General features: G+C 38.7%; 1 protein-coding gene across 11 annotated transcripts; it reads right to left on the reverse strand.

Moving 5' to 3' along the window:
* Window positions 1-27,737: 27,737 nt before the first annotated feature.
* On the reverse strand, window positions 27,738-220,064 carry TNS3 (tensin 3). Of its 11 annotated transcripts, none has more exons than XM_088056755.1 (33): window positions 219,758-219,868; window positions 183,829-183,873; window positions 170,806-170,917; window positions 157,856-157,893; window positions 148,313-148,351; window positions 135,422-135,463; window positions 126,735-126,787; window positions 125,370-125,541; window positions 122,947-122,997; window positions 121,634-121,756; window positions 120,043-120,107; window positions 116,171-116,254; window positions 112,896-113,008; window positions 111,247-111,307; window positions 111,017-111,089; window positions 106,525-106,654; window positions 105,520-105,585; window positions 102,655-102,759; window positions 82,052-83,314; window positions 72,306-72,484; window positions 71,845-71,962; window positions 71,658-71,741; window positions 51,372-51,543; window positions 48,355-48,989; window positions 47,642-47,728; window positions 43,730-43,858; window positions 41,391-41,486; window positions 37,914-37,991; window positions 36,140-36,217; window positions 32,964-33,132; window positions 32,046-32,114; window positions 31,879-31,905; window positions 27,738-30,923 (listed from the first exon to the last, which is right to left on the reverse strand). In XM_088056755.1, exons 1-33 carry the CDS (start codon window positions 219,851-219,853, stop codon window positions 30,779-30,781), a joined length of 4,797 nt encoding a protein of 1,598 aa, XP_087912881.1. In that variant the 5' UTR covers window positions 219,854-219,868; the 3' UTR covers window positions 27,738-30,778. The 11 variants fall into 11 exon arrangements, with proteins under 11 accessions (XP_087912881.1, XP_087912800.1, XP_014117199.1 ...); XM_088056674.1 differs by lacking the exon at window positions 219,758-219,868 and adding an exon at window positions 196,862-196,951; XM_014261724.2 differs by lacking the exon at window positions 219,758-219,868 and adding an exon at window positions 196,862-196,951 and having other exon boundaries at window positions 111,017-111,092.
* Window positions 220,065-288,358: the final 68,294 nt, after the last annotated feature.

Raw genomic sequence — 288,358 nt, forward strand, 5'->3', positions numbered from 1 at the left:
TTTAAATTTTATACTTATGAAAAATATAACTGTGCATAAAATTAGTACCTTTTAGAACCATAATACATCATACAGAAGAGAAGTTAAGATTTTAGGACAATACTTGGAATGTCTTCTCACAGCATATTTTTAACTGTTTGCCAGTTTGTGCAAGGTCATTCCAAAGGGAAACAGAAGAAATGCTCCTATGTATTTTCATGAACTTTAAGAGATGAGCTGTATCTGGCAGACAAAGTTTAGTTCTGTTCAAAGAGAATGGCAAAAGACTGAGTAATCATTTTTACTCCCTCACTTCCTTCCGATGAAGGAATTTTAATGTGAAAGCCCAAGAATTGTGTTCAGCTCATCTCCACTGCCTCAGAGGAACATGATACAAACAGCTGCTAGAGCAACTTATGCTCCCTTCCTCCTCAAGCAAGCAGCTTACACCAGAGTCAAAAATCTCCTTTCATTTACATTTATTTCAGTTACATTTGCCTAAATATAAAGTGAATAACATACATCAAATTAAATCTAGTTCGAGGTCAGAAGTAACACAAATGGTAAGAGTTACAAACTAGACAGAAAAATTAGATTCCAACTTAAATAGCATTTTTCAATACGTCTGTAAATCACAAAATATGTCCAGTGACTGGTCATTCATATCTCCTGATTCAGTAGTACATTAAAGACAAGGATTGATGTCTTGGTTAAGGTAATTGATTAGGACAGAAAGTAATGACTCTTTTCAACTCCAGAATGAACCCTGAGCAAGTCATGTAACTTCTAAAAACTCACATGATAACAACTTTATATCAACATGTACTCACTGGAAAACATAAATATTCTGTCCAGTGTTCTGATAAATCATTCATTTTAGTCTAATATTTCTCGATTGTGTATCTCTCAGAAACTTGGTCCAGTCCAGGAATTTCAATCACATCAGAGGTCAGAATCCTGAACCTTGTGATGTCTCATATTAAATATGAAAAGCATCTTGTGCCAGACAACAAAATCAATAAAATAACTATGTGAAAATTGATTTTTTGTTGGAAGTCCACTAGTGGCTGCGTATAAGTAACCAACATGTGAAAAAGAGCAGAAGAAAAGCAATGGAGGCACATAGATTTTTTTATTGGCTAGAAAGTCAGTCAAGACCTGTATAGAAATGATGGGTGGAATTTTCCATCTCCTTTCAGTATGATTAATGTTCCACTATCTGCCTCGTGACTTGCAATTCTACTGAATGGTGTTACTTCTTTGAAGAAAACCCAAGGGAACACGCACAGAACAGAGATCCAAAGCTTATTTCTCTGAATACCTCACTCTATCTAGTATGCAATTATTTAGCTTCCAAGATATGCTAAGATTAACTGATCACAACCACTATAATAGTAGTTGCTTTGTAGTATAGCATCTGTTGAAGCAAGCACAAGCAAAATTACCATAGAGTTTTAGAAATATTTTTTCTTTTTTCCACCTTGGCTTTCTAGCTTTATCCTGTACATTCCAATACAGGTTTCAACTCAGATTTGAAATGCAAGAGACAGGACACTTACTGATCCTGACAGCTTGAATGAGAGTCTCATGTACTAGATTTATCTCAGTGCTACATGCCAACTCTCCTCTGATATGACCAAAATGGTTTTTTCAGCCATAGTTTTCTTGCTTTGCCAACTCCCCACTGCCTGCTCCTCATCAGATTACCAGCAAAAGATGGAAGCATCTCCAGATTCCACAACTGCCTCTGGTCCTTGGTATTTCCATGCTTAGTATTGCACTTGAACTCCACTGTGCAGTGTGCACAACATTGCACAGAGACTTATGGACAAAGGCTCTTATTACTGACAACTTAAAATAATTGCAGACTAAATCTAACAATGACATTAATCTACAATTCAGTATTTTCCCTGTCCTTCCAAGCCTGTTAATGACTTTGTTGCTTTCTTCTGTCAGGTAGAGTTGGGCTTTTATGATTTTGCAGTGAAGAGTGTCTTGCTGCAGAACAAGTTTTAAATGTGTGACATTGTTATGTCTATAAAGTTGTAATCACGAGGAAATATTCTTTTTTCTCCAAACACCCATAGTTTTTGGCAGTCAAGAGTAATCAGCACACCCCAAGGAAACAGAGTAGATATTTATCTATTTTAAGTAGGAACTTATTTAGTTCTTTGGCATTACTGAAACCATGTGCTATGAGTCTGTTCATTATAAAACAGATATTTACCCATGGGTAAAAGGAAATTAAAAATAACATAGAAAATCTTCTCAGTGGAAAGCAAGAAATATGTACTTCATTAGTGTGTGGCTTCACAAAGGAATACATACTTTGAACTACTTAACCTGGCCTTCGATGCCTAGCTCCTCTTCAAGTCAAGATGGAGCTCTAAGGCTCAGCTTCCTTTAACCTCTTTGTCTATCCTAATATTGCATGTCTCTTATTTCAGCATCCTGTCAAGATTTCATAGTAGGAAAGAAAACAATCAGACACAATACAGTTGTTCTGTACTCACTGTCTCAGTGAGTCAATGCAACTTTAGAAAAGTCAGCATGAGTACCAATGCTAATTCACATCACATATAAGTTAATTTGCCGCAGTTGGGCTTTTTTTTAGCGTTTAGAGTTAGCTCTGCTTGAGCCAAGTCAGATAATATCCATGCTAAGCTGTCATTGACATTACAAATATATACTCAGTTCTGCTTTGTACTCTCTAAGAGGAAACAGACACACAAATCTACTGGCAGTACTTACCACATGCAAGCGCCCAGGTGTGCTCTCTGGGAGAGGATAAGCCTGGGCTACCCCAGACCAAACATGACTTTTTCCAGATAGCTCCAGCAGCCCCAAAAAAATGCCTCTTGGCTCTCCAGCCTTGAGCTCTTCAGGGGAAGCACAGCTGAGAATGGGCAGAGCACTGCCCAGCAGGGGGTGGTGAGGGGAAAAGGAAGAAACAGGATGAATGAACTTTCCCCAAAGCAAGACTGTTTTGCCTGTGGTAGTATGTGACCTCCTTGCCTTTGCTTTGACCCACAATATCTTTTGTCATTTTGTCCACCTGTCCAGTTAAGGAGGATGCACAAAAAAGAACAACTGGATGAGGATTTGGTAGCCATGCAATGTCAAAAAATACCTACTGGAAGGATTGATTATCTAATAAAATAATTCTTTATTAATAAGTCAGTGCTACAATACCTGTACACATAGATCAACAGGTATTTGCCAGGGTTGCTAAAAGAACTATTTTGTTTTTAAATTATGTGTTTAAAAAGAAAATTCAGTACTCAAAGAATAGATAAAGGAAGAAACTACTGAAGTAAAAGGAAAGGGAAACACTCTACCAGATTTTAGATTAAGAGGAGGACTGACACCAACAATTACCAAACCATAACCCTAACTGGAGAATCGATATTAGAGAGGAAAGCCATTGTTCTGTACTCATGTTCCGTAGAGCCATGGGTGCAATTAAATTCATGCTTAGTCAGAATAAAAGAAGAATGTCTCATGCGATGCTAATGTCTTCCAGGTTTCTGACAATACAGTTATTACAAATCTCTAAGATGAGAGAAAAAAGGTCATGTATCAAAGAATAACTGATTTTCTCTTAATATTTTATCTCTGAGGCAAGCTTACACTGTGTAAATTGCAAAACTAATTCAGATTGGCATGGCTATAACTACTAACTACCGAACACACCACAAATTAACTGAAGAAAAGCCAGAAACCTCCCAGTTTGTATAAAGAAGCATAGTATACCGTGAGCTGCTAGCCATCCCTATAGCTCTTGTTCTGTAGCAAACAGGAGGAAGAATTAACTACTATATTCTTAAATGAAGCTGCTGCACATAAGTGTCTGGTCAAAAGTGGCAAATGGAATGTCCTAGGCATTATGCAGGCGAGTAGAGACACACAAATCCCAGCCTCAGAAGGTTTGCAATTGCCTTGTCAGACAGGTAGATGGACTTAAACAAAGAAATGTGATTTGGGAAAATGAGGTTAACGATAAAACAAGAGTTCAGCATAAAAGCAGCTGTATTATATGTGTTTGGTAGAGGAGATGTGAAGCCTTTGCAATAAAAGTCTCCATTTTGGGGATGCCAACACTACTTCAGGTCATAGAACAAGACAGCAGAGAGTCTCATATCACTCTGATGAAAATGTAACTTGTGGAACAGTTGGAAAGGGTGAGTAAAACTTAATACTAATATACTTTTACTTCCTAGTGTTTGGGAAGGAAACAATAAATATTCCTTTGCTTGAGATTTACAGCAAGATACCTCATACACTATTTAAAAATAAATGTCATTCTTCACTGGTAACAGGGTAGATGAGAAGTCACATAGCAATTTATATTAACTGAATTGCATATTTTCACTTTTCAAGAGTGGAAATTATGTCCTCTAATTATATTTTTTTTCTCTTCTACTAGTGATTTTTGGTTTACTATTTTACTGTAAGTAATTGTACAGCAAATTAAATGCCTACTCAATAAGTAATACTTATTGTATTAAGTATACTCAAAAATACTAAATACTTACAAGAAATTAAATAATTACTCTTTGCATAGTCTAAAGTTTCCCCCCTCCTTTGAAAAACTGAAGAAACTTCTTCACGGTTTTTCTGATCACTGTCAATGATTTGGTCAGAACTTCACTAGGGCCTGTTGGCACTTGCTGTTTTAACCACCATATAAAGGAGGTTGCAAGGGTTCTATCCCAGAGAACCTTAGCCTATATATGTGCAGCTACTCACCCTTCAATGCAAAGTCTCAGAGTCATGTATCAAAAACAAGCCAGTGTTGGCCTAGTCTCACCCTTATTTTTGCAATAGGAGGTCACTGACTTCTGACTCATTTATCAGCTGCTGATGATTTTGTTTGTTTGTTTTTCCTTTTATTGTATCAAATGTTTCTTAGATGTCTGTAAACTTTGTTTTCATTTTGTTTATGTTTTTCTGGAAATGTGTTTTCCCACAGAGGTTTCTGAAGCAGTCATTATCTCTTCTTTCCCAGATCTGTGTGTTTTGGGACACAAAACTCAAGTAGCAACCTGTCTACTGCCAGATGTTGGATATCACATTATGTGTAGCACAAGGGAAAAATATGCCCAGAACCACAGATTTCTAAGAACTTAAGTCACTGATTCCAGGAATAGTATTCCTGGTGTACACCATTCTGAAGCAATGGCCGCTGGGTGCTATGTTTGTTCACATATGTTCACAGCATGGATCACAGTACCTCAAGCTGTGCATTATTAGATCCAGCCAGTTTATTCACTTACTAAGTCATATTTTATGGTTTGTGTCTGGCATAACTACTCCTTGAAAAGCCAGTGTCCTACATTTGTTTCATGTCTGAAATTAACCTGACCTCTAGGCAGTTTGCCTTCTGTGACATCCATCATGCCAACCAGTACTGCTAATAAAAGTTTAAGGCATTTAACCAAATTTCTGTGGGAAGAAAATATGGGTGGTTCAGTGACAACAAAAAAGACACAAACAGACAAAACATAAGACAGATACTCACTTGCTTAGTGTTACAAAAATGGTGTCTGAAAAACAATTAACTCATGAATCAGCAGTGTTATACCATGCAACAGTGTCACTTATTAATGGATTAATTCAAAATTAATCTGATCCCAAAGATGCAGACAGCTAGAATCAATTCTTTCTAGTTTGTGAACCTTGTTCATCCCAGCTATGCCTTATATTCTGGTAACATCTGTATGATATAGTTATGTTTTTTCAAGGGATAAATAATATGCTATCAATTTTATCTTGCAAAGGTTGAACTTTGTGACTACCCATTTTGAAGATATGTGGCCTCTAAGGTTACCGTATTTAATAACAAAGTTCTCTGAATAAAGCAGTGATCTTCTTTTCATAATACTCTTTTAAAATTAAAAAAAAAAAATCTGATTATTTCTTACATACATGGTAAGGGGAAAGAAACCCAAAGGAAACACTGTTTCACTCAGGAAGTTTATGGTAGAGTTAAAAGTTTAAACCTAGTTTTCTGCCAAGCCACTGTTTTGAGCCTGAACTTTATAGGCATCCTTTCAACTTCCCATTTATAGGCAAAAGTATAGTCTATTTACATACTTAGCATTTATAATAGTTGAGTTTGATCCCAGCCATAGCTCTCCCCGCCACTCCTTCCATGCTGCCATGACCACACAAACAGAGACAATATGTTTCTTTTAGATTAAATCAAATTAAGGAATGCTTAAGCATAAATGAGTATGTTTCTGACTTGCTCCAGTGGGATCTATCCGTGTGGAAATGTGAAACTAAATCTACTCTAATTTGCTTTGGCAAATAAACCCCTCCCCTCACATTTCTGAAGAAACAAAAGGTTACATGTACCCATCAGATACACTTTTGCTCCGATTCCTTATTGTGCAATTAGAGATTTATTTTAAAAAATTGACATGATTCTTTTCCTGCCTTGCTCATTTATTCACAGACTGTTGTAGATAATTCCTGTGGTAGAGCATTTTTCAAACACTAATTTAAAGAAGCAGCATTCAGTTCTGTTCAGCTACCTTAGGTTTGAATAGGGGAAAAAGAAAAAGAATGGAGTAGTATTTACTGAAGAAAATAAGGCAAAAAACCCACAAGTGATTCAGAACTGGAATTTACACAACTAAAGCACAGCTGTGTAGCAACCTGCCACCAAGAAGGGTGAACAAAATCACATGGGAGTTAAAACTATGCATTGCCATATAGAAGATTGAGAGACTATAACTGACAAATACCTGAAGTTTTCTACTTTTTTGCACTTTCAGAATATTTCTATAAATGAAGATAAATGTAATCCAAGGCATAAAAAATATTATTTCTCTCTCTGAAATTGGGACCTTGCCCCAACATTGTATGAATTAATTTGAAAAGAAAAAGCAAACTATGAGAAAGTTTTCTGATAATACAAGGAAAACTCCCCATTTCAAAATTGCCTTTCCCTTGTAATCAAATTCCACATAAAGGTTGTCATAGGAATAACATGACAGCCAATTGCTCACATGAGAGAATTCTTTGTAGGACTTTTGCCTGGACTCAAAAGCCCTCATGTCTTTCATCTACTGCCATTGCTTTGATTAGCCATTCTTTGAATCTCAAATTCTGATGGTATCAAATTCATGGAAGCAGGTATTAAGAAAAGCATGGGGTTGTGGGGAGAGGGTTGCTTGCTTGGGTTAATTTATAATATTCTTTGTTGGCTTCAAAATATTTTTATAATGGTAACTTGCTAGGAAATTGTTTGTAAAAAAAAATTGTCCTTCTAAGTGCTTCAGATTGCTGACTGCCAAAAAAAAAGAGGGGGTGGAATGGGAGGAGTTCAGCTGGCTAAAATATGTTCCATGGGAAAAAAAAAACACCTTCATTAAAACATTACACTTTTTTTTTTTTCCCTCCCTCCAGTTTAGTTCACTTTTTAACTTCTGGAAAAGTAGTCAGTGCTACTTTTCATTATCTGACCTATTTGTAATGTACTGGAAAGAGCTCTTCTCTGTGTGCTGGAGGTTAGGATTTTTCCTTTTTTTTTCTTTCTGGGAATTTTCTCCCATGTGGTGCCTAAGAGATGATAATTATGACACTTAAAAACAAAAGATGTGGATGGAAGGAGGAGGAGGGAGAAGGGTGCAGTATGCTACCATTTCTTAACTGGGCAGCTTTCTCTTGGGAAGTGCAGAGATAGCATGGGATTTTGGCTGCAGAGTGAGGGTCTGGGCTCGGCCCTCACTCACTCTCTTGCTTTTGGGATCGAACTGGGGACAGGTGGGGTTTTGGTGCCAGACCATTGCTGCCCAGAGCTTTTGATGCCACTGCAGTTTTTGCCCTGCACAGCTTCTCCTTACCATGGGTGAGCCCTAGCTTGTAAGAGTGGCTGTTGAGCTGGGTCCTTTCCAATCACACTGGAAAGGACCCTCACCATCTACTCGGATGCCATAGGGGAAAACCCACAATCCTGATGCCCAATCCCTGACCCCCTCCAGAGGGAACATCTCCTGTCTGCCTGTGGGAACCCAGACACCACTGCCCAGCCTCACTGCTTTCTGCCACTGCTTCAGGCTTTTTGCTATAATTTAACCCGACACCCCACATCCCTATCCCCTTGCGGCTCCTGGTACAGCTTTGGGGGTTTTGCTACGCTGTTTTGCGACCCTGGCTGTGCCTGCCTCTGCTGTTCCAGCGTGCTGCTCTGAGGTTCCTGCTGTGGCCCATTTCACCATCCAGAGGGGCACTGGGACCAGCTGCCCGCCGTGAGTTTGTGTGTTTGAAGCCCCGCTCTGTCTCTCCCGCCGGCAGCGCGGCCATTGCCCGTGTGGGGAGAGGTGGCCGGGCCCGCGCCACAGCGCCCCCTGCTGGCGCGGGGGAATCATCGCACCCGCCCTGCCTGGCCAGGAGCCACCAGCGCCCCCTGCCGGCTGTGCCCGGAACTGCACCGGAGGGGAAATTGCCTGCGGCCCAGAGAAGGCGTCACTGGGCTTGTGCTGCTCAGATGCTGCTCTTTCTGCTGCCCTATATATATATGTAGATATATATATGTAGATATATATATATATATAGATAGATAGATAGATGTAGATATAGGTATATATGCATGTATCTATACTTTTCCCCAAGATATTGCCTCACACTGAGCGCTAAAAAAGTATTTGTCCTGGTTTAGAGCAAATTTTGTGAGGAAACCTCTGAAGGGGTCCCTCTAGACAGCAAATTCAAGCAGCCCCTTCCCCCCCAACAGTTCAGGAGACATAAATCTCCTTTGAGAAAAGTGGAAAAAACTGTTTATTTAACAAGCAAAATATTCACAAGCATAAAATAATTAATAATATTAAACAATAGAAACTCTCGTTCTGAAGAGATGTAGCACGACTCGCTCAGTCTCTTATCAGTCCCTCCTGTGCTGGAAAACGCTGTGTCCCAGGCCCCATTGAGCCAGAAGCATGAGCTCCCAGTGGTTTTTGGGGTTTTTCAGTCCAAAGCAGGGCTGATCAGTTCCAAGAAAAAGAAAAGCCACGGTCCGGGGAACTTTTCTGCCTCAGCTAGCTAAAAAAAATCCCAACTAAAAGCAAAAGAGAGTTCTCCCCTGCTCCCTGTCCATGCTGCAGGCAACACACACCAAGAGAAAAGGAATTCTGGGGAAAGCTGCTGTACACACAAACTGCGTGCCACTGCTTCCCCCTCCCTTCACTCTCAGATCTAGTTTTAAAGTCACCCTAGGACACATAGTCACCAGAGGCAAGGAAAAGATAGGAAGGTGGGACTGGGCTGAAAGCATTTTCATTAACCATGGAGCCAGCATTCTCCATCACAAAAGAGAAATAATACCATTCTGCTCATGGAGTAATTAGGCCAAATAGGAAGGAGACTCATTCTTGATATCAGTTCAGCCTTTCAGCATACATCAGATGTGGGTATATGTAAACTTGGAGAAGTCTCAGAAGGAAGTTCATGTCATTTTGTTTGAGCTGGATTACCTATCGTAAGAAACATTTGTGGGTCTTTAGTATTTGTGCTTAAAGGTAAAAGCATAAAAAGACTAACATGGCTGATTTTTAAAAGTCCATGACTACATGGGCCTCTCAAATGGGAAAGCTGCTATTTCTTTTGAAATTGTAGGGCAGTAACACTAAGATTTGATTCTCCTTAAGCACTCTCCCATGATGCATTAGCAATGGGTGGTAAATACAGTGGTGAAAGCTAGAGACATGCATGGAGGACAAAAGCAGATATTAAGAAAATGGTGCATAAAAACGAAATATATACTGGCTCACTAAATTGAAGCAAAGCTTCAGAAATTAAGGCTCTTGTAAAAATCTGAAGCACAGCCCCAACCACATGCCAGTTATCACAAGAGAGGTTTTGTTCAGCCTTTAATGTAAAAGTAAATCCATCAGTTCCACCACGACTGCAGCCAACCCTGAGGACTTGGTGACTATTACCTTTTGGAAGTGATCCATGTCCCAGACTTGTGCATGACACATTCAGTATCAGCAGAAGAACCTGTATGAGACCAAAGTCATTTGGGTCTGGAAACTCGACTGATTCTCAGGTCAACTCTCCATGAGTCACTTCATCTCCTTCTTGATATTTACTGTGCAGTTTGAACACAGATTTCAGAAACTTGTTGGCTTTATTGTCTTGCTTTAATATATATCTCTAAAACTAACATTCAAACAGGCCCTACCAAAACCAAATATTTTTCAACATACAGCTAAGAAGAAATCTTATCTTTCCCAGGACATTGAGGAAGAAACCATGAAAGTGGCATTTTTTTCCCTAGCAATCATTATTAATTTATTACAATGACATGCACGTTCTTATTTAATTACAACTTGCCATCCCTGTGCTGATGTATACTGTCCAGTTCTTTCTTTGCTCAAATAAGAAGATGGATAAAGAATTAATCACTGCAACAAATGCTGAGAGTAGTACTTTCAAAAAGTTGAAGCGGTTACCTTGCAAACAGGAAAAGAAAGGTGGTGGTGGTGGGGAATACAGTTTAAAAGTTTGTCAAATAAGGGCAAAGTTGAGAAGCTTTAATTAAAATACCTTTTATTGACTTTCCTGTGATAAGACCAGCAGTCTTGGGCTGGTCTCCACCTTACCTGAACTGTATTTGTTTCTAATGAGCTACTTACACATTAGAGTCCATGTTCTCACAGTTGCTTTCAAGTGAACTTGGAAGGAGGTGCAGAGTCCTATTGTCACTATACGTATAGCATCTAGGGCACATTATTCTTGCAAAAACAATAGTCATCTTTTTAAAAAAATATTGCAATGAAATTTTATTATTATGGCCTACTTAATCAGCTGCAAGAGTAGTAGAGCACGGGAGAAGATTGGCATTGAAAAGGAATATTAACAGGGAAAACGTGCTTTGATTTGGGGCCATTGTTTGTTTTCTTGTTTGTACTTTGCTATTATGGTAATCAGTTCATTTGCTCTAATCTCTAATGAATTCCACCAAATATGCAATCCTGGGGAAGGGCACTCTTTGAAGAACGCATTTGTCATTTCTTTAGCTTCATCAAATGTTCTGAGCCAAATTGGCATACTGACGGATCTTCAGTGGACCTCAGCCAGTTTATATTCAGCTGAGTATCTGACCCAGTTAAAAGTTTGATTAATACCTTATTCAGTGTTCTTATCCCAATGCAAAGCACATTTGCACAAAACTATCACTTGTAGTAAAACAGTTATTCTGGGGAAAAGAAAGGATGTAAGTGAATTAATTTTGAGAAGTCAGTAGAACGGTACCTTCTGTTTACAAGTAAACAACAAGACCGACTCCTACTTAAAATAAAGAAGCATTTTACAATAATAATTGCCATTGACAACCCTGACCCAGTTTATACTAAAAGATTAATGCTGCTATCCCCCACAATTACATTCTACTCACTATTGTATAACTGAAGAATCTTCTCACAGTAAATGTTTCTGTGAGTCCTCTAGATGCTGTACTTTAAGAGGGAGTTCTTTCCTTTGTATAAAAGTGGATATTCAAGCATAAAAGCAAAAAATTATAAATTATCACTTGTGCAATATTTTATAATGTAAATCCACTTATTATCAAAGTATCATTTTACAACCATTTACAACAAATTTTACATCAATTTACAACAAAGTATCAATTACAACAATTTCCCTATACTTTAGAGCTTTTCTTCTCTTACACCTCAGTCATCTCCTTGGAAAAAATAAAGCAACAGCAAGATTTTAAAGTCTGTTGTCATCTGACTGCCTTTTAATGGAAATTCCTTAGCTTCTGCTATATCCCTTTGAAAATGAAATGCCCAGTTCTGCATTCAGGATGGAATAGTCAACTCTTTAATTCCATAAGGGATCTATAATTCCTCCAGTGCACTACTTTGCAAATGGTCATTTATGATTGCTGTTGTACACTGACCTTCCACTAACCTACCTACAGTGTGCCACAACTATGAGCAGTCAGAAAACATTTACAGCTCCAAAACTGGAGAGCTGAAACCTTCCTCTGGAGGCTGTAACAACTTCACTGAATTTAAAGTACCACTGGACAAAATACTGCAGTCTAATGGCTATGACACCATTCTTCCATTAGGCACATATGAGAAGTAAATATGATAATTTTCTGTGATTTTCTTTGCTGATGGATTTTAACTAATTTCACCAAATAAAGAGTATTTACCTAAACCCTTAATACTTTCCAGAATTTTTGTACAAATAAAGTAGTTAACTTGCATGTGACTTACACTCTCATTATGTTTGTCTTCCTTTTAAGATAAAGAGCTTAGTAAAATTATAATCACAAGTTGATATCTCTTATAAGCTGAAATAAAGAGTTTGTTCTGAGATTATTACATTTTAAATTTTAGGCAGAATAGGAAGAAAATCATTCTATATTACCTATAAGAACCAGTTTAGGCTGCTTGATGCAGCTTGTAATTCAACTTTTATGTCAAGTCTTCACAAAGAAATGCCCATATTTCTGGAAAAACAATTGTTTAATAACTTCAAAGACATATATTTGAAAGACTTATTTCCTTAGCTCTCAAGAAAAAGAACTATTAAGTCTAACTCAGTCCAAATATTTTTCATTTTTAAAAGAGACTGTAAATATACACCTCCCAAAAAGTGTCATGTAAGATAGATAGGTGTCACACCATTACCTTATAGAGAAGCAAGCTGCATAAAATAATTTGCTTAATGCAAAGAGAGAAGAGTGAATCTCAGGAACAATGTAAGAAACCTTTTATATTGAAACTTTCATGCAAATACAAATGAAAAAAACAAATCTGTTGCTGTAGCCTTTTCATTATTTGTTAAGGTCTGATACATTGCTTCATGAAGTGACTGGAAATAGTTCCACTACAGTTCTAACTGGGAAGCAGATTGAGAAAAGCTCCTGCAGCCAAACTCAATGGGAAAAGCTGCAACAGTCCCAGGAGCAGTAGCTGTGCAGCCTGTTTGCCAAAGAAACATCCACTAATTTTACCACTACCGGGCAAGTTTACAGGGGCAGAAACAAGAACGCTATTCAATTAAGAGTACTTCTGCAGGCATAGCTAGATGAGAGGGGATAAAAATCTCTAAGCTGGCAGTTTGCCAAATTACCGTTTTAATCCCAGCATTTGTTCCTGTGTTTCCTCTGAAAGAAATAGTAAGGCATTTAGAGGCGGGCCTATGTGGAATACGATGACCTTTCACTTCACTATCTAGAGCAAACATTAGAATTGTGCATTTAAACCTCAAAAGTATAAACATTAGCAAAGTTGTCCATTGGTAGGTACATGTCCTTTCCTGGCCTGTGAGGCTGAATGGCAGGGGAAAAGTATTTCAAGCAAGAAGATGCACCTAGCATCAGCAGACTTGCACCAATCAGTAGAGTAGCTGCAGACCAGAGGACTACGCTAACTGGGTTTTAAGCTCTACTGATTTCCGTTCTGGAACAAATCCAAGTCAGACACTAAAGAAATGGATGACCATCTATGGCTCTATGTGTTTTTTAAATAAAGTTGTCTTGGCATAAAAACTTCTAGTAACGGTGATTTGGCCTGTCCAGTTTTGAAAATTATCTATTAAACTATTCTAAAAGTTTGTATAAACAAAGTACTATTCTAACTCATTGTAGCTGATGATGTCATGACTCAGCTTCTGTGCATGGCTGAATGACCAGCTACAGGAGAAAGTGATCTGACTTCATGGAGTTTCCTGGCAGATGAGTAACTCATCAAGCAAACAACAGTAATTCTCCTCCAACTGGGAGCTCAATACAGTACAAAGAAAACAAACTTAAAATCCAGGGGAGGATTAGGAAAATACCTTCTAAAGACATTGCCATGGATTTAACAGGAGAACAAGATGAGGCAGCCTTGAAGTGGATCTCTAAGGATCCATTACAAAGATTAATAGATGCTGAGTTATTTTAACCTAAAACGTATGTATGGCAATGTAGATATATAAAAACGAAGCCAGCTCATGAAGCACTGTTGGACAGCTGCAACCAAGGGCAGTTTTTTGATGTGCACAGTGCAGCTGTATTTTCAAGCAGAGTAAATTCTCCCCTGTTGCAACTCCTCTACTACTGCTGTTTGGGTGAAGTGGAATAATGACTATACATCTAACAGACCTGGTCTCCAGCATATGAGTACAGTCAAAATTAAAGACTTGCCTGTAACCAGGATATTTGGTCATTTTTTTCAGTCATACTGATCATTCTGACTATGAAATCCGTTTATCTTCTGGGCTTGATCATGGTCTTGCAGTATCAGCACAAGCACTCTCTGAACAGCTCAGTAAGAAACGTTATGTAGTAACTGCACTGTTTTTCTCCTTAATTTAACCACAAGATTGTACAAACATCTTCTATGAGAGAACCATAGAAACTGTAGGGGTGTAGCTCAGACTACAGTGCGGCAGTACAGTTTTTTAGATATAAGAAAGCTGGAAAAGTTCCACTTAATGCATCTGCATTTACACTCTCAATCTATCTTAATGGACAAGAGGAGTCAGTGAACACTAATTTCAAAGTCGTGAGCTCACTGTTGCGAAAGCTCACTATTTCCCTATTTCTTTCAAGAAAAGCAACAAAAGGCAGAAGTTAGATTCTTCACAGAACATTTCTCTACTTTCCACAAGTTTGCTCTGTGGGGCACATGTGAGGAAGAAAAATGTCTATGCTAGCCATGAGCACTTTTTTATATCTGTAATTCTGTCACATACTTAATATACTTAATATAAAGAACCCCAAAACGTTTGCAAAATCAAATGAAAATATTTACTCTGATCCATGTAGATGGTAAATATAAACATTAGTTGGGAGCAATCCAACCTAAGAAGCTTTTGACTTTCCCACAGATTTCCATAATTGTCATATTTAGATACCATTACTGTAAAGTCATTAGAAATGATAAGTGATAAAAGAAACAAGCCCTTATGCAAGGATATTTAAACTTTACAGTTTCAAGGATAAGAAAAGACAGTTCTTAATAAATGAGAGTTCAAAGATGTGGTTATAAAGACCCCCTTGTACAATTGGGAGTAGGTGTTGCAGTTTTGTCATTTCAGCATCAATGTATTGAGAAGATACTTATAAAGATTCCTCTTCATAATCCAAATCCATTATTATTTCTGGACATTCTCTTGGGGGAAAAAAACCCAAACAACCCACACAAACAAACAAACAAACAAACAAACAACTTAAACCCACCCAAATCCATCAACCCACAAAACCTAAAAAATAACACAACAAACTATGCCACAAAATCTTTACCAGACAAAGCAAAAAAGCTTGTCTAGGGAACACCCATTAGCAGCAGGTTTGAGTTGATTTCATGTAAGCCTTAGGACACGTAGGACACTACATGCACCACATCATGCTTTTTCAATGCTGACTACGCATGGAATATGCAAGTTCCTAATTGGTTTCTAATTGCACAGTAGAATACAAGCATTTTAGAATGACATTATGCACAAATTTTGCTAGAAATTCACTTACATTGTGTTATTTTTAGATAAATATAAAATTCATTCAGAAATGAGCTATACTAATGCCTTAAAGGAAAGAAATGTGTGTCTCAGAGTACGCTGATGGAGTCCAGGATACAGGTTAGTGATACAGCAAGTAAGGATGATATGCTGTGTCACTCTCAGTTCTTCATATTTCCTTCTGGAAATTTCTAAGTTTAATGCTTAGCACCAGGAAAGAGGTATAGTGAGCTATCAGAGGGGCCATGGTGGGGATGTGGAGGTGCAATTCCCAGGAGAGGGGCACCAAGAGATCAGTGTTCTCCCTGGTAGGTTTCTACACCCCATTCAGATACTCTTCATTGCCCACATTCACCAAAATCACCTCTATCATTTGCTGCATTTTAGAAACAAAGTGGCATCATTCAGTTTAAACAGAATTGCTTCAACTTTAGAAAAAAAAGACAACTTTGAACAACTCTGTTCAAAAGAACCATCTCCTCCAAGGACACTGAGGGATACCAACATGCCTCTTCTTTTCTGTGGAGCAAAAAAGTGTACACATCACTGTGCGATCACTCTGTGATTCAATCTTAATAGCATGAAGTAAAGTTCAAGATCAGAGAATTAGTTTTACATGCTCGAGCAGGTCTCAGGCACTGTACAAATGCGCCACCTGCTGGGCAGAAATTTTCAGCTCTCAGCAAAAACATCAGCGGAATCTGGGCATTTTGGGAAACATTCAACTACCACTTCTGAAAAAAAGAGATGGAAGGGTTGGCAGTGCTGGGAGGTAAGGGAATACCAGTTAACCAACCTGACTCCACTGTGGAGAACTTCTTCATGGCTGCTTAATTCCAAAGGCCTTTAAGCAAAAAACATTGTCTTTAAAACTCCTAAGCACAATTCCAAGTACTACCAAGCACAGATAATAAATTAAATTAAAAAAAAAATAAAAGTCCTAAGAAAGAGCTCAGTTGCCATCTCAATCACTCTCTCCCAACTCTGTTCTCTAAACAATAATAAAGGCAAAGGCTCCCAAGAAAATGAGTCAAAATAAACCTGAGCACAGCAGTAATATGATGGAAATTGGGACTGTCAGGAGTTCTGAAGTTAACTTTGCTTTTGCTTCTGTCATCACCTTGCACGGTCAGACTCCTTAAATTTTCTAGACTTTCACTTCCCTCCATTTCAGCCCATAAAAAAACGTAATACAGTGCACATATATGAATATATAAAAATATAACACAATAAACACATTCATGATAGTTTTGATTCTGGAAATCTTTGGTTAGTATTTTGGTTACATAAGAAAAATCAAATTCTATAAAAAAGTTAGGCAAAATGATTTCCATTCTCCTCACAGTTCTAATTAAATGCTACCAAGATTTTATCCATGTTTAGAACTCATCATATCAATCAGTAAAAAACCAGTGGGAGGTAAGAGCACCCATTGTCTTTCCATTCTCCTGAACCACCTGACCATTCTACACTTTATCCAGATTCCCCGCTGAACTGACCAGCATCCAGCACTTAAATCTTAAATCCACATTTTGCTCGCTTTAAAATGCACTACTTCTGAAACTCAGAGTTCCTGTGAGTTAGTATCATTTCTGTAAGAGCAGATACCCTTCTCAGATATCCCACTTATGACAAATTCTAAGAAAAGGAAGAAGAAAGTATGTAAAACTTCATAAACTGAGCTGGACTATCAGATATGGATGTGTTGTTCTTGTCTGTGAGAATGCAGGAGAACAAGTTAATCATCTAAGACCTCTTCTTTAAAATAAAAAAATTTTCTCTCTGCATCACATGTCCCTGAAACAGTAGCCCCTCTCAGTTCTCACCCTTTTTCTACCACCAAGCTGTCCAAGCTGGAAAAAAAAATTCTCCATTCCTTTGAACAACTTACAGCTGCCACACAATAACTGTGTTGTCAGTGTCACATTGTTACGTACTGATGAGCATGCCACTGATGGAAAATCTAAAGTACAATCAGCTGCTAATTACAGAAAAGAGGTCTTTCAGTTTTAAGCGTAGTTTTTCATGAGATATTGGAATCTATGTCCAGAGCAGAAATAGGTATGCACAGTCTGGTAAACTGAGCAGGTAAACATACAGACATATGTATATAAATTACACATTAATATATGCATATAAGATTGATGATATGGCAGAGAAATTATATATTAAAATTAATTATCTTTGAAAGAGTGAAATTTATATTTTATATATATATATATACATGTACATATAAATAAGACAGATACTTATGTATATGAATACATATTAAAGGTGTTCAGACAACTTTCCCTCATATATTCAAGCAAGTCATTAGTTAAGCCAACAGTCATATCTTACTGCACAAATGCTCCTTTTAGAGTTATGTGCATGCCTCATGCAGGGAACATTAAACTGGCAAGAAGAGATACTGAGGCTGGCACCAAAGATGACTTCATCTTGAAGTCATCATTGACTTAATTGACTTTGTCATTGAAGCATGGCTTCAAATAGCTGGCAATCAGGCAAGTAGACATAAGCAGGTTTGGTAGTAGCAAGTAAAAACATTCTATTTCCTGATTTATAAACATATATATATATGTCAGCTTTCTTGCTTCACAATAAAAGCATCACAGAGATTATTACAAACATACTAAAGTATTTAAGCTCACACCTTTGCTTAGGCAAATTTAACCCTGCAAGGAAGATGCAAGTGGGCTTTAGAGTTTTAAAACATGGAATCTTAGAACAGACCAGGTTGGAAGGTCATCTGGCCTAACCTTTTTCATGGGAAAGAGCTATGATGAGATTATCTAGAATGCTGTCCAATGCATCTTAAAACTCTCTACCACATCCCTGGTTGTTCTGGTTTGTTCCCTTTTTAGACATGAGTAAGGAAAAAATATAGGAAAAAATTAACTGTGTGTCTATGCCATCCTAACAATGCTTAAAGCAGAGCCATCTCACCTACCATACCAATCCTACAGGCCCTGACTGCAGGATCGGGGTTCACATTATGCAACAAGCAATCTCTGGACACAAACAGGAACCGTACAGTTTTGTGAACTACTTCTTAATTTTCTGTTTTTCTAAGCTGCGTGTCATTCAGGAGTAATATTTTTCCCAGTTCACACAGCCTCCTGAGTGCTATAACAAGCTAATGCAAGCTTCTTAGGATGGGGGGGGGGGGTGGGGGTTGGGGGGAATAGAATAGACTATGGTTGGAAGGGACCCACATTGATCATCCAGTCCAGCTGCCTGACCATTTCAGGGCTGACCAAAGGTTAAAGCATATTATCAAGGGCAGTGTCCACATGACTTAAATGCTGAAAGGCAAGGTCAGGCATGACCAGCTCTCCAGAAAGACTGTTCCACAGGGTTTGATCTTGGTAAAGAAACATTTCCTTATGTCAAGTCCAAACTTTACTGACTGACACAACTTTCAGCCATTTCCAGTGCTGGCATATGTACTAGGGAGAAGAGATCAGCACCTGTGTCTCCACTACCCCTCCTCAGGAAGTTGCAGCGAGCAGTGTAGTCACCCCTGAGCTTCCTACTCTCCAAACTACATAAGCCCAGTGTCCTTAGCTGCTCCCCAGAGAAATTACCTGCCAGACCCTTCCCCAGCTTTGTTGCCATCCTCTAGACACACTCAAGAACTTTCACATCCTTTTTAATGGTGGATCTCACACAATAACCAATTGTGAGGCGGTGCCAACAGTGAATACAGCAGGATGATCATCTCTTCAGACTGACTGTGTTTGATGCATACCAGGACATGGTTTGCACTCCGGGCTGCCCAGGCTCACAGAGCCTGCTGTGAATCAGCAATCCTAGCCCCCTTCCTGCAAGGCAGCTCTCCAGCCACTCCTCACCCAGTTTAGACTTGTGTCAAGTGCTACTCCATCCTAGGTGCATTTGGACTTGTTTAATTTAATCCCTTTATTTACTGTCCAATGCTCCAAGCTACCCAGATTCCTCTGCAAGGCCTCTTGTCCCTCAGGAGAGGCCAGCAGCACTTCTCAGTTTGGAATCATCACCAGACTTGCTAATGGTGCATTCAAGCCTGCATCCAGATCACTGAGAGATAGATTGAACAGAACTGGCCCTAAAATGGAGCCCTGAGGAGCACCTCTGGTCACCAGTCACCAGCCAGATGTGGCCCTGCTCACTGCAGCCCTTGAGCTCTGCCCTTCAGCCAGATCTTCACCCAGCACACCACAAACCCACTTATCCCACAGCTGCACAACTTGTCTGAAGAACAGTCTTACCATGTGAAATACTGAATGAATTCCTTGCTTAGCTTTGCTTGTTCATGCAGCTATTGCTTTACCTACTAACCTGTCTTTATCAACTCAACCCATGAGTTTTCCCACTTCCACTCTTCCAAATCTCTCCCCCATCCTATTGCAGGAGAGTGAGAGAGTGGCTTTGTGGGGTTTTCACTGCTTGCATTCCAATGTCAATAAGCATGTCCAAGGTCAGCTGGGGGAGAACAACCTCCATTCAGACAAGCTCTGCCTTCTCCATGTGTGTCCCTTCTCCTGCACCTGCTGCTGCCCATTGTGCTGCTCTGGTGTTCATCACAAACAGGTACAAACCAAAAAGTAGAAAAACAAATTAACAGCTCCCAAAGAGCTGCCCAGGAAACCTCCATAGGGCTGTGCTACTGTAAGCTGCATCAGTACAGCTTTGTGTCCATATCATTCCATCAGCTGGCAAGAGGTCAGATTAGAAGACAAAAAGGCAAAAAAAAATCAGCATTTCTATTGAGTTTTTTTCACTGCACTTTGCATTGTATTCTCATAAAGGTCTCAGAGATGGCTAATTACATGAGAAGCTGAGCTATAAGTTTTAAAAATAAGCATGTTTCTAAACCTGAAGAACTTCTGTTGGCTGGTGGAGACATTGCTGTGATTTTATTGATGATAGTGGTAGGAATCTGATGCCATCCATCTTGCCACTTCACTCCCAGAAATTCGATCTTTCAAGCAGGTCCCTTAACTTCGTTCTTCTTGATGGTGAAATCGACTTTCAGGAGAATTTGAATGACATTTTCTGCTTTTTCAAACACTTTTGCTGCCATGTTCCCCCACACAATGATGTCATCAATGTCCAGCAGATGTTTTGGAGTTTCACTTTTTTTTTAGTCCAGTTTGGATCAGACCATGGCAGATGGTAGGATTGTGTTTCCACTTCTGGGGCAATCAGTTCCAGGTGTACTGCACTCCCCTCCACATGTAGGCAAACTGAGGCTTGCTTTTTGCTGCCAAAGGGATGGAGAAAAATGAACTGGCAATGTCAATAGTGGTATATTAATTTGCTGCCTTGGACTCCAGCTCATACTGGAGCTCCAACATGTCTGGCACAGCAGTGCTCAGCGGTGGAGTCACTTCATTCAAAGCACAACAGTCCACAATCCATCTCCATTCTCTGTCAGATTTGCACACAGGCCAAATGGGGCTTTTGAAGGGTGAGTGGGTTTTGACTACTCTTTGGCTTTCTAGCTCACAGATCCTCTTGTGGATGGGAATCACAGTATTTGGAGTTGTTCTATACTGCTGACGGTGCACTGTTAAGTGGCAATTGGTACTCATTGTTCTTCCCCCTTCAGGAGTCCTACTGCAGATGGGCTCTCTGATAGTCCGGGCAAGGTGCTCAACTGCTTAACGCCCTCTTTCTCTACAGCTGCTATCCCAAATGCCCACCTGAGTCCCTTTGGGTCTTTGAAATATTCACTTTGGAGGAAGTCTATGCCCAAAATGCATGGGGCTTCTGGGCCAGTCACACTACAGTGTTTCTTTCCTTCATTTCCAGTTAGGTTCACATTAGCTTTTACTGAAGTCAAATTTTATGATTCCCCCGTTATGCCAGCAAGAGAAACAGATTCTGCCCCCACATGTCTTGATGGGATTAATTGGCACTGCGCACCAGTGTCAACCAAGGCCTCATATTTTTGTGGTTCTGATGTGTCAGGCCAACAAATTGACACAATCTAAAAGACATGGTTTTCTTTAGCATCTACTTGGCTAGAGGCAGGGCTCCTCTAAGCCTGATTATCTTTTTATTCCTGGTGTATGTCTTGGAGGTTTCTTCAAGGGGATCTGACATATCATCATACTTGGCAGTTCGGCTACAGGCAATTGGAGTTGCTTTCTTTTTGGTGAAACTTCCTCTGAGTTTTGCCTTCCTTCAATTCAAGCACCGTGCCAGAGCAGCAATGGTTTTTCTATCCCATTTCTTCATGTTTTCGTCACAATCATGCAGGAAGAACCACAGCTTACCTTGTGGGGTGTACTTTCTCTCCCTGTCTGGGGAACGTCTCTGTTTGGTACCAGAACTTTTGATCTGTATTGCCAAGATTTGGAGAAAGCCCTCTCTAATCTCCTGAGTTTCTTGCGATTTTCTTCTATTTTCTAATTTCAGCAGACATATTTCCACAGCTGGAATTTTTGGGCCATGCATGGTATCTGCATATGCTCAGAGCTTCTTTGCCATATCAAGCACAGTCTCCTCTCTGTCATCCCGCTTCATTGTTGCTAAAGCAGAAGTGTATTCCTGTGGCCTAAGTTGTACTTTCGCCACATCACGGATATACACTGTATACACGGTACCAAGTCTGGATTTTTGGTTGTTAGGTCATCCGAGAAGAGAATCTTTGTCACCACCATTTCTCTCAAGCATTGAATTATTTGTTCTATGGTTCTCCACTGGGTTTGCTGCATATAGAGATCATCTGCACACAGATATCTTTGTGCCACTCTTCTCAAGACCTGTGACTTCCCAAGACCAGAGACTGTGAGGGTTAGCCCCCTCATCATTCCTTGGTTGGTAACTGGATCATGTGACAGGGATCCCAAATACCTTGCTTCAGTGCTGTCCAGAACTGCAGCCTCACCTGCAGCATCCTAAAGACAGAGTAACCAACTAATTATAGACCCATTAGGTTGTCAAGTGTAATCCTTTCTTAGGCCACAAAGGTCTTTCAGGGAAAAGGACTCAATAGTGACTTCTGATTTTGAGTCAGCTGCTGGAGTTGGCTTTGAGGGTTTTTTCCCAGATTATCATTGTCCACAGGCCAACTGGTTTTGGTTTTGTGCTTCTTCCCTGCAGTAGTGACTGCCAGTGGCTAAGGCTCAGTGTCTGGTTTAGCTACAACCTGAGTGATTGGGGTGTTGGCTGCAGCCTGAGTGACTGGGATGCAAACATCATAAAGTCACCCTAGGACATTGATTTGTTTTCTTGCCCCCTGCCTCTATCTGCTGCCCTACAGTATTTAGAAGTGTACAATAAGCATATGTCAGGGCCCAGCTTATTGTAATGAGCTTTTTCTCACTGGAATCATCATGGCACTTTTCTCTCAGGTATTGCCCCACTTCAGCTGGGTTCTGTATTTGTTTACATGGAAAGTCTCAGGCTAGAGGGTCAGCAAAGTTTTTCAGGGTTTGGCCCATATCCTCCCATCCTCCACACTACTCAGGATTTTCCATGGCTGGGTATACTCCTGGGTCAGGGGTCTCATCAGCTCTTTTGGACATACCAGCCCTTACTGTAGACACACTGTAGACTATATAGAGGAAGTTTACCAGATAAAATACCAGGGAAGTGATCTCTTTAACATTCAGGGGGAACCGAACATTTATAAAAAGTGAATTAACAGATTCAAAGGAGAAGGAGGAAAGGAAAGGCTGAAAAGCTTCATCTGTTCCTCCTCTAACAAACTGAGTGCAATTACTAACAAACCCCCAAAACATGCTACTGGAACTAGGACGCAGGGTAGGATGAAGAAACCTTAAGTATACATATATTGAACAAACTCTAGTACCTTTGTAAACTCCCTATAAGTCATTATCACCACACCCAGCACAATAGCAATTCTAATCTGTGCCCCTCTTCTGTAAAAGCTACATGTTAGGGACAATACTGAAGCTATCTCCAGATAAGAAAATAAACCTAGGGACTAGAAAGGTATTAAAATCTAAAAACAGCCTAGGGACCAGAGATACATGAAGGCCTCCACCCAGAGAGACATTATGAATTCAAGCAACATGGCTACTGACTACTTTATCCCGATACTGCATAAGTGAAACGAAAATGCAATCAGTACAGGTTTTTTCCACTTTTTTTCTTGAGCCCCATGTTGAGTGCCAAAAAAGCATCTGTCCTGGTTTAGGGCAAATCTGGGAGGAAACTCCTGAAGGGGTCCCTCTAGACAGCAGATTCAAACGGCCCCTCCCCATACTGGTTCAGGAAAAGATTTCCTTGGAGAAAAGTGAAAAAAATGGTTTATTTAGCAAGCAAAGCATCCACAAACATAAAAAATGACTAATACTAAACAATAAAGCCTCTCACGGTTCTGAAGAGACGGCAAATTCAGAAAGTCCTTGTCATTGGGTGTAGCTTGGCTCACTCAGCCTCTTATCAGTCTTTCCTGCACTGGAAAATGCCATGTCCTAGGCTCTGGTAGGCCACAGGTGTGAGCTCCTGGTGTTTTCTCTGGGTTTTCAGTACAGAGCAGGGCCAATCATTTCCAAGAAAAAGAAAAGCCACAGTGCGGGGAACTTCTCTGCCTCAGCTAGCTATAAACTAACTAAAAGCAAAGGAGAGCTCTATCCCACTGTCCCCTCTGCAGACAACACAGTCCAGGAGAGAGAGTGCAGGGGAGAAGGTGCAGCTTCTGAAAACAAACTGCGCATTGCTATTCCCTGCTTTTTGCTCTCGGAACCAGTCCTAAAGGTGCACAACTTAATATCCAGCATAAAGAGAACAGACAACTGGGGATACAAGCATCATAGTCACCTTAGGACACCATGTTTATTCCATTTTTGCTGAGAAACAGGTATGGATGGATCCCATGTAAGAAGTAATACAGAAAAAATATAAAATGTGGATGTTCTCCAACTGGTGTGAAATCAAATATATATTTGACAAGAACAAATGCACATACAGATTTCAGCACATGTATATACCATATACTGTAGTTATGCCACTATGTAATCAATACCACCTTTAGGGATTTTTTTCCCTGACTTGTGACAAAACATACTGACGTGCTAAGCCACATTTCCTCATAAAAATCCATAACAAACTTCTACATGCCATTTCAAATACCTGGTACCTGGTACTTGTTATGGAAAGAGACTGAAGTGGTCAAAAGTTGAGTGCTCCAACAAGGAAAATTATTTAATCTAGTAGTTACTTTCAGGGATTGCTGTGTTTTTGTCAGTTGGAGCAAAACATGCTTATAGATGAAAATATGACTCCAAGTTTGCTGTAGAACTAAGTTATAAGAATGAATTTTAACTATTTTCATATGTAGGGAGAAATTTGTGTGCTGTGAAACTTCCTGCTGAAATCTGAGGGCCTCCTCTCATCACTCGCATATATTAGGTATAAACAATTACCACGCGCTTCAGTGTGAGTTTCACATTAGCTTGCAAACAGAAAGGCTTGAAACTAGTACTTCAATCAACATAGTTCTGTTTATTTTTAAAGCTGGATTATTCTACTGCATTAAACACAAGCATGCAGGTCTCCTGGGCCAATTCCATCCCACATCTTGATCCCCCATCCATAGAGCATTTCATCCAAATTTGTTATTCCGTGTTTTCTTCCATAGCTGCCATCTGCTTTACAAACAAATTATGACACAGGTGGCAACAAAAAAAAATCCAAAACTCAGATTTAATTAGACTGGATATAAATGGTTGTAGATAGGGATGGGGCATCCACAGCTTCTCTGGGCTACCTGTTCCAATGCCTCACCACCCTTTGACTCAAAGAATTTCCTTTTCTAAACTTACCCTCTTTCAGTTTAAAACCATTACTCTGCTACCCATCATCTCATCACTACACTGCCTCATAAAGAGTCCCTCCTCATCTTCTGTAGGACTTTTTTAAGTACTGGAAGGCTGTGGTCTCCCTGGAGCCTTCATTTTTATTAGGCTAAAGCATCCAAACTCACTCAGCCTTTCTTCACAGAAGAGGTGCTCCAGTCCTCTGACCACCTCCATGGAGTCAGCATAACTTCATTAAGAGGAAGTCATAGCTGATCAACCTTCTGTGGTGAAATGACTGGCTTGGCTCAAGGGAAACCAGCAGATATTGCCTTCCTGGACTTCAGTATGGCCTTTGACACTGTCTTGGATAACATCCTCAAAGACAAGCTGTCAGTGTAGCTAGATGGGCAGACAGTAAAGTGGATTGAAAACTGCCTGCATAGCTGAGCACTGACAGTGCTGTGAAAGCACAAGGTCTAGTTGGAGGCCAGTAACTAGTGGTTTACCCCAGGGCTTCATACTGGGTCCAGTCCTTTATAACATGTTAATCAATGATCTGGATGGATGATCAGGCAGAGTGTATCCTCAGTGAGTTTGTCAATGACATAAAACTGAGCCTGTGGAAGCTGTGCAGCCGGGCAAAGGCAGCTCAGGGGGAGCTCATCAATGTGTATAAATACAGGGAGAGCGCCAGGCTCTTTACAGAGGTTCCCCATAACAGGGCAAGAGGTGATTTGCACAGACTGAAACTCAGGAGGTTACCTCTAAATATCAAGAAACACTGTGAGGGTGACTAAGAACTACCACTGATTGACCAGGGAGACTGGAGATTCTACCCCTGGTGAATTCAAGATGTTTGGGCAAATGGCTCTTTAAACAATGGAGTTGGACTAGATGATCTCCTTAGGTCCTTTCCACTCTCAACCACCCTATTATTTATTGCAAATAATAAAACATTAAAACTGGTCCAAATATTTGTACATTGTGAGACAATAAATGTCTTCAAAGGAAGGGAATAGTTCCAGTTTGATATCCCTTGTAGTGACATGAATGCAAATCCCTTCTCAGTTATTCAGCAAGATCCTTTAATTCTCTAAAAAGCTCCCCTTTGCCCTTTTGGTAATTTGCCAGATGTGCTAAGTCTCCTGCAAGCTTCCTGTTTCTGACTTCGGCTTTTAAGAACTTCTTTAGCTATTTGCCCTTGTAATTTCCTTTGTCCTGCCTGATACAGTTTACACTACTGTAACCGTAATTCTAGGTATCAAGAGCAGAAGCAGATAAGGGATTTACTCCACCTATCTGGTGGGTCAAGTTTTCTTGTTCTAAGAGTTTTCTAACACAAACATTTAAAAAATTACAAGGCAGCAGCTTCTGCCCCTTTTTATAAAGAGTCTGGTTGTATACTTAAAGGTCACTCCCAAAGAAATTACATAACTGACAAAAACAGCATTTCAAACACAAAAACGCATAAAGGCCAAGTGCTGACTTGTTTAGCCTTGCCAAAAGAAGACTGAGGGTCACCAGGGGGAGCAGATCTCCTGCTATAAATATCGCAACAGAGAGAAGTTATTCATACTAAGGAGAACACTGGCATAAGAACAACTGCATACAAACTAGTTGTAAATATATCTAGGATGAATCCTGCAAGCAGATTTTCTTCCACTGGGGCAAAGAGACTCCAGAGCAGCCTTAAAATGCACCCAACAGCAGCACACATACACAATGGCAGCCACATTCAAGAACAAGACTTTTACAGGAGAGACTGGACTCTTGACACAGAAGATCCATTTTACCAATACATCCCTGTCATCTGTTCCACATTATAATTCATTCTAATAAAAGACCAACACTTTCCATGAATAACAGTCACTTTACAACCATGCATAAACCTCACAATGGCCTGTAGTGAGACAGTCAAGCACACTGAATGAAAGATTCCGGCCAGTGTATTCCTCACAGAAAAGACGTAAGCATGACATACCAGAGTTTATCAGACTCAGAAATAATCCTGATAAAGCATGTATATAACACAACCTTCACTGTGTGTCTGATGCACTGATTTTGTACCTGTTTCAGCCAGAGGTAAAATTTTTCACCCCCCTCTGGAATATTTTCCAGTGTAAGCACTGTGGAGGCACAGTTAAATGGTTACAGTATCTCAGGGAATGAGATCATACTCTTCCTTCTTACACTAAAATATGTAATGCAGGCAATAGATACTTTTATACCATTATTACCACAAATTAACTAGGAAAAATTATATGCTTTAACTGACTTCAACCACTAACACAGGCTCATGTGAAGTCCTTGAAAGAAATCTCAAACATTTCTTACCACTAAACCCTAGGACCCAAATTATTCTTAATTCACAAAGAAGGTTTTGCTTTTTAGCTGATTTTGAATCTCAGAAGGTAACTTTCATTCAGAACAGACTGCCCTGTGACACTGTGTGGTGGAATTTCACATTTGTAATTTTATTATAATCTGAAAGAGGTGGTACCTGAAGAGCATAGAAAATGACTACAAAAAGAATTTATAGAACATTTATTTATATACTGAAAACCTTTAGATGCTTCTTTACAGTTTCAAGAAAAAAGTGAAAATTTTCACTAGTAGGAAAAAACCAAGAAAGAAACATTAAATATTTCATGATACTGTTGGATACAGTGAAACCGTTTAATTAAAAATGTGGCTTTCAGCATTTTTGTAGTTTAACACTGTATGATTATAGTAGTATATTTACTAACCACATTAACAGGAGTCTGGCTAAATACATGTGTCAACTTGCTGCCATTAGTTATGAAATTGCATATACACATCTACCAAAAATCTTGAAAGAAAGTGCTATATAAAGATTAATCTTTTATTTGCCATGAACACATAAGTTCCATGAATATTTTTCTACACATACTACATAATGGTACATACTGAACTATCTTGCTTTGTACATTTTTAAATTCATTAAAAAGCAAATAAACATGGCAATATACCATCCAAAGGAATGCAAAATTGAAAATCTCCCTTAGAAACAGGGTAACTTCTTTTTTCCCACTTAGCAAGTAGAGCTAAACTCCCAGAAAATACCACCAGGAGTGTCAGCATGCAATCCCTCATGCTTTTGAATTCAGCAGACCTTGAGAAAGCACAAGGAATAAAAAATAAGGTCCTGAACGGAAATGACAATATATGGGAAAAAAAAGACATTTTATTTTCAGCCCAAAGGCCAACACTTAGTGTCTAAGAAGACACACTAAAATTTATTATCTACAGAAGTGAAAAAATATAGTAAAAAAATCCTCCTCATTTCAATGCTTACAACACATCAGATTAAAACCTAATGGAGACTTAAATCTACTTGAGATGTCAGCTGAAGGAATTCTCTGGGCTCCAACAGGGTGATGAAATTAGGCAACTGGAATCTTTGTACACCAAAAGAATCTTAAAAGAAAACTTGTTCTCACATTTTATAAAAGGAGCAAAGCTAGCTCCTAGAAGTAAGAACTGCATTCTTTTTTTGGATGGTACATAAACACTGTTTAAGTAGTATACTTCTGTGCCAAAATAACAGAATTATATGTTACTAATCAGAGGTACTTGCCTTTGTTGCTTCAATGGTAGCTATTGAATTCCACACTTTGGATTGCTTCACCCTTCTACAGATATCCAATGCCCACTGCTACTAATAAACCACTTTCTGGTCCAAATACATCAAACTTCAAATATTTCTTCTCTCTCTCTTCCTCACTACCTTCCTTTTAAAAAGCATAAGGTTATTTACAGAAAATTGGTAGCTACACAAATAATTTGGTAACACTTTAGCTATGGTCACTGTATAAGGTTTAACCTAGTCCTAATACTTCAGGAAATACAAAAAGAGCTGTTAAAAATACCCCGTATTTTATACAGGAAAAATGTAGATCTATTTGGTGAATAAAGGGATTAAAATCTACAAGTGGATAAAGTGGCTTGCATATCAACATGCAAAATACAGAATGTTATTTTATTCCTCAGGTTATTAATATGATGTTGATGGCCACATATGAAAGAAAGAAGCACTGAATTTTTCAGCACTTGCCACACTAAAGTCACATTATAACCATCAGTTCTCATACAGGGGTCTGGCAGGGCACTTTTTGAGTGAATGGGAACTACACAGGAGATCTCAGTGGCTTATTATCCTTGTACAGGCTTCCACTGTAACCCACTGCATCAATTTTTTACAAAGCTAAATAGCCCTTTCTCATGCATTTCAAGTATCAATGTGTTAAGAAAGACAGAGACATGTACAAGTGTGATGGATGCAGAAATCATGACATAAAAGCTCTCAAGAAATGGAACAAAGTAACAAAATAAATTCCATTCACTTTCATACTCCCTAACTTAAGGAATAACAAATCAAATATAGTTCCTACAGATTAAAAAAAAAAAAAAAGTAAAACAAATCCTCAAAACTCTAGCAAAATAATGGAGTAAAAGAATCCATAAACATAATTTTGTATTATGTAGGGGAATGAAACAGTATTGCAGAAGCAGGAAATGGGAAGTGTCTGTAAGAGAAAAGACAAAATACCAGACTATTGTCTCTAGCCAGGCACAGACTACATACACATTTACTTACACAAAATAGTGCTAGAGGTAAAGCTCAATAATGATCTAGTTTAAGAATTATCTCTATAACATACCAAGATCTGAGATCTGCTATAAATAATTTGTCATGGGTAAAAATGCATAAATTATACAATCTTCCTCCTTGCTTTTCCCTCATTTTTATCCTGTAATTACTAAAATGCTTAATCTTCCCTGTTTAGTTCTCTGTATTAAAAAAAATATACAAAAAAGCCCTAATTATAGAACACATTTTCACACTTATTTTTTTGTTCTTCCTCTTCTGCTCTACTGAAAAATTTTCAAACTAAAACAGCTCAGTCTTCTTAACACTAAATGCAGAGCAATCTTCCTGAATATTCCACACTGCCACTCCTTTCTTACCAGAAAACAGCTTGCACAAACCTTCTCTTCACATACATCTTCCACTTTCTCCATTCAGTTCTCATCACTGATCACAAAGACATAGGGAAGAGCAAATAGTTTTCCTCACATGATCACTCTCCTAAAAGCACATTTGCAAGGCCTATAACTACCATTGATGCAACCATGGCAAGTGCCTTTGTGGAGGTTTTACAAAACACTTTCTGAAAAAAAAAGTAGCGCAATCTAGTAAGTATTTCTGCTACAATAAATTATGAGAAACAGCATAGGAAGATATATTAGAAACCCATCAGTATAAAAGTTCTTCATTTATGCTTCATTCAGGTAAGGGCTACATTGCTTTGGGTGGCATGCAGCTTCTTTTGTTTTGTCCTCTGATATAAAAACAAAGAAATAATGTTTTGTGAGGCATCTTGAAATAAAAGCCTGAGCTCTTGCAAACACAATACACAGATCATCCTCCGCTTTCCTTACTGGGAATGACAATACTCAGATATTGTTGCTGAATAGCCTTTCTCCCTCTCACAGTGATTTCCTTCGGTGAAGTCAGCAAAGAGCTCTGAATCAAGGATGGAAAGGCATCAGATCTTCTTCTGGGATCCAATCATGACCTTTGATACAAAGTTTACAATGGCACTGGCAGGTTGCTCTGGATCATGTTCCGCAAAGAGGTGGCATACGTTGTCTGTGGCACTGCCTTGCTTCCTGGCAATGAACCCAAACACTCTGCAAGGGCAGCAATCACAGTATGTCAGAGAACTGACAGATAGGCATTGCCTCACTTCATAAAACAGAAACAATACTGCAGAAACCAAGCACATATGGCAGACTTCTGTGTTCTGATGAACAAGGTTCCATGTGACTGCTAAACACATCGGTCCAAATGGACCAGCCAACTCACAAGAGAATCAGAGAAGGAGACTATCCCCTTCCTTCTATCCTGTCCATATGGCATCCTGTACTGTTTGCTGTTAGAGACACGCTGCTGCTGACCCTGGAGATATATTTAACCTGATCCGATACTGCTGTTCTCTTACCTAGTTTGGGGGGCATGAGCTGTGGTATGTCAGGGATTGCCCAAAGAGAGGATTTTGAGGGCCACACATCTTGGTGGACAGAGTATTGGACAAAGGATTTAAGCCATCTATTTCCTGTTCCTTTCCAGAAACAAGTGCTGAGCCTCTCTAAGTTATTTCTTTTGATTAAAGAGTGACAACAATGTTTGCCTTCAACAGAAAACACTTTGCAATCCACAGGTAATCATGTATTTATGCCACACACTAGTATTACTAGGAATGTTTTCATTTATGTACCAAGGGAGGGATTTTTTTAAAGCTATCAGTCTAAGTGAGGCAAGTTTGTGTTAAGTCTTGCTGGCCAGGTGGAACACAAAACTGAGAGGCAGATATCTCTAATGTCTGAAACCACAGTCAAAGCACAGTTCTGCAATCTAAATAAACCACGCTAGGTCTGGCTCCATCCCACCACCACACCACATAATTAAGACTCAACTTGAAGAGGTGTAGATGAAGTAACCAATGTATAATTACAGAGGGCTGAGAGACTTTTGTCTCTGAACAACCACTTTCCCTTCTACATCTCAGACAAAAATAATTTAGAACATCAAGGAACTGATCACTTTAATGATATTCCTAAAACATTCAGAAGAGACTCCACTTACTTTGCAGAAAGGCCATCTTTCATCCACCTTGTCCATTAAGAAAGCAGTAAAAAAACACAGAATGGAGAAATGAAAATTAAACCTATGTTAGTTTTGCTTTTTTCTTGTTTGGGTTTTTTGTAAAATAATACAAATAACGTATAAAAAATACTGCTTGGCATACTTACTTTCTGTCCTGTGGATCCAAGGCACAGAAGATAACAGTGTTGACTGAATAATGTCGCCGAAAAAAGAGTCTGGATAGGAAGAAATAAAACAAATTGCAAAAACAATAAAGATGTTTACAATTCTAAACAATAAACTAATCTAAAATATAAATTATATTTAGTCTTATTTTAATACAAACAATATTCTTTGCTACCTCTGAGTGACTCTGAAAGATACTATTTTAGTGGGACAGACAACTTTGTGGAACCTGTGAATAATTTGATAATATTATGTTTCAAAATATTCACACTCCTAGGCGTTACAATTAAGGTAAAGGTTCTGTGATCTGCTACAAATGATTGCAAACCCCACGGAATGAAGAAGTCTGGCACTTCTTTTTTTAACCTATAATGAATTCCTGTTGTCCTTCCTTTGTTATTGTAATTTTTTCTAATTGAAAGAGTTTCTGGTACCCTAAGTAGCACTTACAACAAAGTAAATATAAACTAACTTTTTATTAGAGTTTTTTACAAGCTATTTAAAACACTGTTTCAGATCCTGGAGATACAAATCATCTGCTTAAGTCAGCTCTGTTCAGTGATACTGGTCAAAGACATCATGAAGATCAATTACTGTATAGATTCAGTATCAAATGCTAGCACAGCCATTACCTTCCCTTTTTATAAGAAATAACAAAAGAAAAGTCATATTAAAATGACCTTCCAAAAGTAAAATACACGATGTGGAAATAAAGCCCACAGCTTAAAAAATACACTTTCCTGTACTGCAGCCATCTTACACAATCACCATTAATCCTATAATTCTAGTATCCTCTGAGACAGAGATTGCAAAATGTAACTAGGAACGTCAAATTAACAGTGGCCAACACCTGACAGGGACAGGGCCAGATATTCTCTTCCCATCCTTCTTTTGCTTACTTTCTTTGATTATCTGTCAATGTGATTCCCTGAGCAGACACCTTGAAATGGACAACAGTTGAGACAGGAGAAGGATCTTGCATCAGTGTCAGGCTCAAGGCTTTCTGTACTGCCTGGTAGCCTGTGAGGGACTCCATCTCCACAGAATTCAGGTACCAAACGTTACAAGCTGTAATGAAAGAGGGGAAAATTTTGAGAAGTCATAGGCTTTTTCCTCTCCCTTTGGTTTTAATACTTTTATATCAAACCCAATGACTATATTTATCTATTACCCATAGATACCCTGAAATTTCAATAAATACAAGGCAGCACCAGAGAGTACACTTGTAGGTAGTACTTGAGCAAAGGCATTCCTGAAAGAATGGGGATATTTTGCTTTTAATTTCAAATACATCAGCCAGTAAGAAAGTATACATTTGCAACATACATTCACATGTTCTACAGTTTCAAATATCTGAACTATATTCAAGGGAAACCATTCACTTGATTGGCAAGACAAGAATGTTTACACACCAAAAAGAACTGATGGTTATTTCTATGCTCATTTCTCTTTAATTCCACAGTGTTCTATAGGTTTAATTATTTCAGCGCAAGTAAAACTTCCACACTGATAAAAATTGTTGACATGTATTTTTAGGCCTTTTCTTTATTTCAGCATGCACTTAATTCTAGAAGTACTGTTCTTCTTCTAGAGATACTATTAGCAACTTCTGAAATACCTCTATAAAACAGATGCTCACTGGCTTCTAGGGCTACCAGTTACTTTTTTTACATGGTTTCCTATCAAATTTGCAGTGAGCACTAGGAAAATATGTATTAATATTATATAGCATTATATAGTAGTACCATACTACTGTATAATATTACATAGTACAGTGCAATCTGAAGTATGAACTATTATATAGAATTAATAGAATTATTCACATGCTTATTATGGGACTGTGCTATAAAGTCAAATTTATAAACAAATTAAGAACAAGCAAGAATGATTATGCACATCCATAGCTAAACACTATCACCAAGAGATTTTGTGTTTGGTAAAAACACTTGTGTAGGTATCCAGGACAAAATTTACCACTCTGTCAGTTGACATATACAAATTGCCATGGTTACATTTCATTTGTATAGCAGTTTCACTTGGTTTGCCAACATTACTAGGGAAGAAAAGATTTAATTAAATCTAGAAGTTTCTCTTTTTATTTAGCTATTCTGTAATCTGTCTTAAGATTTCTCCTGTGACTATCTACATAAAATTACTGAGCTAGACACGGGCACTTTCAAAACACCCAAGTAATCATACAGTTACAAACTGCATAAGCCTAAGATTGATTCCAGCATAATGATCAGCCCAGTTACTTCAAGCTCTGGAGTCCATCAGTGAAAGAAGAGATCCTGAGATTTCATTTATTTGATTTGCAAGTGTAACATTTATAAAATATATTTGTGCATTGCTGTGAAATTTTCAATAACTTCTGCATGAATCAATTACAATTCATGCACAGAGGGACCTCAGATGACGAGTAGCAACCCAAAACTGTAATGAACATTCCAAACCATAAGCTCTCTTCTTCTCCCCTCATTACTGTGTATGGTTGGTACAGATCTAAAACTCTTCACTATCCTGTGGGTCTTTCCCCAAAACAGGAAGCTTCCCTTCTTTCACAGCCACACGGATCAGAATCCCTTCCTCTTCTGCCACACAGTGCATTGCTGTCAACAGACTGAGGTTTAGTTTCTAAATGAAATTTCCAAGTATTTTATCTTTATTGCCCTCAAAGTGATAGCTCAAACAGCAGCTACCCAATACTGTAGATTCTTTTGCTTCTATAGCACAGAAAATAATAAATGGAAACTTTTACGGAAGTGTTGCAAAGTGAAAATGTGTCAGCTTAAAAAGGAGAAGAAAGGTAATGAGAAACACTGAAAGATTTGTCATTTAAGAACATCATGCATAGTCTGACAAGATATTGAGAACAGTAATCCCGGAGAAAAACAATACTCCAAGCTGGAACAAAAGGCAGACCTTTCGTTCAGTGCAGCCACCCTGCAATGCTGCTGCTCTTGTCTTTCACAGATAACATTTTGGAGCACGTCTGTGCCACAAGCACCAGCTTAACAATGCTGCTTTTATACTGCAAATGTCCTTTTCTCAGAATGCTTAAGTTTCTTAACTGTATCAGTGTAAAGAGAAATTAAGAACTGTAATTTATTTGGGCAGAAAATTTTGTTGCTGAATGGGAAGATTAATAAAGCAAGGTATATTCTAGGGAAAAGCATCTTATCTGTATGGTCTCTAGTCTTCAGTTGTCAGTGTCTAAGAAGCAAAGGATTTCTAGTCAGCTTCAGCACTTAGAACCTAGAAATGCTCATTAGGTTTTGCAGGCAGCTAAAAAACTAATCATTCTAGGAAAACACACAATATTTTGCTTGTGGAGTGAGAGAAGTATGGGTATAGAAGGGCAGGAAGAAAGTGTATCTACTTTAAAGTTTCTTTGAAAGGACTCAGTTTACATGTTTTTGAGTCTGCACTTCAGTGTTGAACTCCACAACTTGAATGCTTCTGTGTCTAGAAAGAGACCCCTGACATATCAAGGCAAAAAAGAAACCCTCTGAGAACTTATCACAGTTAATTTTGGTTCCAAATCCTTGTTTAAAAACAACAAAACAGGTTAAAAAAAGGGGAACTGATCTTTAATATTTCTTTTCAGATTGATGCAACAGTAAGCACTTTTGCAATGGTATTGTTAACCCCTCTGATGAGAACTTAACCCTAACTGAACACCTTCCTTAGGTGGCTTTTGCAGACCTCATACATAGTTCTTGAACCTCAGCAACCACAGGTTGAAAATATCCTCTCAAAGTTTATCAGTTACGAAAGTAATGTCAATGTCCTGTTTAAAAATTGCCATGCTTGAAGTAACCTACGTATGCCTCATATTCTCATGAGACACATGACTGGAAACCAAACACAGGGTTATAGAACGTAGGAGCTGCTTGCAGAAAACAGAGAAAACCTGGTACATATCCTCACTGTGCCCTTTACACTTCTACCCAGCACAATAAATTTAACTGCTACTTTTATGTGTCCTTTAATACAGTCTAAGCTTCAGCTTCTCCTAACCTGTAAGATACAAACTTCGGTAAGAGTCAAAAACAAGGATAAAAGTTCAACAGACCTGCACCCTGTTTGAGAAGCTCTGCAGCTGAGTTTGCAGCAGTTTGTGGAGAAGTTTCTGCTATCTCCTCCAAGGGATCTGCAAAGAGAAAACACTGTCCGTGTCTTGTATGGACTTGATCAACAAATCGAAGTCCACATTCATGTATGAACTTAGCACTTGTAACTGTGTTCTCATCTACTGGACAACTCTTGGCCAAAAACATGAAACCACCTTTTATCTGCAATTATAATCATTTATGTAGGTTTTGTGCTGCATCAGGTTTTTTGCCTCAAGCACTGCTAGCGGGATGCTTAACCTTTATTTCCTGACAATAAAAGACATAACACTGGCATATGCTGGAGGGACTCACATGATGACACATTAAGACAATACTTAGCACTATATTTCCTCATTACAGTGTGATTTTAATGATCTCATTTGATTTTTATAATTTAAACTAATTTATACAGAAGGGCTTTATGTTACCATGATGAAATCAATTAATTGCATTTTGATTCAGGGGATGACAACTTTCTCAACAACAACACGACTTTCTTCTTAAGTTGAAAAAAACCCATCTGAACCACTAAGACAGAAGTGGAACATTTGCCTTCCAACTGATTGTTAGAAGTAGTAAGAAAACTGTTCACCAACATGTTATTTCAGGTATATAAATGCATGTAAAATGATTTCACTTAACTGCTGCATTTAGCATGAGGCATGCAGTCTTTGAATATAATCAAATAAGGAAGAGAGCCGTAATACAGTTTGTGACACTATTCATACAGCTAGAGTTACAGCTGTCCAAACATTTTAAATACTCCAGGCACTGTATCCTGTCATTAACTACAGAAGACCATCTTAAAATGCATGATCAAATCAGATTACAAAATAAATCCAAAATAAAATTTCACTGTGGTATGTTTATTCAAGACAAGGCAATGTTCCAGTCCTGTACCTCTGGAAGAACAGAGTAAGTTTTCCATCTTAGGTGAGGGGGATAAAAGCCAACCACCATGCTGTTTTGCCATATAAATGCATGAGATCTCTTGTTCACACCTTCCAAAGCATATTTTTGTGCTAAAATGGTTTCATTGATGTATTCACATAAATCAAATGCTATTTTTGTACATTAACATACGGTCTGTAACAAAAGTTTAAAGGGTTCAAAAAACCCTTTAAAGTCACAAACCACTAGAACATTTAATATTTCAGCAATGTGTCTTGGGTTAACTTCATGTGGGGTAATATCAGACTGAATTACTGGACAAGTATGAGCATTTTGGTTTTTATCTTAGAATGGTTTATGAAATTAGTATTAAAGAATTAGAATCATAATCCCATGAAGCAACATAGGCTTTTTGATCATTTACTTTAACAATATCTGAACCTGTGCAAGTTGCTACACTCTTCCTGCCAGTGTCACACTCAGGGCATCATCTACTCTTTATCTACTCGGCCTTTTGCTATCCAGATCTGAATGAGTGGTTAAACCTAACCATATACTGGCATAGTGTCATGTCTAAGAAGTTAATTTGTCTTCCCACATGGTGAATTACTGCATGGACTTCCATGATGAATATGTTTATGACAGGAATAACACAGTACCAGTATGCTCACAACCACACTTTGGATAACGGTCATCACCAATACTGAAGACAACAACACAGCTTCCTCCATGGTGCATTGTTGCTTAGACCTCAACTTGTGACACATTCATCTGCCTTCAGACACTGACACTTTGAAGCAAAACTTGGCTGGGAATATCTCTTCTGTACTTCAACAAGCATACCTCTGTCTGGGATGAGCAGCTTGCAGGGCAGTGCCAGTGGAGTGATGGAATGCTGATACACTAGAGCTGTCAAACTCCCTGTGGTCAGAAAAGTAACAAGACATTCACAGTTAACTTGGTAGACAACAAGACATGCTCTCAAGTATTTTAGATAAGGGCCCCCTCTGCTTTTCTTTAAAAATCTCTTGGGACCTAAGCCAAGATCTTCTTGAACTCATTAATCACAATCATATGTTCCCTTTCCCTCTTAAATACACCACTTAGATCCTAACCTAAATGTCTGTGCTTCAAATGGAGAAAGCACAAAAATTACAAAATCATTAACATACAGAAGTCAGTAAATCCTGTTCAATGATCTTAACTTCTGCTACATTAAATGTAGTAAATTCTTACAAAGGTGGTAAGAGCACAAGAGGTCGTTTGTGCTATGGGACGAGGTAAAAAAAAGCAAGTTCTACCTCTTAGCCATCTAGACTTCATCATCTAGCATTCTGTCTACTCACACCTTTATTTTGTACTTCTGAAAGTATAAAAGACCACATAAAACCTCTTCCGTTCAATGCAGCAGTGATGTATGTAGCATTCTCTATTAAATTACTCTTCTTTTTTACTCAAAGTCACTCTTGCAATTTGGTCTTGGCTTAACTGAAGTAATTCAATATTACTTATCTTTGATATTGGCATGTGAGACTATAAGGAGTGAGAGGAAGCCATAATATTCACCAATCTGTTTGTACAAGAAGCCATCCTTCAATCCCATTTACTAACAAGCAGCAAACACAACCATGTGTTGGAGAAAACTCCCATTTCAACCAAAACCAACCACACCTTCACAGTCCAACAAAAATTTCTTTGAAATGGAAAGATGACCCAATTCTACAAGGGTCTTACAGAAATGCAGAACGATTGATACTATTAGTCCTTCCCTATCTTACCCATAAACATGTGTAATAGTGCCTGTTCACCTACTTTGTGAAGCAGTTTTGAGGCTGTGTCCTATGTTACAAGGTGGGGTGTAACCATGCTATGAATTCTACTCCCACCCACATAATTCTTGAAGTATTAACAGTGGGTTGTTTTCAACAGCTGCCCAGTGTGAACCCAACCTCTCAGACTGCAAGCTGAGTGTTAGATAAGGGAAAAGAGGCAAACCTTGCAAGGCAATATTTCCTGGTTTTCACAACTAACTCAGCTGTGGTAACTACAATCATCCTGAGGGGGTCATCTCTGCTCAGGGGCCACCATGGACACCCAAGCAAGAAAGGACAATGAGTGCAGTGACTCGAGCATTATATCACTCCATTGTGAAACTCCCCACCCTGAGGGAGGTACCACCTGAACCTGCCAGTATATCATCTGTGGTTTTGGGGCACCACCACTATTTCTCAACAGACCCAGAGGAGGACCAGACCTTTCACAGGACCACCGCTTTCAATAAGTATGCAGTCATCATTTCAACAGGACTGCAACCACCTCTTAATCAGACTGCAACCACCACCCTGACCAACAGGGTGTAAGGCTGTACTCTGTGAATTTAAGCCAGTTTTTCTGTATCGCTGCATTTAGAGTTAAATAAAAAATATTACAGTAACTCCAACCTGCTCTCAAGGTATTTCTGTGGGGTTTATCTCTCGCTGTGGTTTATTTTCAAACCAGAACAGGCTGTACACATTGAAGATTAGGTGCTCGAACTAAATGACTAGTAGGGCTACATAGGTGCCTAAACAGGTACTTCAAGATTGATGTAGGAATGGACTAAAAATTCTGATTTAAGGTAAGTCTCACACCAAATACTGATAAACTTCAATCCACCTTTATTTTAAATACTTCTTTAATTTCACATGTCTTAATTTTATGGTAGATGACCCTTTCACAGGTGTATTTGGTGTATATGACAAGGCCTGTAAGAGGGGGTGGGAGGGCTGCAGGATAACCTCTGGGTAGAGTTCAGGGCTTTTCATGCCAAACACAGCCCATTGCAGCAGATCCACTGCAGGACACCTATGGAACAAAGGTTGGGTGCAACACAGCAGAGGGAATGCCATGGACAGAGGAGGAGGACAAGGAGATGCTCTGGGTATCCAAGTCGCCATCCCCCACCCTGCAGCCTCTGGAGGATCTCACATTGAAACAAATGGGACATTTTCTGTGGTTGACAGAGAGCACAAACTGAAACAGATTTTTTCCCCCACAGGATGGCAGCCTACAGGGAAAGCCCACATCCCAGGAAGGAAAAACTGGAAGAGGGATGAAGCAGCAGAGGAACTGTTCTGTAATGACCATATGCCCTCTCACCCATTGCAGTGGGTGTGAGGAGTCTGGGAGGAAGCAGTGAAATTGAGTTTGGAAAAGGGGAAGGAAAAGTGGTATTTAATACTTCTTTTTGTTTCTCATATTAAGGAATCTTCCCTGTCTGACCATCCAGGAGGCACTCTGGCAGACACTCTTGCACCGCCTGAGATAGTACTCAAAGCCCTTTCACAGCTACACACCCCACACTTACAGTCAGATGCTTCCTCACAAGCTCAATCCCAGGCATCCCTTAGCAGAGTCTCAGTCTTCCAGATCCTTAAAATAATTTAATTTTGGTACAACAACTTAGTAACAAAATAGCACCTCAAACTGTGTGCCTCCAAGGAGAGAAACCCATAGAGTCAAAGGGCAGGAAAGTCAGGAGATTGGCTGCTGCTGTGTCTCTTGAGTATCTGGTCACCAGGCCACACAGGTCCCTGGGCCCTTTGTTATGCAAAGGGTCAGCAGGTCATGGCCTCTTGCCTGGGACACCCACAGATCAATCTGCAGTTTGCACTTCCAGCTTGCAAACCCAGCTACCTTCACTGAATGTATGCCTCAACATCTGACTACCTGAATATTGATTTTAATTGGAAAAACATTAAAATAATTTTCCCAAGTTGAGTTTCTTTTGCCCTGTAACTAGTTCGCATCTCCCTGTTTTCATCTCAACCCATAAGCTTTCCCATCCTATTTTTCCCTCCTACCCCAAATGAGTGGAAAGCAAATGAGTGAACAGCTAGGTAGGTCTCTGGCTGTTTGTCATTACAGGTATTGTTACTTCCATCATATTATATTAGGTAGGCTGACATAGAAAAATGTACTTTGTGAATATCTCACTCTGGGGTCATTTTTAGCCACCTTATATGCAGCATAAATATAACACAGGACAAAAGGTCCTGAATCAATTAGGATGATAAGAGAGATTTACCTCAGCTTTCTGCAGCAACATTGGTAGTGGTAGACAAGCTTGACTGTTTGAAGCTTGGTCATGTGCATCTGTGCTGGAGTGCCCTGCACATCTGCTTAATGTAAATGTGCAAAAAGCTCCTGGAACCTTGGAATGGGTTCCTACAGAAGTCATCAGGACTCAAAGCAGTCTCTCATTTGTATTCCACCCAAGTCAGCACTGGCAAATGCCAACTGTCTCCCATTTTCTCTATCTCTGTGATGCACAGTACTTACCAAAATATGGTTCATTCGGGCATCCTTTCAAGCGTACCCCCTTCTGAGTACATTCAATCAGAAAATGCCTTACAAGTTCATTTGACAAATCTCCAACTGCATTGAAAAAGAAAATTCATGAAAAGACGCAATTAACAGACAAGTCTCACAAACTAGATCTTTATGAAGCAGTTTTTCCACATTACCACTAAATGTTTTGTATACAAAATGCAAAGAATACAATTAGACCTACTCTTACAAAATGTACTTAAAAGGCCATTTTAACAAAAACAAATAAGCAAACAGCTCACAGCAAGAGGAAATGGTTATATATTCTTAAGTGACTGACATATACACTGGTGTCCAAAAATGTTCAAGTATGATCCCAGCTACAGACAGGAACAGAAATTTGGAAAATGAATGGTTAGAAATTTGGATGCACTTGCCCATTAAAAGAACTTGTATCCAAAGTGACAAAAAAGTAAAAGTACGAAAAAATATTCCCATTTCCAATAACATTTCTGTTCACAGAAGTTCTCCAGATTATAAGAGTAGATTTAGTTATACAAAGATAATGATGGTAATTCTCTCAGTGAATTTTTAAATTCCCGAATGTCTGCAGGTTTCTGCTCCTGGAAACGAACATTTAAATGAGGCACTAAGGTTTCACTAGATTTTAAAATAGTTTTAATCTCAGGAATCCAACACAAACCAAAAGCGTAGTTAGATGAAAAGAGGAAATTCAAAGCCCAAGAGACATGTAAAAATTCCCTCAAGATTTAACATTGTTTTAAACACATACATATATATATGCAGACATATAATTAACATAACTTAAATATTTCTTGAAAGATGGATTCACAGTATTTCATACCTGAGTGCAAAACAAATCCTTCTCCAAATAATTAAAAGGTTATTTCATACCAATAGGAGAAAGCTATCAAACCATTAAAACTTTAACAAAAGAGCTCCCTTTGATCTATCGGGAAACACCTCAAGGGTTGACTTTCAGGCCAATACAGATCAATGCATTAATACAGACAGCAAAAACTTCTACAAAAGCAAATATTGCACTGATTGCTTTTTCGAACAGCTGTTTGCTGTTATACTCTCACCCAATTAAAAATAAATGGCTACAAGATATGCGGCAAAGGGAAGCCTGGAACAAGAAACGCTACAGGAAACTAAACTAATCCAATCTGTGCCTTCTGGGATTAAAGAGTGGAGAACAAAAAAGCTAAGTATCATGAAGTAAGAACTGAAAAAATGCTGCAGTCTTACTACTGTAACATAAACTGTCTTTGAAAGGCTGGCCGAGTATGAGCCTTCGTCTCTTCCTGGACTTCACCAATTACTGTAAGAGAAGACTACTAAAAACACCTACAAGCCACTTTCAATTTGCCTCCTGGCTGTTGCTATCACAACCCCAGTACACCTACATTCATTATGTAGAACATTGGAGTGGTTCTGCTGATGTTGATTGGCAACAAAAAGGACTACATGTCAAGCTGTTATTAAAAATTGTTTCAAGATACCAGATTAAAACAGATTCAAAGTGTCACTGTATTAGAGGTGAACTGCTAACCTTGCCCCAGAGCAAGTAAATCCAAACCAACAAAAAAACAAACCAAAATAGCCAAAACCATACTTCCATAAAAACAGCACTAAGAATAAATGCTTTCCTGTAATCTTAGTTGTTTACCTCACCAGTCATTACGTACTAATGAAACATAATAAGCTTTGTAAAAGAAAAACAGCAATAAAAACCACTCCACTAACCTCGCAGTAGTACAAATGGAACCAAGAACACTACAGATATTGGCTGCTGGGTTTCCATATACCAAATAATGATTTCTGCATGTTCTTCTCATTTTATGTTTCATAACCATCAGGCATGAGTTATATATGGAGGCACTGGAGCTGACAGAGTAGGTATATAAATCACCACTTCTTTTGAACAATTATCCCTAGGAATCTCTTCAGATTTGTATCTGAAAATAAGTGTCTCAAACCAAAACTTTGGGATCAAAAATATTCAGCCCTGCAGCTGAGTGAAAACTTTACATTGTAGCCTGTGAATCAAATGCAGACTTCTGATTGCTAGGGAAGACCCATTGCTGAGATGACACCAAATTTTTATTATGTTGATGAAGTACAACACATGCACAGCCACAACACACAAGTCATCATGAAATCATACAGTACAACAGGCAGTGTAGCCCAGCTCATTTAACAACACATCAAATGTAGCCTGCAATTTAAGTTGCACTTATGAGAAGAGCGGAAGATTCCAACAGATTTCTACCCACCAGTAAGGACTACCTACTACGTATTGTTTGTTTAATAACATATAGAAGTACCTTTCTTTAACTGTAGCACAGAAGGAGGTGGTGTGGCAACTTTCATTGCTAGCCCATAGGCTCCCCGGAAAGAATGACTGTCTCGAACAATGAAAGACCCAGGTTCCTTTTCCTTGAGAACAGCAATGGCTGCAAGGGATTCCAGCAAAGAGAGAAACAGTTCAAGAACAATGTACACATTCAAAAAGTACAGAACTGAAAACGTATAATGTATAAAACAAAATACAATCAAGCATATTCGGGGGACCTGAGTGGAAATACCTTGTCCAAATCTCACAGATACTTATTTTAAAAGAAGCCTGAAGTACAGAACCCCGACTTTTACTGATTTTTAAACTGAGAAGTGCACTCAGGTCCCACTAAAATCCCTAGAACCAGTGCAAGAGCAAGCCTACTTCTGCTTAGATTTTGTCAATTTGTTAAAAGACTGCACAGCTCTCTGTGATTCCAATACTGTTTTTCACTTCCTATTCAGCCTCAACAGGCAGAACAGATTCATTTTCATCCACCACCAACTTTCTGTCCCTGCAAAGCCACCTTACTGCCTTAGGAGTTTTAAAGCAAAGGAAGGAATGGAAGTGTATATTTTGCTCTTTGACTTTGAAATATTTTTCATCTGTAGTTTGGAATCTCTTCTGAAAGTGCAATATGTAGTCCTCTCCAAGAGGAAACACTTGAAGGGAAATTGCTGCTGTTTTGCACAAGTCAGTTGCAGACTATGAAATCAAGGAGCCCAAAATTTTAAACTTACTTTGAAAATAGACAAAAAGTTAATCTAATGATTGATCTTAATAAAATCTTTCTAATTTCCTTTCTTTCCTCCCCAATAAACTTTTTAGAAATACTTGTGTATACCAGTATACTCTGTTTCTAGAATTTCCAGCCATCAGCACATCAGAGAAACCCTAGAGAAAGACCAAATTTGACACCAGACTCTCTAACTGACTGTTCACACAGAACATCAATATTATGCATATGGAGCACAAAGGCATATTTTTGCAAGGCCTGAGCAATGGTTCTTTCAAAGCAAAGGTTCTTTTCATGAAAAAAGGGGAAGTAAAAAAAAAAAAAATCAGGAAAATGCAGACATAATTATCTCTTCTGTCCAAGCAAGTAAAGCAAACATGTATGCACTCTATTCTCTTCATCTGTCAGATGGCAAATGAAAGAACCTTTTTTCACAAAAATGTCTTGTTTTGAGAAGATAAGAATGTATATGCAAATCCCTGCAATTAAGCAGTACATAACACTTCTAAATACAAAGGCATACAGTAATAATTTGTCACAGGAGCAGCTATTAAACACAGGGAAGAAAGAAGAAATGCTCCCCTCCTCAGCAACAGTACCTCAAACACTTTTTAAAAGAAGTTTCACTTCAAGGATGAGAAGAGGGAGAAGAGGCATATTAAAAGGTTGAGAAGACTGGTGCTTCATTCGTTCAAGAAGCAAGCTTTAAAATTGCTTTAGAGCTACTTCCCTCTCTGGACACACATCACATCAGGTATTTTTCTGCATATTTAGAGAACATCCTTACCATCTGAGAATCTAATAACTAGACAGACATAGGTGCCAATAGCTGACCTTCACGTTATTTTAGATTAGTATGAACATCCTCAATGCAGAACGAGTTAGTAATTCTTCCTTTTTGATAACCACGTTTTAAAAAAATCCCAGTTTAAAATCCTGCCTTATCTCATTAATCACAATTCACTATAGCTGATTATTACTTCTAAACACAAGCACAGTCAGACCAATTGCATTTGGAAAGCACTGTCAGAGACTGAACATGTTTCATGTTTCAACATGTTATAATTTCATGGCTGAATCACTGTTATAAAGGACTTCTGCCCATTATGGAAAAAATGTATAACAAAGCTGCATCAAGGAAGCTGCACCACCAAAGCCCACCCCACTCTGAATGGGCTTCCTAACTGAAACCTTGAAATATGAGTTAAGCCACTTAAAAGAACTTGAGATAAGATAGAAGTGACACTGTTTTCCAGTCATTTCAGGTTTGAGACGAAATGGATAAGGCTGGGGGAGAAGGATGCATTCATAGGAGAGCCAATCTCAGCAGCTGTCCTGAAAACCATCCCCAGCTGGCTTCAGGGTGGAGGCCATAGCCCACAGGCTTATCTGCAGCCAGGTTTGCACAGATTCCTCCTCGACCAAGGGGAGGGGAGAATAGTTTTGGGTGTATGACATGACCTCTGGTCAGAGGCAGTGAACATTCACCCTCCATTACACAAACTGGCTCAAATGTAAAACCCCCCACCCCAGGAAAGCCACATCCACAGGACACTCATGTGAGGGGCAGCTGAGAAAGTGTCATAATCCATCAAAGACACCCAAAGCACACCCCAGACTCATTCCCGAGGCCTTGCACCACAGCACTACACATGATACAGAATCTTCCAAGAGACAGTATCAAACTTGTCCTTTTTCAGGGGATGTACCTGGGCATTACCACCTGGCCCAACTTGTATTAATCTTGGAACCCACAGATGGGTGATACATTTCTTATTATTCTGTTCCTATCACTCTTCCTGTCCCCCCACAACCTCTTTTTCTATTTCTTTCTCTCTCTCATTTACTGTTAAATAAAATATATCGATTTTTTGAAATCAACATTTAGCCTTGTTTGGTTTTAGTCTCATTTCACGGAATATTCAAACCTGAAGTTTCTATCCACAATCCACAGAGAGCTCACTTTGCTCCTCTATAATTAGTGGATTGTAACAAGCACCCAGCAGGATATATATATATCTATATATACACACACACTGTTGCAGGGACAAGTGTATAAATTCATAGAATCATGGAAGAATGGCCTGGATTGGAATGGACCTTTAAGATCATCTACTTCCAATGCTCCTGCCATGAACAGACAACTTTCATTAGGCCAGAGCCACATCCAACCTGGTCTTAAACATTTCCATGGATGGAGGGCATCCACAGCTGCTCTGGGAAGTCTATTCCGGTGCCTCACCACCCTCACAATAAAGAATTTTTTTCTAGTATTTAATCTAAACTTACTTTCAGTATGAAACCATTTCACCCTCTCCTGTCACTGTATGTTCTTCTGTAAAGTCCCTCTCCATCTTTCTTGTAGGGTCCCCTCAGGTACTGGAAGGCTGCAATTAGGTCACTCTGAAGCTTTCCCTTCTCCAGACTCAACAATCTCAATTCTCTCAGCCTTTCCTCATAGGAAAGGTGCTCCATCCCTCTAATCCATTTGGTGGTCCTCCTCTGTACTCGCTCCAACAGGTCTGTCTATGTCTTTCCTGTATGCCAGATGCAGTACTCCAGGTTCTTGTAAGTATTCGTTTTCACATAGGTAAAAAAAGCTTTCTTCAGTTGACTGAATAATACATCTACATATGGAAGTTTTTTATCTGCATCATACAGATGTTGTTCTACAGTAGTGACCTTTAAGAAACAAAGTATGTCACCTGACACTGAAATTCAGGCTACAAAATGACTGGTGAGTGAGCATGCTTTTGTGATGACCTAGCTAATGTATTATTCAGAGATCATGTCAGAACAGCACCCTTGAAAGGTTTTAGACAGCAGACAGCTGTTTGGTATTGTTTCGTGCATATCTGCCATTCAAAAATCTGAACCTTCACAACCAAGAGCATTTGCAGCAGCTACAGCAGGTAGATCTGTATTACTTCATAGTTCTTTCAGTTAGGCTAATAATTTGTCTGATTAACTGCATATTTTTCAGGACTATTTGACTGCCCTCCTCACTCAAACTCAGCCTTTCAACAAAAGAAACTAAGAGGAATTGCCTGTGGCCCTCCTAGGTTTTATATTTTTTTTAGTGATCAGGTATGAATCTAAAATTGAGAGTTCACCATCTAGGTTTTCTATGAATAGGTATGTCAGAATATGTATCAATTTATATACCTTGTTCTCTTGAAATATCTGGCTTATACCAGAACTTGGATGTGTCCTGAACAAATTTTACGGTCACATGTTTATCAGCTGTGTTTTCTGTGAAACAAAAGGGAAAAAAAGTCAAGAATTTTTTTAAATACTAAAGTGTTTTTACTTTTCTTTCCAATTTCTAATCACCACAATTACTCAAAAAACTCATCATTAGGATAGTTTAGAGAAACTGAGCTGTTTTAGAACCAGCAAATATAATAACACACACTAAGATTCTGAAAGCATGTTCAAAGTTTCATTTTGCAAAATCCATAAATTATTAAAAACTTTTAATTATAAAGCCGTATTAAATACAAATTTCTCAGCGCCCAACGAATGCACATACACATACTTAACTTTTTTTGGCACAACTCTAAAAGGTGCAGAGAGAAGCCAGCCCTTTTTAACAGAAACTGGATTCAACACTGGTCCATTGTAATCTGACAGCTGAAAAGGTAGGCTGCCCAATGGCTAACTTCGAGGAAGCACAGGAAGAAATCTGAAGCCTTGTTTTCTGAATAATGCATCCAAAGGCAGTGAATTGGCACCATTTACTACAAACATTCAAGTCCTCTGTGCCATTTTCATTGCACTACTTTTTCTTTCCTCTCCACTTTTAAAATCCCCGAAACTCTTTTTATAAACTCATATAAAATCTAACGTATTTTGTATTTCTCTGATACAGAACCTACCTGGCACTGGGGAAGGGCTTAACATTTTTGAGAAATCTGGGAGGACATTTGGGAAGGGAATGCTGATTGTGCTTCCACTGTGAGGGCTAGAGAAGCCACTTGAAGAAGGTGACACAGAGGCAAAGGAACGTTCTTCAGAGGATCTCTTCTTCTCTGGAAGAGGCGGCTGAGCATGTAGGCTCCCTCCATGCTGATGTAGAACTGCACTGTTCTGGCTGTTGTGTCCAGAGGCCACTGTAAGAAAGTTTTGTGTCAAAAGGTCATTGTCATCAGCACTTGCCACTGATGAGCTCAGGGTTTTCGATGTGCTAGCATCGGCTATGCAAGTAGCCTGTGTCTCCTCCTGGGGGGAGCTACTGTCCCTGGTACCGCCATAGCTCAGGTAGGCACGGGCACTGCTGCTGATAGCATGTTCTTGGTGTGGCTCTGCTGGTGAACTCTCCAGGTTGCTCAGGGTGACAACTTGCAGTGCTGGAGTTTGGAAATGAGACAGGAGAGAGACATCCTGCACAGCACTTGAAAATTCAGAGGGCACAAGGTAACCTCCTGGCTGCCTGGTGTTTCCCATTGAAAACTGGGTTGACAGGGAAGCATTAGAGCTGCTTTCACGCCAAGAACATTCTGCTGCAGAAGAGCTGTAAAAAAAAAAAAAAAAGTCAAAAATTGAACACAAAAAAAACCCCAACAGCCAAATCATTCCCTTAAAATGTTACTGTACAACTTGTACTTCAGTGATCACTGAAAGCAATGAAACATCACACCCAGGATAAAAATCTCAAGGGTGCCCTTTGAAAACATCCTGGACCAGGTAATGCAGCTGGATCAAGGGATTCCAGTCTTACCCTAACCAGTAACTTCTTCAATGTATGTTCTGCTTTATCTCACCCTCCACCTAGCCATGTTGATGGGATAGTTTCTGAGTTTGCACTGTAAACGAGTCCATGAAATTAGTGACAGCTAAAAATACTTCTACTTCTCCCTGTTTGAGGAGGTTAGTTTTAACATGAATCAGTTTAGCAAGGCTGTTTGCAGCATTGTTCCACATACAGTGGTCCTGATGAGCTAAAGTGCTACCTGAAAAATAGCAGCAGAAGGCAACAATTTCTTATGCCAAAGCTGCATAGAGGTAGAGGTTTACAGAAGAAACCTGGCATGGCTATACCAGTTCTTACATGCAGAGTGTCTTATCCTCACCGAAAACAAAATTGAAAAGAAATGACCTGAGGAGGTGGTTATGAACCATCACACAATAAATCCGTAACCATGATAATGGTAAGAACACACACAGTTCACAAGGAATAACTTGTGACCAGGTCTATTTTAATACAATTTATATTCAAAAAAACAAAAAAAACAACAAAACGAAAACAAACAAACAAACAAAAATATAAAGGAGGCAGGTCCAGTGGTTAATTTATTTGACAGTGGAAAAATTCTGATTCATAGAATTAAATATTTCAACAGTAAACACTCTGTTTTTCTACCGGGTAGCAATTCTACCTGTTCAAGTAAAAAAATATAAGGAATGTCCTTCCAAACAAGATAAACTAAGCTTCTGATGAAATCACCTGATAAAAGTTTGTCTCCTTGCTTCTAAAAATGAAATGCCCTTAGGCTGTAGCTGGAAAATATTACTAATATTACTGAATCCAGAGAGAACAAACTCATTGGAAAATGCAAAGGAAAAAAGCTGACATAAGATATATATCAAAAAAGAAAGGATTTTTAATTAAAAGGGAGCTGTGGAAATGAATGCTAGTAGATTTAAACAGCACAAATTATAAAGGCCATTAAAGAAATGGAAGGTAAGCAAAATGAAGAAGTCATCCCTGCAAGCAAAAAACCTCTAGAGCTGTAGCTATCTGCTAGGTGAAATAAAAAATTGTAAAAAAAATACTTAGAAAGAAGGGAACAAAATTTTCTAGATAAAGCCTGATGTAGGAATGTAAACTTGATAAAGACTGAATTGCCTGATAAGCTTTTAATACATATCCACTTGTAATTGTTACATTGCCTCCTCTGCAGCAAATACCAACGTATTTTGTTCTGTCTTACAGTTCACATTCATAATCGCAAAACCAAAGCATTCTTTCCCAGTCTCAGTACTGACTGAAAATGAAACCAATTGGATTGGAAGATAAATAAAAGATACATAGGTAACAACATACTTGACGTACTCACACTCTGACACTCAAACCAGAAGTATTCCCAAATACTTACTGTGAAAAAGAAGCCAAATAGCCAAAAACAAGAATAAGATAATTAACCAGAAAGGAATGTTTTTGCAGAGTGATAGAGAAGGTAGCTTCTTCAAGTGTCACGTACCACCTTTTCTACTGAGTAAATATAACACACAGCTAATTTCACACATTAATGACCACACATTTTTATGGTCTTCTGAACACTGCAGAAGTAACTAGGGACTCCTTGTTTGTTTGTGGCTTCTTGCCATTTCTTAGCTTATGCCGTAAGTTCCTTTGGACAAGGCCTGCTTTGTACATTTATACTCTTCATGCCCTTTTCCAGAGCCCTACATGTTTGCCACAATATAATTAAAATAATAAGCCTGCTGAGCAGTTGAAAGGGAATCAGCTATACACCACCAAAGCAAATCTACTGACATTTACTGACTAAAAACATATGTCTACAGTGAGAAGAATGCTCCCCTTTTCTCATATGCAGCTTATTCCAATATGAAATTTCATGACACGGCTTTAAGTAAAACATCAGAGAAGCCAGTTAAACACACTCAAAAATATATACGAGCTTGTGCTAGCACAATTAACATAACTGATTTTTGTCTTCCCACTTATCTTCAAAGCTATATGTGTCCCTGGCATGAAAGTAACACCTGTGTATGTGTTAAAATCCAGCCAATGGACAACATCAACATTAAATGCCACAACCCACCTCAAAGTTCTTAGAAAATGGTCTGCAATTAAGATGCAAGCACAACATTTTGGCTGGGAACTATCATTATGAGAATTAAACAATAATGTAGCAGAATATTTTCCTACCTTTCTGCCCCTGGGATAGGACTGCTACTTGCAATAGTACATGAAGATGCAAAACATCGCTGAAAGGAGGGATCAGTCTGCATGTTGGCCCTCAGCAAAGAAGAGTTAGTGCCCACAGTGCTGTCAGACATCACCATAGGGAGGTTAATGGCTTCTGTGTAACTTTGAGACTCTGCAGCAAAGAAAAAAGGGAAATGCAAATTTAAAAACAACATGCATTTTTATGAACCTTGTACTGAAAAAAAGTGTTAATAAAATAATCTGGTTTTCTCTTAATAAGATTATAAGGAAGAGTTTTTGCTTGTTTGAGCAGTAGATACTATTTCACAAAACTATGTTGACTGCTGAAAACATCCAGCAGGTCAAATAGCAGAGGGAATAGAGTTTGCAGAATTGCTACACTCAAACTGTTTGATCAGTTCTCCAGAATACATTCTCTGGCCCTAAAGATGAGAATGGACTGTTTGTTCCAAGATACTTTGCATTTCACAGTCCACAGTGTTAATCAGGGATGTCTAGTCAAGTGCACCATTTGCAGTTAAAATACCAGTAGAAAACTGTGTGTCCTGTCCCTGCCATGACAGAGTTAATTTCTGCAGTACACAGTAAGGGGCATGGCCAGGACCTGGAGTTATTGTACACCACCTCATGTCATTGCTGGTGGTGGGGGGAAGGGAATCTCTTCCAGGGAGAAAGGGTCCTTTCTGGTTAAGAAAACACGGTGGAAGAACAGTGAGGTGCTGGTGGTAGCAAGCTGGAGGGGGGGCTGAGGTCAAGCTCTTTGGTGTGCATCACTCTTTTCATAGTATTGTTGCTCATACTGTTTGTTTTCTTATCTCACTGCTGTTTACAGTAAATTGTTCTTATCTCAACCCATGATCTTCACTTTTTCATTCTGCCAGCCCATTCAGTCCACTTGGTGAATGGGGCAGGGGACCTGATGGATAAGGACACAGATGACACTGAGGTACTCACAACCTTCTTCATATCAGTCTTTATCAGTAAGACAGGCCTTTGGGAACCTCAAGCCCCTGAGACTACAGAAAAATCTGGATCAAAACATACCCTCAGTGGAGGAGGACTAAGCAAAGGAGAACTAAAACAAACTGGACATACTTGAGTCCATTGGGGACTGAGAGGTTGAACACAGAAGAGCTGAGGGAGCTGGTTGACACCCTGGCAAGAGCACTCTCAATAATCTTTAAAAGGTCTCAATGACTGGGAGAGATTCTTAACAAGAAGAGAGCAAGTATCCAAGAAAGGTATGAAGGATGATCCAGGGAATTGCAGGCTTGGTTAACCTAACCTCTGTTTCTGGAAAGGTGATTGGAACAACTAACCCTGGAAACCACTTCCAAACACATGGCAAAAAAAGGATTGAGAGCTGTCAGCATGAATTTACAAAGGGAGAATCATGCATATCCACTGAGGTAACTTTCTCCAGTAAAACTGACTAGCTTAGTGACTAAGGGAAGAGCAGTGGATATTCCTTATCTTGACTTTGGTTAGGCTTTTATTGTGGTCTTCCATAATATCCTCATAAACACGCTGACAAAAAAATGGTTTACGTAAATGGAAGTGAAATCCAGTAAAAACTGGCTGAGTATCTGGGCCCAGAGGCTTGTGATCAGCTGCAGAAAATCCACTAGAAGGCAAGTCATAGCATTATACCCCAGGGCTGATACCAGGACCAACAGTCTTCAACATCCTTCATTAATTAACAACGTTGATAATGGGATAACGTTTCATCAGCAAGTCTTGCAGACAACAGAAAACTGTGAAGAGTCATTGACAAACCAGATGGTTGTGCTGCTATTTAAAAGTGGGAGAAATGGGACAAAAGGAATCTTAAATTCAACAAGCAGAAATATAAACTCCTGCATCTGAGAAGGAATAATCTGTGGCACCAGCACATGTTGGGGGCTGATTGGCTGGAGACAGTTCTGTGGAGAAGGACCCAGCAATACAACTCCATGGCAAAGGTGGGCAATAGTATCCCCGCCTGCATCACAAAGTGTTGCCAGCAGGTCAAGGGAGGTGATCCTTCCTCCCTGCTTAGCATTAGAAGCCACATATGAAGCTCTGTGGGCTCCTCAGTACAAGAGAGACACGGATTTGCTCCAACAAGTTCAGCACAAAGACACCATCACTGGGACTGAAGCATCTTTTATAGTAGCAGGGGCTGAGTCCCAGACAGCTGGGACTGTATGGCCTGGAGAAAAGAAAGCTCAGGGGTATCACTGTGTATATAAACCTTATGGGAAGGCATGAAGATGCCTTTTGCTCACAGGACAAGAAAAGGACACAACTGGGGTTGAAAGGCAGTTTAGTAGCACAGAGCAGCACATGGTTTACCTGTTATGCTGGTTTTGGCCAAAGCGAGTTGACTTTCTTCACAGTGGCTGGTATGTGTCTGTTTTGGATTTGTACTTAACACTACTTAACAGCAGATAATACTGAGGTATTTTAATGCTGAGCAGGTCTTACACAGAGCCAAGGCCTTTTCTGCTTTCCATACTGCCACACTGGCAAGGGGGTGGGAGGTGCATGGGAGAATGGGAGGAGACCCAACCAGGACAGGTGACCCCAACTGACCAGAGGGATATTCCAGACCACATGACATCATGTCAGTAAATAAAGTGGGGGGAGGAAGGGGAGGACATTTGGAGTGATGGTGTTTGTCCTCCTAAGTGACCACTACATGTGGTGGGCTCTGCTCTCCTGGGGATAGCTGAACATCTGGCTGCCCATGGGAAGAAGTAAATTAATTCCTTGTTTTGTGTTGCTTTTGCACATGGGGTTTTTGCTTTCCCTCTTAAGCTGTCTTCATCTCAACCTATAAGTTTTCTATCTTTTACCCTTCCAATTCTCTCCCCAGTCTTGGTGTTGGAGAGCCAGCAAGCAACTGCATTGGGCTTGGCTGCTGGCTGGGCTTAAACCATGACACTTGTGCAGCTACAGTTTTCAGGTGTGACTTTGTCCACACTACACAGACAAAGCAAAACAACTGTAAGCTTTATTTTCTAATAGCCTGCAAACAGCAGGTTACCAGGGTAACTGACTGAAATATGAAATATGTTCAACTTAATTATGCTGGACATAAATACTATAGAATATAGTTAAACAAATGCATTTAGATGAGGAAGAATGTGGATGCTATTACTGCAGAGCTTTATACAGGAAAAGTTTCACCTTGGTTTTTAGAGGTACACTTAAATAGCCAGTCAAGCTCTAATGGGGATTAAATTTAATTATTCCATATTAGCATTAAAAATTCACTACCTATTCACATAGGTCCAGGTTCAACCACACTGTTTTCCAGGACAGAAGGCTAAAATACTATAAATGCCCATGCAGCTGAATAGCTTAATTCACTTGAATAGTCCTACTGACCTCAACACTGACAGGACTGAAATCCACTAAGGCAATCACAGATGAAACAATCTGTCATTATTGTCTCTTGAGTTGATACACTTCCTAAGAATAAGGGAGGGGTGAAAAAGAACCCAAAACCAAGGAAGTCATGGAACAATTCCATTCCTACAAAGAGTTAAGATCACACTAATGCATCTTTTCCATAAGGAAACCTTCCTAATGTAAAAAGCCACTGAAAACAAGTAAAAATGAATATTGTTTTCCCTTCAATTCATGGCAGAGCTTGGTTCTGCTCTTACTTGAATGAGAAGTGTGCAAGGTACTTGTCTGAGACAAAAAAATCTGCAAGTTAATGCCCCAATTATAAACCATCTGAATTTAACATATAGCACACACTGTACAGAGCAAACATTTAATTAGGGAATGAGGGAAACAGAAAACTACCTTTTAATAGAAACTGTCTTTTAACTAGACCATTACTTTAACTAAATTCATAACAGCCACAGAAGTGAACTTTAAGGACATATTGCAGAAATGTTTAGTGTGGAAGAGCTACAGAAATCCAAATCTGTACTTATCTACAGGATCAGCTACATTACAAGTCATTCTCATACTGGTGCAAACAGTCATAAAAGCTGGCTGCACAAGTCCATGTTGGTCAAATTGAGTTTCGTATGAAGACTACTAGAGCCTCTCCAGAAACACAACTTTGACAAATCTCCAGAGACCAGCATTTGACAAAATATCTCAAGTACAATAGGCATCTCATCTCTGCACATGAACTTGCTCAGATGCTTCCCAATTACACTGCAGGTTGATATTATTCTGCTTCTGAATGTGAGAGGTTAATGTATTCCCCACAGGAATAGGAATTACAATCTCAAGCTTATCATGCTTGCTTGTTTTCATACCTCTGTCTCTGTTCTCCTGATACCAGACTATACAGGGGAGTTACTGCAATCCAGGGGAGTCTGAGGGCAAGGACGGGAGTGGCACTCCTTCTGAAATAGCTTTAAATCTCCCACTCTAAATACAATCTCAACTACATGCATAAGAGTTAAACTAACGAAGCAAATTCCACTCCTTCTTCCACAGCACTTGCTTGAATAAAGCATTCAAGGCTTGACTCTTCCCTGTTTCAGGCCTTGGATTGTTGCTATTATCTCTAGAGTTCTATACACTGCATGAGGGAGGGACCAGGATCATGCTCACGGATGTATTTCGCACCCCATTTTCACAGGTGTAAAATACTAAACATAAGAGTGAAAAGCCACTAGCAGCCAGGCATGTGAACTGCAGATAAAAAACAAACTCGGTACAACTCTTCCCAGGCTAGAAAGAAGTATATCTTAAAGGAACTTCCCATGAAAGCAGCCTTGTTTTTACTTAAACTAAAAACAAACCTTCTGGATATTTCAGCTATGTCCTCTCATTGTCTGATGCAGAGTTCACTGGTCAGCCGTTAACCCTTTATCTCACAGAATCAATAATTCTGCAATTTCATAGCTTCTACAGAATTAACTACCCTGGCACATTTGACCGAAAGCAAAGTATCAGTGCTTCTTGGTTCAGGCCCCTACCATGCCATTTATAGGTATGAAAACACGGACAACATAAAAATACAGCTCCCTACTTCAAGAAGTGGCATGACAAAGCTGGGATCTTTCATGTTTGTATCTCTTCATGCACCCAGGTCAGGCCTACATTTACTATCACTAATGATCAACTTTAAAGGCAGGACCTTAGAAAGGAGCTGGACTCTGCACTATACACTACTGAGAAATTAAGAAACATTAAGAAAAAAAAAAAAAATACTAATTGTGCCAACATGCAAGGTACAAAAATATCCAGCTCACTCTTCTACTTGGCTGGAACAGGTAAAACCAGTAGAAGTTGCAGGCTTTTTTCAGCTGTAAGGAGAAACTGCTGGGTGTGCTGACAACACAGCCATATAAAGTAAGATTTTACAGATTAACCCGTATTTTAATCCACTAAACCTGTTGAAACAAAGAAAAAGGAAGCCAACCCCCACCCCTCCCCCCAAAAAAACTATTGAAAAAGAAAAACCCAGAGTAGCCACACCATGGTCCAGATAAAGATAGGTAACAACATTCCTCTTCTTTTCTTGCAGCAGCTGAAGGGCAGAATCACCTCATGCCTTTAAAGACTATCATACAACAACAGCAGGGAAGTAAAAGCAGTCATTTCACTACCATACCTTGTATTTTAGTAGGCTGTCATACATTTCAGACTTTGTAGTCCTTTTTGTGAGAAGGCGATCATTAATGTGGATCTATCAGCTTGAAAACTCAAGTCAAGATCCTCAATTACATCTTTTGGGGAAACGAAGCTTTAACTCAGTGTTCTGCTTCCAAAATGCTGAGCTCACTACTTCCCAACAATCTGTGGTGAGCATAAAAGCCGAAATGACAGAGAAAATAATCCTGCTCTGAAGCAAGCAAAAGTAATGGCCCACTTGAGCCAATTAACAAACTAACACTTTTCCAAGTCCATTTGCACTGTAAGATTCTTACAGATTATCTATCTTCCCTTTCACTCCCTTGCTCTTCCAAGTACAAAGGTGCCAAAAATATTAAGAGAGAGCAAAAGCTTCTCTTGCTTTCAGTCAAAGTATTAACTTTACTGAAATTCTGACCCTTGAAACTTACATTCTGCTCTCAATTTCACAAAAATACAGTGAACCAAATTATTCCCTTATATGAAACCCATCAACTTTGGTCACACTGTTCCTTCCTTTTTGCGGAATATGTGGAAATCAATAAAGGATGCTTAAAGTCTTGTCTTTTAAAACTCCAGATTCCATGAAATGGAATAACTTTATTGTGTCTTTTGCACAGTACATGCTTTGCTATTCAACGTAAGTAGCTCCACATCTCATTTAGAAGTACATGTACCAACACGAAGACACCTGCAGTTCCCACACTCCCTGAAAACCGACCAATACCAAGCAGAGAAAATGTTACAGGGTTTTTCCACATTTCTGAAGGAAAAGACAAAATTACTATTGCTTGGAGATTCTGCTAATGCCTGTTTGAGTGGACCAGTTCTCTTGGCAAGTATGCAGTCAGGCTGAACCTGGGGCAAGTCATTAAGACAGTGGCTCTAGCATCCAGGTATTAACCGCTGCACAAAAAAAGGTCAGCTTCAGTTGCTTCATCTGAGAAGAATGGAGTATGTGGAACATATGTGGAATATGTATATATATATATGCACATAAAATACAATAATGGAGTGGCTGACCACCTCAGAAATAAAACAGCACATCTGGAGAAGCAGTAAAGTGTTTGTCAGAGACATTTATCTGCTGGAATAAGAAACACATTCAACAGTTAGAACCCAAAGTGCTAGTAATTAAATGTAATGTAAACTGAAGGTTTTTAACTTCATGCAATTATTTACTGTGTGCATTTAGAAAGTGTTCACTGTGTTTTGAGAGCCTTTCAAAAATACTTAGAATTTTTAAAAAATCATTCTTGCCTTATGCCCTAAAGAGAGTTGTAAATCATCCATGTCACCCCTTGAGGAAACATCCCTGGCACAGCAGTCCTCCCCAGCAAGCACTGGGTGAGGAAGGCTGGCACTTCACCACCATCATGAGAGACCCTGGCCTGCTGGCAAGATGCATGACAAAAGTGGGAGTGTATTGGTACATTCCTGTGTTCTCCAACTCCAAGCTCCCATAATAGCCTGCCAGTAATAGCCAAATGCAGCCTCTGAAGCTATGCCAGGTGTCAGTTTATCTCCAGGCAGCCACAGGCTTACACAATTAACTGCACTTACCCTCTGCCCTCTCTGCACAGGGATCAGACTAAAAAGGATGATTTACCAGACCAGACTTTAGCCCACCCTAAAGCCTGTACTATATGGCTTCTTTTCTGAGAAAATAGCTAGACCGCTTTACAGATAACTTGGTATATCGTACATTCATTCAAACACCAAAATACAAATACCTCCTATTTGCTGAAACAGAATTAACAATACAGTATCTTCTAAGCAGCAAAATCTTTATCATGACTTTCTGAAAGGCTTTCTTATACTAATTCATTTCATTCTCCCAAGTAGTAACAGGAGAAAAAAAGAAACTTCCCCAAGGACTAAAGCAATCAGTTGCATATGTCTTTTCATGTATTTTAAAAGATCTTGTAGATGCTGTGCTACTAACTTTAAGCAAGTTTTGCTGTCTTAGGAATGCAAATCAGCTGCAGAGGCATTCCTCAAGACTTCCGGGTCACATGTAACATAAAATGCGACATTTATTAAAACACTTTTTAAGAGAGAATCACTACCAGTACATAATGCATAAACAAGAGAACCCCTATTCTGTTTCTACGTACAGCATATCATTCAGTGGTGAAAAAAAAAAATCCAATAAAACAATTAGAACACAATTATTAACATGTCCACACTAAGTTTACACAGCAAATTAGTAAAATGGCTTTAGAGACAGACAATTCCGTTCTTATCGTGGTTTATCTCACAATGGAATTTCAGACATTCACACTGCTGAATATGACAATTTTCATCAAACCGTAAAATTAAATTGCAATAGTTTTAGAGAAGAAAAAAAAGAACCTATGAAACATGAAAATAGAACCTTCCGAAGTACAGTAATGCTTTTTCAAGCAGAATGCACTGGAAGACCAAGCACCTTTTAAGAAAAGAATAAAATATCAGCCTTATGTTCCAAAGTTCATTAGCCATTAGAACTGCTTGAAATGTTGGAGATGTAGGTCTAAGACATCTGTGCTGAATTGAAAAGTGCCACTCATGTCTACTGACATACACTGCAAAGCCAAAGGAAAGGAGGCAAGGCTGAAGGCAGAGGGAGAAAACTGAGTGAAAGAAGGGACAGAGCTTGGGCCTTTTTGGCACTTCTGAGAAGCAAGTGCAAAGACTCGGTGACATTTTCTATTTTGTGTTATGACCCTATATACTTTTCCTAAGGTGAAAGAGAGGGAAAGAAGTTTAAACTCCCCCTTTCCTGTCTCAGTCCAGTTCCCTGGTGCCAACAGGAACCAGAGAGGTCCTAGTATGCAGTTTTTGATGTCGAAGGCATACTTGCCTCATAGAAGAAATGGAAGCAATCAAACTGATATCTAGACCTTCTATCAAAACTCTCACTTTGGTCCTGTTTTTCTGCTATGAGAAAAATTCTGCTAAATGTGACAATCTTCAACCTGTTCACTTTTTCAGTCACTTGCCTGCAACAAAATGCTGAACCCAGCTCACTGCAGCCTGAATAACAAAATCGAGGGCTGCTTTTTGATTGTTCAAGTAGTACACCTAAACCATTTTATTTTAAAACCAGAAAAAAAAATCTGACTTATCAAAGGCTGCTTTTAATAACCTGGAACTGAAACTAGTAAAAACAAACTCAGTCAGTTTATCTTCAGTGTTGTTCAGTATCACAAAACACACGACTGAGAAGTGACGCTCTTCCATTTTTTTCTTGATCTGTCTCTCGAGAACTGTGATTCAGTAACTCTCCTTTTAGGGTTGCAGTCTTTACCCAAGCGTGTGCTGCTACTGCCTGAATTGCAAAATTGTTTGAATTAAGGCAGTAGGAACCAGGCTCTTTATTCTGGTGCATCCTGTACATTGTACCATATAACAGCTGCCTGCTCTGAGACTCCATTATATTTTTATGGAAAATTTTGATCTGAAGTAAGAAAGTCAGAGTGTTTTACATGTATTACACAAATACATTTTGTCTTGGATGGACGAATTAGACAAATCACCCTTCCAGTGCAAATGGCACAATAAAGTGTTTTTCTCATTAAGCAAGAAAGCACAAAAACTATGTCACATTCCTCATTTAGGAAAGGCTCGTGTTTACAAAATCTTACACCTTTCATGTTTTCAAAAAGAAGTTCAGTGCTGCTATAACATTACTAAGAACTCCTCAGCGGAGGAAAAAAAGACTCAGACTGGACAAATTTTTTCTACATAGACAGAGATTATGTGTACTCCAGGCAGCCCTCATTTCATCTACTTTGAAAAAGACCCACCACGACATACAAAAAATTACAAGGCTTCCTCGGAAGAAAAGTGACCAGACAAAACTCTCAACCCCTGCCTGATGCTCTCAATCATCCCTCAGCGAATGCAGTAAAGTCTCATACTGACAGAACTCCTTGTCTGCAAACCTTCTCCGTTTCTGCGTAGCCTCCCGAAGTTGTTACATGGCTACAAAAGGCGTAACTCTTCCTCCCACTTAATTCCTGTCGAGCTCGCAGCAGCAGCAGCAGCAGCAGCAGCAGGAGCAGGCCGCAGGCTCCGTGCGTGCTCCCAGCTCCCCACCCCGCCAGCGGAGCGGCCGCTGCCCGAGGCTGCAGCTTCCCTCAGTGAACTCCCGTCGCCCTCCCCTTTCCCTGGGGTCACGTTTCGCTGCCGCTGTGGCGAGCGCGACCAGCCAAGCACAAGACCAACTCACAAAACGAGTTTGCAGACTTAGCAACGCGCACAACGCAGGGGCGCAGGGAACCACAAACCTACCTATGGAAGCCATCGTGAGGGCTCCTCTCGCACGGGGCTGTGCGAAATCGTCCTTCTCTCCCTCCGTGCCGCATGCTGCCCGTGGCTCAGCGAATCGAGGCAGCCGGGCGCGCCGCCCCGCCACGCAGAGACTCGGGAAAAGCTATTTCCCGCATCTGCCAGCACCCTCCGCTCTCCCTCGCGTGTTACAACTTCACCGCAAAGCGGGATCCAGGGTCTGCGGCGAGAGAAGCACAGGCTTCCTTGTCTCCATACAGCCACCCAGATGAAGAACAGCCAGAATTCACTTCATCCAGGCAGAAAGTAATTCCCCGATAGTTGTTAGATTAGGCTTCCCGCTCGCTCTTCAGCTCGACTGCCCCATTCAGTGTGCGCCTGCAGTGCTGACTCCACCTCATTTGCGTTTGCCTTGTTCCCCCCCGCTTTTCCCCGCCCGGCTCTCACCGCCTCTTGGAAGGCGAGCGCCGCTCCCAGCGGGTCCCGGGCTCCGCGCAGCGCCGCGGGGGCGGAGAGCGAGCGGACAGCACACGAGCCGGGGCGACTGGGGACTTGGCCTGGGGGGAGGGGTGCTGGTATTTGGTTGATTTTGGGAAATTTTTTTGAGTGTTGAGTGGCGGGTGTTGTTGTTGTTGTTGTTCCCCCACCACTTAATTTGGCCTCACTTACTTGTTTCTTTCAAAGACTGTCAGATTAGTGCTTTTTAATGTTGACCACAGCCCAGCTACTCTATTACACCGAAGTGGCTCAACGCTCTCGGATATATTTAGCATCCGGAGCTCTGAATACAGTTTTACTCGCTTCCCAAGATCACAAAACACGTGTAGCCTTACTGTGTTGCATTCAACATCCCCCTAGCATTGTTCTGAGCAGGTTTTATTTACAGGTCAGGAAGACGAGTGGAAACACTGCAGCTCCACAATGAGCAGCACATTTCCTTTTCAGATTTTTCTTCAGTGCCCCACACACCGTATTTTCTGAAAGGATGACTGCAGACAGAAACAAATACAACCATTTAAAACTTTCCCACAATGAATTTTTCTATTGCTTTCAAATTTCTACCGGCACCATGTTTTGAATGCAGGTACTAAACCGTTTTGATAATATTAAAATACATAAGCTGTCTTGGTTATAGAGATGAGTATCAGGAAACTAATTAACATTTTGCTTTCTTTCACAGACCATAATGTAAATCAAACTATTCCTTAACTAGAATATTCATTCATACTACTGTTTTCCTTCATAGTAGCTGCTACTATTAAACACGTTACATAAAGATTGCACACAAAAAAGCCAAATAGCAAAGGTTAGTTGTGATATATACCATATTATCAGGTAAAAAGAAGGGAAAATCCTTGCCACAGGGTCAGGTTATGCAGCAATTCAGAACTGACATCAGTTATTTTGATTAATTTCTTATACAACTACATTTTGTCTTGGATGCTTCCTGGCAGAGCCAAATGCAAACAGTCTTCACACTCCTATAAACAATAATGATTAGAGAAAATTTTTCTTCATAGAAAGCATCTCCATCTGTGTATAAAAAACACGGTAATCACAGGACCTTTGGATATCTCATTTCTTTCCTGATTTTCAAATCTTGAAAGCTTTGCTTGTTTGGCTATGTATCCTTGCTGAATTGGAAGGGAACAAGAATAGTAACCTTTAACAAAGAAGGTAACAGTGGTTTGAGATGACATATGAAGAAAGTTAAGTAAGAAACTTACTTTCCAAAATATTATAAGGATGTAATGTAAGCAGAAATAATGTAATTAGAAGTATGAATATACTTGAGTTTTGTCAGCATTTATCAAATTCACCCTTTCTTAAGATTTTTTTGCATGGATCCTTCTAACAGACTCAGTTATAAAGGCCTACTCATCAAGAAAATCCCTCTGACATGGGCAGTTAATAACAAAGAAAAGGGCGCATAACAAAAATCTCACCTTTTGCTCGTTTTTCTGTCACAAATTTAAATTTTCAACCAGATGAGATTTTCTTCTTCAAGAAAGAAAAAGGTCTGAAACTCTAAAGCCAGAAGATAGAAATGGCAAGACTGGTTGTACACAAAAGAAGAGTTAGGAAAAGAAGGAAAGGCAGTGTTGGCTATCTCACATGAGGAACTGATTTGGTTTAGGTCAGCACAGTTTGTAAGACATGGCCAGCTCAAAAGGAAAAAGTCTGTTTTGTGGCAAGAACTGGTTTCATGTCTGTTCCAGGCACAGCACAGCAACCAGGATCAGGGCTTTCAATCTCTGCCAGGAGGTACCAGTGTACAATTCTCCTAGATACAGTACATCAGTTCCTGGTTTGATCAGAACAATTACACTGCACAATTTATCCAAAATAGTTTAAAACATAGGACTTGAATTAGAACATGCACCTTTCTCCAACAAGAACCCCTGCAGCAGAGTGGCTGTGTCATGTCCTCCATACAAATTCAGCAAACTCCACAATTTGTGAAGGAATGTCATGCACTTCCCTGCTCCTCTGATGATTGACAGAAATGTGGGAGTCAATGTCAAGTAGATTGCTCTTCTCAGATTTTGTCTACAAGGTGCCTGAATATAAATGGCTTTGTGAAATAACATACCTAACTCAGGCATAGAAAAACACAGATTAATTTGGTTTTCTCCTCCTCTGCAAGAGGGAATAAACTTGAAGAGAATTAACATAGGGGAGAACAGCATCTTAAAAAACAAAGAGCAATATGACCTTTAGACTATAAACAATTAAGTGGAACTCAATGTGTATTTCCTCTCTGTTCCTACTCAACACTGGAAAGTTTGTCATTCCGAAACTGCAGAGTATGTTTAACTTGTGAATGCAGTAGACAGATCCTCCAGACACTTAAAGACAGGATCATTTTAAAACTGCACTTTTTTTGAAAAGATGTGCTCACAGCTCTACTTCGATTTTTGGAACTTTCTTCTTCAGCCTTCTCTCAAACTACATGGATTACTCTAGAACATCACAGTCATGAAGTGCCATGTCATAGAGTAGGAGGTCTGATCCTGAAAAAGTTGAAAAAATTTCATGGAATCATAGCAAAAGCTGTAGTTGTTCCCATGGTTTTTTGTTAATTTAACCTTTTCCAGACAAAGTGACTAGTGACATCTCAAAAATGTGTGCTATGCACATGCACTGCAAACAAGCAACCTCAGGTATGTGTAAAAACAAACACATCTGCCAGGCTGTCTGCTCATCCAACCCTATTTCTATTAAATTGTTTTTAAGTTTCTGTCAATGGCTTATTATTCACATCTTCAAAAGAAGCAAATATTAGTGATGGATTTCTCAGCTTCAGATTCTTTTGGATTTTATATATGTGTAAGATATTATCCATCTATATTTCAACTGATATATACAAAGATAGTTATTTATCAAATGACTGATTTATGTGGGAAAATGCATTACTTTTTTCCATGCAAAAGGAAAAAAAGAGAAACCAAACTCTCTAAAACAGAATGCTTTAAAAACCTCTGAAGTAATCACTTTTTCAGTGGTTCTTAGCATGAAAATAGAAAGAGGAAAAAAACAAAACCAAACCACCACCACCCACCAGTGTCAGTATGTATTTCTAATTTAACTGAAGAGGCACATATGCTTTGAGACCATGATCAAATAACAACACTGAAGTATTGTATTAAGACATTTTTCCCATGTTATATTTGATTATATAAACAACTTATTTTTCTGGCATTTGGAACTTCAGTATTATACAGCTTATTTTATTGCCTGAATTTTAAAATTTTTGAGCTCTCACAGATACTAGTGAACATAGCAAGAAACTGCTCAGCAGCCTTGGAAGTGCCATCATCTTTTCAACTAATAAAAAAGATAACTAATAAAAAAAAACAAACACAAAAATAAACACCAGATAATGCTACTGCTTTCTCTCAAGAAAATGCCTTTGGACTGGAGCTACAGGAAGGATGTAAGCTGCAGGCCACACAATTAAACTTTCAGATGTATTGGTTCCTGAATGAAATTGCAACAGGCAATGTGTCTTACATATCTTATGCAAAACTTCCAAGTTTTTCTCAGTTACTAAATCCTTTTGAAAAAAGGCAGTTGTTTCATTTTCAGTTCACAGTGGTATGAAAAGTTAGTCAAGACAAAACAAGTAACAGACAGACTGGATTAAAGTGTGGTGCCCCAAATAAGGGAAGCTTTTACAGGATGGGTGGTTTCTTGATGAAGAACCTATCAGCAATTGCTTGATTTAATGCTACTAGGGAGGGATCAAGGATCAGTCAGACTTTCTGAGGTACCATTGATGAAAGACATATAACATGCAAGAGACTTTAAAGATGTCCCAAGCTAGAAACCTTATTTATATCAATTCCAGTAGAACTCTTTTGTCACAAGATTTGCCATTCCTTTAATGCAATTCAATATTTGAATTCAGGATGAAATAAGTGGATGAGAAAGTAGAGAGCCTGTTTCTGTATTTAGGGTCTCCACCACTTGGATACTCATTTCCCTGTGAGAAAATTTAATTCACATTTGCTGTTTAGGCAGGAGACTCCATGTAACTTTTCAGAAGTGTCTTGGTTCAAATGGTTAATGCAGGCAGTGCCAAGGGACCTCTGAGAGGGTCATTTCTAGGGGAACAGCCTCGGTACTCTGATTTACATATCTATCAGCACTTCACCCACATGGAATGAAAAGTCATCCATTAAAACAAACAAACAAAAAAACCCAATGTAAATAGTTGCACAGCAAAATAAACACACTATGTAAAACAAAGTCTTTCCAAATCAGTGTCTGATTCTTTCTCCAAAGCAATTTTACAGGGCAGGATATGGTCTAAGGCCCATTTTGATCTATGATCACAGTGTTTCTGTCCAGATGCAAACTCTGCTACAAAAGCAAGGGGGCTAGGAAGAGGAGACAGTGAACAGTTTCACAACATCTCTTCAATGTAATGTCTGAAAAACATTACATATCTTCTCTTTTTTTTCTTCCCCCTTCAAATTCTTCAGTATTATAGAGAAGCTGCACATGAAATTATGCACATGTGCACTAGGTTATGCACTCTGCTAGCACAGTATTTTCCATGACCATCTGTATCACCCGAGTTTTTCTCATGTTCAATGTGATGTTCAATATGTAGGTCACAGCAGACCATGTCCTTTTGCAGAAGTTTAGCTTGGGGAGCTGTAAGAACAATTCATCATGAAATATCCTTGTCCCGACATAAGCATCAGATTTAAGAATTATGCAGTCTGTGACCAGACACAACAATAGCTGCAAAACAAAATGTATTCATGTTCCAGAATATTTTATGAATCTATAGTATCCAAAACCAGTGGAAGAGAGAGTATATTTTAGAGAATGAGCTTTCTTAAGAAAATCCAGTAACAAGAGTGGCCTACTTTGTCAGCTTTAATGTATCAGCCAAAGAAAACACACATTTATATTGTCCCACTGGTTTATCATCACACACTATCTGCCATGGACTTGGCACGCCCTAGCTTTTTATATTCAGTTATGTATAATTATATTCCTTTCTCCTCTGAATCAATGACATACTAGAATGCTTGCAGAGTGGGTAAAATATGTACAGATTTTTTTAAGTTTTATGTAGAAACATGTAACATAGCTGTAAACAAAACCTGTCCATATATAGCTAGCTAAATTGATTAAATTCTAAATCATTTCATCTCTAAAGCTTTGGGAAGTTAAGTAGTGTAGACTGGGATAGTTCTTCCCATGAAAATCTTAGCCAAACTGAGTGAGAGGTGGGAAAAAAAAGCTCAATTACAGCTCATTACCAAATAGCTCAGTTACAGACATAGTTAAAGGATCCTCAGTAAAGGCAGGCAGAGACTACAAGTATTTTAAGGTATTTTGAGTTTCAATTTTATTCTACTGTTACAAGATACTTTCCACCATTCCGTTTGATATAAACTAATATATAATTAATATATTAATATAGCAATATAGCAATATAATATATAATAGTATATGATATATATTTATATCATATATACTAATGGTTAAGCTTTTAAGCACATGATATGGAATATTATTACTTTTGCTGTGAATTTGGACTACCAGAGTCCCTATACTTGCTTTGACATGTATATCTTACATAAAAAGGTAAGAGGAGGAGAGAGAGACAGGTATAAATGAGTATTATATGAAAGCATTTCACACTGTGGTGAAAATTTTTGCCCATCACAATCAGGGAAATTTTCTCTTTCACTAATTAGTTTCACTTTTTTTCCCAAACCGACCTTCAGTTCAGAACCCTGACATTTTTTTATCAAAATTTAAGCAGTATGTATCATTTCCCTTGCAACTAAGTGACTGGAAGAAATTACAATCCTGGAATAACAGTATCAAACCACAAAAGTGTAAAATTCTAATCAGTAATAGAATTTTGCAATAATGAGGCTGTTAGGTTGTGGGTTTGCCTTCCAATACATTTATTAAGTGCTCATCACTCCACTGAATGATGTAATAGAGTAAGTCTGTGTTAGTCAATGAGGGGAATTTAGGGCTACAATGTCTCTGTCAGATATCAACAGAGTCTGTATGAGAAAAATTGTGGAAATATTCTAGTGTGTGATCTTGAAGAGTTCCACAATGGCATGAGGAGAAAAGTTGCCCTTTTTAAAATTTTTATAATAGATGTAGTTCATACACAAGCTTTGAGTACAGTACATAGGCTAAGCTCCATGGAATAGATGAAAAAGCAAAGCTTTACACATGGTTGAAGGCTCAGAGAGGCAGCAGTGCTTTCATTCCATCATTTGCACTGCTTGAACTACACAAGTCTAGTTAGGCTGTTCAGAAAAGAAGGGAAAAAGTGGCATCATGTCCTCTCTTTGTCAGTACATTGATAAAGGATTATAGACAATCTTCCCTTGTTCCACAGAACCCTGGCCTTGTGTTGCAAGACAGTGCCTGTTTGTGAATGGAGACCTTCTGCAAAGTTCAGTCTATGCTTTGACCAGGGCTGAAGAAGGGGAAGTTCTGCACATGTAGCCTCAGGGGTGGAGTGGCAGGGCAGCTAGCCAGCATTCAATCCCCGGGCAAAGAGCTTGCTACACTTTTATTTGTTACTTCTGTGTACAAAGGGACTTGAATTAGCTGTCTGCTGTATGAGACAATAGGGCCTTTATGAGTTTCAAAATGACCTACAAATAGTGCTTCAGTTCCTTCACTGATGTGTGGGACTCTCCCTCCCATGGAATATACATCAGCTATCAGTGTATCCTGGTTCTATGTGGAGGAGCCCTATTTTTTGAGTGGTATTTATAAAACTACCCAATTTATAGACCACTAGCCAATTTACAGACACTTAGGTTCATCTCCAGAAACAAGGTGTCTTTCAAAGATAATTCAGAATGAACTCTGTATTGTATTACTTTCAAGCTATGTAAAGTGAAGAAAAGGGCCATGAAACCATAGCAGCAAGTGATCACTGGAGCAGCAGTGCTGACACAAAATTGACTGCATGCATAAAGAATGAGGGAAGTTAAATTTATACCTGTTTGAAAAAGAACAAGGCTCTGAAAAGAAATCCTGTATGCAGAACATCCTGTATGTATTTATCTCCAATAAATGTACAGGAAGAATGAAGAGTTAGGGCATAGCTAATGTAAGGGAGACAGATACATAACACTACTACACTGGCATTCTCCAGAAAAGTGGTTTTACCTGTACAGAAAATTAAGATTTCTAGGGATAACAGAGCTCCATTTTATAAGACTTTATTAAAGACAGTGTCGTTAGGTAAACAAGTTAAAAATCAGACGCATTCTATCTAAGATACTAGATACACAGTTTACAAGAATAATTTAAAGAAGAGAGAGTTTTATAATTTTTTAGCTGTAAGGACTGGATGTCATTGCAATTCTTGACTATAACATACACAAAACCATGTATTTTTTCAAAATATATACTTTTGCACTTTTCTAAAAGCACAACAGAATCCCTTGATATGGTAAATGCTAATTACACTGAATGTTATTCTCCACAAGAAAAGAGGGAGGAAATAAAACAGTAATATCTCGTTAATTGGTAACCAGGTTTCAGCATCCTCACTGGTAACTTAAAAAGCAGATAAACAGAACAAAGCAATTTTTTAATTCAAGGGTGATCTGAACTGAGATAAAAGTAGTAATATCTTAATGGCAGAAGCTAAGACTCCAGAGCCCAAGACTCAAAAGGCCTCACACTGTTGAAAATTTCTGAAGGAGTCAGTATGTTTCCTGACTTTTACCAAAATAAAGACCATGTAAGCATTTAAAAGAAGAGCTAGGCTGCAAGGGAAAGTACTAAAAATTGAGGCTGTTAAGAACTCTTGGAAAGCTCACACTGTTAGAGTCACCTTTAAGGCATGTGCATTAAAGCAGTCTCAACCACAGGAACAGCTGTGTCTGTTCCCTTCAGATTCTTCGCCTCTTCAACACTCAAAACATAACACTCTTGCTCTGGGTATGAATTAGGGACTGGTAGCAGAAATAAGAAGCACTTCTCGCCAAAGAAATCAGAAGACCCAGAAGCAAGTAGCTACAGTAGAAACAGGCAGTAACTATAGCAGAAGTGAAGGGAAAAGTTAAAATTTTAAAACATTTAAAGTATGATTCTTACTTGCCTCTGATAATAGAAGTTTCTATGCTCTGATGGGCATAGAAAGTCACCCAATCAACATTTCTGAGAGGTGCTTGCTAACAGGCATATTTAACTGCATGTTTTCTAGCTGACCCACCTCATACATTTTACTTTTAACTAAGTATTTAACCTTTAACTAAGAACTAACCTTTAAGTAAGAACTAACACCTTTAATATCACAGTACATTATGTTTACAGCTAAAAGCAAAGCTGCATGGAGATGAGCACTTAACCTGTAGCATTCAATACACCTTGAACCTCATTTTGAAACAGGCACTCAAAGGAAGAATTGCCTCATTTTCTAATAATTAGAATAATAAGTTTCAGTGTTCCATTAACTGAGCATCTAAAACCAGCATTTTAGAGATGATGACAGCATTTACAATTAAGCAGGAGAATCAGAATAGAGAAGTACATTGAAAGCCAAGTATTTTTCCAGGGCAAGTCTTAGCTCTTAGCAACATTAATAGGAAAACATTTAACAACAAACTGTTCAGTAGATCAACCTATAATTGATTTGATGAAGTTGTCCCCAGGAAGACATCTTCCACTAATTACTTAGAAGCAGGGAATACCATAAAGAGATGTCTTGAACTGGGTAGAAGATTTTTCTATAGCTAAAGATAATTTTATGCTGTGCTGATGTTACTTGTTTTTGACAACTATTAAGTGAGGCAAATTAAACATAAAGGGTTTGTTTTTTTAAGTTCAAACTGAAACACTATTATTGCATCAAAACCCGTCATCAAATTTATTGAGAACTCTACTATCAAGACCCTCCTGGAGAAGACAGTCATAACCTAAGCAGTAAAACTATACATAATATACATGAATTTTCATTTGAACATCATGTAATGTATAAAATGAATGCCTGTGATTTTTACTCAGTTTTTATATACATTAGCTGGCTGCCGGCTATGTCCAGCACTTTCTGATGCAGTCCAGAAACACTTTTTTCTTTTAAATCCTAGTGTTTTCAAATAATTTTGCACAAAAAACGTGACAGGTAACAGTAGCTTAGCTGCTATTTTTAGTAGCAAAGAGTTAAGGCCTTGAAAATTATCCTTTATTATAAAAAATCGTAGCTAGATAATATTAAATCTTTAAATATGTCATCATCTACTACCAACTACTTTCCCATGGTTGCGCATTTACAAACTGAGTCTTGGCAAAAAAACCCTCCAGAACATCATTCATCTGGTTAAGGATCTCCTTGACTTCAGCATAGCTACTGTCAAGCTCTATTGTCAACTTCACTTGCCTGGAAAGATGGCAACATGAATATTACCCGTCTTTCCTCAGATGGAGACAAAACCTGCTTGAAATCACAAAGAACTCAAATCTCCTGCTAGTAGTATTATTTAGATACTACTAATTTAACTTAGTGATCACATATCAGCAGAAAGACTGAGGAACACTAAAACCATGCAAACAGAGAGAACAAGAACAGGATCATCTCAAGCACTGAACTGCATTTCCTCTTATTTCTGTGGCGCAGCTGCCTAATTGCTCCACACTGAATCTGCCCACTGGCACTCCCTGTTGGCAGTTAAAATCTCGAAGGCATTAGATATTTCTTGGATAATTCTTCATTACTCGCTTGTTTTCGGTGTGATTAAAATAGGACTGCTAAAATCCGTTTCTCTGACTCGCACATCTAAATTCACCATTTATATGTCCCATTTATAAACCACTGTTCCACTGTTGTGTTAGTTGCCTTCATACACAGTTCATTTTCACATTATTTAGGAAAGAGGGGTACCTTACCAGAAATGGTTCTGTACCGCTCAGATGGGCTGCTGACCTTTTGGCTGGAGGGAATCTGCTGATGGCATAGTGGAGGTGTTGTCACTAGGGGAAAGAGAAAATGGCAGTTCTTCTTCAGTAACAGCTAAAATGTCAATAGTGGTACTAAAACAAATAAATAAATAAATAGAGACAGACATTTTCTTACCATATGTCATCTCTGGTGACAGGGGAAAAGCTGATGTGAATGTGACAGCTTCATTTCCGTTTTTCATTGTGGAGAGGATTCCCCCATCTATTTCATCTTGGTAATGTACAACAATCATCTAAAAGAAGACACAAAAAAGCAAAATTACAGTGTGATAATTCTCACTTAACCCTATGACACAATGTGGCATTCTTCATCAAATTACAGAAGGTTTTTGTAATCAGATATAATGTGATCTACTGTTCCAGCAGAGAGATTTTGGAACATTGAAAAAATGCAAACACAGAATAGACAAGAGCATCCTTAAAGACTGATTTGCATTTCAGAGGTAAATGCAGTTATTTGTTCTTACTGCCACGATGCAACTGCCCAATTGCTTCACATTATTTTTGGACAGAGAACGTAAGACTTCCTACTGGCCACTCACTTCAGTATTTAGTGAAAAATTCTTGATTGTTTACCTCCTTGGTTTTCCCTCCAGCAACTGGTGATCCTGGAATTACAGCCTGGTGAGTAGCAGGAGACTTCACCCATCCACACCTATTAGGCGATGGCTCCCCAGGAACATCGTTGTCATACTGCCCAACGCTTAACTTCCTGAGCCTTTTCCCCGTTGCATCATCATCTTGCATACCTGTTCCTGAAAACAGGCAAGTTGATTAAGAAACTATTTTTTTTCAGTTACAACTGTTAAAACAAACTTCACTTTTGTGTCTGTACTGAATATAATCAAGAATGTTCAAACTGCTTTACAAAACCACGTAGGTGAGGAAAAGATAACAACTGTAGTTTCTTTGCTGACACCAGCTGGAAAATATTTGCAATTCCCTTTGTTCTAAAGGAGTAAGTAAAGCGACATGTTTCTCCTGATATTCGTTTTTGAAGCAATCACCCCCAGTGCCATCAGAAGAACAAGCCAGCAGGGGCCGCTACGGGCACTCCAATGAGAAGCCTCTTGCCATTTCTGACACACAGTGGCTCTTGACAGAAAAAAACATTGCTGCTGTCCACGGCTGTATTTTCTCCTCCTTTCCCCTCTCAAAAGCAGAATCTTTTTAGCTTAAACAGACCCTGACCCTTATAAACTTAGTTCATTGTACACCTTTTGTGACACACATAACAATCACAATCACAAAAATTAGGTATTAGCTACACACAGAAGCTGTGATCCTTTTGAGGAACAGCACAGAAGTGTAAGCTAAACCAGCAGAATGACCTGTATTCAAGGATATAAAGCAGTACTTGTTTCCAAAGACGTTATTAAGAGCACATCACTAGATGCAGAGCTATGATTAGCAGGATTTTATACATGGTCATCCACTCCAAACAGCAGGCACTTCCAGATTACTACTGCAAAAATTGCTTTTTCTATCCTTCTTAAGTCAAGAGTAAGGATCTGTGGAACTTACTGAGTAGTCACAAAAACAACCACATGCATAGCAACTTTTCAAATACTCCTTTGAGAGCTTCTATGGTCTATATTTATGCAAAAAGATCTTTGAGGATTAACTATTTCTCTTAAAAGAGCTAAAAAGATCTTTGAGGATTAACTATTTCTCTTAAAAGAGCTGAGTATTTCCACAAGAAGTTACTTTAATTGTTTGGTGTCATTTAAATATTTTCAGTCATTTCCAACTGTAAGCACGTGTTGTTGACGCACATCTCCTACACACCCCGATCATGGGGCCATAACACTAGGAGTCCAAAGTCCTTCATCTAACCCAGCAAGAGGGCTGAATCAGCAACTTGGGTAGAGAAAAATGATAGCATGTGCCTTATGCACACATCTATTTCCTAATCTGAAGTAGCTGATAGAAGCTAAGGTGTAAAATCTGGCATACAGCGTAAGAGTCTGTGTTATAGACATTTCACCTTGATTACACCACAGATTTACAGAGCATCAATGCACAAATACGTAACTGTATAGTGCAACAGTTTTTATTCAAGCCTGAAACAGAGAAAAGGATTTTAGACTAAAATCTATAGTACTTCAGTGATTCCGCATTGACATATATATGTATCAACCCGAGTAACTTGCTGGCAGGTAGTGGCTAATCCTAAAAATATTAATAAATCTCTTGTTAAACTACAGAATTAGACACTTCCAAAAAATCCATCTCTGCTAGCATCAAAGCTAGTGTGATAATAACTACTAAAGAAGCAAATAAATAAATAAATAAATAAATAAATAAAACCATGTTAGCAATTTTTCAAAATTCCACCAATAGGGTTAAATTTCAGGGTCCAAACACAGCCAGTTATTAATTTTATCAAGTCAGTATTTACAAACCTAGCACATTTTGAAAAGAACACAACTGAGATTCTGTTTTTAAGGTGCAACTTCAAAAACTCAAAAACTTTTTAAGCATCCATATTTAACTTTTTTTCCCTTGACTTGAATCTTTATGTGTGGTCTCTCATTTATGGAAAGACTATCTGCTAAAGACACTGTAAGAAACCTAGATTCATCACTCAAGACTTTCGAAGCCAGGAAAGGACATGAAATCACAAATATCTTTGAATCCTCTTACATGATACTAAAAAGTCACTGTGAATTCTACTGAAGTTGGAGACATTAACAAATGTAGACTGAGATCATGCGATTCCAGCATTTACCAACTTTTTGCACTGCATTTCTTTTGTTGTTTGTAACTTCTGTAAAGAGAAATGAGTGGGAATCACTGCAGAATCTCAGACTATCTGAGACCAGACAGTCCCAGTCCCACCATTCTCCACAGGAGGCAGCAGGAGTCAAGAACAGCACATAAGAGTTTCACTTAATCTGTAACCAAGTTACAAAGGTACAGACTATTTATTTCAGAATATTTCTCTTAGTTAACATGGCCTTGTAGACTACTTTATGATAAAGAATATCTATATTTTGGATGGGTCAAAACAGACCTTCAAACTTTAATGCACGTTTTGCTTGTGACACTAATGAGGGGATTTCATCAGCAGCAATATTGATGCACTCATGAAGCTTGTCATTTCTACAAAGTTAATGTAGAATTAAAAAGCTAAAAACAGGTCTCTCTGGGAAAATGGACTTTTTCCTTAAATAGACTGAAAGTGCTTTACATACCAAATTACCATCAGATGCTGGACAACAGTGGGGAGAAGTTGACCTGATATATTTCAGCTTAAAGCAAGTAACGCAAATCTAAGAGATTAAAATGAAGGACTGAGAAAAAAATTACTTCCACTTAGTTCAATAGTTTCAAAAATGTACTTCAAAGCTGCCTCATTTAATGTAAGAGATGTTTTAGACTTACTAATTTAAAAGGAACATTTTACGGTGTAATGTGTCAGTTGCCAAGACTTCCTAGAAGTTACAAAATTCATTCTTGTTCTTATAATTTAGCTTAAAGTTTTGGCAGAGCTTCATAAATATCCCAGGAGCATATATTTATTTCTTGGAAAGCATTTTATACACTCTCCGTTCTCTCTTCTCCTATGTGAAAAGTAATTTTTCCCTACAAAAGTAATTTTGTTTTCCCTAATGAACAAATAATAACATTCAAAAAACTGGGATCAGAACAACATCAGGCACTTACCTCTCAGATGGTTATCACCATGCAAAAAGCTACAGCTAACAGAAGCATGGCCAGTGGTTAAAGGTTAATCATTGTTTGGTTTATTTAACTGCTTAGCTTTCCTCAACTATTATTATAATTATTATAATATACTATTATTTATAACTATTAAAAAGAAAACAACACTAAGCTTAAAATCTTGTCTCCAGTGGCTTGTCAATAACAGTGCTGTATCTCATTTATTAGCAAATTATCCAACTAGTTGTAATCATGATTCCTTGTTATAGCACTAAAATATAAATGTTTGAACTTGTAAAACTGATTTTAACCACTTAAATTTCAATCACCAATACTTGAGCAACAGTTAAGATAATTTTCTCTTTACATATATATATAGCTTAAGTAATGTTAACTATATTATTTCATAGGCAGCTTCTCACTTAGTTAACTTCATTTATTGCCTAGCAGGAGTTTTGCAATCTGCAATTCATTTCAATTCTAATCCTTTCAAAAAAGGGAACAGGTAACATCTATACATTCAAGAAAAACTGACAAACTTGTAGGTGGTTTAAGAAAATGACATACTGTTTGAAGAAACAAAAGGAAAACTTATTAGGATGTACACTTAATCAACCAATCAATACAGATTAACTGACTTTGGAGATAAACTTTGATTTGCTGCTGTGTACAAGCATGTTACGCACAGAGAGGAAAAGACAAAGTGCTTGCACTTCAAGCAAGCTTCTTACCACAGCTCCAACTGCTGTGGAAAGCTAGCATGACATAAGAAGCTTAACCAGTTCCACTCACAGAGCAATAAAATGCAGGGCTCTGTTGTGAAAGGAATAGTGAAAATTTCCACAAAGCTGTTTTTCTAGTGTCCCTTTCATAGACCTCAGCAGAAGTCATGAAGGCTGAAAAAACACTCTAGGGAAAACTGTGTTAGCATTGCAGAAATTCCAGATGTCAGTGCCTACACAGCAGTTCAAAAAGACCTATCTATTACTGTGAAACAAGGGGGTTCAATCCAAGAATGCAACAAGGAGAAAGAAAGTCCATAAGTTAACTTGTAACAGAGGAACCTTCAGGGACTACCCCTCATACTAAAAATGTTACCAAGAACACTACCCAAATCAAAAGTCATCTCCTTCTCTGCCACCATTTATCTTCTACAAAGTTTAAGATTTTTAAAGAAGGTGTGTAATGATCAAGCTTTCAAGACAGCTTTATGCTTAAACCATAGCAAATCTACTTTAAGAATTTAGAATCAGCTTTACAATCACTATGACATACCAAAAGAAAAAGTATCTTCAAAGACAGCAAGATAAAACTTGAGCTAAACATTGCTGTGGTGGAAAAAGGATAATCAAATATATACCCAGTTGAAAAACAAAATCACAGAATATTCTGACTTGGAAAAGACTCAGCAGGATCACCGAGTCCAAATCTTAATTGAAGTATTAGGACTGAACCCATGATCTTGGTGGATTTGTGATGCAAGCACTAAACAAGGATCTTGATATGCTCAAACTTTCAGATTTCCAGATCTATAGGAACACTGTTTCAAAGGTATTAATTAGAACAAAAGCCAACTATGCTGTGCCTGTAATACATTCAATTTCTAAAATGCAACACAAAGTGCATCAATGCTTCACAAAGTGAAGCCAGAACATCCCTTTATTCTTGAAATATTATTGAAAAAATACCCAATAATTAGCCATGATTAACAAGCAAACTGTTCTTTTTACCCCAATTTTTAACAGCTAGTAGACTGAGAGTGTAAACTCCTTATAAGCAATTAGTCTAACAAAGAAATGAAAAGGTCTAAACTCTACCCCAAATTCAAGTAGACCATCGAGCATAGGACACAGCAGCTTTGCAGGTCTGTCACTTAAGTTTCATATCCCATTTACATTGTTAAGAATGGGGAGCAAGCCTGGTGCAAATGGATTTTGCTGGTATCTCTAAACCCTTAGAGAGAGTTCATAATGATGGTACACTCAGGCCCACCTGCTGAAAATTACAAGACTGGTAAGAATTTATGGAGTAAGTACATGACATAAATTAAAAATTATTGTGCTGTGAAATATAACTAATATTCAATTAACTGTAGCTTAAAAATTTATTTTAGTTTAAAAATTGAATCTAGTTCAGTTATAACTTAAAACTTAAATTTCTACCTTTAATTTACCTAAAAACTCAAATTTACTGTTAACCACTGTAAAATTAATTCACAGGCACCAATATTTTCCAGTGCAATGGAAACTACAAGTTTCATAGTGTACTGAACATGCAAATAAGGCAGGTGAGAAGTGGGACAAGCTTTGTTTTTCTTTCACTTCACAATTTATTTCAGAGGGACTGTGTTTACCCACAAAGTAGCACAGTAAATGGGAACATCTATAACAGTTCAATGCTTTTAAAAAATATTATTTAATAAGGTATGCAAAAAGGATTTCTTCCTCTCTCCTGCGTCTGCAGAGACATGTAGAATGATTTATGATACTGTATCTTGGGCCATCTCCAAAGGTTTCTTTTTGATAGAGGAAAGATCTGTGAAGGTGTTCCAGACATGTAATCAGATGCTAAGCCACCTTGGTTTTATTCATTTTGCATTATTGTTTTGAGAGAGGAAGGCTTTGTTTAATGCTCAATTCTGTGCTGAGCTGAAAAACTCTGAGTGAAATATAAGGCTGTATGAATTGTGTATCTGTGTTGTTCCTACAGCAGGTAGCCTAGGGAAGTTTTGAGATGGTAATTTCAAACACCATAACTCATGCATGAAGAAGAATTAGAATTAACTGAGAGCAACAAAGTAATTTTAACCTTATGGAAAATACAGTCCTGCTCTTCCTCATGCTGGCAAATTTAGACAGAAATACATCTCTTGGTCACAGTAATTGAAACAGGCTGCCCCAAGTGTTCTGCCTTTGCTTCACTTCATACAATTCCTCACCTGCATCTTGTATTTTTCTAAAGATGAAAACTGTAACATTTTAATAGTAAAAAGGTGGGGTACACAGATGAGACATGTTGACAATGATGGTAGGTTATAATGAAAATGGGTAAAAAACTTGCTGTTCTCTACATTTATTAAGATTCTTGCTTTTACAGATTTGTAGGTTGAAGCAAAACATTGATTTAGTATTCTTTTTTTACTGAATAAACATAAGCCTTGTGGAAAAGATGGCTGATTTGAGAAAGTAAGTATTACAAATATCTTTAGCAGTAGACTGAGGTCATGTGTTATTAGGCATAAAAGAATATACAGAAAGGAAAGTAAATGGGGAACGTAAGGCTGCAGAGGAAAGGTTATATACACATCAAAATTTCTTCATGCTACAAACTTCCTGTCATTTAAAATTAAGCACTACTGCAGCGATGTGTTACTAGTGAACAGCAACTTTATTCACTACCAGAAACTCGGGTACAATTCTGCATCACTCAGCTCATGTAGAAGATAAAAATTGGAAAACTCTTTAATAAACAGCACAGTGATTCACCTCTGATAAGCAACGCCCATGACACTGAAGGAGAGGTCATCAACCATTGTTCTGCATGGTCCATAAAGATACGTTCTAGCAAAAAGAAATTCAGTGATCCAAAAATGTTATGCACTTAATGCAAGACATCATTTCAGACAGAACTCAGAACTCTGCTGTATGGGCAGTCAGTAGTTTGTGCCATGTTGACCTATGCTAAGGATACATGTGTATAAAAACATCTAGGAAGAAGCATGAATGAAGAGGTAGTTGTCTATGTGTCAATCAGTGCAGAATTGGATGAGCAAGCAAAAGCAAGAATGCACCATAATGTACATCCTAGCTGACACTCACACATTTCATTCTTATGCACATTCTTCTAGCTTTGCAGGGCACTGGAAACATGCACACACCTTTTAAGGTATACATTTTCTGCATCCTCACGCAGGAAACCAGATAATTCCACCATCCTCCTACAACAGAACCTTCAAGTCAGAGGCATACACACCCTGAATCACATTGATCCCATTCACCTCCAGCACTGGTTGCTCCTCGCAACAGAGGGATTCATGCAGAATGTCTCATTTGTCCCATCAACCTCACTAAGACTATTCAGTCCTGATCTGCCAACTCTCTTTATCACAGGCCAATTCATTCTTCCCTAATGTACTTGTTAGGTTAAGGACTGTTTAAGTCACAGAGTATAGAACTCCCTCTAAAACCTGAATTTGTAATATTAGCCATTGTGAGCAACTGTTGTTTTGGTTATCCATCATTAATGGCTATTTCTTCATCCCCATGGCAGCCAGCATTTATTTGTGCTATCAATTACAGCTCCTGTGCTGCACTAGTTTCAACAGTTAAGTGCCTTGGATGTTCACCTGCTTATCTTAATTCTATGAAATTCTATGAGTCTACTCCAAGGTAAGATAAACCACATTCAACACATTCTGGAGTATGGCCACTCCTCCCAGCTTTATGCATCAGCAAACTTGCTGGGGAAGCACTCTACCCCTTCATCCACGTGATTAGTGAGTTAAACAAGACTGTTTAGGATTTAGACCCCTAAACTAGAGGCATCTGTAGACTGTGCCACTGACCAAAGTCCTCTGAGACCTGACATGCAGCCAGTTCTCAATCCAGTGATTCAGATCAGTAGTGTATATAGGGAAAAACATTCCAGTGCTCCTCATTCCTAATATTCATTCAGGTAAATTGCTTTTTCCCCATGCTCATTCGTGCACACCATGCATGAATAAATGTATGTTTCTGTATATTTCAATGGGGCAAGTCCAGATATATAAATAAATAAATCTACAGCACTTGGAAAATCAGTATGTGCTGGTGACCTCCTAGTCTCAAAAGCAGAGGTGGCAGCACACCACACATATGTGTTGTTTTACCTCTGGAGCCCTAAGAAACTTTAAAATCAAGCTGCTGCTAGCATAAATTGAATGTTACTTGCAGAAGTCAGAAATGGAACATTTTAGCACCTGACATAAAGACAAACTTTAAAAAAATATTATTATTCTAAAGCTATACAAATTATTTTTTTAAGTTTTGTTTAATTAAGGGCTATTCTTATGTTCCTGACTACTAGTCTTTCCTTTTCTTCTGTGCCCTGATACCTACCTCCCCTCAAATATCCAGGATTTTAAGTGCTGTCTATATCTTTATATTGGATTCCCTTCAATATGGAAATTTAATTCCTTAAAACAAATCCTCTTCCAGATCATTCCCCAAGTACAATTATTTTCATTGGTCTTTATTTACCTGATGTTAAAAATGGAAGAGAAATTACAGTGACTCCTACTTCCTTTGAGATGACCAGAATCTGTGAGAAAATTTCAAGTATCTCTTTTAAGCATCATATATTCAAACATCTGTAGAAGGTGTCTTATTCTAAATGATCTCTTTATCCCCTTCACTAGGTTTACTGTATATAAAGGGAAGAGTTCTCTCCTGCTAGAAAAATCTCAATTTGTCCATTGGCAAATAACTTGGAAAGATTCAAGAGAATTACAAACTAATGCCACAAAATACATATTGTGTATTTAAAAAAAAGTAGCAGTGCATCTCACATTTATTCATCATGGATTTTTGGACTTCTTCGATCCTCAGCTACCTTCCTAAACTCAGAACTGTGATTTCCCCTTCCCTACAAGAATCACCATCCTGGATCACACAGGTGTGCCCACGAACAGGCACCACACACTAGTTAGGGACATTCACCATTGAATGGTTTAGCATATCCTACTGGGCTTGAGCAGAAGCAACTCATTTGTGTCCAGTGAGGCCATGGGCCCATCTTCTGTCATGCTGGCTAATACTCAATCAAATGCTGGGGACATAAACAAGTTTTTCATTGCATCATGACTGGAAACAAGAAGATGAAAATGGAAGCGGAGAAAGGGAGGCAAGGGTTTTGCTGGAGAAATCAGACCATATGAAATTTTCAAACATGACAGGACAGGCAAGATCTTATTTGTCTCGTATCTTAGGTAGACCATTAATAATAGGTTTAGTGGACTTAGCCAGAGGCACACTACTCATACTTTTGCAAAGCTGCTAGTTGTAGTAGCATTATTTAGGCAACATAGTCAGCAAGTGTTGTGTATTTAATTCCACCAGCTGTAATCATTTCAGAGTCAGAGATAACAAACAAGCACTGTGACTTGTAAATTTTTAAACAGAAAACTTTCCAAAAGATCATGTCTTAAAATACTTCACTGGGAAATTATTTGTGAAAACATTGCATAGAAATTTAATGCCAGCATCATTACACTATATTTGAAGATAAAGTTGTTGCCATTTTTCTAATTTAAATGGAAATAGTAATGATGAAAAACATACACCACTAATGCCTTCTAAAAATGTCTCAATGTACAAATTCTGCTCCCTTATAACTTAAATTCACAGCAGAAAAAAAACCCCAACAGATGATCTATAATAGGTAAGAACTCGCTGAACAGTACTTTTTTTCAAGCAAAAAGGCAAGTACCTGCAAAACTCACTTATCTTACATAAATTTGATTTCATATCTTGGATGATTATGTAAAGAGGGCATCACAAATAATCCCTTGTTAATCATTGTCAAAGTTTTTAAGTAATGACCTGAGGGTCCTGCTGTACCATATAATGAACACACAGCTGCTAGAAAGAGTATTATTTTCAGAAAGTATTACAGCTTACCATGCCCAGAGGGATTCCTTTTTGTGACCTCTATTTTGTCATGGAAGCCAGAACTACTGTTAAGCTCTTCTATGTGTGCATCAAGGCTGCTGAAGCCATTTACTTGATTTCTGTCACTGGTGAGAGTGTTAATGCGGGTTGGGATAGGTTCAAATGTAGGGTCTAACTCCAAGATCAGCCTGTTCAATTGTTCAATGGACTGATCAATATCCAAAGTTGGAGAAGCTGGCAAGTCCCCAGCATTTTGTCCTAGATCCAGGCCATTTGTGTTCCTTTGAGGCATTGGCCTTGACTTAAAACTGTCAGCACTTGCATGTTCTTCAGCTTCTCCAGCACCCAGCACGCTTCCTAGCCCTCTCTGGACAGCAACTCTGCTGCTAGAGCCACGTGTTGGGGCATCTGGGACCTGGGACTGGCTCTGGACACTGCCCAAATTCTCCACAGTGTTATGAATGCCAACCCTGATTTCATTCTCTGGGGCAAAACCATACTGGTGAGCAGTGACCATCTGCTGCTGGCGCACCCAAGTCTGAGTAGAGTAGTTACTTGGGCCATAGGCTTGTGGGTGGGGTGAGACAGAAGGATTCTGTTGCAGCTGCTCAGTTGACTTTGGCTCAGTGCTTCCAAATGATCTCTCATAGAGGGAATCCACACCAATTCCCAGGTCTGCAGCAAAAGCTGCATTGTGATGCTCTTCCCCAGCATTACTTCCAAAGCCATCTGAAAGAAGTGAGTTCTGACTGCTCTTGTGGCAACTGAAGTTCCCTAGGTGGGTGGAGTGCTGCCCTTCTGAGGAAGACAAAGTCCCAATGCTGTCCACACTGTGAAGGTCATGATTAGGCATTTCATCATCCAGAATATCAGTCTCCCTGTCCTTCATTTTGGCGACTTCATTCATGTGAATTTGAGCTGGCACTATGTGGCGACTAGCACTGTACTTGCTTTGAGCATCTGTCATATCCTTGGTGGTGCTGACAGAATCCTCTAGACCAAAGCCACTAAGTAGCTGGTCCAGTTCTGCCTTCTCTTGTGGGCTCAGGCCCCGTTTAACTCCTGGGACAAGGCGTTCCTCAGTCTTGTCAGTTCTGATGGAAGCGGTGGAGTGTCCTGAATCACTACTGACAGACAGGGTATGATCACTGTGATCAGGACTGCCTGTAACATGAACACCCTGAGGAACACCTGGGATGTTGCTGTCTGAAGAGCTCTTCTTTCTCACTTTTGCATACAGACTGCCATCAATGGGACCTTGGGTATGCAGCACTGTGGAGATATAAGTAAAAAGGAAAAGGAGACATAAGAACAAGGCATCACATAAGGGCTTTGAATAGTGTTGTGCCACCAGTAATGGCATAGTTTCTGCAAAACTGAATTGACTTTGTAACAACAGCAAACACCAATGACATTATATTCTTTGATTTTACAACGCTTTTCTTGATGGAAATGCAGTATGCCATTTGTAGCTCAAGATGAAATAAAATCCTCTCTTTTTATGCTGTTTTGAGTCCGTGCTTGTGGCTCCACAAACTCTTCATACTAATTTAAAGAATCCCATTATTACAGCACTAGAAATTTTAGAGGTAGCTACTATGTATTCCATTCAGAGCAAGAATGGTAAAAACCTACCAGCAATGCTTGCCTTTAATACATATACTACGTAATTATGACTTCATCCATTTTTACGTGATGGCCTGACTATACTACAAAGAATCATTTTCTCATTTTCTTGGTAGTACAAGGAAAAGATAAGATTTTAATCAGAGCTACAGTCCTTGGAATATACATAAAGACTCATCACAAAGGAAGGCACAAGTAAATGTTAAGAGTATGACATATCTACATATATGGAGGATCTGGTATGCATGTCATATTTTTGTTTCAAAAAAGGACTAATAAACTTAAGTGGAAGCCTCCACAGAAGTAACTATATTTGCCTTACTCCCATCTAACCCATCACACCTAACACATCACACAGGTTAGACCAACATGAGGTTGAAGTATGGCTACTGAATTTTATCCAGTGCTGAAAACGAGCACAATTCTATCTCTCAAGAAAAGTTTGATGAATAAATACGTCTTGTGTCTGTAAAACCACGTAAGTAAAGTACTTTCAAAGGACTTTATGTTCATTTACCAGAATATTTATATTAAGCAGATATTTCTGAAAAACTTCTCCTACTCAAGTCTGAGAATGAGATTAAGAAAATTAAACCATTACAATTTAGGAACAGGCAGACTTTTCTCAAAGGTAACCATCAGCTATATCTGCTGTAGTTCAGAATCAAAAGCCCCATGCATGTCAACTATTAACTCTACTACACATTTTCAAAATGTACGTAGAACGGCATCATGATCATGAACTTCCAAATTAGTAAGCTTTTTTAGGCAATACCCATTTAGAAAAAACATTATGCAGAAATTGTACTCACAATGGTAACAAAATTAATTTGTTTTTATAATGGCAAGAAAAGTAGTCTGGTTGGAAAAAGTTTTCATTATGAGACACACTGACATGGTTCCATCCATTAAAAGACCTACATCCTAAAGGTTATATATGGTCTTAACAGATTTTAGCTAAACTAAAGGACAATCTTCTTTCTAAGGACTAGGAACTATTATTTGTCTGATGTTGATTTTTAAAAACAGCATATTCAAAACACCAAAATATTCCTTTTCAGAAGAAGTTATCAAACTAAGCAAAACGGAAAGCAACCCCCCTTGATGCAAAATTTCTATGTGGATCAAGTTTGATGTGCAAATTGCATGGTGAAAAGGGCTGCTATGCATGAAGCTGAATGTATACAGATACTTTAAAACAATATTTATGAAAAAAGATGTATCAAAAACACAGCCAAAAGATAGTTTCTCAGGCTCTTTCATGCTGTGATATCTCATAAACTCTCACTGCCTTCTAGGACAATGAAGCATACTTGGTGTTTCATGTGGAAGTATTTAGATACAGTTATCACAATAAATTGCAGAATTTTTTAAAAAACAAAAAACTAACTAGAACTAGGAGTAACTATCAGGTGGGCTTTTTTATTGTATGCTTGGTTTTGAGTTTAAAAACTAGAAAACTATACAAAAACCTGCTTTGTTTGGAATAGTTGTATATCCTGATACAACATAGACTTGAAAAAGTTATAGGTCTAAACTGGATGCAGTGAAATAAACAGAGAACCAGAACACTTGAACTATTACAAAGTCTTCCTGTCTGACTGTTCTGTTATTCAAAACTAGGCTCTGTGCTGTAAAAATGCTGTCAGCCTAAATGCTGCAGTGGATTGACCTTGGCTCTCATGCCAGGTGCCCACCAAGCCACTCTATCAGCTCCCTTTCCAGCAGGACACCAGAGAGAAAAATAAGATGGAAAAGGCTGAGATAAGGCAGTTTACTAAAGCAAGAAAATAACTGAAGTTTGCACACATAAGCAAAGGGGGTCTCTACTTCCCAGCAGAGAGTAATGTTCAGCCACTTCCCAGAAAGCAGGACTTCAGCACAACACACTGGAGAGGTTGCTCCAGTAGGCAAACAGTGTAAAGTAACAAATGCCCCCATTCCTCTTCCCTGCCTTAGCTTTTATATCTGAGCTGACATCATATGGTATGGAATACCCCTTTGGTTAATTTGAGTCAGCTACTTTAGCCTCGTTGTGTCCTCTCTCAGCCCACTTGACAGGAGGAGGGGATGAGAGAATTGTTCAAGAGACAGCACCAGTGCTGTGCCAGTGCTGCTCAGCAGCAGACCAAACACTGGTGTGTTATCAACTCCTTTCCAGCTACCAATGCAAAGCACAGCACTGGGAGGGCTGCCAAGGGAAAATTAACTCCAGCTCAGTCAGACCCAATACAATACCTCACCAAGATCAAACATTCTAGCATGCAGATTTGGTTCTCCTTGAAGAAATTGTAAGTATAAAACAACTGTCAAATTCTCAAGTACAGCCATGGAAAACCTTTGTGCATCTCCTTCCCCTAGCCCTCCCAGCACCATCACACAGTACCATCCAAGCACAGTGTCAGAAGTACAGAAAAGACAGACACACTGACAGCAGACTACTGATCCAAGGGTCTTGCATGTGTGCGCTCTGTAAGATTCAGAGATAACCCTGTCCAGTATTTCCTCCACTAATACAGAATTTTCAAATTTATTCTGTATCTTGCTTGAAATGATAGGCAACCCCAAATATTTGGGAGTCTTCCAGCTGTGAACTGTACAGCTTCCACTCTGAAGAAGAGACATGAGTACAGCTTACTTAAAATTCCATTTAGAAAAAAAACAGAACAGCAAAACTCACAAACAGAAAATTAAGTACTGCATTTATGTGTTAGTACAAGCCTTAGCCTTAAATGACTTCAGGATTCTCAGATCGCTTTTAAGTTAAAAAATATCTCTCCTGGGTAACCAAAATTTTATTGTATTCCATATCTATCTGTGCCCAAGATTGTTATTGTCTCCTTAAGACCCAGCTATGTGGCTGAAAACAGGGCTGGGGGTTGCCAGGGTTTCTTTAAAAAGTCAGAGCACCCAAGCCAGGTTCTTCTTTGCCTGGTGGCTTTTGCTCAGGATGGAGGCTTCACTTGATCAGAGGTTGTATCAGATAGGTTTTTCTGGGCTCACAAAGATAACAACTAAAAAAGCTGAATTTCACAATCAGAAACTGTTTCAGAGTAAATTTTGCAAACTCTGTTAGCAGCACAAAGCCTGAGCCAGTCCTCAGGCTGGGTCACCTCACATCTGTGCCAGGACACCATTTTAGGAAGAAGGACATCAGTGCTGAAAGTCTGGTCCCCTACCAAGTTTCAAAAATCCCTAAAGCAATCTCTTGAAATTATGGCTTCCCAAAAAGAAATCTCATTGATCACAAGTAGGATGGTGAGCCTGACAGACATTACTTTTGATATTTACACTAGAACTTGAGGAGACATATCATGTGTCTACAAATGAAATGAGAACAGAAGAGTTTGGGACCTACTGATTTTTGGCTCTAAATTTAAATACCAATATGATATTATTACATATCACAAGAAAACAACTGTGATTGTGAGTCAAAACAATTTACTTGGAACTAGACAATTTGCTCTAATAGATAGCCACCTTTTTAGGAAACAAAAAATACCACTCTGCATTATAAACAGGTAAGAAAGAATGAAACTCACAGCTAAACAAAAATCTAGCTGTTCCTGAGGAGTCTGGATATTTAAATTTTCAGCTTTTAATAGTGAAAATAAAATGCTTATTGCATGTGACAAAATTATTTTCTAATTTGCACATTTGAAGGAAAGCATTCTTAGAATAATTTGGAGTTTTTAACTATCATCACAGAATATATCATAGAACGGTTTGGGTTGCAAAGGACCTTAAACATCATCTAGTTCCAACCCCCTGCCATGGGCAGGGACACCTTTCACTAGACCAGCTTGCTCAGAGCCCCATCCAGCCTGGCCTTGAGCACTTCCATGGATGGGGCATCCACAACTTTTCTGTGCAGCCTGTTCCAGTGTCTCTCCACCCTCTATTTATTCTTTACATCTCATCTAAATTTCTTCTCTTTCAGTTTAAAGCCTGTCCTGTCACTATATGCTCTTGTAGAGAACCTCTCTCCATCTTTCTTGTGGGCTCCCTTCAGGTACTGGAAGGCTGCAGTTAGGTCACCCCTTTTTTACCTTTTTCATTTCCAGACTGAACAAACCCAATTCTCTCAGCCTTTCCTTACAGGAGATAATGAAATTCATTCATTCTTCCAACCAACTTGGTGGCCTCCTCTGGTCTCGCTTCCTGTGCTGGGGACCCCAGAGCTGTATGCAGCACTGCAGGTGGGATCTCACCAGAGTGGAGGGGGTGAATCACCTCCCTCACACTGCTGCCCACACTGCATTTGATACAGCCCAAGATACATGTGGCTTTCTGGGCTGCAAGAGCATGTTGCTGGGTCATGCCCAGCCTCTCAATGACCAGCACCCCTAAGTCCTTCTCAGCAGCACTGCTCTTGATCTGTTCATCACCTAGCCCATACTGATATTTGGGGATGCTCCAACTAGGTGCAGTACCTTGCACTTGATCTTATTAAACTATAAACAATATATAATCAAACTATGAATATATACAACCATATATATATAAAAGCTATATATATCTGTGGTTTGTTTGTTCATAAAACTAGGACAAATGAACTATTCCAATACTACAAATCACAAAATACAAGGGTTTGTAGTTGTTCTTCTATTATATAATATCTTTATTTCATATTCCACCTTTTTCTTAAACATTATTTTAGAATACCTCTGCACTAAGACTTTTGGACTTCACTTTACCCTGGTCTTCATCCATGTGTTTCCCAAAAAAGGTAATAAACCAACTTAATTGTAAAAGTAAAGTTATGCATATAGGAAGGGAACAGTTTTGACAAAAGAGAATGAGGAAAGGTAACAGCAGTGCAACATTTCATTCTTTACACTTTGCTAAGTAACAGTACTGCAGGGGCCTTATAAATTCAATACCTCATCTCCATGCACAACTCAGTCCCTGCTACCATTTTTTCCAAGGAGGCAACACTTTAAAATGCAAGAGAAACACAGCTGTCAAAAAACAAGATCACAAGAGAGGTGACCTAATTAATAATAGAATTCAACTAAACCCAAGGGACCCACTTTCAACCTGACCACTCTTTCCACGAGTTGTTCCAACTCTCTGAACTGCCCAGGCTGAAGCCCAACAACATTCCCATGCTGAATCTGAATTACACACACATACCCCCAGTATCAGGGACCCTCTTGTAACTGAAAATCTCAGAGCAAAGGTTATGTGTGTATTTTCACTCCTCTACCTGATACACAAAGAGCAACTTATTTAAAAATTAGTAGCATATACCAAATACTAACACATACCAAATTTAGTGACATCCTTCCAAGTCTGTGTTTTCCTGGCACTCCTCTCCTTGAAATCCAAATACCCAAAGGCAGGCTTGTGAGTTAAAAATATTTCAGTCTCTAAGCCTTTTGACTTGTCCCCACAGCTACCCGCTGTCCATTCATCACTTGGGAAAACATACACAAATGAAAACCAGCTAGGTAAACTCATGCACCACAAATTCAGCAAGAGCTGTTCTGATCCAGTCCACCTGAACAAAAAGATGATTGCAAATACACAAACTTTTTCAAACTGTACCCTTGTTCATGTTGCAGCAGGAAACATTACAGAAGATCTGGATTATCTTTTATCAACCTCATAAATAAATACTTTTACCTTCAGGCAAACCTGGACAAGTCCTGAGCTGCATTCTTTTGAAGTTAAATCTTTTTATGTGCGCTTGTCTTTTCCTTTCTCCCTCTCTAACAAAGACAGGCCTTCATTCCTTACAAACTTTTCCTGTGTAACTCCTACAAAATCCATAGAGAAATATATGTGGTTTGTATTTCCAGCTCTTGAACCAAACAAAGCTACTTACCTCTTTACTAGGCATGACAAGGAATTTTCTGCAACAGTCAATCCCTGGCTTGTTTACATCAACTAAATTTCCTAAGCAAAACTCTGCACATAGGAAAACCAAAGTTAGGGCAAATCCTCGGGCTTAAAAAGGCCAGAAATATCTCTACTCCTACTGGGTGAGCTGCAGTCACTGTTTCTGCTCCTGGAGGTAGGCAGTCTTGCTAAAGAATCATGAGACTTGTATCAGCCAGAAAAAGCAAATGAAAATGTAAACAAAAGGGAGGAGCTGGAGAAGGCAATCATGTTCAATGAAATCTGAACTACGGCAGCCAAGGAGGAGTGGAAACATATTGGCTAAAAAGGTAATTCAGTCTACAAGCTATTTCCTTACAGTGGTTCTTTTCACAGTTTGTTTCAATATCCAAAGATTAGCTTATTTCAGTTTCTAGATAACTGACATAATTCTTGCCAAAATAAACAGCTGCTAGAAAAAGTTGTTCTCCTGCACTGACCAATCAGGCTAGACAATCATCCATATCTTCAAGAATTTGTGTATTACTGGAATTCTCAAGCAGGAAAAGCTTTCTGGAAATCCTGTAGCAGTAACACTTATTATTATCTAGCAGCTGCTGCTCTTAAGCTCCCAGATCTGGGATTTACCTTCTCTGTCTCTGGAATGAATCACCTCAAACTAGGGGAAATGAAGCTGTTAGTTCCTACTTTAGCAACAGCCGTATTTCACCACAGAGCAGCCCACAAACTTTTGCTCTAAATGTTACTCCAAATATACACATACATCACCACCAGACAGCTGTGCCCCTGGACAATGTTCATTTTTTGTTTCAGGGACTGTCAGCACTTTAGTGACTTCTCAGTTGAACAAAAGATAAAAGTGATTCTTGTATCCCCAAAATATATCTACCTGTTCATTGTTTATGCAGGAGTTAAAAGTTAAGTTTAAACCTAATTCAGAAAGCACATGCTTTTTGGTTCAAATGTTGCTGTTCTTGCAAATCAGTAAATGGTTGCACATGAAACAAGTCAAGACTCTGATAAAAGACACAAAGCACACAACACAAGGTATGCTGGCAGTACTTTTCCAGAACCGGAGAAGTGGCTCTCTCCTTTGGGATGATGCAGAATTGCTGTTAAATTGGAAACATCCCACATTTGCCTCAAAGATATGAAAAGAAAGAAGTATGTTAAAAACTCCTAGTGCAAACTGATGAGTCTCACTTAAGATGCAAATTTAGTTTTAATCTCACTGCATTTTGGTTCTTTGTGAGTAAAAAAATCCCAGCTCTTTTCCTTGATTCAATTACAGGCCTCTTTTGCTCCTTCATAAGCCTGAACTGCATGTACATGCCAGTGATTTTGGACATTTAACACTGAGCATACTTGAATATAGACTGAGGCTCAACACTAATGCCTGCACTTAGCTAGATTACCAGAAGAAATACAGACAACATAATAGCATCACTGCATAAATTAACTTATCCTGTGGATAAGCTTACCTGAAACAGATTCATTCAGACAGATCACCATGCTGCTCAAATTTTATTGTTCTAGATATAGAACAATATGGTGTTCTTGGTGGTGCTCCATCACAAGAATGCTTTGGGATAACCACTGGTTAAACCGATCCATGGAGGTGTTTAGAAAGATGTTCTCTAACCATATCACTCAACCGTTTTTGCGTCTTCTGTTATCAGTACCACGCTTCCTGGGATGCATCACCTTATGCAGTAGTAGGTACTTTTGGCTATGTGCACATTCCCACACCTGAGGTCAATTGGATTACTAGGTATCACTTCAGATACAGATTTAAATTTTGTAAACAAGGCTACAATATACACCTCTTCAAAGGTTTTATGCTGACTGTTGCAAGTACAGATGATACCGGGACTGGTACAGAGTGGCAGAGAAGGGTCATGCAAATGAACCAATCACAATGAACTGATCAAAAATTTGGCGGAAAAAATATGGATTTTGAATACCTGTCATCTTAGAACCTGGTATGGCCCAGCTGTGGTGCTTTCTACAGTTTGGAGACCTAGAACTGCATTTAGTGCAGGTCTCAAACTGTGACATAAAAAGTAGGTCCTGATTTTGTAAATTGGTACACAAGGCTGTGAGATCAATTTCTGGTCCATAAATATTAATCTGGCAATCCTTTAGTATGTTTTTAAAGAGGTTTTAGGAAATTATTATTTGAGGGTAACAGAATTTTAAGAGAAAGGAGTCATCTATCACTTTTTTCCTTAACCTGACCCAAGCAAGCCTGATATTCATATACACATTGCATTTTAAACAAAACTAGTTCTCCAACATGAGGGAGCAGTACCTAAGTCATCAGGAAACTGTTTAGTTTACTAGGTTTCTCACAACCCTGAGTACAACAGAAGAATAAAGGAGGCTGAAGAAAACAAGGCATGCTATCACAAAAATAAAAAGTGAACACTCTGAAAGGAAAAAAAACTGACAGGATTATTATTAGCAAAATGCTAACAAGAACACAAAAAGATCACATGAAGTCCTTAAACCTTTGAGATTATTTAATTATTAAATAATCAAATTTAAAAAATAAAAAATTAAATATTATGTTAAATTATTAAATAATTAAATTATCAAAATATTTAAAGTATTTTGAGAAGCAAAAAAGAGGACAACCCAGACTCCACAGAAACTTTATCTCTGCAAAGGTTAAGATGAATTTCCCAGTCAAAAGGATCTCATTTGTACTTTAATGTTTTTATAAGTACACTGGAGCAGGAAAAAACTGCTTTACAAAGTACTACCTAGAAAAAAACCATCTAGATCAGAGGCTGGCTGCTGTTCAGCCAGTATGGAACACAGGCAGAGTCAGCTAGCACAGGTTCATCCTTAGAATACTACTGTAATTTATCATCCCACTTTTGCCCACCTCAACAGATCAACAGAAAATACTACCTGTTTCATGATCCAAAGTACAAAGAATATACCAATACATTTAAAACTGTCATCCAATACACAGAAGCTACTGTGTCATTTTGATTCTACTTCTGCAAAATTTTTTCAGTTACTTTAAGCAAAGACTTAACTTGAAGTACTTTATGCTTGGATAACCAGCAAAAGAACAACATAACATTACAGTACAGAAACACTGACACAAGTACAAAACGCTAAGTAAAGTTTAAGCATATTTCAAAGCCACTAAACTACGTGAAACTATCTCCCTTTGTTCCTATCAAAAACAAAGCCCATCTTCAGGAACACTTTGATAATTAGCAAGTGCATACTCCAAATGCTGATGTTCAGAAGTCATGATTATTTTTTCTAACAGGTGAAACAGCACACAAACCATGAGTCATGGCATTTCTCTTACTATACTGCCAGGCTTTCAGCAAAAATTAATTATGTTCCTCAAATATAAATCAGCAGGAAAACACTGATGGCTCTAAATGGTTGCTGCAAACTGTACAGAACCACAGTGAAAGGCTTAAAGTGGATGTCTAAGAGGTCAACATAATGAATTTACTCCTTTTTTTAAGTATGGAACATATAGTATTGCCATTCGTAATAAAATTGCTCCACCACTCTACGGAACAATAAATTGATCTTCAGGTGTTTCTAAACAAGTACACATATCAAAAAAGGAAGTTCAGGTACGCATATGTTTAGCAGTGCTCTTTGATTTTCTAACTCACTAATTGAAGTTAAAGTTTTTTGCACTGAGACTCAAAAGACTTGTCATTTATTTTCAAGTAGTGGAGCAATAAGTAGAAGCAATATTGGGTAACATTATACAATAATAATTATAGTATTTATTTCTTGTAAAATAAATTTGAAGATAGTCTCCACACGCTCAACATAAGCATATGTTTGTTATATTTGTTATATTTGTAACATAACAAATTATGTATATTTGGTGGAAAACATATACTGTATCTAAATGACTTAAGAACAAAAGTTCTTCATACAAAGAATATTTTATGTGTATTTACTGAAAGGAACACAGGGAATATCCTGACAAAGAAAACTCTGGATAAGCTTCAGAAGTTTAGCAAGTTCCTTAAATGGGTAACAGTTTATGCAACATTCTTCAAGCTTCAAAAAAGATAGAGATAAACAGTACCTAGCCCATACTACTTGAGAGAGAGCTCACTGCTCTGGGCCATCTCAGAAACTTCAGATACAGATCCTTCCACCTGGTACTCCAAGGACAGAGAAAACATAAACAATAAAAAGAGCTGTAGTAACGCAACTTTTACTTTCAGAGTTGGAGAGCGTGTGTCCACAGTAAGAAAGAGGGTTGGGTTCTGACAAAAAAAACTTCCCTCTGCTTACTTAAAGTTGCTTCCATCTATTCAGTCTGCAAGGAGTTTGAACTAGTGCTCTTCTTCAGCATTTGGACTGTGCCCATATTGGAATGCAGAACCTAGAGGAGATACGATAAATATGCAGGCAGACCTGCAGTCTACCCTGTCTCTCACTTTCTCTTATTGCTTAGCAGTCTGATCCAAAGATTTCTGATCTCCAGGAAAAACTTTGCAATGAACTTAAGCCTTAAACAAAAGGAATCACAGATAAATGTTTAACACTTAACAAGTGAAACTGCCAGAGCAGGAATAGAGGTGCCCAGGACAGCTTTCTGGGATCAATACATGGATAACAAATTGTACTATCTCTAGCAAAGCTTCCCTTACCATTAAAAAACAAGCAAAGCACTAGAGCTGACTATATTAAAGCCTGTTCATGTTATTTGTACAGCTAAAAATCTTCTGTCACTTAAAGAATATAATCTCCTGGTTTGAAGGAATTTATTTAACCACAATTTACTATCAGAAGTGCCAGTGGTCTACAGTGCTAAAAAAACACAGAGTATTAAGCTTCACTGTACAGGCCATTGAATAAAACAGGCACCTTTTCAAAATTCGGACATTAAAATCTAAAGCTGTAGGACTCAGGATGGCTAGTCTTTTATTATGGTTTTTTTCCGAAGTCAAGAAAAAAAGCCATCAGCACATATATGAGGTGGTTGTTTATGTACTAAAACCATCTTGGAAACACATGCAATAGAATAAAAAAACCTCTCTATATATCAATATTTGCAGAAGATGCTTCCTGCAGAAACCGTTCTAGGAAAAGTCCTTCATTCTCCAGTAAGTATTCAATGGCAGAAACTTAATACATATTGTTTATTTAACCAGCGTCTCAGAAACTGAAAAAAATTGACAGTTACAGGATAGTCCGAATAAATCCCAGCATGACAAATTTGCAGGAAGAGCCCTTCTTCAAAAACCAGCACTTGTCATAGAATCAAGGCTTCCTGACCAAAGCACCTTCATAACAAAAAAAACACATTTTGAATAAGCTGTACTCAGAACCTCATGAGGCCTTTCTAATCAACAGAATATGCTTGCCAATGGGAAGAAAAGTGTCAACATCACAAAATCATTATCTTATAAAAGGAGTGTTGCAGTGGCCAGCTGAAACCACCACACAGGACCAAGAGAATAGCTGGAAAGAAGTCTAACCAAAAAAGAAAAGCTACATGATGTTAGAAGACCAGTGAAAGGGTAGAAATTACCTCAAATCAGAATATGATTACTTCAGGATTCACCAGAAAAGGATTGCTATTGCTGCCTACATGGTGAACTAAAAAACTTGTCTCTTGTTCTGTAAGTTTTCCCAGAGAAGAAGTCTCTGTCATTTGGCAATCATAATGAATTTGGTATCTTAACTCAAGTTCATTCATGCACATGCAATGATTCTATGACCTCTTACATCGTGTACAAAGGGCATCATGGCTGATAATGCCCTCTATTCACATTTCATTTGTTTACTAGAGTAAACACTCACATATATATGACACATAAGGTAGTTCAGTGTATGCGTGCTTTGGTGCAGACACAGATTTAATTGCTTCTTTCTTGTCTTAAGAACCAAATCCTATCTTATAATAAGGCATTTTGGACTGTTTCTTCCTACACTTTTAATCTCTGATGCTGCCATGCTAATTGTACTCTCAGGCAAGTAAGGTGTTAAAATATATCCAATACCTATAACATCAAGAAGGTTATTTTTCCTTGGTTAATGAAGCTAAACAGGTGAGATGCCCTACTGCCTTGAAAAAAAGGAGGAAGAGTTGCTCAGGAAGCAGGTGCAGGGAAGGAAAACACCAGTGGCAGAGGCTTGCCTCTGATGCCTTTTTCAAGCTTACTTAGAAACAGAGGCCAGACAAAGTTCAAAGAATAAAAGCAGATATATTTAATGAAGGGCTTTCAGGTACATTAAGGGCAGACAAAGCCTCCTCAAAGGGCTGCACCCAAAATGGAGAATGGTCTCGAGTTTTTCAGACAGATATAAGTTTGGTCTATTTACATATCAGGGGTTAATCCTCCAATTACAGCTTCAGGTAATAAAGTCATATTCCCCCAGTTTGCTCCCCGCCAATTCACTTTTTCTTATACTCTTCGGGGCCTAGGCTGTAGGGTGTCCTTGAGTTTCAGGCCTAGAGGAATTGTTTGGTCTGATCAAAATGTGTAGATAGTAGCTAATACTTTATATGGAGTTTAGAGTTATGCATTAATGCAGTAGAGGATTTGAAAAACATAAAGGCTAAAATCTTTTAAGACATCACCTCTTGCAACTTTTTATTCAACGTGGTCCATTAAAGAGGTTGTAAGAATGGGTGAGGAGGCTTCTTCTGTCGTATTTGTACATGGGAAGAGACACTGATTTGAGCATTAGTGTTTAAATTAACAGCATTAACAACCATAGAATGTAGCTGACATGACTAAGAAACAGGCACATGCTAAAAGATAAATACAAACCTGCTGAAAAAAACATAAGCTGGGAAAAGATAAACTTAGTTAAAAAAGCAGTGTTACATGGCGCCTAAGTTAATGCTAGTCACAGTCACGCATGCTAGATTCTTCCTAGTTTCTAGGAATCTAGCTTCTGAATCTGCTGTGCTGAAGAGAGAGGTCTTTTGCATAGTCTTATGAAAGTAGAACTGCAGAGAATATTTAAATGTTTCATCAACTACATTAATATTTACTAAACCACTCAAGTTTCACCCTATGGTCTTTGGGTTTAGAAGTGTAATGAAAGCTTTAGACAAAGGGCTAGTGAATAAATCCTCGGGATAACAACACTGCCTATTACTGAGACAGGACAGAAACAAATTGAAGGGCAGTAAAATGCATTTTTTCTTTTGAAAGCAAAAAATTGGCTCTGCAGTAGCTTGTACATATTTGACAAGTGCAACCTATGCTTCAGATAAACCTATGCACTGTTAAAAACATTGATACCAGAGGGTGTGGAGTCAAGTGCTCCCAGAAGTGGAAGTACAGGTAGTGAGAGGCAGGAGGCTCATGGAAAAAATCCAGGGGCCTAGAGAACCATGGTTCTAATCTCTTCTTGTCTTCAAGCATAAGACTTTCAATATTTAGGTTAGGTGTAACTACTCTTTGGCCCTTAGCATTTTGTGGGAAATTCTCTTTTTATCTGAGTTAAGTTTAAACTCAGCAGAACTGACAAATGGTACTTAGCAAAATCACTGTCTCAGGGCACTAAGTAAAATGCACATAATTTCTCAATTCAGACACTGTCTCATCAATATGGTTATATGTTTGGATAAATGGAAAAAAATAATTTTCAACAGAACTGGACAGGCCAAGTTCTAGAGCTCAGCTTAGCATTTAAGCAAACACTCAAGACCTTCAATGAAGTGTTCAGTATGACATATTCCTAAAAGAGACAAAAAAATAACTTTGAATCAGTAAATCCTTTGAAAGTCTGGCTCCTGGCTGCACATAATTGTTGGCTCCTATCTGACCTATGAAAAATATTATGATAATTTTCTTTTTGGCAACAAAAAAACCCTAAAATCAAACACAACCAAAAATTCCAAATCTCCAAAGTATGAGTCCAGAGAAAATACATTCCAGATCAATCTTAGCTTATCAAGCACAATCTTGAAAACATGTGTGAAATTATATTTACTCCCTAACATACTGAGGTAACAAAAAATTTAGGCCACAGTACTGTTACAATTAATGCTGTATTAATGAAGAAGGTAAAAGAGAATTGCCTATTGATGCACTCTTAGAAACGAAACCTTGTAATCCTGTTCACATTCAATGTTTCTAATATACAAAAGAAACCATTTTATATTAATTTTTCTCTTTGTCAGCTTCATGATTAAGTGGACTAACTAATTTAGATTGTATCTGTTAAAGAAAAGGACATACGAAACTTCAAGAAATAAAAGAATTAAGTTTTCTCAGAGAAAAATCAATTAAAAGCAGACACTCCACAATGTTTCAGATACTGTTTCAAGCTGGCAGCATGTTATAGTGTAAATCTGTCTACCTTCTATAGGCTTCTCTACTTTTACTGTCAAATAGAAGGGAATTATTAGAGGAAACCTTTTTATCCCTACCTTCTACCAAACTTCTCTTTGTCTCAAAGAATACTGCATCCAACTGGTGACTAAAAACTGAAATTACCATTTATCCACTAGGAATTTGTTCTTCAACTTCACTCAGCAGAAATGGCATCAAAGTTGCTGTTTTCTTTGTTAGTCATCTGCATTCCTCTTAAGGTACCAAAACCAAGCAGTTTTGCCTCAGCTTTTGAGTTTTGCAATATTGAAGGGGCCCTCGGGAAAAACAAGTGTTTAACAACATAAGAGGGCACCTCCCTACTGAATAGCTATTTACTTTGGGTTGAAGAGGAGAAAAAAAATCTCAGTAAAAGTCAAACATCTCATCACATGACATGGCTGCATACCAAAATGTTGGTTATTTATTGACTCCATGGAAACATTTATTGTGTACATGGAGACACCTCTCAGATACTTTCCTTTATGAGAAGAAAAAAAGCAGGAGCAAACCAGTTTATAAATATTTGGCAAATTTTAACTGATTGTTGTTGATTACAGTTAAAAAAGACCAGAAAACTTGGAAAGCAACACTCTTGAGATATAGGAATTTGGATTCACTCAGCCCTACCTTATTTGGATTTAAAAGATCATTTTTTTACCAAAGCTGTTTCTGTTCTGTCTAGCACCACTGAGCAAGCAAAGGTACTTGGCTGGGAAACAAATAGCAAGGCTTTGTTCAGAAAGAAACTCAAGTATCTGCTGTGTAAAGACTAAATCAAAGTCTTTCATTTGTCATTTTAAGCAATTCTAACATGCACATGTGCTTCTCTTTCCACAGACTGTAGTGCTGGAAGACAAAAGATTGCAGAGGGATTTAGCAGTTGTTAAAGTAAGTGAAATGTCTTAAAATGGAATACTGAACAAGAATCATGCACATTTCTGTTGCCAATTCACTGAATTCAGTTGAACCAAAACAATTTTCGCCAACAATGAACTTTGAATTTACCAGTTTTCTTTATTTAAAAAAAAATTGAAAATCCTGTATCTCAAGCAACTGAATGCCACACACACAAATGGCATTCTTCTCTCTAGAATAATTTTAGTGTGCTATCAGGATACTTAGAACAGACCTGAGATAAAGCAGTCAGACAGTGCAAAAGGAAGAGTAGCATCCATCTGTTCTTCCAATAATTCACATTTTCTATTAAAATGAGTTTATGTTCTTTAGCAATATATACTATTTTAATATCTTTTTATTTTAATCTCTTTTTTAAATCTGATTTCATTTTCAGAACATTTCAGAGCCCAGGCTTTTACCAGGATCCACTGGCAGGTTTCACATAAACTGATGGTTCCTACTCAAAAAAGACTTGCATTTTCAACAGGAGGGAAGTAATTAAGAACAGTATCTCTTGTGCACTGTGCTAAGTAATAATCCTGGAAATCATTGCTGTGAACTAAAAATTAACTCCTCAACAAAAGACAAGTCAAACCTCTACCATTTACCTCAATCCCTCTGATTTGGGGTGGGAGGAGCATTTTTCAATATTATTTGTCATTTCATATTAGAGAGAGATTTTGGAAGATACTACATATGTGTGGCCACAGGTATCTTGCTATTTTGCAGCAAATGAACAACCTTTTGTAAATCCATGCACATTTACTGCATGGTAAGTGATACTTTAAAGAAAAAAATAAGAGTGCTCAGAAGGATCAGAAGTAATTTCTGTCCCTTTCTATCACAAGAAGTCCTTCCAGACTTCAAAACCACAGGAAAAGCAATGGCAACAGTGTCAGACTTCTACATGGCAGTAGGCAGATCCAATTCTTCTGGTTCCAAATACTACACTTAATTGCATACTTTTAAATCAGTGTAACAGAAGTTTCTGTGCTAATGTACTGCTCAAGGAGGAGGATATCTGATATAAATTGAAAATTAGGAACTTAATATGATTTTTCATCTGTTATGGAGGACCACTTCCCAAGGGATCTGAAAATAAACAGTATTTATAAGAAGAAATGCAAATAATTTACTGATTTCCAATTGTCAAAATTCCTTAAGAATATTAAGAATGAAAGATAAGGAACAAAATTCAGATAGCAAACTGTCCATAGCCTGGCTATATTCAACATCTATGTACACAATCTTTTTAATAAAGGGTTCAGCATAATTTTAAAGGCAATTGCTTATATCTGTACTCCAGTATCATACCTGTAAATCAAGAGTCTTTGGGTATATTTTTCTTTAATCATGTCTTCCTATCTTTTGTTCCTTTGGTAATAAAGCCAAATAATTATACTATATCAAAAGAGATACTACTCTCTTATTCACTTCTAATTTCTATTTTAACACAGCAGCCTGGAAATACACATTCCACGCACATACACCTACAAAACAACTCGTGTTCACAAGGCTCTGCTGTAGTCTTCCTGACCACTTTAGTAAGAAATTCCATAGGCCCACATTTTCGGAAATTAACAGAAAGATGTATAACTGTAATATAAGAATCATCTGTCACACTAACAACTCATACTATTCCTTCTGAAATTCCTTTAGGAAAACAGGTACAAGTAAAACCATGAAGACCAGCTCCTACATAAGGCTAGGGGTTTAACTTAATGTAAAGTAGAACTGAAAAAGGCACTCTGTATGAGACTTCCCTACACCTTAAACATACCACCACTGTTATGCACTTTCAAATGTACCATGTATTGCACCTTAATATTTTCTGAAGTAGAGAAAAGATTCTCAGACTTTAGGATTAGAGCTAAAGGCCTCAAATTCTAAGGTTTTTGACTTTGATCACATTCAGTATGTGAAATCAGCATCTCCTCTTAGTGGTCTCTCACCGGTAGTGAAAACTAGGATGCAATACACATTTTTAATGCACAAGCACAATACTAAACATCTGCACAAACCATAAAGAGAAGCTTGCCCTGGTAAATCTTACACAGAAGATGACCCAACGGCAATATATTTACCTTAAACAGCAGACTAAGCTCCAACTTGTGTTAAGTAAAGACCCCATCCTTAAGAGAAAAATACAGCTGTCACCTCTGTATGTGCTCCCCAAGATCTTTTGCCCAGCCTATGCAGACACATTGCTCTGCCTGCAATTCCCTTATTGAATATCATAGGGCAAACAGTCTGCCTCATAAATATTTATTTGAGAAAAGAGTAACTAAATTAATCTATTCTTGTGGTATATTTTCTAGCTTAAATTCAAGCGGGTTTTTGCAGATGTACAATGAAATTCTCAATATCTGTGCTATCACATCCTATTTCTGTTCTATCTCAGGTAATTTTAAAAGTACCCTGCAAACAAATTAGATATAAAAATCAATTAAATAGCACACATGACTTCTGAACAGCAGGCAAATATGCTAGTTGTAAATGGTCTCTGACCAACTCTTATCGAAGACATGAGCAGCATACAGTTCTCTATCTTCCAAGAGAGTGCTGCCTGCATGTTTATCTTTGCTTTCAACTTCCTGTACTGCTGTAGTTACCTACAATGCAATGCATGAGGATGGAAAGGTCAAATCTATCTAGCCAATAAATCTCAGCAATTCAAAAATATCTGGCATCAATGCATTGCTTGTTGAGGGCCAGACATATGCAAAGGAAGGGGGAAAGGATGGCAGGGGGAGGAAAGGAAAGGAATCATAAATTACGTGGAAACATCATGGGAGGGAATTAAGACACCACCTCCAGTCAAGATTCAGTTTCTCTGAAATTACTCCTTCTAAAATACACTGCACAGTCTCATCCAACTCTGATGACTCCCTATGGAGTGGTCTACCTGCCACATGCAATGACTGTTTCTCTATTCCCCCAGTTTTCTGCAGACTGGAGTCTGCTGTGCATTAGGAAATTCTCTTTATTACAACAGTGAGGCAGTGGAAAAAGGTCAAGCTCCAAGTAAACTTCTGCCCTCACTGATGTGGTCATTAGATGGTCAATGCTAAATCCAGATTATAAAAATCAATTGAAACTGAACCTAGACAGCAGCTAATTAAGTATCATAGCTTCATGCGTCTCTCATCTGATAACAGGCAAGTTATTAAAAACAAGAACTTTGGCATCTATTCAATACCTTATCTCACATTTTTACTTGCAACAAGTCAGGCTTGCATGTGCACTGAGGTGTGCAGCCACAGGTGTAATATTCTGAGTCCTTACATGAAAACTACATCCATTAAAAGCACTGCATTCACTCAAGCAAATCATCAGGAGAGTATTCACACTGGAGTCAGAATCTGAAGGCAGCTACTGAAGGTTTTCATCTTTTGTACATGACATCTGATTACAGAAAAAAAAAATCTAAAAAACCTGAAAACAGGTACATTTACGAAGGAAGATATGAAAATAGGCACATTATTTACTGTTTGTTTCTTAACAGCCTAGTGCATGTTCTGAAATACTCCAGATAACACAGTAACGAAAAGCTACAAACTCGCCATATAATTTTGTTGTTCTTAAAATTCTGTATTAGAATTCCAACTAGAAACCTTTGAACAAAGAAAAACTTCTCTAGGTAAATTTACAAGTAATAAAGTAAATTGTATCAAACAGTTGTGTCTCAGTTCATTCTGTGCATCGACGAGGATCTCACTTAACTACTACAGCTTTCTTTCCTAAATTAGAACCACTAATGCTAAATAGGGAAGGGTAGACAGCTATTTCACACATCAGTGAAGTGGCACACTAGCTTCAAGTAAATGAGGTCTCCTTTCTCCTTTCAAACACACTGGAACAGTTACAAAAGCTTTTGCCCAGGTCTAATGTGACAAAATTACTCACCTTCCCCATCAGGGCTCATATTTTCATAGGAATCCCAGCGTATTAGTGGGTCTGATGTATTATAATCAACTATTACTCCATGATCATTCTGAAGGTGTTCACATCCTAAAATAAAACATGTGTTTGAGACCAAAAATTATCAGTCACATATGTAATTATATACATACACAGATGTATGTATGTACCTTCTGACAGATGTTTGCTCCCTGAATGGCAACACCCTATTCTGAAATGTAAGAAGCAGCAAGAGGGGAAGAAAGGTTAAATAAAACAGTTTTTTAAAAAAAGCTTAATTTATCATTCTGAGAATTTTATCTTGAGCTTTATGATTATTATGTAGCCTGATAACTTGGATCAGTCCCTAAACACAACTAACACAGATGATCCACCTAGCCCTGGAGTGTCAGACATGATAAAGAGCTTTTGCAAATGAAACCATGAGTATCTTTAAGGAGATGGTTCTAAAGGAATGATAAAATTAGACTTTGTTACAGATTTCATTCTGATTCATACAGATTATAATTTTTATACCAGAGCCATTTGTCACTAAGGATGAACAGGGAGAGCTGAAAACTGTGACTTCATGTCCCTTCCAGGTCCCCCAAGGTGGCAGCTCTGCAGAAGCTGAGACAGACAGCTGGCTTTCAATGTGTTTTGCTGCATTTAAGTATGCTTTGCTGAATATACCTGGAATTTTCAGCAGTAACCCATCTTACTGTGCCCTTAACAAGGCATTAAATAATGTTCAGGTTTTAAATGGATACATTGAAAAACTTAGGCATAGTGCAGTGATTCAAAAGGAAAGCACAGACATCAAGAATTCATGACATTGAACTTGGCTTTGATACTGATACAAATCAAACAGACTGTCTTTTCTCTTCTGTCTAGATTAGGGAACAAATAAATCCTTAGTTATCAAACCTTTGGCTGTGTCTACAAAGCAAGTCCTACAAGTTTCCAAAGCAACAGTATTATGCACATTCTGTGACTTTTAAAACAAAAATATTTACAATTACAAAATGCTATGGTCCTGTACCTTTATGTGCAGCCTGGAAAAAGCCATTTGTAGAGAGTTTCTGTGATGACATTTGTCACAAGGCTGATTATATGTACTTTATTATTAAATATTCAGGGATCTTATATTCTTGGCAACTGCATTCTTTCTTAAAAATATTGCAGTCATTTAATGTTCTAGAACATTGTGTCCAGCTTCAAACTACAGAATACAAGAATTATATTGAAGCAAATAAATAAGAAGAATAAATTGAAGCAAATTCAGAGGAGTATGACCAAGATGGTCAGGACTGAAAGACTTTTCCTGTGAGGAAAGGCTGAGAGGTCAGGGCTTCTTCAGTCTGGAGGTGGAATGGTCTTGATAAGGAGCTGACAGCAGCCTCCTGAAGGCCATAGAGGAGACAGCCAAGTTGGAGAAAGGCAGAAGGAAAAGAAACAGGCAAAATTTGAATCTAGATAAATTTAAAGTCAACATAAGGAAAAAAAAAATCCACAGTGAGGACAGTCAGACATTTAAATAGCCCACCCACTGAGGCTGTGATGTCTCTGTCCTTGAAGATTTTCATGATTTGACTGGACAAAGCTCTAGGCAAAGTGGTCTGATCTCACAAATGAATGTGGTTTCAGCAGGAGGATGGACTAGACATACCCTGTAGTCATTCTGTAATCCTATAATATTTTCAGATGAGGAAAACTCATTTTGCAGAAATTGTAAGTATTTCAAGATGTCACTGAAAATCAGGAAATAAACTCTCCAACCAATCCATAGGTTAGAAAGCCAACATTACTAGCAGCACTGGCTGCATGGGGATTTCTCCTCAAAGTATGTACCCCCAGTAACCTAAGGTTATATTCCTGAAACAAATACATACTCATCACATTTCCTGAATACATGCATATATGCTAATTATTTCTGTGGACTTATTTGGATATGGTTCCAGATTTTCTGATTAAGCTTTTCTCTTTTAGATTATTTCAAACATGTTGTGATGTCATAATGTATTTCTCTTATCATTCTTTGTTCTGATATATGATCCTTGTTCTCAAAACTAAGATCTCTACTAGTACATATTAATCACTAATATAAGTAAATAAGGGAGCATTAGCTGGCACAAGACTTGTTAGTCACAGATTTAGAGAATTAACACCAGGTCACATTAATCTCTGGTATTTGTATTAAGCACTGTATGGTGCAAAACTAAGCATTAACCAATAATACAGGGATTATATACTATTGTACAAAATCAGTTTCAGGCAGAATCCATATTTTTCAGGACACCATAAAATGTCTGAGAACACATTCATTAACAGAATTAAACTGCAATGATCTGCATAATCTTAAATTCCCACTGCAAGTGAGAATCTTAAACATATTGAAACAGAATTTTGGAAGCGTGTAGAATATCCTACAAGCCAACTCCAAAGCAGAAGCATTTCCAAGAAAACTATCTCTTTATGCTAAACTGAAACAGTCCAAACTTCAACACTGCAAACATAATTATGACAACATCCAAAAAAGGTTATGGGATACGCCACTGTTGTCACTTATGCTGAGCCAAACCACCTACTATCTATGTTCTATACAGATACACCAAATGTTTTCTACTAGCTGTAGCAAGTGTTCTGCTATAGCTTTAAAATTAAATCTGGTGACTTCTATGCTGATATAAATGCAGAGTCTTTATTAACTTTTTCAAATTTAAACCAGTAACTAATATATTTTAATGAAAAAGTAAAATTTCAGATTTTTTACAAGGGAAGTGGAATAAAAGAAGAAAAAAACATTTTTTTTTAATGAGTATTTCAATATGATTTCATTTCAAATTAAGTATTTTGGTTCTCTATGCTCACCTTGAATTTTCTCTGGAGTTCCTGAAAACACTAATTCCACCTTGCTGTAATCAGGGAAACGGTCATCTGAGAAAAAAGGACAGGATTTCAGCAAGATGTTTCCCAGGACAGCAGTTTCAGAACACTCAGAAATCAGGATTTTATATAGCTATCTATACATGTACCCTCATCACTCTTCCCTTCCCACTTGCAGCTTAGTGAGCTGCTTTTAAAAGATATATTCTTTGTGCCACACATTCTCCAGAAAAGACCACATAAATTCCAGCTGGAGTTTTGTTTGCTTTCTGGAACAGTTAAAAGCAGAAGAGAAGTACAGTTCCTAACCCCCTCTCTAGACAGTAGACAGGCATGGCTTATAAAGAAAACACACCCAGGAAAATTAAAATTGTTTCCCATATTGGCTAAACCACAATACTTGACCACAAAACTTTTGGTAGCCTTCTGTTTTATGTTGCAGGAAAATATGCTTGATTTTAGTTTGCTAGTAACATAGGCTGAGGAAGTCCCAGTCCTGCATATAAACACAATAAAACTGACGATAAGATTTGGAAAATATGAGGACTAGTGCAACACATTTTCAAGTCTGAAAACTTTGCATCCATTCTTTGATATTCTGAAGCATATTAAAAGACTCAGACTATGTCATAAACACATTATTAGACTTTATGACTGTTTTCACTAGCCAGAAAAGGGAATAATTTAGCTCATCTTATTTCCTTCAATGGTAACTGTTTTTTTTGAATGTGAGAGAAGGTGATAAGGACTATGTAGGAGTATCTGAATTATTGTGACAAGTTAACTCACTTGAAGAGCTTTTCCTGTCATCAGGGTTTTGCTGGTGTTACATACTACGATTAAACTAACTCAAAGCAGTCTCCCTTCCCCCAAAAATAAGAAAAGGAAAAAAAAAAGAATCCTTTTGAAAATGGTTGCTGAAGATCATCACATGCATATGCTTGCACACCTGCACATATACACATCCAACCAATCACTGAAGACAAGTACCTTTGTTGGCATTATCCAAATCTTCTTTGCCAAACACCAAGCTATGTCCTTGAATAGCTCCAGTGTGAAACTGAAGGCGAAAAATCACATCACGAGTAGCTGACCTGTATTTTTTGTGATAACACTTCATCTAGAAAGACAGAGAAACATTTTATGTCAGAAAGTATTTTCTTACAATTCTGAAAAAATGTGTGTATATAGATTAGTTGCTAATTAAAGCAGCCACGACACAATTTATTGTAGACACCTCTGATGTTGGAAGAAGCAGGGTATGCATTATTCAATCCTTTAAAATTACATGGGCTCAAGGCAGGATACTTCTAGATATGTAAAAATTAAAAACCACTATTTTCATCATTATCAGTCACCTATCAGTAGGTTATGAGGCAGCATCACAATATCTGGCAGTGCAATATTGAAATGTTGACCTGTATACAGACTTCTTTCCTACCAAATTAATGAATTCCAGCACACCCATTTCAAAATAACTGAAAAATATGAGGACTTTTTAAAAGCAAGCCTGCAAGCCAGTTGTATCTATTTTAGGACTTGTAAAAAACCTCCTCTAGTGGTGACAGGATCTTATTTTAAGTAACTGCAGGAAGTTGATAGTAGTTTTGACACCTTGGCTAGAACTCTACAAAACAGAACTCAACAAAAACATCTTGTATGAATTTCAGCAGCTAAAAGTGAACACTATACCTATTCTCTAACACCAGCTTCCCTTAGACTAAACCTATGGATATTTTACCTTCTAATTCTCTGAGTCTACTGTAATACAAAGGCACTCAGCATTCTTACAGGACTATGTAAAAATTTTGGCAACCTTAGTCACAGGACTGAAAATTTTGTTATACTATCCTGGTTATATCAGGACTTTATGATAAAGCAGATATTATTGAAATGCATTAAAAAGAAAACAAATATCACTTATATTAAAGTCAGAATAAGAAAAGCATGGTAGCTAGAAAATGCCAAACAATTGAAGAGCATAGTTATTAAAATGAAATAATGTAAAAAAGATGTAGAAGCTGATGAGGGATGCTTCTGAAAGTTGGGATTAAAACGTAGTTATGAAATTCCCCTCACTACAGAATTTGAAAAATCTAATGTAAGATGTTACTATCTAGCCTTCATTATAGTAACCCCATAATATCCTAAATTCTAGAAGTTAATCAGCACTGACCATATTCCTGGCGCACAAGACAACTTCTGAAATATTTCAGCCCATATACCAGAAATGTTTTCTTTTCAAGTATTCTGTATGCAAATCACATATTCCTAACCCATTGTAAGGGCTTGGAGATTATCCATGCACGTAACCTCTATTTTATCGGAAAGTGAGGAAGTTCTTTGTTTCATGTTTGTTTCTTTGTTTTAAGAGAATCCCTTACAGTATATTGGCAATACCAGGTAAAATAGTATTTGCTTCTTTTTTTAGACATGGTCTACATGCACTAAAAGGAACATCATGTACAGACCCCTGTCTATTAAAGGGATCTACTTCCTTTCAGTCCAGTACAACTACCAGCATCACTTCACTACTTTAATACACCAAAGGTAAGGTGTGAGTAACAGTCTGACTGCTTGAGTCAATAAACAAATGCTCAATTCTCCAGTATGGCAAGCAACTCTGTAAAGGCAAAACACCATCACAAAGGTGTCAAAAGGCAAGTTTGCCCAGAAGTGAAAAACAGACACCAACAGAATTAAGAGAGGCCTGATGAGAGACATTAGAATTAACCTGCTCCAAAATGTAGAACTGGTATGAAAGTAACTGTGGTAATTCCATTTAATTGTATTACGCAAGCAAAAATACTTGAAAATAGTTTCTTTAAGTTTATATACATTTATCCACAATTTAAGTTTTGGCTTTGCACAGTTGTCAGATTTACTCAAAAGGTACTGGCTTTTACATAATCTCATTTGTAAAAATGCTGAATGAGAGAAGGACTTCTTCTTTCTACTTTGTAATTAGAAGTACCAGCCTTGGATTTAACCCAGATCAACTTAAAATTAAATAATTAAAAATTTAAATTAACATAACTTCAAATTAACTTAATTTTAGCCCTAAATAACTTACCTACAGAGAACTGTAATTTTTAATGAAAATCTGTCCTCTCTTACAATCAGTAATATTTTACCCCTATATCCACAGACTCAAAATATATTTTAGTGCTCAGTATGCATAATAACCTTTCAATGAAGTCTAAGCATAACTTCAAATTCTGACTCCACTACCTTTTGATGCCTTAATCAAGAATTAATGCAAGCCACTGCAATGTGCTGGAAAATTCCTACATGTATTTGCAGATGTCAGTGCAGCTTTTCAACAGCTGCATCTGTTCTGCGTCACCACATGCTATCCACATTGTGTTAACAAACTCCTGGAAGCTAAGGCAAGAAAGGATATTTTATTTACCTTTTTAAAAACAAACAAACAAACAAACAAACATGCATTCCAAGTAGTTAAACCTTTTGGAATTGGAGGTGGAGCATCTTACAGATCATTATTTTTGTCTGATACCACTGAAGTTCTTGCTTAGACATAATTAAAAAAATATATTCAAAACTGAAGTATTTGTTTAGGAAATACTGAAATGCTGAAAGACACTGGTTTGCTCAGAATTACCTCAAATAGCATGAGATTATGGAAGATTGTCTCTTTTAAAAGGATGCATTACTGAAAAGCTACATCTTTTTTCACTCAAAAATCTCATTTGAGAGATACTGAGTTTATCTTAGACTGATTTCTGTTGTGATGTATTCCATTTCCTTAGGCACCAACAGTCCTTCAAAAAGTAACAAAATTTGAAACTGTCTCAAACTTTTAGAAGTGCCAATTTATAATAGTACATTTAAAAATTGTTTCTCCATTTTCCAGTGAAAGAACAAAAGAACAATATACAGAACTGAATGGAAAGATTAAAAAAAAGAATCTGATACCAAGGACACTGTCTGGTTTAGGAATGGTATTCCCCAACTCAATGTTCCCACTGAAACACCTCAAACCACACACCACTCAACCACACCCCCTCCCCTTTTCCCCTGCAGCAGGCTGAAGAGAACTGGAGGCACAAAAGGAAAAGATCACAGACTGAGACAAAAACAATTTACTGAAAATAGCAGAGAAATAGGACAATGAACAGCATCAATAGTAAGAACAGAGTGTACAAGAAAAAAAAAAAACGAACAACAAAACTAGTCACATACGATTGTTCAAACCTCCCACACACAGAAACCACAACAGTGCCCAACCGCTCCTTCCACTATGCAATCCAAACTGGAAGGAAACCCTTCCCATGACCCAAAAATTCAACAACAGAATTCAACAGAATGACTAGGTTGGCAGTGACCTCCAAGATCACCGAGTCCAACCCATGCTGGTATCACATAATACATCAACAAAACAATCTTAATCCCTCTCCCTCATCTGAAAAATATCATAGGGTATGGAAATATATACAGCTAGGTACCACACCACAGGGACAAATCAAGCAACATTGTGACCAGTGGCTCTGGACTTAATGAAGCTAAATGCTCAGATGAAATTTGTTTCCAACCCACTCTGGGCAGATCTGTTCTTCTCTCCACCCTTCGTGCCACACACTGGATGCCAAATAAGGCTGCAGTGGTTCAGGAATGGTATTCTCCAATCCAGTGTTCCCACTGAAACACTCCAAACCACACACACTGCTCAATTGCCACCCCTCCCTCTCTCCCCCGCAGCAGATTGCAGAGGAGAATTGGACGCACAAACAGTAACAGCAACAATACAAATGACAGAGGGTACAAGGAAATAAAACCCAGACAATTCATACATGACTGTTTACAGACCTCTCCCCTTCTTCCTCCTCCCCACCTCCCAGAAACCCCAGCAATACCCAAGCATTCCCTCCACCATGCTACCTGACCAGGAAGGTAGCCCTCCCCCTGTCCCTGAAAAGTGACATGAAGTGGTACAAAATAACCTCTGGGTGCAAGCTATACCCTGTCTGGCTACTGCAAAATTTAACTCTATGCTGGCCAGACTTTGGACATTACCTATCCCTTATTTGGTATCGCACTTTCTTGAGTGCCAGAACAATTTAGAATTACTTAGGTAATTTCTTTGTAGCAGGTAGTTTTAAAATTGTGAACACTGTCTGCCAAATTATAAGACAAGGTATTTTAATGCCAAATTACAAATACTCCCCAGAGTAATCTTAATAAAGGAAAGATCAATACATGCCTCACTGGACTTGCTGATGCCATAAAATGAAAATGCTGAAAGCAATTGTTTTGAAAACGATTTGCTCCTAAAAACCTTCTTGAGTTTTACATGAGTTTTTATTCCCACAAAAGCAAAAGAAGATGACTAAATTAATCTAAATTATTCTGTAGTATCTCCAGATATTTCATCATATAATTTTTTTACAAGAACATGAAACAGGTCAAAGACTGTAAACTAAATGTCATGTCAACAGACTTTAATTCCATACAATTAACTCACCATAATATCTCCCTTCAAAAGCTGGGCAGGGTCTATAGCAATGCAGATTCGACTTTGATTTTCTGACCCTATGCTACTTGACAGGAGAAAAAAAAATAAAATACGTGGTTTAAAGACACAAAAAACACAAAACAAACAAGAAACCCACAAACTAAAAAAGGCTATGTAATTCTGCAATCATGAAAATTAAAATCTAAATTCAAACATAATGAAAAATGCTTACAACTTACTATATTCCAGATGTATAAACTGGTTGCATAGCCTGGTATAACTTCAGAAAAGGCCGACAAGCTGAGAAGAAGCCAACAAAAAAGAGTGTTTTGTAACTAGGAAGCTTCATGCACATCCAGACTGAGCAAAAAGGCACAAAAGTGGCAAAGCTGGACTGTCAAAATACCCCTGAAAGCAGAATTGGCTGAAAAGTATTTTATTTTATTGAAGACTAGTTTTGAATTCAAGAGGGAGGGACTTCAAAGAATTCTAGTAAGGAAGGGAAACAAATTCTCCAAGAAAATGAAATTATTATAAAGGAAGAATGATAATAGCTGAAAGAAAGCAAACCCCCAATATAAAATAAAAACATTTTCAAAATAAATTATTCGATCTTCAGTTTTGTTTAAAAATTAATAAGGCCCTTAAACTTCTACCTAGAATAAACAATACCCTAACTTTATTAAAGCAGTTATTTTAGAAATAAAATCAGACTAAGCAACAATGACAATATAATCATTGCAAGTTCATGCTGATTATATTACAAAAGGCCTTTGGATAATAAAAGTGTAGGAACACAAAACTGTTACGTAATCATAAATCATTAAGTTCATAAATCATCTCTAAGTTCATCAAATCCAACCATTAAAGTTGGATTCCTTTACTGTGCTCTAGCACATTATGTCATTCTATCATTTTAATTTTAAAGCCACTTTGGATAGCAAGCCATGTTAGTAGCACTGGCAAGGCCACCCCTCAACTACTGTGCTCAGTTCTGGGCCACTCACTTCAAGAAAGACACTGAAGTGCAGTGGTGTGCCCAGAAGAGGTAAAGGGAGCTGGTGAAGAGTCTCCACTCATGTCCTATGAGGAGGGGCTGAGGGAGCTGGGTTGTTTAACCTGGAGAAAAGAAGGCTCAGGGAGGCCTTATCACTCCCTATCACTGCCTGAAAGGAGGTTGTAGCAAGGTGGGAGCCAGCCTCTTCTCCTGGGCAACTAATGATACAATAAGAGGACATGGCCTCAAGCTGCACAGAGAAGGTTCCTTTTGGAGAGCAAGAAGAATTTTTTCACTGAAAGGATTGCTAAACTTTGGAATGGAATGCCCACGGAGATGATGGAGTCACCATCCCTGTAGGTGTTCAAGAAATGACTGGACATGGCACAAAGTGCCAGTTGTTCTAGTTGACAAAGTGATGATGCATCCAAGGTTGGACTCAATGACATTGAAGATCCTTTTCCAAACTAAATGATTCTGTGTAATTCTGTAAGTACTCCCAAACTATCCAAACAGCTTTTCCACACAAAATCCAATCTCAAAACAGTAAAGAGATTATATTTATAATCATTTCCCAAAACTAAGAGAAAATAACTGTGAACCCTGACCAGGTTCTCAGATCCTTTGCAGTAACAGGGACCACAACTGTTCAGAAATAGGCAGACATGAATAGAATCAACTATTCATTTAACAAAGAACCAGAAATTGATTTCACCTGCTTCAGTTTTTATTCTTAGAATGTTTCTCTTCTGCTTAATTTATTTGGAATATTTGGATGGATATCAAGAAGATAATAATTTTATTCTGAGATTCATGCAGGCTTTCTAGAAAGTTCCAAAATGAAACAAGACTTTGATCCTACACCTGAATAGGAAAAATTAGGTAATTTACCTCCCCCAGCATCTAAGTTTGGGATGCCATGAAGGATAACATAGTGCAGGAAAAGAGGGGTTGCATTCATTTTCACAGATCCAGATAGAAGGCCACTTAAGAACTGCACATATCTGAAAACAGAAAGTTTATCTGAATTATATGAAACCACTAATACCAGGGAAATACATTATTTACACAATGGCATTGCCAGATTATGGGTAATAAATAGCATTGTGACAATGCACATAACTCCAAAATAATAATCTTCACAAAACAGCATGAAAAGACACTTCAATATACCACTATATTAAATCCATGGCTGTTACACTGCTATTGTTGATATCTTTATTTTAGTTGTTTACACTACTACTCTAAGGAAGAAACTAAGTAGAAGAGACAGTAAAGTCAATTGTTTTGGTACACATTCCTAGTTACAACTGCACCCTTAAATGACTTTCACAGCAGCATGATATGCGTCCCATCCAATTCACGGTGAAGTTACCTTCATTAAAACAAGAGCAAGAAGTGCTCATCAGAAATCTTAACCTTAAGGGCAATGCAGTCAAGTAACACCTTAATGACAGGTGATCTCACTCAGCACAAAACAAGAGCAAAACCACCACAGCAATGTGAAAATTATTCTATTTCTGCAATTTAATATGTGGTTTGGTCACATGCAAGTAAACATCACTGCAGTTTCTTTAATTTTTCCCCTGGCTTTGAGCCCCTTTTTCTTCCGTGCCTATAAGAAAACCTTCATTTAACTTTATTTTCAGGAATGTATAGAGGAAAATCACCTTTTTCACCTTTATGCACAAATCTCATTAACTGAACTCCTGGTAACACCATAACTAACGATATCCTGGCAGGTAACAACAGATTTACTACCCCACAATGGGGGTTGTGGTGATTTAAAATTGGTTTCATTTCACAGAGAGCTTGCAAAGCTCAATTTATTTTAAATGTTAAGAAAAGGCAACTTTTTTTTTTTATTTCTCCTTCAGTCTTTCTGAAAGAATTTGGTACATCAAAAGCACAAATTTTACAAATTGACACACCTAACATGACAAAAAAACAACATGTTAAAATGTTTTGTCAGTGACCTTTCATAATTTTAATAAATTAGTTTATTAATATCAGTGTGAACCCTTTCTTCTACCAGCTTTTTAATTATTACAAAAATGTAACTGAATTTTTGAAAACCGTTCTCAAGGCAGTGCACTTAAGGGGCCTACAGACAGTTCACTTATTTTGAGAAGAACATTCAAGGATCTATCCTGAAGGTTTATGAGAAATTTTTTTTCATATGAAGGGTCTCTATCTGCATTTCTCATTCAGACAAATCTTCAACTTCTTATCTGAGAATGGATTCAAAATAGATCTGGTCATCTACAGTTACTTGTCTTGCCATTGTCACAGTACCCAACTAGCAGTAGGGAAAAGTTATGTGACTTAATGGCCACAATTTATTTTTATCTGGAAAATATTTAGTGGAGAAAAGGTTTCAAAATGTGAAAAATGGGTGTATTTTCATACTTTACGATTTTGAGATCCACTTAAATTATACCCACTTATATCAACTGGGTTTTAATAAGGATATCAGTAATTAATTACCCAGCAGTAGTTTCAGAGATAAAGCACATTAAAAGGCCACTGACTGATCAGAATAGGAACAGAGTATAAAATTATCCACAAATGTTACAGGAGTTGGTTTTCCTTTCTCTCCAATAAGATTAGCAGCCGCTGCCAGGCCAGACAAAGGTAGGAGAGGTGAGATTCAGGAGAACAGTTCTGACAAACAGTTTGGAAAATCACCTCTGTTCTCATGAGAAATGACAAAGTATGAGTGTATGTCTGAAGATGGTACGGGCAGCTCAAGTTCAGTACTGGTGAGCAGAGATGTTAACTCCATCAGTCAAGAAGCAAACTCAGTATCTCTGAGGCCCTCCCCCCGCAGTTACCTCCAGAAGAATTAAGCAGGCGTCCTTGAAGGGTGTGTAGGAAAGAAAGATGCAACAATCATCTATACATATTTCACATCTAGCTTTAGGGCTCACATACAGTTCAGCTAACTTAGTAGCTACTGAAGCTTCCTGTTAACATGGTTGAAAAACTGCCCTGATGCACAATTCACAGGCAGTTGCGGAGGTTCCTGGCTCTCACTGAAATATTCCTGCTGCCTAGGGCTTCTGGATGGGAAGATTAACAATATATCTTCCCTTTTGTTGCTATGGTTCACACTTCTCTGTCTGGCAGGCAGCATACTCAAATCCTTATTATTAAAATGCAACACACATATATGCAAGCATAAAACTGAAACAAAAAAAAGGCCAGCTACTTTACTTTTTAACTTCTACTTATGAAAAGTTTATTTCAAGTCTAACAGAACATTGTGTTGCAATTTTTCAAGTTAAAAGGAGCTGTGCATGTCACCTAATGAGTTAAAAAAGTAACTACTAAATTTATATTTAGGGATGAACAGAACCAAACACTGTACACTAGTTGTTAATACTGATTTTTCTGTTTTAATCACTAGCAAATTCTTATACTTTAAACAACTTCTAAACAACCTACTGCATAGACATAGATTAAGACAAAAAAATAAACAATAATTACCAATTCAAACCCAGATGATATATTATATTTCTAAAAGAGATTCACCTTTATCACAACTACTTGTCTGATGGATACCAGTATCTTTTGGTACTGAATCCTTCAATTATCAGTCATCAAAACAAGGTACACAGTGAACCCCAGAACTATTCACTTTCCAAAGTGCTCGTTATTTTGAATCCTAACTCAACCTTTGTCACGCAGACAGACTGAAAAGGTAACACAGATAATCATAATGAATGTGCTTTGACAAACATTTACTAGCACGGACATGGGGCAAGTGCATAATCCTCTAAACAAGTAGTAAAAAAAAATCTTTATTGCACACAAATCAGCACACATTCCATACTCAGCATTATGCTACGGAATAATGCGTTTATTATTATCTTGGAACAATCAAGATTGTGACATCTCTTTGCTAACAAACAATGCAGTGAGAACCCATTTAAATAACTGGGTGGTACAGACGGTCTTGTCTATCTGGGACCACGTGCAGGAACTGAAGGAGAGATCTCATCAAGGAATATTAATATAAGATAAAGTGCTGAGAATCCAGGAAGCACTGGAGGATCTTGTGGAAATAGTCTACACTATACAGTAGCTGGGGAGGGAGTAAGGGATGAGAGCAGAAGACAATAAAGACATTCCCTGTTGATATAAATTAGAAACAAATTGCATACCTTCTTTGGGATGGCTGCATTAAAGCTGAAACTTTATCATCAAAGAATTTCTTCATAGCAAATCTGTCTAGAGCCTGATCAGCACTGTCAAGAAAGAGACACATATTATTCTGCTTCAGTGTTATCTTGAAAATTCAGCAGGTTACTACTTGAAATATGCAAAAATATTTGGAAGAAAAAAAATGAGGGAAGTAAAGAAAAATAAACAAAAAGAGGCATCTAACTAGCAACTCTAGTAATTTGGACATTGTGGACAGGGATGTTTATTCCACTGACACCTTCTCATTCAACATCTTAAGATAGTTTCCTTCCTGAGCAAAGCACCTACTTCCTTATTCAATTAACTGAATGGCATACTTCCAACATGGACACGTTAAAATCAGAACGCAAAAAACTTTGTCAGAACTTTGGCTCCCAAAGAAGGATACTTGCCATAATTTCTTGAATGTGCCACTGAGGAGTTCTCTCTATAAAATACAAATTCATTTTCTTTTTCAGAAAGAACTGTAGTACCAGGATAGAGGTTCATTTAAGCAGTCAATAATTCATTCTGCATTTGTTTCCTGTACCCTGACCCGTCAAGGAAGAGACTGTCTTTGAAAAAGAACTATTTTAAATCAGACAACCACATACTCTTCAAACACACAGTCAAGGAGCCACATATTCCAAAAATACATTTTCTTCTATTCTCTATCCAGAATGCCTCTTATGTGGGTCTTTTTTGGGTGAAGAAAGGAAAGAGGCTACAGAAAAAAAGAAAAAGAAGTGCCAAAAATCAGTAAGAATGCTGTTTATCACATGCCAAGTAATGTACTACAGTGATTCTTTTATATCTATTCCAGATAAAAACAGTATGTCTCATAACAGATGTAGTTCAGAGTTTTAATTTAAATCAGAACATAACAGACCTAGAAGTTCCAAAATATAAGAACACACCAGAATCTCAACTTTTAAATTCCACAACTAGTTCAACCTAAATGAGTTCAGAGGAAAAAAACCTGTGCAAAGTACACGTATGCATATCAGGATAAAAATTAAATATATGCTTTTTCCAAAAATTAATCAGAAGATGCCAATTGTCTTGACAGGTTGCTGGATCAGGCTATAAAATAAAGCCTTTTCTTCATGGGTGTTAAAAACTACATAATGTGTACTTAAAATATTCTTGACCCAAAACCTCTTTCTCACACAAACCACCATATATCTTTATACATCTTCACCCACTGCCATCCAGAATTTAGGAAGCCCAATCCTAACTGGCCAAAAAACAGCTAGCACTGTGCTTGTTAAAATAGAGTTTACCAACAAATGCAAAGAGCTCTGTTTGACCTCACTAAATTTGATGACACATTATTCCTTCCTAAACGAGAAAATTTGATATTACAACATATAATTAAAGGGAGGTTGCATCAATTAGGATCTTTCATAGAATTATAGAATGGTTTAAGTTGGAAACAACCTTAAAGATCATCTTGTTCCAAATCTCCTGCCATGGGCAGGACACCTTTCACCACACCATGTTATTCAAAGCCCCATACAATCTGGCCTTTAGCACTTCCAGAAATGCAGCATTCACAACTTCTCTGGACAACCTGTTCCAGTGACTCACCACTCTAACGGTAAAGAATTTATTCTTTATGTTTAATATCTAATCTAAATCTACCCTCCCTTCAGTCTATAGCCATTCCTTCCTTGTCCTGTCACTGCCTTACTTTAAAAAGTCCCACTCCACCCATCTTGTAGGCCTCCTTTAGGTACTGGAGGATCACTAGAAGGTCTACTTAGCATCTACTCTTCTTTCAGACTGAACAACCCCAACCCTAATCTTTAGCCTGTCTTTACAGCAGAGGTGTTAAGACTAAATTCACAGGATTTCACTAAGCCTAGTTTTTTTTGGCATGTTATTGTGGTTTTGGAATGGAATTCCCTAATTTAATGCTCCTACTGATGCTTTCAAAACCACACTGCAGCTTGTTCCCTCCCTCCTCTCACCGTCCCCTGCAGTGGGATGGAGAGGAGAACTGGAGACACAAAGGCAAAGATCACAGGTTCTGATCTTTGAATAACCATTTACTGGACACAGGAATGAGATAAGAAAATTAATAGCAATAACAACAATACTAATGACAGAGGGCAGAAGAAAGGAAGTATTGGTCACTATGGAAACCACCAACAGACAACACTGGATGTCTCCCTCTGCCACACCTTCTCAACCAGAACGGGCCCCTTCTCCCTTGAAGGATCCCCTTCTCCTCACCCTCTCAATGAGATGAGGTGGTACAGAATAACCTCTGGGTATTGGACATGTGCATACTGAAAACATTAACTCTGTCTTGGCCAGAACCAGGACACCTATGCATGCTGACAATTAAGAGCTTTCTTTAGAGTCAACATCTTCAAAGTCTTCTAAGTACCATTTCAGACACAGTAGATGGCACCCTTAACAGCAGCACCTGCAGTGATTTCTGCTTCTGCAAGGTTGCTGTGTACCATTTTCAAGAGTCTTGGTAATTCTAGGGATATACAAATCCTTGCTGGGAAATCCCCAACCTCATTCTTAACACAGAAAAGTTAAGTTTTGGATATCAGCTGCCAGATACCCAGAAAGTTAGAGGGCTTTCAAGCTCACTCTTCTCCTGCAACTTTACTGGAGGAATCCTCAATTTGCTTGTGGTAAAAGGTGATACCTTTCATTGCTGGGCTTAACAAAACAACACCTGAATGTGACTATAATGATGTTATTAAAATGTATTTATAGCCAGGTATCACCTTTAAGGATGACATAATACTGCAACACAGAAATGACACCACAACAACTGTACTACCCTCACTTGACAGTTTTTGTCATTCAAAATACTTCTCAACAAAATATGAAATTGTGGCAATCACTGAGGTGGTTTTTTTTCAGCACACATTGGTGCACACAATAGTTTCTTGGTCCATAATGACTTGTAAATTTGGTTTACCCCAATGAACACAGATTATTTTCCATGATTCTAGTTTGATTGACATCCCTGAGTAATTTGCCATCAACCTCTAGTGATTCAAGACTATCAACTACAGTAGTGGATCAAATCTATTACTGACAGGCTGGTGTGAATTTAAGACCAAATTTGATTTAACCATGACATTGAGAGTGTATTCTTCTTTTAATACATTTATGTATGTATATAAATAAAAAACCTCAAGGGAAAACAATGTGATTATTAATAGAAAATTTCTAAAATGCATTTCATCCTTTTTCAGACCATTTATCAAATTGTAGCTTTTTTAAATATAAATTGTCAATTGTCATTTCATAATTTGAGCACTCCAAAAGAAACAATTAAAACCAAGTAATGAGACAACTACTGTTTAAACTGACTGCAAAATAAAGTCTAGATTATTTCTTACACTTGATTTTGCACTTGAATCAATGTCTAGGACTTCCCTATTCAAACATTGTTTTGAGATTCTAGTAACAGTTTTCCTTAAGTACTTAAGGAACAATTTCTCACCAATTTAAGAGGCCACTTGATGGATGTGGAAAATAGATAGGTTTAATAGAATAAAGGTAGTATCATTACATAAAAATGGTTTCCTGCACATTCTATCATTCATTTGAAAACATCCTTTTGAAAAGTATCCTGCAAACCAATAGAATCTGTTTCAAAGGGACTTTAGGCTGTCACCTAATCTAACCTCCTGCTGGAGGTTACAAGGATTACAAGAAAACTATCATGAAAGCAGGCTCTGTTAAGAAAGACATGCTCTAGAACTCTTTGAGAAGAAAACCTGACAAACACTAAGCTGACAGACAGTAATCAACCAAAAGGCATTGTTCCCCAATGTTTATTGTAAAAAAACATGCAATATGCATTATTCACACTTACCTTGCAGAAACATTGGTAAAGTGCATATATGATGATATGACTACACCTATCCTTCCTTTTCCTCCCTGTATTAGGAAAAAGGGAATGATAACTTATATTATGTATTACATTATTGGGCATTATAATATTTAAGACCCATACTAAATAAAATTTCAAGGCAAGAGAGCTTCAGAGCCCTTTTGCTCATGCACCCTGCATTGATGGAAAGGTGGAAATAATGAGCAGCAGCTTATCTGTCAATGTAAGCTGGCTGACAAATGACATAAAAAAACGCTAAGCAGGATTTCTATGTGCATGCGTCAAATCTTACCAATTAAGAGGAATCAACTGGGAAAAAAGAAAAAAAAAATTGTATCAACTACTCTAATTTTGTATTATTTTTTCCAGAGATCATTCACAAGCAATCTAGACAATGTTGCAATTCCCAGGATGAAATGCTATAAAACACCTATTTTAGAAATAATAGACCTTTATGACAAGTTTTCACATTTTTACCTCCCCATCACCTGAGATTTATAGTAACGATTTTCTATTAATAATTTAAAAAATGTTTCAAAGTAATTTTAAATAATTTACATGACAAATGCAGTAAAATTTAACAAGCAGTAATTCTCACAGATTTCAAAATATTTTTAGTCCCTCAGCTGATAGTAGTTGGCTGTATCTATCCCTGTGGCTGGAACCCTCTATAAGCAAAAGGCATTAATTAAGAACATACACTATCAATTTGTATATGATTGTCTACCTAGAAATACTTTGTTCCCTTTTCTTTTGCCCCATGTATGGGCTGTTCTCCTGGCTGCATTCCTGCAACTTGTAAGATTTCAAGTATTTCGTACAATAATGGCATCCTGCCTGGAAGAAATTTGGGACTCGAGACTATACAACCTGACTTGAAGAGAAGTTTCCCTACCACTATCACAGTCATTTTGCTTAGAGTAACATCTGTCACTGATATAGAGATAGGTTTGCCTCAAGTGTCACGAGCACAGCTACCACCCCAGTTCTGAATTCACTTTATCCAAATTTAACTAAGGTTTTCCTTTATTTCTGTTTATTGTGAGCAAGCAGGAGGAAGCAACACAGCACACCGGTAGCTTTGTTCGAAAGCACTGCAATGATGCTGTCAATTAAAACCTTTCAAAAATATCCAGAAGGTCCTTAATGACCTCATTTCCGACAACCATGCACAGTCTCGAGAGACGATCTGTAATACAGTGTTTATTCTTATCCGGCAACAAATCTCATGAGTGTCACAGTACATGGAGAGTTTTCCATCAAGCAGGAAAAACCTCTAGCTTCTAAATGAATTTACAGAAGTAACAGTGGCCTTTGAAGGATGAAGTAACATTGGTTCATGTGGTATCTGCAGCAAGGGCTATAGGACTTTAGTCATAAAGAAATCTTTAACAAGCATGAAAGGTCAATGGATTCAAGCTTATTTACATCCACAGAACATCAGGCACATATTGTTGACACAACGACACACTGCTGTCAACATGGAAAACAGATCTAACTTTTCTTTTTTAAAATGAGAAGAGTAAAGGACAAAGTTTTCGAAAATTAATACAAACCCATCCATGGCACTTACTCTGCAATGGATCACCACCACGTGTTGAGGATCATTGTCCAGCCAGGACTCCATAGCCTTGCAGATGGTGCACACCTTATCAAGGAGTGGAGCATGGAGATCAGGCCACCCCACATCCATAATCTGCAATTAAACAAGTAACATTTACAAGAGACACCTTGACTCTAGTATCTCATACTAAAATCTGGATTCAAATAATTGTCATGGTTGAAAGTCTCCACATCTTTTCCCATCTCAGATAATCATGCAAATCAATTGTCATGATGCTTGCAGGTTTCTTAAGTGGAAGAGGGAATTTGTTGTTTTTTAGATACCAGTAGATCTATTTTTATAAAAACAAACAAAAAACCTCCCCCTCCTCTCCCCCTCCCAATTTCACCAAACACTTAAAAATTACATTTCTGAAGGTCTTGATTTCTAAAAAAGTTTTTTAGAACAAACAATTTTTGATGGCTTTCATTTTATTTTCAATTTATTTCCTTCATGTGCAACTTGGTTACAGCATGGCAAAATTTTGTTCAGATCTTTTATTCACTTCACAATAGTTTACTAAGCCTGCTTTTATTATATTCATATTTACTAGCAAAACATGCATAATTACTAACAACACATATGCAGTGCAAACATATTATGCATTCAACATATGCCTAATATTAAAAAAACACATCCTTCATGATCAATAAAGCATGCAAAAAGTTAAAACTAAGAGGGATTTTAGTACTTTCCTCAGGTACCTTATCTTTGTAAATGTACTGCTGAAAATATACATCTATGCTACTCTGTCTGGCCTTATAACAGATGCTGAAGTGTACCTGCACACCAGTTCTTACAGCAAACACATCAATTGGTGAGAAGGAACAAGAGTCAGACATCAATCATTCTGGTATTCCCTATGTCTCTACTGGGCTGAGAAGCAACTACTCAAAAATAGTACAAAAGGGAAGTCCTTATCTGAATTGAGTTCCCTAGCTTCAGCTGACTGGACATTACAGTATACAACCCCAGTATCCTCTAACTGCACAAAAAAAGTATACTTGAAGTAGAATTTCTATCACCCAATAGAATTTTTTCAGAAGTCACAACAGGCTTCTGGTCTTGTGTGTAAAGTCTAAGAAAACAACAGGAATAGCTGTGTAAAACACAGATCTAAGAGACACAGAAAAAATAAAAAGGTATGCATGTTGGGTTTTTCACTATCTTCCAAAACTTCTTCTCTTACTCTGTATATCAACACTTCCATAGCCTCAGGGCTTATCAGGCCATTTGAGTTGTATTTAACACTAGAAAGCTATGTAATGGAAGATAATTGATACCTTTGGGTTAAGCTTGGCAAGGTCATACCTCTTTTCAGAGAGGTTTAATACCTGTTCAGAAAGAAAGAAAAAAATTTTAACCATCAAGACTCTATAATTTATGTAGTAAATAGACGTATTTGAAACATAAAAATTACAAGAAACTACAATGATACAGCATCAGGTTTGCCCATTGTTCTATTAAACTAACGTCAGGTAGCACTAGCAAATATATTTTAGATATTCACTTATTTTATAATAAAACTAGAGTTACACCTAAATGCACATTTTGAAAAAGGACAATTAAAATTCTACTACATCTTATTTATTTTGCATGGCTTTGAGTCAGAGATATACTGAGAGACCTGGCTATCATGCAATATAATGCAGAGCATTATTAACAATGAGCAGTCTGGGAGGGTGGTACAATGTTAAATATTTGAATTTTCATGCCTGACAAGAAAGTCTTGGTCTGTCAGAACTTTGCAGGGAAGGTATGACATACCTATTTAACTATAACTTAGCCTATGAGATCTTCCAACTCTTCTCCTAACCCACTAAATAGCAAGGTGCCCTCCACTTAGTGCTTAATAAGGAATAAACCAAGAGATACACTGCAAAATGAACAAAAGAAAGCAGTGTACACACTTTCATTAAAAAGTGCCTTAAATTAGTAACAATCAGTAACAAAAAGCTGAAATACCTTTACTCGAGAACGGAAACAGAGCTAATGAGAAAGATTGTCTTTCACAGTGTGGCTATTTCACATCCCAACTTACGTACAGATGGCATAATAATTTGAAAAGTCTCATTAATTACACAGAGAATGGAATAAACAGGTCATAAACATAAGAAAGAGTAAATATGAGTCAAGTCCATTATACAGTTTATTACTACCCATGGACAACTTAAGGACCCTTTTCTAAAAGGGTTTCTAAAGTATTACCCTTTTGCGTTAATCAGCACTCTCATCAGCTGTCTAAGCAAAGAAGCCAAAAACTGGACAGGTTAAAGCAACTACATCACTGTACTTATCCTTCCTGAAATATCAATAGTAAAACAGAAATGAAACATTGTCTTCTATAAACTACACAATTTTTTCTGTAATTTTCTATTAGCTTTCATAATTGGAAAACAAATTAATAGAAAGGTGCAGTTCTCAATACAGATCTCAGTACAGAATTCTTAAAATGAGTGGTAAAGCTCTATTAAGAAATCAATTACCTAAAATTTTCCAGAGGAAAAGAAGAAGTACTTGACAAAAACTTTTCTATTCATCTTTCTAATTGTATTTATACTTAAGAAAAATTTAAAATCCCTGCATGTCTGGATACAGTCCTGTTCATGATGGGTATTTGTCACTGCTGGGTCAGACACTGACCAAATTTGCAGAAACACATTTGGAGTAGATGGCATCAAGCTTTCTATTTATCAAGACAGCTGAATTCCAAAGTACCCTTTAGAAATAAACTAATGAATAGAACAAAACTGAAACAAAAAAATAAAAAAAATATCAACTTTGCCAGAGAAACTAACCACAATCCCTCTCAGAAACAGACACTACAATCCTTCTCAGACATCAGTCCACATGACGAGTTCAGTCTGGTTCATAATACACCCATGACATCTCAGTTTGTGAGAAGAAATTCATGTGTTTCAATCATTAGTGTAATCTCTCCAGTTACTAATTTCTACTGTGAGTAAAGTTCATGCTCCTGAAGTCATGAAATTTAATTCTAACAGTTAACACACAATACCTACAAAGACAGTAAAGGGAAAAAAGTAAATAAAATATTGGCCTTGTTTTAAATTCACCTTCATAGAACATGCTGAGAAAATACATGCCATGGCACTAGCCAGAAAACAACACAGGAGATTAACAGCTTGTTGTCAACATTAAAAAAAAAAGAAACTGCACACGGAGCTCACTATACATTTACTTGATTTCCAGAAAACTAAATGGCATGAAAAATGGCCACCTAAAACAAGTTAATGGGAAAGCGTTGGACAGAACACATTAACAGCAACCCTACTTTTACATGTTGCCTTCACAAGTGAAGACATGATAGTGAGAGACTACCAGATACCCACCTGAGAATCCAGATGTAGCTCGCTGCTACAAAAGAAGAACACACTCCATATTACAGGTTGTGTATCTTTTAAGAACATGCTTTGGACAATGAAGATGGTCAGTGCAATTATTCTTTAGCATTTGACTACGTGTTATCACCACATCAGCACAGAGACTGCACTGCCCCAGCAAAGAAAGTGTTTTCAATATCTAGCAGCTTAAAACGCTACTGAAAATCTTGCACTTAACAAGGCTGTAAAGACAGACCAAAGAGTCTTATAGAAACTTTTAGTTTCTAATGGTTTATATGGACATAAAGTAGTCTTCCTGCATGACCAAAGAAGATGTCACAAACAGCTGATCTTACACGTACCAAGTAATTATCACCATGTTTGGATTTGAGCATTCGTGTTACTTCTTGTAGATTGTGGAGGTAAGTTTCCTCAGAACAGCCAGCAGGGAAGGATACAGCAATAATCCGCTCTGTGATGTAAGTGAGGTCAAGTTCATAGCCCTCCTCCATAATGTGATCAAAGTCTGCACTTCTGGGAAGAAATTAGATGTGGCAGTAGTTCAGAGCAATGCAGCCAAGAAGAAACATGGCATATTAATGAGAAGAAATTGCAATTTAGACTCCTATAGCCAAGCATCAGATGTTTCCAATAATTTCATTACTATTACAGCTCATTATGTGCCTAAAGAGCTTGAAATATTCAGTTCAGAACACAAATGGAGCTCTTCACCAGAATTCTTCATATCAAAACTATAGTGAAAAAATCGCTGCAACCAATAATGTGGAAAAGCAGCAAAATGAATACAAGCAATTTGACAAATACTAGTACAACAAATTTGTGAGTCAAATAGAAATATATAGGTACTTCTGTCTGTAGAGATCTCACTGTAGAATTCTGCAAATGCTTTACAAATTGGAAGCTTGACCAGTGATCTGCAAAACACTGCAGATCTTGAAGCCTGCTCTGAGTAAAACTATCACATCAAAGCAGAAGGGACTCCATTTCTTCATACAAAAAATTCCAATTCTTTATTCACATAATTAATTTTTATATGTTCAGTTTTCACAGACCTCACATTAAACTCTAGCTGGCTAGTAGTTTTCTTGCCACCCAATTAATTGGATAAAAGGTGTTTTGTGTGTACGTGCTAAGACTCTCTCTTTTACTCAGGAGTTTACATATTTCTATGTGGATTCCCAGAGGATAGATTTATTGTTTATGCAGGTGCAAACTGTTTTTCTCTACAAGAATAGTTTGTTATGCTAACTGTTACTCATTCCTTCAATTTTTCTTTATGGGAACTCACATGCTAGTTGCTAGTTTAGCAGGAGTAGCATGGCTTAAAACTATATTTTATAAGGCCTTTCTTTTAAAGTATCTTTACATGTATGTAACATAAAACTGAAGTGAATCTAAAACCAGTCCCCAAAGTACAACAGACATGAATGTAATGGAATTAATTTCACTGGTTAGTCTATAAATACTTCTCTTTCTTTTCCAGGTGATGGGCACAACTTTGTCCTTCTTAATAAAATATCAGAAGATCAGCTCAGTAAATATGCCTAGTTGTTTTCTCATAAAGTCATTGTAAAAATGGTATTTGCATAGCAGGTTCTATCTTGCGTAAGAATGAACTCTCAGAAATCACAACCACAAATAACAAATCCTAAATCCACCAGGGTACTATGTGAAACTGCTACATAAAAACATAAGGAAATACTTGCCGTGATACTTTGTCACAACTGAAAGAGGAGTTCTTCAAAGCACTGCTGGAATTCTGGAACAAAGAAAGCAGAAAAATCAATCCAGAACCTTACTTGCCAGCACTGATGCCAACGTTTCTGCCTTTTTTTCCTCATTTATGATTTGAAAGACTGTAACAACAAGAGGATACAAGAGGATCATTGCCCTATGTTTTGAATGCAAACACTGTAGTTATACCCACGTTTTGTCTAACTTTCTACTATCTCTTCCAACTCACTACTGCCTAGAATGTCTTTTGTGACATTTTTAGTGCTCGTCTTGGTAACTGCATTAAGATCAGAGAACACATAGCGGGCTTTAAGAATATGTAACTTGAATTTCTGTATCAACCAGCAAAAGCAAGTTCCTCTCCACTGATTCTCTTATGACAATATTGAAATATATACTTCTGTATCAGACTCCTGAGAATTTAAATATTGAAATATATACTCCTGTATCAGACTCCTGAGAATTTACTCCTGAGAATGTGTAGTTATTTTTGTAGTTCCATTTTGTCAGTAATAGTAACTATGAATGAAAAAGTGTAAAAATATTCTCCCTCATGAACCATAGTAATAGAACTCGTCTCACCTAATTGCAGCTGTTTCAGATTTAAGCTCCAGTGTGATTGTCACCCTAGCTCGGTATGTAACAGAGAGAAACAGACATCTGGAAGGGGCAAGTATCCCTTTCTTCCAGGATAGGTTTAAAAAGAAAAAAAAAAAACTACAAAAAGACAGTTACTACTATACAAACATTAAATAAAAATAAATAACAATATTCACTTTATATTTAACTATGTATATACATATATATATTTAGCTTGTGTTTATTCTATTATATATATTTTTAAATTCACATATTTTGTATATTTTTTAATTTAGCACTTAGATATGTCTATGTTTTAATACAGAAAATCAGAAGTTAAATTTAGTATCATGCATTAGTAAATTAATAAGAGTATTCCCCCTCCTCTTCCCTGCCCTGTATTCATACTTAATATACAGACACACACACATAAAAGCTTATTTATTAAGGGTTAGAGCTGAAAAACTGATAAACCCTTTCTATTTTGGCTACACAAAACAAGTATTCCCAAACCAAATAAACTGTGTTTGAATGGAAGACGCCTTAGAACTCTCCATAAAATGATGCTGTGTATCAAAATCTGGGAATAACTAGGACACATACAAGCATGAAAGTGGCATGTTTTCTTTCAGAATTTCTGAAAGTGAACTGTTCTGGTAAATTTTAAAGCACAACTGATCACATAAGGTGCACCTCGTGTCAGTGTTTGATCCCAGTTCCACTAGTTTCTATGACAACAGAAGATGAAGAAACTTCATGGTATTTTCAGCCTCTTTTCACCCAATCCCTTCTTAGAATTCTAAAGGCTTTAGATAATACAGATAGATAGGTAAAAATGGGTGCCAAAACAAGTAAATAACTATAACTGAAATTCAAGACATAGCTTTTGGCATATTTTGTTCTGGTTTTATAGAAAGCAATTAGAAGCAGGACCCCACACTTCCTCGGTTTCTGTTGGTCACAGATGCATCCATTGCTTAAGAAGTACTTCTGCTATTTACTAAAAATTTGATGACTAAACTGTCATGTATCCTGAATAATCAGACAGCTTCCTCTGGTAAGCAAGTTAGTGATAAAATCATTCTCTATTTCACACTGTTGTGCCATATAAACTAGCATAAATCCTAGAAGCATGCAGTGTATAAGCATATGAACAATAACATAATGCAAACCACTAGCAAAAAAAAACCATTAGTGAGATATATTTACTATATGCATACTGTGTCACCAAACCATCAGAATACAAGTTTCCCGAAACAGGATTCAGCAGTACAAGGCAGACCATTCACAAAGGCAAAACATCACCATCAAAGTGAAAACAGACAGTTTTCTGCTTGCTACACATTGGAGGGATAATGGCAAAAATTTTGACTAACCTTCCAAGACAGCAAATACCATTTGGCATATCCCAGAATGAACAATTACACAGAAAATCTCAAAAAGCTAGGTATGACTTTAACTTCCCGACAACTAACAGCAGTAGAGAAGATGCCAGGCAATGAAAAATGGTTCCATATGGGGTGCTTTAACCACACTTGGCTAAAAATTTAGAGTTGTAACTATGATAGATTCAGTGAAACTAGTGCTTGATATGTTGTGAGTAGGACAGACCACCCTGAGATTATTCTTCTGTTAACTACTCCCCATGATTCTTGTTCCCCTGCTTCCCTGGGACTGCCTGGCAATGCTAACCAGTATACTTGACAATAAAACCAGTCATATAAGGAACAGTTTTCAAAAAAGTAAACACCTTCTATTCACCTATTTATTCAGCTTTAAATATTTATATTCCAAACAACAAGTGCAAGGAACTTTTTGGTCAAATTTAACTGCAGTTGTGTGAAAGCCAGCAGGTAAAGGCAATAGTGTCTCAAAAAACAACCATCTTCTCTCCAGTCACAGATTTTTTTGTAATAAACAAATTCATTGCATTCGAGGTACTATGTCATTGCCTTTTTCCAGTAAAAACTCAAGCTACACAACTCCCTCCTTTGAAACACACTTTTTTTTTTTATTGCGTCTTTCACAGCCATTGGTTCCCGCACATAGTACTGGGCTCATCACAGAGCTTGTTATGCCAACTTTCTCAAAAATTCAGTCCTCAGACAAAACCATCTGTATTGGTTTTGTACAGCCTGATTTTTGGTAGCAGGGAGGCCACAAAGATGGCTCCTGTGGGAAGCTGCTGGAAAACCCACAGATTTTGCTCCTAGTCAGAAAAGAGGAGGAAGGGAGAACAAGTGAAAGAAACAATATGGAGACACCAAGGTCAGTGGAGAAGAAGGGGCAGGAGCTGCTCTAGGAACCAGAGCTGAGATTCCTCTGCATTCCTCTGTGGTGATGACCATGGTACAGCAACTGAGGCCCTGCAGCCTATGGGGATCCAAGGGGGATGCAGAGATCCACCTGCAGCCCATGAGGGAGGTGCTCATGCTGGAGCAGGTAAGGTCTGGATGAGGCTGTGATCCAGTGGAAGACCTCATGGAGAGGGAGGGCCCCTGCTTCCAGGCTGGAGGAGCCTGTCCTTGGAGGACTGCACCCCATGGAAAGAGACCCACACCACAGCAGCTTTAGGAGGACTGTCTGCCTATTGGAGGGACTCACATTGCGGCAGGCGCAGTAGGCTGCTGCTCTTGAGAGTGGACCCATGTCGACGAGGTTAATGGGGAACTGTCTCACATGGGAAGGGACCCCACAATCTCACATGGGAAGGACTCCTCTCCAAGAGCAGCAGAAGAAAATCTCAGTTATGAACTGACCAAAATCCCCATGCCCTGTCTCTGTGAGCTGCCAGTGGGAAGGAGGGAGGGGCTGGGAGGAAACACTGTTTGAATGGCTTATTTTGCTTCTCATTATCCCCCTCTGATTCTGTTAGTAATAAGTTTCACTTTGCAACATTAAGTTGAGCCTGTTTTGCCCTTGAAGTGTTTTCTCCTGGTCCTTATCGCAACTCATGAAGCCTTCGTTAATTTTTTTTCCCTCTCTTCTGCCCAGCTGTGGCAGGGGAGGGTGAGCAAGTGACTCTCATGAGTGCCTGGCACTGGGCCAGTATCAAACTACAACACCATCCCAGAGTCCCCTACAGCCAAGGCATGCTACAGAAGCTAAGAAATAGTCCCATATTTAGTTCTGTATCACTTTCACCAGGTCAAAACAGTCACCAGACATGTTTCCCAGTACAGCCTGCTGCCAATGCAAGTGTAGAAAGTGAGCCAAGCAGTCCAATTAAATTAAAGCACAGACTGAACAAAACAGACTTTTGAGATCAGCCCTGTTTATTCACCTTCTTCTGACACTAAAGAGGGTAAATTTCATCATGGATCGCCTGGCTTGTTTCAAATAGCAAGCTTGTGCTTGTCCTATGCAGCAAACAGCATCTCATACCTTTATAATCTTACTTTGAGCCGCTTCACAGCTTCAGAGAAAAAACATGACAAAGGTCATGTACAGGCCAGCTCACACCATGTGGCACAGAGATGGCATTGAGACAACTCTGAAAGTTCAGAAACAGAAGGAATAAGGAATAACTTCTCTACTAAATCTGCATGCCATGTCCTATGATGAAAGACTGTCTCTCAAAGAAATTGAGAAAATCAAGTAAAAAATAGTGCCTGAAAAAAAAAAGTACCTGTAAAAAAAGTCACTGTCTCAGCTAGATGATCATTCTTCACTTTTCCAAGAACATAATAAGAAAACTTGGGTTACAGCCAGTAGGCTTACAAACCTCACTAGGCCTACATACTTCATAGGTTAAAGTCCTCTGTAGTAGAGATTCTAACACCAGAAAGATTATGAAAAGGCCAAAGGATAAAAGAAGCTCAGTTTTGCATGAGATAAATTCATTTGCATTTTTGCAGTACACTTAGTTACTACACAGCTCTGGAAAAGTAAGTAAATCAAAAACCTAGTATGTGAACTACTGTTTCCAATACCAAAGTAAAACTAAACATGTGGGCCACACATGGGCTTAGAAATACTACATGGGATTATGACTTGCCCCTTTTGAGACTAGAATCAAAGACAGGCTAAGGAAGCCAAATGAAAAATTAAGTAGTTGCCTTTCCTAAGACCCCATTGCTGGCACTGAACTATAATATGGTAGTATTAGTAGAATGATACAGTATCTGCTTAAAAGTTATCTCAGAAGAATATAAGAAAACCTGGTTTCAAGGACTGGGTTGTTCTCAACAGCTGAGTCAGCTGTACATCAACCATATATATATATATGTTCCTTTGAGGAACTGCACTACTGAAAATTCAGAGCTACAAGATCTGACATGCACTCACGTAGCTCATCTGTTTCTCTCCTGGGCTCCTTATTGAATGAAAGCGTTAACAGGTATAAGAATCAATGAGCAGAAACTACAACGATCTGAAATGTAAATCAATGATGAAACTGTGACTTAAGGGTATTAGGACATTTTGAAAGAATGACATGTACCTACTTTGTATATAAGTATTTTATTTGTGCCTATTTTTAATACTGCTATGAGCAACAGAGAATTTGATTAGCTAACCTGCATAAAATTATATGGGTTTTACACAGATTTTAATCATCTTATGAAACTATTTTTCTGTGTGATTGTTCACCATTCAAATAGCATAAATAAAAACACAAATAAAAAGACTCATCAACAGGATACCTGAATGCATTTGAACCAGATCTGTGATGTATTTTCATTTCTCAAACCATGGACAGGAATCAGAAGAAATTCTCCAACCTATTCCAAGGCAGTGTGACAGTTCTATACACTCCAGCATACTGCAGAAAAAGGGCAATGAACTACACTGTCATTGGACTGCTCACCATAATAATTCCTACTGACACAGTGGAACATGTTTGGATGTTTTGGATGAGAATCATAATTTGCATAATCTTTTGGCCTCTGGCTTTAGAATGATACCAAGTGCAGAAAATATTCATGCTTTGTAAATAAAAATGTCTCTCTGCTATTGTGTATCAATTCCTGTAGTAAATATTAAATATTAATTAAAAATATTGTTTTAATTGACTCCACAGAAGAGATTCATTTCTACTGCAAGTAGCTATTTGTTTGAGAGCAACCATAGTTTTGTTTTGTATACTGTGGCCCATAAAAATCCTGATCTGTTCCCCTGTGTTGTGTAACAGCAGGAGTCTAGACAGATGTGACCCTTGCAAGTAGCAGTGTCCACAGAAGTTACAAATCCCAGTTTGCTTTCTCTCTGACTCTTAGCTGCTGGCAAAGCTGCTACCATGATTCTTTCCTACAACATTTCAGCCAAAACTTTCAGGCTCTCCAAAGAAGTTCACTGTAGGGCTTTGTAATCCACCTCAATTTTAACAAGTTTGTTGGGCCCTTGGATATAGTTCTACCTACCAATCTGCCAGGGCAAGAAGGAACTAACTAGGGCAGAAAGATTATCTTCCAACTTACTTAGATTCAAGAAAATAGCCCTGCTCGTGGCCTTAAAGTTCCTTGTACAGTTGGGCCGTCTACTCATCGTTTGGTCTTTTTTCATAACAGAGAGAAGGCACATAGCGCATCTCTGCTACTAAGGACTCTTAAGAAAATACTGAATGCATGTAAAATCATTATTCATGTGAGAATAAGGTATAATTGTGTCTTACTTAGTGTATAATTTTACAAATACACATGCTCACATTTAGAAAATCGTACTTCTGAAGCTTTAGTTCTAAATTTCAATTTAGTTGTTCGAAATATGTTAATACGTTAATATTAAGAATAAAATAACATTCCATGAGGAAGCCCTTTAAATGTAAGAAAATGTACTTCTGATTTCCCAAGCAAGAATGTTCTATCCATGCCTCAGAGCTAACCTGAACACTAGAAAAAAGCTAACAAAATTTTGAAATCTAGGTAGTGTCACAGCCTAATCAAAACTGTCTTGGCTGATGTTCACACAGCTTTCCTATAAAGCAGTAAGGGCTGGCACTAGAAATATTCCATTAGCGAACACATTGCCAGGAAAAAGCAAGAGTTTTTCTTTCCTGAACCAGATGCCACGAAATAATATGCAAAGGAGAGAGAGAAGGGAAGAAATCCCAGAGAAAAAACAAAACAGTTAAAGCAGTTTTTTCTAATTTTGTTAATAGAAAGAAAAGGAGAACAAGCATGGCACAGATTTAGAAGTAAGAGAACAGAAAGACAAGGGATGCACCTCCCATTAGCACCACACAGATGGGATGTGTACTGTAGTCACAGAAAAACACTTGCAAGAGCCTCATGCAAGCCTCATCCCATGGCTGCATCCCAGCCCACTGCCTGGAGACAGCATTCTATGAATTGCCCAGCCTTGTATCTTTACACCTCCTCTCTTTTCCAAACAGAAGTCTGTGTTTCAGATTGGACCTTTCTTCTGTACATCAAGCCATGTCAACCTTTGCTCCTGGAATAAACTAGTCCATAGAAAGTAACTACGGACAATTTCAGGAAGCTCACTAATGGTCAAATAATAATCAATGCAAATGCAGTAAGATAAAAGGCACAGCTGAAAAAACATTGCTTGCTATTAAAGTTGCTTTCAAAATGGCTCTGCACAAAGTATTACATGTACAGAAAAAAAAGCCAAGAAACATATGATCCTGGCTTGTGCAACAACCAGTAAAAACAGGAAACCTTCTGAAGTATTCAGATATAATACAAAGATGCTAAAGACTTCCAGCTAGCAACTAGATCAGAGAATGATCTCACTATTTTGCTTCACATCTGTTTCACTATAAGCAGCTGTCAAAACCAATTATTCACATGCAAATAACTAAGAAGTTTTCTCTTTTTTGATTTTTTAATTTTAGTCAATTTGTCTGGTTAATGATGAGAACAGTGAATTGAAAGGAAAAACAATCATGTCACTAGACATTTTAACTGATCTCAATTATCAAATATATTCTAGCAATTAGGAATAATTCTAATTTTACTGAAACAGAGTAGGTAATAGCAGGAATCCAACACAGAGATACCCTTGGTTCTAGAAAAACATTTATTGTCAGCCAAAGGAAACTAACTATACTGCTAATACAAACGTAACCTCTTTGAGTATCTCCTGTCTACATAGGAAGTCAGGGATCAGAATTCTTCACACCCTGCACAGAGTGGCACCGGCAGAAGCCTGCAGCACTGAACCACAGACAGCATCATAAAATAAATGCAATGCACATGAGACTAACAGTGTGAAACAAATGCTCATTTATTGCAATAGAGAGCTGGTCTGAAACTGAACAATAAATCAGCAAAGACCATGTACATCTTGCAAGACCTTTCTTCTGTCCCTTTTTAAATTTTAGCCTCATTTTCACAGGGGCAAATCAAACACATGCATCACAATTGCCTAATAGCAGATACTTAACTATAGGTATCTTTCATGATTTATTTAGAAATCTACAAGATTTGACATCTCTATTAAAAGTTAATTAAAAGGACTTAAAAACTTTACTTTTTTGTCTTATTTATTTTACAGAAATTGTGCTAAAAGTATTCTTAAAAGTGCTGTCAGTATTGAAATGGGCTGTACTTCCTATTTGCAGAAATTTCTGCATCAACTAGATAACCAGGTTCTACTGCACTTCAATAAATGTCATTAATACTACTTTTACCAGGAGTAATACAGCCATACTAATAAAGGAGTACTACAGCCATACTAATAAAGCGTTGGGAAGGAGTACCTAATTTGTTTTTTAAATAACATGGCATAGCAACTGGAACAAATATAAGCTTAAAGATCAATTTCATATTGAACACAATACAAGAATTAATATTATCCTTGCTGAAAAAAAAAATCTGACTTTCTGAATGCCTCTGAATACAATTCAGTCTATGAAGATTATAGCATTTGCCTTTATTTCTCCCCTGCTTAAAATAAGGAATGCAGAGTTAATTTCATTGTTCCTGAAAAAAGTCAGCGGTGGAAAAAAACATTAATGGTCCTAATCAGAAGCTAATTCCACACAGTACAGAAACCAAGGTGTGTACTTTGAAAATGGCTAGCAAGAATGTTTTGTGAAGATGTGATACAGCCACAAGCAGGAAAATAAATCAGGCCAAGTAAAAGAAAAAAGAATAAATAAAATAGAATTACTTACACTTCTGGTTACATGATTTTTAACCACCTCAGAGTTATTAGCCTGCAAAAGAAAAAAAGTTAACACAAACTACTTTAATTCTCCAGATAGTTTAAGTACTTTCTAAGAAATCCCCTCCTAACGGCACATACATACATACATACCCGCACACAAAAAAAATCATTCAGAAGTACATATTCATTCCATTAATAATTATTAATAAGCTATTTTTCAAAAATATATGGAAAATTAATTAATTTTGCACTATCATCCTGCATATTCAGGTCTATATGACAGTACTCAGCTACAGAGAGTGTTTATTCCAAGGTACAATATCCATGGAAATGTACATTGCTTACCACTTACTCCCATTTTTTTTCATTTTTACCCAATCTCTCATTTTATGCTTTTTCATGAAAACAGACACTTGAGTGGACATTAATGAACTGCTGGCAATTTTCTGTAAGTACTGTATGAAAAAATCTTCTCAAGGCTTTAAAACATGCTAAGTTGTATCAATGGAGGTTTATAACAAACCTTTTAAAAGGAAAAAGCCAATCCATGACTACAAAAAAATCTACTATCAGCAGTGGTACAAGTAAAAATTGGCCTCTAAATCCTGCTGTGGGAAAGATGTTTTGAACTAGAGAGGCAGTTTCATAACTGTCAACGTTTTTTGGTCACTGAAGTCCAGACACACTCTAGTTACAAACCTCACCTTGAAAGAGCTATAAGTTTTCAGAGTGTAAATTACAACACCTTCAAAACCTTGTTTAGTTAAATGAACTATACACAGCTTTACCAGGGCATACCTCCTACACCAAAAATAATGCTTACAATGTAAGATCTGCTCACAGTTAATCCATGAGAATAGGCTTTAAGTTTGATTTTTTTTTCTTTATTTAAAAGCTTGACTTACCTTGTCAGCTATCAAATCTCCACAGTGTTGAAAGTACAAATCTGTCAGTCAGAAGAGCTAACATACAGACTGACCAGACCTATTAATTCAACCCATATGAGCCATGGATTTGTTTGAAACTTCAAGGTTCTTCTCAGCAGATTAAAGGCGATACACAGGACAAACAACTGTATAACTAAAACTTTCGTTACTATTATTTCAGTCTTAGCACATCCACTGCTACTTAGCAAAAATACACAGACCCAAACAGAAAAAGGCAAAACACACAAAATACAGTTTTTGGAGTCACTTGGAAATCTCTGTATAAAGAGACCTTATGAGGTGCATGAGCAGAGCACTTGAGAAAGCGCTCACCAGAAAGTTCATACACAAGCTGAACTCAACACCTACCCAACAACTAAGTAGCCTATTTGTGTAATTGCGTATAGAGACATAAATGAGGTTTACACCTAATGTGTGCCAGTTAAAAGGGATTTTGTCCACGTGCTTCTCAGCTGGGCATTGGATTGGTGTAGTCTGCAAGTTTTTCTAGGATCACTATAAGGTGGAATATGGAATAAGAAGCAAGAAGCTTTCTTCTCTTTCTTTTTTAAGGTTTTGAATTTGCTCTCTAGTTTCTCAAGCTTCTACTGAAATGTCTCATATTCTCATACTCTGCTAGAAGCAATAGCTCTCTCCACTTTAGTACTGAGAGGAAACACAGAGTGCTAAAAGCACAGAGCTTGACATAACTATCTCAACTTGCAGGATCCCACTGTTTCCTTTTTCTTCTGACTTAAGGGGAAGACTGCTGAAATGAGTTATGTTGAAAGAATCATCTCAAGTAAACAGATGAGTTCGTATACACAAAGAGTGTCTGTATGGATGAATACAATAAAAAATTACACTCAAGTTTTCATATGCTCCCTCCACAACTTTAAAATGGTTGCCCCCAAGCCAAATACGGCTCTTTCTGCTGCCTATTCATCAGCTCTAGGACTAAAATTACAAGTAAACTCCTTCACTGGCTAACTACTGTGGTAAATTTGTTTGAGATTGGACAGCCCAGCTTCAAGTCTCTGACTGGACACGTATAAAGAGGCTAATATTCAAGCTAAAATCTTAACCAAGACTATCAGCCCCATTGAGATTTAAGTCTTAAACTTCAAATTCCTAAAGTTTTAGTGAAGGCTTGACATTTCTTTTCAAACTTCAACATTATTTACTACACTGGCATGGGGTGCCCACTCTAACCACTGTAAGAAATAGCTGTGCCAATTATAAATATTTCTGGTTTAAAGTCCTAGAAAAAAAAAAAAGAAAGAGCTCACACATAAATCTATGGTACATCCAAGTAAAAAAAGTAAAGGGAAAAAAAAAATTAAAAAAATAACCAGAACAGCCAAACTGATTTTACAATCTCTGTAAAAAACTGTGAAAGTCCTCCCTTTCCTCCTTCCCTATTCATCTCATGGCTGCTGCTTCCAGTTTCTGAGTTCTCTTCCATTTGCAAGACATAGTGTCATAAGCAAAAGATCTGATATCTTACATGGAAAACATCACCAAATATTAAAATATCTCACCACATATTTTTGGGGGCGTTTTTTTCTAATACTATGTGTAAAAGGAGGTCTTCATGGGGAAACTGTGATGTGTATTAAGAGAATTATTTTCCAGATGTAAACTTAGAAATCAGCGACAACAGGAGATTTGATGCCTACCACATTTCATTAGCCCCATGTGCAGTTATTGTACTTTGACTCAATATACTGAACACCATGTTAACAGTATACTCAGTATCTTATGGCTAACATGCTGTCCTGGTTTAGGGCAAACTTGGGAGGAAACTTCCAAAGGGGTCCCTCTAGAAAGCAAATCCAAGCAGCCCCTCCCCACACTGGTTCATGAAAAGATTTCCTTGGAGAAAAGTGGAAAAAAACCTGTTTATTTAACACGCAAAGTATTCACAAGCATAAAAAATTAATAATATTAAACAATAAAGCCTCTCGCTGTTCTGAAGAGATGGCAAATTCAGAAAGTCCTTGTCATGGGGTGTAGCTCCGCTCACTCAGCCTCTTATCTGTCCCTCCTGCACTGGAAAATGACAAGGCCCAGGCCCTGGTGGGTGACAGGTGTGAGCTCCTGGTGTTTTTTTGGGTTTTCAGTCTAGAGCAGAGCAAATCAGTTCCAAGAAAAAGAAAAGCCACAGTCCGGAGAACTTCTCTGCCTCAGCTAGCTAAAAACTAACTAAAAGCAAAGGAGAGCTCTATCCCACTGTCCCCTCTGCAGACAACACAGTCCAGGAGAGAGAATCCGGGGGAGCAGGTGCAGCTTCTGAAAACAAACTGTGCATTGCTCTTCCCTGCTTTTTGCTCTTGGAACCAGTCTTAAATGTGCAGAACTTAATATCCAGCATAAACAGAACAGACAGCTGGAGATACAAGCATCATAGTCACCTTAGGACATGTGAATAACATGTGTATGCTTATGACCTTACTGACAATGGAAATATACTGGGACAACTCCTATGACTGGAGTTTTGGAATGGAAGGGTACAGGCTCTTTAGGAAGGACAGGCAGGGATGATGAGGAGGTGGTGTTGCCCTCTCTGTGAATGAGTATGGAGCTCTACCTCATGATGGATTAGGAGCTGATTGAAAGTTAACACTTCAGGATGAATGGAAAGGAGGACAGGAACAGATTACATTCTAGTGTGGGCCTACTACAGGCCACTTGACCAGGAAGGCCAACCTGATGAGACCTTGTGCAGTAAACAGAATGGCCTCAAGGGTCACAAGCCCTGGTCCTCATGGGGGACTTCAAACAACCCAGTATGTGTTGGAAGGATGCCACAGCAGGACATAGCCGGCTCCTGGAATGCATTGATCCCTTCCTTCTCCAAGTGACAGAGGAGCCAACAAGGAGAAGCACTATGCTGGATCTTGTTTACACCAACAAGGAGGGCGTGGTGGGGAACACGAAGCTGAAGTGAAACCTGTGCTACAGTGACCACAAAGCAGTGATGTTCTAGATCCTTGGGGTAGTGAGGAGCATGCACACCAAGCTCACTACCCTGGAATTCTGGAGAGCAGACTTGGCCCTCTTCAGGGATGTCCTTGGTAGAATGCCATGGGCTTAAAGCCCTGGGGGGAAAAGGGGCTCAAGAAAGCTGGATGAAATTCAAGTATTGTCTCCTCCTGGCTCAAGAGCAATGCATCCCTACCAAGAGGAAATCAGACATAAATTCCAAGAGGCTTTCATGGATGAACATATTCGACATTGGATAAGTTGGGAGTTGCTCCTGAACAAACTCAAACACAAAAAGGTACCCTTATAAAAGGTGAAGGTAGAGACAGATAGCCTAAAAAGAACAGAAAAATTGTCTGAGCAGTCAGGGAACTGACACAATTAAATTTGGCCAAGGACATCAGAGGTAACAAAAAAGTTTCCATAGGTACACTGGTGATGAAAGAAAGACTAGGAAAAATGAGGGTTTTCTCAGGAAGGATATGGGAGACCTGGTAACCCAGGACATAAAAAAAGCTGAGGTACTCAATGAAGGTAAAGGCAGGGATTGGAAGAACAAACAACTGTCTACTGTAGGAGATCACAAAGTCCAAGGCCATTTAAGGAACTTAAAGGAACGGAGGTCCATGGGACATGATAAGATACATCCATGGGTCCTGAGGGAACTGTCTGAGGAAGTGGCTAAGTTACTATCCATCACATTTGAGAAGTCGTAACATTCCACTGAAGCTCCTACTGACTGGAAGAAAATTAAACATAACCCCCATTTTTATAAAGGTAATTAAGGAAGACCCAGGGAGATACAAACTAGTCAGTCTCACCTCAGTGTCTGGCTGATCATGGAGCAGATCTTCTGGAAACTAAGCTAAGGCACATGGAAAATAAGGTGATTGGTGACAGCCAACATGACTTCACTAATGGCAAATCTCACCTGACAAATTTGGTGGCCTCCTATGACAGCATTACAGAACTGGCAGATGAGGGAAAAGTGACTGACATCATCTAGCTGGTCCTGTGCATTGCATTTCCCATCATCCCACACAACACCCTTGTCTTTAAATTGGAGAGACATGGATTTCACAGATGGACCACCTGGCGGATGAAGAATTGCTGGATAGTCACAGTGTTGCAGCCAATGGCTTAATGTACAAGTGGAGACCAGGGGCATTCCTTAGGTGGCTATTGGGACTGGCACTGTAACATCTTTGCCAATGACATGGAGAGTGGGATCAAGTGCACCCTCAGTAAGCTTGTCAACGACACCAAGCTGTGTAGTGTGATGGGCATGCTGGAGGGAAAGGATGCCATGTACAGGGACCTAGACAGGCTTGACAGGTAGGCCTGTGTGAACTTCAGGAAGTTCAACAAGGTCAACCACCCTGTGCCTAGGTTAGGACAATCCCAAGCACAATTACAGTCTGGGCCAAGAATGGCCAGCTTGACATGTCCCAACAGTGTATGCTTCCAGTTGAAGAAAACAATCATATCCTGGCCTGCATGAAAAGCAGTGTGTCCAGATAAAGACAGATTGCCCCTCTGCTCTTGTGAGAACCCACCTGGAGTGGTACACCCAGCTCTGGGGCCCCAATATAAGAAAGATGTGGACCCACAGGAACGGGATCCAGAGAAGAACTATGAAGATGATCCCCTCTCTTATGAAAACAGGGTGAGAGAGACAGGGTTATTAAGCCTGCAGAAGAAAAGACTCCAGAGAGACCTTAAAACAGCCTTCCAGCACCTAAAGGAAACTGAAGAGAGACTTTTAACAAGTGTATGCAGTGACAGGACATGGGGGAATGGCTTTAACTGATGGACAGTAGTTGCAGATTAGATATTAGGAAGAAATTCTTCACTGTGAGGGTAGTGAGGCACTGGAACAGGCTGTCCAGAGAAGCTGTGGATAGCCCATTCCTGGAAGAGTTCAATGCCAGGCTGGATAAGGCTCTGAGCAATCTGGTCTAGTGCAAGCCCATGGCAGAGGAGTTGAAACCAGACAATCTTTTAAGGTCCCTTCCAAGCAAACCATTGGGTGATTCTATGGTTCTACTTCTGTACCTCACAGTGTTTCAATATCATATACAAAAAAAACCAAAACACCTTGTTGTCACCCCCCAATAAGGATAGTTCAAAGGAAATTAGATTGACATAGTTAGAAATTAAAAACACTTTTCTGTGAAATGAGCTAAAATCATTCTAAAACAAATTACTGTAACTCTCCTACCAATATTGAACAAAACCATCATGGATTTCCAACAATGTTTCCCTAAAAACAGCCTATCTAAAGGAAAAATAAAGTCATTATAGCAAAAGATAGAATGACACCGCTCATAGTTTCTTCACCTTTATCTGCCCTGAATGCTTCTCATTTGGATTGAACTTTAAAGACATCCAAAACCCAACTAATTCCCCCTTTCCACCCTCAAAATCTGCCAGGTGGTGTTGTGACATTTCTCCAAGAAAAAGGCCTGAGGTTTGACTCCAGCATTTAATGTCATTAAATGAGAAGAATCAAAAGCAAGTTGATATGTAACACTTCTGCCACACCACTTTACTTATGAGCAGGTACTAAATTTTTGCACCAATGTGAAAAACCTTAATTAAATGAAACAATTATGATTTCTTACATGATAGAGAACTAAAACTGAACAGGATGTCAGAGATGAAGTTTACTTAAGCAATAAGCAAACAGAATCCACCCTTATATAGCAGTTAGACCAAACATCAGAATTTTACCTAAAGTATCACACTTGCTTCACAGTTCTATCCAAAGAGAAGGGTCCACATAGATAAATTATTCATTGTGCTTATTACAATGAATTCTGACAATAGGAAAAACTGATTTTTAAATTAACACTAAAAGATTTGTCTTTTCCTTTTGAAAGACAAGTGGCAGTCCTTGACTACATTGTAATAACTAATGCCACAGTCATTTATTATTTCAATATTTGGCTAGCATTCACTTACAGTGATGGCATTAGTACTGTCCTATCCTTTTACACATATCATTGTTGAGAAAGCATTTTCAAAGATTAACCAGAGGCATTTTCACATGGAACATAAGATCTGTCACTCTCAGGGTAAGCTATGAAAGAATAGAAAATTAGGCGGATAAGCAGAAAAAATACACCCTGTAGTGGGCACTTCCCTTTTCCAGTATGAGCTGTCAAGCAGAACCTATGCAAGTCCATTTGTTTTTTAGTGAAGTCAAACATAGAAGAAAAGTTTCAATGCCATCTGAAAACTATTGATACTGAGGAATGTGAACCATGGATAATTTTTCTTTAGAAAAAGGAAGTTGGAAAGGCAGAAAGAAGCATGGTATACCTTGGAAGAACATAACACGTCTGGATTTATCTGCTATAATAATTAGTGTCACACTTCCAAAATGCAGATGCTTCTGCCTTGCAAAAGTACCACAATCAGTAGAAAGGTGTGAAGTCAATTTGGAGAAAATAAATAAGCAGGCAAACTTGGCTCTGGAAACTACCAAACCTTTCCTTCTTGTTGATGCCCTGTTTCTGAGGACTGTTCAAAGAAAGCCTGCTTTTCATTTGATTTTGGATGAATGCCTGGAACTGAACATACTGTATTATAACAAAACTTCATATTCAAATTCCTATTAAATCTTGTAATTCTCTGATATACCTAGGAACAACATGAGCCCTCCCTCCTGGAAAATTCAATGACTACCTTTTGAATTTAGTATGCCATGCACAACTCAATTCAAGATCACAGCATTTCATTAATTTGAGGGATTGGAGTAGCCAATTCATGCAGATTTATTCTCTGTGCCCTCTTATGACTAAGTCAGAGACATTTACAAACAAGGCACTGACTGCACTTAAAACAGCATTTTGGAACCAGGGGTCCATGGCCTTACTCTGGTAAGCACTTGAAATCAAAAACTAAAAAAACAAATCCCATAGAAATGCATTACAAAGAGGCTCACACCAGCCCCCTTCTGGAGAACTGAAATACAAAAAAAAGTTTGAAACATGATCATGTCAAGCTTTTCAAATCAGGCATCAGCTCACAGGTTTTGTCAAGGAAGTGTCTCATCAGTCTGTTCTGCGTATCTACAACGAACAAATCAAGAAACTAAGAAAAGTAGAATTTTTTTTTTTAAGAAGCTGAAAGAAAAAAAGGAAAGGAAGAGAAAAGCACAGGTCAAAATTTAATAAAGCAATACTGAACAGCAATACAGAGAGGGCTTTAAAAAAAAGTTTCAAGGCACCTTTGCTCCCTTGTGAGTTCAGGAAAGCTGTATGAAAGAGAAGAAACATCCCTCCATAAATGTTTCTCCAAAGCCCACAGTTTTCATGGAGACACAAGCACTACTGTTCTGGATGGTGACAGAGCAGGAACTGAACAGGCAAATAGAAACCTCCGCTGGATATTACCACCCTTTGCAAACAAACCAGAGAACAGAACAAGGCTGTTGCACTTCCCTTCCCATAATGTGTAGGCATGTGCACAAGACAGGCGGCTATAGCCTGCAGCACTCCCTTAAGAACTGCTCTGGTGGCAGTCTTGAAAGGAGCCAGGAAAGTTCATGGCAATGGGAAAGTATGGTAGATTTAGCATGTCACTCACCTTCACCAAATCATTCCTGCTATATGCATATAATGCTTGCTTCACATGCATCGCATAGGTCCTGTGAGCTAAAGTTTGAATGTAGCATATAAGAAAAAAAAGGAAGTTTCCCTAAATAACAGAGCTGGTCATATTCCTAGTTTTCCATAAGCTTTCCATGCTATTTCTTGAAAGAAGAAGGACAGGAAAACATGAGAACTAATTAGCCACAGAGAGTTATTACAAACTAAACCCACTTGATAAATTTTTCACAAAAGCTTTTACTGATTTAAGCCAGAAACCAAATGCAGATCTGGCAGAGCAAAATCATTGTATATGCCAGTTTCTAACTCAGTTTAGTTACTGCTATCATTCTCCACTGCATTTGGAGGTCACGCCTGACTAACCAAATTTAACATATAATATCTTCTAGTAATAATGAAACCCCACTTATAATGAAATACAATCCTTCCCAATTACAATGAAATGCACAGACCTTCCCAATACCATAATTATTCATCTTCCCATTTCTCAAAAAATCTCTTGCACGCCCACTTTAAAAACAGATGGACTGTGTTCCATAGGAACGGCGAATTGTCTCGCATTGTTTGTCTCAAAACATGTGTTTAAAACTGAATGCAGTAGGGATAAAAATTTATTTTTTCATACTCACTGATCTTTCTCACACAAAGCTTCTGGGGAGGATTGCATACAACAGCATAAAAAAAAAGGAAGGAGGGGGGTTTTTTTGCAACGGGGGACAAGCGTTCTTTCGAACGCTGTTAAGAGTATTGAATTTTCTTAGTTTCCTGCTTTCTTCCTCACTTTTCATAGCTGGGAGTTTGGTTTTATGTATTTTCAGTTCTTAGTTTTTAATTTTTTTTTTTTTAGAAAATACTGGCACTAGGTTGTATGTAGGTGTATACATACACTAATTTCAAATAAAAAATGAGATAAGCAATTAAAATGAGGCTTTTGTGACTTCACACTCACTTCTTCAGCAATTTTTTCCAAGTTATGCTCCTGCTCCTTTTAAAAAACCAAATGAAAAATGTACACACCCAAAAAAACCCAAAACAAACCAATCTCTATTTCCCCAACAAGTACTTATATTCTGTTCTCCTCCTATTTTGAAACTGTACAGAGCACAATCTGGCTTACTGTTCAAAATCAGGTTTTAGTTTGTTAGGAGAGGTCTGAATGTTCAAGTCTTTGATTTTCTTTCTACAGGCAGAAAAGAGGCTTGCATAATTAAGGAGATGGGGGTGGAAATCAGAATCATTGACACACTCACTCAGTTTATATCAAAACGATCAAACTTCCACTCAAGACGTAGCAAAACAGCTAATCAAACTTCAGTTTGAATTGACTATTATGGTAAAATATACATTACAGGTAAGTGTCCATTTAATCGGTCCATGTTATAATAGCTAGCTATGAAAAGCAAGATTTAAATGGCAGACTACAGGTATGCAGAATTCTTTGGGGGAAAAAAAATAAGAAAAAAAAAGGCTATTAAGGTTAAATCAGGAATTTCTGTGCTGAAGATCACTATTTAAATGTGTCTTAAAACTGACAAGTCATGCGGTCGTAAGGACCATTTATCAATGAAGTAATTTTAGGATAAGGATCCATGTAACCGTTTTGAGCCTTCACATAACATTTCACCACTGCAAAAAATTTGACGGCATAGGTGATGGGACTCTGAGGAATTAAGAATTTGTTTGCTTTATGCTTTTCAAAGATACACTATCATGAAGGACAAAAAAGAAATTCAGTGAAAACTAGCTTACTGCCCTTTTGAAACATCATAAACTATCCTAGACTATTTCCTGACTCTAAACTAATATCCTTCCATTGGCTTTCCTTTTATCTTTCTAAGTAATAGATGAAACAAAAAGTATTCAGAGCTCTATGGTTATGGCCTAAACCTTTCCTTATTTTGACAGCACAAGAGGAAAAGACTTGTCATCATTTTTTTTAAATTAAAAACACCAATTTAAGAAATACTAACAGCTGAGTAGCTAACAGTCTTTCAAAATAAGATACAATAATTCCAGTAAAGGCCATTTAAACAAACCTACCATCTTTGATTTTTATCTAATTTTAGAAGTACTAGATAAGCTCACTCAGCTCTCAAGTAAAAAAAAACACAGTGACCATGCCACTTTTTATTTTCCTTCAAGTTCTTAGATTAAGCTACAAATTTCTGCAATGAAAGACCATTCCCACAAAGAGTCCATTGTCTCTTCATGAAATAAAATTAAGTGCAACAGAATAAGTCATCTTTGCTAAACATTTGAATTTAATTAATCGAGATGGACTAACATCATCCCACTTTCTGAGGAATGTGCATGACAACATAAAGCAAGCAGTATTAGAACACAGGGACCACTTTGTATTTTAGCACCTGAAATTCCAAACAGCTGCACTGAATTGACATATGAGGCTCCTGATGTCATTACAAAGCTGCAAGAAACACGGCTCATGAAAAATGGGAAGGGCCCCTTTGGTAACAGACAAAAGAAAATACTCAATAAAACATACATTTTGAAGAAAAATAACATCTGTGAATTTCATCAGGCTTCAACAGTCTTCCAAGAAATGTGTCACTGAGATTCTAACTACAATTGTTGCTATAAGCCAGTTTAAGGCAATAGAGGCAACCTTTACATTGACTAAACAGATGCAACACTGATTTAAAGAAAGCATATGTATAGTTTATTCATGTGGAAACTAAAAGGTTAGAATTCCTTGATTGGATTGGAATGAATTGGGATAAATTCATAGTTCAGCAGCAAATTATGATGATGCGAAGTTTTGTTTAATTTTAATAGATGTTGCCCTCCCTATTATCTAAATCTCTCAACTTATTTTTGATCTTGTCACTTTACACTCAAAACAGTTGTCAAAAAAATGCTTACAGCTAACATCATCACAGATATTCCTCCTTCAGAACAACAGAACTATTCATTAAATAGATAAAATTTACTTGTGCTGAACAAAGATATAATATAAAAATTTCACCACATTTCACACCAAAAGCAAATCACACTATTCAATCTTGCTTTCAGCAACAAAACATAGTGTATACTGTGTAGTGAAAATATTTCACCTACAGATATCCCTACAAGAAATTTAAATAGAATTCCACTCCTTCTGCCCAAACCAGTAAATGTTTTATTTGGTGACTGAATATACCTCTGTCTCAGTCCTGATAGTAAACTAAAACAGGTTAGGCCACTTTTGCCATCTGCATTCTTTACCTACTGGCAGGTCACAGAGTCAGTTGGGACTATATTATCAGCATTGCCCCATGTACACAAAAAACAAGTTCAATCAGAATTATTAATGACTAGTAGCATATCCCACAGCTTGCTATATGTTTAAATTTTTTTCTGAACCACAATAACCAGTTTTCCACTTCAGAATCAATACCTTGGTTGAGTGCACAACAGAAAAGAAAGCAACTGCATTTGCCAGTATGCACCTAATACTGTGAGCTGCAAACAAAAGAAAGAGTTTATTTTCTATTTATAATTTTAGAAGTGATGCTATACAAGATCATCAGATTCTGACATGGGTTAATTCATAAAATTACTGAGTCAAATCTAGGAGAGACCTCCAATGAGTTGATACTCACTTTCCTCATAATATCAGAAATAACCAATTTTGATTTCCAGGCTTTATTTAAAAACCACCTTTTGACTTCTGTGGTTTGTGATAGGTAAGTACCATCACCTCTATTTTTCCAACATGGAAATCAAGACACAAAAACGTGTGAAGTGGCTTGGCAATTCACACAGCAATGCAGAATTGAGATGTAGTATTCCTAATTGCCAGTGGTTGTATCACTTACCTACAATACACAGAGTTCTTGGCTGATGCTTGTGCATCAGGTGTTGGCTGCTTAGTCCTAGTAATGACACTAGCAGCTGCCAGTGCTGGTTCAACAAGTAACTTAGAATCCATCTCCCCAGCATCACTCATATTACCCTTGGAGTTCAAACAACCAAATCATGCAAGCCAGAAAAGGCTTAAGGTTTTCCTATCCTGACCAAGTATGGGTTCCACCAGCAACAGAAAATAACAGGTCCTAAACAAATCTTATACTACTTGCACTTCCAAACTGACACAAGATATCAGTATGTTGAAACAAATCATTACTGAGCTGTTTTGGTTTTTTTGGTTTTTTTTTTATTTAAAAGGCAGAAATAAAAGCATAAAACATGTGCATTCCTGGATGGGACAGGACACAGCAACAAGCTTCAGAAATGGATCCCTGATTTGCCAAGCTTCAGAGAGGAAAGGTGATAGCACAGTACTGAAATAATAGGTTATAGGACACTACAAGAATGATCTAACCTATAACCTAATAAAACCTGATGGCTATCAGTAGTGCCAAAAATACTCACCAGCTCATAGCTGCTTGGAAGAAAGCAGGGTGTCACCACCTGCAATAAAAAAATTTGATAAAATAAGGAAAAAAAGATAATACCTTTGGAGATGTCCCAGCTGCACTGTTTGAGCTCCATCCAGATAAAGAGGTACCAACCAGATCAGATGCAGAATCTGAGCATCCACCTGCTGCTCTCAGCTCTACTATCTACTTTCAGCTCCCTAAAAAGTTAGCACTAGCTCCATGCAAACTCAGTGCCCTGCTCACATACTCTAATCAATGAAACAGGTCGAAGAGTGTTGCAGTGTGTTTCTTGTTAATGGTATGTTTGGTTATTACCTAAAGTTGATGGTTTGGTCCAAATGAGACCCTTCCACCCTACGTTGTCAATCAACCCTGAGTCTCCTGTCAATCTGTTTTAGGCCCACCGCATGCTTGGAATTCCACTTTGGAAATCCCCTAAACTTCGACGTTTGATTAGTCCATGCGACCCAACCTTCCCCCCCTACCTCCCTCACTGGATGATTTTGTGAACCCTGCCTTTTACCCTCCCCAGGGTATCTCTGATTAGCTGATGCTTTGTACCTTCTCTTTGAACTGCCTCCCTATTTCAGCTGTTGCACGCTTGCATTTTCTGTCTTTAGCCCCCAAGATTCCCCAGAGCAATAAATCCTCCATTATCCCATACAAAAGACCTCCCTCTTGTCCTTGTCTCCTCAGAGCGCAGACTGACAGCCAAAAAGCCGTAGAGCAAGTGCTCTAGTCACACCTTGGGTCATCCTGCTCCTGGGTGTGACCCACTCCTGTCACAGGCTGAAGTGATAGAGTCAGATAAACTCTGGCGAGATGCGATAGAAGATTAATGTCTTCTCTCACATCACACAGCAAAACATGAAGGGTTTTCTCCCTTCCTCTATCCTTTACAGCATTCTTTAATCATCACCTTAGCTTTAGTTAATGAGTAAGCATTCTGCTTTTCAAGAAATCTAGAATTTCAGCAGTTCCCAACACCTTACCCTTGCTCTGGAACTGACTTTGGGTCATGAGTTTAGCAGAGCAAGCAGAACAGACATTCTGTGGATTCACATATCTTCAGAGATTTGTCTCCAAATTAAAAACACTTCCTATGAAAAACACAGTCTGTATACATCACACAAAAAAACCCCAAGCCACCTTATTTTGATATTCAGAAACCAAAACACAAAGAAAGCCAGGAAAAGCATGACTAAACTTGGATTACATGATGACCTAGGGAAAACCAAGTGTTAGATTATTTCTACAATCTCATACAGCAGGCACCCTCAAATCTCACACACAGTCATAAGACTGTAGGTTCATCCATTCACACCACTCAGCTGAACTTCAGTAGTAGTCATCATGCATGCTCCATTTAACAGGTATCTTGAGGAAAACCCCAGTGAAAACTGTTTCATTTAACATGTTCACCTTCAAAATTATGGTTCTCTGGGACAGATTTGCCTCTAAGCCAGCAGAGTGAAGCTAGAAACTCTGCAGCAACACCTGGACAACAAACATGGAGTTTCCTTTCAGAACAGCTGCTGAGTCCTACAATGACTCAATTCACGGTACACAGAGTAGGTTACTGAGCAGAGGGGGCCTCATGCCTCATGTCATTTGTAATCCTTAGAATAATGAAAAGAAGATGCAGCCCATGCAACAGAGCAAGCTGCAAGAACAAAAAGAAACATCAGTTCTGTACATAGCACAGGCTGTGTCATAGGGGCTACTTACCTGACTACACAAGGACAACCCACTCCAGCTTAAAGACTCAGGAACAGCTTTTAACCACTAGCATGGGAGAGGCAGCATTTGTCTCTGTAAATGGTTATGAAAAAGATCTATCTCCAGTTCTCAATGCTTCTTAAATCATAAATTATTTACAAAAAGGAGAAAAAAAAAACAAATAGCACATTGTTTCTTCAACTCCCAGCTTCCTCATGATCTCTAGACTACCGCTAAAGAAACCAGATCTCTTGCAAGTTTATCTGCTCTCCCCTTTGTCTCCTCAGTGGGCTTGCAAGTCCAAGGTTTTAATATGCTGCATCTCTGCAGCTCATTTTGTGACTGCCACTCTTGATTCACTATCTATCCAACCAAACACCCATACTTCCATACATGGAAGATGTTAACTAAGCTGTCTTAATAGCATGTCTATTGCTGGAAGCAAGGACATCATCTGCCTTGGTGATCTCTTGCCTGACATAGCATGTAAAACTTCATATGCTACCTTGAATAAACCACCAACTCTCCTTGCAAGCCAAAGTGACAAACCACCAAGCAGAGCAGTGCCCAGATAAAAGAAACAAAGCCACATGCACCCTGCACCACCACAGGCAGCAAACACCTGCATCTAGGGAAGAAAGACTGTCCTGAGCTGTCCTGACCGAGTGATTACCTTGTACTTATAAACTGGTTTTGTTAGTGTTCTAATTAGCAACACCTAAGGTTAAAGTAGATAAACATGAAATGTCAATTACTTTCCTCTGAGTGCATATACTAGGAAGAAAGAATTAATGAAAACACCAAAGGAGGTGGCAAGTTAGCTGAGTGGTGCAGTGGAAGAGATGAACTAACATTACATGCTCATGTAATTAATAATGTGAACCACTTATTATGGAATAAAATTATCATCACTGACATGCAAAAATATAATCTCTGTTCTCTCCCTTCCCTTCACTGATTAAAACTCTTGAGGAATCAAGCATATCTCTACCCCTATGGCTAACTAAAACACAGCTCTGCTGTAATCTTCTGGCTAATTACAGCTGATTCACTGCCTAAGAAAAATCCATTTTTCTGACACAAGAACACTGGGGACATCCAGTGGACAAGAACTTCAGAAGCGAATTACAGATCTCTGAAGATTTGTGACATCTTATTCAGGCAACTCTGGACTGTGAGAAGATGAGAGCTAACAATAAAAATAGCACTTGATTTTTTCCTTCTCTGAGCTCCTCTATACCTGAAACAGTTATATATACAAAACTGACTTTACAAAAAAAAAATTTCATCTTCTGGTTCTGTGTCTTCTGCACTTCCTTTTAACAGAAATCAAGACCCATGTCAAAGACTTTGATGTTCTGCTGCTGTTTCTGATCTACAAAACTCAATGAACCACCCAAGATGCACTGACTTTTTTTTTTTCTTCTAACTCCATATAAAAATCGCACATTTCTTCCCAGATGAAGCAAAATTGCCAAGATCTTGCTGTATCTCAACTTCAGTTCTCATGACCAGTTGAAGCAAATCCTACCACTGTTAATCCAGACACAGGCTAAAAGCAAATGAGTTTTTTAACCTGTTAACAGGTAACAGCGAATATTATGACATCCAAACAAATTAGGTTGAGAATATATGAGTGGCTCCAATTCTTTTTCCTAGTTTTCAAATGTCTGGGACACACTAAAAAATAAGCTTTAGAGAAACAGTATAGAGCTAAAAAAGCAAAACAGCAAGACTTAAATCCAATAACAACGCAGAGATAGAAAACCAAGTATAAAGGTCTCAGTCATTGGTTTAAAAAGTTACACACTGTGTACCAACTGCACAGAACAATAAACTTCAGACAGTCTTTTCTGGTCCACCTACTGAAGCTACAGCTAATCTTAAAGACATCTACAATAACCTGGTTTGTCAGCTTTCAACAGTTTCTTTCAACCATAAGAAATGTACTGCATATGCATTAGTGTAATATATCATAGCTCCACACCAAGGTGGATTTAGCTTCTATGTTTCCGTACATTCACATATTAAGAGGCAATATCAGAATGTAAGAAAGCTGTGTCTACTTTCATAAAGTTACCTCTTCAGTGCCCAGCACATAGACATAGAGGTACATTGTTAGTCTATTCACAAATAATCAAGCAACTATTTTCAAGACAAATTACCTGTTCTTGCATACACAGTTAATATGAAAACATTTTCCTGGTGTGATATTTCCTGCATTGAGCTCTAGCTTGAGAAAGTCCCACATCGATGGAAAAATGATTAAAAATAATTTTTTTATGAAGAATTCTGATTACAATGAATCTGCTGGAAATTTTTTCTTCATATGACTGTAACATCAGTCACATCAGTTAATGAGTAACTGACTAACATGAGATAAATGTTAAGTCAAACAAACAAAAAAAAGTCAACAAATGGCAGGCTATCTGGCGCTAGGGAAATAAAATCTGTCCCCGCTTCTTCTTAACAGCAACACCATAATGCCCCCCCCAACACACAACAGTTCATTGGCTGGGATAACCAGTAGTTACATTTCAGTGACTTTTTTTTTTTTTTCACTTCCAGATGCATACTTCCTTTTTATCTTCTTCCTTTTTATTCTCTTTTTGTAAGAAGTATGTGATTTTTCAGAGGAAGAGCCATCTTCAAAGCATGAGCCAGTTATTACCGAAGGTGCATTTCAAAGCCCAAATCTCAAACACTATTATACTGCTTTTGTAAAAGCAATTTAACCACATAGCTATAATGAATCACTTTCTCCCCAGCTACAGTCTTATCAAGTAAGAAATTCTGGCATGCTTGCACAGGTTGTGTGTAACACAAACTATACACAGGGGGAAGAATCTTCACCTAATAAAGTAACCTACTAGAAAACCTGTTGTGAACACTCTAGTTCACTATTTATGTTACAAAATTGAGGAGAAAGGGTAAAAAGACCAGCAAAATGAAATCACTGACATCCTGCAAATAGTGTGAAGTTACAGTCATGTTAGTAGATTTTCTGAACGTTACATAGATGACTTTCAGAAGCCTATATGGTAAGCTCATAGATGTATTTAACATGAATTTTTATATATATATATATATACACACACACACGGATACACATTTATACACACAATTATTTTTTTTTTTGTTACACAAAACACACACACCTATTTATACCAATATTCACCTTCAGAGTTAAGCCTGGAAAAAAATATTTCTCTGCTTGGTTTTCTTCTTCCGGAATGCCTGTCAGTTACTGTTCCCCTTTTCCAACCTACCCTCTCAAAACACTCAGGACAAATGCTGGCTTTCTTCCATGCTGTGGTATTTCATCTTGCAGTGTCACAGCCCTGACCTACATCATTAAAGTTCTCCAATTCTCTGAAGAATACATACAAGGCAAAGACACTTGTTACATAGGTTATTTGGGAAAAATATTTTTAAAAATCCTCTAATGAAACAGAAGGTACTTAAAAGCAAAAATTGATTAGTTTCCCTTGATAACTGTAAACCAGTAAACAGAGATAAAGTCCCTTCCTTCTTCAAATCATGGGATTTGCTCCAAATGAGTTCAGAAGCAAAAGAAAAGAAAGTCAGAATTTGTGTGTTGCTAACAGGAGTTAAACCAGACAGCAGAAATCAAGATCTTAAAACTAGATTTTACTGGACTTTGCACTAGCCCTCTGTACTGTGGTTTAATTTGCGAACCTGAACTGTAAATGCTAGCTAGTGCCTCACCTGATTTAATCTGTGTAATAGATGAAAGGGCTTTATAAAATAGGTTGAAATTATCTGACACAAATAAGTGCAAAAATATAGTATATTTGCTCAAAATATCTCCTTTTGCTACCTCTTCAGCTAAAAAAAAAATAAATCAAAATTTTGACAATTGTATGTATCTGTTTGAGGCTTAACTTCTCCTTTCTTTGTATGCAATCTGACCTCTCCAAGCTTTATGAGGCAGAGATTACTCAGGGAACTATGCTACTCTTTGAGGATTCCATGTGTATGTATTTTGGTACAATCTCCATTAGAAAACATTCCTCATTTGCAAAGGCAAACAAAACTTGCAACATTACCAGATAGGGAGGATAGCAGGGAACAAACTACCAGCATGGATTAAATTTTCTTGAATGGAAACAAACTGTGTACCAGACCAGCTGTATCTCAGAATTCTGGACCTATAATGTAAGTATTAGTCTGGCTTCTCAGGATTTCAGTCTGCTTCCAACATCTGAGTAACAGTGATAAGAACTACAAGCATTATGATTCCTATGGTCACAAATGGCACTTCAGCCAACAGTATCAGGAGTTTTAGGGTAAGACAGGAGTTTTGTCACAACAAACAGCAGATATCACTGCTCAGCCCACAGATTTCACCACATCTAGTGTACATCTAAGACCTAAGATCTGTGCCCATCAAATAAAAAGATGAAAGATAAGATGAGAGCAATATTTAAACAATAAGCATAGGTTAAAATGGGGGAGAAGTGTGGTTTGTTGGTTGTTTCTTTTAATACATATTACTGGGTAGAAAGGAATGTGGTAGCAAAGGGCACCAGCAACAACACAGAAAGATATGAAAGCAGAAGACACATGTGAAACTTGCTGGCCAAAAAGCAAAAATCAAAAATTAGTTTGAAGGTCATTTCAGTTTTTTGCTTTATTTCCCTATAGTTGAAAACCATCCATGTACAGGATGACCCTTTGCATCCCCCTAAGGTAAATTTAATGATTACATGTATTAAATCATAAGGAAAAACATCTTTGCATCAGGCAATACTAAGGTGCATACAGAAATTTAGCACAGGCCTGATTTCAATCTGTTACAGAAGGTCTGCAAGAATCATGCCGAAGAGGCAGTGACCTCTCCAGCAGGAAGTTTATAGAAAACATTTGCAAACAGCTCTGGAATATGCTTCTTAGCAAGCCAGAAGAGGCTAAATTAGCCCAGAGGGCTGTGAACCAAGCAGAATCCTTACACTTTCTCACAAAAAGTAGGAAAATGCCATGTTGTAAAGACACAGTCCACCCTGTGAGGCCCCAGTTCGCCCATTTTTGAAATTGAGAGCATTTTGTTGGATGTTGACATGGAAACACTTGAATATTATGGCATTATTTCTGACTTTCACATGTCACAATAGTGACTTTAATAGCTCTCTTGTCATCTTAAAAAACTTCCCTCCTCCCAAAACACATTAGAATAAAGTCTTAAACATTTACATTCCAAATATATCTTCAGTTTTCCAATTTAAGCTATGTGCTGACTGCTTTTCCGAAAATCAGAAAAATAAGCCTCTTCTAAGAAACAACTGATTATTGAATTTGGTCTTCTTTTCATAATTTTTTTTATATTCTGTAACAAATGCTAATAATTCCATTTCAGTTATTCAAAAATCATAAAACATGTCAGTCAGTATCTTGATGTTAGGCTATTACATGCTTTTGGCACTCCATATTCTACTCTTTCCAACAGTTAACACCCAAATGGCTAAGAGCTGAAATGAATTTCCTGTTTTAAACATAAGGCGCACATATGAAATCATTCATCTCTAAAACAAGTTTAAAGAACCACACCAGTCTCCAGAATCATTTAAATACCATAATTTCTGGAAACTCTAGTTCTATGTAGCAACTACCCAAGTAAATCTTTGAGCTACCAATGTTATCAACAAACCAGATTCTTTCTAGTACAACTGGCAGAACTCCATACTGTAATTACAATGTGGAGAACCAAAGCTACTGTGCAAAGAGGGATAAATTACATCATCTGGTCTAACAAAAAGTACATCTTTCTACTAAACTGTTCTGCTTCTACCAACAGGCCACCATTACTATAGTATTATTACTAATCATTATTGTATTTATACATTATATATATAGATGAATTAATATAGGCAATGAAGCCCTTTAAAAGGTAATACCTTACTTAAAATTTAATTACCACTGTGTATTTCATCTTATTTCATTAAAAAACACAGAATTCGGCATTTACCCAGCATACCACACAAAACAGTGATTTTCAAATGCACATGCACCCTTTTTACTCAAAATGGGAGATGCTCAACTAACTGACACTTGTATTTACTAGAATTTCCTAAAATGTCCTGAAAAATCTCCAAGTCCCTCACAAAGCAAAGATTCTTCTCTTGAATTTAGTTACACACCTTGGATGTACTGAACTAAACAAATGCTTGCAAATATCAAGGTAACAACACAGATACTAAGTCTAGATCTTTGATAGACAGCAAGTACTAATCAAAAGTTTAACTTAAAAGAAGGGAATATTACCCCACAAAAGTGCTTCTGGCAAAATGAAGTCCTCCAAGACTGCTAGATTCAGACTGAATCTGTGTCTCTTATTTACACAAATCTAGCAATGGGGAAAGTCAGTCACGGGAGACCATGGAACTACCAATCTCGTCTAGTGTGAAAGGAACTTGAAGATTTTCTAAAGTAATGAAACTGAACTGACAGAATCTACAGTAATCACTGAAAAGTAATAATATGCTTATACTTCTTATACTTCTTCTAACCCAATGCAAAAAGTTTGCCTTTAAATCTCCGTTGTACAAATTTTATATATTTATATATTTGTATAGGTGTGTGCATACACACATGCATGGGGGCGTACAGGTGTGCATGTGTCAGAGACTGAAATATTACAGTTTTTGACTTAAACATTTTCATGAAGGACTTCTAGAATTGTTTTACAAAAGCTGCACAGAATACCACCACACCCTGAACAGGCCTTCAGAGTGAGGCCCTGGACCACTCACTGATGAAGATAAGATAAAACTCAGGAACTGGGGACATTCACAAAGCACAGGCTTAGCACCTTCAGCAATGAGACCACAGCCCCAGGGCTATCAGCTGCCAGGCTTGAACAGACTCTTGCACCAAAGGGTGGGGGAGAGAGGCTTTGGGTGTGCGTAGGAAAGGCCTCTGGTCAGAGGTAGTGAACATCCTCTGATGTGCAGACCAGCTCAGCTGAGGGACTCTTCTCCTGGCGGAAAGCTTATCCACAGCAGAAGGGGGTGTCATGGCCCATCAAATGGCTCCCCAGACCCTGCAGCAGACCACCAGAGATAATGCAACAGATCCTCAGTGTTGCAAGGGACAGTGTCAAACCGGTGTTCCCACGTGTCCCAAAGTGTGTATTAATCCACAAGATTCTATACTCTTCAGCTTCTGGTGGCATGGCGCGGGACCCTTGCTACCAAGAAGACCAGATGGAAGGGCGCAACGAGACATCACTGGAACCCTCAGATGGGTGATATGCTTCTACCTAACCCCTGTCATTCTCTCTCCCCCCACCCCCCAGTCACACTTTATCTATCTCTTTCTTTCTCTCTGCCTCTTCTACTATTAAATAAAATACACCAAATTTTTGGCACTGACATCTAACCTTGTTTGGTTTAAATCTCATTTTTGGGTATATTTTGAACCTTCTAAATTCTTTCCAGTTTATACACAGAGAATTAGTGTTCTTTGTCTTTCTGGGTTTAAACTGGATTATAACAGCATGTATACTTTATTCACTCAGATTTTTTTCCTTTTCTGGCAGAACTGTGTGGTTTGTATTTCACCCACTTAACCTAATGTTTTCAACTTAAAACATCTCCTCCTGTGGGAAGAATGAGAAACTCAACCACTGGTGCTAATTTTTCAACTATAGATTTATTTTTTTTTCCTCACAAATTAGTGGCAAGAACAATACCCCAGCTAGGCATCTTATTCTTAATAAATTCATACAGATTTTGTTGTCTAAACTTTGAATACATGTAGATCAAAAGCAAGAAGGGAGGCCAAAAACCATGCTTACCTTTTCTTCACATTTCCTGTGGCAGGCATACTTGCAAACTAAAACAAAACAAAAAAACACATAAATGACTAAAAGAGTAGGTGAACTGTCCCCTCCATTTCTCTAGATCAGCTTTCTATAAGAGATCTGGCCAAACTCAAGTCTCTATCTATAAAAGTATTTACATACTTCAAAACAAAACCAAACTAAAAAGAAAACATGCATTTAGTTTTCACCCATTCCTGAAAGATTAGTTAATTACAGCAGTGTTATCAGATTTGTGCATTCTATCAGCTCATGACACCATATGTCTGGTTAAACATCATGGGCTGAATATCTATCACTTACCTTTAAAGCTTCACATATACCAGAAGTGTTATCATTTAAATAGCACAGATAGTAAGATCAAATTGTTCCCAGTGTAACCTCTGAATCTTAGTCGTATCAGCAGCCCCAGAGACCAAAGAAAAGCAGGCTGACTTCAAATTCACAGACAAGTAGTACTTGCCAGACTGTAATTTCTGATTATGAAATTTAGGTTATACAGTGTTGCAAACATTACTTTCAAGAAGAAAGCACTTGATTTCTTTTAAATTCCTTCTTCTGAAGAGCAGGAAAGGATGAAATGTACCAGCAATTTTAGATTCAGGAAACAGCATTTAACTTAAAAAGCAGCCAGATGAGCAGTGATGTAACTATGACGCAAAGCACAATAGCTATAATCTAACACAAGCTGGTTTTTATTTGATTTTCCATATGCACTTCCTCCTTTACTCTGAAATGTGCTTTAATTCCATGCAGTGTCCATCCTTCGGGTTACCATGAGCTAACCTGTATTTTAAACTGAGGAAAAATTTACTTATTCAATCTCCAAGATCAGTAAGCTGCAGAATACCATAGAGGTTTAACTGAAGATTAACTGTGGTGTAACCTCAGACCACTGAAGATGAAAGTCATGCTTTTTTCTTGGTGCTTCCACAGCAGCCTGACCCAACAGGAAAGATACAACTACCAAAACATGAGGTCAGCAATTCTCTTACTCATTTCAGACTCAAGTGCAACAACAGCTGAATGAAAAGCCCTCATGCTCCAGTCACTGCTCAGGGGAAAAAAAAAGGTATGGCTTACGGACACATCTCCTATTCTATCTTGTACATGCTATGTTCACTTATTTTCCCCACATGTAAGCTACGAACAAGTTCTTCGTTCATAGTGCTTTACAGGATCAAATTTCTTTATCCTTAAAATTTATTAACATTCACACAAATACACTATTAGCATTGATAATGATCTATACCACTTAAAAACTCTATCAACTTTAAAGCAAATGGAAGGCTGCTCTTAACCCATGAGGAAAAACTCAATTTTCTTGCATGACAGCATAGGGAACAAATGGCTAAATTCATTAATTGATTTCACATACCAAAACTGTCTATTTAGTAGAATCCATATTTTAGATCAGTATGATTAGCTTTAACTTTGCAAAAGGCTAACAGATGCTCTGAAAATATGCATAGTATCTGCTTATTCTATAAGCTACTTCAAGATTTCTTCCAAAAACAAAGATAACAAAAAAAAAAAAAAGAATAAAATGGCGAATCTGTCAGAAAGCCCTGATATTACAGACAAGGTCTCATCTACTTTATAGATGCTTAAACATAGATTTCTGTGAGGCAAGATGAAATACAAAACAGATTTCATTCCATTACAACTTCTATGATTTTGCTACTGGTTCATGTAAAACACAAAGCCTCTATAAAGGATGTTAAATGCAAGCATTAATTTATTATTTTTTTAAGTTTCCACATACAAGAAAATCAGTGTTTTCTGCACTTGTGAAACACAAAGTTCTTACAGTTTTTCTGGAAACAAATCACTTAAGTCAGATGTGAACTTAACCTGGACAGCAACTTCAAGACCCAGTCTTTCAGGAGCATCTCATTCAAATTCATTAGCAGTACCAAAATACAGCATAGAAACTCCATACATAATTAAAGTGAGAATACTTCACAAAGCTATATTGCTATATTTATGAGATTCAAAGGAAAAAAAGCCTAAAGCTTCCACAGGTAATTAGTTAAATACAGTCAGGTAAAGCTCTCTGACTGAATCAAACTGTATTTTTTCAGTTGTTTAGATTTATAACATTCTGAGCATAGAGATGTGATTCACAAAAACTGCTTCACTCCTCCTCAGCATCCAGAAATACTTTAATCTTATCTAAATCCAGTACATGCATGGATTAGACTGTGTTAAGCTATTACCTTCTCTTCTTCACTATCTAGTAAAGCTGATTATGATAACAAAAATGATCAGATCACAGACTGTGCAGATGCTGGGAGCAAACAAAGCATTCCTTTGTGCTCAGATGCAGAAAGGAGGTTCTCCATCTTCCCTCTCATGAGAACTTTAAACTGCTCATTGCATACGATTCTCCTAAAAAGCACACCAGCTACATCCCAACAGAAATGGATCGCCAGGCATAATTGATCCAAACTCCAATTCCCTTTTCTTGACAGGTTTGAATTTCACTAGTTTCTGCCCAGAACAACAAAACTTTAAATGACTGGGGCCATTTTAATCGACTATTCTTTGCATTTACCAGATGCTCAAGTGTTCAAAACATACAATGTAATTTACGCATGTACTACTGAGGTACAGTAAGCATCACAAGTTTTTGTTTGCTGGTAAGGTAATATTTTTAGGAATATAAGGTTCTGTATATGTGTTTGTAGATATAAACACATACATACACATACTCCAAAAAGCACAGAAATCTTGCTTTTAGCAAACATACACTCAGTGGCTAAAACCAATCTTAAAAAAAAAACAAACAAAAAAACCCAACCAAAATAAAACACATACACATACATGGCAGGAAGACGGGCAGGGCAGAAGAAGTAGCAGCAGCATTTGAAAGAGATGAAGATATTAAGACAGTCCTATTAATTGGCTGTAAGTAAGCATGCAGACACATCAAGAAAGTGTGAATGGAATAAGGCCATGCTTCAGCAGTCAAGTCTCTAAGCATAGACAAGTACTGGAAAGAAGCATCATTGCCTTGCCAGGCACATCCTTTCACAATGCAATTCATATGTGTTTCTCCATTACAACTGCTAGCATCATGAACAGTAAAAGATCCCTCCCTTCACCAACACTAACAAATTAAATGTTTACCTATAGAGAGAAGTGTACTTGTTTGATATTTCATTATTTACAATTCATTGTGCCACAGCTATGATGAATTCTAAATACAATGAATTCTGCTACATCAAAGAACAGTGCTGCCTGGATGACTGCACCCCTTCAGACCAAGGCTGGTTTTAGCTTAGCCTAGGCATTTACTTCCAAAGGCCAAAAGAGCAATATTATACCATAATTGTGCAACCTATGTCTTTTCAGTGCAACAAACATGCAATAGAAAATCCTACGAATAACTGAACAACTGGTATGCTGATAGTATGCTAAGGAAAACACATGCAACTTACATTTAAAAGATCTCAACAAGCATCTTATATTGAATGCTGGCATTCTTCAGGCAAAGCTTACAAGTGAAATGGCACTCAGCTCTTCTCAGGACTACAGCCTAACTGTATTCCAATTCTAAAATATGCCTGAAACAGTGCAGAGGACTTAATGCCACACTCTGCAAGGCTACTTCAGTGAAACAGCTGAATGTCTGTATCCCACACACAAGCTCTCATCAAATACTAGACTTTACAAATTTATGTTCAAGGATGCTAACATCAGCTCCAAGAATAACTGTCCCATGCTGGCTAGTAGTAAAATGGAGACCAAGACATATTTAGTCAATTTACTGCACTTCAAAACAATTCCTGAACAATCAGGGGAAAAAAGGGAGTAAGGGTAAGACATTTCTTTGTATCGAAATGAAAATGTGTTAACTCCTGCAAGTTACCAATATTGCTGCCAGGGTAAATTGGGAAGGATAAGCATAGTGAGTCATATTTTTCAGTCATAAGCCCCAAAGGTTTTGTAAAATGAAAGTTCTGCTTCTTACATTCTTGTGTGTAAGAAGCTCTCTGAAAATCATTAGAAGTGTATTTACAAAGTAAAAAACTACTGCTGTAAACTAACCACAGAATGATTTATGGTTTACCAGGACAAAGAGCTTAACCTTTTCTCTCTCAGCTAAGGGCTCTGCACCTTGACACATCTAAGGATTTCATGAACATATGTTGTGTCAGTATGTTTCATATATTCCATCACACTGCACACATAGTGAATATGGCTGGTTTATAAAGACAACCTCGCACTTAAACACAGCTTTTATCAAGTGATTCTCTGTGACAAGTTTTTGTGTGTTTGTTTTTAAACAACACTGTGTACGGCAAGTGTAGAAAGAAGATAATTCAGGAATACTCCTGGGGTAGAAACTTGCATATAGAGAATCAAAGAGATGTAACCCAGTTTAATGCCTTTCTAATCCCAAAGAAAAATTACTCGTTCCAAAAACACTCACTGTACAGGCCTGGATATTAATCTTCAACTTCCTGGTGACAACAAACTGGGGATACCAGACCACAGGCCTGGATGTCTGAAAGATGCCTTCCTTCCCTCAGCATCTCCAAGTCAGCAAAAGAGACACATGCTATTAAAGATAGGTTTTGACAGTAATAGAAGTCCTTGAAAATTCACAACAGAATGTAATCTGCATATAAAGCAAATAAAAAGATTTGTGCAATCAAGACTTAAGTTTTACAGTTCCCAATTCCAGACTTCTCTCTTAATACCAGGACAGACAGGTGTCAGAGGGTAACAGAAGTGGTAGAGCCCGGCTATTTTAATATGTAGGCCAGTGATACTGCTACTGAGCAACAGTTCACACCTGCAGGAAATGTCCTTCACAAAATATCAGGCCTGTCGTTGGCTCTGAAGAAAATATATTTTCTTTTTCTTAAAATACCTTGATTTGGTTTCTGAAAATGGAAAGTATGGCCACCACAACAGGATCTCCTTGGGGCAGAGGAGAAGAGGAGGCTACCTATGACCAAAATCTCCCAAATGACTACTGGCTACAGTAAACCAGTCTGGTTGAAATGGCTTTGTGGATTAAATGTTGTTACAACTGCAGTCTGGTGGCTATTTTTATTTCAAAAAGTGTTTAATAATGCTGTGATCAGATTTTTAGAAAAAACTCATGCCACCACACATTTCTGCTGACCCATTCCTACCAACTTGGCAATGATTCAACTTAAGAAAAAAGTCAAAAGGAAAGCAGCATGAAAATGAGACACACAAAAATTACCTGCAGCATTAAAAATAAGTTGGTATGCAATTTCCTATGAGGCAGTTTTGTGCATTTCTTCTCCCACCCCACCTTGTGTAGGGGGTGGAAGAAGTGTAGCCTAGCTGTATATACTAGTCTTTAGATGCAAAAGTAAACACTTTTATTTTTAAGAAGTTACCAAAGTCACATGCCTAAGATGTCACAAGTCTAATAGCCACACTACAGCATCATCTGCTGGTGCATTTTCTGTGTTTCAGATATTATGCTTGATTTTCTTTTGTTCTTTTTCTCATATTCAGACAAGCATTGTCTCCTCATCTGAATATTGCTCCCACTACTTCATGACAGTGACATTGTTTTTGAAGATGAAGTCATGGGTAATTAGTGCAGAGCTTCAGCATTTTGTTAGTGGGTGGGCAATACAGTGTTGTTAATGAACTTTCCCACAGATTAAATATTCCATTTGCTGTTGCCAACAACAGCAGTGGACAATCTTTATTAAGAGGAAAGTATTTTGGCACTACAGCTGCAATAGCATGTCCTTTCTTTTCCTTTACTCCCACCTTCTTCCTGTCTTGTAGAAAAATCTTGACCACAAAAGGGTTACAAAGGCAGAATGCTAGCAACAATGAAAATGTTTCCATGTTTTTAAAAATACTCATACAGTAAATTTCTCCCATCTTTTTAAGTTACACTTGCCAGTCAATTAGGAAATTGTTAAACCTTACTCCAGTCTAGAAACAAAGGTTATTTTTAGACCTCCTCCCTCCAGCTAAAAAGATAACCCTGTGTTGCAATGTTTCATCCACAAAACCATCTCAACCAGGCTGCGGTTTACTGTAGACAGCAACCCACATGAAACCCAAAAAATGGCTGGATTGTCTCCAGGACTTTCTTCTATCTTCAGCTGCAGACAGTGTATGATCTCAAGAGCTTGAATGTCTGTGATGGATCTTGAAAACATACCCTGCATAAATTATGCTAAGAGCAAGAATCTAAGAAAACTAAGAAGAGATCAGCTTAAAATGGGTGATCTCCAAAATAAGCAAGAACACTGTTAGATTAATAAGTAAGACATTGTTAGATTATGTGGGTAAAACCTTATGGGTCTAGAAGTTCCGATTCACAGTTGTTCTTAAGCCCCTACAGAAAATGTAAGTGACAAAGACCATCACCAGATGAGAGCACAATACAGGCTATGAAAAGAAATCATCAATACAATCTGAATATCATCGATCTGATATGAATAAGTACTTAGTTGTAGGCATGCTCTCCAAGTGCATTTTTTAAATCTCACTAATGACAACAGATGGAAATGCTGCGTAAAATCAATTAACAACTCTTCCTCTTACCTATTTATAGGGTTCAGATCCTGAATGTATCTAGGAGTTATGCTTGTAGCATGCTTTAAGTGTCTTGAAGCTTTCTTCATGTACCAAAACAAACTCTTCAGTATTAAAACAATATTCATCACCCATCTTTTCTTTAAATAAATTTCATCTTCCTATACATTATTTTTGCCTTCCATGGTAGTTGTTCCCCCTGCCCCACCCCTTGTTTTGAAGACAAAAAGATGAAGTTGTTTTTGAAATGCCCCAATATTTACTTTGAGGTTCCTCTCCTCACATAGCATATCAAGTTCATTGCATTCAAATTATATACTCTAAAGACACTACCATTTCATTTCAGATTTTCTTATCAGAGCAGATAATTCTAATTTCCACTTACATTTAGGAATTTTATGCTCCCATCAGGGGGGCTAAGCTTATAAAATTGCAGGAATATCAGATGAAACGGCAGTCATTGGCTTTTCTGGCAAAAACTGTGGGGTGGGGGGGGATCAGATTTGCTTTTTATTTAATTATTTATTAGCCATAATAAAGAGAAGTTGCAGCTCTTTAGAAACCTTAGGAGCACTAAAGTTAAGAGTAAGATTTAAATGTTAACTTTAAAATAAATTTAATAATCACAGATCAAATTCTGGTGTGATGAAGTTGGTGCTTCTGAGATAAACAAATAGGGAACTCAGGTTCTACAGACAACTTTCTGAAACATCATGTAACACCTGCAAACATTAAACATTCCACAGGTTTTTGCCTTGTGCATTTTTGCGTACTTTTTATTTTTAAGCTATTAGGAACTTACCTTAGAGATTTCTGCCAAAATATCTCCCCTCTCCCCGAGTTCTCACTGAGGTAACAATATGCCATCAAAGGATGCCAAATTTACTGTCTCTCTCAGCTCCAGAGTGCGTGTGTTCAGCCAGAATGCTTATGTACCAGTTTTGTAATGCCTACTCATTACAGTGGCTTCTTTTGTATCTCTATAAGCTCCAGTAAGTTTTTAAATCATTCTTCCCTTCCATGTCTTTGCTGTTGTTATGCACATAACTTCCATGATGCACATAGTTTCCATGTCCCACTAGCTAAGCTCTGCACTGAAATATTAATTAATATCTAGTAGAGCTGTGTTAGAGAACATTTCACTAATCCAGTGGAACTTGCTATTTATTGTGTACACTTTTTGTCAAGAGAAGAGGGACTGACAATCCCAAGCTTCCAATGTCACAGATAGGCTGCAGTCCACATTTCTTTTTTCACTCTCCTTTCCAAGACAGTACACTCTGTGTCACTCATATGGAGGTCAACATCCACTCATTTCTGAGGAGTCACTAAAAAGACTTCTCTGCTTTTATTAATGCAGTCTCACTTGGACATCTTCACAAACAAAACTGACAGACAAATGAAATCTTACAGCAAGAGCTTGGTTCCCTACCTAACTCAGCCTTGCTTGGCCAATTTGTAATCTCTCTTTCTTAGAGTTCACCAAACCTGTAAGTTATTAATCTTCTCTAGGGACAACAACAGACCATGCCATTTGATCCTATAACCTGTATATCCTGCTTTAAATTTTGAGATAATTAGAAGTTAATTACTTAGGAAGATAGTATGGTTTTCTGGTTTGTTTTCTGCTGCTTCTTGGTGAATCTAAATCGCACATACAAGAGATTAAAGCCATCTTGAAACAGTCCCACAGAAAACACTACGATTTGCTGGATCAGTCCTCAAGAAAACATGTAAGTGTACAAACACCACACAGAGAGCAAACAGTGATATGATGAAAATCTCTTTTAATTTGATGATGATCTTCTCATTCTCTCAAAGACTTCTCACATTATAACATCGCAATGAGTAGACAGATATGCCTGTTGCCATAATTAATGGTCTTACAGTTAATCAACCAATGCCCATTGCAATAATTAACTAAAGATGGCTTAGTTATGTTGAACTTAGAGTATATATATAAAAAAAATGATTGATAGATAGATAGATAGATCTCATAACACACCCATGTAAGCATCTTATAGGATCTTACTTCACAAGGATCACTCAATGGAAATCAGACTGACACAAACACTCCTACCTCACTACACTCTTTGCCATTTAGAGCCAACTGTAATGCCACTAGCCCAAGCAGGATACAAATTCTAGCTTTCTAGTTTGTCAATTCAAATTCAATTTCAAGTTTTCTAGTTTGTCTGCCAGGACTATAACAAGAGACGCGCTTTGCACATTATGAAGATGCTCATAGGTTATTACTGGTCTTAGCACTTACTGAAAAACAAAGTATATAAAACCACCTGCAATATAATCATGTAAAATTAAATACGCATATATTTACACACACAGTATGCCCAAACAATAAATATGTCATCTCCATATGAGTCTTAATATAAAAATGTACTTTGACTTGCTATAAGCAATGAATTTGATTAAATATAGAGGGCTTTTTTCAATTGAGTAACTCCAACTAACCTGAAAGTGAGGTATTAAGTGGATCACTAGCCAGAAGATTTTACTTTTTGTAGTCAATTTGACAACAGCAGAGCCACAAACAAGTGGGTGAATTTCAAAGGAAAGTATCAAACCTCTTAAAGAAGAAAAATAGCTCCAGTTGTCTTTGAATCTTAATCTATGGTCTGTAAGCATGTGAAAGCACTTGATTAAACACAGATATTGCAATTTGATGAAAATGTATTTTCTATCATTAACCTGCTCAATTAAACAGTCCAGGACTTACTGCAAGCCAGTTAACAACTGAATGAAACATACGTTAACATAATTTACAGTTTATATTTACAGAGGTATAATATCTTAGAAATAAGACAAGAAAATGAATTGTATTCTTTTTTACACTCAGCTTGTACATAATACCACAGTAAGCATTTCTCTGCTCACAATACTGTCAGCAGCAGATGCCAATATAGTTTGGCACCTCTGGCTAACATTTATACATGGTTTATAGTAAGGAAGTTTCAAAGAAAGAAAGCAAAACCCAAATGTAGTCAAAGCATAAAAGAAAAAAGGTCTTCATAAAAAAAAAAAAAACAAACCAAAAAAAACCAAAAAGAAAAACAACAGAGGAAGTAAAATTCTACAAGGACTGCCATTTGGATCACTCCAACATACGTATTTCCAAAACCAACACATTCATAGCTACATTAGATTAACAAAAAGATACTCAGTTCATTCAAACAACCATTAACTGCTTTAAATTCAAAAAGTAGTTCATGGAATGTTTTGTATTGCATGTAAAGCCTTACTAGCAGCTAAGCTTAAACTAGGTAACTTAATTGTAAACTGGAGATGAGGGGAGTTTCATCAAAAGACATCTGTGCAGTGCTTGAACTTTTCACACTTACTTCACCCACCACATCAATGTTCTAAGAGCTGTGAAATTATACTTATTTATTTAAAATTACCCAAATCTTCCAAATCTGGTCTCCAGTTTTTTTAACTGCCAGGAAATCTAGAGATTCAGAGCTCTCTGTTCTACACCAAAAATTATTTAATCACAACAAAGATAAATAATTTTTTAAAAATATTTTAAAAAGGAAAAATGAAAGAAAACCTTAACATCTATTTCATATACATAAAATATAAAAATAATAAAATGGAAATTCATATGTAAAGACAGAAATTACATCCTTACGACAGCTTGTTTACAAATGAGGTAAAATACTGAACATTCAACATTTAGGGAAAGTAGCTTAAAAAAAAAATCAAAAGGCTTCTGTAATTCTAGTGGCCTTTTGCTAACCATGTAATGTGCAAGATTATTATGTATATTTGCTTAGCAGTGAACTAAATTATACTGGACTTCAGGGAAAATCAAACCAGGTCATTCAAACTTGAGGAAGTGCTGAAGAGACGTGGGGAGTCATGCGGTCTCTGGCTTACTGCAAGATATGCAGGTACTGTCGAAATCAATCAACACCTGTTTGTCCTTGCTTCATAATGAATCTGTATCAAAGACAAATATGCTTATCACGCAGAAAAAGAGCCAGGAGCTTCCCCTTCTTCAACTTTCCTTTTTGCCACTGCTTTTTTGTAGAAAAACTAACTGAGTATGCTTTGCTGGGATGGAATGAATTATGAAAGGATAAAGGGAGACCATTCAAGGGTACCTTTCATTCAAACATCCATTGCTCACAGCAAGTTTTTACGCGCCACATTTGCAAGACAGGGTAAAAAAAATCCCCAAAATAACAACCACATACTACTAAAAAGCTACACAACACCCACTCACAGCTTTTTTTCTTTTTTCTTACAACAAGTAGATGATTCATTGCTACAAAACAGCAAATACCATATACTGACCAATCTGCTGCTTTCCCCTACCTCATTTCACTTACATGTAACTTTCCTTTAACTGGTAAGATATACTCTGAAAGCAACCTCCAATCTGCATAAAGAGCTGTCATTTTTTGAGAAGAAACTGTTAAAAGGGAAGATTTTCTCATTAATAGACAAATAAACTATTTCTTAACTATAAGCTTTTCTTCCTCCTTCCCTTCCTGCAGTGCCAACTTGCAACATCAGAGAGAATTACCAGAAGCAGCAGAGCAGCACCAGGATTTGGCTCTGAAATGGCTAGTTTCTTTTTCTTCATATTAATTAGAGTTTCAGAGTACTAGGATACATTTCAAGTAGTTTTAGCGCTAGCAAGGAAAGTGACAACTTTTAGTTCTTGCTTTTCCCAAACTATGCTCTATAAACTCCATGCTGTAAGTTAAAATACAAATGGATTCTTACTAAACTGAAACGACTTGGAATCATCTCTTCACTGTCTAACTTCTGTTTGCTCCCATCCCACAGATTAAGTATCAAACAACCATCAATCAAAATGTAACAGCAGCAGAGAACATGGTGTATCTGTCTGATGCTCACATCAACAAAAGAGGCTAGGTAATAAATCAAGGGGGTCCTTCTGAAAACTGCACCCAGAAACCTGGAGAAGATTATCCAAAACTGACTTAGATATAGACACAGCTGTATCATAGACATGAATGCCACTGAACAGGGAGTGTGTTGGAGAGAAGTGGCATTTAAAAGACAAGTAGATGTGGCCCTTTAGGACATGGTCTAGTGTTATCCTTGGAAGTGATGGGTTATCATTTGGATTCAATGAGGTCTTTACCAGCCTAAATAATTCTATGAATCAAAGTACTGGTTCTCTCCTGGTACAGTACTTTTCACACTTTAGGCAGTTCCTTCACTAAACAGCCTTCCTTCCAAAAATACTATTTCTGCTAAATTGAAAACAACTAAATCCTAAGAACTTTGGAACCAATCTCCAGAAGGACAGATGGGAAAAAAATTTAGAGAAATGTATACATAATTACCACTCCTATGATGACAGCTAAAATGCTTAATATATAGCTGTTCACTTGCAGACTGCACTGTATCTCAAAAAATGGCCACATTCCTTCCATATCCTCTCACACCTCCCTCTCAAACCCTCAGAGGGCTCATAAGGTGTCTGAAGAACATGGAAGGGGGGAGATGGAAGAAGGAGATCCAGCTAGAATCTGAAGTTGGTGCAAACACCTCTAAGTGAAAACAGCAACTACTTTTTAGATGAACAGACAATAACATTTTCATTCTGGGAAGTAAACCATGCATACAGCAGTTAAAGAAACTGTTTGATTAACATAGAATTAATAGGAGTCAAACATTAACCAGACAGAACACCAGGGGATCAAAAGCCCTATCCCTGGACAACTTGCAGAAGAGACCTATTAAGCTTTCCCAATATTCAATTTTATCACAGGTATCCTATGGAGAAGAGGAAAGCATGTGCAGTTCCACACAGCAAGAGAGAAGAGTGAGGGAGAACAGCAGTAACATGCAGGCAGCAATGCTGCAGGCAGCAAGTCTCTAGACTATGTTATCCAGATCTTTATTCTTTCTGTGAGTGATTAAACTGAATGACTAAGGATTACACAGAGAATAAAGCAAATGGAAAAATTAAGTAAATAGACAACTGCTCTTGTGATTTTTTTTTTTTTTTTTTGCAAATTAACAGATAAATCCTTCATGTCTCAGGGAGCAAGGGTCACACACTTCCTCATTTGTAGTCTGAATTCCAGAGCCATGTGTCATCCACTGCACACAGTCACTATGCCCCTCACAGATCCTCGAAGGCACTGCCTCATTCTGCCTGAATAGCCTAGTAGTAAATGCACCTGATTATACAAGTCCAATTACCAACTACAGCACCCTATTCCCTGGCAGTAGCAGGGAAAGTTACTGTACAAAGGAAGGAAATAAACCAAAGGTAACTTAGTTCAAGGGGAATTACCAGAAACATGTATTCCTAGAAACTTAACATTAATATAAAACTGATTTTCTTAACAGAGCAAGAAAGTATTACTCACCTCTGCAGGAAATTCCTTGGTTATCAATTACTTGTTTGCAGATTCCACAGATACTGGATTTCTTAAATGACTTATTTTTGAAGGTGTGAGACCTTGAAGCTGCTTCTTGAGGCTGGAAGCAAGGAGAATAATATCAGACCTTCACTCAGCTTTTGAGTCACAATTTTAAGGGAAATATAAATAAATTAAAAATAAAAATAACAGTGTTATTACCTATAGTAGCATATATATATAAAATAATTTAATAGTATACTTTTGTATATAGTACAATTTAACAGTCATGTTACATTTAGCAGTATAATAGCAGTAACATGAAAGTGCTCTCACTCGCTCTTGTCCCTGCTCTTGCTCTATAGCATAAGCTTTCCACTCTCAAGTGTAGGAGACAACAGAATGTGAGGAACCTCATCCATATCAGGACAAGGCCACTGCACTCATTTTTTTATCATAATTTCACAACTCCTTCTGTAACTTTCTCTATCTTTTAAGAGGAAATACAGAATAATGTCTATGCACCCATTCTAAGCTCTTATCAATGTAAAAACTAGCATTGGTTCAGTTTAAACTGGTTAAACATTGCCTAGATACTCTCTCACAGTAGCCAATTTAGTTAAAGATAACTTAAAAATCCCTTTGTTTCATTTCTGCATAAGAAATATACACTAGTTTAAAGTAGCATTATTTCCACAGTAGCTGAAATATCTTATTGAAATACAATGCAATTATGAAATTTCTAACTGGGGACAGAATCAAAAAGTCAATATAGTATTTGCAATGGGTATTTTATGGCTTCTATAACTTAGGAAATATTTAGGTAGAAAAACAGAGGAGGCTTCCAAAAGCCTTTGACAGTCATTATCTTTACTAGAAGGTGCAGAACAACATACACATTCACTGGCAGACTTTTTGGAAATATCAGTTACTTATTCAGAAATAAAAATACATTTCACCAGACCATGAAAACCTCCAAATGCTCTTCATATTTCTTCATTTTCATACACACTTTCACCTTACTGTCCTTAAAATACTGCAAACAAGCCTGCATTCAACACTAACACCTGTGCTGAGCTTTCCACCCATACGTCAGTTGAAAAAGTTTCCCAACATGGTGCAACGCACAAGGTAACACGAAGAGGTATCACAAGATTTCTTTGTGGCTTTAAGCAACTCAACATGGCTCTAGGCAAAAGGTTTACTGACTCTAAAAGTAACTGCAACACAACTCCATGACAGGCACAAGAACAGTCGTAAAAATCAATGACAATTTTCAAGTACAGCTTCCACATGGGCCTATCCAAAACTCCGCAGAAGTCCTTAGGAACACAGATCGCAACAACTGACCACACTGAGCAGTCTAGGGGCTCAGAGGCTACCACCATTGGGGGTTCACAGCTTAATCTTGAGAATAGCTTCAGGAAATATTGTTGGTCTTACTCACAGTGTAAAGCCAAGATAATTCACTTACATCCATAAACAATAAATTAGAGACTACAGGAATAAACCTTAGTCTGGACTTTCAAGAAAAACTTTCCAATGGTAAGGTGTATTAAACAGCAGAAATTAGTGAGAGAATTAATCTACTAGTCCACATCCTTGGAAGTATGAAATAGTGGATGAAACATTTGAGAAATTAAACTGATTTGTATACAGTGTTTCACAGTATATTGGGTTTGCACAGCCAGGCTTTGGTGGGCAGGGTGGCTACAGCACTGGCTTCTGTGAGAAATTGATAGAAGCTTCCTCCATTGATAGCCAGCTCCACGACAGCCACCACTGGTCAAGGCTGGGCCAATCAAAAATTATAGTAATGCCTCTTTGATAAAATTTTTAAGAACAAAGTTATTGTGCAGATATAATTTTGGCCAGAGAAGAGCAGGGTGAGAATACATGAGAGGAACAACTCTGCAGACATAAAAGGTCAGTAGAGATGGAGGGGGCGGAGGTGCTCCAAGCATGGGAGCTGAGACTCCTCTGCAGTCCATGGTCCAGACCATGGAGAAACAGCTGTCCCTCTGCAGCCCATGGAGGACCACAGTGAGGCAGAAATCCTTCAGCCTATGGAGAACACCCACGCTGGAGCAGTGGATGCCTGAGAGGAGGCTGTGAACCTGTGGAAGGCCCTTGCCACAACAGGCTCCTGGCAGGGACCTGCAGATCCATGCAGAGGAGGGAGAAGGTTTCCTAGTAAGACTTGTGACCCCATGGAGGACTCACACTGGAGCAGGCTGCTCTCAAAGGACCCACGGAACATCAACCCACATTGCAGCAGTTCATGGAGAACTGTAGCCTCTGGGATGGATTCACAGCAGGGTTTGTGGAACATTGTCTTCCATGGGAAGAACCTCATGCTAGAGGCAGGGGAAAGATGACTCTCCCTGAACAGCAGCAAAAACAATTTGTCATCAATTGATGTTAACTGCTGGCAGGGAGGAGGTAGAGCTCGGAAAAACGTAGTGGGTGGAGAAAGGTATTTTTAAGGTCTAACTTTATTCTTCATTAGCCTGCTCTCATTTTGTTAACAGTAAATTCAATTAATATCTCTAATTCAAGCCTGGTTTGCCCATGACGGCATTTGGTGAGTCATCTCGCTCTGTCCTTATCTCATGAGCCTTTCCCATCCAATTGCAGAGAAAAGTGATAGAGAAGCTTTGGTGAGAGCCTGTCATCCAGCCAGGGTCAACCCACTACAGTCTTTTTGGTGCCAAAACCCAGGAAGGGGTCTGCTGTGATTTAAGCCCAGATGGAAACTACATATCACACAGCTGCTGCGTCAGCTTCCCTCTTTCTTCCCCCTGAACCCCAAATGGACTGGGAAGAAGAATTGCTGTGAAACTTGTACGTTGCAATTAAAACAATTTATTAATAATTATTATTGTATTTTACTTTATTTTCAAAGGTAAATAATAATTGTTACAAAAAGGAAACAATAAGTGATGCACAATGCAATTGCTCATTACCCACTGACTGATGCCAGACCACCCTTCCTGAATGCAGATCAGCCACCCTTTCAGTAATTTGTCCCAGTTTACATACAGGGCATGATGTTTTATGGTGTGGCATATCCCCTTGGTCAGTTCAGGTCATTTTTCCCAGCTACACTCCCTCCCAGATTGTTTTGCTCATCTCCTCACCAGCAGAGCATAAGATAAGCAGAAGAAAAAAGTCCTTGACTTAGTATAAACACAACTTGGCAAAACACAAAACATCAGTGTGTTATCAACATCATTTCATACCAAATCAAAAACACAGCACTGTAACAGCTACAGAGCAGAAATTAACTCTAACCTAGCTAAAGCCAGGGTAATTAGACACTTTGATCACTCCTGGTAGAAATCAAAGGCACAAATTCCCCTGTATGACATCTGCAGCATGTTACTTCAGGTTAAACTGGAAGATGTTGTCAAAAGTATGATTCATATCAAAAATAAACAATTAAGGAAAAGAACAGCTGAACTCCAGAATTACATAGGACCATAGCTGATGGCAAACAGATTAAAGTTATTAGTTTAGAAAAATCTCTGTCATGATTGGATTTTTTGCCTTTGAAACTACAGGAGATCCTTTTAAGGAGACAGAGGTCTAGGAGGAAGAAAAAGCACCATTACACACAGGATAATTCTCTAATCCAACACAAGGAGGTTCTGTGCCATACTGGGTTTGGGCATTGTTCCCCATGAGCTGGGAGTCCCTCATTTCCACAGCCTCTTCTATATTGAAGGAAAAAAAAAAAAAAAAAAAAAAAAAGGCAATCTCCACTGGTTGATGCAGCTTCTCTCTGTAAACTTATACACAAAAAAACCACAATTCTCATTTTAGATTTATTCTCCCTTCTTCACTGCAGAGTTCTACATTTGGGACATGTTTGTGACTATCTCTGAAGACGAGTTTAGCAGAGCTTCACTTTAGAAGAAATTAATGGATTAACTTCACTGTAAATTTATTCTGCAGCTAGGCCTGCTTCTCCTTATTTCCTACCTAACAAACACTTCTTCACAAACCTTGGCACCTGCACTATTTCAAAGAAGGACTATTGTCATAACTCACAGTTTATACACTGGAGTTTAGTGTAAGTAGGTCTTGACATTAGTTGACCAATTAGTCAATCTGTCCATTTAATTTATAACATAAACTTCAAATGCAATTTTTCTCCGTGGCATTTAGTAAATACTCTGAATTGCAGTTTTGGCATCTGCATTTAAAAATATGCATGTTTGTTCCCTGTTGTGCCTTTTAGGTACATTCCACTATGGGCTCTCCAAGCCCATATTAAGTTAAACAGTTCATTTAGGAAATTCAGTACCCACAACTTACAGTCTCCTTATATAATAACTCAGTATAACCTAGTGTGAAATCTACAGAAGCCTAGACAAAGGTTTCTTTGTTGTCACCTGGTACAGCTTTAGCAGAGAATCACAAAGAAAGTCACCAAGGAAAAAGAAAAAAAATATATATAAAAAGAAGGGAGGGGCAGGGGGTGGGGAGGGAAGGCAAAGCAAATGCACCAGACACCAAGCAATGCTACTTTTATGAGGCTCAAGACTGGAATCTAAAGTGCATATAATTATTAGGAGCAAGAACTGGAAGAAAACAGTGCAGAACCACAGGCTCCACACTCAGGTGTTGCCCAAAGAACAGACTGTAATTACACGTGGTCTCAATTGATAGCATTATGAAAATTATTCTGGAAATATTTTGCCATGCTTCTCCGTGGCACACAGAAAACTAATGAAGCTGGAACTCTGGAGCTGGAATGAGCTGGAACTCAGTGTAACTCTGCAGACTGTGTAAAAAATTATAGATGCATCCTCAGCAATGATGAATTTCAAATACTACTCATGACAGAGCATTTTCATTAGGTAGCTAGAGGCTAAACATCATCAGATGCAAAATTCACAGCAAATCTGTCAAACGCAGTTTACACAAAAAACTCTCCAGACTGAAATTAAGCCAATACAGATTAAAACAGTCAAGATCCACAACTTTGTTTTTGGCAATACCAGTACAGCAATTCCCTCTTGACAGAGACTTAGCACTGGTTCATTACACCTATGGAGTAGGTATGCCTAATATTATTCCCAAATAACATATCACAACATAACAGTTAATGTTTCAAAGAATAACAGACCTAAGCAACATTAGTTTATTTCAACTTCATGTTTCCAACATGTTAACTGCAATTGTGATAACAGACCATTTTTTAAAGCGGCAGTCAGAGGATTTAGGTCTTTTATTAAATAATCAAGGAAATATCTTCAAAAAAACTATATATCTATACCCACACACATACATGCTCCATTAAAAACAAACAAACAAAAAAAGGCACTTAGCTGAACAGAACTGGTTCCCTACAAAGTCATCCAGGCAGTGACTAAGTTATACTTACGAGAAAATACAAATCTCAACAAAAATTATTAGACTTTTGAAATTAAATAATTTATTTCAGGTATAACTCTGTGTTGATGAGGAAGGCAAAACCTGTTAGTACATTATTTCTCCATCTCCAAAACTTGTAAAAATCCATGTCACATTCCAGCTAAAAGAAAATTATAAACATACTTACAAAGCCCTATTAACTTTCCGTATGGCACTTTAGTCCTGCTGAATTTTACATGGCCTCTTAGCATAACAGCAGAATCATATAAAGCAAAAATATGCTTTGTTCACTTCCCACCTGTGATCATACAAATTCCTATTCCTTATCTTCTAACTTACCAACCTATACTGCAATTTCCTCGGACTCTCCTTGTGCATTCTCCTACTCTCCAAGGTAGCTTTAAATCCACTGGATGATATAATGCTTACAACTATTATTTTGCATACATGGAGGGAGGGGACAGCAATATATTAGCAGAATAGGTATTTCACCATCTTTTATAGGCTAGAGAAATGTCCATAAGTGATGTCCAAAAGAAAAGTTCAGATAAGAGATGACTGAACAAAGTCTTGATGAAAAGGCTCAGCCCCAGTTCAAAAAAGGAAACCTTTGCAAAACTAAGCTATATAAATAAATCACATGACTAACAAAAAGACACAGCACACCAGAGGAATGTCACCTCTCAGCTCTTTCTGTTAAGTTTGCTCACTGTTACTTCTGTTACTTCTTCACTTCCTCTGTTCCTTCTTACTTGAAGTGCAACACAGAAGTCACATGATTTCTGCCCATTTAAAGATCCCAAGGAAAAATCAAAGAATAAAATCCTTCAGGTTACCCACACTCCCATAACTAGCATTCCTCAAGCAAATACTGATGATGTAGAGCTGCCCAGAATACAACAGTTGGTATTATACTGACGAAACAAAAGTTTTGAGTTTTGCTACTCTCCACACAGTACAAGAGCATTTTTTAGCTTTCCTGAACCAGTACTCCACATCTGCTGCAGGTTTCATTTCCAGAAAGATATTTAAGAATGCCTGCTGTACATACAGACCAAGTAATACATTATCCATCTCCCCTCTAAACCTGGCTCTTAAACAGGGCTGACCACTTCTTGATGACTATAAAAAGTGATTATATCAAAAATCTTACACAAGGAATATGAATACACAATGAAGAACTTCCCAGAAATAGCAAAGAGCGTAGCATACAAGATTCTCTGCAGCTCTCATACATCAGAATTTCTTGGAAAACATTATTGCTTCAAAAGTAGTGCTATTTTAGCCAAATTACATTAACTAAACACCTATCACACACATTTAAGTACATCAACAAGTACTGCCAGTGAATATATAAATATTGCAGAACCTATGCTACATGACAAGAATAGGTGATGTTGGTGAATTAGAACACCAAAAAAAATACACTGGCTGAAATAACTGAAATTCACCACTCCCTAATAAGAGATTCTATGTCTCATGTACTATTCTTTCATGCACATTTGTCTATTTTAGACAGTTCACCTTAAGAGGAGGTGCTTCATCTTGGCCATTAAGGTCCTTCATCAATTGCAGGTGCTCTTCTCAAAGTTTTAAATTCTTGAGACAAATCAGAATCAGCTTTCTTCGAAAAATTATTTCCACAAGATGCAGAGGTAATATAAGAGAATAAATTGTTTGGAAAAGACTGGTAATCAGGTAAATTTCTTTTCCCTTTTTAAACTTTGAAGTTGACCACCTCCAACTTTAAACAACAAATAAAACTTCATCATGTTTGCAGTTTTCCAAAAATTATGATATGTCTTGTGATTTCAGCCCAGAAAGTAATAGGTCCGGAACTGCACAGAGGAAGGTAACAGCTGCTTAAGGAAAGCCTCACCTGGAGTTGTCTGAATGCATGCCCATTAGTAGCCCAACATTCCTTCCAGCATAATGGAGGCAGCGCAATACACCTGCTGGAGAGACGCAACCCTCTTGTCCTTCTCCAGCCAAATCCTCACTGCTCTCTTTTATCTTAATATCCCTAGGAATCAGTCACCTGTACAGAGCAGTGGTTCACTCCCACTCCTCCCAACAGGAACAAACAGGGGAGCCTGAGGTTGACTCCTCTCACACAAAATAGCATCAGATCTCTCATCTTTTCATTTCATCACTTCTTTGGATTTTTGTTTTAACACAAAATTTAACACAATTTCGCCGCTGCTCATGCATCTGTATAAATGGAATAGCAATTAGGAGACAGACAAACAGTCCATTAAGACAATCATTACTCCAGACCCTGAAAAACTTCTACATTTTATCCTCATTTCATTAGCAAACCAACACTTTGTTCGGTATGGGAAAATGCTGTAGAAAGGAAATCCTTTTCCTGAAAGAAGCAAAGGACTGTCCTTCGCTTTTCATGAAAGTTCAGCGTTTGTCAATGGCTATTTTTCTTCTTTGTTAAATGAACAGACCTTGTCTTCTCTGAGGCTAATAACACTGCTTTTATTACAAAATGACTGGAACTCCCATATAGTCAGAACCAGACAGCTCAAGACTAGAATTCACGTATTTAAATAACAGTGGAAAAAAGGCTGTATCTGAACATACTTGGTTTATTCTGTTCACAGACAAAAAAAATGAAGAGCATAAGAAAAGTTAAAATTCAGATACATCAGGCATCTACCCTTGAAATGCTGCCAGCTAATGTTTTGGGGTTTTTTTTAAAATCATCTTACACATAGACTCTCCAATCAAATCTTTTCCCACTGCAGATGAATTCTTGCAGGTACACAAACACATTGAGCTTACACGCATGTTTCCTCTCTCTGTCTTGACTGTCTCTAATGAGCCTGTTTCCAGAAGCAACAAAGGACCGCAGCAATGTGCAACCTAACCCCCTCGTGACACAATGCAGATACAAGGCCAAATACCAAAGAGCTACCAAGAGTTCTCTTGTAGCAATTTCTGATGTGGTAACAAACAGCTATTAAAAACAAACAAAACAATAATAAAAAAAAAAAAAACAAAGAAACACCAAGGAAATTTAACAAGCAAACCTGGAACAATCTGACAAGGAACAACCAGAAAATTTACTAAATTCTGCAAAGAAAGGAGAGAAAGCAAAAGAAGTCAGACCTGCACTAGAAAAAGGACAGACAGAAGCAGCTATGTGTCAAAACACTGTCCAGAAAAAAATAGCTAAGAGGAATAAAGGCATACGTCACTAAATTGGTGACTAAGAAGCAGAAGAAATATTACTGATACTAACGCAGTAAATATTTTTACCCATTTCATTTAGGCTCACAGCTTGAGTTTTCTCTCCTACCCTGACAATCCTGCTGCTTGAGGCAAGTGTGCTACACTAACACACATCCAATTTAGCACTTCAAGCAGGTAATGTATGCAGCACAGAAGTGGTATCTTTCAGATATATCTTTTCTACCCACTATCCTCCAGAAAAAAAATCAGCATCCAGGATAGAAGTACACAGAGTTAAGGAAGTTAACAGTTGCACACTCCATATATATGTGCATTCAGCAGCTGCTGTACTAATGAAGCATAAACACTGAAAGTGCATTTATCAGGGAGGTCATCAATCAGGTTGTTACATCTTCAAAAGCAGAAGATAACAAGCTTTCCAAGTCTGCAGGAAGATCTCCTTAAAAGCATTCAGCAGGATGAAGAAATGGCAATCTCAGTTCAGTTTCTTCCTCTCCTCACACATTATCCTTATTTACCTACTTTCTTTTAACCCAGACTATCAGCATGGCTCATAGGTCCTACTGACAAAGACAGTATGAATGACTGCATGAAGTCTACCTGGCTGTTATACTTTGAAAGGCTAGAATTGCACTAAGCAAGGAACAGAGTGCAGACCAGCACCTGTGGCCAAAATATCTTCACTCAACACCTATGCTCTCCACACCAAAGCAGGTACTTCAATTTATTCCTCTAGGTCAGAAGTAGTGATATTCCAAATGCTCCTGCTTCAATGTGTAAACAGTTCTAGTTAAACAAGCAATCCTACACAGATTACCATCTGCACTAATGATAGTAACTCGTACTGAAAACAACACTATGTGTATGCCTGGAATTACGTCCTTATCCATTTCCTCTTCTTATAAATTTATCTTACTTAATGTAGTTAAGACTGTTCCAAATGGTAATCTAAACCAATGTATTTTATGTAACAACTTTAGAAACATTTTTTGCATTTCATTAAACATGAAGACTCAATATTTTTGGCTTATAAAACTTTTTATTCAATAATTTAGGAAGGAGGAGAGAACCTCATGTATAAAATTAAAATCTCCATTGTGCACTGTTGGTTAAAGTTTAATTTCTTTCATAACATTTAGTTTCACTTTTTCCAGCTGCTTTTACCAAAACTTTGACAATTTTTTCCATCAAGTTACAATCAACAATTTTCAGGTTTCAGAATCTAACTAATATTTACACAGACTTCTACAAAAAATTGTATAGAATAAGTGTCACTCCAAAACTCAGAAATGTTTACTCAATCCTGCTCTAGAATGCAAATTCATTAATTTCACTGGAGAGCAGACAACTTGTGGTTAGTCATATTTTGTATTTATCCTGGTGTTCTTGTGTGGTCTTTGAAAACACAAGCTGATGAAAAACACTCTACTTGCAACTGTAGATTTTGCATACCTTCTATTTTTTTTTTATTTTTGATATTATAAGATTGGTGATACCAACCACTGAACACAAGTATTTCATGTTAAAGCTGTATACTGGATCAAAGCCTCGAACACATTCCCTTATTGCTACTAACCACAGATAATATACAGAACCCACACTCGCCAAATCAGAGGAAACTTTGAGACAGTGCAGTTACTAGGTAAGTCTGTATTTTTACTGAAGAACATGAACGACACACAAAAAAGAAACCCAAACAAACAAAATCCAGCAAGCACTAGTCTCAAAACTCCCTGGTTAAAACTATCATAACATTCATAACATTCTTAACTATTCATAACACGACAACATTTTCGTAATGCATAACTACTTTTAAAAATGCTAAGGAGAAATCAAGGTTTGCCTGATGGTAACAGACACATTGCTCACTGTGACAAACAGCAAAATAAGGCTCCTCTTCCAATCTGCACACTGCTTCCAGCTCTAACCACCCTTTGGACTCTGGTACCTGAACCAGTAGTATGGAAAGCAGGCTGCTCAGGCTTTGGCAGACATGCTGAGCACAAGATTCACTCACACTCTGCCACACAGAAAGGGAAAGCACTTGCCATGTCAGCAAGGTTCAACCTTTACCTCTATTTGAGAGAGTAAAGAAAAACTTAGCAGCAAAGTGTACCATGTTATGGTAAAAGAATGCATCAATAGCAAGGTAATAATCATAACTATACCTACGTCCACTGAGCCTCAGATTTCAATACATGAAAGAATTTCATTTAAGTTAACCTTATTCCCAGCTTATTAATAATCATTTTCACAGTCACATCAGTCACAAGCTGGAGACAGGATAACACCCTTGGCCAGCCTGTCCAAATGGTCTCCACCTTTTCAATTAGCTATTCCCATTCAAATGTTTAGCTCCAGCAAGAGTACAGGAAAATAGCCATCTTGACAAATTTCATAAATTCTGGTCACTGACTGGTGTAGGCTGCAACCAACTGGGACCACTGTATGTTCTCATCCAGCCCGGAAAAGATTTGTTGCTACTGGCCTGAGGCTTGGAACTGTAATTACTCTCCTCTGCCATATGAATGAACCAGAATAACATAAAATGGCGTAAGTACAAGGATCACATTCAGCTGCAAGACCTAAAACTCTTGTGGAAATCAAAATCAAACACATTTATGGAGTTATGATACAGTGCATGTTCTGTAGCTGATTAACTTGGACACTCACCCAAGGACAAATAGTTTAACTATTACATCAAGAAAAACAATTACATAAAATGCAACTGTTGCTTAACTCAACTGATCTGCTCTTTCCTTTTGGGTCAAAAAACCATGCGCTTTAAATTTCTAAATAGCTATCTTAGTTATTTCTCTGGCACTTAAATCAGAACCTCTTATCACAAGCAAGTAAAGAAAAACTCACCAACACACATGCTTAACTTGATTTTCATGATGCTTTTCAAAGGCCCAAAGAACCCACTTGAAACACCAACTTCTTCCTTCTACCAACCACAAAGCTCCACAAATCCTTACTCCTATCAAATACTCCCCAATCTCATCAGTATTACTTCATCAGGGATTATTGGTTTCCATTCACATCTATAGCACCAAGGGTACTTTCATACTGGCACACTGGAAAAGTACTCTTCTTTTTTTACTCTTTTCTCAGAAAAATAAGTTTCCTTTAAAGCCCTCATAATTTCTATTTTATCATAGGTTGATTTCTTTTTGTGCACTTTTAGAGGGTTTCATCTATTATCAGAGCAGTTACTACTCCTTCTGCCCCACATAAAAATAATAGAAGGCACTTCTAGAATAGATTCTTCAAATAAGGTAATTTCCTAGATCACAGCAATTTAAAAAAGCAATAGCCCCATGATACACTTGCCAAAATCTGAATTTCAGGGAAACTTATAACACAAAACATGTGAGACCACAGAATGCTTATTTAAAAGGCTTAGTTAGTTTTGACATCCAACTATTCCAGTAACATTTTCATTATTACAGAGTATATCATGTAGTGTATCAATATTGCCGTTAAGATCAACTAAAACTTGTGAAGCATCTTTATTGCCTGGACATCTTTGTTTGCAGGTCTGTTGATAAGGCAGGTCTGCAGGCTGGTCTTTTTATAAATGTTGTGAAGGGAAAGCACAAATATTGTTTTGTCAAAACCTGAAGTGGGTCTGCGATCATCTGTTAATGAAGAGGAGGTAATCTTTCAAAAAAAAAGCTACCAAGTCTCAGTCCAGCCTAAGTATTAAGCAGGTCTTCATCACTCAATAGATTTCACCCAAAAAGCTGGATGGTCAGAGGTTCTACTCTTTCAAAATATTTTTATCTGGCAAAGTAGACTTCTTAACAAGCAGCAAGCTATTTGACAAAAAAAAAAGCAACTAAGAGAAAGCAATGTTTCTGCAATACTAGAAAAACACCACCTGCAAGTGTACTCAAGATTTGTATGTTGACCTTTTAGAATTATGTGATTTTTTTTGTATAATGAAGTTTAGGGCAGGAAAAGTCGTAAAATTTTTCAACTGTCACTGTACAACATAGGCCATGTCCTGTCCTTTCCTTTACAGCAAAAGTAGAATTTCTGAACAAGAACTCACTTTTCTGCAAACACATATAAGTATATTGAGCAAACTACAGTCAGAACACACACTGTTCTCCCAAGCAAGAGTGTACATAAGAGAAAGGGGAAAAGAGAGAGCTGCCTCTTCACAATGTTCTTTCAGCAAAGATTTATAATGTCTTAATGTTGCCAAACAAACCTGATACTAACAGCCAAAGAGAGCCTAGTGACTATATGCTTGTTTTGTTTGTTAATTTTCACTACACACAAGATTGTAAGGCAGTAAAATTTTTTATAAGCTGCAACCCTCAGCAGGAGAGAAACCACAAGGAATGCACAGATGTGACTACCTTCTTCCAAGTTAAAAGCATTACTTCAGAAACATCAGCATATAAAATATGTTGAATCACTGATGAATGAACATACCTCAGTTTGCCCACGAGCCAATCCTGTAGATGAACTGTTGTGAGCCTGTTTTAAATAAAGGGTTGCTTTAATTAGTGAAATATTACTAACTGACAGGGCAAATTCCAAAAATACTTCACAACAATTAGAAACCTTTTTCCCCTCACTAAAACAATTTTTAAATAGCACTTAACCCCTACACAGCCACATAGGTATGCTCTAAGTATATTCATTTCTCCTCTGTACATCAAAAAAACAGTTAAACGAGAAACAGAAATGTTTACCAAAGCATCTGAATAAGCTTCCCTATGTTATTACCAGAGATGAAGGCAACATTTAATTTCAAACCTGTACCAGATCCCACTAAGTCTGAATTTTTTACAGAGGGCAGAAGGAAAGGTGGCGGCACAGGGGGAAACGTGTAAAAGAAAACAAAAAGCCAGACAGCTGTTCAAACCAGTTTTCAGTTCAGCTTAAGTTCAATTCACAGCCTGTTATTACACTGACTGCAACTGTCACCTTTCCCTACCTGCAATTAATTGTCCACCTTTTTGCTTTCCAGTTATTCTTTCACCACCTTGAACAACCTAACACACCATAGTTCACCATGTCCACCCAAGACTCCAACCTGTCCCACAACATCCTCCATACAGTCACAATCACACTGTGTTTCTATAGGATGGCAACTTGAACTCTGAAATCAAAGTTTACTGCTAATAGAATAGATAGTAAGACATCAATACCAGTGCAGATAGTTTTAAACAAAGAAATACTATTTTGCAAGCAAATAAAGGATGAAGTATTTTTATTAGAATAAGTGATAAAATTCTTTAAAGTTAAGCCAAACCGAATTCTGCAATTTATTAACCTGAACTACTGTATTCTATTCGCTCAACCATGACAAATTAATCTTTTCCATGCAAAACATGCACATATACAAAACCTATTAATTGTATAATTCCTGTACCACAACATATAGATGCCCTTTTTGCTCTTACTGCTTGCAGGTGCTGCAAGTACAGACAGATGTCTTCAGACTAAATGATATGTCTTGTCATAGTAACACTCTGCAGAAAATTTATTATCTATTACTCTGCCTCTTGAAGGATGGCTGTGTTTAACCATCTCTCTCTGACTGAATGTGCTTTGTGAAAAGGAGACAACCCTTTACAGACTTCTTGGTTTATGTGAAGTATCCGCCAAACATCAGGCTGCCTGAACTGAGATTAAGATTTCATTCATGTAACTCAGTGTTCCAGTGAGCTCAGTCTCAGGAAAGCAAGGTGAAAATTTCTAGCAGAATCAGAATAAGTTTAGTCTTCTAGTTGTCCAACTCATGCAATCATTTCCAAGCATTCCAGTCAGCATAAACTTGTATAACTTATAATCTACTAATGCAATGCTTACTTGCATCACAATCTATGTTAAGGCTTCCTCTTCACCACTGACTGACCTATCTGAATCTAGAAGCAAATACTTCCACAGAGACAGCAACAAATCATTATACTCCAAGGTCCCCCAAAGGTCCTCATATAATAGGTGCTAATACCTAACACAGTCCTCAAAAAAAAAAGTAAATTCATTTTTACACATTTATTGTGCAGTTCATTTTCTTTGACTCACTCAACTTCCTTTAGTCATCAGTTTATTTTCTTAAAGAGACATTTTTTAAAAAAGCATTTCAATTGATAGCAACCACTTACTGCTCCTGAAAAATGGTAGCAGATGGCAAAACTGCCAATTCTTTTAATTTTTTTTAACACGACTGTATCACCCAAGATCTCTCAAATACAAGGAAAAAAAAAGCAGCTTTATTTGGTTTACTCAAATTTAACCTCAAATACACAGTCTCTTGTTAGCTGTGGCCCAGCTACCAGCAGGTGACAGTCACTGTGAGTTCGGGAGGTTTAAACTGTTCCTGGTTTCTTTTAAAAAAATTTCTGTGAGGTGGGTGAGAACAGTGCTTAATATTCTTTCCTTAGGACCTCAATGCACCTAGAATGAGCTACAAACGACAAAAGCATCAAGGTAAGTCATCTAATCAAAGCTAGACAGACTACATTTATTTCATCCTAGAACATGACCTTGGTCAAACACATTTCTGAACAAAATTCTTGAGATACTAAAAAGTCAAAGAGTTATCCCAATCCAAAGCAAACTCCTAAAATCTTTAAATGTAGAAGCAACACTGGGGGAAATTCCACTAAAAAAACACTATAAGCTCATGCCAGGACTCTAACTTATGTGCTGCTAGTTTCTGTAACTTTAGAGAAACAAAAAGTTCTAAAGGACACATGCACACATACAAAACTTCTCTAAATGTCTTCTGAGGTGGGGAAGAGGTAGCGGATTAAATATCTCTGTAACCCAACCAGTACTACCTTACCTGCAGATAAGCAGCCAAGTAGAATTCTGAGAAAATACAATGCAAAGAAAATCCTCAGTCTTTTGGAAAATCTCGACTTAAAAGAGCAACTTGAGAGGAGGCAGGGCAACACAAGTTCAACAGAAAACAAGCTTAACAGTCTTTAAGATGTTTGGTTGAGAAGCAGAGCATAAAACTTGCTATCACCAGCCCCTTGTCTATTTTCAGGTAATTTAAATGTATATGATCCCTCCTACCCACAATTAAGAGGTCTGAAGTTGAAATAAACAAGAAAAACATGTTCATGAGAGTGAACTATTGTGGACTGTCAATAAACAAAATTTTCCTAAACTCACTAAAGTGTCTATGCAGTAACCAAGTACTACAGACAACCACAACATTATATACTGAGACAGAGAGGAGGCTCAGAGTGCTACTGAGAAATTTCACCTCCCTCATTCTGCACAATACATGATGTTGCTCTGGACAATTAGTGTCAATTCCTTCAAGAGTTGTAGCTTAGGAGTTGTGCAGCCCTGCTTCCCATCTACATTTTTCTTGCATTCCCTCAATCTAGTCTGGAACTCCATGTCAGCAGACAGAGAAATGTCTTCCTGCAGGCAAGAATGAACAATCTCTCCCCAATTACAGAGTCATGTGTGGGCTATAAGCAATTTTCCAAACATAAAAGGAAGGCGGGAATTTGCTATCCCTATATTAGCAAGCTAAAACAAGCCAACCTGCAGATGGAAAGGATCAAAGCTAAGTCACCTCAAAATTAATCCCCTTCAGGAATGTTCACCACCTCCCATCCACACATACTATATCCCTCCAGTCCCTCCCAGAGCAAAAAGTCAGTCTTTGAAATTAGAACGATTACCTAGAATACCATTGTGGTTTGACACTGGCCAAACTCCAGGCACCCATGAAAGCCACTCACTCACCCTCTCCTGCCACAGCTGGGCAGAGCAGAGAAAAAAAATTAACAAAGTGTTCATGAGCCAAGATAAGGACCAGAAGACACTCCAAGGGCAAAACAGGCTCAACTTAAAGTTGCAAAGTAAATTTATTACTAACAAAATCAGAGGAGGATAATGAGAAGTAAAATAAGCCTTTAAAAACGCTTTTTTCTCCCCAATGCCTCTGTCCTTCCCACCAACAGCACATGGAGAGAGGGGGTGGAGGTTTTAGTCAGTTTGTCACCCCAGATCTTCTTCCACTGCTCAGGGAGAGGAGTCCTTCCCCTGTGAGACTGTGAAATCCCATCCTACAGGAGACAGTTCTCCATTAACTTCTCCAGTGTGGTTCCAATCTCATGATCAGCAGTAGTCCCAAAAAAACTGCAACATGAGTCCCTCCCACAGGCAAACAGTCCTCCCAAAACTGCTGCAGCACTCTTCCACAGGTTGCAGTCCGCCAAGGACAGGATGCTCCAGCCTGGAAGCAGGGACCCCCTCTCTCCACCCGGTCTCCCAATGGATCACAGCCTCCTCGAAGCATCCACCTGCTCAAGTGTGGGCACCGCCCACATGGGTTGCAGATGGATCTCTGCATCCCCCATGGAACTCCACAGGCTGCAGGGCTGCCTGCTTCATCATGGTCATCACCATGGCCTGCAGAGGAATTTCAGCTCAGGTGCCTGGAGCAGCTCCTGCCCCTCCTTCTCCACTGACCTTGGTTGTTTCTCTCACATGTCCATGTTGTTTCTCTCACATGTCCTCAGCTCCTCCTCCATACAGAAAAACACTGTGCCCCCTCCTTCTTTTGATTTTCTTCTAAAATACGTTATCACAGAGGTATTACCAACATCTCTAACTAGCCCAGTTTTGGCCAGCAGCATGTCCATCTTCAGACCCATCAGGGATTGCCTCTGCTGGACATGGTAGAAGCTTCCAGCAGCTTCTCACAGAAGCCACCTCTGTGACCCCTGCTACTAAAAACCAGGCCATGCACGACCAACACAACTTTACTCACATTTCAGTCCAGCTCAGCCTAACCAAGGCTTCTGCACTAAGAAGAATAACTGTGTTTTCATAAAATCTCACACCTGCGGGGGACACAGTCTTACTTAAAAGCACACAGATAAAGGCACTAACCAGGACAACTGGGTCTTTATGTGAAATGTTAATCCATTGAACTAAGGGCTGCCTTCTTCACAAATGAGCACAAGCCATTAGAAAACAATTTTCAAAGATTCTTCTGATTATTTATCAGTTCCTTCTAGCAACACACCACATCATCTTGCACCCCATGATCACTGACCATTTTGAATCTGTTGTCTTAAACAAGACTGAGAATCAATGTTTCAGTCACAGTTTTCCACAGAAGTTCTGCTCTGTACTTGTGGATTCAAGGTGTCACAGCTGAACACAGCCACTCTTTCCTAATTAGCCCCCAAATCTTCTTTCTTGGTAAGTGGTATACCATCTCCTGCAGGCCATAATGATAGCTGGAGTGCCTCATTAACTAGTCTCCAGCTTTCAGGAAAGGTCAGTTTGTTGACACACTTTATGACCCTAACACACAAAGAACAGCTATTCTCTTTTCAGGGCAGAATGAGCATCTGCATTTCAAAATAAAACAGAGCAGCAGCATGTATATGCACAGGGAACAGTCAAAGTGTTTCTGTGATGTAGAATTAAGAAGTTGAAACTGTAATATTTTTTTTAATTAGTTTTCTTTAAAGTACCTTTGCACAGCAGTGAGAGAAGGTATTAAACAAAAGAATACTCCCAGCAAAAGCTAAAAAATTTTACTCTTGCACTTCCTGGGGAATGGAGTTTTAACTGGTTTCTGGCATAACTCCTCTAGAGGTTAATTTCCTAGATGGAACTATAAATCCCACAATGCACTTTATCAACGCTAACAATGAAACTATTGTGCTTCAGCAAAGCAACTCCTTGGAGAAAAGTCCAGTGCTTACTAAGGCTGGGACGGGGGGAGGGGGGAGAAAACATCACAAATAAAGCACATTCCAGAAAGCAGCACAGAAGTAAAAGCAAAATATTAGACTGAAAATGAAGAATTTTTAAGCTGTAAAAGGCAAGAACTCTATGAGAGAATATTAACGTGTCAAGCCAGAACCAAGCCTATTTCCTCCTCTGCCCCATCAAGAAGTGTCTTGAAACATATACGTAATTTAATACAGACAGACAAATCTTAACATAAGAGTCAAACGGACACATTTAAATATACTTTTGGAAGGCAGGCAGGCAAAGGAGCACCAGGGCAGCACCAAAATATTTTACATAACCACAGTATATAAGACAAAGAAATTAGACAAGTAAAGTAATACTAGCATCCATAAAATGCTGCAGAACACAAAAAGATCTCAAAATAACACAGAACAGCTGGAATCAACTGCAGCAAGGCCACTGCTGAAAAGGAACACCTGCAAGGTTACAAAAAGCAAAAAACATGCAACTCCTTTGAAAACAACTACAGGATTGTCAGTCACTTATTTCCACAGTCATAAAGAAAGTACGTAAGACTTGCCCATATTTATGTACTATATTTTGCTTATGGATTAAAGATGCACTTCTATAACGTGCATATTGCTCATATTTGAAAGAGAGTTTTTATTTCAACAAACCATATTCAAAGAGCAAGAGCAGCTATAGTAGAATAGCAGGGGGTCTTTTGATGCTTATAAACTTACAGATCAATAAAAATCCAATATTGGGGCTAGACCAGACAAAACAAAAAAAATTTAGGAAACAGGCTAATAAGAATCTCAGAGGTTCAATTGAAATCTACTAATCTAAACATTTATTACTTAAAATCCAGTCTTCTACTAAAAAAACTCTACATTTTCCCCCAAAGTTTGATCTTAAACACCCTAACTTATTGAATTTGCCATTGGAAATGCCAGGTTTCCCAGAACCTGCAGTAACAGGTTGTACTTGACTTTTCATCTTCCAAATCAAATCCATCTCAACTGAAAATAAAAATAGTCCTAAAGAGTGAGTGTGGTTGATAACTGAAAATAAAAATAGTCCTAAAGAGTGAGTGTGGTTGATAACTGAAAATAAAAATAGTCCTAAAGAGTGAGTGTGGTTGATAACTGCAAGAATAATTAAATGACTGAAAAAAGAAGCATGCCTCAGGAGTGACTTATTTCTAACTTTGTGAAATACTTTGTGTTCTTAAAGGAAGTGTTTCCAGAGGTTTTTCAAGCACAAATTAAATTGATTATACACCAAAATCAACAGCAAATAACTGAACCATAGAACCATATAGGTTCTCATTTCTTAACCACAACAACAGTCTATGTGTTTATTAGCTATAATCAGGTAACAGCTCATTCATCAAAGCCGGAGGGAACAGTTTGTTACCAAAATCCAGGCAGCTACAGTTTCTTCATGTCTATATAATAAATTTTAAAATTGCGAATCACCCATAACCTGGCAGACATACAATATCAACAATTTGTTAAAAATTACATTTCAATTGCAAACACTACAGGAAAGTTCAGATCCACCAGGTAAACAAAACCTAGCACATATATTCAGAAAAACAGATGTTCCCAGAAGTACACAATACCCACAAAGATATTTTTTATAGCTACTATTTCCAGGACACTGACTGATAGAAAAGTATCCTGCTAACAAGTCACTATCACCCATTCACCAAAAGCTTGCATGCACAAAACCGGTATTTCCATGACTAACTCATTTATAATTAGGGGAACAGTCACATCAGGCTGCGGAACACCGACCATGTCTCCCTCTTCACTAGCCCTATGAGGGGCAGAAAACAAGCTCAAGATGTGGTACAAAACCTAACACCACTAAAGCTAGGCATTACAAACCACCCAGCACTGGAAGAAACCTCTAATGGACTAATCCACTAGCTTGTGGTTGGTATAAAACAAGCAGGAATGCCTGACCTGAGCATATCTCAGTCTCTCCTATTACGGCAATTGCATTTCATACTAAAGCACTGAGGCAGGAAGGGGATAATCTGCATGTACAGCATACAAAGAAGCAAGACTGGAAGACCTCTAAGCCAGTACACTGTCCTCTGATGTGGAAGGGTCACCTTCATGCTCCTTCTCACCTTTGCTTCCAGACTGCAGATGAGCACCCCAAACACAGTGCTGTGGTACCTGTCTCTTCTTGGCTCTCTGAATACTGGATTATTTACCACAATGGTCTAGTCTCAGATTCCAATACCAATTTCACCCTCCTTCTCACAGTGGGTTGCCCTCAATTCCCCCTATGCTGCTAAACTACCAACTGACCTGTCTAACAGCTGCAAGCTATCTCTGCTAACCACTACAAATACAGCCACAGCCCTGAAATAGGAAAAAACTTGACAGATCAGAGGATTGAGCTACTGACACTACTGCTGCCAGAGGACTGGAGAAGGAGGATATAGTCACTTCTGCAAGGACAAGAAGCAACAGCAGCATCCTGACACTGACTAGCAGCATGAAAGAAGGTGCAGAATGCAGAACACAGCTCTCTGGGCCCTCCTCATCCCCTCCAGAGAAGAGGTGGGGAGCCAGATGGAATTGTCCTCTGGGTCACTTTCAACTGCAGCAACTTGCTGAATCACTAAAACAAGATACATGGAAACTTGAGTGCACAAAAAAGGCCCAAAATGCACTAACCAAGTTGAATAAGGATGATTAGGACGCAAAAATGTCCTATTTTGGCAATCAAGAAGCCTTGCAAAAACCTGAAGTTTTTGTCTGCCGAAAGATAAAAGGTGCAACATGCTTTACATGGCACAAAGCAACACTGATAGAGAAAACATTTCAGCAGAGACCCTGGTATCCAACAAGGCAATATTACACAAATATAAATATCCCTCATGAAAGCACACATTAGTGATTTCTTTTTATCTTATCTCCTCAAAAGAATTTTAGTAGTACTAGCTGCAGAAAAAGAATAGGTACAGAAAGACCTATGGAAGAAGGAAGGCCACCTATTTTACTTCAACTAAAAGACAGCTGTAAATACACTTCTATTGATCAATGCTAATGTGCTTGCAAAGCATAGAGTCTAAGAAATGGTATGCAAGGTATACAAGGTAGTATGGTACACTGAAAATTTTATATATGGTCTAAGGTACATTCTTCCTTTTATTGAAAAGAGCTCAAACTCACATCACAGGATTCCAGTTTCTTCAACTAAAATTTAATTAAAATTAATTAAAGAAAAACCATAATACAACATTTAAACTGAAACTAAAATCATATGTCTACAATAACCTTTTTACTCTGACTATAAGCATATAGATTTGACCAAATGGGGAGAAAAAAGATGGCCTCTACTCTGCTTTTTTTGTTTGTTTCCGTGGTTAAGGCTTAAAAGATATCATCACCAAAGTTTTGGCTTTTTCAGTAAATTTATGCAAGACAGAAAGTTAAATTTAAAAAGCTAAGCTCTAGAGGTTTCTCCTAAACATATAAAACCTAATAGACTGTTCTCTAGACACCACCATTCTTTTTCTTATTCCCCAAACCACAAATAAATACATTCCTAAATGGACTCACATCCTCTTTCTGCCATCCCCAAAGCTAAGGGAGTGTCTGTGCAGCTCATGGAACTACAAAGACGTAACAGCATCTTCCCTTCATCTGTCTTCTGAGGCTGCTTCCTCAGATCCTTTTCAGTGGATGTACACTGAAAGCAGGCTGTATCAACACATCTGTCCATTAGATTGCTGCATATCAATCTGTCACCTAATGCCTCAAGCAATTCATTACCTCAATTCTGTTATCACACAGGTCTGTACCTACAGGGTACTTAGATAGTAGCATGGTGGGGTGGGCAGGACAAGAGAGGGAGTAGTGAGCAAAAGGAAAAAGAAAGGTGGACACCTAATCCCTGTGAAGCAAGACAGTGCTAATTTCCTGTCATTGGCAGATCACCCAATAGACCCTGAAGACCATGAAAATTCTGACTTAATATATCAAGCACAGAAAAGCTATACTCTTTTCAAGATGTTAACAAGTACAACTTGCAAATGACTATGCAAAACCAGTTATATTCTTAAGCTATGAAAAAAACAGCAACTTTAAAAGCACAGTTACATTGTGAAATACATAAATACAGAAGACTACCAAATCAAGTGGGAAAAAAGGGTGAGGGGGCACTTACATGCATTAAGTGTATTACCATTATCACTGCAGACTCCCTCACACTACCACAAACTCACATTTATCAGAAACAGCAGCCTGCTCTATCCCTAGGTGTAAAATACTGTATTGCAGGCTGTTTTTTTGAAACTTTTTTTTTCATCATCAAATGGCAGGCTTCATTTTGGGGACATTGGCCTGCCAAAACCTTTAATAGCTTTGACATTTTCCAGATGCTTGCTTTCCCTACCCCTCATTAAAATAATTTGCTGCCAAACACCTGCAAATACTTAGATAGAATCCCTGTAACAGGCCTGCTGTGTAAGAAATAACTAAGCAGGAACCAACTAACTTTCAGAGAGGCTATCCAGTCACCTGGTTTGCTTCTCACCTTCCACCCACAAAGGCACTAAGACCAGGAGAAACAACAGAACCAAAAATCCAAAACCGAGACCAACCAAAACAAAACTTTAAAAAAAAAAACAAAACACCACTGCATTTTTCACTCCCTGTCTCCCACATCTCCTATCACACATCCTCCTTCACAGCTGTAGAGTTTCCATCAAGAGGTATTTTCCAAGAGGCTCTTCAGCAATAGCTCGGGTATGTAGCTGATACATAGACTCTCACTATGATATGGGAACTTCTGTTTACTTTCAATCCTGTATTTGAGCCCTCCACATGGAGGCACACGAGCTAAGGTTAACTTGACCTGCGAAGTCTAGTTTTTCTTTTCTAGGCTTCACTTCCTTGTTGCTGGTCAGGTTTAGCCTATAGATCCACACTAGTGCTAAAAATGTTGGACATTTCCAGATGGTGAACCAGAAGAACTGCTTTAGAGTGCCATTTCAAACACTACGTTTTCATTCTTAAATCATCAACATGAGTACCTTACCTAACATACAGATAAACACTTCCATTGTGATCTTCATAATTTTGCTTAATACCAGACGCCAATGCCAGTGCCAGAATTAGGACACAAACTGAAAAACTGAACCAGGCAATATTTTAAGTTGCACTGAAAGGGCAAAATTGTGGCAAGTAAACAAAGCTGTAAGTTTCTTACAAGTTTTGTGAAGCTGACGCATAAGGCACATTCACTGCTAATTGCTACAGGAGAAATTGTATATTCTCAATAGGTTCTGAGTAAGGATCAGAAGATACTCCCAAAATACAAATGAGTTAACATTTCTTCACGCCCTTCATGCCCATTCTTCAACTAGCAGCCAGAAAAACACCACTACAAATTCTCACCAGGAATAAAACTGAACTGTAAGCTCTAAAATTAAATGCTAACCAACTATCAAGTTTCTACAGTATTTTTACTGACTTCTAAAATAATTTCCTTATACTGGTTTTCCTTCATTACACCTGTTCTGCAATTTCAGAACTGCTCTATTTTAGTTATCATCTCTCTTTTTGTTAAAAAGTATATTTAGGAGATACATAGGTAATTATACTAACAAGGTTTTACCTAAGTGCCACCCACATGTCAAAAATACCAACTCATTCTCTGTCATTATGGTCACTTCCAGAGAAGTCAGACAAAAGACATTAACAGTCTCCCTATCAGCTTTTCCTAATGCAAAAGAAATCGCTGCATTTTCCAATATTCTGCATTATTCTGCATCTCTATCTCAGTGGTATCTTCTGATCTGCTAGCCGTAGAGCTTATAGTCAAAGAGGAGATAAGCCTGAGGAATCGATTCACATGCCACCCTGCAAGCAGCCCAGAGAAAGAAAAAGATCCCTGTTGTGGGTTCTGTGTTCCAGATATAAATATTTTCTGAATGACCAGAAAAAATGAGCAGGCCAAAGAAGGTAATGCCAATGGTGATGATATCCCAAAATATAACAGCTGTTTTAGTAAAACAAAGTGTAACCTGCAGAAAGGTACTTCAGATTAAATCAGAGATTGCAAGGAACACTGATTAATCTACTTGTGGCCACTGCCTTCTCTAAATAATCATTCCCTGGGGCACATACACAATCTAAGCTGAAACAGAATGTTTTAACTCATAAAAAACCCTTGGCAATGCAGCCCTGATTCATGAGTACATGTACTTCCAACAAATAGCATGACTAATTAAACCTTCCAATAAACATTAGTTATTAGAAGTAATCGATTTAGTTGCACAAAAAAAAAAGCCAATTCTGGCTATGTAGGATGAAAATCCCACTACTTTCAACAGCTCAGGTTCTCTTTCACAGCTTCAACCTCAACAAAAATCTCATTAGCTTAAGCAAAAGTCCTGCTTAGCCTAGACTAACTGTAGCGGTTTCATTTAAAAATTAGCCAGATTAAGACATCCGTTATCAGTCCAAGTTGAGCAGCATACAGAAATTTCGTATCAAATATCACATAAAATAGACCCAAAGCCCTTGTAGCTCTCGCTACTGTTCCATTTCATACCTAGTAGAAAGTAAACACTTCAATTACGAATGTAATGACTACCACCAGGCACTTTTCAGCATTTGAAAAAAAAATCCAAATAAACAAAAAAAAAAAAAAACACCAAAAAAAAAAAATCTCTCTGTTAAACATGTAAGCAGCATTCCAAAATAAAAAATTCAAGTTACAGAAAATACTATAGTTCTCACCTAATCCTAGGCTTGGAAACGTGACTCTTGTTTAAGGTGCAACTCTTTAACATTCAGGAGACCACCTGACATGGAGGATCACAGCTGCGGAGCCTGCGCTATTGGCCAGCACCAATGCCAAAAACTGTTTAACACCGGGACGTTTGTCAGAAGACACACAAAGATCCTGAATCTCGATCCTCAGTAAGGATCATTTATCTTAAAAAGGCACCAGAAAGCTTCAAGCAGCTGGAAATTTTAGCCAGCGATGGCAAGACCCTGCCAACAGTTCAGAAAGGCTGGGCATCGGTAGAGATCTGGGTGGGTACCAAAGACAACACCATTTATCACACACACCACCAGATGTGCTGCAGCGGTCCCGGGCAGCCTCAGCAAGGGCTGTCTGTGGATGGCGACCCTAGGAGCCAAGCGGGGGGACGTCCCCGCTGGCGGACGCACCTCAGCCCCAGACCGGGAGTCCCCCTGCCTGACAAACCCACAGGCTGAAGAAACTTTCTAAGAGAGAAGCGAGTGCCTGGCCATTAAGCTGCCCAGTATGGAGAGAGCTCTCGTGCCTACAGAGATAGGGGAGCGCCTTCCCGCCCCCTCGGCCGGAGCCGGCCTGCGGCCCTCAGCCCCGGCGCCATCCTGCCTTCCCTGCGGCGGCGCTCCACCACCTCTACCCTCCCGGTAATACGAACTCGCCAACACTGTCCCAGTGGACGGCGCTCCCAATCCTCTGGACTGCCCGAGCCCCCGCCGGCCCCACCACCGGGAATTGCGCCCTTCCCGTCCCAACACGCTCCGGGGCGAGCCCTCGGAGCCCCGGCGCCGGCAGCGGTGACTGTGGGGGCGGCCTCATCTCCCCAGTCCCACCGCGGCGGCCCCGCGGCCCGCCCAAGGGCCTCCTTCCCTTCCCCGCCGCCGGATCGCCTCCGTCCCGCTAGGAACAAAGCCCCGCGCCGCCGCACCGGCCGGGCGCGTTCTTGTTCCCGCGGATCACGACGGCCGGCAAAGTTTACCTCGCTTTCCCGGCTCCGCGACTGGCTGGACAAGGCGGCTCGGCCGCCGAGCGGGAGCAGGGATCCCCCTCCCCCAGCGCCGCACACAACTTGTTTTTATTTCATGCGTTCCCTCCCGCCGTGAGAAGCCTCCAGCTCTCGATCAAGGCTGCGAAGGAGGCGGGGAAGAGGCGCGTGGCGCTGCTCCCGGCTTGGGGCGGGGGTGCGGGGCAGCCTTGCCGTGCCTCGCTGCCCCTCACCCTGAGGCGGCGACAGCGGCCCCCTCCCCTGACCTGCTACCTGGCGCCATCTCCCCGCGGAGCCTGACCGCCCCGTTCGGAGCTGCTCTGCTTGCGAGGGGCGTGGGGGATCCTCAGGCCAGGAGAGCGCCGCCACCCCCAGGACCCTGCACGACTGAGCTTTCCTCCCTGTACCCCGGCGGCTTTGAGCTTAAGCGCAAGGCTAGGATTTGCAGCTTCTCGAAGAAGGGCATTTAGCTCTCTCCCGGACGGCTCGGCGTGGCTGCCGGCAGAGGAGTGACGCTAACACCCCTGGGCAGCTACGTGCAAAGTGGCCACAGTAAGGAGGCCAAAATCAATTGGGTGCCAAGAGGTCTGCACCTGTTAGTTTCTCAGCAGGACACCAGAGATGCAATGATCCCTAAAATCACAGCTTAGATGCTGCCCAAAGCTGTAGGTTCTCTGTGTACGTATGCTCATACAAGTACAGTTCTTTACTGCACTGATATTTAGGCTGTTTACCCACCAAGAATTACCTCTGCTTTGAAGGAGCTCAAGAAAGGGCAGCTCCGCACCTGGGGTTCCTGCAGGACGCAAGAACACACACCGCACTGTTCTCTGTACCTGCTGGTTCACAGCTGCTGCCATTTGCATAAGAAGTAACTTCCGTGACATAACACAGCCAAAGAAAAGGGCAGGGAGGAAACACTACTGTCTTTTTGCTCCACATTTTAGAAAGCAGAGGGTTTTTGCACCCCGGATGCAAAAAATGGGAGTTCATGTCTTTCCTTTGTTGTAGAATTTCACCCCCAAAGGTACCCTGAAATTTAGCTGAAACAAGTGTAACTTGAGGCCATTCCTTGTATATATATATATTTAATCACATATTAACTGAAGCAAAAAGGAATTTAATTAATAGGATTGAGTTTGCTAACACACACGACACTATCAGATGGTAACTCGGGCCTCTCTGGAAGTGAATGCATATTACTAGTGACAAAAGAAATTATTTGAACATGCCTCTTATGACTAGGACCCCGTGTAAACAGCGTCCATACTGATGTGACCTTGTTGTAGTTTGTTCCAGAAACAAGCTCACAGAAGTGATAAGCAATAATAAACGCCTTACTTTATTACTCTTAGAAGCTAGATTTACAGCCAGCCTGTTCTAGCACTAGGCACTTCCCCTGGCTGATTTAGGCAATACAGTGGCTAATATTTGTAATTCCATTGCATTGAGGACAAAGGACCACCAAGAAACAGAGATCTCTCCAGATCCCAGGGATGGATTTCAAAGTTCAAAGCTAAGTCTGTTTTTTGCAATGCTTCATATTATGGGAATAGGCAAAGTGCCAGCAACACCAACAAAACAAAAGAATTACAATCACCTTCTAGCTTTCAAGCAAAAGTTTCAAAACTTGACCTCCAAGGAAAGAAGGCAGAAATTACTATATTTTTTAAAATTTAAACTACCATGATTTAGCACTCTCACACATGGTTTTGAAATGCCTGCACTTAATCAAACTTTGGCAACTTCACATATATGCAGATACCAGCTTACAGATGCACATATTTTACATATGACATTAGCCAAAGAGAAAAAGTATTTTTGCACAACATCTGCAGTATGAAGGCTCAGTGCCAGGAAGTTCAGTGTGTAGAGTTAATACCACAGTGTTAACCTAGCATAAATGTTCTTTACATTTTGTAACATTTCTATGGTAAATAATATCTTACATGTTTACAGCTGTAATTATTGCCTCTATATTGTGAACTCCTCCCTTCATCGCTTTTTCCTAGGAATGAGGAAGGATAGGAAAGGAGAAAATGTGTATCTGTGTTTTAAAAAGGTATTTTCAGTGTGTTTGAACCTGCCTAGAGATGTTGCCACTGACCATGTTAAATATTCATCTCAGACACAAACTTGCTGCATCAAGGAATCTGATGTGTGCTCTGCTAACCTGCTATCAAAATAGTCTTGCTTTCTACTTTAATGACATCACAAACACTTTTAAATATCCCAAAAAATGGAGTAAGAGTAGTTATGGTAGTGACTCAACTCTTACACACGGGGTTACCGCTTGTCCTGATGTGCTTTATTCTTACTGGTTTCTACAGAAGCCACCAAGTTTGAGTAATGTATATCGAGTTAACAAATAAAGTTTTTATATCAGAAGGAAGAGGGATTGCTTGATCAGTTATCACTGTGTTGAAAGTAACCACCTATTCTTACCAGCAACCAAGAACTTTGAGAGCAAGTTATGCAGAAATCTGGGCACATAAAAATTGTTTTGGTCCTATTGCTATTTTGCTTAAATATCACACAAACCAGAGCAGTAGTCTTTCATGTGCATAAAATGAATACAGTGATGGCATATGCTATGTTTATAACCACTCATAAGGCATATATATAGATCACATTTGCATCAAGAGTACTTGATAGATACCAAGTTTCCCTTGAGCAAGTCTCCTAAAACTCGGTACCCTCTTTCAAACTAAGCTATTTAATATAAATCTGTAGTCTGACTTCAGTGTTAGAGATCACAAAATAACTTTATGTAGCTACAAATGTAACATAAACAGTAGCATAAGGATTTACAGTGCTTTATAAATGTCTCTGCAGCAGCTCTGTATTCTGGCATGAGCAACCACCACATTTTTATTTGCAACAAGAAAAAGACAGGGTTCTCTGGCAACTGGTTTTATTGTTTCTTTTCATTTTCAGCAAAACCAATCCTTATAGCTGTAGCACTGTACAAGTAATAATCATCTTATTCATGTACTGTTGACAGAACTGGTGGTCTGTAAGGTTCCTTCCAACCCACACCATTCTATGATTTATGAACTGCCCCTGCGTATGTCAGCTTTGGGCACTAAGTCACCATTTCATAAATTTTCAAGCTACCACACCAACTGACCATCCTTAACCCCATTTCTATGTTCTAGGAATGAACCCACCTGATCTATTTTCCATCACTGACTTACTGGTACAGATGATACATGGTATCTGTGGTGGTTAAAAAGCTGATCTTAAATCTGCTGATTTATCGAACACACCCATGATGGTGTTACAAGTGCAGCAATGAAACATCAATCTGCATTAACCTTCTGAAATGTTGGTACAAAATCAAAGAAAAATACAAAATCTCTAAACTGTAAATCATTTCAGTCCATACCTACAGTAAGAAGAAGAAACTTTCACAGTATTTACAGTATTTTCCGTGTTCTGATTTATCACGTTCCTACTAAATGATTACATTTTTGCAAGTTATCAGCTTGCAAGGCAAGCCCTTGTAAATGCATGTCTACATCACCCACTACAAGGTATTATAGGCATGCTGAAAATAATTGTAAAAAACAGGACTATGCAGTTTTAAGGTTGGCTCCTTTATATTGTTATGGTACAATGAGCACTATATGTGTGTTCATGCAGTCCAATACTCAATGCCCTGTGATATAACAGAAAACTCCTGGTACTTTACTATTCCAGTACACATTTTGCTATTCTCCACTTTCCTAGAACTGTTCCTCTTTTTTTTTTTTTTCCCTGCATTAAGAAGCATTAAGAAGAAACTAGTGAGAAACACTGCAACTGGCAAGTTTAAAAGTAAAATTCTGAAGGCTGCAGAAAAGCCTCTAATATATTGTGTAATTGATGCTTTGTTTAACATATACTAGCACAACTGTAGCCCAGAAAAAAAAAACACCAGCTCCAGAAGTGCTTTCAAGGCAAGTCTGGTGGTACTGAGTGAGGGAAGATGTGTTATTTGATACAGAGAAAACCAGTAAGAAAGAGAACTAAATAAAAAGTAAAACAGTTGCTGCTTTTTGCTCTTCACAAAACTCAAATCAGTTCTCTCATAGGACTCTAACAGAAGTTCCACACACAGGGATCAATTGCACAATTCTTCAACTCCTGTGATGGGAGGCAGCTGAATCAAATGCCATGTATCTTATACTTAGCCTAACATGACTGGTAATTTACTGCAGAACATACAAAAGTTTATGTGACTCGCTACACAAAGTTAAAAAAAAAGGAAAAGAACAAAAGAGAGAACTTAGAGCCTGATGTGGCAACATGCCTTGTCAAATCTCAATGCATTGCTCCATGTATTCTAAGCATTGGTGACTGCTGGGGTTTTTTGATGGCACAGGAGCTTCAAAAAATATATTTCTCTTCCTCCACCTCCCTGTTTCATACAGTGAAACAGGGCTTAACTCAGAATAATCTGTAGAGATAACAGCTCTGAGACAGAATCTGCTGTACAAGTTGAGTGTCCATGAATAACATTAGTATGTGTATACACTAGATTTTAGTGGAGATGGGTGGATTTCCTCAAACTGAAGAGAAAGCAAGCCTTCTTCAAGCCTGAGCAGAGCATCTTACCTCCTAGTTATGGTCCAGTAGTATCAGCTACCAATTATCAGTGAAGTCATACAACACCTACCTTATAGATAAGTAGCTATGAGTTTACATGTCCATTTAGAACCTTCACAGACTTCAGGTTAGCCACCACTGTTTACCAGAATATGGAGCAAGACAACTTGGGTTCCAGCCGTTAATTTGAAATTAAGATTCTTTAGGTAAGGGTAGCTAGAGCCACACTCTTTAAATACCTGTTGTGGTTTACAAATGGTATTCCCCAATTTAGTATTCCCACCAAAACCCAGGCAGGCACCGCTCTACTCACTTTCCCCCACCTCCATCTGGCAGCTGGAGAGGAGAATTGGAGGCACAAAAAATAAATATCAAATAAAAATGATTTACTGGAAACAGCAATGAAATAAGAAAACAAACAGTAATAATCCTAATAACAATAGTACACAAAATAGAGAGTGATTCAGAGAATTCCTTCCTCCATCCTAGGCAATGACATGAGGTGGTATTGAATAACCTCATGGTCCTAGCCATGCCTCCTCCTGCCTACTGGAAAAATTAGCCCTGTCCTAGCTGGAACCAGAACTATACTATAAACAGGAAATTTATTTAACCAAATACAATAATAATTATCTCTTCTTAAGCATAATATGCTATGTCTCTGTAATATGTAAAACCAATGGCTGTGCCCAAGGAGCCTAAATTTTTGTCCAGTGACTCAACTTATGGCTGCTTTTTACATACCATCTCCAGTTCAAGGAAGATCCCTAAACTTTCCTTATAATGTCAGCTGTACAAAAAGCTTTAAAGATTTGAATGGCTCATCTATGAGTCACATAAATCATAGGTCTGGTAGTTACTCTTCTCAGTGAATGTGATGTCTTCTTTTTAATTCATAATGTCATGGTTTAAAGAATAGACCCCAAAGAGTAGAATCTAACCTGCAGATGTGTGTTATGAAAGGGGACAAAAACAACAGGACAAATTTTTTTTTGTAAAGCACCTTCCTGTGAGTTAAGACATGTCTGCCTCCAGGCTCCAGGTACCCAATCCTATTTCAAACTTCTGTATCCTTTCCCCTTCACTCCAGTTTATAAGTCAAAATAGTCTTTTTATCCCCAGTTTGAATCATTTGGGGAGAGAGGAAGACACAAACTTTGATGTGAGCTTGTGCTGTCCAATAACATCAGAAGAGTTGCAATAACATAACTGTAGCCACATGAATTAGGAAAATACATTCAATAAGCTATAATAAAATAGAACAGAGGAACAACATTGCTATGAGTGAACACAAGACACAAATCAACCTATTGTATTTTCCCAGAGCTTACATTCAACTCTGCAAGACAAACCAAAACTCTAACTGTTGAATGAGGAGGAAAACTTTTAGCATAGTGATAATTATAAGGCACAAGGGAATTGCATTACCTACTTGTACAATACCAAACCTCAGCATAGTATCCAGTCAAGAAAAACATAGGATAAAACACAAAGTCTTCATTGAAATCTCTTATAGGGATGGAGAATGTTTTAAGAATTTCACTGCATCTTTGGTGCTCAAATTGTCTCATGGTTCTCACTGAAGACAATAAGAAAACCCCAAAAACCTTCTTACAATTTGTCATTTCCCATAGAAGTTTCTGAAAAGTTGCTTTCTGCCTGCCTGCTAAATTATACCAATCTTACACAAGTAGAGATACTGGTAAGTTAGTTATGACAAGTGGCAGGTAGCATTAGCATGAGCTGTTTCTTGGTTCACTCAGCCACCTGTGAAAGCCCTTAACTTCTTGAGCAGAACTTAGGAACCACTAATTGGTGCTGTCCCACACTTTTGGCCCACTTATGCTGACACAGCTTCCTACCACAGACTTTCTTTGCACTGGTCTTTGTCCTGGTGCACAGGATGTCTTTTGCCACTGCAGCCATCTCACCTGTTCAAACAATATTAACCACACACAGGGAATTACTCTTCTGCTGTGAGGCCTCCATCTCCACTGAGGCTTTTTTAGCAATGCTCCATCAGTTTAGAAAAAGGTATTTTCTCTAAAAGGTCTCCCAGCTGACATGGCTGTGCCAGTCAAACTTTACAACTTTAAAATGTAGAGCAAGACAAAATTTTGAGATTAACTCCCTTTTATCCATTTAATTTTAACTGCCTTTGTTTTCCATCTGTTTTATCAGCCTGGAGAGTTCATATTTTAAAAGCTTTAAACCAAACCAGGAACTTTCCTTATAATAAAGAAAACCAGGATTAATGTTTTATTTACTTATCTCCAGAATATTATAAATACACCAAACTATTGCAAGATTCAAGATAAAATGAACAGTACAGGAAAGGATATCCATTTTCTCAAAGCTACAGGCAGAAGCAGTTCTGGTGGCAGATGGGGTGTGTTGGCATTGCCTGGGGCTCCAGCCCTGGGGTGTCAGCTCTCCTGCTTCCTTTTGGTGACTGTGGTGGTGTGTATGTGTGTGAGGTCAGTGCAGCTGCTCCCTGCCTCCTCCTGCCACCTGCTGCACTCAGCCGGTGTCAGTGCTGCTGCCACAGGCCCTGTCCCAAAGGGGAGGAAGGGGGAGAAGAAAGTGGACCAGTGGAGCATTGAGGAACAATGACCCCAGCTGCCAACAGTCCCATCTTGGTAGGGCAGCTACAGAAAGTATTCACTCTCAAATAGCCTTGGATTGCAAAATTCAGCTTCTCAGGTTTCTAATCAGAGAGCTGTCCAAAGCAACTTCCTTGGGAGCCCAGAGAGTGACAAGAGAGGTCTCTGCGTGTCTGTTGGCTGTCTTTTAAAGACACCCCAGACCCCTCATTTTTGGTGAACCAGGGTAAAAGACACAAGTTCCATTTCCCAGGTGGTTGACTCTAAGTAACACAAACTGTGCAGAAGGATGTGGAGGAAATACGGAATATAGTACACATATTTTGGGTCACCTAGGATACTACCATGATGCATTCTAGAAGTAAGATACAATACAAGCAGCAAACATGAATCCAAGATATGTTAGTTAGCACCTCAACAGACATCAAGAGGACTCTTCTTTCACATTTGGCTAGCTTATCTGAGTGAATGTAATTAAGAAAACATAATTCCTTGGCTCATCAACAGAGAGCATCTTACTACTGGCTCAGCAACAGGGCAACTGATGACCTTTAGCAATTTATTTGCATTTCTGCCCAGGGATAATTGTGGGTATATATTTATATACGCACATAGGCATACACTTATAATCCTTGTATCAGTTAACCAAATTACACAAATAATATTCCCCAAAGGAAATAAGATAAAAACAGATAATTTATTGTTTGTAAATGTTGGCTCAGAAACATTAAGCATGAACATCGTGCAACCTTAACTCTTGTGCCCTAAGGAATTCTTTTGACTACTGCTCTGTAATTTATAAGTATAGGAGTGGAGGGGGATCTCTTGTGTAACATTTGGTAATGATATATCTGAAACTAAACCCAAGTAAAGAAAGAGAATGCCTTTGTTCAAAGGAAGGCTACTTTCTTTTCCTTGATTTAGATCCCAGGGCCAAGTTTAATTAGTAGTGCAAGTACAAGTGCCCTACTACTATTCTGCCCAGGTACTTCCCACAGCAGAGATTGCTGAATAGACACTCAGCCAATTCAACTTCATCTATCCATGTTGAGGAAATAGATTAAATGCCAAAAGTTATAAATAAACTGCGTTTCAGTTTGAGTTTTTAATAATCACTCAAACCAGACACATGTTCAGCAAGAGCTTGTTCAGGTCAGTGCTTATTTTGTACAGATGAGGTAACAGCACTTGCTTACAGCGAAGCACTAGCTGCATTAGAAGGGGTAAGTGTTGTGTGTAACAGTTTATCACAATACCAGTGACTTTAGGTATAATTATATCCAGGCTTTTATTTTTATATCCAATTCATCTTGCTATATTTGGTGAGTTATGACTGAAAGTGATATACAGTGAATCTGTACAAGCCTTTAAAAGTATATATAACAATTTTTCCTAGCATATTAACTCATGCGCACGTCTTGTAAGCTCTGTCTTGTCAGCCACTGCCTTCTCCTTACTCTACATATTATTTTTACCTTTAAAATACTTCCCAGACTTTTGAAGATAGGAATTTTTGTTCCCTGTTCAGAACAACCTTGACAGAGAAATCAGGGAATCATGTAAATAACTTTGGAACAACTGAAAAATTAATCAAATTGGAAGAGTGCTGTGCTTTGAAATTAAGGTTTACCCGTGAACAACTCTTTCATTTCTAGTGGAATGCCCTGTTATACTTTTTATCCTTTTCACTATGAATACTATTGGGATTAATACTGGTTCTTATTTTTTCTGTATTAACTATTTTCCTTTACGTTATAGCACCATCTTATTATCTTCAGCTTTGATCATCATATAGGTAGCTGCTATTAAAGCTCATAAGCTTTAATGTACAGTGCCTGCTTTGCTGTATATTTGCTAGTGTCCACCTTTTTGTCAATTGTGAATGTGCTCATTCTTTAATTTAACAGCAAAGTTAATCCCATCCTAAATGGGATCCACTCCTAGCTTATTCTTGATCTGTAAGGCCTGTAACCCTCAGAACCTGGGGTGCCTTCCTGCCACCAGAGTATTTGCACATAAACTCTAGGTACCATATAAAGCAAAATTACATTAGTTTCTGCCAATTTTCTGCCCTCTTACTTAGCTCAAGCCATTCTATTTCCATAAATGTCTGTACCTGCACAGTCATTTTAAACCACTCTCCTTTGCTAAATTTGTAATTCTCTTCTCTTTGTTCCATTTTTAGAACTATCTCCAGATTATCAGCTTACATGTTTAATTCAATTTAATTATTTAAATTCCCATTAAATGTCAATTACTTTGATTTTAGCAGTAAGACTAACTCCTATTTAGTTGGTGGGGGGAGCTGGTAGATAAATAATACCTTACAAAAACTTTTTGCCCATGTTAGGAAGAAAGAATCTAGCAGAAGTAACTAACTGACAGAATAGAAACTAGAACACTACTTCCAGATATTAGAACATTAACATCTTTCTTCAGAGTAAGTTTTTACAGTAGTTTAAATAATTTGCACACATTTTGATGACACCTTGGACATGAATAACACTGACATCATGGTCTGTGCATACAACAGATAATTTGCACCTTCTTCTGCAGCTCAATAGGCAGCTGTCAAATGCACAGGATTTATGCATAGTAAGACACACCACTGCATATCTTAAACCATCTCCTTCCATTCAACTCATTCTACAGCCTCACACACAAAGCTTCTTTTCATTTCAGCCACCAGGGAAAGACACATTCAAGACAAGCAGGTCACTGTTTTATACAACAAAATCACTGGTAAAAAAACCCAAGAAGACAAACAGAAAATAAAATAATTTAAAATTACACAGAAAGATAAAATATTGATTACTTTTCTTACTTTTTCTCACCAAGAAAACTCAGAGTTATTAATACCAAAATAAAGGAATACCAACCAGCAATAAAGGAAACCCCAAACACCATAATTAGAATATGGATTTAGCCACTGACATCTGGAGCGCACTGTGAGCCTGAACAGTTGTGTCTGTTGATTACATGGGAAACCACTGGCAATGTGTCAGTGTCTGTAATATGAAGCACACAATCAACATCATATTGTGTCAAAGCATTCACTTTCTGAGTACAGTGGAAATGCAGGTAATTGTGGCTGACACTTGAAAAAATAATGTGTTTAGTGAGTGCCTCTGGGGGCAGCATCTCTGGCCCTTCCCTTTTATTAAGGCTATTCAGATGTTTAACCAAATCATCCTAATTTCTGAGGTTATACTAAAAATTACTGGAGGAGTTTTCAGCTCTCGTGTGAAGCTTGCCAGTCAATAGCTTTCTTTTCTGTAACGGAGAGATGGCCCAAACAGCACCTGTCTCAAAGGTGATTCTTTTACTGTCTCTAACAATCAGCTAGAACAGTTAAAATCAGAATTAAATTACTTAAAATTTTATAGTGAGGTAAATTTAGCAGCAATTTTGCCTTTAATATGAATATTCTTTATAAAATTATTTAACAGTAATAAAGATTTAATGATCATGAAAGAGGATGTGTGCTGATTTTGGCTGGGTAGAGTTAACTTTCTTCACAGTGGCTGGTATGGGGCTATTCTCTAGATTTGTGCTGAATGCAGAGATGATAATAGACATGTTTTTGCTGTTGCTGAGCAGTGTTTATGCAAAGCCAAGGCCTTTTCTGCTTTTTGTTCTGCCACACTGGCAAGGAAGTTGGGATAGCTGGGAGGAGACACAGCCAGGACAGGTGACCCAAACTGACCAAAGGGATATTCCAGACCATGTGACATCATGCTCAGTGTATAAAGTAGGGAGAAGAAGGAGGACGGAGGGGACATTTGGAGTGATGGTGTTTGTCTTCCCATGTTAAGCATGGTGGGGCTCAGCTTTTCTGGGGATGGCTGAACACCTGCCTGCCCATGGGAAGCAGTGAATTATTTCCTTGTTTAGCTTTGCTTGTGTGCATGTCTTTGCTTTCCCTGTTAAACTGTGTTTCTCTCAAACCAAGAGTTTTCCAGCTTTTAGCTTGCCAACTCTCTCACAGTCCAGCTGGTGAGGGAGTAAGTGAGCAGCTACTTGGCTGGGGTTAAACCATGACAATGTGTTGAATTAGTATTTACTCCCCTTAAAAAGTACCTGTCTCTTAGTTGCATCAGAACTGCCTGAGGTTTTTAAACATAGCTATTATAGAGCCACCCTCATGCAAATTTGCTAGATTTTTCTGACTCAGCTCTGGCTGGAGCTGTTCATGTATTCCCAGAAGCCCTTCAGTAATAGAAATATAGTAATCACTATTAAACACGTTCTTGTTTAATTCTTGACAAGTTGAAAATTTGCAGCTAGGTGTAGTGTGGGGCAGGAGATCTAACCAGGAATCAGGTTTTGTGGTGGCCTTGCACAGTGCATTTGTCTCTGTTACTTTTATTTTTAGCTTGGTTTTATTTTAGCTTGGCCTCTCATTAATTTCATTTAGATAACCAAAACACTGTAACATTTGGAGACAAGATTCTCTCCATCAGTGATGAACATTCAACTTTTGCTGCTTCTTTTCTAGTGTTGGGGGCATCAAGAGCCAGTCAAACTCACAGACAAATACAAAATGTAGAGATATACAGAAACCAGCAGAGGGAGACTAACTTGTTTAGAGTTAAGCAATGGCCATGGTAGCCCGAGGAGAGGGATTAGAAGGAGCCCTGGGATTATTCCCAATCTGCAACTCCTCAGACTGCAGAGTTGAAACTTGGAAATGCCACACTATATATAACAAAGTCAGGTTGTCAGATGGCACAATTTATTTTGTGGAGGTAGCTTGCTTACAAGTTATAAATTAGTAGGGATATCAGTTTGGAAAGAGTTGTAAAGCAAGCATGTGATGCTGAATAGCTCTATGCTAGCTATCCATTCAGAGTCACTTTCCCTGATTTCCACCTGTGCTGTGTTAAATGGCTCCAAGTTTGAAAAAAATTAATCAGACTCTTTGGAATGTTGCATTTAATCCAGGGAGATGTGTCTCTGTGGTGCAGACAGCTTTTAGCACAGGTAAAGAAAAGAACATTTGATATAACCAAAAGTGGAGTATACTACGAGAGCAATAATTATCACGAAAATTTCTGTTTCTGGAAACATTGATAAAATTTCAGTTCAGGTTGTGGTCTGATAGATTCCAGACTTTCTCTTCTCAGTATTTTCATTTTCACCGAAGAAATCTTCAAGTTAAATAGATATTTACTTTCAGGTTACAATTTTATTTAGGCTAACTACAGATTATAAGAGTTATTTGTAGGCCTAAGAAAAACTATTTGCATCTGTTCTTGGTGGTGATTTTGGTTTTGTTTTGCTTTCCTTTGGGTTCATTGCATGGGTGTCCTTACTATTGCCTCTTCTTGACTGACATAAATATTATCTTATATGTAAGTGCTTTGTATAGGATTGTGTTACGGTTTTACTCTTGTATCTTGGTTACAATAAATAAAAAAGATACACAGTCACCTTGAAAAATAAGGATAAAGAGGATTATAAAAGTATACATGGGGAAACAAGAGGCATTGATAGTTAATTAAGGAGAGTGAAAAGGATGGAGTAGTAGTGGAAGATGATCAAGTCACAAATTGTATGACAGCATACAGCTGGGGATTGCATGCTTCATAAGAGGAGGAGGCTGGCCACTGAAAGCAGTCCCAGACAATCCCTGATGATGAACACAAGCAGGCAGATATTGGTCAATGAGCTGGGTAGTAACCATTCATAGCCATCCAGGTTCAAACGTGGAGACCTTTGCTTGCCTACTTAATCCCTTCATTTGGCATGGAAATATTCTATATGCATCTTCTTTTTTGAACAGGGTATATAGGGGCTGCCTATGCCATTAAAGGTCCCTCTGCTGCATTAACCCGATGTGTCATCTCTCCGTCTCCCCCAATCATGACAAAACCATTCATGGGTAACTGCTGTGAAACCTTGTAAAGATGTAAATGCAATACTTCCCCCTTCTCAACTGGAAGACAAGCCCATAGCTTTCAGTGCTGCTAGATAAGAAATCAGAAGACAAAGAAACATATTTAGATCCTTTAATACACATTGAATAAGAGTAAGTCAGGTTTGTATTCTCATTACGGTAAGTGAAATTTTAGGAGATTATAATTACATGTGTGAAGACTGGGTCACCTTATTAACTGAATGAAGTTTTTTATATGATCACTTTTTTTTTTCTCTCTCTCCATTCTAAGGTGCTGTGGTCAGACACTTCCTATACTTATATTTACACCCTCACAATTTGGCAAGATCTCTAAAATACTAATAAAGTTCATTGTTTAGTAATATACAAAGCAAAACAAACCAAACACTATTAGAGTCCTTACACATGGGTGAAGGAAAAAAAAAAATAAAGTATGTGTCAAGCTAAATTATTTTGACATAAACAGTTTTTCTTCCCCACCAATTAAGTTTGTTGACCTACAGTTCCATCATGATCCTATAAGAATACTGAGTTATTTCTAAGAAAGTCACATCTTTTACTCCTTTAAAAAAAATCCTGCTCTAAAACACTACATAGAAATAATTTTGCCAAATTTCAGCCAGCTAAAAGCTGGTCTTCCAAATTTAAACTGTCTGAGCTCCCTCTGTAGTCAGCAAACAGCAGTAGCCAATTATAAAATGGTTCAATACATAATCTTCTGGAATACTTAAGTAGGAAGCCTAGGTGAATATCTTCTGGATAAACATCAATTTAAGCCAATACATATATATTACAGAAATTTATACAGCTTGTGGTAAGTTATCTTTTCTTGGGTTTTCATCTTTTGCTCAATCTCTTTGTCTCTTTCACACCCCATCTTTAATTTCCTCAGCTATTTTTGTTTCATTTCTCTGACACTTTTCTTTGCACCTCGTGCCTTCATATCCAACTTTCGGCCCTTCCTGTTCAAGATCTCCTTTTCTCTGCCTCCCTCTTTGAATCTCCACATACAAACATGCCTCCTACTTCTGAGTCACCACTACTCTACCCTCTCTCTTCATTACACTCTCCCAGTCACTGAAGGTTTAAAGTCAAGAGAGTAATAAAGAAGTTTTGTTACACACAGGAGTAAGAAGAAAACAGAGGGAACAGTAATATTTGTTAAAGATCAGTTTCTCCTTCTGTTAAGAGCTGAAAAGAGAATCAGGACTGAGCCTGCTTGCACAGATACCAATCAGTAATTTAATTAGTAAAATATCTTGCTTGACAAAAGGGTGATCTTCAACCAAGTCTAATAAAGGTATAATTTTAATTTTTTTTAATAGTTTTTAATTTTAAATTTAAAATGTGGCATTGGATGTGTTAAATTTGTTCTCTAGTGCCTGATGACAAAAGATATCTGTAAATACAAAACATCTGCTTCTCTGGCATCTTTAGATACATAAAACTTGTTTATATAAATTTAGCATGGCTGGGTGGACCAGCAGCCAAAATTGTGCCTTTCAGGAGGGGCACCAGATTACACCAGATCTACTTGCAGGCTGTTCAGGAACTCAGAAATAAAATACCCTTCCTGTAGTAAATCACAGAGAACAATTACAACAACTGAAAAGGAAGGAAATTATTAAAAGGGTTTATTTACAAAAAATTCAAGTCTGCTGGGACAGGCTAATTTTAAAGAAAGAAAAAGTAATAATAAAAATTATAAACAGAGCAACTTATTTATTCCTCCTGATTTAGCAATACAGTGTGGGTCTTGTTCTCCTTCTCTTTCTTAATACAAGAACAGGCATCCTTTTCATAAATTATCACAGTTTCAGTGAAACTTTTCTCATGATTCCAAAATCAGTTTTACAGGGATATCTTTTAACTTCCCATAGCAACTCATTTATCCACCACAACCAGATATCCCATAACAAGGGTGTGTGCATTGCAAGGGACAGGAGAAAGGCTGAACTGTGGGAAGAAGGTATCAATGGGACTAGTTTGTCTTTCACTGACCAAACTGTCACGGCCATGTATTAGAGGTAACGAAAACTCCAGAAGACTTTCATATTTGCTTGTATGGTTATTTCCCTTCACCTACCATTTACGTAGGGTTTGCATAGAGCATTCCCCAAATGCTGGGAAAATATTTTTATTTAATACAGTCAGTCATGATCGACTTTCATCCTGAAATCCATATGGGAACCGAAAAGATACATCTTGCTCTATATGTGACAGCTCCTGAAAAAATTACTGACTTCAGTCCGTGTGTAAGGCAGCGTATCTAGCAGCATAACTGAACTCTTAAATATCATGACTTAAAGAAAGGAGCAGCTCCCTGTGGTATGCCCTAGATCCACCGTCATCATGATTTAATGCTTAATGCTGCATTATTTAAAATTAATGCACCACCAGTTTAACCATATGCTAAAATACATTCTGGGGTTCACAAGTAACTTGAGATATGAATAACAACCAGTGTGAATACATTCATACATGTATTCTCACATATAGGTTGTGTGCTGCATTTGTGAAAACATATGCATGAATTTGTTTAAAAAAATAAATTCTTGCTACTGAAACCATTTATATTCATACACAGGCAGAAAAAGCACAATTAAGATTACTATTATAACCTAAGTGCCCAAGAAGTAACAGAAATCCTAACTTTGGTGACTTTGAATGGGATCTAGGACATAAGCACCTTTTCTTAAAGACCACAGGGTTGAAAAGTGGTTTAGAAAACAGAAGGTTATCTCAAGATCACTTTTATATAATAACTCTCCTTATATTACCAGCTTGCTGAAGTTGGAATCCATAAAGGTGGGGTCAAATAAGTGTTAACCCTCAGAAAGGGGATCCATGACCAGCTGTATGAAGGTTAATAGGAAAATCTACAAACCAAGTACAGCAGCATGACAAATTATGGATTAACAGCAGCATTCTCAGGGAGCAAGTCATGCTCAAAGCTGGTCATCACACAGGGTTTGGCAATGAACTCTGCTTTCAAAAGCCAGTTCAGACATACCAGACAACCAAGTCCTGATCATAATGATTTAAGGTGGTCATCCTCGTCACAGTAAACTCCTGAGATCTGAAGGAGTCCTTATAAGAAAATATACTTGTTGGCTAAGAATAAGGAGAAATCTCAAAGACCTTGACATAAATTTCACTTTACTCTATCACCATAAAGATTTCTTTGCTTAGTTTTTTTGTATATGCTAGGAAATGAGACAGGCCAGGAAAGAATGACACTGCCTATTCACTTCAGTTAGCAAAATTTAGCTAGCTCTGCCATTACCCAATTTTTTCTCTCCAGATTTTAAACAGCTCTGATAAACCATAGTGGCAGTTGACTCTCTAAAACATTTCACATCTACATTATTTGGCATAACTGAAGAAAGGAAGACCCACAAGGATCGGGAAATTTGCTTTAATTACAATGAACTCTTAACAGTAAAAAATAATTTATAAAAAGCCAAGAATCCTTTAGTGCAGAAAGCAATACTGACTGGTAGTTAAAGCACAGATAATCTGAACGCATAAGATCTGTTACAGGCAGTGCTAGCAAAATTGTGTGATCTATGTACACACATTAGGGGAAGAAGAAGGGCTGTGGGCAAGAAAGTTGGTTTTGTGAGCCTATCTGAGAGGGCACGACAAAGGAAAAGGAAATACCAGGTAGATATTTCTTTGAAGAAAGAGAGGGCATAATGATAAGTGTTGTTATGTTTGGGCAGAAAGAAGAAATTTACCATGACCAGCACCATACATATGTCACATGGGGATTAAACACTCCTAAATTTAATTCATCTTAAGTTATCTTTAAAATTCATTTTCAGTTTCTAGAGATGTCAAGATCACATGAGCCTTTGTTTTATTTTATAGGAACAGGCTTAAGGAAGGGTTTAATAGTCAAGTGTTTTGTTGAATTGTAAGAACCCACTTGTAATAATAATCCCTGCTGGATCTAAGTAAACATCCAACCATGGCAGATTCATTATTACCTTCTACGTAAGTAGAGCTGAATAAAGGAGTAAGGGAAATGCTGTGAACATTTTATTTTTTAATGAAAGAAGCCAGGACTGCTCAGGCACCAGTGTTACTCAATCAGCAGGAACTCTCTGCATTCTAAGGGTCAAGGGATTTGCATCAACCTTAATGTCAGGAGGAAGTGATGTATCTGCATTCTGAGTTATTGATTCAAAGAAACAGCTTTATAAAATGGTGGGGAGACCAAAACTAACCTCCTTGCTTTTAAGCAGATAGATTTGAAGCAGACTATACATACTTAAAATATTCTTAGATTCAACACATTCATTTCTCCTTCACTGTTCTCCAAGACTTCTATTATGGCAGTTTTCTGGATAACCAAAGACCATCAAAGATTCAGGAAACACCCTTATTTAGACTTAAAAAAAAAAAAAAGCAGAGAGAAGCAACAGTGAATCACCTTTTAGAGTAATACAATTTATTGTGCAGAAGTAATGCTTGTGGAAAGAGAAAATTCTGGAGTTATAAAGCAACAGCAATGCTCAAAGTAAACCACAAACTGTAAAAGAAAAAAGTATTTTTGTATGTAAGTTTCATAGGAAAGTTATTTGTCTTACCAAATGTCTCTTGTGAGCAGTAACCCAGCCATTTGGGGAGCTTTCTTTTTCCTACTTATACCAGTCTAAAAGCAAACCAGTGGGATATCCCAAGTCGAAATATAATTTAATAGGAAAATTAAAATAAATGCAATAATACAGAAACACTGACACAATCAGGATACAACCTGACACCCTGTTGGTCAGGGTGTTGGTAGCAGTCCAATTAAATAGTGACTGCAGCCCTCCTGGACAAACAGATGTGGTTCTGTTGAAGCAGTGATACTGTGGAAGGGTTTGATCTTCCTCTGAAGGCCCAGTGGTGGTTATGGAGCTCTTGTCCTTTGTGAATTCAGTGGATAAGGCTGCTTGTGGTGTTCCAAGCCTCAGATTATATCCAGGTAGGAATGCTTGGCTCCTCCCCCTGGGTGGAGCATCTCCCAATGGGATGATGTAATTTTATCAGTCGTGCAGTGAGACTCAAGGGCCCATTAACAGAGATAGGTCCCTGGAGGGAGGATGGGCTGTGGAAGATAAAGAACACTGCCACACCTGGTTTTAACAGCTAGTAATAGAATACATACTTTTGGATACATCTTACATTGTAACCTAAGAAAGTACTGTTCACTTAATATTGTTCTGGAAGGAAAGTGTTTTAAATCTTTCTTCATTATTCAGTTCATCTAAGAATTTTTTTTCAAGTTTTGAGGCTGTATTTATTTTGCTAAAATAAGATGTTTCCCTCTTGCTGAAAATTGCTATGAAGCTGGATTATAATGACTGAAAACTATGCAGGCTATTTTCCACAGGACATACTGTAGCTGTTAGACAGAAGGCAGGATACTGAAGACATACGTAATTATTTCAAGTAACAGCCATCACATGTTTAATTGTACTTCATCTGTCTGAGACCACTTGGAAGCTTAACAGAAAGCAGCTAAAATTGCTTGAGGTTTTAAAAAGCTTTTTTCCCCTACTTGGTCATTAAAAATATGATAGACAACTTGCATTTAAGGAACCAGGCATTGTGCTGAGGACCTTGAAAAGAATTACAGTTACATACTGCTTTGTAATCTGTATTAGTCTTAACTCCCATTTTCCCCAAGATTATCATGTACTCAATAACATGAGCAACTGGGACACCATTACAGTAATTAAAATAACTTTTTAAATAATAACAATGAAGATGGAACAAGATTCACAGTCTAAGATATTTCCTGTCTGCATAAAATAATAAAATTTATGCCACTTTCCTCCAGAATGTATTGATTAGGTGAAAGAACACATTTACTAACAAAATGGTGATTGGCCCACAGGATTCATCAACATCTTGAATAGGATATGACTAATAATGACCCCACTGGCTCGGTCTTCTACAGGTGTCATTTTGGCCTGCAATCTGCAGAGAGGAGTTAGCATAGGCAAGAAAAATAAATATTATTATGGATTCTTGCTGTTCTATTCTGACTTTCCTGTTGCAAAACTCCATACCATGAAATTATGCTAAAGACTTACAGACCTGTGAACATTTTGAGCCAAAGCAGCTATTTGCTTGTTATTCAATCCATAAACTCTCTAAATTTATTTTTCTTGGAAGAACTACTTTTCTTCCTGTCCTTCCTATATGTACAAATAGGTTATCCATACCAGAAGTCAGAATATTCCTGCAGGGAGATTACGGGCTGTGTAATATTGGTGACTGTGCTGTCATGTACAGTATTCACATTTGCACATTTTCTTACAGTCAGAGATACTAAGTTATAATACAGAAACCTACTGTGCAAGGGAAAACACTACATAGATACATTTGGGCTCTCCTTTTCCCTTGCTTTGTATAAGTGATAGCTCTTAAAAAGTAATGCACTTCAGTGGAAAAGCATTACAATGAGGACTAGAAAACCTAAGGTCTTTTATGTATTTCCTAAGCAAGTCTGAAAAAGTTACTTCATTTACTTTACTTTGCACTTCAGTTTTCAGTCTGTTTTTTTGCTGATGAAAGACAGTAGAACTGATACACCTTTATCTTCTTTCAGCAATACAAAGCACAGGTTTGTATAATATGAAAGGCTATGAGCTGTAAAGACATCAGACTGATCTGAAATTACCAGAAATCATATATGAACCATTTCCTGTCTCATACAGTCAACTTCCAAGAGGAAAAAAAAACAACCAAAAACATCACAAAAATTGCTTCTCAAGAAAGTCTGATCTCACAAAAGGTTGTTCAGGGAGTTTGACCTCCCTTACAATATTACGTCCAAAGAAATTACAATCTAAAGAGGTGGTTAAAATGTGAAGATTAAGACAATCAGTTTTCAGGTAACATTGGGATGTGCTGAGGAAGAATTACCTACAGAAACTGAGCCAGGGCTGGTTCTCATTCAGTCCTGACTCCACTTCAGACTGAAAAGGGAATTCAATAGTCAGTGTCATAGCAGCCTCTCACAGAAAGCTGATAAAATACTCCAGGATGAGACCTAACAAAATATCATAACTCCAAAGCTCTGGCATTTGTGGTGAGTTTAAGTTAATTTAATTCCATTGATTCCAAGAAAAAAATACTTGTCTAATGTAATCATACTGGAAAAATCTACCACTCCCCTTGAAAACATAAACCAAAACAACCTCCTAAGTCTTCAGAACATTTTCCTAGAGTCAAAATAATGCTATTTTCTCTTCAAATACATGTTATGCCTCTTGGCATATTCTGAGGCAGAATGTCTAATGTCACAATTATTTCAAACACCCAGTGATAGACATTTAGTGGCCTGTTGTATTATTATGTATCTTCCTGCTGGAAAAGAAAGATCAAGAGCAATATAGAAAACTCATGTTTTAAGCTATTGCTTGTTGCCTCCTTTTTTTATGTTCCAGAGGTAAAATAAATCCACTGATATTAATACATCTTGCCCACATGTTTTCTATTCTATAATAACAGCATAAATTGGAGTCTATGCCAGCTTTTTAGACTATTCCACCATTTGAATTCATTTTATAACTAATAATTTGAGAATTACTAGCTCTGCTTCCCCTATCACTCCTGCTAATTTAAAATTTAAGAAATGCCATTGGCTCTTTCAAAGAAGAAACTCTTGATTTATAGTAACATGCAATGAGAGAAGAATGCAGACCATTCGTTTCACGTAAACTTTGTATGAGAGTGGTGAAGCTCAGCTTAACCCCAGCCAGCCCCTGCTACATCCCTATAGACCAGTGGTAAGGAAACTATGAGATTTCATTATCTTCTTGTTTCGTGTTATTTCCCCCTTTTAAATGTCGCATGAAAAGGACTTGTACTTTTGGACTTGTCATTCAGTTTGTTCTCTTGCAACTAGGTTCATTTGACCCCTCAGGATATCTTGAAAAAGGAAAGAAAGATTCACAAACAAACATGAAAGCAAAATCTAGCTTAAAAGGAGTAACATTAATACCTGGAGAGCTGTCTGAGCAGCTGTCTCTCAGTTAGCATCCCCAGGCATCCACAAAGAAAAGCAGCAAAGTACAGTGGGGCATAATTGTCCTGGTGAACAGCTAGCACAGCAGTGTGACATGGTCACCCATCCCTAACTCAGTTTTAGTAATATAAGTGCTGGCATGAAGAAGAAAAGAAGGTCTTTGCTCCCAAAGTCACATAGAGAGGTGCCTTCTCTCAATGTGTTTCAAGACCATCCAAGAAAATTGGTGCCCTGGTGCCAGCTGAGTCACTGCACGTGACTAAGGGTAGTCTTCCCTCTACTTTTATTTAGATTCTAAAATGACTCACAGTGCTGGAGCTAAGAGTTTCTTGAAAGCTGATATTTAACAATCCCTGATAAAAGTTTGTTGTATTAATTTTTCTTCCAAATGTAGCGTTATGATTTTCAGATGTAATATTGTGCCTAAGATCACAGACTGATACATATCAAGAGGTCATTTGAGATCATTGTATATGCTTTTAAATGGAATCACACTCGTTCTAACTCTGAGATGGCAAAAATTCAGCCCTTTAAAGGACTCACTTGTCTGTCGTGAGTAGCTCAGAGGAAAGCAAGTCTGGCAGAAAAACATACACTCAGCAATTTCCTTGGCAATTTTTTATTAAAAAATGGCTATTCGAAGGCACTCGGTTGAAATATTACACACAAGAGTGATGGAGATATTTTCACAGATAGGGTGCACACATGACAGGGTTAAAGGAAGCTTGAAACCAGTAAAGATTATTTGGTGCATGCCATGTACGTGTGTGATATATTGTCCATAGATTTCTGGTAAACTAAGCCTAAAAGGGTATAATAGAAATGGGATGTTTTCAGAAAGAAATTGAAATGAAAGACTTTGCTTCGTTAAGTATGTGAAAGGAGAGAAAGACTGCTAAGCTGAGCCCAAGTCAGCAAAAACATTTAAACATATGCTTATAATTAATTTAAGTCTGTTGTTGAATCAAGCTTTCAGAAGTAACCCAGAAGGAGGTGCATGAAACTTCAAAGGTCCAGAACTTTGCTTAGCAAACCAAAAACAGAGATGATTGAATGAGCCTCTGGAATGAGTTGTGTGGCATGAGACTCTCAGCTAATGCTCAACAGATTTCTGGTAAGTTCCTGTTTGCAGTTGTGCCTTGAATTTGCTATTTTGTGGGTTTCTGTTTTTGTCCATTGTCATAAAATCAAAGGGAGCCCATCACTTAAAAACAGAATTATTTAATGTCGATCAGACTTTCATACCCATTAAAAGCCAGTATGTGTACTTCAGGACTGTCAACACATTCTTATTTTTGGACAACAAAAAAGAGACAAAGCCCCCCCAAAAAGGAGCCTTAAATTCATATTAAAAGGCAACCATGGCCATTTCCAAGACTAGGCCGGCGAACACAAGCTGTGGCATGTGGTGGCTGCGGTCAGTGTCAAAGGAAAGCAGCACGCTGCTGTTCCAGCTCCGCGGGCTCAGCACCCTTCACCGGAGCAGCTCCAGCCACGAACTCCCAGTAGGCGCCCCGGAGCCGAGCGCAGCTCTGGGCTCCGCCGGGCTCAAACCGGACCCCGGGAAGCCCCCAGTAGGACTTAGGGAGACGGCAAAGACACCGCTCTGCAAACCCGCGCCTTAGTTTTCCTCGCCACGGCGGAGATAGGTGTGGGCTGCCGCTGCCACGTACAAGCCGCGCCGCCCCGAGAGCTGAGGACCCGAGCGCGGCGGCCGCCGGGCAGGGAGCGCCAAAACCCGCGCCGCCGCCCACTCCGCGCCCGCCTACCTGAATCATTGTCCCGGCCTCTTCTTGCGCCGCTCGGCGGCGGGGCAGGGGATGCAGCCTCCTCCCGCGGCACGCCAGGCTCGCCCGGCCGCCCATGGGGCAGCCCCGGCCGCTCCCCGCCTCCAGCGCGGCCCCGCGGCTCGGTCCTCTGTCCGCTCCTCACCCAGTATGGGCAAGTCATGAACCCTCCGCCCCTGCGTGGCTGGTGCGGGGCTTCCCCTGCCGCTGTGAGTTCCCCTGGCCGCTACCAGCTCGACCGCTCTGCGAGCCCCTTCCCTCTTCGCTTTGCCTTTTGTTACCGGGCTCTAGAGCTGACCACAATGTGCCCCCTCCGTGGCCGGGACGACAAATCAGAGAGCCGCTGCGGAAAGCTCTGTCTCCAGCTGGACAAATTTAGCCTTCCCTACCCTGGTGGGAGGGCTTTTGGATCACTGAGTGGTATGGATTCAATAAAAACGAGGCTAGTAACTTGCAAAACAGTCTGCTTCGGAGGGTGTGCTGCTTTTGTGCAGAAGAAAAGCAAACTTCCCAGCAGTCTGCCACTAAAGTAAGCTGATAGTACCCGAGTAACTTGAGACTGAAAACCGGGTAAAGTTGACACCAAGAATGGCTTTGAAAACAGTTTCAGAAGGGGAGAACCTACAGGAATTTCCTGCTTGTGCAATCTGCCTGCCTGTGTAGATTAATTATTTCAATTTAGTTTTTAAGAGACTTCTTTTCCCTGCCTGTGAAAGGATGCACACTGCTAAGAGGCAGAAAGGACAGCCATGTGATGGATGCACAGCACTGTAAGCTTAGCAACAGAGATTGTTTCTTTCTTTGCTAAGAAGTGTTTTCTGCCTTGCGCAATGGAAATTAGTAGAAATGTGCTATAATTTTACATGTTTTAATTCTTAGATCTCCAGCTTTAGGAAAGGCGCAGCTGCTTAACCAACACTTTGAAAATCTGTAATTCCCACCAGAATCAAAGGCCATAACACTGGTTAATTCTTGCTACTATAATTAAGGGATTGTGGGAAAAACCTTCAGCTGTCTTCTCTTTGGGTTACCCAGTTTCCTTCAGTGCAATGAAGGAAAAGGTATAAAGCAGTGCTTCCCTGCCTCTGATTCCTCTGTCTGAGAAGTTCAAGACACATTTATTTTCCTGTCATGTTGAAAAATATGTCTGAACAGTGAAGAGTTCATCACCTATTTCCAACCATTTGAATTTCGGTATTCAAGCAGAGGCATTTTAAAATAGGTTCAGAGGAATTGGATCAACCGGTTTTGTTTTTACTTAAGTAATACAAGGAATGATAAATAATTTCTAAGTATTTGTGTTGAGATAGCATCTGGCATGCTGTGATTTAGGTCAAAAAATATGTCTTTTTTACAGAAAAAAAAAATTAAGGAATGGGGTTTTAATTTATTTGTACCATTTGGGTATCCTGAGTACTTGGCTACCATTATGCCAGGTACTCACCTTCAAGAGATTTTATGAAATGAGTTGATCTTGTGCATGAAAGAGTTCAGGTATACATGAAGTAGCATATGGGGTCTCATTTCTGGACTACCAATTTAATTTCATTGCATAAATCTTCCAGTGCTTTTCCCCCTGCCCTCCATTGGCTTAACTCTGTGTTCAAAGAGTCTGAACGCACAAGTGAGTTATTTCTTTAGGGTGAGAAATAGATTAAGGGAAAAAGGGTCCTTGAACAGGAAAAGCTACTGCTACTTAGGTTGAATCTCTGGTATTGTCACACAAGCTTTTCTTTGAAGAAAAAGGAAAAGACAAATAATTACTAATAATAAGACAAATAAAAGACTAATAATATAAGACAAATTATGACTAGTGAACTGTATTTGAAATATCTCACATCCCATCTCCATGACTGGAGTCATGATATGTGTGAGAAATTAAGCCCACTCCTCAGATAAATTTAAAAAAAATTAATAAAGGACAATAGGGGTCAAAATCAATAAAGCAAAAGTAAAAGCATTGGGTGCATAGCCGTAGCCAGAGGTACCCCAGCTAACTATAGCAAACCTTCTTATATACCCTTTCTATTACATTGGTCAAATACATATTCATAAACCATTATACATATTCAAACATTTATTTAAACTAGTTTACATATTCCAGGGACTTTTTAGCATGGCCCCTCCTCTAATCCGCCTTTTTAGAGCATGTGCGGTAATCTTGGTTGCAGTTTTGAGGGTTGTGTGTCATGCCCCGAAAAGAGCCCCCTGTTCCGTGGTTTCAGCAGGTGGGAGTTGTTGCTAATTGAAGTATCAGAATCAGGGGTCTTTGTCACACCCATTCCTCAAATGTTATCTGACCATGCAGACAGTTTAGTTATTTCAGTTATTCCAAGTTAACCACAAGTGCTCTAAATCAACATCAGCTACTTCACAAATATGTCTGAGCTATTTTAATTATTGCCAGTTAGCTACAAAAATAAAAGCATTAGTTATTATTTCACAACTATAGCTATTTCTGCAAAAGTTAACATGATACTATAATGCACAGCACGTAACATTCACTTCAGTGTTTGTGAAAGCCAAAGCTGTAATATGTGATTATCACAATATGTACATATGTATATGAAAGTGACTTTTATGAGCTAGTCAAAAGCAACATTGCCAACTAACACTGCACTGACTCATCCACTTTAAGGGGAGTTCATCTGGTGCTTGTTGGCTGATGCACAAGTAAAAGGCAGGGGGAGGGGAGAACTTAAGTCAGTATTGTTACTTTGACATTATAGGATGGTTATTGACATGTTTGAAATATCTAAAATGAAATAGGGTAAATGTGGAAATGTCAACACCTCTGAAAGACTTTTCACAATCCTACCTTAATGGGTTGACCATTTCCATTGCTTTAGTGCTTTGACCCTACTTTTAATTACTGCCATCTTCTAAATATGATTTGGTATATATGAAAGGGTTTGCAAAACTTAACTAAACAAGCCAATGTTTCATATGGCTCTGCTGCTTGTCTTGGTATTTTAAAAATAAACAACCAGTATTTGTTTTCTCAAAACCAAAAAAGAATTAAAAATTTAAAGGAGGATAGAGGATCATACTACTGGTAAATAACTAAGGTTGGAGCTTTCTTTTTTGTGTTACCCCGTTGTGTATCAATTCTTCAAATGCAGATGGGCAGCTTGTCAGCTATGCAAGAATATCTATTTTGTTCATAATTAAACAGAAATTTTATCTGTGAGTTCCAGAAGGTGGAGATCCCATCCTTGACAAGTGAAAAAACTTCCGTTAATTGCTAATTCAAAGAACTCATTGCAATAAACTTGATCTAGTGCAGTACCTGCAATGAAAAGGGTATTTTTAAAGAAAGTGTTTTTATTTATAGGAGGGGCAGACATGCATTGACCCATCATTATTTAAGTAAGTAGGAATGGAAGAGTTTACTTCAATATTCAGTCCCTCCTCCCCCCCTTCCTCCTCCATTGTTAGCGTTTAGTAAATATGGGTTTCAGTCTTGTCATAAGCAAAATCAGAGGGAGGTTGGGGAGGACCAAGGAATATGGGGAAAGAAGTAACAAAAATGCATAGATGTGTTATGATTTTGAAAGGAATGAGGGGCTTGGCTTTACAAACAAACTGTGGGTCTGCTGGTAAACAAAGCTAGATACTGAGAGATAAAAGAAACAATGGGAAGGATTGCACTGATTGATAAATGGATTGAGATTTGTCTTTACAAACAAACTGTAGGTCTGCTAAAATTGAATACTGAGAGATGAAACTGAAGCCCAAAAGATAGGCTGGAAATTAATCCCCATAGACGGATGTCTATACAGCAGGTATTTGTTTATTGCAGAGCTGGTGTTGAGGGGGATTTCTCCATCTAACTCACCCACCTTTGTCAGGTGCTATGGTATATTTATACAGTAAGTACTGCTTAGTATCACTGTGTCACTACAACATCATAACCAATTTACATAGTATTGATCTCACGGTTATTAGACAGTTCTTTTGCACTGCACTTGCATCTCCCCAATTCTGGGGTCGTCAGGAGTCTTTGATGAAAGCTTCCAAGGTCTTCTTCACATCTGAACTTTCCAACTTTGTCTTTGGAGCATGCACAGTTATGGTGTTCCTTGGTCTGTCTGGTCTTAACCGGCCTAAATTCTTGGTTTTGTGGCTAATTGGCTTTGCAGTTGCTGATTTTTCATTAGTACTATACTCATCTATCTCTAAGCTATTCCCTGGTGAGTCTTTTCTTCTTTTTTTGTCTATTCAGCATTAAACAACTAGTTGACCATATACTGGCCATTACATTGTATGAAAAGTTACTTGTATCAGGTTATATAGGTATAAAAGTTATTATTCAGGTTATATAGTTATTAGGATACTTAGATATATAAAAACTAATTTTTTGGATTATATTGATATCAGGTTATAAAGATATATCAAGTTATATTGATATCTTATAACTCAAGGTGTATAAGCACCTTGTAACTGTGACCTAAGTTATATAGGCATCAAATAAAACAATGGGAAGACCCATAAAATCCCTAAGTGTTTAAATAATTGCAGAATTATTGGTTTTCACCATTATATGTTGACTTCTGCAAAATATTATAAATCCCAACAATTTTTATGTACTACAGTTTGTAATCACTTTTAACTGGTTTTGATATAGTATAATCTTTCAGCTTCTGTGGCCAGTGCCCTGGCCATGTGTATCTTATCCAGGCATTATATGATGAACATATATTGCAGTTTAGGCTTTCTTTCAAAATATTGAAATAGAGACTATGATAGCTCTTGTAGGATGCTTTTATTCTGTTGTTTGTAACTAACTGGCAATAGAGACTTAGATAAGTTTGTGGAAATAGCTTTTAAAAACCTGTCTGTATCATTAGATAACATTGAAGGAGCCATACAGATAACATTGGAAAAAGGATGTGGAAAAACTCCTGCTCTGCATTCCCTGTCTGTAGTTGTGAGGAAGTAGCATACATGTTGTGAGGAAATAGCATATACGTTGTAAGGAAAAGACATACATGACTCCCCAAAATAAAATCTACACTTTCATATGACAGGTCAAGGGTTGACCAAAGCTAAAAGAATCCCCAGAATAAGTAAAAGAACTTACAGGAATGTTTGAATATTTATAACCTTATGAATATGTATGTAATGAATGTACCAAAAAAAAGCATATAAGAAAATTGTTTTAAGCTAACAGTGTACTTCTGGCAGTTGGCCAAGGCACCCCAGCACTGGATATTGTCCCTTTTATCCCTTATTAAACCTTTAAAAACTTTAAAGAGTGAGCTTTGTTTTTCACAATAAGGAATTTCACTAATTGACACAAGGAAAAGACAAAGGGGAGGGGGTTTTGCGTTAGAAGGGGGTCTTAGGTATTAGGCAATTCAAGAAGTCTGTACCTCTCAAGTACCTCAGCCAATGGCGAAAGAGAGGCACATGCAGTTGGGGAATTAGGATAAAAAGGAGGCTGCATCCTCCAAAAATTTGAGAGACCCCTGGGAAAATGCCCCATGGCCTCTCCCTTTATTCAAATAAAGTAATGGGACTCCTCTGTCTCCTTTTTGGACACAAACCTCTGGTGTTTGTGGGTTAATTTTCCTGGCAATTTGAAATTATGACATAGATCACTTCTAAAGGCTAATGACCTGTTTTGGTTTAAGACAATTTCAGAGGTGAACAATCTAAAATGACCTACCTCCTCTTACATTTTTAACCATTCCCTTTTCACCAGTAAGGAGAAAAAAATATGAGTGGATAAAAGTGGGAAAATAGCAGTTTACCAAAAAGCTAAACAGGAACAGGCAAAAAATAACAGTAAATGATTGCTAGATACAAAATTTTTGAATCTCCAGAACTCTCCAGGAACAAAGAGAAGCACAATGGAGAAGTACCCCACTTCTGCAGGATGATGCTCGCCATGGGAAATCACGTGTGTGAAGACAAAGGGGAAATGGTGAACAAACTCTCCCCCCAGTACAGGGCTCTCTGCAGGTGACCGCATGGTCCAGGAGACAAAAGTGAAATGGTTGGCAAACCCTGCTTGGCTCCACCTTCCCCCTAGAACAAATAAAAGGGCAGGTAGTGATATAGGGAACTTACAACTAAGTTTATGCGACTGTTATAAATGCAAAGGCAAATTTAGGTTAAATAAAAGAACAGTTTATTATAAAACAATTTTTATAATAAAAATAAACAATGAGGAAAAACCACAATAAAATAAACAGCGCAGCGATGGGTGGACAGGGATCTATACCCAAAGGTATAGGTGTTCCCAAATCCACACTCGAGGGTTCTCTGGCCTGGGTTTTTATAGGGATTTTGTGTCCTGAGGCCAAATGCCAGGCAGGCACTATCCACCAAGGGTCCTTGATTGTTGGATGAATTGATTTCCTGGCGTTGGAGAATAGAGTCAAATAGACGTCCGGGCAGAGTCTCCTCATATGTAAAGAAGTTCTGAGTGTTCCTTGATTTCATTTTGGTTCAGGCCATCTGGATGGGGTGGTTGGATCCGGGTTGGAGCTGATGGATATCTCGGCTGGACTTTTCCCTTTGTCAGCCTGATTACTTCCCCAACAGTGGCCTGCAAGGCGGGGTGTTCAGGTCCGGTGATGAGTATCTCGTCCCAGCTCGTTCCTTTGTCAGCCTGATGGCCCGTGTCCTGCTCATTCTTTTCCATTGATGGGCGCCGGCTAGGATTGTTATCTCTCGAATGGGAATTCGCGACTAGATCTGGGGAAGGACTTGTTGGCCACACTGTATTTTATATTTTATATTATTATAGCTACAAATATATTTATTTAGACCTGTACGAATTTTTATTCATAAGTTCATTTATCACACGACTATAGCTTGCTGTGTAATCAATCAAGCGTGTTCAGAACAGATAGTCCTTTCCGATGCAACAACAGGATTTCGCCTATCATTAAAGACTGGTAAAGCAGGAACCAGAGCTCTAAAAAATGGTAAAAACCGGATCTTTAGTTTGAACTGTGGCCAGAAGCCTTGAAGGATGGCCAGATACCAAGAGAAGACCAGGTTCATCCAGAAGGCATTGTGAGGATGACTACTTACTTCATCCAGCAACCCCTGCCCAAGACCACTGGGAGACAGTGCACAAGCACAGAACGATGAAAGGCTGATTAACATACGAAGCGAGAGTAGGAGGGGATAAGGTTATGAATATGTATAGATGATGCTGAAACTCATAAATATGTATGAGCTTAAGTGTACATAAACAGAGAGTCTGCTCTGTTTGGCGTGCACGTTTGTGGTGGAGTGATTCCCCCATGTGTCTCAGCACTGAAAACATACCTACTTTACAGCCTTGCAGGTTGTGGAGTCTTTATTCTGTGTGTCAGTAGGAGCCTTTTTAGCGGCAGATAGGAGCTGCTGAGAGTGTGTGTGGCCAGTGTTGCCACCTCCTGACACCCAATTGATTCCGCCAGTATTGGTGGAGGTGCTTCCTTGGGTCCCCACTCCAATGGAAGGGACGGGAGGGGGAACCTGAGCACCGATAATGCTGTGACCCGATCCCCTACACTAACTCAGTCTTCTCACTACCGACAGATATTGCAAGATTCACTCTGAAACAGTTACTGATTGCAAAATATAACTTCTCAAGTTGGTACTGTTGCAATCACAGAAACTCACTGGAAACAACAGCCTCTGGAGGCCAGGGAGAAACAAAAAAAAAAAAATCAGTACAGAACCTCTGCCTTGTGCAAAAGCCACAAAGTAAAAAAGATCTGCTTGGGCAGCTCTGATTTTTCAAGAGACGCTGGTATTCTGCTGGCTCTTGCAGTTCTGTTTCCAGGCATGGTGCTGGGGCTTAAAGAGACAGTAGCAATTTGGGCCACAGATACATGTGTAACACAGTAACATTTTGGGTTACCCTGAACATGACCACAAACACAGGCGAAGGTATATTGGCATCGAGTCTGCCATTAGGTTTCCAGGAAATGTATCAGTGCAAAGTCATTACTGAAATTATAGCCAGTTATTTGGTGGGAGAGAAATTAGTCAGGCAAGAAGGAGACTTTCCTTGTGGTACTGTTATTTTTACTGAGCAGAAGAAAAATTATTTTGATTTCACAACACTGCATCTTTATTTGAACATCTTCATAGAAAGATCACAAAAGTTATTTGACATTCTTTCAAAGTTCCAGGAATTTTTATCATTGTTGCAGAGGGAAGAGGACCAGCCCCTAAATTTTGCACATATTTTCCAGGTTCTATTTGTTAGCCTTCTGTTCTTCAAATACTTAGCTTCACTCTGTTTGGAAGTTTTGGTTTTCCAGTATATGACTGCTAAAAGTTGCCCATTAGCCTTAGTAGTATATGTTAACAGGACATTTTCTATTATTCAGATTACCTGGACATAACAAAAAATGCGTCTTTAGTAGAAAAATGATGGTCAGTTCTACTTGGACTGTCAAGCTTAAGTCTTAAATGAGGTAGATCAATCTACATTGGTGTTCTGGTTTTGTCTGGGATAGAGTTGGTTTCCTTCTTAGTAGCTGTTACAGTGCTGTGTTCTGAATTTACTATGAAAATAATGTTAACTGGCTGCTGTTTTAGTTGTTGCTCAGTAGTGCTTACTCCGAGCCAAGGACTTCTCAGTGTCTCATGCTCCGTCACTGAGCTGGTGCACAAGTAGTTGTGAGGTAGCACAGCCACAACAGCTCACCCAGAATAGCCAAAGGGATATCCCAGACCATGGAATGTCATGCTCAGTGTACAAACTGGGGGGAGTTGGCCAGTATGGGTTGATTGCTGCTTGGGGACTGACTGGGTATCAGTGCACAGATGTTGAGCAATAGTATCACTTGGGGTAGGTTTTGGTTTTAGTTTTGCTCCTCCCTTATTGTTATCTCCCTTTCCATTACAATTAATACTAGTAGCAGTAGTAGTATATTTTACTTTATTTCAGTCATTAAATCCTTCTTCACTCAATATGTAAATTCTATTTTTTTCTGATTTTCATCCCCCATCCTTCTGGGGCAGGGAGGAGAGAATTGTTGACCAGTTACATGGTACTTGGTTACTGGCTGGGTGTCTTGGGGTGATTTATGATGATAGTCTATTCCATGATCTTCTGCTTTATGCCCAAAAATGGTTGCTGTATCTTTAAGGTGTGGCCAGGGGAGAGGAGGGCTTTAGGCTCTTTGGCAGGCTTTCTGAAAGCCTCACTCCCCAGGCATGCAGGTGCCATGCAGTCTGCTTTTGCTTAGTTTTCGTTAGCCCAGGCAAGAAATTTTTTCCCTTCCCTGACCTTGGAGAAGGAGCAGCAGCAGCCCTTCAGTATTGGTGTACAAAATGCTCGCTCGCGGTGAGAGACTTCTCCAGGGTCAAACTGTTCAGGCAAAAACAATTTATTGTAAGGGCAAAGAGAGGGAGAGACCCGTGTCCGCCACCAGCCTCGGCGTCCTCGTGGCCCCTGGGGGAGGGGAGAGAGTGCGGGGAGAGAGGGAGAAAAGAGGTCAGAGATGGGGAGGGAAAGAACAAGAGCAACAGAGGGAGAGCAGGGAAAAACAGGGAGGCTTAGGAGAGAGGGGAAGGACAAGAGAGGGGTAAGAGGGGGAAAGAAGGAAAAACAAGAGGGAGAGAGAGCGGGGAAAACTAAGAGGGTAAGGGAGGGAGAAACTAGGAGTGGGGTAGGAGCAGGGAGAGGGGTAGGGAAAGTCTAAGAGGTGGGGAAAGGGGTAAGAAGTAAGAGCTGAGAGTAGGGGAAGGCTAAGAGCGAAGAGCTATGTGAGCCAAGTTCTTGTTACAATACAATACATTTTTTCTATACTGAATATTCTAATTCTTAGTAACCAATCACTACAAGATACACCCACTAAAGAATTTACATACAGCCTATGAGCCTCCCCATATTAACATACAGTGTTCCATTCTAAACTCTAAAAGCTTTACAAATTCTTTCCTTGCTTCTTGACCTTTGGACTTTCTATCAGCAGAAGGACATTGTTTTATCAACCAGGGATTCTCCTTTAGCTGGCTAGGCTATTGTTCTTTGGTTATATAGTAACTAGTACTCAGCATCATGACTCAAAGCAGACTTTCATTTCTACTTTGATTCTAGCCTTCATATTTTCAGAATCTTCTGCCAAACAATCACATTTATAAGGTTTCCCTGTTTCACCCTTCCCAACACTTCAGCAACCTTTTGAGGTGAACTGGAGGACAGTCTGTTAGTCCAAGACCAGAGAAATGTGGGTTACAGGAGAGGGGCCTCTTAGAATCAGAATGAGAGGGGCCACTGTTTCAGCCCCAAACCTTGAGAAAGCCAAGCCAGGGAGAGAAAGCACACCAAGAGGCTCCAGCCCAGCTGCTTCATCTGCCGTGGAGAGAAGGTCAACGCCAGAGAGTCACCAGATTTTCATCTATTGCCCAAACTGCTGCATGAAGCTCCTGTTGGTTTGGGGTTTTTTTTCTCCCTGAGAGAGACCCTGACACTACCTTGTACCACATGTTGTGAACCAGTACTTTCCCTAGCATTTTGGGGTTTTGTTCCAGTGTGTGTGTGGGGGTAAAGGTCTGAGAGTTTAATACCTAGCATTTATTTACTTTTTTTTCCTTGTCTAGTGGGAATTAATAGACTATAGGGTTGGAATTTTTTCCTTCACTTTCATCCATTAGTATTCATTTCCTATTGGTGGAAAGGGATTTTTGGAACCCATTTAGAGGAGATGACTCATTCCAGAGTGTCTCCTAAATTTGTCCCTAAACTGAGACACTGGCGTTAAACCATGAAAGCCAGTTTTAAACAGAGCTCAATGTTTTGTGAGAGTAATAATACATTGCATTTCATGCATAGTGCTTTAAATGGCCCGGTTTCAGAGCCAAGCAAAACCAAGAAAGAATGTGCTCTTCTATAACACTTCACATTTTTCAGTCTGCACAAACAGTACTGCTTTTGGTAAGAAATTTAGAGGTAACGTCCAGTTCTAAAGACCAAAGAAACTAAAGTACTGTCTTCCAAGGAGGGTGAAATAGTACCTCAGCTGCGCAGTTGTACAGAACAGACCCTCTGACACTGATGTGAGACACTGATGTCGATCACAAGCTCTGAGTCTGATACCAAAAGCAGCACTGCTGTGAATAACTTCTACAAAATATTTTTTCTGAGAAGGAATATGAGCATGCAGAGTTGAGGGGAAAATAGATGTATCAGGTTTAATATTTCCAGTTTGAATTCCAGACTAAGTATAATAACCAATAAATACTAACATCACAGAATCACAGAGTGATTGAGATTGAAAGGAACCTCTGGAGGCCATCTGGTCCAAACTCTTTCCTCAAGCAGGACTGCCTAGCACTAGTTGCCCAGGATCACATCCAGAAAATGTATGAGTGTGTGCAAGGACGGAGAGACCAGCATTTCTTTGGGTAATCTGCGACAGTTCTCGGTCACCTTCCCAGTAAAATAGTGCTTCCTGATGTTCAGAGGGAACCTCCTGTATTTCCCTTTCTGCCATTGCCTCTGGTCCTGTCAGCAGGCACCCCTGAAAAGAGCCTGGCTCTGTTGTCTTTGCAGTCACCCTTCAGATACTTATATATATACACATACTACTAAACTCATCTGCTTCTAAATCTATATATATCTTCCATATGTTGATGAGATCCTTCCTAAGCCTTTCTTCTCCAGACTACATAGTTCCAGCTCTCTCAGCCTTTCATCATAGGAAGTATGCTTTGGTCCCTTAATCACCTTAGAGGCCCTTTGCTGGACTCTTTTGAGTAGCTCCACAGTTCCCCTGTAACAGGTAGCCCAGAACTAGGTTGAGCATTTCAGATGTGTCATCACCAATGTTGAACAGAGGAAAAGGATCATTTCTGTCTGCCTGCTGACAATACTTTGCTTAATGCAAACCAGGATACTGGTAGCCTTCTTTGCCACAAGGTGCACATCATTGGCTTATGTCCAACTTGGTGTCCATCAGGACTCCGAGATCCTTTTCTGACAAGTTGCTTTCCAGCTGGGTGACCCCCAGCATATAGTGACATGTGGAATTGTTCTTCACCAGATGCAGGGCTTTGAACTTCTCTTTTCTGAACTTTGCAAGGTTTCTGTCTGTCCATTTCTTCAGCCAATCAAGCTTGTGCTGGATGACAGCATGGCCATCTGGCCTAATAGCCATTTCTACCAACTTTGTGTCATCAGTAAAATCACTCTGCCCCATTGTGAAGATGTTAAACAGGATTCACCTGGTACTGACTATTGGTATTGACACTTCTATTTTCCAGCCTCCAACTAGACTTTGCATTGTCCATCATCACCCTCAAGGCCTGGCCATTCAGCCAGTTTTCAGCCCACCTCCTCATCCAAACCCTAAAGCACCTGCCTGAGGGTCTATGAGGCTGTTATATGAGAGTGTCAGAGACTTCACTGAAGCCTGGCAGGCAGTAGGTACTGCTCTCCCCTCATTTACCAGACACATCAGTTCGTTGTAGAATGCCATCCAGTTGGGGACTTCCCTATAGTGGAGCATGCAGGCTATGAGTGATGAGTTTCTTGTCCTTCATGCACCTTGAAATGGCTGCCAGGATGAAAATGTTTTCCAGTATCACTTTCCTAGGGATCAAAGTGAGGCTAACTGGCCTGTAGTTCCCTGGCTGCTCCTTCTTGCCTGTCTTGAAGATAGGTATGGCATTTTCTCTCCTACTGTCTTTGGGCACTTCTCCCAGATTCTGTAATCAAGCAAAGATAATTGAGACTACCTTGCAATGATGTCTGCCAGCTACATTAGCAGTTGTGGGTGTTCACCCTCAGGGCCCATGTATTTATCTCAACAAAAGTTACTATACATTACACTCATTTTCTGTGGTACCAGTAACACTTTATGCCAGTAGCAGTAAAGAGTTCTGAAAAGGAGCTGGTACCTTGGCTAACCTAATCAGTTCTAGATCTCAATACAGCATAATTATGAGAGAGCTGAAATAAAATAAACCTGAATCTCATCTTGAGACATATGGATAAAGTGTATATTTGTGCTATTTTTGTCTGGGGCAGAGGTAATTTGCTCATAGTAGCTAGTATGGGACTATGTTTTGGAAGTGTGCTAAAGGCAGGGTTGATAACGTAGAGATGTTTTTGTCATTGCTGAGCAATGATTGCACAGCATCAAGGCTTTTTCTGCCTCAGCAGTGAGTGGGCTGGAAAAGCACCAGAAGCTGGGAAGGGACACAGCTGAGATAGCCGACCCCAGCTGACCAAAGGGATATTTAATGCCATACGATGTCATGCTCAGCATAAAAAGCTGGGGGAAGAAGAAAGGGGGAATGAGGTGTGATGGTGTTTATCTTCCTAAGTACCATTAGGTGTGATGGAGCCCAGCTGTCCTGGAGATGGCTGAACCCCTGCTTGTCTGTGTGTAGCAGTGAATGAACTCATTGTTTTGCTTTGCTCGTGCACATGGTTTCTGCTTTTCCTGTTTAACAGTCTATATCTCAATCCACACTCTTGAGTCTTCTCACTTTTACTCTTCTGATTCTCTCCACCATTCCACTTGTGAGGGAGTAAGTGGCTGTGTGCTGCTTAGTTAAAGGCTGGGCCTAAACCACAACATTAGAGCCAGAAATAGAAAGTTCCCTAAGAAAAACATGGCCTTTACACTATCAAAACTGCTCTAATTCCTCTGTTCCTCTAAAAAGTATCATTATTATTGAGATACTTTTAAATACTGTTCTGAACTTTGTTTTGAGAAAATGTGTGTGAACGTAACTTCTGTCAAGAAATCTCTATGACCCACTTATCCAAGATGTGTAACTACCCTGGATCATAATCTGAGACCAGCATATACAAATAAACCAACTCATGTGGATTGTTTTGGAGAAAGAACTAAACAAAATTCATGTATCAAAAACTGAACAAAGTTCACATATCAAAAATCCCATTCTGGCCATTCTCTTATCTCTATCCACTACCTCTGTTACCCTCTCCTTTTAATACCCTCACAATAAAGTCTAACCAAAAAATTTAACCCTCAAAGAGGACAATGATAAAAGAAGTCATTTAGCTCTGCTATTCAGCTGCAGGAACACCCAATTTCCTGCTCTGCCATCCAATTATGGGGAAAACATTGCTCTTTCACCCCAAGCCAAAAATGTGGGAGGTCGAGAAAGGACAGACAGATGTGGCAGACTTAACAGCTTCACTATGTCTGGAAAACCTAATGAAAAGGCATGTTTTATAATCCTAGTATATGTGCCTGAAAAGATTGGAGAGAAAAGGGGGTTAGGCTAAACCATTGAAATTGTTCCCATATAGTTACGTCCTTAACTCTCCCACCACAATTAAACTTCACCCTGAAAGTAAATAAGCTAAGAGTGTCATCTTCTGTCAAAAGCCACCACAGTAGAAAGAGAAAGGCAAACCTCTGCATAAATGCAGATCTGAATGAGAATTGTTCAGGTTTTGTGTTTGTTCTTAAATCAGCTTAGCTATTGATGAAAAATAGGAACATGTCCTTAAAACACACTTTGTTATAGTGATGTAGCCAGAACTCTGGCAGCACCTTGTAAAGAAGAGGAAGTTTAAAAAAAAAAACAGACCCAAACATGCTAACTGTAACTGTGCTGGATTTCCAAATGCACAGCCATACAACAGACAGTTAAATGTCTGCAAAATTCCACTTTTTTTGGAATGCTCTCTGGGGCCAATTTAATATTTTCCAGGCCCATCCCCCTCCCATGTCTGCTTGCTAAAAAATAGCAGTGAAATACCAGGAAATGGTCCTCAGCTGCAGTAATATTTTCATTTCTCCAGTGCCTGAGCTTTTGAACTGTTCCACATCCCCTCTACCCCAACCTTCTGATGCTTTGGTCATTCCAGTAGCAGGCAGGTGACTCGAGCTTGACCTCTGCCAGATTTTCATTACTCATAACCAAACTTCTCTCTAAAGGGTGCCTTCAGAAAAAAAATCAGAACAACAACACATGCAAAGAGTAGCTTTGCAGAACTGAGGACAGTTTATTCAAGGTGCTTCCTCCAAGTATCCAATAAGCTTTCCCCTTGCAAGGCTGTCCCTGCACTCTTAAACATATTATCAAAATCACCCTTTCTTCTAAGCCTGTAATAAAAAAAAAACCTTTCCAAAGACATTTGCTTACTTATACAAAATGAAAATGAAAATCTGTTTTGATATGTTTATGCCGTTATTCTTAAAGAAAAAATATTTCATTCTACTCAAAGCTGTTTCCCTTTTATGGTCTCCCACAGGTTGAACAGTTGACAAGATATGCAGATGCAGCTAATCAGTGCAGGTAATTGTGTCTTGCATAATGACCATAAATGCACAAGAGAAGGACAAATAGAAAAGTGAAATTTCAAAGTAAAATAAAAGAGTTTTGAAGCAGTTTAGGGTCTGAAGTATATTAACTATACTGTAGGCCTCAAACTGCAAATGCTTATACGTGTGCATAATACTCCTTTTGGAAGTAGGTTCTAGTGTGAGCCATCTGGTAATTTAGTTTGTGTGTGTATTCATGTGTCTTTTGCAAGCTGACAGGAGGCTCCTTGATGTGGACAGTAGAAAAGCCATCAAAAAAATGGGTGTGATTATCTGTGGGGACAGCAACCTTAACCTTTGAAAGTCACTACTTCAGCTACTTTAAAATAAAGCAAGTTGTTTTACTCTGTGTTACTCTACTCTGTCACCAATCCCTTCTACAGAGTGACAATTACAGAGGCTAGGAGAGCCCTTGCCTTCACATTTTGCCATGTTCCAGTGAATCCCAGCCCTATGCCAAGTTTTCACCTGTGTATTTCACCTCCTTGGAAAAAGAGATGGAGAAAAGGCAGCCTGATCTCTGCCAGACCAAATGGTGCACACTCATCACCTTGGTCAGCTAGTTTTGAGGTCTTGAGCCTCATAACACTATCAGTGCAAAATAACTACTTTTTATGTGTCTGCATGTGTGCTGGTTCAAGTGACACAACTGCCCCCTTCCAATTCTGCACTTGTCTTTTCCATCTTTGTAGTTTTGCATTTAAGCCTCTTCAACTCATGAAGACCAATGTGGTTTTATTCTCTGTTCCTATCATCCATATGCTCCTGAATTCTCCTAGATTGCTTGCTTGTTAAACACAAGGTCCAAAAACTTCCACTGTGGACACAAAAACTCAAAATCATTTGACAAAAGGAGAGACTATAGCTGACTAGATTAAAAATACATATGCTGAACTGAAAGCAAACCATATGTTTTAGTTGCTTCAACTTTAAAAAATTCCTAGTGAAGGTAATAGGTTAAAAGCAAGATCTTCAGAAAAATTTGGAAAATAAATGGAGATATGCTTTGAAGTCATGCAAACAAGCTCCCCACCCTCATTCCCCCATAATCTTAGTACTGCAAAAGTCTCAGAGCTGATCTGTGTAACTGCAGCCTGGAAAACTTACACACTGTTACTAAAGCAGTTATGTCAACATTTCTTTAGTCACTTTATTTCCAGCTGTCATATTGCAGTTTCTAGTACATATCCAAATTCCTACTTGATAAAAATGAAGTCATTATTTCCTCTATTCGGACATTGACAAACAGCAAAATGTTTAGGCCTTTTGTACACATTAAAATATATATAAATAACCAATCAGGCTATGTGAAAAATGAGTTTTCTATTTCATACAGGCCTTTCATAATTTCTAAATTCACCTGATATCCAAATAAAACCTTACCATGCTCAACAATCTCCATTAAAACCCATGTTTTTATATACACATCTTGGAGATGAGTCTCAAAATACAGAGTTTTTTTAGCAGAATGAAACTGTCTTTTCTTTTTTATTTTTCAATATCCAGTGGTAAGGTCAATGAAAGTGAAAAGCCTCTCCAAAAAAAATCCAAAACATTAAAATGCTGAACTAAAAAGTCTGGAGTCAAAACTGTAGGTCTCAAATCAAAAATCCAAAGAAAATTACCTAACTTTTTTAAACATTTAAACAGATATAACGTGTCCTCATACAACAGAACTTTGTCCAAGTTTTAGTTTCTAATGTTGTATGGAATATATTGTGTTAAAGTTTTCAGGGTGAAAAGGCTGACTAAAAATCATTCATTACAGGGAAGTTAAATTTTAGGCAAAATAATTACGGCTTTGAAAGACTTAAAGTTTCATTTCCCCCAGCTGGTCTAAGAAATGTAGATAAATTTTGTTGAATGCTACTGCAATTTGAGAAGAAATAGTTACTTGCAAGTGTTCATACAAATTCCTTAATGCTTCTAATTTTAGTCTGGCAAGCTTCACATTAGGGAGTTACATCCTGCATCCCTTTTTACCCCAAAAGCTCACTGAAATTTTCCAGCAATGCTGAATGTCCGGATTCTCAAAATGCTTAGGTAACTGAGAGTGCAAACACTGAGCAACATATGGAAGTGAGTTTGTGTTCAGTTGTCATCAAAGATAGATTGGGGTCAACCACCCAAGATTTATGTTTATTTCAATGGTTAATATTGATAATGTCTTTTCCTGCATGCCTGTATTTAAACAAAGTAAAAATAATTAAAGAAGGTAATAAAGCCACTAGAGAAAATAACCTTGCTGCATCTCTTCTCAAAGTGTCTTCTGGAAATGTCTTTGGAAAGTAGTATAACAACAACAGTAAACAAAAATGTTATTTGTGAAAGAATTAAAAAAAATATTTGAGTATTCTGTTTCCTTTTAAAGAGTTGACCAATTCAGTTTTATTAGTAGCCATATGTAAGCCATTGTAAAAATTGCACTACCAAGGAAGGCTGGACCTTCTGAAAATTTGACCACTTGTTAAGATGTCTGGTTTTAATTATGCCAGATTTTGGGTTGAACCTGTCCAGTCTCATTTCCCTTTTTGTAAGTTGGCATAACACTGCAGTACCTTTCACACAGTATCTGCAGTTAAGTTGAATTAATCAATGTTTCTGCAACACTTGGAAAATTCCAAATGAAAAAAAAACTACTGTTAAAATAAGAATTAGTTATTCTTGCAAATCCATTAAGATGTATCCTTTCGGATCTGAAAGTAGTTTCTAAATCTGTGTGGCTCAAGTGAGGTGGAGAGGAGATGAGTGGAAGAAGGTTCAAAGGGTTTCTTTTTCTGATAGTTTCTTATTCCTTAAGACCTCAGTCCTACCATTAATGTGTGTAAATATTAGTGTATATACTTATGAACTAAGTAACTTCTGTGAATACATCAAACAGAGGAGGATGCTAGCTAGCATACTGTTCAACAGTGTAAAGAGGATTCTAGTTTGCATGGTTCACACCTTAGGAGGCTGAAAAACACTGCTTCTGCTATTTTCTATGTCTGCAATTTCCATTTGGCTGGGGAGGGAACACTTGTTTTTAAGCACATACACAGCTGATGACAAAGGAGAAGGATAATGCATTTTGCATATCCCTAGTGCATGACAACAAGGATTAAATGGCTTTAAACAGTAGCAGTGTTATTGATGTCAGTTATTAGGAAAAATTTTCAAGTTATGATGATACCCTAGACTGGATTAGATTGGAAAGAAAAGGGAGGCTGGTGTCTACTGGAAGTCTTTAGAAGCACATCATATCAACATCTGCTGGAAGCAGGACACAGGTATTTCTGCTTGGAGACAGATGTTGACCCACAGAGAGGAGCTTAGTCTTTACCACATTATTTTCTACTGCAGGTTACACAAAATATTCTTTCAGGGAGTACTAGGAAAATTATATGTATATATATATATATTCTCCCCACAAAATTATCTTTGTCTTTGTAAGGAAAGCATAATCAAATTCTCCCATTTTGGGTCTGAACATAAAAAAAAAAAATTGTTCTCTGTAAGACTGAGACATGCCATTAGGCTGTGAACATTTCCTAAATCATCATAAGACAGGCAGTGCATCATTCATTATGTAGAGATTGTTTATGGTGTAGTTTGGCTGAGCATTCCACTTGACCCTAACCCCAAACTGCTCAACCAAAAAGCAGAAGATGAATGTCCTGTAGACAAAATATTCACATGCCTCTATTAGAGTATGTGAACCTGGATTTTATTCCACTGGAAAAGTAATATATTACCCATGATTTTTTTTTTTATCTCAGCACCTGTCTCACAATCTGCTCTGAATAACACTTAACATTCAATATATTCCTCTCTCCTGGTGGCTTTAGAACCAGAAAAAAGTGTTTTGACTGATCAGTACAGAAGGTCTGTAGATAAAGTAGAATTGGACAATACATTGGGGATTTTGGGTCAATTAAGTAAAGAATGATACAGCACCTTGGGGTAGGAGAGACAACCAGGAAGAGAACAACCCAAAAGAAGAGAAAAATTTTTGTGTGGTCTTCGCTTTCCTTCCTACCAACTTTGTTCTTAGACATATGTTGTGTGCTGAAGAAGCAAGGGGGGGACATCTGGCTACCTGTGAAAAGCTACCACCATATTTGTACAATAATAAACCTTTTCTTGGAGGCCATACAATAGCAATTTTAGCTGTTGTCTGTACTGTAATGCATAATAATAAGTCTTCTCCTGCTGTGTCTTCAGCTGAGGATAAATTAGTTGCAGTGCAAAAGATAAAAAGCAGACAGATTTAAAGAACCCACCTGCCAACACTTGAGATATACCTATATAAGATGTGAGACCTTCTGTTTTATAAAAATGACCATGTTGCCAGGTCTTCTGTTGGAATGCGGCTCCTAGGAGGTCAAGGAAGAATCTCATTTTTCACATGCATGTCCATACGGGACCTATGGCAGCACTATCATCAACAAAATTTACTCACAGACCTTTTTCTCTTCACAAAGAACTAAGCTACATGGCAATGTGCTCAAGACCACACACATGCAGAGTGATTTCCGTTCCTGCTTCTAGGATCAGAATGAACAAAAACAAGTTATAAGGAGTTCATGTGGTGAAACATTGCAACTAATTCAGAGAGGAAAAATAGATGAAACTATAATAATTCACAAAAGAATTATGCACTTTTGGAGGAATTTTCATGAAAATATGAATATGTTTCAAGGATTTCCTTGAAGCTGAATAAAAGAACAAGAATTTTATTGGATTCTTCAGGCAAAATTTAAGCTGTCACTTTTGCCTTTTTAGTACACAGAAGTACAGATATCCCAGATGCTTAAATCTTAACCATAGAAAGTTTTAATACTAAATAACATACTAGTGTTTATCCGTATAAATTCTGTTCAATATCACGTCTCAAAGAAAGTGAGTATGTACTGTAATAGAAACAACGTGTGTAAGAACAATGGTCATTAAACTATTTGAAAATTCATTGCTGATTTTCAAATAACTTATACAAAGGGAGTTAAGACCAGGACAGGTCCTTTTGCTTATAAGCAGCTGTTCTTAATTCACAAGAAACATTAAAGACTTTTTAATGTCTTAAGCAAATTAAGAAGTAGTAAAGGTTTAAGTATTCAGAGCAATGTCTGCTCTTACCTTTCTCCTCACATTTGAATATTATTTTTTCTAAGTGAAACCATCAACCTCTCCTATCCTATGTGGAAAATTCCATAGGATTCTCTGTCGGTGGGAACAAGATCACTAAGCTGTGCCACATTGCCACCTGAATGTTAGACCATTCAGGTGAACATCCTTCTGGGCATCCTCTACAGTCCCAGGTGCGATGAGGTGTGGAAGTTAGAGGAAAATAGGGAAGGGGGAAGATGTATTTCCACTACTTAACAGTAGTTAAAGATGGAAAAACATGGGGTCCTGTGGCTTCAGTGGAAGTCAAGGGACTATGGTTGTAGGAAATAGATGAAAGGCTTTCTTCTTCTATATAAGGAGAAAAGCACCAATGTTCCCACATCAGAATTTGGCACTGCAAGCAAAACACTGTCATGCTGGGAAAACATACCTCTGTGCATCTGGAAGCTTTTCTTGGATGCTTTTTTAAAAAAATTTTGGGGTTGGGGTAGAGGGGTAACACAAGCCTGCATTAAAAGATATTTTCATTTAATCCTCTTTAATGAGAAAATTTCTAGGCACATACAGCTGGTCTCGGCCCATTGTTCCAGCCTGTCCCTCAAACAGATCAACACTCCCATCCTACTAGGTATCATCTGAAAATTAACTGACAGTGAAAATTAGCTTGATCCCTTCCTCCAGATCATTGATAAAGATATTGAAACAGTAAGTCTTAAATCTAACAGCAAAAAAGCTGTCAGACAAACAGTTCCTAATAACAATTTTGAGTCAAAATTTGGAACATGTTGGGAATTTATTTGCCATTTGCCACTGTCCTGGCTAACTAGGATATAACTCGCTGTCAATATTAAACAAGACTGGCCTCAATACTGAGCCCTGTGGAACACCACCTGTGACTGACTGTCAGCTGAATGTAACTTCATTCACCACCCTTTAGGCTAAGACATTCATCCAGGTTTTACACAGCAAAATCACATCTGAAAATTAGATATTTTTGTTACCTTCATTACTTCTATGGATCAGTTTCTTGTTTTCAATAAATGCTTTGGAGTTTTAATCTTTATTAAATAATATATCCCGGCTTAATGATTTACCACTGGCAGAAAAATGCATCTATATGTGAACTTGTGAGCTTTTAACCTTCTAGACACTGAGACAGGTTTAAGTGTTTGCTTGTTTTTTCATCAATTACAAATGCTAAGTCAGGTATGCCAGCTCAGCCAAAGAGCAGTGCTTTAGTTCAACCTTCATATGTATGTCTCAGTCTCATGTAAATGATTAGAAGGCAATATAACTTTGACCTGGACAATGAAATCTGACAGAAAACACATCTTAGAGTTTCTTATGGAAAGAACAAACAGATTGCTCCTAAAATATTTGAAATGGTCTCCTGGCCTGGGAGGCAGCCAAGTAACAAAATGGCTGTAAGTTCCAGTTTTATTTTTACTCATGGCTAATATAACAGGGCAAGGGCTATTATTAGAGGAACCAGATCAGTCAAGATAGGTTTTTAACAGGAAATATAAACAAATACTTATATAAATAAGGTGTATATAAGAATTCTTTATACAGCAGGCATTTCTCTGTCAGGCAGCTGTAAAGATCTCTGAAAACCAGAACAAAATACATCTGTACTGGAATCTACAATCAGCTACTTATTCTGTGAAGGTGTGAGCTACTCTTTTTCTACCTGAAGAAGGGAAATTATAAGGGGCACATCCATTCCCTCATTCTCAAATTAAATGTCTGTCCTTCTGTTCTGGGGTGTGTGTATGTATGTACATTACCTGTACTAGATATCTGTGCTTATGCAGAATAATTGCTTCTCTAGAAGTTGTCATCTTCCCATACTAACATAATCCTTAGGCTACACTGTGGAGCTGGTAGCCTTATTTTCTACATGTCATTTTTACCCAATATGGAAATGCAGTTCCTGCATGTACATAGTACACTATTTTGATGTCTTCTAATATTCTGATTTGCTTTTAAAATGCATCCGTTTAACTGCACTACCTAATTAAAAATTAGTCTGAAATATGTTATATATTTGTGTGTGCACAAAGATTTAGAATCTAATGTTTATGTAAAATTACTTTCTTATATATAAATAAGCATTGCACAGTGATCTTTCAGTAGAACCTTTAAGTCTTATAAAGATAGGAGGAGAAAAGGGAAGAGATACTTTTACAAATTAGTGCAATTTATGTATTTGCATTGGGGTCTCTGGGTATAATGCTGATTCTGAGCATCTGTGTAGCTAATTATTTCCACTAGTTTAGTGCATTCTGCATTGCTGTCAATGGCAGCAGAATCTCACCCTTACATCCTTATATTCAGTATTCTGAATATTTATGTTGACTTGTTCATTTGTTGACTTTGTCTAATTAGTTGCTAATTAAAGGCTTTTGATACAGATATCTCCTTGCATCATTGAAGGCCTGTGCATCAAGCTATATCTTTTCAGTAACTTGGTTTTTTGTTAGAATTGTTTGGCTTCTTTTACATAAACAAACAGAAAAATACTGAAAAAAAATAACTAAAAATTACATCTGAAAGTCATTCACTTGCCTACAGAAATAAGTCATTTCAGGGGGGATTGTGTAAGTCCCATATAATCTGAATCTACTTTATAAACCAAACTAAAATTTTTGAAGTTCTAAATTCTACACTAAATTACAATCTGATATTTAATATGAAGCCATAAGTAGCTATGTCATAAATAGTCAGGACTTGATGGGTTTTTTCAATCCTTTTGTTTTTAAGAAGAATAAGACCACCCATCCAGATAGTAATTAGGCACTTGAAAGAATAGTTGTAGTTTCTTCAGTACAAATACATAAGAAGAACATTAAACCAAATTCAGAAATGGATGGTTAAATGACTAAAAGCAGGCCTAAGCTTCTAGACAATAAAACTGAAAGGGCTTAAGGCCAGGAACCTTATCCAAGAAAACAGGGTGATAAAACCACCACTGACTGCATTAAAAACAGGATCATGTTTCCACTCTTCCAATTTAATTACTTTTATTAATGCCAGTGATAAAACAAAAATCTGATCAGAAGTCTTAATTTCCTTCTTTTATGTTAATTAGAAATCAAGTCCATTTTCAGTTACATATTTCATGGTATTTACTTTATTTTAATTTTTCTTGTACTGTAAACTAGGCAGTTTTTTGGAAACCTGTAAAATATGTCTCATAGAGTTTAGGATTTAGCCAACCTGTAATGAGTCAGATGAATCTAAACTTTTACATCCTGTTTCCTATATTTTCTTAACAATGGCCTACAGAAAGAAAAAATAACCAGAGATAAAACCAGGAATTGTGCTGTCTCATACTGGAAGAAAACATGCTTCAGTGGCCATGTATCCTTGCCTGCCTTGACTGTTTTCAGAATCACCTCATCCACAGCTGGGAAACCAGAGCTGAGGAGAACTACTAAACCAATTGCTGCTGTACAGGGGATGTCATGCAAGCAGAAATTTCTTTAACTTCTTCAAAGCACAGATCTGAATTTTAAATCCCACCCCCACACCTAGGTGTTACCAATTCCCCCAAGAGTCCTCAGTATCCTAGCATATTAAGAACATGTTTTATACAGAGTAGGAATACAAGAAAGAGAATAAGTCAGAAATTTTCCACTATATTATTTCCTGATAGAACAATAATATTTGAGTTTTGCTAATTTTATCCAGTGCTACGTAGCTTAGAATAAAGTGTTTCAGCTCTAGAGTTATTTGGCATAAAGTGATATATTTCTGCTTAGCAACTGTTTGATTTTATGCTGTATCAGTGTTAAACTGCGTTACTTCACGGTTATGCATTGGCATACAAAATTGTGCTTCAGCTGGCCACTGAATAATCATGTGCAGTAAAAATCTCATATGAGCTGTAATAATTCAGCTGTAGGTTCTTTCCCATCCAGACAGTTTTACAGCTTGGATTTTTCTAAAACTGAAAGTCATATCTAACTTGTCAGTCTTGTCCAAAATTCTGCACCGATGATTTTGCGTTTGGAAATGCATACTACAAAGCCAACTGAAAAGCAAAGGTCACAAGGATATGTTGTTTCTTTAAACCAATAAACTATTATTTTTTTACCTACATTTTTCTAGTTGATAGTGTAGCAACATTAATGTACTTCTTATAATAGAAATGTGTACTCAAACTTCTATACTTTAATCTATTTTTCATTAACAATAGTTTCAAGACATTTTGTCCATAAGTGTTTAATACTGTTCTACTGATCCAGATGAAGTCAATTGGAGTTATGACTCCTGATTATCAAAAAGCAGAGTAATGCCAACAATCAAAGCATTTGACCACTCATCTGCTACAGAAAAATATTGATTTTTAAGATTCAGCATCTAAAGATTAGAAAGAGTTTAAAACATTGATTTATATAAATGGGCCAGTTTGCTTCAAGCATTTCATCTGGTTTTATTTTCTTCTTGCAATGCCAGCTAAAACCAGTCTTTTCTCTTTCCAAGTTACTGCTCAGAAGGAAAATGAGCACAGTCAGACAAAAATCCCTTGACAGTTAACTGAGCTATGGTCAGCCACAACAGGAGAACGAGGGGTGTAACAGCTGGGACTTCGTAAACTTCTCAAAACTTGGTTGAGACTGTGACCCTCTGTATTAAGACAAATTATAACATATCATGTAGGATCTTTCCAAAGCAGCAAGACACCCTACTTTTCCAGCACTTTTCAGCAGTCCCATGAGACAGCATGAGTTTTTTCTGCCTTAGATACTCCTCTAGTCTCAAAGTATCTCTTTTGGATATCACTGCCACACCACTGACTTCCCACTTTCCAGACAGAGAAGACAGTTGCAGAGAAGACAGATTCACAGCAAAAAAATTGAACCATCTGTGAGTGAAAGTAAAGAAGTTGTTTAGAATAATCTTCTCAGCACTGTAAAGGGGTGGTTTCTGTATTTTCTAAGCTGGTTTAGTTTGCATTTAATAAACATATAGGCAGGGCTATTAAGAAAGAGGGAGAAATTTAAACACCAAAGACAAGACAGTAAAGCAGAAGTAGTGATACAGTTTTAAAGGTATTTTAACAGCTTTCATGTGTATTTTAGCCATTCAGTAGACTTAGGATACAAGAAAGCCTTTGGTATGCTATAGAGATGCACAGATTTCAGAAAACTTGCTTTGAACCAAATCCCAAATAATTCTCATTGCCTCTGATGTTATCTTTACAGAAGTTGATATTGCAGAGTATATCAGCAAAGCAATCTTGGTTTGTGTCCCTGATCCAAAAAAATCCATATCTTAGGCAGAATGTCCCATATATAAGAAGTACACAAGCTTCGGTGCCACACCTTCATGATTAGACTGGGTAGCATGGTGACCTGTGAGTTCTGTGACCTGTGAGTATCCAATACACAATTGTTTTGGACAAAGTTGTTAGCTTTTCACTTTCTCTCCCAGGCCCCTGAGTTGGTCATGTTTAGTTAGGCACCATATCTGTCTTGATTTAAAACAATTTAAGAGGTGGACACTATAAAATGAGTTACCTCCCCTTATAATTTTAGCCAATCCCTATCCACCAATTAGGAAAAAATAATACAAGTAGATTTAAGTGAAAAAATAACCATTTACTAACCAGCTTAACAGCAACAGGCTAAAAATAATAGTAAATAATGACTAGATACAGCATTGCTAAATCTCAAAAACTCCCTGGGAGCAAAGAGAAGCAAAATGGTGGAGCACCCCCAAGATGACGGCCCCCACAGGTAACCAAATTGCTTGAAAGACAAAGGGAAAATGGCAATAATCCCCACAATGCCCCCCCCCTCCCGCCCCCCAAGATGGGATGTCTCCATAGGCAACTGCACTGTCTGGCAGACAAAAGGAAAAAGATGATGGACAAACCCTCCTGGGGATATAGGACCTTACAAAGCATTTCTAGTGGCAGGTAGGAATTGCCAGCATGTTTGGGGTCACTGTTACCACCCTTTACTTCCTCCTGCCACCCACGGGACTCCACCGGTGTTGGTGCTGATGCCTCAGGTCCCTTCTCTGATGGGGGAGGGGAGAAAACAGACTCTCCTGACCAACATGCAGTGGCCTGGCTCTGGACAGGCTCTGGCTTGAACTGCTGACAGGTGTCGTAGACTTCCCTGTGAAACACTTTTTGATTGTGACATGCGGTTTCTTGAGTTGCTACTGTTGCTACTACAAAAGAACACGTAGGGGACCCTCCACCCGTGCTGTCTCAGCTCTCCCTGCAAGAGTGATAGGGAAAGGCAAAAGCCGACTCCGACTTACTAATGGGACCACAGCAAACCCTTAGTCCCGTTTCTGCTCATGGTGCCAGGTTTAAAGAGCCAGTAACAACTTTGGGCACAGACAGATATGGAATACAGTAACATCTTGGGTTACCCAGCACAGCTGTTCTCATATGCATTCAAGATATGTATATAGGATATGTGTGTCATATATAATTTCTCATACTAGATGTATTTTCATCAGTATATAACACTGGAGAAGCTTACATGTGCTTATTCTATTGTTTCAGATCCTACCACAAGTTTTAGAACATGCTGCAAGCCTGATGCTTATGCAGAGCCAGACTTAATCACAGGACACTGCTTAGACAGCATCACCTCAAAAACTTCACAATAGGCTTCTTCATGTGTAGAGGTTTTGGCTTTGTGGATTGGCCTTTCATAGGAAATAGGTTTTATTTTATTATAAAATAAAATAGATCAATAGTCTACTGCTGAACAATGAATCCCAAGTAGTTCCCACATGGCCCAGATTCACTGAGCAATGAGTGTTGTAAATATTGACAGCAGTATCTTAATATACAACATAAGCTAGATTTTTCAGGTCCTTTAGAGAAATCCAGTCTGCCACTGTTTCCAGAGAAATTGATGTAAGAGTTTTTTCACCTGGCTAACTACAGTGAAGGAATTGACATAGAAATGTTGTTTAGCACTATGCTTTAAATGTTAACTGATCTCAGTAAATAACAGGATCCTCTTAAGATAATTAAAGGGCTAAACCTCATATATTCTCCCTAGGATACTTTCATTTTAACTCAGTTTTCCTCAAATCTTGACATTTTGTATTATTTGTTATTAGCTTTGCCAAATAACAAATTATCAGTGGCATCTTACTTGCAGAACAAAAAAGAAAAGCATTTTTGCTAATGTCAGTTATTCTTTGTAGAGAAACCTAACCATTTGGCAAAGAGGTTTTGCTCTTCCCATTCACCTGTGACCACCCTCCTCTGTGGGTCTGATACTGGTGGTAGCTTACAGTGTCGCTCTGAGACAGAAAAGACAGACAGCATCTTCACAACAAGAGAAATTTCATCTCTGTCCGCTCAAGTAATCACTTTCAACACAATGAACCATCTCTTAGAGCAGACTAGACTAAGCAGAAATACCATATATGACTTAGCAAGGCTCAGCTACATTCATTCATTATACATAAATCCAACTCTCACATGCTTCTGACACCAAAGATTCTATAGTTGAGTACAAAAAGAAAAAATATTTTGTAAAGATAAAAATTAGGTTTCTCAAAGTAATTTATTTGGATTAAGCTTTCTGAAAGAGCACTGTGAAGATATTTGGCAGTAAAAACCAAAGAACTCTGCCAAATACATGATGCATGACTGAAAAGCAAAAGCCTACAGAAAGCAACAGAAATCAAAATATGAAGGGAAGTATAGAGAGAAAAGATTAGGGCCCAAGAAGAAATCTAAGGAGAATAAAAGTGGGTTTGTTAGACGAATATTACATTTGTACCATTTTGACAACACCACTTTGTAGAAAGAAAGCAGTATTTAACCACATCACAAACAAGAAAAGATATAATGGTGACATACAATAGAGAAATAGGTCAATTGTGGACAAGCAAGAGCTGAGCAAAAACCTAGTTCTGGGATACACAGAAATGACTGTGCTCTCCCTGGGTCCTTTGTGAGTAGTGTCATACCATCTCCAACACTGGCAAGAGGTTTTACTAAGCAGCCGGAGCTGGCCCTGGGCCCATTTGTTTGCAAACACAGCTTGGCAGTCCTGGCAACACCACAATTAACACTTTCTCCTCTCTGTGAAAGTACTGTTTCATTTTTGCTTATAGGATAGTGTTGCAGGTTAGGATTTTTCTTTTTTTCTTTCTTTCTCTGAGGGAATTTTTCCCATTTGTTGTCTAAGTAACAAGGATACTTAAGGGAGACGGAAGAAGTGGCCAAGATGGGGGGAAGGATTACAGCTGGCTGTGGCCTCTTAGCTGGGCAGTTTTTCTTCAAAGTGCAGAGATACCACAAAATTTTGGCTGGGGGGTGAGGGGGCTGGGCTCAGCTCTGCCCTCTCTCTCGCTCTCGGGACCAGAGCTGAGACGGGCTGCAGCTGCAGTAAGAATTCGCTACCACTGTAGAGTTCTGCCCTGCACTGCTCTTCTCCTTACCAGGGATGAGGTGACCCTTTGCTTGTAAGAGCAGCTGTTGAACTGGGACCTTATCAACACCTGATCTCACTGGGAAGGATCCTCACCATTAACTCGTGTGCCCCAGGGAAAATCTGGGACCCTGACCCCCAATCCCCTCTGAAGGGAGCGTCTCCTGTCCCCTTGCAGGAGCCTGGGTGCTGCCACACAGCCCTGCTGTTTGCTGCGCTGCTTTGGGCTTTTTGCTACACTTTAACCCCACACCCAGTACGGCCCTGAGGCCCCGCTGAGTCTGGTTCTGCCACCACTTGGGGTTTAGTGATAAAATTTGATTCACCATCCCCAGTGGTCTGCGGTCCTGTGCTGTTCCAGCGTGCTGCTCTGAGGTTCCTGCTGTGGCCCATTTCACCATCCAGAGGGGCACTGGGACCAGCTGCCCGCCGTGAGTTTGTGTGTTTGAAGCCCCGCTCTGTCTCTCCCGCCGGCAGCGCGGCCATTGCCCGTGTGGGGAGAGGCGGCCGGGCCCGCGCCACAGCGCCCCCTGCCGGCGCGGGGGAATCATCGCACCCGCCCTGCCTGGCCGGGAGCCACCAGCGCCCCCTGCCGGCTGTGCCTGGAACTGCACCGGAGGGGAAAGTGCCTGCGGCCCAGAGAAGGCGTCACTGGGCTTGTGCTGCTGCTCCTTCTGCTGCCCTTGTGGTTGTTTGTCTGCCTTGTTATACAGATATATTCTAGTAAAGAGCTGTTATTCCTATCCTTGCCTGAAAGCCCCTTAATTTCACAGCAATTATAATTTGGAGGAAAGTGGGTCATATTTTTCATTCCAAGGGGGGTTCCTGCCTTTCTTGGCAGACACCTGTCTGTCAAACCATGACAGATAGTTGAGTTGTGATAATTATGCCTTGTTTTGTACAAGAGCAGTGAAGAGTCCTTTTGTGACAGTCACAGAAGCTACTAATAAGATAGTCACATTTCAGTTGTTATAGGAAAGAGAAATTAATTTTTCTTTGATAGAAAACGTTTTAGTATTGTATTTTCTTGAACTTTATATTATTGAGCAAACAGGATCTTGAAAAAATAAACAGGACAAATATTGTACAAAAGCTTCCTCTCCACACCAAGTATCAGGCTCACAGGAAAAGTTTTTAAGAACCTATGATGTGGTGCAGAAGAGTGCCCCGGCTGGCCTTCTTCTGTCAGATTGTGACTATATGCATTAATTTCCTTTTCTTCTGAGGAAGAACTAACACATTTTGCCACTTAATGATGACAAAACATGGCAGCAGATCATTTAGAGCAAGACATTGAAGCAGCTAATTATGATGGAGATTATCCTATTCTTTGAAATAAAAGACGGTAACTAGGAAGTGACAAAATTAATCAAATATGCTGAACTTGGAAAGGGCAAGAATGAACAGTGAATTGCAGGTCCATTAGTAAGAGTAAGATGAGTAGGATTTCCTCTCCAAAGGGAATAGAAATTAAATCCTAATACACTAGAAAAAGAAAAAAATTAAAAACTGTTTTCTAAACTGAATAAGTTGATAGTAATTTTTGGTTTGTGGTATAACAGGAGACTGGGCACATGCTATTTCTGGTCCCATCTTTCCAAATATATCTATTTATGTGCACATGGGCACTGAATGGGGAAGCTGTCACTGGTACTGCAAATGAAAAGTCCAAGTCTAAAGCCAATCTGATGCCTTATTTACCTTCCAGAATTCTGGAAGTACTTGAATCACTGACTAGCTAAACTAATAAAAATGCTCAAAATTCATTAATCCCTTAATCACCATTTTTTTCTTCATTCTGTAATGATTGTTTAAACATAACCTGATTATTTTCATTTTATAAAAAAAAAAAAATTCATTTTAGTGTCCAGATTTTGACTGCTTTCTGAATACTCACATTTTAGTCAATTTTATATCTCTTTATATCTAAACATAGAGAAACATTATCCATATTGTCATGACTAGTGAGCTTTGCATATAGCAGTACTCTGCCTTTCTTTCATTACCTGTTTTAAAGCTGTGCTATTTTCTGTAGCCTTGTTGCTGACAGTAACACAGTCTCATGGTAATAATGCTTAAAATAACAGACTTTAAAAGTATTAATCTACATATATACCATCATTCTAAATGCCAGGGAAACCTGTGTCTTCTTTTGTGTAGTCATAAAGGGAGACCTTGTAAAGAACCTGTTTCAGGAGATAGTTTAATCATGGAAAGAAAATTGAGAAAGCTGAGACCCCTGAGGCTGTAAGCTGTAAGTCTTCTTTTTCCTGAGGTCATGTACAGTTCTGGACAAGGCAGTTTTTCCTTGAAAGGAACTTGTACAGATCCTTAAGACAACTGATTCTGTGCTTGTTTCATGAAAAGTTATTTAAACTGAGATGTCATTGATTTTCACTGAATTGTCTTAACTGTTCTACATCTGACTTGCACAATTCCTTAAAATTTTCAAACACATTAAAAAAGAGACACCTGAAAAAAACTTCACAGATTATATTCCTGACTATCTGAAGCTGTGATGAACCAGTTAAGAAAATAAAGTAAGCAGATATTTCAATTTTCTTACAAATATGCATTTGAAATGCCTCATCTTGGCTGATATGCCAAGGCAAAAGCAGTTTTTCCTCGTAAGGCAGAAGATGTATAAGAACGTGTGCAGATGTATAGGAAAGAGGCAGGGAGGAAGGGTGTCCTGCTTCAAAATAGCTGAGAGGGATGAGCTTGTATTAGAAGACTTTATAAAAAACATAACTCTGGAAAGGGAAATAGAAATTAAATCCTAATGCACTAGAGGAAAGAAAAAACATTTTTTAAATCTGTTTTCTAAGCTGAATAATAATTAGTTTTTCTATTCTAGCTGAATAATGAATGTAGTTTTTGGCTTGTGGTATAAAATATAGCGTTATTACTGTATCTGCAGTGTCTATAGTAAGTCTATGTGTATATATGCCTTCCTCATATAATCAAATGTTTAAAAGAGTCTCAAGCTCATGAGTGCAGACCTCCAAGGCTTTAAAGAAGATGCTTGATTCCTGCATAATCACTGACTTATTACAATGCTACTTCATGTTGCCATATCTCTTCTGGTTGTGATTTCTGGCCTTTTTTTCTTGTGCAGGGTGATTTACTTTTGGCTGGGCTTTTATACTTCTGTCTGTCTGACTTATCACCATAAAAAGAGACCCATGAGAAGCATTTAAATAGCTTTGCTGTGCCTCATGGCTGGCTGAGTAACACTTCCAAAACTCCAGGCTTCCTGAAATGTAATTCTTTCCAGGTTGCATAACTGCTTTGTTTAAGTTTAAAATAAAAGCCCTGAAAAGGAAGCCATTGAGCACAAAGTTTTCTCCTTCCTCCTTACTGAGTGTTGTACATAGCGATTGAAGATGATTTTTTTATACTTAAGCATCCAACTTAACCTTTTTTCTTTCTTTAATGTGATAATAGCCACTAAAAGCTTCAAATTAACAAATTATGAGTATCAGGGAAGTGATGTGTCACAGCTTGGGGGGTGGGGGAGGGATGGGGCTTATTATTAGTAACTGCAATCAGAGAGACTTCTATGGCAATATTTCCACCTAGAGGTATCCAATCTGAGACCAAGAGAGCTATAGAATAACAAGTCCTTCTCACTTTTCCTACAATATGCATGCTCCATGTAATATTCAGCAATATTTTCCTGAACTTGTTTCCTAGGCAAAGAAAATCAGATCAGTAATTCTTAATTTAATAAAAATTATACACTGCTCTTATATTGGAACAGGCAGAGAAAAAATCAACAATTTGTTCTTTTAATACTTTTTCCTTTTAAAATGTTAGCGTATTTTGCATTCTCATCCATGTATCTTTATCATTATCCATCATCAGCTGCATTTCCCTATCCTCTCCAGATTCCTTTCATGGAAGGAAAAAATGAAACAAGAAGTATTTTTCAACTCTGAAAAGTGGACCTAATAATGCTCTTTACTACCCAAAGTTTCTAATTTATGTCTTTGGGTCATTACATGTGAAATTTGAGGAATCCCAATTCATAAACTATACCACTTTATATTAGCAGCATTTATATTACCAGCTCTTTATATTAGAGCTGAAAATCTGATATTCTCCCAGTGTCTCATAATACATTTGTTGGTCAAGAGTTACCATGCTTGGAAGTGTTCTTAGTCTGTTGTCATCTCTACAATCATTGTTTAGGGCATTCTTAGTAAATTAACTATTCAATGAGATGTTTGCTCAGGCAAACCAGTGTATGCTTTTCTACAAGTTATAAGAATTCTTTTGATGTTATTTTTTTCTGGGTATCCTTTGCCATGCACACTAAAGCCTGTGTTAGGGATTTAAATTCTTGTCTGTGCTGAAAATAAAGATACTAAAAAAAGACAAATAGAGTGGAATTTTTGGGTGAGAGCATTCCTTTGCATTACATGTATTCAGAGATACTATTTAAGTGTTAGGAAATTTTTTCCACTGTTTTCCCCGTACCTTTGGAAATATAAGCACATCACTAAATTTGGAAGAGCCCTGTTGTGGAAGAAGCATACAAGGAATTATTTTTGAAACACCTTCTAATGATGAAAAGCATTTCTGCTTTACTGACTGCTCTTTCTAATCCAATTTTAATCATCCTGTAGTGAAATCAAACCTGTGAATACAGACACTGTTTTTCAGTTCCTGGCCAAAGTGTTCAATTAGGCAGTTAAAGACATTTGAGAGAGAAAAATTTAGTCCTTTGCAATGACTAAGTAAAGTACTATGGCCTGAACAACAGTCCTAGGGCCAAAGCTGATTTCTAGATAAATCTTCTTACCAAATGTTATAAGTATCTGCTCATTAATGAAGTATTATTAGCAGTATGATAAATATATCCCCTCATTGGCAAAACATGTATTTGCTTTTCTGCACTTAGAAACCAGCAAGGCCACATCTAGCCTTGTTTGGGGGTGGAGGATCAAAGACAATTTCCTTGGTTCCTCCTTGAGCCCTGGCCAGACTTTGGGAAAACCCCAATAGGAGGATGAAACTAGATGTTTCTGCACTAGACATTATGATAGCTTGTTTATTCAATAGTATAAAAAAACAGTAAAAAACCCTTTCACAGTGAGGCTGAATCCCCCTGATTCCACTGGCCGTGCATTTTCTTTTTGTTCCCCAGTCTGAGGAAGAGATTCTTGCCAACAGAACCAGTCATGTTGGCTTCCAACCTGCCTTGCTTGATTTCCAGCATGTAAGGATTGAGAGCTGTTGCGCAATAAGAAAACTGGCCTTAAAGATTTGCCAGCTCTGGTCAGCTCCTCTATCCCTAAGGACAGTTTCCCAGGGGATCTTGTCCACTCATTTCTTACTCAGCTGGAAGGTGGCTCTTCAGAACCACTACTACTTGAGATAGCAAACTAAGCTTGGGTATGGGTGCTACAACCTGGGCTGTATTTTAACCTCTCTAATGAGCTCATCTGCATTGGTGAGCACCATGTCCAGTAACACATCTCCTCTGGTTGGTTTGTCCAATACCAATACTTGGATCACAAAGAAGTAAATCTAGTTTGCAAAAAACAAAAGTCGTTTAAGCAATTCTAAACAGAAAATAAAATTTAAAAGTAGTAGACAATTGCTAGCAAAGCAAAGAAATTAAGAACTAATTAACTAAAATCTTGACAGTGTGTCTTGGGGATGATTTTTTATCCCATATAATTTTGGGGATTTTTTGTTTGTTTTGTTTTGTGTCTGGGTGGTCGCTGCCTCCATACTCCCCCCACTCAACCACTCTCACCCCTGGGTCTGGAGTACTGAGATGACTGAAAGTGAGGCTGGGGTTTTGGAGAGAGTTGGGAGTGGAGCAGAAAGCAGGTTCTTCCTTCTGGGTTGGGCTACAGGTTATACATACCCATACTAGTAAAGAACTGTTATTCTTTTTCCCCTATCTTTGCCTGACAAGCCCTTTGATTTCAAAGTTATAATAATTTGGAGGGAAGGGATTTATATTCTCCATTCCAAGGGAGGTTCCCACCTCCCTTGGCAGACCCCTGACTTTCATACTAAGACACAGTAAATCTTCCAAGAGTACTTTATTGTGTTGAAAGGGTAAAGATACGAAGGTTTGAAATGAGGTCAGAGAAAGGAGGACAACAAGATCTCCTCCAATTTACTGCACTGCTTAGCAATAGTTTGCTCTCCTGTGCCTTGGAATTTGATCTTTGAGGCCTGCATGTTTTGCTACATCTCACCTATCCTGTTGGGTAGTGGGATGTGGGCCCAGCTCCCACTTTCATGGTTTCTTTTGCAACCACAAAGACTAGTTTACTTATGTCTGTGGTGGGAAAAGTCAAGCCTCAGGAACAGGACAAGCAATACACCTTGGACTAAGCTGAGCAAACTAAGCTTCTCTGTTATTTTTTCTAATATTTCACTAACAGTGGGGGTTTTTACCAGCCAGGACCTCCATGTGGAAAAGCAGATGATCAACTATTCCACATTTAGATGTGCCAGATAAAGCTGTGTAGTAAAACACATTTGCAAAAGCAGTGAGAATCAAATCTTTCATGAAGGTCATTTGATCTCCTAAATATCCTTTCAGATCTTCCAAATTCCTTTCAAGGAATGATTTCCTTGACAGCAGTAAGGAAATTGCAGGAGCTGAAATCTGAAGGAGATCACGGTACACACCTCAGGTGGTGACGCATGTCCAGACCTTTCTCCTGAGGCACAAGCAAGTGGCTGCAAAAGATGCCAACAGGTTGGGGGATCAGTGACAACAGTGATAAATAACATAGAGAACAGAAATTTTCTGTTCTGTGGAAGTTGCTAGATAGTGCTTAAAGACTAACTAGCAAAAAAGTTAAAAGGATGTAAATATATGGACACAAGATGATAAATGTTGCTGGCAACAGTGTAAAAACAGATAAAGAAGACAACAGTGGGGTTTTTTGCAAGGTATGCAAAAAAAAGGAAACAAAAAGCAGCAGTGCATGCACCGAAAAAGTTCAAGGAAAAGTCACCTCTAATATAAGAGAATTCAGTGTATACACCCACTGGAGACCACTTTAGACAACCAATCATAGAAGGACTTCCAGTAGGAGATAGATGCATGAAAATTACTTCTAGGAAAGTAATGTTCATGTATTAGATAGGAGGCACATTATAACAAATATGTATTATTATGATGGGTAAATACCTTGTTGTAAAGTATCGCCATACACATTAGATTAAAGGAGATGTCCTTCTAATGTCCCCAGCCAAATAAAGAATGTCTTCTTTCTAATGCTTCAAATTATGTCAGAAAGCTTTTCTGGAGGATTTTGGTATTAAGAGGTGTCCAGTAGCAGGAGCCAATGAGAAGACTGTGCAGGAATAGAGGGGCTAGAGAAGAGCTGGTTTCAGCCATGAAGTGGATGCTACTCAGAATGAGGCACTGTGGACCCAGATGACCCACAAGAGCAGGAATCCCCTTCACTTCCCACCCTCCTGCATAGCAACCACCTGGTGTCTTACTAGAAACAGAAATGGTACCTTAAGAGCTAAGGAAACCTAGCTCCTTGCAAGTTCCATAAGGAGAAACCATACCTGCAGTACACACTAGAAATCACAGAAAGATATGATGAGTTTTCCTAAGCGGGTACTACTAAGGGGTGCTAAGGAACGTGTTTGTCATGAAGCAGGACATCATGTGAAGCTGGCTGCCTTCCTGATTCTAAGGTCTGGGATGTTACTGAAAGGATGCCACAATTTGTTAGAATGGGGACTGTTATTCACTATTACTCTGTCATGGGGATTGAATGATGAGCCTGGCTGAATAGAGAGCTTTGTCTGGAACTTTTATGATCTTTGAAAGAAGGGGCAGGTGATGAAGGAGGACTACAAAGATGCATTGAGAACTTAGAACTTAAATTGACTACTACAGTGAAAGACAATAACAGTATTATTATGTCCTTTAATGGGTGTGGAGGGAAGCATACTGAAAAAGGATGAGGAAAGTGCTAGGGTACTTAATGCCTTGTTTTGCCTCAGCCTTTAATAGCAAGACAGTTGTTCTCCAGGTACCTAGTCCCCTGAAGTCCCCTGGAAGACAGGGAGGGGGAACAGAAAAAAACCAAAATAATCCAAGGGAAAATGGCCAGTGAGACCTCCTACACTACTTAAACACATGCAAGCCTACAGAGATGGATGAAGTCCACTCAAGGATTGTAGGAGGAAAAAGGATGTTGTCTACCCAGACTTCAATAAAACCTTTGACACTGTTCCATACAGCATTTTTTTGGAGACACTGCTCACACTTTGAACAAATGTATTCTTTGCTGGATAAAAATTTGGCTGGATGGCTAAGTCTGCAGGGTGGTGGTAAATGGAGTTAAATCCAGCTGGTGGTTGGTCAGTCACAAGTGATGCTCCCCAGGGCTCACTCAATATTAGGACCAGCCCGGTTTAACATTTTTAGCCATGATCTGGACAAGGGGATCAAGTGCTCCCCTGGTCAGTTTGCAGACAATATCAAGTGGGGTAGGAGTGTTGATCTGTTTGAAGGAGTCAGAGGGAACTATACAGGCTGAATCAATGGGTTGAGGCTAACCATATGAGGTTCAATAAGGTGAGGGACTGAATCCTGCATGTGGACCATTACAACCAAATGCAGCATTACAGGATTGAGGAAAAGTAGCTGGAAAGTTGTCCAGTGGAAAATGACTTGGTCAGCAGCTGGCTGAAAATGAGCTGACAGTGTGCCCAGGTGATCAGGAAGGCCAAAGGCATCCTGGTTTATTTCAGAAATAATGCTGCCCAAAGGACAAGCACAATGATTTGCCTCTTGTAGGGGCCACAGCTCAAGTAATATGTCTGGTTCTAGGCTTCTCACTACAGGAAAGACACTGGGGTGCTGGAACATCTCCAGAGAAGGGCAACAGAGCTGGTGAAATGCTGGAGCACAACTTGTACAAAGAACAGCTCAGGGACCTGGGGGTTTAGTCTGGAGGTAAAGACTGGGGGAAGGGACAGGGAGAGTGACAGGGATTAGGTAGAAACATATGACCCTTCTGTGGATCCCAACGATGTCTCGTTGATACTCTCCATCTGGTCTTCTTGGTGGTGAGAGTCCCCCACGCAAAAAAGTATAGAATCCAATGGATTAATGTAATTTTGGGCAAGGTGGGAACACCTAGGCTCCTCCCCTGAGGGGGCTAGGTTTAACACTGTCCTTGCAAGACTCTCAATCTGTTGCATCATTTGCATGACATGCACTGCTGTTTGGTGCAGGGTCTGGGGACTTCTTGGGGGAAGGTGCGGAGGGCTTTGACGGGCCATGACATGCCCTCTGCTGTCCTTCATGTGGATGTCCAGTAGGTGCAGCTTTCCTGGGGTGGGAGCCCCACAGCTGAGCTGGTATGCACAGCAGAGGATGGGCATTAATTGCCTCTGACTAGAGGCTTTTTTCACTATACACCCAAAACCTCTCCTCTTCCCCACTGGGTTGGGGGAGTGTGTGCAGACCTGGTAGGAGATAACCCTGGGGCTATCTCCTGTGAATGTGTTCTTCTCTCCCAGCTTAGACTTGAATCACTTTATCTTATCTCCATCAACTTGCAGTCCAGGACCTCAGTCAGGAGGCCCCTTCAGGGTGCAATGGTCTTCCATGAAGCTTTTGATATAAAGTTGTGCTATAATAGGTAAAAATCCTTCATAAAGACGTCTAAGCCATAAACAATAACATTTCGGTCTCCAACATGGCCTCCCAAGACAAAGACAAGATGGCAGACATGCCTCAAAACTGGTGTTCCTTGCCCCCAAGCCCGAGACAATGAAAACAATGATGGACAAACCCCCCAAAATCTAGACTGTTTTGTACTGTGCCACCAGCTTCTGGACCACTGCACTCCACTGGTTCAATTCCATGTGGCACCACAGCTTTGGACCACTCTGCTGGACTCAGCTGGCACTTGGCTCAAGTGTTATCTTGCCACTGCTTTTCAGAGCTGAAGTCCCGCTGTGCTTGCCACCTGGGGCTGCTTTCATCAAGTGACAGGAAGGGGTGGGGAAGGTATGGGCAGTGGCAGGAGAGGCACAGAGTCCAAGAGTCCACAATGTTAGTCCCAGCAGCTTCCCTGAGGAAGAAATGGAGCAAAATGGTGCCACTTACAGGATGCATTCATTTTAGTTCCCCCAAAGCCACACAATGGTTTGTGTGGTACAGAATGGCAATCTGGCCATGCCCACAGTGTTTTAGGATCCACCCACTTCTCAGCACCCATGAGCAAAACTAGGACAACATGCCAAATGCTCTCCAAGACCAAGAGAATGAAAAACAAAGGCAGATAGCTTCCTTCTGCTTGACACACTCTTTCATGACTGGAAAGGAACGCACTTCTTTTTAGAAGTAAGAAAGAGTCCCTTTTTTGCTGTCCCTAGCAATGACATAAGGTGGTATCAAATAACACTGGGTTCTTAGCCATGCTCCCTTCCACTGATCTAGGCCAAACCTGGACGTAATAAGCTTGTTAAATATCTTGTTAGCTCATAATAATCTAGTTAATTTTCAGATACTCTTAAAACCCAGTAGGAAGCAGCTACATAGGTACACATAGTCTGAATGCCAGATCCAGTATACACATTTAGAATAGTACAATATGTACATTGTTATACGCAAGTTATGATTTTTAAGAACACTTCCTTTGTCCTAAAATTAAATGATCCTGACACAGTGATTAAGTAAACTGTCCAAGTGATAACAGCTGCAACAATGCAAAATGCAAGTATCCTGAAATAAAAGAGCACAGAAGTCTCAGAAAGCTACATCAGAGAGAATATGGTGAGTGCTGCGATTTGAGATTCCTTAAAAGTACAGTTGAACATCAAAAAGTAAATAAAATGCTGTCATGTCATAAAAATTTCAGTCATCTCTGTGACTAGAATGGTGCTTTTATCCTTCACATGCATAACTGAAGAAAGTGCCAAGCCTTGTAAATTCAGTGTGAAGCTAAAAGACAAAGTTGTATTCACTTATTCTCCTGCATTAGTAGAGAGAGTTTTCTTTCTCACAATATGTACCATTGCAGCAAGGCTGCAGTTCAGTTACTGATACTGAATTTACACTTGTAACTAGCCACAGCCACTGCAGTGAGGGTATTAAAGAATACAGTGAAATCCACCTCCTGCTTTCTTAAGCACAGAGCTCAATTAAAGGAGTCAAGTAATTACCACAAGATATTATTAGAATGAAGTTTTGACCCACAAAGTCAGGAGGTGTTACTTCTAAATAGAAATTTCATGATTTCATCACAAGCTAACTTTCAAGTGGGGACAGGCAGGCATTCAGGGAAGGGTCCTGAGGAAAGACACAACTTCTCTGAGGAGACACAGCCCATGTGCTTTAGAATCTGAATACTTTGTCTTGTGCAGCATCATGCCTCCAAAAGCATCTTTCATTGTATCAACTATTTCAAGTTTCCATTAACAAAGTAGCACTTGGGAAAACAGGGAAATAATTTAGCTCAAATAAATCAATGGTGTGTTGTGGAAGACCAGACAGCTACAGAAGCTGAACTGGGTAGCACCACAAACCTTTCGGCCCTGGTACAGTGAAAACTGTGGGAGAGATAAACTCAAGGCAAGAACAGAAGTGAAGACATCGTGTCTGGTCACCCTGACCCTCTGATGAGAAAGACAATAACAAGCACATTACCAGCGTAAGAAGGATAATTGTTTCTCAGGAGACCAGAGCAAAGGGGTCAGAGTGGAAAATTCTGTATAGAACATAGAGACCTATAAATAGGAGTAAACTAGTGTAATAAATGGTTTTGCTTTGCTGGCATAGTAGAGTCCGTGTCTCTTAATCGCTGCAGAGTATCTCAGAACATGTTTGCATGCCAGCATACAGAAGGATTAGTGCGGTTGTGATTAAAATTAATATTTACTCATGGAACTCATCATCATTTTGTAAAATAATGATAATAAATGTGCTCAGTCCTCTACAACAACAAAAAAATATGTTTGGTTCTTTTTCCTATCTTTTCCACTTTCAAATCATTGTTTGATATTTTGGGTCCCATGGGCCATTTTTATATTTCTTTTATTATTACAATGATGTCATTCACATAATATATAAAGAAAAAAATTGCTTCTAACCTCATATGACAAACTAATTTTGGTAAGACCATTCATTTGATGAATGGGACAAGTGTATTAGCTAAACACTCTCTCTTTGCTAGTGAAATTATATGGTAATCAAGTTTTGCCCTAAGATATATCTCATCAATAAATGGAAATATATACCTGATTTTTCTGAAGAATAAAGAAAGAAAGGCTTATGTTAGTGTGTAAAACTAACTTTAAACACCAATGTGGCAAATATCCTAGAAGATTTTTATGCATTTCAATACTAAAATGAGGTTGACTGGATGTAATCCATGTCTGGATTACTTTGAAGGAACAAAAAGAAAAAGAAGATTATTTTCACAAATTTCAAACCTAATGTTAGCAGGACTTACAAGAGAGTGCATGTGAATGAATATACAACACACCTAGGAGAATTCTTCATACAGTCCGTAAATAATATCTCTGTATTTATGTCTCAAAATATAATTTTTTCACTGCTGTTTTTTTCCATATAGTAATAAACCTTTGAAGAAAAACATTTATCAGCTACATCAATGACAGTGAAATTCACTATTTAGACCTTAAAAATTATATAGTAGCAGAATCTCTCATAAAACTCAAACGAATGTACAGCTTTTTTTTCCAAAACAGCATCAAAAATGAAAATCCACTGAGGTCAAAGGTCCAAGGACCTTTCAAGCCATGTGCTGGAGGAGAGAAAAAAAAAGATACTATAATATTGACTTTTTAAGCTGAGATACAAATGTATTTGCTTTCCACTTTTTGTACTGGGAGCTTTGAAAATACACTTTTAACTCATACCTTTTTCATCTGATTGACAAGCAGGAGTGCTCTAGCATCTGGACCAGTCACAGTAGGGTGTTTCTCCCATTCTTTCCCAGCCAAGCTCACCTCAGCTTCCAACCGAGTCAACTGCTGTAATCCCCCTGTCACCCCAACAATAAAAAGAAATTCTGTCTCAACACATCCCGCTGGGATTAATGTGCACTGTGCACCAGTGTGAAAGGTACAAGGCCTTGTACTTTGCAGTTCTGACATGCCAGGCCATTGGATTCTCACAGTCCAAAAGACACAATTCTCCCATGTCTCTATCTGGCTAGAGGCAGGGCCTCTTTAGCCCTGGCTATCATTCTCTCCCTGGGCATACATGCTAGAGGTCCCTTCAAGGAGATCAAACATGTCATCCTCCATTCTGTTATGCCTGGCAGCTCAGCTATGGGAAACTGGAGCTACATCCCCTCTGGTGGAACTCCATCCATGAGTATTGTCCTCCTTCAGTTCATGCACCCATGCCAGGGCAGAAGTGGGTTTTCCATCCCACCTTTTCATGTTTCCCTCATGGTCATACAGGAGAAACCACAGGTCAGCTTGTGGGGTGTACCATCTGTCCCTAGCTGGAGGATGTCCACTTCTGATAACAGAAGTCCTGGGCCTCTGGTCTGTACTGATAAGATTTGGAGAAGGTCCTCTATAAGCTCCTTCCTGAGTTTCTGATGAGTCTCCACAGTCCTGTCTTCCATTTTCTGTATATTCTCTGATAGATCTGTTTCCACAGCTGAGATTCTTGCTTGCACTGGGCCATGCATGGTGTCTGTATATACCTGGAGCCTCTTTGTCATAGTACACACTGTCTCATCCCCCTCATTCCACTGCATCATCGCTAGGGCAGGGGTGTATTCTCGTGGCCCAAGTCGTGCAAGTTTTAGCCACATCACTGATGGATATTTTACCGTGTTTGGACTATTAATCATTTGTTTGTCTGAGAAAATTATCTCTATCGCCACCAGTTCTCTCAAGCATTGAAGTCCTTGTTCCATGGTCTACCAAGAGCTTTGCTGCAGCTGTGTGTCTTCTTGGCACAGGTATCTTTCCTTCACGCCTCTGAAGAGCTGTGTCCAGAGGCTGAAAGCTTTGTGCTTCCTTGTCATCCCTTGGTCAATACCCACATTACATGATAGCAATCCCTCACTTCGGTACCATCCAGAATCATACCATCACCTGAAGTGTCCCAGCTTGAGACCAACCAACTTAATATAGATTCATCAGGCTGTTAGGTGAAATATTTTCTTAGAAAGTGAAGGCTTTCTAGGGACAGAGACTCAGTAAGGATTTCTGGTTCCGATTCCTCTGCCAGCCATGAGGATCCTGGCTCTCCATCATCACCCACTGAGTGAATGGATTTGGTTTTGTGTTTCCTTCTCTGGACAGGGGCAATTGCTATTGGCTCAGGCTTCCTGTGTGGTTTATCTGCAGCTGGAGTGACTGGGGTGTCTGCTGATTCATCCTCCTGCCCCTCTGGCTGTATCTGCTGCCCTACAGTATCTAGCAGCGTGTGATAAACAGTAGCCAGGGCCCAGCACAATGAGCTCCTTCTTGTTAGAGAATTTTCTTTCAGATATTTCCACCTCATCTACCTTATCCACCTCAGGTGGAGGGAAAAAGTTCCAAGTTTTCATGGCAGAGAATTCCTTCAGGGTTTGGCCTATGTCCTCCCACACCCCACACCACTCAGAATTTTCCACAATTGGGCAGATCTCTGGAAATCTCAGCCCTAATTCTAGACAAGCTGCAAACCATATAGAGGAAACCTACCAGATAAAACAACAGGAAGGTCATATCTTTATCATTCAGGGTAAACTGAGCTTTCTCAAAAGGTGACCTGCCAGATTTGAAGGGGAAAAAGGAGATCAAAGACTGGGAAAAATAATCTCCTACTTTTCCCCTATGACAGACTGGGTTTAATTATTAGTAAGCCCCCCAAAAAGGCTACCCAGATCAGGACAGGAAAACAACAGAAAATGCACAAGCTTGATAACTCTCAGTACCTCTGCTAAACCTTTAAATATTAAAATTTTTAAACTATTAGCACAGGGGCACATCAATTTGGCAGTCCTGATTTGTAAAAACCATATGCCAGGGGCATAATTGTCCACATATATGGATAAGTAAACATGCCTAGATGCCATAGAGCCATTATTGAAGCAAGCAGCACCATGACCACTGAGTGCCATACTCAATATAAAGTGTTTCAAACTAGAATGTAATTTTCATTGGTGTGATATTCTGCTGATATACCATCTGAATCTTCTTGGAGGTCATTGCTAGTGTACCTACCTCTGCTTCCTTACTTCCACAAGGCAAAACAAAAGAGATTATTAAAAGAGAGGTTTTTTCCTACTCACCTGGCATGGGAAGCAGTTGCCTATGTAGAGGAGAAAAAAATAGCCTGTAGCAACATTTTGCCTGCTTGAAATTGCCATTTGCTACTGGCTCAGAAAAATGCTACCTTGGGGAGAACAGCTGGTTATGGAGCTGCATCTCTTGAGATATCCTGAGATATGTCCCCGTGGGAGTCTGATGATCAACTGGAAAGGAAGTGGGGGACATAGATGTGGAATTTGAACCCCTTGATTAATACAAAGTCAAAAGCATATTGACAGGCTTAATTAATTTGCAGTCAGACTTGGACTCACAAGACAAATCACAAGCTGGAACAGAAACACAGAAAGCAGTCAAAACTGAAAGGGCACAGTAAGACTCCGAAAGCACACAGGTTTTTTTACCTCATTGTTCTGTGCAAGTTTGAGTGTCTAGCAACGCCTTTGAGACAGGCTTAGAATCAAATACACTCCAAAACAAAATTGCATCAGAGTCAATGGTTTCTGTTGGGCAAACAAAGCTAAGACTTTGGAGTGCCATTAGCTCCACCTTTTGGACAAAATATCTCTATATGTATAAATTCCTCAAAATACCTCTAGATATAGAATCAGCCAATGAAGATACTTACCAGTATTATTAGTGTACTAATAATTAATGTACCAAAGACAAAAAATTAGCACATCAGGAAAATAGAGGTATAGTAGCATTTATATACCATAACCAAATCCAGAGCACTTGAAACAAATATAGAAATGGCTGGTATGCTTTTCTGCCTCTTCTGGAACGGCAAAACTTTTTATTAGATCCTTTCTGTTAAAGTATTATGATTGGCTTTATGCAATGGATTATTAGGATATCATCATGAAAATATGAATAGGCATAGCTGTGCTGTTACTGTGTGATTTTATGATAAAATCTATGCAGGCTTTGTGCAGTGAAATACATTAAGTGATTTAAGATAGTTTTGGTACTGGATTGAATATTTCTGATACCATTTTTGCCATTGCTTGTTAAAAGTACTGAGATAAAAAAGAAAATTCCAATAAAAATTCTACAGTAATTAATTCTCTAGTTTTATAGTTTAATCATAGGTGAACAGAAAAGCAGACATTGTTTTTAATTCTTTCCCATGCCTACTTTCTCTGAAGGCAAGAAGCCCAACACCAATTAATTTAGCCTGGAATGTGTAGAGGCTTGCCCTCTCTGCTGCACTCCTGGATGCCATGCTCCCAGCCTGTAGCACAAGGTAACACTACAGCTGTCGACAAGATACCTCTTCATCCAAATTTTTTTTGCCTCTCAAACCATCATCAACCCAGGCTGTCAATTAGTAGAATCCCCTGCACATTGTTCTTACTGGTGGAGGAAGAAGGAAGGCTCTCTGCTCAGCCTCTCAGCTGATATCACATACCTACCACAGAATACCACCCTTTTGGTCAGCCAATTTATTAAATAAAAAGGGCACAAATACAACTGGAACAGCTGAAATATTAAATCTTCACAGCTAGGGTCCTGGTGAGTAACTAGGGTTCTCATTCTAAGTTTTGCCAGTAGTTCTTGCAAAAAATAATTGAGAGATTGCTATTGGATGCAACATCTTTTTCTGACACAGATCTGGAATATGTTCTTTGTTCATTTATCTAGGCTTTTGATGAATTATCCTGTTCCTCACTATGGGATTTTAATGCTAAAACATAATGAAAATTTAAAGGACTCCTAATCATTCCTAAGGACTCCAGGGTTATGTCCACATAAGGAATTTGCAAGCCATGATATTATTTCATGACTTCCATACTTATGCTTATTTCACTTCGCAGGTAACCAGTGGATTTCCACTCACCCATAGAATCAAAATGTTTACTATCACAACAATCAGCAATGATGTGTTGCAGATGACCCAAGACAGTGGTTCACTTTGAGGATTTTTTTTTATGCTATAGAGCACTACTGAATAGAAGAACAACTCCCATGCCCTTGCCATAGCCATGTGCTGGAAGGAGAGCAACCCTGACTAAGACCTTTTGAAGCAAGACCCCACAGACACTACTGTGCAGTCCCATGGATCTCAAACAGGAAAGTACTGCCCCTGGACACTCAAAGGAGCAGAATATCAAATGCTTAAACATTCCAATTTGCCGTAAGTGTTTTCTGCTGTACGTCCCAGCCAGGACCTCTGAGTCCTATGGAGCACAGGAAAGGCAGGAAGAAGGAAATAAAAGAAGCCTAACTGCAAGTGTATTAATGCCATCCCTTCAACACAAAACCACCAGACAGTATGGCTTTGATACTGAAAAAGGTTGTTGCCAGACATCTTCTGGAAGCCAGCAGCCCCAAGAAAAAAGACAAGACATTTAGGGCTGGGAAAAGTCACAAGGCAATGGCTGTATGTGTAAAAGCAGCCTCTAGCTGAGGAGTGACCTGGTTGATGCACTGGAAATATGACAGAGATTTGAAGCATCCCATTTTGGATTCCTCTGATGTGTACACAGAAAAAATCACTGTTCCATGGAATGCAGCTGTAGATGAATTGCAGGGAACTTCAGAGGAGAGAAGTACTGGCTGGCAAGTGAAATAGTCTCTCATGATGAGTTTCTGGAAAGCCTCCTGCAGAGGTTCTCACTTGGGCTGAGGAGATGGTGTCAATTGTTTTTGGGTCCCTGCCCATACATCTCTGTCTGGGCTAAAGAAAAAAAAGGTAGCCTCTGAAAAACATATAGGTGCCATTTAAATATATACAGAATGTTTTTGGCCAACTGGAAACATCTTTATCATGCCCCATAATTTATACAGATTATGTCTGTTAATCTGTTATGTAACTCTTGCTGGGTTATAACTATAATATTTTATCTGTAATCATTATACTGTTATGAATAATTGTATTAAAACTATTGCATTTCAACCAGGAAAGATATTAATTTTGAATTAGTTTTTTAACTTAAAAAATTATGGAGTGAAAATGAGGAGTTATATGCAGTCATCCATGGTGGGTCAGCATAAATATGGTAAGTAAGCTAAATCTATGAAAAATTATATTGTAAAAATGTTACTGTAATCCAGATTTTTTAAACACAGAAAATATATTTTAACACTGTACTTCAGTAACAATAAAATAATTTGCTGTGAAAATATTTTACTTGTTGCATTCCTCAAGCAAAATACTCAAAGATAGTTCTGTATCTGCGTATGAGAAGAGTTGTACTTGTCTTCAATGGCACAGGTAAAATGGGCCTGGGTTGGCTTGGCTGAGATCTAGCATGAGGAGTACCCCAGCACTGTCTCAGAAAATTCATTTGTCAATGAGACATTGTCTTTCACACATTTACATTTCTCTCCTTGTAAGGAAGAAAAAAAAGAGAGGAAGCAAGGGAATCACTATTACACACAGGAGTTCATCAACCTGCATGAGCTATGCTCCTGTTAGAGGCAGACTATACTGTAAAGGTACCTTTCTTGTTCTGTCTTTGAAATGTGACAGTTTTCTATGAACCTGCTGTTTTGTAGCTGATTCAGTTCTACTACATAGCCCTAACATTATTTTATTACATTGCTAATATATTTTTGTAAGATTAAATCCCTAATTTGGAATCCTGTATTCTTTTGCTCTGAGACTGCGTGTGGAGGCAGAACTTTCAAATCAAGTGTGAAGAGTTAGAATGCTGACATGAATTAAAAACACATGCATCAGGAAATGTATAGTTGAAATTAACTGAGTTTCCCCCCTTTTCTCTTTCTGAGTTTCCCTCCTTCTCTCATCTGGGTTCCTGTGAGTACAACTTGATCTTTGAAATACCAATTGCATTTCCCCAGCATCATGCTTCACACAGAGACTGTAGTTAATTGCATGTTCATGAGATATCTATGGAAAGGAGACAAAAAAGGTGCATTTCCTATCATGTCTGGAGTACATGTCTCCTATGCAGCCTGTCAGAAAGGGAATATGACTTGGGGATAACTTCACATCTGCTTTAGAGACTTGACCCACAGTCAGCCTTCTGCTGACCGCTTTTTTTATTGACTGCTGCTTTCTAACCTTTGTTCTGCTTCCCTGTTTCTCTGATAGCCCCATAACCTGGCTATGAGATCCCAGGTCTCTTCCCATAGCCACAGAAATGTCTGAAAGTGTCCATATAGGCAGATCAGGCAGGAGCAGAATAATAAGGCGTTGTATCTTTATTGTGAAAACAGACTCTTCCGTTCACACACAAATTAGGAAATAAAGACGTTTTTAAAGGCAGGTGTGTGTCTGTGGGAAGATATGAGAGGATGAAGACAGACTTGTTGTCACATAATGTCATTGAGTTTCCAACCAGTTTCAAGAGTTTAAAGAATTCAGACAAGGTGCAGAAGTGCAGAGGGACATGCTGCGCTGGGCATGGACAACTGTAAGCATTGCATGGATATCTGTAAGCATTGCACCACACACCAGGAGTAAGCACAGCAATGGCAATAAGTGCTAATTCAAAGATAAAAACACCACTGTGACTGGTTCACATTACCATATAGATTCTCCCTATATGTAAATTTTGTAATGCAGGTCAGGCTTGGGGATGGTGGGAGGAATATGGTAACACAAAGGAAAGAATCACAGAGTTCATTACCAGGTAATCTCAATATATATCTTCAAAACCTCCCTTTTGCTTCAGTCCCCATGATGGAGAAGCAAAGGTCACTTTGACATGGTGTCAAAAGTGTAACGTGAAATACAATGCAGTGTGCAGAGGGCATACCAGACATTTATGTTTTAAACTACTGTGACAGTATGACCTGAAAGTAATTGAACAGCCTGAGAAACCAAAGAACATTGTGGGAAGAAAATGGTAGAAGAAATCAGAAAATTACTCCCTTCTAAAAATAAATACAAGTATCAGGTATTATTCTTCAGCAATGGGCTATTTAAAAAATAGCCAGAGTCACACAGCTGTGTCTGTGTTACACTGATTTCAGCACTCTTTTGCTTCAAAAGCAAATGAAACTTGGCTTTAAAATTTATATTCACCCACCATTTATCATAACACACTACTCTCCTCCAGTAAATAGGCTGTGGGGCAGAGTTCCAGTCAGTTAAACCTTCATGTGATTTCTTATTTTTGGAATGAGAAATACAATTCTTACTTACTGGTTTTATTAACATGGTTCTTTGGGGTCTTTTCCAGAGAGCTCCTCTGTTTAAGGTGCTGCATAAATGCATGATAGCAGGCCCATGCTGCTTCTCAGAGGAGTAATGACTACAGCTCTGCCCTATTTCTCTCTTCCCTTGCCCTGATGATATAGACTGTTTCCAAAAAAATCTCCTACAAAATAAAATATGTTATTTCAAGTGTCCAGTCATGCTGAAAAAAATTATATTATGCAGTCAGCTGCGAAATGCACACATACTTGATTTCAAGCTTGCAAGTCCTATTGATACATTATGCATATTCCAAGAATATAGTTTGTATTAATTTCTAGCTATTTATAAATTTAAGAAAGGAAAAAAACAGAATGAAAAAATATTAAATATTCTTTAAAGAGAATAGGTAAAACTATTTTCAGGTAGAAAAATTATTACTCTTGAAAGTGTTATAATTCAGACTGGTTTCCAGGAATAACACACTCTCAAAATGAGATGCAGATTGTTGTAAGCAATTTTTGTTATTTATTGAAGAGGTTGATTTAATTAAGGGGAAAAACCATTTTTCAGTAACAGAAAAATAAAGAATCTGATGTAGCTGAGTCATTAAAAGGCTGGTTTTGTCCTCATTTTCTTGGGGTGAGATTCAGTACGGAGTTGAGACATGGCAACTAATATTTACCAAATCATGAAATGTGATCTTTATTACATTCTGGAAATAACTCTTACAGGAGCTCATAGAACAAAATACTCTCAGATCTGTCATTAGCTGGAAGAAAATTGCAGTGTCTCCAAACGTATTTTAAGGGGTCCAACTCCCTAACTTGACCCTTACATCACTTTCACAATACAAATTTAGTTCTATATAGGAGAATGGGTTACAGGCAACCTTGCCCCTGATAAGCCACAGCTGTGCTAATTGCCAAAAACAGCCTTGCCCTTAATATGTCAGAGCTATATCCAGTGAGGATGAGTGTGATAAAAGGATGGGTTAGCTGGCTGGGGGAGGACTGGCTAAAGGGAGAGAGACCCTGCTGTGAGGGGTCTGCTGTGAGCTCAGTCTGAGCCTGTGAGGGAAGCCTGCAGTGGGAATCTGCTGGAATCAGAGTCTGGGAGGAGTTGGAGTCTGTTGGCCGAGCTGTGAGGAGGAGTAAACTGGGACCTTTTCATGCTGCTGAGCAAGTGTGTGTCTCTGCTCTCATTTCTATCCCTAAAGTGAGGCCTGCTGCCACACTTTTACATTTTAATGCCCACTCCATTGTATTTGCACTAGTTTTGTTTTAGTGATAATAATAGCTGGTAAAATATGTAGCTCATGAAAAGAAGAAAACTAAAGTTTCAGAGTTTAACATCAAAATTCAAAGTGCTTTGCATTTGGTTCATCTGCCTTCCCCTCCTTGCTTTCTTCCTTACAACTTCTGAAAACACAAAACTAACATAGACCCTGTGTTGAAGCAGATGAAAGTGCCAGGCTTCCTGGGTGTCTTCAGTTCATCAGATGTGATGAGTTCAACCAAGCATAGGAACCTTGACATTAAAAGTGTGTCACTCCCTATTCTCAGCGAAATGTGACAGAAGCTGGGCCAGTTAATTATTATTTTGCTCTTTGGTCATTTTGTATGCAAACATATTGAATTTTTACATACTTCCAGCAGAGACTAACCTACACAGCTTCTGCCAGTGGCTCATAAGAACAGTCAGTGAAGGAGCTGAGCCTGCTAGCAGGCTCTTTAATAATTAACAGACCCCAGAAGCAGAGCCTTTTTTTCTCCTACTTCTGTCTGCTGTGAACAGCACTGACAGCTTCTCAAGTTACTTTGGCTCCAGTAAAAAGAATGCTTTTGTTGTGGTTTGGTACTGGTCAAATGCCAGGCACCCACTAAAGTTGTTCACTCACCGTCTTCTGCTGCAGTCAGGCCGAGGAGAGGGGGAAAAAAATAAATGAAGGACTCATGAGTTGAGATAAGGACTAGGAGAAAACCATTCTAAGGGTGAAACAGGTTGAAATTTAAAGGTACAAAGTAAATTTATTATTAACAGAGTAAGAGGAGAATAATGGGAAGTAAAATAAGCCTTTAAAACACCTTCCTCTTCCTGCCCCTCCCTCTTTCCTACCAACAGCGCAGGGAGACAGGACATGGGGTTTCGGTCAGTTCATCACTCAAGATCTTTTTCTTTTTGCTCAGGGAGAGAAGTCTTTTCCCTGCTATGCTGTGGGGTCCCTCCCACCAGCAGTCACTCTTTTCAAAACTTCTGTGGCATGGATCACTCGTCCATGGGATGCAGTTTTCTAAGAATAGGCTGCTCTAGTTTGGAAGAAAGGGACTTTTTTCTTTATCTCTGGAAGCAGGGGCCCTCTCTCTCTATTTGGGTATTCCACTGGACCACAGCTTTCTCTGGCATCCACCTGCTCTGTGAAAAGTCAGCACTTTTCCCACATACTGCAAGTGGATCTCTGAATCCCCTGTGGACTTCATGGATTACAGGGGCACAGTTTGTTTCACCATAGTCCTCTCAGGGGTTTGCAGAGGAATCTCAGCTCTGATGCTTGGAGCACCTCCTCCCCCCTGTTTTCCCACTGACCTTGGTGTTGCCATGCTGTTTTCTCTCACATGTCCTCACTTCCTCTTCTGCTCTGACTAGAAGAAAAACTGATGCTTGTAGGTACCATTGCCAACAAGTTCCACCAATGTAAAGATCCCTATAGTATCCCTCAGCACTGAGAGGTTGCTCTTGTCTAGGTTCCACGCTGGAGAGTCACTCGCCATGCTTTCACTGCTGGCCACCATGGCACTGGAGCTATTTAAGGCCTCTCTCCATGTGAGGCGGTGGGAAGGAGAGGCTGCTGCTGCCATCCCTGCCCTCCCGCCCTCAGTGTGGCTGGTTGGGGTGGCCAGGCCGACACAGCTTGCTGTGGGCCGCGCCAAGATGGCAGCAGCCATGGCGGTGGCCATGGTGGTGCATCACTGCGGGCTGTGCCGGGATGGTCCCAGCAGCGACACCTCACCACCCCTAGAAACAACTGCCTGTGCTGCTTTGATTTTCTTCTTAAATAGATCATCACAGGAGTGTTACCAACCTCTCTAATTGGCCCAGTGGCATGTCCATCCTCAGAGCCATCAGGGATTGTCCCCGTTAGACATGGTGGAAGTTTCTAGCAGCTTCTCACAGAAGCCATTTCTGTGGCTCCCCTGCTACCGAAAACCAGGCTGTGCCAAATCAATATAGCTCTGTACTCAAGATGGACTCAGGAGGAAGATAGATTATGTCAGCTGTGCCTCATCTCAATGTAGGGGGAAAAAAAGCATGAAATAGGAAAAAAAAGAAAGTCAAGAAGCAAATATCTGTGGAGATAACTGAACTGTCAGGGTATTTTTAAAGTTTTGGCATGTGTCGGCTCTATGATGTTAATCACTGTTGTGGTATTTTCTCTAGTGCAAATGCAGGAAGATGTGCATGTAAGGATATCATTATAACTTCCCACCTCTTTGAAAGAGCTGCCATTATGCTTTTAAAATTGAGTACTTAAACTATATTCCTATTTCTCACTAATATAAGTTTTCTGGTATGCTAGTCCGATGATGTCTCTTAGATAGTGCTGAAGAGGTTACTAATTTTGCTATCCCAGACAGCTAAGTATGCGACCTGGAATTCAAATTTAAGCCTTTTGTTTTGCAGATTTTTGTCTTTAGTTACCTCAATAGAGATATATTTAGCTATGTTTCTGTCTTTTCTTCCTGCCCCACCCAGTCCTCTGCTGAACTATTGAATGTATCAACACACATTTACTGAGATAATCTGATCCTAAATTCCAGATCCTGAAAATTAATTTCCATCTTTTAATTGAAAAGATCAAACAAAACAAGAATACTCATTAACTTAGGGTCTAGGACTTTCAAAATTTTTGCTTCATGTGTTCTATGTAGTAATCAAGGATCTGGAAAGAAAAGGAAGGTGTTTAAATTATTTACCATTTGTACTACCCAGTCACAGGTTCCACTGTCTACTATGGCATTTAAAAGAGTGATACCGATGGAAAAAAAAAAAAAAAAGATGAATTTACATTCTGAACATATTTCATAAAAATCAACTCTTATGTTACACTTTGTTGTGATGCTGACAGGTTAAGGGAGTAGGTGCAATAAACTTTAAGCTGTGCATACTTCATTGTTTCAAATTAAAGTAGAAGACCAGCTTATATCTAACAGCAGGTTGGCATGTGAATCTTTTTTTGTCTTGATTCCTTAGAACACATGCTCAAATCAGCAATTGTCAGCCTTATTTTGCCCTTTAAGTAGGATGTGCAATGCTTTTGGAATGAAAGTTCCTCAGTCAGTATTTCTTTTAATTACATTTATTTTATTTATATCTGAGCTTCTCAGTAGAATTGCTCACATTGAAAAGATAAAACTTTCACCTTTGGAATTGTAGTGACCTAGAGTTAATTTGACAATATTGATAATATTATATAACAATATTGATAATATATTATTACAATACATTATCAATATATATTATCTGTAAGATGACAATATTGATATATTGACTGGAATTAAGTTGTAACTCAGAAAAGTCCAACATACAATAAAATGAAACACTGTTACTATATATTACAAGATACTTGATCTTAAAGAGAGGAAAATTTTCAGAGTAGGAATTGACTTTCCCATTGCACCTGCCTTTAGAATCTCTTTGGAGCTCTGGAGAACCCTACCACCTCACAGTTTCACCAGTCCCCCAGGATATCTGCCCAGGGTCACGTCTGGCTGGCTTTTCTTCTGCTGAGCCAGGACAGATGATGATCACAACATCCAGATCTTTCCCCTGGCACTCTACCACCACCATTGTCACCTCTGTTTTGAAAGCTGAATAGTGATGATAGGATGTGTACTCAGGGTACCTTCTCACAAAGAAAACATCCTGCTTTGTCACTTCTACTCTACACTGCAATTTGCAAAGCTGTTCTGGAGGCATAGAGCAAACAGCAAGGTTTGGGGTTTTAGTGCAAACACTAGGTGGAAAGGGAAGGATGTTATTCCAGGGACAATCCAATGCCTACCCAGTAATGCTTTTATTAACCCCCAAAGCTTTTCAGAGAAATACGGTCTGTTACATACTCTGGATGCCTATTAATTTTACTTCCACAGTTGTTCACACAGAAACACTTGTTCTGTTTAGCTGCCCCAGACTTGGTGCTGCCATCTAGACCTGCTAATCCCATAGCTCTGCCATTGTGCAGTGGTGATGTCAGATTATGTCAAACGGAGACTTTACAACACAATGATAGGAATGCTTGCACCTCAGTAAGCATCTCTGAAGAATCCCTGCTTTGATTTTCTATCCAAACCCCTCTGCTGATGTCAAATGATGTTTGTTCCTAGGTAGGAAAGGCAACACAGGAAATTAAAGAGTGCAAGCAGCTCTATTGAAGTAAGTGGCTTATCAAGGAGGAATGGAAACAATATTCACACTAAAATTAGATTTCAAAGGGAAAACAATTGCAAGCAATGTCAGCTTCTATGATTTGACTTTTGGACTGATCATCAGGTAATGGCAAGAGCTTTTTTTCCTCAGCAGCCTGTCATTCTGAGCAGATGCATGGTGAAAGGAAGTGATTTACTGAATGTCTGCAAAATATATCAGCTCTCAGCAAGGTTAGGAGGATCCTTAGGTTTGCTTCATCCATATTTTCTAAGACTGGTTCCATGAGTCCTAAAGATCCACAGACATCTGATCCATATTTGCCAGCTTCAGCCAATTCCCATCTTGGAGGCTGTTTGTAAGCACCCCTGTTTGAGCTTCCAGGAAATAAACATGGGTTCAAACATTGCCTCCAACTTTGGAGCAAGATGAAGAGCTGAGGTCATATAATCCTATGGAAGCTTTAGTGAGCACTGAACTCAGTGATGAATCTGTCAGAACAGTTTAATCTCCATCCTGGACAGGAAAGAAAGTCCAGGATCTCCATCCTGGGTAGGAAAGAAGGTCCAGGATCAAACAGTTTGGAAGCTGGGGGAGAAGTACTGATCCTCTACTCTTCTCTGAACAAATATAATGCAAAATTAAACATACTTACACTATTTACTAAGTAGCATATGGATCTAGCTTTTCCTTCTCTGGTTTGATTTTGTATCATTGTCTTGGAAAACCATCTGCTTCACCCTCAAATATAAAGAATAATGAAACTAATGCACCCATGAAAACACTGTTACCAAACTTCCTTTCACAGTATTTTACCAGCTTTAGTATCTCTCTTCTGCATGCCAGGAAACTTGAAAATCCTTTTTCACATAGCCTTTAAAATTTGATCATTGGGTCAATTCAGGGCAGAATGCAAGCTGCAAAATATGACTATTTCAGTTGTGTCATTTTAGATAACATCATGTACAAGACACAGAGAGAAGCTGTTGCCAACTAGAATTATGACTGCCAAACAGAATTGCTGAATTATGTGGTAGGTTTTCCTACCTTCTCCTTACAGACATAATAAAGGTAGACATTGCACTTGACTTCCCACCAGTCAGCTGGACCACTTTTTGCAAGAGAAGATAACGGCCCAAATATTTTCCTAACTAGTTTAGCCTTAGGCTCCAAAGCATGAGTTGCTTTTTGGGTTTTTCTCACCAAGCTCTACCATTTTTCATCTCTTCCATGTACATGAAACTAGGGAGCGGATCAAAAGGTCTCTCAAAAGGGACTAATTCATTTTTCTATTTCATCCCATGTTTGTTGTCTATATACTAGGATTGAGGGGAAAACTAGCTTTTAGCTCCCTGACAAGAGCTCCAGGACACCATGACTTGCATGTGCTCTGTCACAGTATGTGCCATTAGACTCATGCTCAAGGCCAACTATGCACAGATGTTATTTGGGCATTGTAAGGTCATTAAGTAGTATACTGATTTTACAGTACCTTAATGTTCCTTAGTTTCCCAGGGAGTTCCACACACCAACTTGAAAAATCATAGAAAATAGGGATAGAAAGGACTTCAGAAGTTTGTCTAATATCCAAAATTCATGACACATCATGTCATCAATGTAATTTTTGAGACATGGTTACTTAAACAGCTCTTGAAATCTTTACCTGATTTTAAATCAAAAATTAATTGAATTTTCATATCTACTCTAAGTAATCTATTTCAATGCTGTGTCATCCCTATAGCTACCAAGCGTGCTATTCACATATAACTGTGACTCTCAAGTGTAACAAGAGGAAATAAACAAATGGGAACTTTCTAAGTAGAAAAGTTTTTTTCTCCAGTGTATGATTACCAGACAAGCAGAAAGAAAAAATACTGTTACCACTGTCTCCTGCAAATATTTGTAAGGTCTCTATAGAAATAACAGATTTAATCCAGACGTATTTTCAGTCTGTGCTTGAAGTATTTGGAGCTGTCATGAGCAAATACTTCATAAGGAAACAAGGTTTTGGTGCATTGTAATCTAACACATTTCCCAACCACATTTGTAGATATATACTTTCATGAAAGTATTTTCCAGGTAAACCTTCTAAGCCACTTGTCAGTGCATCAGTTTGTCAGAATGTCTCAGTCAGAGGCAAACGCCTCTGTGCACAGCAAGCAAATCTAACTTTTTGGCCTTATGGCATCGCAGTTTAAATAAAAGTTTTCCTTGCAAACCTAAAAAGATGGACTTAGTTATCAGGGCATGAATGCAGGCATGAATTCAGGATATATAACAAGCAATTCAGGATAATAACAAGCAATTAATAGTTCAAAAAATTGTTACATCATGACATGAAAGGTTGTGTAAAACTATAGCACTGTAAGACTACAGGGTTCACCAGATGTGGAAACCAGACATCAGCGGAGGCAGACTGTTGATATCTGAGAAACTGAGACATTGCCATGAGCCTCAATCCTGCATGCTACTGAAAGAACAAAAAAAGGAGAAGAAAAACTTAGAATATTAAATTATGCAATTAGATACGGCACACTGGATTTTGCAGTCACTACTCATGTGTTCCAGAAAAACAACCAAGAAGAGTTATAGCTACTCAAAGTGTGAAAATGGCTCTGCACAGGCACATATTTTTTAAAGGGGGAAGAGGCATGTCTGGTAGAACTAATGTTTTCAATCATATGTTGTATTATTGGAAGCTTCCTATGTCAGCTTAAGCAATAAATAATTAAATTCATAATTTAAAAAAGAATTCAGTCTGTAACTTCATTAAACAATCAATTCATTTTGGTTGTTCAAGTTTTATTATTTGATTATGCTTTACTCCAAGAGTAACACAAAATTATGTGCTGAGTTACCCAACGGGGTAATTTTTGAAAATTAGAAGGGGAAAACCACATTATTCTCCTGTTAAAAACTATACTCTCTACTGTCTTGATTTGAGACAATTTGAAAAAGAACATTCTGTAATGAGCTGCCTTCCTTTACAGGCTCAACAAATCCCTTTCCACCAATAAGAAATGAATACAAGTAGATATAAGAGGAAAAATAACAGTTTACTAAGAAGCAGAACAGCAATAGGCAAGAAATAACAGCAAGTAGCCATCAGATATAAAACTTCTAAATCTTGTGTTCTCTGCCCAGAACAAAGAGAGACCAGAAATGCCAGGGACACCCTCTCCCAAGATGCCACTCTGCAGCCAGGCATACAGATGCCTAGGGAATTTGCCTCTCTTTCAGATGTAAAACATGCCTACAGAATCGACTGTGGATGCACTTTGCTCCAAAGACTGTTACAGTCCCTGTTACAGGACTCATAGCATACAGAGAAACCATAGGAAGCCCTTGCTGTCTACTGCGTGGTGGTGGCCTAGACAGCATCAGTCCTAGCAGATGGATCTGACCAAAGTAATCACTGGCATTGGGAAGCTGACATCCTGACAGCACAGTTTTTAATATGTTGCATTTTGAGATCAGGCATTACCCCACTCTTGGACAAGCCTCAACAGGGTCCCAAAGACCAAGTCCCAATTGTGATTGAAGCACATGCCTTCTTAGCTTCACCCATAAGGAATCCAGCTGATGTGCTGAAAGGCCACTCCACAATGTGACCTGAAGCACTGTAAAACCAGGCTGCCACGAGATTCATTTCAAGATCACCTTCCTGATCCAGAGAAGCAGACTAACTTTTCTGTGTAATTACATATGTTAAGAGCATCACAGCATTCCATTGGCATTTTGGAACATCAGGTGTCATCGTTGTGTTAGTAGAACTCCTGGAAAGGGCTTTGTTTTAAGAAAAAAATTATTTCTCAGAAACAATTAGTCAAAAAATTAATAGTGCTCTTTCCTAAATATCACTATATTTTATAGAGATTTATTTTAGAAACACTATGGAAACATTTTTCTGTAACACCAAAATATATGTGGTGAATAGAGTTAGTTTTTGTCTTATTTATTTGAATAAATTATCTATCATGCAGTCCTATTTGGATAAAATAGGTTGCTGACTGATGCTCTGCAGCACTAAGGCTAAATTTCATAAAATTGATTTGTATTGTGCTAAAATATAAAGCCTCTAGGGTGGCAATGAGGGTAAAATGCTGTAGGTTGGCTGCAAAGCCTCTGGTGGAAAATGCAGAAACCAAAAAAGGTCAAGTCCGAACTAGATAATGTCCTCCCTCATTACCACTGAAGATCAAAATCCAAGTTTTACTTTGGGTTTATGTCCAGTCCCGCTGTAAAAGGCGGAGTCAGGGAGGATTCGGGGAGATTCTTGGGCGAAAGTGAAGTGCAAAAGCTTTATTATAATTGCACAAAAAGCAATATTATATCTGAGAACCATATGCTGATAAAGAAGGGTAAGAGTTCTTACCAAAGGGGGGTACAAAAGAGAGCAGAGAGGAGAAAGAGAGATGGAGAAAGAAACAGAGGACAGGGACAGATCATCAGTACTGTACCCCAGGCCAGCTGTTAGTGTCAACTCAGCAGACGGAGTGTGTGTGCTGCAAGCTGCGCTGCTTCTGTGCTGCTCTTTCGAGAGGCCGGGAGCGATTTCCCAGCGATAGCGGCAGTGTGTCCCCAGCAGCAGGCAACAGCGGCTGTGAGCTATTGCTGCTGTGGCTATTGGTGCTGTGGGTTATTGGTGCTGTGGGTTGTTGCTGCTGTGGGCTCTTGCTGCTGTGGGTTATTGCTGCTGTGGGTTATTGGTGCTGTGGCTCTTGCTGCTGTGGGTTATTGCTGCTGTGGGTTATTGCTGCTGTGGGTTATTGGTGCTGTGGCTATTGCTGCTGTGGCTATTGGTGCTGTGGGCAAGGTGGAAAACACGGCGGCAGCGGGGGCCATGGGCTGGGTGCCAGTATCATCTCCTCCGTCGGGGAGTCAGTAGAGCACTAAGCTGTCACGGTGACGAGCTGCATCACAGAAGCCAAAGCAGGGCAGGACAGGTGCGGACAGGATAAATAAAAATGAGATTGGTCCTCTCAGTTTAGAAAAGGGTGCCATTACCATCATGCTGGTTTATTAGTACAATTCAAGATCAGCCAAAAGTCCCATATTGAAAGGATCAAAATCAGCTGTGGCAGCTTAAATTTTTCTTGCAATTCACTCAACCAGTACCAGAGATGGTTGAATAATATATGAGCTATGAGATAATTAGAGCCCAACTTCTAATTAGACAATTAGAGCTGAAGCTGGTGTGAGAGCAGACCATAATACAATTCCAAAAATGCAGACTGGGAAGAGGAGAAGTATAACCCAAAATAAGACAGTTATAAAGAGCTTATTCTTCCTAATAAGAAGTACAACATTTCCTGTGCTAAATCAAATTAGTAAAGGGATTTCCATTGGGGAGATGGTGCTGGTTTTTGCCCGTATTGTTCTAACAACAGTCCAATAATATGTAAACACAGAACCTTGTCTGAAGATAACCTGGGGATTAAAAAAAAAAAAAAAAGAAAAAAGAAAAAAAAAGAAAAAAGAAAAGTTTTTTGCTCACATCAGGAGAGAGTCTTCAGGGGACAGTGTATTGAAAACATACTGCCTTTTAAAGTGCTTTGGCTATTGTCATGTGTAGATGACTGCTATATTTCCTATGAGAATAAAAACAGGTGTTGCTGCCAGAAGAATCAGAAAACTTTCTCTTAATGTGTCTTAAACCTGTCATACTTGCCTCCACTTTATTGAACTGGCACTGAGAGCCACAAAAACATTTCTACATTTCTGGATAGCATCCCTCCTACACTCATATTTTTAGCTCTTCTTCACCTGTAATTAGCTAATATAATTAATTACTTTGAAGGAAGGCTTGAATATATTACTACCCATTTAGGAATGCAATGCACCAAAATTTATCATCACTGACAGTAATAAAAATTCTGTGGATTGTCTGTGCATAAAGGGCTGAGGGACTTGCTATTTACTAATCAGTCAATCTGGATGGAGGTTAAGATACAAGACTGAGATATCTGGGAATGTTTGCCTCTACCATCATTTGTTTATTTTCAGGAGGAAATACTGCCTGCCTTCTCTCATGATTTCTAGGAAGAAGGACTTTCAGCCTTCAAAACAAAAAATGTCCACCTATGACAAGCACTAAATTAAATACTGAGGAGCAGACTGTAAAAAGGATTTAAGGGTTAGCATCTAAGTGACAGCCCAGCTGTAGATGAGTGTAGATGGTCAATGGCATACAGCTTCAAGTACCTCCCCAAATAAGTGTCATACTGTTGTGGGTAACCCAAAATGTTATTACAGTCCACATCTATCTGCACCCAAAACTGTTAGTGTCTGTTTAAGACCGTGCAGCTGGGAAACAGAAACAGGGATAGGAGGGAAGAGGCGCAGCAGGCACTTTTGAAGTTTCACCCAGGCATCTCACTCTGTTGTGTGGCAGTGTTTGCTGAAGGTGGAGGCTCTGCTTCCCAGAGAGTTGCTTCAGGCAAGTTTTTGGGCTTGCAACTGTAGCAATTCAGAAAAATTGCATGTCACAATTAGAAACTGTTTCAAAGTGAAGTTTGCAAACTCTATAGGCCACTAAGGCTTCATCAGGTCCCTGGAGCTAGGCCACCCCAGGTGGATGCCAGGTTCTTCCTGCCCCACCCCCTGACACACCTGTGGCATGGAGAACAGAAACACCAGCATCAGTGGAGTCCAGAAGGCAGCAGGATGAAGCAGTGGGTGGTGGACCTGACTCCACATGTGCCAAGAATTCCCATCTACCACTAGAACTGCTTCATAGGCTCCTACCTTCACTGAAGAGTTCTTTTTGTCTTTTTGTTTCTCTTTGTCTGCCATCCTTTTTTTTTCCCTTTGTCTTACAGACTCCATGGTAGAGTGGGGAGCAACATCTTGGGATAGAGAGCTGATTTTCCCTTTATCTTTCAAGCCATGTGGTAGCCTGGAGAGCAGCATCTTGAGGGGAGAGTCTGATGCCATTTTTCCCTTTGTCTCCCTGCATACTGCTGGCAGTGGGGGCCACCATCTTGGAAGGGGTGGTAGCCCACAACTTCGTGTGTCTGGATTTTCCCATGGGGTTCGTGATGTCAGGGAAATTAATTCACAAGTACCAGAGATTTATGTCCAAAAGTGAGACAGAGGAGTCCTCTAACTTACTCAAATACAGGGAGAAGTCATGGGGCATTCCCCATGGAGTCTCTTAAAATTTTTAGAGGATGCAGTCTCCTTTATATCCTAATTTCCCGGCCACATTTTCCTCTCTCTTTCCCCATTGGCTGAGGTACTTGAGAGGTACAGACTTCCTGAAATACCTAATACCCCTTCTAATATATATCCCTCCCACCCCATTTTCCTTTTTCCTTGTGTCCCTGTTCTTTTTCTCTAAATCCAGACGTGTAGCACAGTCTTGACTGAGTAACACTGTGTCAATTACTGGAATTCCTATGGAATTTATGGTATCCCCATTGCTTCTTTTACCTCTCCATTGGCCTTATCTACCATCAGGCCCACAGTTTGTTTGCAAAGACACCCCCTTCTCATTCCTTTCAATGAGATTTAGCAATTTTGTAGATTTTGAAAATTTTTTTCAGAGGTGGGTTGTTTGTTGGTTTGGGGGGGGCTTTGCCTATTGCTGTTTCACTTGTTAGTAAACTGTTACTTTTTTCACTTATATCTACTTGTATTCATTCCTAATTGGTGGAAAGGGATTGGAAACTAAGAAGAGATAATTCCTTTTTTAGAGTGTCCACCTCTTCAAATTGTCTTAACCCAAGACACATGGAAATGGCAAAGCTGTTGGTAATTGCAGTGTGGCACTAAGTGGGAAAAGTTATTATATAGCTTATGTTTTTATCCCTAATCTTTATTACATCTGTAATGGGTGATATTATTAGACTGTTAAAAAAGAAATCAGGTATTCCTGAAAGACTCCTTAATTAAATGGGGGGAAAAAAACCTATGTAAATAACTGGCAAAAATAAAAGTGGTACTTTATTTCAGTGCCTCAAAACTCTGAAAGAGGGCTGGGACTTCTGTTTCACAAATGTATTAAGAGAATAATTACTATTTTTTTTAGCTTATCCATTTGTCTGCCCACAGCCTAGATGTGCCTTTCTCTGAATTCACCCTGAAATCTAACAAAATCCATCTATTAGTGGCATTTATTCCCCAGCATGGAAATTCTGTTCTCTGTCTTTAGGGGATGTCACATTATTTTGTAATCACTAGCAGGAAGAAACAATAATCTTTTAATCTGTGTACTTCAGCCCCAAGCACTAGCTCTAGTGCACATCCAGTTTTGAGAGATGCAGTCAACACTGGCATGTGGATGTCTCCTGCCATCAAGAGCTGGCATGCAGCAACAGCTTTGTCCTCTGGGTGACTGCCAAGGGTCAATAAAGCCTTGGGGTACCTTAATCAGGAAAAGTTCGGTTTCAGGCAAAAACCAGTTGGTAAAAATAATCATGGTAACAGGTAATGTGACTTTTTTTCTATTTCGGATAGTTTAAGAGTTATGTAGCTTTTCTCAACTCTGAGCACCCATTAAAGGGACATTTTAATACAGGATGTGTCAAGTTAAAAGGCAGACAAATTATTAATATTTTCAGAGAACCTGAGTCTGTTAGCAAATCTCAGAAAGGACTGAGGATTTAATGCATGCTAGTAAAGCTAGGGAGACAGCAGTTAGAGCAGTCTTTATATCAGCTCCTTAATGCACACCAAATATTTAAAATGAGACAGTTTCTCAGAAGGGTATCCCTCACATGTCATATGCTACACTGAACAATTTTAACAGCACCATTCCCACATTTATCTGGAAATAACTTGTGCTTTGTGTTACTTCAAGCCTGAGATACCAAAAGCAAAAATGGTTTGTCTAAGGAGAAAAAAAAACCCAAACCAAAAAACCTTGCTTTTCTCTGCAGATGGTGTCTGTCAGCTTCTCAGTAACAGAAACCAGATGTACGATGGTTATCCAGCCCTATAAGTTTTTTTCCCAATTTGTGCAGTACAAATTACATTAAAAGAAATTTCTGGAATTCTTTAGAAATTATGTAATTGCCATCAAAATGCAGATTATAACTATTTATTACTTCTTTCCTGCTAGTGCAATTATTCTTGGGTGGCTGTGTGGATCCATCAAAAATAATAAATCACAGTAGAAATAGCTATTTTCTTGAAGTATTTTAGCAGCTGTTACAGACTTAATGTCTTTTGAACAAAATCACAGAAAGGACTGAAAGTGTCTTTCCAGGCCTTTCCAAGGCCTTAGGTCTTTGAAGAGAAGCTGAACCACTCTGGCAACAGCATGTAGCAGGTACAAAGGGCGTTTGCTTTGACTAGGAATTGCAGTCAAACATGGTTACTTGGAGCCCATTGGACAAGGCCAAGATAGGCCCTTAAAAGGTACGTAATAAACTCCTATCAAAAAGTAGGTATAAAAATAAAAGTTTAGATTTTGTTAGATTGGACATTTTGGGGAATTGCTCCTTGGTCTTAGGGAGAAGAACCATAATTTGTCTCGTTTTTTCAGAGGTATGTAATAATCTGATATTTCTTTCATCAAAGAGGATACAGGGGAACACTAGAATGCTTTCTCACTTATGGGCAATATTTCACACTTTTCTATATAAATTGAGTTTTATGACATCTTCAAACATCCAGTACTAATCAAACAAACAGTAGCTTTTTATTGACACCAGTAAAATGAATTTGTTAAAGTGTGGAAACAGTCAGCACATTGAAGCAGTCATTTTTGAAGTAGGTTTTTCAGCTGCAAAACACAATGTACATTTTAAGGATAGGAGAACAAATTTACAAGAACTTTGATTCACCCTTGGCTGTTTTTATTGGGCTGGAAATCCCTGTCTCTCTGTAATTACTGTGTTTATAAAAATCCCAGCCAGGCCCCACCAGTCTTCCCTCAACCCCCACCACTAATTTAGCTTTTTTGTGTAGCTTGCATTTCTGTAACAAAAATAAACTGAATAGAATTTCCCTCTAGAAACAGGATCTACTTAAATAGCCAAACAAAAAATTATAATCAATTTAACTTCTGTCGTTCTAATGCTCCAGTACAGTTACCCAGATTCAAGGTTTTTCTGTGATACAGTCATAGCTGCAGAAGCTCCCTCCATCCTGGAAAGAGGCTCTGGACAAAAGTACAGATTGATGATTTTGCTCTTTTTACCTCAGGAAAAAGCACTTCAAAAAAGAAGCTGAGTCATGGGAAAACACAGACAATCAAAACACAGGCATAAGAGAATCCCACAACATGTGGGATCAACATACACTTTATGTATCCAGGAAAAAAAAAATTGCATACAGTGAAAGGGTCTCCTTGTTAGAAAGCTGGATTACATTTAATTAAATGTAAACACACACTTTTATGCAAGAAATTGGATTGTATGAGGATCAACAAGTTGAAGTGCCAGGTCCAGCACTCGGGTAACAACAACCCTATGCAGAGTGGGAAGAGAGTCACTGGAAAAGCTGCCCAGTGGAAAAGGCCCTGCAGGTGTTGCTCAACAGCAGCTGAACACAAAGCCAGATTGTGCCCAGGTGGCCAAAAAGGTCAATGGCATCCAGGCCTGTACCAGAAATAGTGTGGCCAGCAGCACTAGAGCAGTAATAATTTGTCTGTACTCCGCACTCAGAGTGCTTGCATTGTGTGTCCAGTTCTGGGCTCTTCACTACAAAAAAGACTTTGAGGTGCTGGAGCACTTCCAGAGAAGGGCAACAAAACTGGTGAAGGGTCTGGAGCACAAGACTCACGAAGAACAGCTGAAGGAGCTGGGGTATTTAGCCTGGAGAAAGTAAGCTCTGGGGCACGTTATCACTGTCTACAACTACAATAAGGAGGTTGCAGCCATGTAGTTGTTGGTCTCATCTCCCAAGTAGAAAGCGACAGGATGAGAGGAAATGGCCTCAAGTTATTCTGGGGAGGTTTGGATTGGATGTTAGCAAAAATCTCTTCACTGCATAAGCTGCCCTGCCACGGCGATGGAGGGGCCGGAGCGCCGCAACTTCTCTGGAGAAGCAGCCCTGAAAAGGGCTGGGCCGAAGCGCGTGTGTGCGTCTTCGGGCAGGCGACACGGGAAGAAGGGACGAGAAAGCTGGTCTAGCATTCTGCCAAGCACAAACCTTTATACAGGCAGAGCTTTGGCGAAGGGAGCCAGCAACAGCTATTCTCTCGAACAGGGGAAAACCTGGGATATTTATAGGGGAGGAGAGGGGCAGGGGGAGCCTGAGATACATGTATCGGGGTGTGACGGCAGGGGGGAACAGCAATGAAGCACAACAGTTTAACATATCTAACTCAAAGATCCCTGGGAGCAATGTATTTTCTCTCTCTTACAGAGAAGTATCTTGTCTCCAGGGGAGAGCCAGGATCTCAGGCTCGGTGGGCTCCTAAGCACCCACAACTCCCCCTTCTTTACTTATTAAAAAGACATCTCCTAGAGAGTTAGCTAATAGCTTCTTAAAACATGAAAACATACTTAGGAAGATAATAACAATTAGGAAAACCCAAAAAAATGCTTTTGAGGAGGGAGGCAACCCATCCTTTGAGTCCCCAGCTCCCGAAAAGGTCCTCAAACCACTGGGGCTCCTTTTCAGTCTTGAGTTCCTGGACTGCATGTTGGGGTCTCTGGATGCGGGCGTGGATGCCTTCGCTGGGGCTGGAGAGGTTAAAGCAGCACAGTCTGTCAAACTCCTTGCAGCCGTGTCCATGGGCCAGGAGCAGAAAGTCTGTGGCAGCTCGGTTTTGTAGCGTGGCGTGCCTAACAGTCTCTTCATCTGTCAAGAGGTCGCTCAGGACAGAGGAGGTCAGGTTGGCCTGCTTACCAAGCCAACACTCCAGGTGAGAAAGCTCACCAAGGGCTTTAGCAGCAGCTACCCACAGCAAAAATGCCAACATCACCACCCTCTTTGTGTGTGACCAATCTTCAATTTGGCTATCGCAATTTTCATCTAATTGAGTGAGATCTCTCTTTTGGCAGGCCAATTCATTCTTTTTCAGCCAATCATGCATTAGAGTTGAGTTTGGAGTGACGATGGTAAGGTGTCCAAGCGTGCAAGGACCTCCCCGGAGTCGGGAAGGGATTCCTGCCCACACTCTATCCCCACAGATTAAGAACACTCCCCGGGGCAGCACTCTGGGACAGTGAGAGGAGGCGGATTGTGTGCTGCTGGTGTAATTGCACCATTTGAACTGATTGTCAATTTTACTCTTGGGAGTCACATTTTTCTTTGATTTAATTGCCCTGTGGTATTTTGAGGCAGGCCATGCATTGCCTACTGGGTGATAATCAAAATTGACGCAATAGGTAGCCTTGGAGGAGCCCAAAAGCTGCAATTCCTGGGGTTCCTCTGGTGCATGGGGTAAGATCTTTGTCCACTCGTCCCAAATGTCTACCGGCTTGGGTTCTTTCCCTATGAAAGGGTATTCGTGGGGCTTCAAAGGAATCCCTACCAGGCAGGATGACAGAGGGTTGGTGGCACTGCACATGGACAAGCACATGTTCTTGTTTGAGAGTCTTTGCGAGGGTGATCCACACGTTCTCCTGGGGCTGTGCTACTAGCCAGGCATCCACAGCTGGTGTTTTCAGGAGCTTCCAGATGGTCAGGAACGTCAGGAACCCAAGGATGGTTTTGCTCTCCATTTTCTATAACAAAACATAAAAAGATTAGCTCTGACTTTTGGGGATGGGAGGACTATTTTCTTTTTCCCCTTCCTCTCCTGTCTCCCCCATCTTTCTAAAAAAAATAACTATAAGCAGGGAACGGGTATTGGGGATGAGGTAGTTGGTTGCTGGTAGGGCTATTTTGTGTATAGGGGACACATGACCAGACAGCAGCAGCAGCATTGAGGTGCATTTTGGTGTAAACTGGCAATTTGGCTTAGGTAATGAGGGTAAGAAGGGGAAGGGAGAGAGGGAAAAGGGAGGGGGAGGGAGTTAAGAAAACTTGTGCAATGTCACGGTGTCGGGTTTGACGTTGGCTCTTGTCTTGTTGCGGTCCTGGGAGCAGAACAGTTTGGCTTCTGTCTGGTTGTTGGTCTGGTGGCAGGTTAGTTCGGTGGACTCCGACGACGTCTCCGTTTCCAGGCTGCAGTGGTCTGTTGTTTTTCTGGACCTGTGTGGGTCTCAGGAGACTTAGAAATTTCTGAGTCTGGTGCAGGGTTTGTAGGGCCTAAATAAGGTTTTACATTTTTCCCTGGGAGCCACTTAGGTCCTGATGATGTGGACATGCAAGCATACCCTCTCCCCCAGGTAATCAGTGGGAAAGGTCCTGATGTCATTTGCGATTCAGGATCCTTGATCAGCACCGGCGGCTTCTTGGTGAGTTTGGCATGGATATAATTGGAGAAGTGCCGTATTACAGGGGGGTCAGGCTCTGTAGATGAACAGTTTAGAAAATTCATGACATCCAGAGCTTTCCAGAGCCTCCCAATGGGAGGAATGATCTCTGTTCCTCCCCGCTGCTGATCAAGGACTTTTTTCAGGTTTTGGTGTGTCCTCTCCACAACTGATTGCCCTGTAGGAGAATGAGGTATGCCTGTGGTGTGCTTCACTCCCCACTGATTGAAAAAGTCTCTTAATTTCTGAGAGGTGTAAGCGGGTCCATTGTCTGTTTTAATTTGTTCTGGGACTGCCAGGGTAGCAAACGCAAGGAGAAAATGTCGGATGGTGTGCTTGGCATTTTCTCCTGAGTGGGCTGAGGGAAACACTGCACCAGAGAAGGTGTCCACTGAGACATGTACATATTTAAATCTCCTGAAGGATGGGATGGGAGTGACATCAGTTTGCCATATCTGGCAGCTGTTAAGTCCTCGGGGGTTAAGCCCGGAGTTAATGGCAGGTATCTGGAATGATTGGCAATTGGGACAGGTGGCAACTATTGCCCTAGCCTGGTTCCTGGCTAGTTTGACCATTCTAATCAGTGCAGGCACGTTTTGGTGGAAGGCATGGCTAAGGCGTCTGCCCTCCTGTTTCCTTCGGCAATGGCACCTGGGAGGTCAGTGTGTGCCCTCACATGCATG

Source organism: Pseudopodoces humilis, chromosome 1 (genome assembly GCF_049639895.1).
Source record: "Pseudopodoces humilis isolate 2021_Gansu_Grassland_sample_001 chromosome 1, ASM4963989v1, whole genome shotgun sequence".
NCBI lineage: Eukaryota > Metazoa > Chordata > Aves > Passeriformes > Paridae > Pseudopodoces > Pseudopodoces humilis.

Coding starts and splice junctions, on each gene's coding strand:
- TNS3 (XM_088056755.1), bottom strand. CDS start 219,853: ATGGGCGGCCGGGCGAGCCTGGCGTGCCGCGGGAGGAGGCTGCATCCC. Junction 111,090..111,246: donor GTTTATACATCTGGAATATA/GTAAGTTGTAAG, acceptor CCTGTCAAGTAG/CATAGGGTCAGAAAATCAAA. Junction 32,115..32,963: donor TTGACAGATAATCAAAGAAA/GTAAGCAAAAGA, acceptor CTTCCTATCCAG/ACTCTTTTTTCGGCGACATT.